The 288,358-nt window shown below is 32.9% G+C and overlaps 19 protein-coding genes and 2 long non-coding RNA genes across 50 annotated transcripts; 10 read left to right on the top strand and 11 right to left on the bottom strand.

The window, feature by feature from the left end:
• Positions 1-9,562: 9,562 nt before the first annotated feature.
• On the bottom strand, positions 9,563-15,167 carry LOC110999889. The gene is made up of 3 exons (XM_045630456.1): positions 14,966-15,167; positions 9,622-9,787; positions 9,563-9,575 (listed from the first exon to the last, which is right to left on the bottom strand). The coding sequence occupies exons 1-3, from the start codon at positions 15,117-15,119 to the stop codon at positions 9,563-9,565; spliced, it is 333 nt and encodes a 110-aa protein (XP_045486412.1). The 5' UTR covers positions 15,120-15,167.
• Positions 15,168-50,994: 35,827 nt separating this feature from the next.
• Positions 50,995-55,748, top strand: LOC110999892 (methionine aminopeptidase 2). Its single transcript, XM_022269166.2, has 8 exons — positions 50,995-51,255; positions 51,461-51,655; positions 51,955-52,115; positions 52,434-52,608; positions 53,172-53,380; positions 53,580-53,670; positions 54,283-54,457; positions 54,705-55,748. The coding sequence occupies exons 1-8, from the start codon at positions 51,117-51,119 to the stop codon at positions 54,955-54,957; spliced, it is 1,398 nt and encodes a 465-aa protein (XP_022124858.1). The 5' UTR covers positions 50,995-51,116; the 3' UTR covers positions 54,958-55,748.
• Positions 55,749-57,205: 1,457 nt separating this feature from the next.
• LOC123689578 lies at positions 57,206-57,634 on the bottom strand. Its single transcript, XR_006750531.1, has 2 exons — positions 57,574-57,634; positions 57,206-57,454 (listed from the first exon to the last, which is right to left on the bottom strand). It is a non-coding gene; the product is annotated as an uncharacterized LOC123689578 (long non-coding RNA).
• A 962-nt stretch (positions 57,635-58,596) lies between these two features.
• On the bottom strand, positions 58,597-64,007 carry LOC110999893 (uncharacterized protein YJR142W). 2 transcript variants are annotated; one of them, XM_022269167.2, is made up of 7 exons: positions 63,743-64,007; positions 63,576-63,673; positions 63,339-63,497; positions 62,967-63,144; positions 62,535-62,670; positions 61,743-61,972; positions 58,597-60,565 (listed from the first exon to the last, which is right to left on the bottom strand). In XM_022269167.2, exons 1-7 carry the CDS (start codon positions 63,825-63,827, stop codon positions 60,453-60,455), a joined length of 999 nt encoding a protein of 332 aa, XP_022124859.1. In that variant the 5' UTR covers positions 63,828-64,007; the 3' UTR covers positions 58,597-60,452. The 2 variants fall into 2 exon arrangements, with proteins under 2 accessions (XP_022124859.1, XP_022124860.1); XM_022269168.2 differs by having other exon boundaries at positions 63,339-63,479.
• A 2,032-nt stretch (positions 64,008-66,039) lies between these two features.
• Positions 66,040-68,577, top strand: LOC110999890 (BRISC and BRCA1-A complex member 2). 2 transcript variants are annotated; one of them, XM_022269163.2, is made up of 7 exons: positions 66,040-66,378; positions 66,456-66,754; positions 66,827-67,002; positions 67,246-67,368; positions 67,441-67,504; positions 67,681-67,834; positions 68,239-68,577. In XM_022269163.2, the coding sequence occupies exons 1-7, from the start codon at positions 66,294-66,296 to the stop codon at positions 68,424-68,426; spliced, it is 1,089 nt and encodes a 362-aa protein (XP_022124855.2). In that variant the 5' UTR covers positions 66,040-66,293; the 3' UTR covers positions 68,427-68,577. The 2 variants fall into 2 exon arrangements, with proteins under 2 accessions (XP_022124855.2, XP_022124854.2); XM_022269162.2 differs by having other exon boundaries at positions 68,224-68,577.
• A 435-nt stretch (positions 68,578-69,012) lies between these two features.
• On the bottom strand, positions 69,013-70,796 carry LOC110999891 (holocytochrome c-type synthase). Of its 2 annotated transcripts, none has more exons than XM_022269164.2 (5): positions 70,641-70,796; positions 70,335-70,565; positions 69,870-70,106; positions 69,661-69,785; positions 69,013-69,577 (listed from the first exon to the last, which is right to left on the bottom strand). In XM_022269164.2, the coding sequence occupies exons 2-5, from the start codon at positions 70,509-70,511 to the stop codon at positions 69,340-69,342; spliced, it is 777 nt and encodes a 258-aa protein (XP_022124856.1). In that variant the 5' UTR covers positions 70,512-70,565; positions 70,641-70,796; the 3' UTR covers positions 69,013-69,339. The 2 variants fall into 2 exon arrangements, with proteins under 2 accessions (XP_022124856.1, XP_022124857.1); XM_022269165.2 differs by having other exon boundaries at positions 70,335-70,557; positions 70,641-70,785.
• A 347-nt stretch (positions 70,797-71,143) lies between these two features.
• On the bottom strand, positions 71,144-72,039 carry LOC111002263 (39S ribosomal protein L55, mitochondrial). Of its 2 annotated transcripts, none has more exons than XM_022272409.2 (3): positions 71,887-72,039; positions 71,600-71,800; positions 71,144-71,373 (listed from the first exon to the last, which is right to left on the bottom strand). In XM_022272409.2, the coding sequence occupies exons 2-3, from the start codon at positions 71,792-71,794 to the stop codon at positions 71,227-71,229; spliced, it is 342 nt and encodes a 113-aa protein (XP_022128101.1). In that variant the 5' UTR covers positions 71,795-71,800; positions 71,887-72,039; the 3' UTR covers positions 71,144-71,226. The 2 variants fall into 2 exon arrangements, with proteins under 2 accessions (XP_022128101.1, XP_022128103.1); XM_022272411.2 differs by having other exon boundaries at positions 71,911-72,029.
• Positions 72,040-72,476: 437 nt separating this feature from the next.
• On the top strand, positions 72,477-82,066 carry LOC111002264 (choline transporter-like 1). Of its 3 annotated transcripts, none has more exons than XM_022272414.2 (12): positions 72,477-72,885; positions 72,956-73,490; positions 73,656-73,828; positions 73,923-73,982; positions 75,397-75,564; positions 75,665-75,800; positions 78,965-79,100; positions 79,753-79,893; positions 80,675-80,837; positions 80,959-81,180; positions 81,648-81,794; positions 82,033-82,066. In XM_022272414.2, exons 1-11 carry the CDS (start codon positions 72,781-72,783, stop codon positions 81,789-81,791), a joined length of 1,983 nt encoding a protein of 660 aa, XP_022128106.2. In that variant the 5' UTR covers positions 72,477-72,780; the 3' UTR covers positions 81,792-81,794; positions 82,033-82,066. The 3 variants fall into 3 exon arrangements, with proteins under 3 accessions (XP_022128106.2, XP_022128105.2, XP_022128104.2); XM_022272413.2 differs by having other exon boundaries at positions 78,953-79,100; positions 81,648-81,784; XM_022272412.2 differs by having other exon boundaries at positions 78,953-79,100.
• A 991-nt stretch (positions 82,067-83,057) lies between these two features.
• On the bottom strand, positions 83,058-85,191 carry LOC111002267 (ribosome biogenesis protein BRX1 homolog). The gene is made up of 5 exons (XM_022272416.2): positions 84,978-85,191; positions 84,599-84,875; positions 83,794-84,077; positions 83,445-83,682; positions 83,058-83,303 (listed from the first exon to the last, which is right to left on the bottom strand). Exons 1-5 carry the CDS (start codon positions 85,098-85,100, stop codon positions 83,092-83,094), a joined length of 1,134 nt encoding a protein of 377 aa, XP_022128108.2. The 5' UTR covers positions 85,101-85,191; the 3' UTR covers positions 83,058-83,091.
• A 535-nt stretch (positions 85,192-85,726) lies between these two features.
• Positions 85,727-93,884, top strand: LOC111002266 (D-2-hydroxyglutarate dehydrogenase, mitochondrial). Its single transcript, XM_022272415.2, has 9 exons — positions 85,727-85,996; positions 88,025-88,172; positions 88,585-88,782; positions 89,485-89,678; positions 90,481-90,649; positions 91,367-91,496; positions 92,345-92,501; positions 92,773-92,938; positions 93,513-93,884. Exons 1-9 carry the CDS (start codon positions 85,889-85,891, stop codon positions 93,767-93,769), a joined length of 1,527 nt encoding a protein of 508 aa, XP_022128107.2. The 5' UTR covers positions 85,727-85,888; the 3' UTR covers positions 93,770-93,884.
• Positions 93,885-94,058: 174 nt separating this feature from the next.
• LOC111002268 (polyadenylate-binding protein-interacting protein 1) lies at positions 94,059-105,580 on the bottom strand. Its single transcript, XM_022272418.2, has 8 exons — positions 105,282-105,580; positions 104,791-105,008; positions 104,254-104,406; positions 102,969-103,187; positions 101,070-101,174; positions 98,270-98,447; positions 96,576-96,699; positions 94,059-95,894 (listed from the first exon to the last, which is right to left on the bottom strand). The coding sequence occupies exons 1-8, from the start codon at positions 105,391-105,393 to the stop codon at positions 95,795-95,797; spliced, it is 1,209 nt and encodes a 402-aa protein (XP_022128110.1). The 5' UTR covers positions 105,394-105,580; the 3' UTR covers positions 94,059-95,794.
• A 554-nt stretch (positions 105,581-106,134) lies between these two features.
• Positions 106,135-107,059, bottom strand: LOC111002262 (iron-sulfur cluster assembly 1 homolog, mitochondrial). Of its 2 annotated transcripts, none has more exons than XM_022272407.2 (3): positions 106,981-107,059; positions 106,517-106,808; positions 106,135-106,427 (listed from the first exon to the last, which is right to left on the bottom strand). In XM_022272407.2, exons 2-3 carry the CDS (start codon positions 106,806-106,808, stop codon positions 106,324-106,326), a joined length of 396 nt encoding a protein of 131 aa, XP_022128099.1. In that variant the 5' UTR covers positions 106,981-107,059; the 3' UTR covers positions 106,135-106,323. The 2 variants fall into 2 exon arrangements, with proteins under 2 accessions (XP_022128099.1, XP_022128100.1); XM_022272408.2 differs by having other exon boundaries at positions 106,898-107,004.
• A 1,979-nt stretch (positions 107,060-109,038) lies between these two features.
• On the top strand, positions 109,039-127,161 carry LOC111002261 (translocation protein SEC63 homolog). The gene is made up of 12 exons (XM_022272406.2): positions 109,039-109,276; positions 109,486-109,817; positions 110,106-110,276; positions 115,216-115,422; positions 116,383-116,611; positions 117,568-117,861; positions 118,273-118,399; positions 119,264-119,493; positions 120,218-120,417; positions 121,040-121,205; positions 122,568-122,689; positions 127,030-127,161. Exons 1-12 carry the CDS (start codon positions 109,153-109,155, stop codon positions 127,078-127,080), a joined length of 2,253 nt encoding a protein of 750 aa, XP_022128098.2. The 5' UTR covers positions 109,039-109,152; the 3' UTR covers positions 127,081-127,161.
• Positions 127,162-128,358: 1,197 nt separating this feature from the next.
• LOC110998379 (PDZ and LIM domain protein Zasp) lies at positions 128,359-176,474 on the top strand. 11 transcript variants are annotated; one of them, XM_045630615.1, is made up of 17 exons: positions 128,360-128,561; positions 143,525-143,629; positions 159,629-159,780; positions 161,130-161,304; positions 162,055-162,185; positions 162,291-162,382; positions 163,064-163,397; positions 163,914-164,102; positions 164,801-164,891; positions 166,061-166,226; positions 166,865-167,044; positions 168,518-169,279; positions 169,352-169,490; positions 171,215-171,401; positions 172,290-172,410; positions 173,575-173,690; positions 174,830-176,474. In XM_045630615.1, exons 2-17 carry the CDS (start codon positions 143,525-143,527, stop codon positions 174,905-174,907), a joined length of 3,018 nt encoding a protein of 1,005 aa, XP_045486571.1. In that variant the 5' UTR covers positions 128,360-128,561; the 3' UTR covers positions 174,908-176,474. The 11 variants fall into 11 exon arrangements, with proteins under 11 accessions (XP_045486570.1, XP_045486571.1, XP_045486569.1 ...); XM_045630613.1 differs by having other exon boundaries at positions 168,518-169,490; XM_045630616.1 differs by lacking the exon at positions 166,865-167,044 and adding an exon at positions 166,595-166,618 and having other exon boundaries at positions 168,518-169,490.
• A 2,232-nt stretch (positions 176,475-178,706) lies between these two features.
• On the bottom strand, positions 178,707-179,745 carry LOC123689580. Its single transcript, XR_006750534.1, has 2 exons — positions 179,439-179,745; positions 178,707-179,087 (listed from the first exon to the last, which is right to left on the bottom strand). It is a non-coding gene; the product is annotated as an uncharacterized LOC123689580 (long non-coding RNA).
• An 852-nt stretch (positions 179,746-180,597) lies between these two features.
• LOC110998371 (nucleolar protein dao-5) lies at positions 180,598-185,485 on the top strand. Of its 2 annotated transcripts, none has more exons than XM_022266983.2 (7): positions 180,598-180,816; positions 181,090-181,196; positions 181,596-181,671; positions 182,382-183,608; positions 183,694-183,795; positions 183,970-184,098; positions 184,957-185,485. In XM_022266983.2, the coding sequence occupies exons 1-7, from the start codon at positions 180,709-180,711 to the stop codon at positions 185,110-185,112; spliced, it is 1,905 nt and encodes a 634-aa protein (XP_022122675.2). In that variant the 5' UTR covers positions 180,598-180,708; the 3' UTR covers positions 185,113-185,485. The 2 variants fall into 2 exon arrangements, with proteins under 2 accessions (XP_022122675.2, XP_022122674.2); XM_022266982.2 differs by lacking the exon at positions 183,970-184,098 and adding an exon at positions 184,258-184,716 and having other exon boundaries at positions 184,957-185,094.
• Positions 185,486-185,997: 512 nt separating this feature from the next.
• On the top strand, positions 185,998-207,706 carry LOC110998375 (E3 ubiquitin-protein ligase MARCHF8). The gene is made up of 7 exons (XM_022267003.2): positions 185,998-186,534; positions 187,252-187,373; positions 190,312-190,456; positions 191,356-191,476; positions 200,680-200,901; positions 202,146-202,260; positions 203,195-207,706. The coding sequence occupies exons 1-7, from the start codon at positions 186,333-186,335 to the stop codon at positions 203,345-203,347; spliced, it is 1,080 nt and encodes a 359-aa protein (XP_022122695.2). The 5' UTR covers positions 185,998-186,332; the 3' UTR covers positions 203,348-207,706.
• Positions 207,707-207,898: 192 nt separating this feature from the next.
• On the bottom strand, positions 207,899-230,712 carry LOC110998372 (PDZ and LIM domain protein 3). Of its 6 annotated transcripts, XM_022266986.2 has the most exons (12): positions 230,561-230,712; positions 230,188-230,279; positions 221,895-222,043; positions 220,124-220,204; positions 219,658-219,735; positions 218,614-218,788; positions 212,063-212,209; positions 211,150-211,197; positions 210,708-210,796; positions 209,507-209,627; positions 208,988-209,044; positions 207,899-208,342 (listed from the first exon to the last, which is right to left on the bottom strand). In XM_022266986.2, exons 2-12 carry the CDS (start codon positions 230,275-230,277, stop codon positions 208,256-208,258), a joined length of 1,122 nt encoding a protein of 373 aa, XP_022122678.2. In that variant the 5' UTR covers positions 230,278-230,279; positions 230,561-230,712; the 3' UTR covers positions 207,899-208,255. The 6 variants fall into 6 exon arrangements, 5 of the variants coding, with proteins under 5 accessions (XP_022122678.2, XP_022122676.2, XP_022122679.2 ...); XM_022266984.2 differs by lacking the exons at positions 230,188-230,279; positions 230,561-230,712 and adding an exon at positions 228,474-228,659; XM_022266987.2 differs by lacking the exons at positions 211,150-211,197; positions 230,188-230,279; positions 230,561-230,712 and adding an exon at positions 228,474-228,659.
• Positions 230,713-233,368: 2,656 nt separating this feature from the next.
• Positions 233,369-245,155, bottom strand: LOC110998368 (calcium uptake protein 1 homolog, mitochondrial). 2 transcript variants are annotated; one of them, XM_022266979.2, is made up of 10 exons: positions 244,648-245,155; positions 244,254-244,386; positions 243,955-244,114; positions 243,300-243,337; positions 241,971-242,085; positions 235,839-235,999; positions 235,181-235,316; positions 234,707-234,812; positions 234,307-234,524; positions 233,369-233,619 (listed from the first exon to the last, which is right to left on the bottom strand). In XM_022266979.2, exons 1-10 carry the CDS (start codon positions 244,863-244,865, stop codon positions 233,465-233,467), a joined length of 1,440 nt encoding a protein of 479 aa, XP_022122671.2. In that variant the 5' UTR covers positions 244,866-245,155; the 3' UTR covers positions 233,369-233,464. The 2 variants fall into 2 exon arrangements, with proteins under 2 accessions (XP_022122671.2, XP_045486365.1); XM_045630409.1 differs by lacking the exon at positions 243,955-244,114 and adding an exon at positions 243,646-243,805.
• LOC110998370 (carbohydrate sulfotransferase 11) lies at positions 237,123-241,506 on the top strand. The gene is made up of 3 exons (XM_022266981.2): positions 237,123-237,522; positions 239,338-239,584; positions 240,816-241,506. The coding sequence occupies exons 1-3, from the start codon at positions 237,328-237,330 to the stop codon at positions 241,496-241,498; spliced, it is 1,125 nt and encodes a 374-aa protein (XP_022122673.2). The 5' UTR covers positions 237,123-237,327; the 3' UTR covers positions 241,499-241,506.
• Positions 245,156-245,274: 119 nt separating the features above from the next.
• On the top strand, positions 245,275-274,399 carry LOC110998367 (2-oxoglutarate dehydrogenase, mitochondrial). 6 transcript variants are annotated; one of them, XM_022266973.2, is made up of 24 exons: positions 245,275-245,414; positions 245,513-245,585; positions 246,408-246,520; positions 247,188-247,322; positions 250,569-250,719; positions 252,780-252,847; positions 256,128-256,260; positions 258,505-258,583; positions 259,095-259,271; positions 260,017-260,165; positions 260,488-260,573; positions 260,996-261,175; positions 261,727-261,907; positions 262,916-263,134; positions 263,381-263,574; positions 264,500-264,753; positions 265,073-265,185; positions 265,993-266,180; positions 266,944-267,037; positions 267,893-268,085; positions 269,276-269,413; positions 270,267-270,431; positions 271,322-271,417; positions 273,209-274,399. In XM_022266973.2, the coding sequence occupies exons 3-24, from the start codon at positions 246,434-246,436 to the stop codon at positions 273,306-273,308; spliced, it is 3,180 nt and encodes a 1,059-aa protein (XP_022122665.1). In that variant the 5' UTR covers positions 245,275-245,414; positions 245,513-245,585; positions 246,408-246,433; the 3' UTR covers positions 273,309-274,399. The 6 variants fall into 6 exon arrangements, with proteins under 6 accessions (XP_022122665.1, XP_022122668.1, XP_022122666.1 ...); XM_022266976.2 differs by lacking the exon at positions 256,128-256,260 and adding an exon at positions 257,882-257,984 and having other exon boundaries at positions 245,307-245,585; XM_022266974.2 differs by having other exon boundaries at positions 245,307-245,585.
• The last annotated feature ends 13,959 nt before the right edge of the window (positions 274,400-288,358 follow it).

Below are 288,358 nucleotides of genomic sequence, written 5' to 3'. Positions count from 1 at the left end.
TTTAAACATGAAGTTTCTATAAATAATTGGCGCCATCTCTATTCTTTCTTTCGTACTACCTTGTATTCAGGTATCTAACGTGAAACATAATTATTATTGCGTAGTGAGCATTCGCCGTGTAGCGTAACGGTTTTCATGCAATGTTAACTTTTCAAAAGATGGCGCTTATGCAAAAAAAAAGGGAAGATTATTTCGTACATAATATTATCTACATAATCACTACTAATTTGATAACCTGTGGAGGTTTTATGACAATTTCTTATAATAATTAGTCTTTACCGATTTTTCCTGAAACCTTTATAATGCTTAAAGCGAAATCCTGTATATTTTATTATTACTATTATACTATATTAATACAATAAAGAGCATAAAAATAAAAATATTTTTTTAACAAACGGTTAAATTATTTACAAAAATATTTGTTGGGTTTGTGTTCACAATTAGTTTTGTTGTTTGCCAGACTTTATTTTCGGTTATATTTTATCCGTATTTATTTATTTATATTATTTGTATTGCAACATTAACATAATATCCTTTACGTTTTATAGAAGAAAATGTTTTAGCAATAATTATAACCCCTTGTTTCAATCAAGCTTTGTCAACACCTCTAAAATTGTTTAACCTAATAACAGAAACTTAAACGCGGCTCGGAGTTGAGATAAATCAAATAAATATAGCGTTTAGTGCCTAAATTCAGGCTGTAAAAGCTATTCCATTTTATTGTTTGTATTACTACGAAAGCCTGAGTTAATGGCTAGCGGTTTTCTATTTATGCACAAGAATTCTTGTATAAATCCTTTAAATCTATGGAATGATTTATTTCAAGAATATTTCTATACTTTGAAAACGAATGACATGTAGCTTAAATGTTAGCATTTGATAACTTCTTTATTATAGTAACAAAGTTTGCATTCACTTAAATGCCATTGCTCGTGGCGGCGTCCATGCGTCGGGTTGTCTCTCTCCCTAAAATATGGCGAGGGGGCCGATGGCTGGCCATGCGTCGTATCTGAATTCGTGTATGCGGTGATACTAGTTGTTTCTACTACGTATTTGCGTGTTGTTCTCACGAGTATGTAAGTGCATGCTCCTATTTCACCATGCTTCCTGCTGATAGAGGACAAATCTTTGTTTTTAATTTAATTTATTATTCTTTATTACTCAAGATGTCATATGGAACATGGTGTAATGGTTGCAGCTCCTTACAAACGTCGTGTAAAAGAAAAAACCTGGCGATTAAAAAGAGAGGCGGAGAGTTTATTGCCAGTTCTTCTCTTCCATTATACGCACTTGATTTGAGAACTAGCAGTAAATGTAAAATAAGAAGCATTTAAATACATTAAATTTCTTTCTTTTGTCTTTGACTTTCATAAGAGCACATTATGTAACCTACATGAATAAATGATTTTGAAATTGAATTTATTTAATTAGAATCTTGTTTAGTGACATAATATTATATAAAATGTGGCGGTATGACTGACAATTAAATAAAGATGCATTCGAATTTCATACATTTTACTCCATATCATCATAATTACTCTTTAAAACTTAACTCATGTTTATAGGAGGGCAATCAAATACTTATGAATATTTGGAAGAGTATACAATATATGTAAAAGACAAGAGAGCTTAAGAAGGCGCTGCGGTAACTATGTCCATGTAACATTCTTACTATGATAGTCAGGTATACTAAAATGACGGAGTACATTAAATATAGATCACAGAACATGATACAGCGATTATCTTCTGCCTCATGTTATATGTTATCTGCATGTGTTTTTACACGCAGATAACACAAACACACATATTTTCATTAATTGAATCTTCTAATATATAAAATTCTTGTGTCACGGGGTTAGTAACCGTACTCCTCCGAAACAGCTCGACCGATTCTCATGAAATTTTGTGTGCGTATTGGGTAGGTCTGAGAATCGAACAACATCTATTTTTCATCATATTTTCCCCCTAAATGTTCACAAATAGGTAGTGGTCCACCCCTATTTTTTTTTATTTATTTTTTAGACAAAATTTGGTCGTTTTTTTACGATACACCATACAAAAATACATGCATCCCTAAATTTTACCCCTCTACAATCATGCCTTATGTTTTTTTGTTAATTATAAACTTTAATTTTTTGGCACAAAAACATGGCAAAACAACGTTCGCCGGGTCAGCTAGTAATGTTATAAAATTGTATCAACTGGTGTCAAGAGGCAGGGAAAGATGGTTCTTATTTTAGGAGGCCTTCTTGAAGAGAAGGGTTTTCAATACTGACATAAATGAAGAAAAAAATATACTACAAAAATACAAACCCTTTATTATTATGTAAAGGGTCAAGCAGACTCTCTATTTTATAGAATAGAAGGCAAACGAGCAGAAGTTTCTCCTGATCTTAAGTAATACATCTGCCCATGGACACTTACATTACCAGAAGGTTCGCAAGTGCGTTGCGGACCTTTCAAGAGTTGGTACGCTCTTTGCTTGTTCTTTTTTAGGACCCTAAGTCGAATTGGTTCGGAAACTTCAGTGGGCAGCTCGTTCCACATGGACGCTGCTCGGCAAAAACTGCCTTAGAATACGCTCAGTTTTACGAACGACCATTTTAGACTCGTTTCCTTCTTCAAAGTTTGAAATTACTTGCGCAACAATCAAAGCTAAATTACGTTCATTTTTCTTACAAAGAAAGACAATTTTATAAAAGACATTTAGTCTCTTCATTTGCTTCGATGATTGGAAACAAAGCAATCGTCATAAGTACAAAGAATGATTGATAGGCACTTTTCAATTTGCACACGACATGAATATGTCATGTGTGTACGCATTTACACATACAATCTACGTATACATTCTTACAAATATGCTTTTTCATATTTTCATAATTTTTTCTAGCATAGAAGTACATAGCCTGTAGTAAACATATAATCTTCAGGATCTGGTTCATGTCAAGGTAATCTCCATCAACTAGTAGAAGTCTATCGTGTTGTGAATATGTATATATTGGTGGATGTGATAAATCACAGAACAGATTTTTATTTTATTTTTTACTTATATAACTTTAATTACGTTGTGGTTTATGACATTTTACATTGAATTATTGAAATGGGAAGGTAAAACTTGCTGAGTTTCTTCCCCGTTCTTCTCAGAACAAGGCCTCCTGGAAGTTTTGCGAACGAATGACGTAGTTTTGCTCTTTCGCGAATTTTGTAAACGTTTTTGACATTCATAAGCATGCCCCAAGATGCATCTAAACTGAATAAACGAATTTTGATTTTGTAACAAATGATTGACAGAAAACCCAGCCCATAGGTAAATGAACGCATTATTTGCTCTGTGTTCGATCGATTACCAAGTAATTGTGTTTACAAAATGAAATCAATTTTTGGAGGATGATGGAGGCTGATGAAAACCTTGTCTTGATGTAGAATGTTTATATTGTCGAGGTTTGTTTGCATTAATTTACGTCGAAGAGTGAAATTATTGCTTTGTTTATAGCGAAATAAAGAAGGAGCTGTGTTGGCCTAGTGGCTTCAGCGTGCGACTCTCATCTCTGAGGTCGTAGGTTCGAACCCCGGATGTGAACCAATGTAATTTCTATGTGGGCATTATCACACGCTGTTATGGTAAAGAAAAACATCGTAAGGAAACCGGCTTGCTATGAGCCAAAAAATTGATGGCCTATTCGATTGACAAATCATGAACCAAATTCAGAAATCTGAGGCCCAGACCTAAAAATATGGGGCTACGTAACGAGCCTACGGGACGCCCCAAAAGACATCGCAGCCCATAGACACCCATTTTTTGTGGGTGCGTTGCCGGCCTTTGAGGGAGGAGTACGCTCGAATTTTGAATAGTTCGAGGTTGTATCTCTCAGGGAAGACCCCCACCGGGAGTTGATTCCACAGTTCGCTAGTTCGCAAAAGAAAATGCCTCGTGAAACGGATTGTGGAAGATTTCCAGCCGTCAAAATATCCAACTCTCGATATAATTATTCATCCCAATAGTTACGAGAGTTTACCTATAATATAAATTAAGTAGCCATTTCTAGAACTAACAAGGAGTTATCACACGTTTTCCTCTTAGTAGTTTAATAATGGTTTATACACCGCTTAACTTGGCGTTAATTAATAAGAATATATTTCCCGGCTAAGAGAAATACGTTTTACTTTTAGCACGTTAGCCTAAGCTTCGCGCCCGTTTCTCAACCCTGAAGATGCGTTTTCGAATGCCATCAGATTGTTTAATTATATATAAAATAGTTAAAATTGGCACTGTATGCAAGGTTGAGGAAAAGTCGTAACGACACCACTTAGTCACAAAGTCTGTGACACAAAAATAAGGAATAAATATAAAGAAACAAATTCACAAACGTTTTATTTTAGTTGCATTATGTAAAAGGCAAATCATATTTGATTATTAACCCGGAACGTGAACTCGAGACTTCATGATTTGCAGGCGAACGTTCTTATCACCAGAGCAATGCGACATTTATTATTATATTAAAAGATAAAATATTGAATGTATACATATTAAATTCTAAGGTTAAAACACCGCGGTTTCGACCGATTACGTGGGCAACACTAAAAATGTTTAGAACTGGCCAGTTAGAAACATTGCTAGTGAAAACTGTTTGAATTTCAATTTTAGAACTCTTTGGTAACTTAATCTATATTGCATTCATTTGTCATTTGTTTTTGTGAATTGGCGGCAAATCTAAAACTCTTGTTACACGTGTAAAGGAACCTTAAGCAAGAAAATTTTCGGTCAATGATTTATTATGACATTCGTTGTAAGCTTACTACAACAAAGCTATGATAGGCTGCGATTAGCATTTCTTAATAAACAAGAGACACCTAAGAAAGAATGGGCCTACTGCTTTCTCAGTGGTTCCAATGAATGCGACGATGTTTAGGTACGGAGATTACTTCGAAAAAACAATAAAATTGCCAATAATATTTTATTGAATTTTTAACTTTCAACTTTAAACCGTTTTTCATTTTCTAAACATTTACAGTGTTACCCAGGTACTTACAAACATTAACGTTCAACACGAAGGAAGACAAAAGATGAACATGCATAGCAAAAAATTCATATAATACCGCTTGAAAGCGTGAACGTTTATAGATCCAAGGTTTGTGCAAAACATGTAAAAAACCGTATTAGTTTAATAAGGTTGAGAAAGCTTTTAGCAAATTCTCTTGTGAAATAATCTCGAATTTTCAATTTTTCCGAGTTAATCTACAGGAGGGTGAGACAATTTCTTTTCAAACATAAAACATGTCTATAATATATTTTTGTGGAGGGGACCTAAAACTCTGTATTTGTTGTTTAAACTATAAAAAATAAAATAAAATTTAATTTTGTTTATTTTGGAAAATAAGATCATCAAGGTATCACTTATTCCACGTCATTAAATTTGAACCTGTAGCCATCCCTACTCATCGGCAAAAAAGACAGAGGGTGTAGGCCGGCGAAAAAGCCGGCGTAAAAAACTCTCGGTACCCTTTTAAAAAAGCAAATCATCAAACTATATACATACTTATTTTAAGACAAATATAGCAAATGACTTAGAAGTAGCCTACCCAGCACTTTCGAAGTAGTCCCAGGCCCTTTTATCAACTAGATAATCGCTAACTTTAAATTTAATTATTTTTTTCATGCATTATTACAAAGTATACATTAATTGTGTTAAGTGGAAAATGTGATTCGTAAAAAAAAAAATCGAAAAAAAAAATGTTATTGTTTAATCGTGCTAATGAAAAATTGCTATTTTTTTTTTTGCTTAAATTACTACGATAGTCTAATCAAATAATATAAATAAAATAACACACGATCGCCGTAATTGTTTAATCTTACCCGACAGCTACTAAATTATTAATTTAAAAAAATTAAACCTAGGAAATTTTACATAATATTCCTTGTTTTTTTTAAATACATCTAAATATTTATGCTCTACAATACTTTCGAATGGTTAATAGGAAAATATATGTAATCACTATTAAATCAGCGTAGTTGAGTTAATTTAAATTACGAAAGCCAACACAAATGAAATGATACGTAGGTGGTACGTATGTGTATCTCACAGATATTCTACGAATTGTATTTTCCATTAAAACCTTTTTACAACAAAGTTATGTCAAGTTTAAGGCTCACCCTTTCAGAAAGTAAAAGTCTGCGAAAACTATTGTTGACAAAGATAAAGGGTTGATACAAATCCCTAACAATAACTCAAGAAATATAACATTGAGTTTCTGAGGCCTCTGCGTGAGACTCTTTTCTCTGAGGTCACAGGTTCGATCAACTGGGCGCCAATGAACTTTCTTTCCATGTGCGCAGTTTACATTTGCTCGAAAGGTGAAGGAAAATGTTGTGATGGAACCGCCTTGCCTTCTGCGTCGACGACGTGTGTCAGGCATTTGTTTTAACTTAAATTATCATTTTCATGTTTTAACTTAAATAAACATTTTCATGTTTTAACTTAAATAAACATTTTCATGTTTTAACTTAAATTACCATTTTCATGTTTTAACTTAAATAAACATTTTCATGTTTTAACTTAAATAATCATTTTCATGTTTGAACTTAAATAATCATTTTCACGTTTAAACTTAAATAATCATTTTCACGTTTAAACTTAAATAATCATTTTCATGTTTTAACTTAAATAATCATTTTCATGTTTTAACTTAAATAACTAGTAACTGATAGATTTTTTAACTTTTTCTAAAATATATTTTGTGTCTCCGAAAATGTCATGTCATTGTAAATTTATAAATTTTGACCGAAATAAACTACTATTAAAAGCCTTTCTTAAGTAATTTTAACTATAAGAAAAGATGTTAAATCTGAACTTAATATAAAATACAAGTAAAAATAATACAATTATGTTCCAACGATGAAAGAATTTTGAACTGTAGAAGTTTTTCAGTTCATTCGTTACAAATATAGAAAGTATAAATATTTTATCTTTCTAATATTAATATAGATGATTCCGTTTACAGAAAGTGTTTATTCGCTCTTACTATAAACAAAACACACAAAAATAGACTAACAATGCCTGTCTTAACACACATTATGTAGTATGTCCATATACTCCAGAGTTCGAACGCACGACCTCAAATCACAAGCTTAACTACTACATGAATGCTGTTAATTTTGTGCAATTGGTTTTTTTTTTATAGAACAGGGGGCAAACGGGCAGCAGGCTCACCTAATGTTAAGTGATACCGCCGCCAATGGACACTCTCGATGCTAGAGGTCTCGCGAGTGCGTTGTCGACCTTTTAAGAATATGTACGCTCTTTTCTTGAAGAACCTACGTCGAATTGATTATTATTAGTCTGTATATTAATCCAACAGAAATAGATGCAGGATACAACAGTAGTTTATAAAACTTAACCATTTAAAACCTTACCTTATCATGAGCCAACTTAAACTAGACAGTAATATAGACTTCATCGTAAAGTTTAATTGCGACCAACTTTTATGTTATTACTACTAAGTTATTGCGCTTGCAAGTGGAATAATGAATAAGAAATAAACGGTACAAATGTAATAGGAACCTTTATAAGTATACTGGCGACCCGCCCCGGCTTCGCACGGGTGCAATGCTGATACTAAATGCACTATAGAAAAACTGTGAACGTTGTATATAAAAATGTGGGTTATCCATAAGAGATAGACGTATACCATCACGGACTTTTCTGTAGACCTTTTCAATGTGTACAATACTTACTACATTATTTTGATAAAACTCGTAGGGTTCAGCCTGCGTTTGCAATGTAACCGGAAAAAATGTAATTATTTACGACATCACATTAGAAACCTCAAAAATAACAGTACTTTTTCACTATTGATGGATGTTATTATACATATAAACCTTCCTATTGAATCACTCTCTAAAAAAACTGCATTAAAATCCGTTGCGTAGTTTCAAAGATTTCATACATACAAAGGGAATAGGGACAGAGAAAGCGACTTTGTTTTATACTATGTAGTGATAATAAAATTTAACAGGTATGTAATAGTAATATTAGATTAGAGGACACCGTGAGTCATTTTTGCAAAAACCCTTAATCTTTTGTCGACATCAACTCAGGTGAAATAAATACATATAACTTTTTTTCAACTGTGATACTTTTGGTATATATTTAACTTTTTGAATAGTTATTTTGACTTTGACTAAGATGGCCTACATTCTTACCAACCTGCCGCATTAGTGCCTACCTTCTTTTGTCGCTGTTAGCATTAGCCTCTGGCCTTGTAAGATCTTACTTTATTTTCAACTTGATTTTACTTGTTGATTTTTTTTTATAGAACAGGGGGCAAACGGCCAGGAGGCTCATCTGATGTTAAGTGATACCGCCGCCCATGGACACTCTCGATGATTGAGAATTTGTACGCTCTTTTCTTGAAGGACCCTAAGTCGAATTGGTTCGGAAATACTTCGGTGGGCAGCTGGTTCCACAAGGTGGTGGTGTGCGGCAGAAACTGCCTAGAAAAACGCGCAGTTGTGGAACGGTGGACGTCGAGGTGATACGAATTAATAGACATAATACGGAATGATGTAGTGTTGAATATATTATACATATAAACTTTAAAATATGTACTTCTACGCTAAATAAACTAATTTATCATTTTATTATTTAATTATATAGCCATGAAAGATATGTCTTCCCTAACCAAACTAAGAAATTCTGCTAAGAATACGAAGTGTTATTACTATTTCTTAATTTCCTCAACCTACTTTGTCCGCAAACCATATCTTGCTTACAAACCATAGCTTCGAGAGTATTGTGTGCATTGCGTCCTACGCAAACAAAAGCCATAAATCACGTTCAATTTGCAAAAAAATGTTTCGCTAAAATTCTAATGAAGATATATTTAAAAGCTTTTTCAGTCTAAATATGTAATTTGGATGGCCCTATGCCACAATGCAAATTTGGAAATTTATATTTTTAAGATATGTATGTGAGAATAAAAAACAAAAAAAATATGCATCATTTATTTATTTATTTATCATGTTACGTGTTTCTGATTGGATACTGAATTTTGACACATCATGACAATCGTAAGGTGTCATTATTGCTATGAGAACTAGAATAAACTAATAATTTACTTTTACTAGTCAACTTTTCAATAGCTTGCATGGAATTAACTTTGCAACATTAATTACTTCTAAATACCAAAATTTTGCGTGTTTAATTATAAAAATAGGTTTAACTTTCTAATAACTCATAGTAGGGGCGGATCTAATTAAGGGCTTTTTGGGCTGAATAAGGGCCCCCATGAATAAGGGCTCCAAATCTCCACTCAAAACAATGGCGAAATTTTTTTTTCTGAAATTTTTAAATATCTGTGTTAAAGATGCTAGTTTGCCTCGTCATTTGTATTTTTATTGGAAGATAAATTATATTAGATTTTATAGGAATCAAATTAACATAATTATTTATAAGTACCTAAGTCAGTAATTTCTTATATGAAACTTTTGAAATTTATACTATACATTAAAAACTATTTTCATATAATTTTCAAATAAATTTTCAATATTAAACTAATCTACAGACTATGACTGAGTACTGAGTAATGAAATCGGAGTAAATGTTAAACTATTCCAAAACTTACCTGCGACACGACTGTGGAGCGACCGGCCAGCTACGCCTGGACCTTAGCACCAAGCCCACGCGCGGCATGGAGCCCTGTGTATTCCCCATTTGTGGGGCTGATGTCCGCTTGCGACTCCAACCCCGACGATTATTGTTTGCGCCCCACAAATGTGAAGTGCCGTGTTCTAAAAAGAAATAAAATTTGAATGGTTTAGATAAAAAATACTTAAGAGTTAATTAAACAATATATATTTTTTTTATATAACTCCGGTTTAAAAAACGTGTGTTAATCAAACAAACATGGGTTATTCTCGCTTTAAAAAAGTTTAATTTATTTTTTTTATTCACTACAATCTGTCACATACTGGGGGATAAATACGTTTTGATAATATGATGTGGAAACCACTGAATTATCTTTAATTATATTAAATATATTTATATCTTCATTCAAAACAATATATATTTCTATAAATGATTATTTGCGTACACTAAAATATATTTGAATTCTGAGATATTTTATAACTACAAATAATAGAGGAATTGACTATAATAATGTGACTCTAACGTAGGTAAATTCTATGTTAATGGAACAGAATATGCGAATTTAGATTGTACCCCCGTAACATTATTGTACCATATTCCCCCATATAAATTATTATATTAAATAATCATTACACGTGGATAATTGCAGATATACGTATATCTAACTTCTGCTTCTTAAGAATACGTTGAAGCCATTCAAGCTGACATAGCGAGGGTAACGTACGAGTACTCGTATTTTACCATTGAATATAATATGAAACCTTATTAAAGGTTTCGACAGTTTTATGAATGTTATAGCAAGCATGACGTAAATTGTAACTTTTAATAAAATGAAAAGGCTGCTGGGACATACGGAAATCATACTATCCATGTCTGGTATCCTCACATATGTTGATTAATAAAAGCACCGCATAATACTTGTAGCGAATCGTAGATACGCACTTAATGTACATACTATATTGTGTAGTATTTTCTATAAGATTTTAATGTATGTGGCAACATTAATGGAGGACACTAAGAAAAGAAGAAAACAGACGTCACTCAGAACAGACTTTTAAGACGAGTGAGTATTTATTTCCTAGAGAATTTTCTATAAGAATATAAATTAATAACTGTTGTTTGTAAAGAATAAACCAATTAACAATGATAAAAATGGGTTCAAAAATTTATAACAAGATAGAACATTCCATACTGAAGCCAATCATACATGGTAGATACCGGGAATCAAAATTGTGTGTTCAAGCAAAATTTATAGGTTGAGTAATTGTAATAGAAAACAATACAAAACAAAAATTTTAAAAGTTAAAACTTGAACTGAAAAAGAAACAAAGGAATTAATCAAATTAAAACGTTCTTTATCAAACGATGACAAAAATAATTTTTGCTCTTTTACTTATTTCGAAAAACCATTGTTTTCATCAATTGCCGTACAGTCTTTGAATTTTCATGGAAATGTATGTAATGATAGGTACTGATAGACAACCATCAAAAATTCTTCGTATATTTTTTATTATTGCTTAAATAACGTTGCGGTTGATTAAATTGCGGTTACAGACTAGCGTTTTTTACGAGTGTATATGCTCGTCTTTGGAAGCGTGTTTAGGCTTGGTAGGCGTGTCTTTTGGCATACGTGCAATTCGTACGAGCTCGTTTCGTTCGTTCTGGGTATTGTATTAAGGTGACCGGTTCTCTGTCTTGATAAAACCGTCGATAAACGATTAGAATAAACGACAGTCGACGGCGAATATGTAACTCAAACAGTAATGTTTCTTCATCAAATTCCATGTTGATATTATACGACGCTACTACCAGTTGGAGCGAACAGGCCGAAATATGCTAGTGTATGCATCCGGATTCGTGAAGCGCGTTTTGTAGCGCGCGTGTAAGCGGGTATGCTGAAACGACCATTTACGTGCAGAAAAATACGCTTGTCTGTAACCGCCCTATGGGACAACCTTGTACGAAAAACACCATATCTAAGGCATAAAGTAAGCGTTCACAAAATTACCCACTTGGCTAAATAAATGACAATCTCTTCTAACTATAAGATAACATACGACGTTTGGGTGTATGTTTAAACAAAATGTTAAATGTCACTTCGCACGATTTATAATTTTATTATTTGGTAATTGGGCAGACATGATTTGATTTTATAATTTCATTACAGATTCACACGCGTAACATTATTTTGTCATATACAAATGGTATTTTATAATTTATGAAATTTAAAAACAATTCACTGTATATAAATATATAATCTCAAATGAAGGCTATTCCTGATCTTGTGGAGGAAAGGAGTCCTTCCATGCTAAAACATCTTCTACCATATTTACCACGGAAAATGTAGAAGAGTTGTTGTTGATACCTCGTAGCTACCCAATGAAATATTTTTTGCTACCCACATAGGGTGCCACATAGTGGTATATAATTATTATTATTATACCGCAGATTATTGAAATCGCTAAAATTCGAAACAAGAATTTGTAGTTAAAAACCAGTTATATTATTGCTTCAAAAACTAACTAGAGTCGACAGCTGTCGTTATAATGTATATGACTATAGCCTCGGCTGTGTTTGGACAGAATTGTTGTCAATCACAAAATAATTAGCGGTTAAGCGTGACACAGGTTTAAATTTATAATAGTCCTTTGAAGTATTTCATTTTACAAATTTATAAGCTTACTCAGGGAACCAATTGAATATTCTTGACGTACTTATTAATGGATTGGATGAATTAATACACGATATTTCGATATTTTTAAGTGTGTGTCATGTCAAGATTAAAAAATATAATATAATACTAGTTAATGTAGATAGTTTATATATATATATTCAAAGTCAAAGTCAAAAATCATTTATTCATATAGGTAACATAATGTACACTTATGAACGTAAAAAAAAGAAACATACATTAAATGAATCTAATTTTACATTTACTGCCAGTTCTCAAATCAAGGGCGTAGAACGGAAGAGAAGAACTGGCAATAAACACTCCGCCACTCAAACAACATTAAAAGCCAAGTTTTTTTACACAATGTTTGTAAGTAGCTGCAACCATTACACCATGTTCGATATGACATCTTGAGTAATAAAGAATAATAAATTAAACAAAAACAAAGATTTGTCCTCTATCAGCCGGAGGCATAGTTATAACTGGCAAGAAGCATATAAGAACATAACCAAATCTAGTTATTTGACTTACGTTTAAAAACATAAACCTGTATTTGATATTCCAATTTAAATAAAACTTCTTTGACATAGGCATTTGCATAATCGTTGGTAGAGATTGTTGTAACGTAGTTGCCAACTGGTTAAAAATTATTTAATTAGTAATTATGATTGTATCATTATCATCTGTGGTTTTGATTTATCTGAACGCGGCTTGCCATTTTTTTCTCTTTTAATCTCCAGCTGGAGATAGAAATTTGCATTTTAGTGGCATGTCAATATGCACCCTTAGTATCGTGACGTGTACAGTAATTCAAAAAACATTTCCTGGAAAAATTTAACGCGAATTTTCCCAACGAGTTTCGCAAACACGTCAGTGCTTTTTGGCGATAAAAACAAAAAACGATCACCTCTCATTTTTATTTTCAGTACTTACTATGGACACAATCAATGAGTGTCAATATATAAACCTTTTTATTTATGTTCAAACGAGGTAATATAATAAAAATGCAGTGTTCTTTATAGAACACGGGGCAAACGGACAGGAAACTTTTTTAGTGTAATACCGCCCATGGACACTCAATACAAGAGGCCTCGTGCGTTCGTTGCCGGCCTTTTAAAGCGCGGCCCCACGATGCGGTAACAGTGCGGTGCGGCGCCGGTGCGATGCTGCACCGCAAGCGAGCTGGACTTGTGACCTGCGACACAAGGCGGGGATGGGTAAAATATATTGCAATTGCATCGTGTGGTCGCGCTCTCATGAATTGGTACATTATTTTCTAAGATAAGAAAGACCTAAGTCGAATTTGTTCGGAAAAACTTCAGTGCAGCTGCTTCCACTGGTGGTACGCGAAAAGAACTAGCTGCCACGTAGCAGAGTTTCGACTTCAGACAAAAGTTCCGATACTAATTGACAATCGCCCGAGAGAAAGAGTATCAGCTGTGCCATGATCCGCTAAAATGTTGCTAACTTGCAACATATCATTGATTTGTTAGGAGTAGATTTTTATAGACAATTAGGGGACTATCCTGGCACTAAAACTTCAATTTGTGTAATACATTACTCTCCAAATAAAAAATAAGGGTTGATTGGAGAGGGTTTATGAAAATTAGTATATATATTATATATTAATTTTGGGGTGGAACCTCCTAAATTCTCAAACTTACTGAATATGCATAAAAAAGGATTCAAAAATTTGAAAAAGAAAATTCATAAGAATTTATTCATAACGATTTTTTTCAACGAGAATTTCATATATTAGATAATCATAATATGTCAAGTGTTAAGTGCGTAATTCATTAAAAATTAATTTCCCCTGGAGATACCGTTGAACAATGTACCTTTTTGGCATACGTGAAGAACATTATAATGCTTTTGTTTTATGCTTTTTGATACAGTCTTGAAGAATTTAATAACTCAAACAAACAATTCTGTATACTCGCTGTATAACAAAGGAAAGAAAACAGTTGAAAATCACAGCATACTTATTAAAGTTCTTAAAATGTTCAACAAACGGATAGTGGTGCGTTATAAATGTATACTTTAATATAATGATTAATACTTAATTAAGCTTTATACTTTATCCGTAAGTTGCAGAGGACGTTAAGTATCTGTTTGACACATCAATAGATGAACGCAACTGACGACTGATGACACCTGGAAAGTTCTGGAGAAGGCCTTCAACCAAGGGGATACCCCCTAATCCACAGGTGACTGACATTTAGTTATAGGAAAATACTAACAAAATTGCAAATGGGAATCAAGTTAGTCTCATAAATAAATTTGCATTGTTGACCTAGTGGCATCTACGTGCGACTTTCATCTCTAAGGTTCGATTCCCGACTGTGCAACAATGAGCGAAATTCGCTCTGAAACCGGCTTACTTTAGACCCAAAATGTCGACGGCGTTTTAGGAACAGAAGCCTCATCACCTATTTGGCTATTAGATAGACAAATGACCAGTAAATAGATACAGAAATCTGAGGTGCAGGCCTAAAAAAAGTAGTGTAGTGCTACTGATTTATTTTACTTTTTTTAAACCATTGGAATTATAGAATCAAATTGTAAATATTGTAGAATCAAAACATTGTCTTCTAAACTCAATGCATGATGCCAAAGTAAGACAGAAAAGTTAGTTAAAGATGAAACTTACGAAGGTAGTTCTGATGCGGTCCTTGCTCGGAACAGGCGCGACGCCCTCGCGCACTCAAAAGCACCTCCCGCCGTGGTCTTTCAGGGATCTCACTCAAGTCAATATCACAACCACCACCTTCTTCCCGACCTTCCTCCACTACGCACGCAGACATATTCAACTACGTAATAGGCGTTTATTCGCTTAAACTCGCCGCAGATTTCTTGAACCTGAAATAAAAAGTAGGTTACATTATTTTTTGTTGAGTTAATTGGCTGGCATTTCTAAAGGTTTTTGTTAAGTTAAACGGGAACACGAATTTTCGAGCCTTCAATACGAATATGTAGGTCGATTTTTAATAGTCGTTGTTTTCGTTATAATAAAATTATTTGAACAGTGAGCGCGATTTATCCTGAGGCCGCGTGTTTAAAGTGTGGCTACGCATTTCTCAATTGCTATTGCTAAGGCGGGATACTAGCACATCTTAGGCTTTGATTCAGGTGTGAGGTCATTGCTTTTCTTTCCTGGCAAGATTACTCTTTGTTCACGAACGTCGATCCGTCATGCCGTCTGAGGCACTTTGCCTGTTTATTGTACGTAGAGGACTGTGTCAACTTGTATTAATTTATTTACACACATAAACATGATATGAATAAAAATATATACAACTTATAGTTATAAAATTGCCCCTATATTCTTTGTACAGACAAGATGTTTTTTTTCTTCAGTAATGTTTGTTGTAGTGACAAAGTGAAATCTGGTTGATAAAAGGGCCTGGGACTAGTGCTAGACAGGTTACTTCTAATTAATTTGTTTTAAAATAAGTGTTATTTGATGATTTGCTTTTTAAAAGAGTACCAAGAGTTTTTTACGCCAGCTTTTTCTCTCGGCTTACACCCTCTGTATTCTTTGCCGATGAGTAGGGATGCCTACAGTTCAAATTTAATGACTTGGCATAAGTGATAGATAGAAGAAGAAGTCTATGTTATGTTCTATAATAAACATTTTTAATTTAAACTAAATTTAAGGTGTGAACCCCCCTCTGACACTAAGTGTCCATGGGCGATATCGCTTACATCAGATGAGGCTCCTGTTCGTAGAGCACTAAACACATCCTCGGGTGTCTCCATGCTGGAAATAAAAACACATTTCCATAGAGGTTGAATAGACGAACACAAAAATGAGAATATATTTCTTACAAAAGACAAAAAATATGTATTTAAAAGATAAATCTCTGAACCTAATTTATGTCTGTTGTTCGAGCCATTTTCGGTACTTTTACAAAGTTGAAGAGAACTTTGTAATTATAGTCTTTATTGGATATCGGAGACTATTTACACTGGTGAATGACTGATTGTCAAATATTTAACTTTGCCCAACATATCATCCACCCAAAGCCTATGCCGAAAGTTTATTAGATCGGTACCTTAATAAAATAATCCCAAGGGCTATCGATATATTGAATACTAGCTGTGTTCCAGTAATGGGCAAAAAGTAATTAGATTAAAAGTAACAAATTACAGTTACATTGTAATTAGTAATTAAAATACTTTTGTATCGGTTACTTATGTAACTTATTACAACGAGTACATACAGTAATTAATTATAGTGTAGTTTAATTTCTATATTATAATATAAGCATTTACGTTAGAATACACCTGCTTTTTACCAAACAATGTACAATGCATTTTTTTTAAATAACACGTAAAATAAACATATAAATAAGTATTTAATATTTTTTAATCATCTGTCAATGAATTGTATAATTACAATGTTTTATTAGCTTTAATTCACCATTGATTGATTTTACAATTTTTTATCATTTTCACCGTCGATTTAAATTTCTTCGCAAACATTATGTTTGACAGCCGGTTTGCTTTCGAACAATTGATCATTGTCACGTAGGAAAACATACGTACCACAGGCGCAGAAGATGGCTCTGTGTTTTCACTAGCGCTCGTACAAAGATGTTAGCCTAAAGCTTTCTTTATAGACTTTATAAGGCAAAGATATCTTGTTACATATGGTATGGCGGATTATGTTGTAGATAATGTCTTGCTCTATTGTCTATAGTTTCTGCAACGTATGCGATTAAGTATTTTTATTGGATTCACCTTGGGTTACACTATTGTAATTTTCTACAGAAACCTAACTATAACCTCGGTGTAGTCCACAAAACCAAGAATATATCGGGTAAATGACTGGTACATGACTAAAAAGTACATACAAAGATAGATTTGCCTTAAAAATTGTTTTGTACCTGATCCACCATTACCTTATACCAATAAGCAATAAAGTCGCAGGCGTAATCACCGGTTACCTATTTCAGACTTAATTATTATAATGTAAACAGTAATAAATAAAACGTAATAAAAAAATATGAAATAATTTATTTAAGATTCATATAGCTATTAAAATTCTATACTAAATTGCCCAAGGACTTAACCGAACTTGGCTATGTGCCTTGTCTCAAGTTGCCAAATAGTGTTAAAACACATCAAACAGAAAGTAGTCGAGTCATAATTGCAGACGGATCTTGTATGGATCACCCGAGGAGAGAATTGTACAAAATAAAATGAAAGACGAAATGGTGCGTTCAATTGTGAGGTGGACTGACTTCATATAAGTGGCTTCGCGTAATTAACTAGAGATGCTGTTGACCAATGACAATCAAATGAAATTCAAAAACGTGTTGTTCCATACATTGTCTGACCCCCAGAGTCTGACAGTGAGACAGAACAGGAAGTATTATTTTGAAGTCAAAATATTTACAATCACGATATTGATTTTGTTCTGAGAGCAGTGTTGGCCTAGTGGCTCCAGCGTGCGATTATCATACCTGAGGTCGTAGGTTCGATCCCCGGCTGTGCACCAATGGATTTTCTTTCTATGTGCGCATATAACATTTGCTCTAACGTTGAAGGAAAACATCGTGAGGAAACCGACATGTCTTAGACCCAAAATGTCGACGACGTGTGCCAGGCACTGGGGGCTGGTCACCTACTTGCATATTAGATTTAAAAATTGATCATGAAACAGATTCAGAAATCTGAGGCCAAGACCTAAAGACGTTGTAGAGCCACTGATTATTATTTTGTTCATCACGGAGACTATAAAATGTAATGTTGCTGTACTCAAAATACATAAAAATAGAGAGTGAGTTGAGTCCTTTCGTTTCGCTTCTTTTCATTATCTACGAGTTTGAAACCCTATCTGCGATACAATAATGTTTCAGTACAACCTTACAGATCTGAGGATGAGATTACTATATCAGTTTCGTCATCATTTGTTTTCTCGTTTCCTTTACCGTAAAAGGCAATGTTAGCTATTGGTAAATCCAGCCAAAACAGTTGAGCGATATAACAAAATGGCATGTGTAAATATTTACTACAACAAATAATCTCATTTATAAAATAAATAATTCACTTCACTACACAAATATTAGTTAAATCCCAAACGAAATTACCAAGTATATAACGGTTATACACAATATAATCCATGATTGTAATCCATTTCTGGCTTGATTAAAGCCAGCGACATTTTCATATTTTGCCTTATTCAATGCCCAATGCCGCCGGGACATTTACAATATTATTATTGCTATCGCCCGGAGGCTGTGCAGTGAAAAATTATTGTACCTACGGGGTAAAATGAAAGAGAATTAAAATACGTGTAAAAGTTTTTTTTTAGAACAAACTTTTACACTTTTTACACTTTAACTTTTTTTTTTGTAGAATAGCAAACGGGCAGGAGGCTCAACTGATGTTAAGTGATACCGCCGCCCATGGACACTCTCAATGCCAGAGGGCTCTCGAGTGCGTTGCCGGCCTATTAAGAATTGGTACGCTCTTTTCTTGAAGAACCGTCGTCCGACCGAAAGTCGAATTGGTTCGGAAATACTTCAGTGGGCAGCTGGTTACACAAAGTGGGGGTGCGCGGCAAAAACTGTTTTAAGCTATTCAATTACGATATTCTTTTTGATTATGTCATGAAATCGTTACAATAAATTATATTGATTCGTTTCGTAATAATAAATTTCTTACCAAATACAGCAGCCAGTATAGTAAAATAGAAAACGCTTCTAAGTAAAATTATAACTCTTTGAAATTATTAATATTCAAATCGTAATAAGAATTTCAAACAACTGATATTGCACCACAAACTATGGTTCGGTGGAAATCACAATCTTATACTAAAATAATAAATCCTGAGTATGTACCTCGTTACAATGTCTTACAAAGGCAGACACACAATATTGGTAGTCGTAAGGATTTGGAGAAATTTTATTAGTTTGGGAGCAAAGAGAAGTTTGAGTGATAGTAAAATCATGCCTGACAATAGTTCACAAAAACCTCACTATACAATTATACATTGTGGATGTAACTATTAACTGATATTTTTAACAAACAGGTTAAAATCAAAATAAAATGCGCCTAACATAACCCAAGTAATCTCATCTCAACTATTCATAAATATGACTTTTTGGACTCATTAAATTTTATCAAACAAAAATGATGTATTTTCGATTTGTTGATATCGCATAAACTTAAAGATACTATCATTTTTCTAAGGATTTTAGTTTATCTTTCCGAGGTGGAAAAGTGACATTCTATTTATATCTAAACTGATCACACGATTCCTTCGGAAACACTAAATCACTTAGATCTAAGGATAAAACCCAACTTAGGAAAACCTGGACGTAAGAATGAAGTTGTTTATAGTTTTATTTAAATAAATTTATGCATCAATTTAAATTCGTTGCAAAAATATCAGAACACTAAATGTATAAAAACCATTCAAACAGAAGAAACAATTCGCCCATCATAATAATAAATCATTTATTTGCAAGAAAGTGGAACATTTATAACGAATTATAAAAATCCACCCAATCGGCCACACAAAAATAGGCATGCAAATGATACATTAGTTTTCATCAAGTCATATAATAAAAACATCAGTCAACAATAAGTCAAGCTATTAACAATCAATCGTTGTCAAACTTTATGGCCAAATATTCGCCCAAGCTATAAAAACAGCTTGACTTTAAAAACCTAAGTAACCAAAGCAACATAATAATTTAATAAGAATTCTTAAATAACAATGATTTTAAATTTCTACTAGTTTATTGAAAACCTAAAGTCAACATTAAGCATGCACAGTGGTACAACCTTTTTAGGCCTGGGCCTCAGATTTCTCTGTTTGTTTCAAGATCTTTTGTATTGTCACACGCCGTCGACATAGTGTGACTAAGGCAAACCGGTTTCCTAGCGATGTTTTATCGTACTACAGTGTGTTAAATGCCTATATATAAATAAAGTTTGAAGGATCGAACCTACGACCTCAGGGATGAAAGTCTCACGCTAAAGCCTATAAATTCTAAACGTTGTTACTAGGAGTCAAAACACGCTTAGTCTCAATTATGTCAGCCTAAATTTATTTAGTGCCGTAGTCTATTTATAGTAAGACTAAGGTTTACCATGTGGTGAAATGCGATAAACAAGTCTGAGGGTTTTTGCCATAATACATCTCTTCAATTTATTAGATCATTCTTATATACCAATGGCGAAAAATTATTTATTTAGGCCAAACAATAACCGTTTCAGTCATATTCCTGTGTAGATAGAATTTCTAAGCATTCATGCCCTTAGGGGCAGAAAGCATAAATGCAGAACCACTATTTTTCGTGCAGAATTACGACTGAATACCGTAATGACATAAATTCCTATAACTTAACCAAATACCTTAAAGGGAAAGCAAACAAATGAAGGTGCAGGTGGTGAGGTCAATGAACCTTTGGAGTGCGCTCGCTCAATAACTCGACCCATTTCCCGTAGATTTAGGCGTACAACCATTGTTTTCTATTACACCATAATCTTTTTATAACGCTTTGATGTTTCTGAACAAATTTTATGCGCATAGGATATTTTAGTATTCGTTTGTTTTGTAATCCTGAAGTTACTAGAACGGCTCGCTTATCTGTTACTTTTAATGGATTATGAATAGGCTACCTCGCTGTTACAAGTTACAAACATTGATCAAAATGTTGATATATTTTACAACAATCTTCCAACTTCCCGTTACTTTGTTTATAATGCTCTTAATGATCTCTAAGTATATATATTCAGTTTTAGTTATTATTATAAATTTTTTTTTGTTCTTTTTCATTTTGTCGTTTGCTTTACATTTATTTTTATTTAAGAACATATAAATAAATTAATTAACAGATTAAAAGTATTGCTGAATATTCAAACATAAGCAGGATCGCTGCCAGTATCTTCAGAACTTTGCCTTTTAGGTTAGTTTATGTTAAAGTAGGAATATAAATATTTCGTATAAAAATATTTCGTCTTAACTCCTCTTTCACATAAACACTTTTTTCATTAAAAAATCCAATGCTCTCTCAAGCCAAATTGATTCCTAATTTTAAACAAAGACCTTAAATCTTTTTGATTTTAAAATCCTAATCCAGTTCGCTTTTTGAAGTGAAACTTCTTTATCCGCGTTGGATAAAAAAATACTGTCACATTTTTCCGTTACGCGCCATTTTTTCTTGTCCCTACCATGGTTAAATCGAAGAGATACGAAGACATTAATAGGGAAGAAAGAAGCAATGATAGTAATAATAATACAATTAATGAAATTCTGTGATAGTAGTAATAAGCTAAAATGAAATAGTTGTATTATTTTGTATTTATATTTTTGTCAAAACTTTATCTAATTTAACTTTATCTAACCAATTTCTGTAAAGTTGCATATAGTAAACAATTTTCCGAAAAATAAGGTCATACAGAAGTTTCACTTCTTACTTGTACACATTAGTACCCGAACACATAATTTTTTATGTATGACTCCAACCCAGAGGGATCACATCAAATACTTTACATCAAAAATAATTTCAATTATAAATAATTTAGAATTAGGGCGTTGAAATCCAAGTTGTCTCAATAGCTCTATTCTATGTGAAAATTATTAACAGTTATTTTCAATTATCTAGATAAACTTATTTTGAGCCCGCATTGTCGTTGGTTCTTCTCTTATTGTGATCATTAAACTTATACAATCAATTAAACAGTTATATAATTAATTAATTAAGATATGTTACTGACAATTTATGAATTTTAGCTTTAAATTTATTTTAGCATACACAGTTTTGGGTATACTAAAGTAGCGCACATCTGATAGCAAATACATAAATTCTACTTTTTATTTTATAACTTTTATGATAATATATTGTGTCGTATATGTGGCTTTATTCCTGTGGAATACATTATATACATTATTACTTCAAGCGTTGCCCTAGAGGCTTCAGGGTGCGACTGTAATCGTCGCAGGGTCGATTCCCGGCTGTGCACCACTGGACATTCTGTCTGTTTCGCACCTAACAATAAAATAATAATCAAACAAATGGATGTAATAAGAAGCCATGATTCATATAGGCTTATAGCGTCACCTCTTTTTTTATGTTACAGGAGGCAGACGGGCAAGAGTCTCACCTGAAGCTAAGTAACACCGCCGCCCATAGACACCGCTAGAAGGCTCGCAAACGAGCTACCGGCCTTTTTTTTATTATGATTAATATTCTATTCCTGTTGGTAGTTTAGATGCTTTTTTTATCAAGAAACCCTTAAAAAATATTTACTTAATTTGTATTATTTGATACAGAATCCAATTTTATTGCAATAATTTTTACACCGTACTTAAAAAGGAAGGGTAGTACGGTTTCACAATTATTTCCTTTATCATGTTGCCTTTCTATGTTGGAACATATAACATTTTTTTACCGTGAATCAAACCCAAGCAATGGTAGTGTATGGAGGCACGGTATATTTATAAAAGGTATGTACCGGGTAAGGGATAATCATAATAATATATCAGTTCATTAAAATTTTAACACGCCTCTTCGCTTAATCAAATGCGGGGATAAACGAGATTGTCACGTTGGCTGAATCTAATTATTTCCTCACACAAATTTGACACATTTTATCCAAAAATTAGAACAAAGAGTCTGGAACATTTTTGCAGACTATTTATTGGATTTTAAAGTATATTTACTTTCATTACATATTTAGCCAACTAATCTGGAAATGACTAAGTTCTCAGAAAGGAAAATTTGATAAGAAGCTATACTACTGTATTTATTAAAGTTTACCACATCATTCATAATACGAAATCTACGGTATAAACAAACAAACAAAAATATTATTATTATTTAATTTATTCATTTTCAATTTTTCTTTATTCATATAGGTAAACAAGTACACTTATGACAGACAAAAAAAAATAATTGTGAATTTACATTTACTGCCAGTTCTCAAATCAAGGGCGTAGAACGGAAGAGAAGAACTGGCAATAAACTCTCCGCCACTCTTTTTAATCGCCAAGTTTTTTTACACAACGTTTGTAAAGATCTGCATATGACATCTTATCTTCTACATATGAGTAATCAAGAATAATAACATACATTAAAAACAAAGATTTTTCCCCTATCTGGAGAAGGGATGGAGTAATAGGAGCACGCACTTACATACTCGTGAGAACAACACGCAAATACGTAGTAGAAACAACTAATATCACCGCATACATGAATTCAAGTACGACCAGTCACCAAAAGTAGCACCGGCTCACGAGTATGAGTATGTGATCTATTTATATAAAATTTATAACATATTAGGAAAAACGTAAATGTTATTAAAATATTAAAAATACAAATAAAATAATACTAGTAGAACAAAGGATAGGCACTTAACAATGCTTTCTTTAAAACCAACCAGCCCACTACCGAATATATCCAGCTCCGGTATTACAAGTACTGTTTAATCCGTTAAAATCCCGAAGAATTCGAAAGATAGGTGCCTGAACTCTTTGTTTGGTTTTTGCAGAATAAATTTGCATAATTTTGCTGCTTCATTATTCAGCAATTTATACAAAGACACCGGTAAAGTAACACCGGCTCAAGATCACCGATCGTACAGTGTTGTAGTTGATCGTATGTTGAGTGAGGTAAAATATATTTGAATGCTTTCAATGCGTTACGAATGGATCGCCTATATTGGATTCCATATCTGCCATATTCAACATGACTGCCAGAGCGTTATACAAAATTGTTTTAGCCGTACAATCAAAACGTCGAAGAATTTTATCAAGGGAATGTAGATTGTATTCCGTTAGAGAAGAACTTGAGATATAAACGTATTATTTGTCAAGAATTACACCTAAGTCACCAATCTATCGGCATCTATTACAAATAATGGAATAACTATTATCCTAGTCCTTGAAACTACGAGTTTATGCTCTTATGATAATATAATATAAGCAACTAAGCCACATGTATTACTTCAAACTTTCATACATCTTATATTTATTTACAATGACCTCATGGAATATAGGCATCTTCTCCATCTCTCTTAGTTTTTCTCGTAATCTCCTCCGCCAACGACTTTAAACTCCGTGCAAGAGGGCGACCTCTCTTTCTTTTCCCTGGTGACTCTTTCCTTCTAGTTACTGTCTCCCATCTATCACTTAAGTACTTTTGGCCAACAACGAGATTCTATAAGAATATATCAATAACTATTGTTTTCTGACTTTCTACTATTGATTTCCGTACTTCTTTTCTTCTACTTTAGTTCCTTTTTGGCAACTTGTAATTATTTGTTTGTGTTCGAGTCATATCCATGATTGGCTACCATAGGAAAGACGGTGATAATATATTTAATCTACCAATAATATATAGCATTGCCCCACTGGGCCATAGTGGCATCTCTTTGTTAATTTCTGAAACGTTCGCGTTAATTCTATGAAAGGATAATCCATTAATTTACCGATTTTAAAGATGAGATGAGTCCCGGCTAGCACGGATGGACATATTTTTTTTAATTTTGTTTTCGCACCACATGCGATGAAAGATAGTTTATAGGTATTTGTTTTACACCTTGGGAAACATTATTGTAGTTTTATTATGGATCCTTATTCTTGTAATTAATTATATTAATCGATGATAATGTAGCATGTAAATGGTAAAAGAATTTTTAAAATCGTTCCAGTTATTTCTGAGCCTTTTCGTTACAAACATACTTATATAAAAATCTTTCCTCTCCTTAATATTAGTATAGACGGAAGATTTTTTCAGTCATAAAAATTATTCGAAACCATATTTTGTATAATGCACACTGCTAATCGCCTCTGCACATATTGCAGTGCGCAAATTGTAGTGTAATTACCCATAATGCCTCCTAAGAGATTTTATTATGGGATTACATACGCCTGGCGACGCTACGCCCATACAAAAACGTGATTACTATCATTTCAAGGTTCCACGAACACTTCATAGTTTTATGAGTGAATTTAACCAACGCTATGTTTAATAAAGTCTTGATATGTATGGCAGATTGTAATGTAAACATTTATTTTTTATTAGATATTAATTAAACAAGAGCGATGAGTCATGACGCTGAGAGAAAAAGAGATGAGAATTTGATATTTACGGAGTTTAAAGAATACACTTTTTTACCGGATTGAAGCTATGTAATAATGCAAACTTATAATTATTTAACATAATTTTAAATTTATCCAACGTTTCGCGTGCTTTACAGCGTGCGTGGTCACAATGAATGAAGGCAAAAGGTGTTGAATGTCAAAAAACGTCATTTCAAAACAACATTTTCGCGGATTGTTTGTATTGAGATTTTACTTTGAATATTATTGGACCACAGGTGTTTGATAATTTTAGGCCGTAAATATAGGTTGACAATAATACATAGCTTCAATCCGGTAAAAAACTGTTTTCTTTAAATGTGTAAACGCGTTGTTCCAAGACAATACTATTCACGGGGTTATTTTAGGTCATAAAGTATTTATTTTTATTTTATTTTCACATTAAGGTACAGAAACAGAAAACAGACTGACTACATACATAAAATTATTACATACTAAACAACATTTAAAAATCTGACTTCCAGTTATATCTGTACACAGCATTTACACTAAATATCAACTAAACAACATACACATATCAAACCGAATGACAAAAAAATAAAAAATAAAGGAAAAAATATATATATACATACACACAACACATGTATATACATATACATTAATCAATTAAATTAGTAATTAAGGTTACAAGTATTTACTATGAACTATCTTTTTAAATTTACAAATATTATTGTGAAAAATATCAACCTCAGCACACACAGCATTATAATATTTGCACATTCTTACGAGCGGAGCATTCTGGGAAACATTGTTATCAGTCATAGGTATAACAAATAATTCCTGGATGCGCACAGAACGCGTCGGCACCTTGATCTCCAGCCTCTCCAAAAGGCAGGTGTCAGATGAGCCATTTGCTATTTTATGCAAAGTGCATAGGTCGCTCACCCACCTCCTCCTTTCAAGACTAACCATTTGAAAGTGGGCAAGACGCTGGTCATATTGGTTTATTTTTCGCCTAAGACCATACTTATAGCACAATGCTCTGACAAACCGCCTTTGTATAGCCTCCAATCTATCTATATGAGTTTGGTATATCGGGGTCCATACCGCCGAACAATACTCAACTATGGTTCTCACGAGAGAGCTGTATAAGATAATCAAGGAGTCGGCTCGCCTGAATGGTTTAGCAGTTCTAAGGATAAACGATAGCATCCGGTTAGCTCTACTACATATATCATTGTAATGAGGTCTAAAAGACATAGCAGAGTCAAATAGCACTCATAAAGATAAAAACACTTATAAAGATATCCTTTATCTACAAACAAACCACGTAACATTTATATATTATTCGCAAACTCAAACCCAAAATTACTCTATTCATATAGGTAAACAAGTACACTGATAAACATCACCAGAAAAGATGTTAAATTAATTCTTAATTCAAATTTACTACTATTGGTAAGCACCAATTTATATGTATCTATGGTTAAGTATAAGTTTCTTATAGTAAAAGAGTTATAACTAGAACTTTCCACTCTTGGTAGGTAGAAAACTGCGACTCTTCATTTTTTCAAAGAGTATTTCTCTCAGGAAAATTGCATTGTATACGGATGTACCACTCGACAGTCTTGCAAGATTTATGGAATCTCAACAGTATTTTAAAATCTTTTCCCTGTCTACCTTGCAATGTCAGGTAATGGTCAGTACAGTTGAAAGTTTCTATAATGTAGAATTTCAAGAACTATAAACTTGTGTTACCTTGCATAAAATACAAAACAAAGTATATGATGATTCAACGGGTAGCATCATTAAAGTAATAACTACTGCAATGGGGAATTAGCTAATGATAATAAGAAATGTATTTTATTTTATTTATTTATTTGTATACTTAATTACCTTATTCAAAAACATATACATAACAAAAACAGGTTTAAAAAAGATTTCTTCCAGGCAACCCTAATGAGAAACAAAGAATAAAAACACCAACAGAGGGTGGAGTACAATAAATACAAAATAATTAACAAAAAAACTCAAAATAACACGTTACTATAACTAATATGAAATAAAGTAAAATCTAAAGAAAAATCAGCCCGGTAGATGGCGCAGCAGTCTATACTTTCATATTTTGTTTACTGTCCTATCATGCAGGACAAATTGTGTCGGGTCTGCTAGATATATTTAATGTAAATTCCACATATTTGTCTTAGTTCGATAATAATATATAGACAACAAAATGTTTGAAAATTTTATAAAATGTACAATAATTTACATCAATTAATTCTTCTATTAAAATCAAAATGTTACCCACACCGTAACTTACACCATATAAAAGCTTTATTGTATTCTCAAAATAAAGTGGAATTAGGAAAGGTTAAGAGAATTTTAAATACCTGCGGAATGGAGCTGCAAAATATGATTAGTCATTTGTACAACTGGGTGCGGCGTAATTGAAGGAGCTTTTTCATCACGTCTTATGGGTGGAAAATTTTACCCATTGCTTGAAAGTATTACTCAAAGCGTTATAAATGAAAATCCACATAGTATAGTATTAATACTATGTAATATAACAAAAACCACAGCAACGCTTGGCCGAGTCTGCTAGTACTGTTATATACATTTATGCTTTGAAAGTTTACGAATAGAAGGGCGTAATCTAACGCTAACGACTTATGTTACGATAATACTTTTCCAAATTACTTTTCAACTTTCTCTTATTAAAGTTTCACGCCATCTAAAGAAGTTCGAGATTTATTTTTAAATTACGGTAATACAGATTTATTAAGAACTATATCAATGTAGCTTACGAACTAAATTAAACTCTCTTTTAGGAATAGAGAATGACCCTAATAATTAAATATGCATATGTTTATGTGTTACACATAATATATTTATAATAACTCTGGTAGACTGTAGCTCCACGTGGGGAAGAAGATATAGTTCAATCTATGATATCCAAAGGTCAATTGTGAATAATAATAACTTAAAAATAATAATAATAGCCTTTTTTTATTTACATTTACATTTAAACAAATTTCCATTTTAATCCTCTTCTAGTGTATCTGTGTGTCATTAGTTGGCAAAGGCCTCCCCCAAATCCCGCCGTTGCTCTCTGCACTGTGCCACTCTCTGCCATGTACCACCTGCCGTTTCTTTAATGTGGTCAATCCACCTCCTGAGTTGTCTCCCTCTTTTGCGTTTGCTGTACCTTGGGCACCAGTTAAGCTGTTTTTTTCTCCACTTTTCTGTACCTCTTGCCATTGATAATAACTTACCTTCTAGTATTACAAATGCTTAGTTTAACATTTGAACAACTCAGTGGAATTTAACTTAAACCGTCGAACTAGTTTCAATGAATATTGGTTTATATAGCATCTGTACACAAGACGAATCTTTCATCTAATTTCTAGTTTTATGGATAGGTATTAAGTCCTAAATCTAGTCTGATACTTTGTCGATAACATCAAGTATTCATAATTGAAATATAATATTTAGTTGACACAAGTAACACACAGAAGAATGACAATTATTTAGATACTTTACTGTAACATATCATGTTATGAAGTTTTTGTGAGAAATAAATAAATATTATTATTAATATTAGTTATCTGAAAATTGTATACGTTTTTGATACAGTCAGTCATACTTATGTACTTAGCGCTAAGTTAATGCAAAGTATTGAATACAATTGGGAAAAACAGTGGCTAATATTTGTAAATAATAAAGTTATTGAAACGATTTGAGTCTTGTTTATAATACCGTGTCGCCATAAAATGTTATTAATCATAATTCATTTCATGTCATGTGGCGCAAGGTATAATGGTTGCAGCTTCTTACAAGCATCTTGTTAGACAATAAACTTGGTGATTAAATGAAGTGCCGCCAGTGCCTTTTTATCCATTTTACATTTGATTTGAAAATATTTCTATATACCTACTACTGTCTACATTACTTACATAGGAATAAATTATATTTTGATTGTCCTGAGTTATCATTTTTTTGTAGAAAAAGGGGCAAACTATCAATGCGAGAGGGCTCGCGAGTGCGTTGCCGACCTTTTAAGAATATAAATTTAGAATTGAAATACTTCATGCGGCAGCTTGTTCCATATTGTGGTAATGCACGGCAAAACGATGGCCGTCAAATGATACGGGTGTAATTTCGTATTCTGTCTAGACGTCCCATGATGAAACTCAGCTACAGATATTAATCCGAACAACTCCTCTGAACGCTCTATAGAAACTAAATTAGTTTAATCGCAACTGAAAAACTGTTTTTTTTTTCTCTTTGTGTCATATTATCTTTACGCTGTGATAAAAAGAGACAAATTAATATTTTACGATACATGGAATCATTGATTGATTTGTCAAAGGGGGTCGATATATAAAATTGTATATTTCACCTACACGAGAACTGGGGACATGGGAAACTTATATGTTAAGAGTCAGCATTTCCCCGCGACGTCGACAGCAATCAATTCACATTAGCATAACATGCAGTAAGATTCAAATTCGTATTATAATGCAAAGTTGCTAAAAACGATGTTACTCGTTGATGAAATATGAAGAAAATATTCGTTCAGTTGACGTAACTAAAAGTGTAAGTGTGTTTTCTGTTTAATCTTATGAAAGCTTACCTTCAGCTTAGCTTACGTTGCAAAGCTCAATGGTTTTGGCTTTAAAAGATAAAAAATTGTTGAATATTTCTGTATAAAACTACTATTCTGAATTAACTTTTGCAAGATTACACTGTAATAAAAAGAATTTTGGTAAACTGATCTGATATATTAGTATTGTCTTTTAGAGATATTTTATTATTATTCAGTGTGGAATCTAGACTTCATTATCATAAAATAAATATAATGGTCTCTAGATAAAGGAGATTATACATTTGTATTCACGCGCCGATATAATAATAATGGTAATGCCAGAAATGAGTCTCTATTTTCTTATCCTCTGAGACCCCATAGCTCGAGGAAATGTCGAATTAGTACATAATATACTTCGAGGGTCGTCTATTCAATTGAGATTAACATAGTTTTATTAACGTAGTAGAAGCTATGCACGCGAAACATAGGATAAATTTTGAATTTAAAATTATTTTTAAATAATTATAAGTTTACAATACATAATATATAACTTCAATCCGGTAAAAAAGTGTTTTCTTGATGACTTCATTTAGGTGTATTTCAATACATACTCTATGTATTCATGTCTATCCTATATAATAATTTCAGGAATTTAGAATTCGTATTAAAAATTAGATAATAATAATGATAATATATCAGAGTTTCAATAATTTACTACAACAAAAATAACAGTGACAATACAATCCTTTGTCCTTGGCCTCTGATTTATGTATCATTTTATTCATTACATGACTATGAAGATCACTCTATTTTGACTATGAAGACCACGCGATAGACATTTTTTTACTATTGAAGCCAAATTTTATCCTTTCAGTTACTTAAAAATCAAGCCTGTACCAAGTTATACACAAAAACTGAAGGGGTTGGTCACAATGCCGCGAAAACCGTTATGAACTAATCAATATATTACAATCTTTTAAATGTCATCAATAAAGAAACATTTTGTATCATTATTTTTTTTTTATTTTTCATTGAAACAGCTAATATATATTGTGTAGTTACGTATATTTTAACTAACCACGTTTTCAAGTAAAATAATATTCTATAGCTATTGCTTCCTAAGAATATAAGTATGAAATATACGAGTAGCTATACATTATAATAGATCTAATCCAGACAAAATTGCAATTACATTCATTCACATTATCATATCATATAAATTTATGTAATATTTATATATAATATACATTATTATCATATAAAACACTTATAGCACACTCATTAAATTAAGGTAATAAAAGGAATGTTAATCTTGAAATATAATAATAATATTAATTAAATAGGGGGGGGTCTGATGTTTTGCCTTAACTGTCACGCGGGTAGCTTAAGGGTTAATATAAATGCTAATTGACCACCTTATTTTCCTTAACTTGGCTATTAAACTTATGAAAACAAGCTTTCAGTTTTACTATATCCAGTGCAACACCAGACGAGTATTTGATTCTTAGCATGAAGACAAAAGAAGTGTTAGGATCTGAAGATTGACGTAAGAGAAAGTCCTGCACAGTTCCCATTCTAATTTTATTTATTAAAAACCGTAGAAACGATATATTATTATAATACAGTCAAGAATCTAGAAAATTCTCGAAATTTTCTCGGAATTAAACAAAACCAATAGTTCATCAACTAAGTAAATTATTATTTTATTTAATCATAACGTCATAGCTGTCTAAGACTTGTAAACAGTTGTTAGATAATTAGATTTCGTTCTCAAACTTTAATGAATCTTAATTAAATTGAAATTTCACGATTCACTTGCCATGAGTTTATTGGAGAGGTATAAAATTAATAACCGTAGAATATGTAACTAAGTTCAGTGTCGCAGGCGATCCTAAATCTTTTAGTGTATTAATATCGTGAATATAGGTTAGTTTTTAGTTTAATGTCCTTTATAACCCCTAGGTAGGGCGTCCACAATGATTCTCCATCGCGTTCGGTCTTGAGCCTCGTATTTCGCCTCGCTCCAAGTCCGGTTGGCTCTCTTTGCCTACTCTACTACTGTACGGCACCAGTTTTGCTTGATACGGCCACGCATTCACTTTCCTTGCGGTTTCCTATCAAGCGCCTGCTTGGGATTATGATTGGTGCGTCTCTTGATCTACTGACTGAAGAAGAGATATTTTATTATTATTCAGTGTGGAATCTAGACTTCATTTTCATAAAATAAATATAATGGTCTCTAGATAAAGGAGATTATACATTTGTATTCACGCGCCGATATAATAATAATGGTAATGCCAGAAATGAGTCTCTATTTTCTTATCCTCTGAAACCCCATAGCTCGAGGAAATGTCGAATTAGTACATAATATACTTGGAGGGTCGTCTATTCAATTGAGATGGTACAATGAAATCGGGTCGGACAACCGAATCGCTATTGTTAATACATAATATAATAAATGTGAAAGTAACTGTTAGAAATGAATTTCGATGAATTTGCGTTTATAACAATTGATAATTTAAAAAATGTATTGTAAGATTAAATGTGTTTTGCTTGAGTTTTGAAGTTACTTTCAATAATTTATCGTATCACATCTACGGCCGTCGTCCCACAACGGCTATTTTTTCCAAGCACTACATGGAACCTGCCCACTGAAGTATTCCCAAAGCAATTCGACTTAGGGTCCTTAGAGAAAAGAGCGTATAAATTCTGGAAAGGCTGGCAGGCTCGCCTCCTGCCCGTTTGCCTCCTATTAGTGAAAAATCTTTCCGTGTCCTCATATAAAGATAATAGAGAAGCTTTCATAATTTAATCAACAGAAAAAATTTCACGTAAAATTTTCATATTAACTTCCGGGACGGCTTAATTTAGCTGACACAAAATTTGTTCATAGCTTTTGTCTTCATAAACTTGAGTTCGTGAATCTCTTATGTTCCTATTAATCCTGAGGCTGAATGCGAAATACCATCCGTATCACCTAGATGTGCGTCGTTGCTCAACTCAAAGTATGTCCAAACTAATTTGGCTTGGGGTTCTTCAAGAAAACTCTCCAACTCTTAAAAGGCTGGCAAAAATCCTGCATGTCATCTGACAATGTGAGTGTTCATGTTTTATAAAAAAGTTGTTATAGATTTCGTTATAAGACTTTAACATTTAGTTATTGACACATTTCCTTTTATATTTTTATTATTATAGAATTTAGTGCCTGACAAACGACGTCAACTTTTTTGGTCTAAGGCTTTCATCGAAGCGAAAATTATATGTGCACAGAAAGAAAGCCTATTGGTGCACAGCCGAAGATCGAACCTACAACCTCGGGGATGAAGTCGCACGCTATAGGCTAACACTGATCAGTAACTAATAGCTCATTATATATATTCAACATGCATCATTGTTCACATTAAAAAAAAACATTTAATTCAGCTCATTATAAGTCCATACATTGTTAGAAGACTTATTACTGATAATTTAAGAACCTATTAAACGTAATATTGAAAAATTATATTCAATACCTTTGTGAAGTTTTCCATTCGTGAAAAATACAAAGAAAAAGCAACACAATTCCATAAATGTTATTTTACATTTCAAAAGGATTCTTACATCCACTTTCGCGTATTAAGTGTTTGGTTCGCTTTTATAAAAGCATCTGTATCGAAAGATTACTTTTTAAGCTAAATTAGCAGACGCTTTTCTCTATCAAACTTGCAGTAGAGATTTTATGAAAATGCTGCTCCGTAAAACATTACCAGAGTAAGAATTGAAAACAAAAGATGATTATTTTTAGAACAAGATACAAACGGGCAGCATTTTGTTTTAAGTGACACTGCTTCCATGGACACTATCAATTAAAAAAGGCTCGCGAGTGTGTTGCGGGCCTTTAAAGAATTAGGACGCTCTTTTTTTGAAGGACCCTGAAGTCGAATTAACTCGAAAATACTTCAGTGGGCAGCTGATTTCAAATAGTGTGGTACGCGACAAGAACTGCCTTAAAAAACGTCGAGGTGATACAGGTGGAATTTAATATTCTGGGTTGACATCTGATGATGAATATCCTCTGAATATTCGTAGTGATTATGTGGATTTTATTTGAAAGATGCAGAAATGTTTGTCTCCTCTGTCCCATCTGGAATCTTTATTCCAGTTCCAGCAGAGACATTTGTTTAATTTTCTAAACAGGGGGTTTTAATAAAGTACAATAACTAAAAGAAAACCATTTTATTTATTTATGCTTTAATCACGAAAATTAATTAGTAATTTATCTCAGAGCGCTCCGCTCTCTAGAAACGGTGATGGCCTAGTGGCTTCAGCGTACAACTCTCATCCTTGAGTTCATAGGTTCAATGCTCGGCTGTGAATAAGGCCTAAGGCCCTGAGGCCCTGAGCTAAAAATATTGTAGCGCTATTGACTTATTTTATTTTTTACTTTCTCTAATTATAACACTTTGTGTCGATTTTAATAAAACTTATTCTACCATTTACCCAAAATCTGAATCAAAATCCTCTTTAAAATCCGATGATTAATTATCAAAGGTCGGCAAATAACGAACTTATTTCCCGACACTTGTATAAATTAAAATAATATTACTTATACGTCTCATAGAACCAATTATATGAGCAAACACCAAACCAATTAAATTATAATTAAAAAACCATTTCACAAGATAACCACATCAGAAAACTTTCAGGACCTCTCATTAATCATAAATATAATTCACAATTCCATTAATTAACCAGTTTTCATGATTTAAATGTTATATAAGGAATAAAATTATTTAATTGACACGACGTTTCCTTTACCGAATGGGTGTTAAATGTGCTAAGTTTCAGTAAAATGTATTTTTTTTTATAGAACAGGGGGCAAACGGGCAGGAGGCTCACTTGATGTAAAGTGATACCAGCGCCCATGGGCAATCACGATGCCAGAGGGCTCGTGAGTGCGTTGCCAGCCTTTTAAGAATTAGTACGCTTTTTTTGAAGGACCCTAAGTCGAATTGGTTCGGAAATAGTTCTACGCAGCTGGTTCCACAAAATGGTGGTTCGTGGCAAAAACTGGCTTGAAAAACGCCTGGAAGAGATCGCTTGTTAGCGATAAGGCCGCCCGTTGCATCCTTTGTAATTTGTATGTATTGTGTTGTGTTTCTTTACAACGAAGTGTGAATAAATAAAATAAATAGATAGCTAGCCTTGTGTATTTTTCATTTATTAAGCGGTTAATTGAAATTTCCGTACTTAGTACATAAATTTTTCACTGCATTGCGCTTACTTTGCGTGCTTAATACTGCAATAACCCTAGGCCTAAATAAAAATACTTCTATATTTTTCCTCTTCCCTTCCAAAGGCCTCTCCATTGGCGACATTCATGGCTACTTTAATTTTCTTGACCAATTCATGAAAATACTGGAAAACTATATTATCATCAGCTCTAAAAAATACCTTAGATTTTCAATAAAGAGTAATGTGAACCTAGGCCGCCTTTCTCTCTATCTGCGCATGTAGCATTAGCTCGAATGGTGAAGGAAAACATTATGAGGAAGTTTGCCGTAGACCCAAACAGTCGTCGGCATGTGTCAGGCACAGAAATCTGACACCTACTTACCTATGAAATTGATATATGACCATAAAACAGATACAAACTGAGGCCTATAACAAATATATCCACAAAATACCCATGTTAGTTAATACTGCGTTAGTACGCTGCGTATTCCATATATTTAGTGCTTAGTGTAACCATTCTTACATTGAAATAAATATTACTATTTAGTATTTACGACATTCAGGAGTAGGTTCTTATATTCCGTATGTTTTCTTTAGCCATCCTTAATTGGTTGAATAAATATAATCTTACTAAACCCTGATATTAAATTCCCTGCGTGCTTAGCATTACAAGTCACATTTCAGACGGATTTTATCCCAACAAAGCCTCGAACATAATAGTATCTTAAACGATTTGGGACCAAAACTGATTTATGGCTTAGTATGTGGTACGTAACTAGGGCAAGATTTTGATAATTTAAATCTAAAAAAATGTCGTCGGCGCATCTGCGAATTGCCAAGCCGGAGTCTATGCCGCCTATATACATACTGATAGCTAACCATATATAGCCGAATCAATTCAATTATCATCATCAAGTATATGGTGTCCGTGGGCGGTGGTATCACTTAACATTAGGTGAGCCCGTTGGCCCCCTGTTCTATAAAAAAAAATCACCTTGATGGCTGCGAACTCTCTTTTGCAAACTGTGGAATTGACCCCAGATGTGGGATCTTCCCTGTGAGATGCGACCTTCAACTGTTTAAAATAAGAGTGTTCTCTACCCTTAAAGTAAGGCAACGCACTAAAAATGATCTTGACGTATCCTTGCGCATTGGGGATGCTGACAACTCACTTTTACAGCGTTGACATTTCTTCTTCGTCTTAAGTTTTATATTCTCACCCCTCTCCCCCCTTTATGTATAGGTAAAACATGCTTTTTCATATAAATTATTTAATCATATAATCGCGTACTAAGAAACCTTGTACTAATATACACCTTCATTAAGTCGACAAATATTCCCTTGGTAAATAAATTTCTAACGCTTAATAAAATTTCGTTGAAGTAGAAATGATTCGTATTACCGAGTGCGTATCTCCATTAAAGTTATTACAAGTTTTATTTGTCGATGTCGTTCTGTGTGGCCACAGATTAAATTTTGTGTTAACAAGAATGATTGAAAATTTATCTATTTCTTAACATTTATTCTTATTTTTTATTTTATTTTATTTACTATACACTTTTACACAAGACTTCATTACTTACACTATTTACGTACTTTACTACTATTATAATCTTTTTTTCTACTATTCTTATTCTTTTTGCGACTTTGGTGTAACTAGCTGCTGTAGTTTCTAGCAGAATGAACAGTGTTGTCTACACTGCCAGGGCCAATTGCAATCGCAACACACACACATTACAATTTTTAAACGTACTTTGTTCTTTTAAATAATCTTTTTTTTTCTTTGATTATTGTTATTTTGTGTGTTTTTGTTAATTCCACAAGCCATCCCGGGTTCCAGAATTCGTCTTGATATCATAGGTATCTTCCACCATTTAACAGATCTGTCAGTTTCCTCATCCATGAGGAATGTTCCAGATTTTAATATTCGATATACAATATTGTTAAACTTTTTCCCTCTTTTGTAACTGACAGAATTGTTTGACAAAAATATCCATGACTATCCACGTCCGATGACATTTGACATTTCAAAAGAAATTAGAATAGGTTGGATATATGTATTATTTTAAAATTATATATTCGAACATTAATTTATTCTCACTTTATTCCGATAAACATATCTGATTTATATAGATTATAAAAAGAATCCATGGAAAGTTCAAATGGATCCATTTTAACGGATAGTCAGCTCGCTTTGTTCTGTTAACGCGGGAAAATTGAATTTCTTGAGCGGAAATAGTTTTCTCTTAAGGTGTAGATGGATTGAAGGCAAGTTCCTATTAAATAAAAAGGCTGTCTAGTAATGCATTTCTTCTAGGCCTACAAGGGGCATACATGCAAGAATATTAATCTAGTCGTTAAATTCTCAACTCCAAAAGGCGATTTACATAGGCTGTAAGTGTTATCACAGAAAACATTGGCTTGAAAATAAATTACCATTTAAGCATGTTTTATCAAAATCGCATCAAACATTGCTATCAGATTATAGTATAACAAAACAAACTGTGCTTATTTTTTTTAACATAGAGATGCTGGCTTTGATTCCGTAAATACCATTATTAGTTTCGATCGAAATGTAACATAGATGTAATATGTACGCAGAAATCTAACATGCGTTATAACTCTTTTTGATATATCTTAATTTTCCATATTATTTATTTATTTATTAAAACTTCGTTGCATTACATAAAAGGTAAAAAAAATATTAAACATAATTTAATGAAAAGCAACTGGCGGCCTTATCGCTTTAGAGCGATTTCTTCCAGACAACCACTGTGAGTAAATTACATAAGGTAGGCAAGAAGTGCAAAAATACATATCACAAATACCATAAAAATGAATAAAACATACTTAACAGAAACAAAAAGTAATAAAAATAAACTAAACTGATTTAAGGAAACATAAAAAAAAAAAACAAAAAGTAAAAAGTGCACATGAATCATGATAATCTAATTCAAGATCTTGAGAATTGACGGCTTTGTTCACGTAAAGTATTTTAGACTTTGAAACTATTAAAAAAAATTAATTCTACTGTTAACTAAGGTGCTCATCCATCAGTTTTCATTACATAAACACAGTTTGACAGCAAGAGGCAAAAGAGACTCAGTTAAAAGAGTGCAATTACACTGATTATATGAATAAGCAGAGAATATTTATTTCATGAAATTCATTTTAAGAGTCTGCATTCCTTTTACAGGCCGCGGGTCAAAGTAAGTAACTAAGCACAATATTTTAAAACATTTTTTAATTAACCCTGAACTTTCCTTATCTCATTTTCTTTCTTACTTTAAAACTAAAAGACATTTTTAACTGTATGCGAATATTTCACACCAATATCTACCTATATATTATTAATAATAATAATGCCTTAGGTACAATCTGAAGAGATTACATGTTTCTTATCATTGAAGACAAGTCTTTAGATTATCAGACTGTACCTGACTTATGTCGTCAATTGTTTTCTGCCTTCGCAGTATTAGCAAATGTTATTTACCACGACTACATATTAAGTCAAATCTATTGTTTTTCCATTGGGGAATTGCTTTAATAACTCGAGCAAGAGTGCTAATGAAATAAATGTAACGAATATGTTTATCACCTCCATTACAAAATAGTTACGAAAATATCTCTGACCAATACAAATCTACAATAGTCTGGAACTTTCTCATATATCTGAATTCTGCTGCTTGAACTGTATTTTACTACTCTGAGAATATATACTCTGAGTCCCGAATCATCTGAATTACCAGCGTTAATCTAAATTGTTCTTGTCAAAGTCAAAAAATACAATTACAAAAATTTCTTTGCTTTTTGTTCGAGGACTAAGTTTATACGTGTAACTAATATATACATTTAATATTAAAATTGACAAAAGGAGTTTATTATTAGCCTGTAATGAAATATTCCACCCATATACCTTATGTGAAAACCAATCTACCTCGATTCATTTGAAGAGCCAGTGTGATTTAATTAATTTATTATCTTCATACAGACTTTTGGTTCTGATTGCTTTTCAAATGTTAAATATTAAAAATGTCGGTTTATAATATAATTTATTAATGGCCGATGAAGTTTGTGTGTTTTTGTTCGTTTTTTAGTGTTTATTCCCCAAAAGACTGAACGACACAGCAGGCTGATCGACCACTAACATTTCTATAATAAAACTTATTTAGCGTAGAGAGAATCAAGCTGATCAGTAAGACATTGGACATTGTCAATTCGACAAGCCCTTCGCTGAATTTGGTCAAAAGGAAGAAGCTGGGAGCACCAGCCCAGAGATGTGAGCAGTATTCCATATGAACTTGAGCCTTGTAGAGCTTGCTTTTCTTCCAGGGGATGGCGGAATTGGACATCTTTCGAAAAGCCAACCCCAAGCATACTGAGGCTGTGTGAGGTACGAAGGAGAGCGCCCTCAAATTGAGCTGACATGGCTTCCACGAAAGGATCTTTGTTGGCAGAAAACGAACAAACTTGAGTCTTTGTAAAGTTTTCCCGCAACTAACACTAGTCTTCTGAGAGGCTCGGAACTTGCGGTGTGGTCAAGCCTGAAGGGCAAGACTGAAGCTCGAAGTGAACAAAGTGCAAAGTGATAGGATTCTGCAGGTATCCTTGAAACAATCGCCGTCTTTTACATTAAAATCTGATTTTGCTTTACCACTGCAGCTGATTTTGGACGGATTTTATTTTTTTTATATTTTATCTATACATATATTCTTACGTATAGTTACCGCATTTCAGAGTATGACGTCATCACTGTGATTTGTAAGAGCCTATTATAGGTGTCGCTACATAGGAAAAACTATGTTCTATTTGGTTAGTTACAATAAACATTTATCGTAGATAATTAGTAACTGAAAACAAAAACAAAAAGCGATCGTTTAATATTAATGAAGCCTACAACATACAAATGCAAATGGTTACATAAAACTTTTCATTTACATATTAGTTAAAATAGTTTGCGCAAATATGCTTATTTCACACCTGTGACGAAGGTCTGATATGGGTATACACGTCAAAAATTAACAGCTTCATATAAATATCCGCGTCAACAGACTGTTTTTACTATTAATCATAGTTTGCGTTTGATCTGTAACCCTTTAGATGACTCTTTGTACATATATTTGACAGACAGACATTACAAACAAAACACACACACATAACCACACGAAATAACAATAATCAAAGAAAAAAATATGAAAATGAGATATCAAAAACAATAACAAGAAAATACTAATAACATTTATTTTCTCATTCGGCTCATTTCAAATGTGTAATGCGTGTGTGCTGTGACTGTAATTAGCACTGGCTCAGCATAATGATGAGGAGCAGAATGTTCCACAGCGCTGATCATTCTGCCAGAGACCATAGCAGACGCCATTCATTTGTTTTACAAAAGATCCTTGTATGTTGTTCGTATGTTAAGTGATACCACCGCCCTCGGACACTCCCAATGCCAGTTGCGAGTGCGTTGCCGGCCTTTTAAGGATTGTTACGCTCTTTCCCCGAAGGACCCTAAGTCAAATTGGTTCAGATATACTTCAGTAGGCAGCTCGTTCCACATACTGGTGGTGGGTGAAAAAACTGCCTTAAGAATGCACAGTTGTGGAACGACACACGTTTAGGTTCCAAGTTGATAAGTTCTAAGGCTCTTACAGCGAAGTGCAATAAAGTGCCGAGGAAAATCTTTTAAAGTCCTGCTTAATTAATTAAACAAGCAATAACTTGCGTTTATATCTACCGTTGTCATTTTTTTATAGAACAGGGGGCAAACGGGCAGGAGGCATTTAGACAATTCCTCCGGTCGATAACAATTCCTTTTTGACCTTAAAACTACGTATTAACCTGCAAATATGTATAATATTCGTGATTATTACACCATATACATAGAGGCCACGCTCTAGTATTGAAGCCTGGTTGGGTTTTTCCATTTGAACATTGATTTTTGGATCTACATGTTTGTACCAAATGTTCATCATACGTGCAGTTGATGGCCTTTATTTATATTATAGATACCTTTATTTATTTATTTGCTTAACAGTATTGTTACAGCTACTTATTTAACAATATCCAAACAAAAAAAAGTCAAAATACACACTAAAACATAAACATAAAACACAGTTACCAATACAAATATATCTACAAACTGAATAGAAAAAAAATCCAGTTTAAAACCGCCGGTGTATAACGCACGTACTCAAGGTTAAGAAACACAAGAATAACAACTGGGCTAACACTCCACGTTTCATGTATAAAGTTATTTTGTATAAAATAGTTTCCTATGCCTATTACGTACAACATTTCTAACAATAACACAAAGTTCTAAACTAAAAGATCGATACAGTTCACGGAATTTAAACCTTCCGTGCCGAGTTCATGTTTATTTTTAAATAAACTTAGGTCAGTACATACCAGGCTCTGCAATATAAATAGACTTGACAATACAACTTTACAAGTTTTCCTTTTTCGGTACATTTATATTAGCTTTTTATTCTACTAAAGACTACATTTTTATATCATAGTTTACATATTTTTAGATATCTAATTTAGACCAGGGTCGATTATTTTTAAAACAAAAAAATAATAGTAGGATGAAACCCATTAGAAAGGGAAATGAATAACCTCAGAATTTATGTGAAAAAAGTGTAAATACAAAAGTTTTACATTTTTTTTTATTTCAACTTTGCCATTTGACTTTTTTCGATAGGACTTTTAGTTTTGCCGGATACCGTCTCACAAGCAATCATATTTAGGGTGCGTAAAACACGCGCATATATACTATAACGGATAACCTATCAATATCAGGATGTCACTGCATTGTGTGTGACCTGAAAGTGTCAAATACTGATCAGTGGTCTAACCAACTCCTTACTGTGTGAACGTAATACTTGATATTACTGAATTCGGACGAAAAGGCTAAAAACCTGGAAGCTGTTCCAAAAAGAATGAAATTGTCTTTGATTGTTGTTGTTCTTGTGTCTATAATTTTTGGTTTTATTTTCTTTGAAGCGAATCTTTACTTAACTTATTCTGTAAGTTAGTTGATAAGTGTTTTACGTTCTATAAAATAATTGATTAATATATAAATAATTGAATAATAAAAATTATTGATTCACTTAGAATTAGATTCTAAGTGAGACAAGACCTGAGATAATCCGCAATGCATTTCTGTAATGTTTCTGCAATTGTGTACAAGAAATAACTTCGCCTTGTTTTTATTTTTAAATGAATACATTATCTCTTTAGTGCTACTAAAGTGTAATTAATTAGATCGACTTCCAGTTATAATAGATTCCTAGAAAATCTACAAAGCAATTTACGCTCTAAATATATAACGGTGAAACTGTTGTAGCATAACTTTAATAATTATATGGAACCACTTATAAATATCGCGTGCAAATTTACCTCATACGGGTAAACATTAAATATAACATTGTTTTAATATCCCATACCTACGCTATTATGTCATGTGGGATATGGTCACAGCTCCTTAGAAACGTCGTGCAACGCACTCACGACCCTCTGGCATTGAGAGTGTCCATGGGCGGTATGACTTAACATCAGATGAGCCTTCAGCCCTGTTCTATAAAAAACAGAGTGGCAGAGAGTTCATTGCCAGTTCTTCTTTTCCGTTCTACGCCCTTGATTTGAGAAATAGCAGTAAATGTAAAATTAGAAGCATTTATGAATATTTCTTTTTTGGGCGTTCATTATGTTCATTGTACATTCAAGTGTACATTGTGTTACCTATAGTAATAAATGATAAAATGTCAAAGTCATAACTTTGACTTTGATTAATGATAATAATAAAGTGAGTAGCTCCCATAAAAGATTAAATAAATCATTACTTACATTAAAGTTCATTTTCATGTTCTGGTTTCAAGGGCCTGAGATTTCTGTATCTATTTCAAAATCAAAATGTCAAGCTAAAAGGTATGTATGTAATCAGCCTCTTGTGCCCTAAACGCCGAATTTTTTGGGTCTAAGACAAACTGCTAACTATGTTTTCCTTCACCGTTCGAGCGAATATTAAATGCGCACATAGAAAGAAAGTCCATTGGTGACAGGGATCGTACTTACGACTTCAGGGATGAGAATCGCACGCTAAAGCCACTAGACCAACAGTGTTCTCAGTAATTACTACCACTACTAGCGATTACAATTTCAATGACTAGTTTTTGTGCCACGTGATACCAAGATCCCATCAGCGCTTCGGATATTGCGATAATTCAACAATCAATTCAAATAATTCAACAATTGTACAAAAGCATCAGGGTATGTAACGCCATTATTTTTTCCCTGAGAAATAATTGCAAAGAGAAGTTTAAATATAACTCCTTTTTGTTGTTGCTATGAACAGAGTATGTGTAATAACTATATTTAATGAGCAATTAGACAGATGTTATATCGGTAAAATAATAGTTTTATTACGCTTGAAGTAAAATTTTCATATTTAATATGCATAATTATGATAACATTTAAATGCAGATATATTTTAGAGGCATGACATTACAGATGTTTTATATACATTTCTGCTGTCTATGATCATGTATAGTCACTGGTATTCGAACAACACTTATTCTTTGAAGTTCTCCAGATATTTCAGCGATCGTTAAATGTCTTAAAAATATACTCCATACGTTGTTTGGAAAGGTGATTTATTAATTCTAAATATACACGCGCAATTTATGCCTGGTTTTGAGACTGCCATAGAGCAAAGAATAGTACAATATATTTACAAATAAGATATATAATAATAGTTGAAAGCTTTACGTCGAAGACATTATGATTATTTTTTATAGAACGGGGGGCAAACGGGCAGGAAGCTCACCTGCTGTTAAGTGATACCGCCGCCCATCTACACTCTCAATGCCAAAGGGCTCGCGAGTGAGTTGGCGGTCTTTTAAGAATTGGTACGCGCTCTTCTTGAAGGAATCTAAGTCGAATTGAGATCGAAACAAATTTCGTAAGTGATGAGATACGCAGACCAGAAAGTTTCTTTCCAAAACTTTTTCAATTGAATAAAGTAATAGTTAGCTCATTACACATCAATGATTGATTATAAGTACCAAAGTATACATGCCACACTTAACTGTTATACCTAATAAAGAGCTTGTAAAAAGATTGTAGAAATGTAGGCTTAGTGAGTTGCCTTTCAACTCCGAGGTCGTGCGATCAAACCCCGGCTGTGCAATGGGGTCATCGTCTCTATGCGCAATTAACACTAGCTCGTACGGTGAAGATAAACAGCATGAGAATCGGCATCACCTTGATATTACGGTGCCTGACTCACACTGCAGGCCAATTACCTACTCGTCTGTTAATAATAGACACTAGAAACTGATATAGATATCTGAGCCCAATCAGAAGTAGTCACTGCATGTCATAGGCTGAATGCTTCGATTTCGCCATGTATTTGTGGTGTTTTTATATACTTAACAAGACGTGTCACCGTGACCACGCACGCTGTAAAGCACGCGAAACGTCGGATAAATTTAAAATTATTATTATTATTAAATAATTATAAGTTTACAATAATACATAACTTCAATCCGTTAAAAAGTGTTTTTCTTTAAATGTGTAAGAGTTATGTTAATAAAAGACAATACTAAGACGTAATATATTACCGGAACTCTGTATGCTCTTTATTACACTAATTATAAACACATAAGAATGAACTAAGTTTATACATTAATTTTGATAAAAATTACATTATAAATAAGATTAAAAACGTTAGATATGTAATAAACAAACACTCACACATTGATACCTTTATTAACAAACAAGTAGCAATATTAAGACAGTCAGATCCTCTACAAATACATATAAGAGCGTTTCAATACATGGCAATACGGGATATAGTTTGTATAGTGGCCATTCGACAGCGGAACTCCACACAATTTCCTTAAGTCGGCTCATTCCATCTGTCGGGCAGAGTTGATTTTAACTTTGCTATCTACTTGTCCTCACTTATAAATGATGTAAGTTTGTATTACGTATTAATGATAATAGACTAATAGAGCATTAGTGAATCCATGCAAATATTAGTTATTAAACATTTCTTTTTTTTTTAAGAAAAAAAAAGAAAAGAAATCTTGAAATACGAGGCCCAAGACCGAATGCGATGGAGACTCGCTGTGGACGCCCTCTGCCCCGCCTAGGGGTTATAGGACATGAGAAGAGAAAAAAGAAGAGAACATTTCTTAAAACTGTTGTGTTAGCATTTGTTGTAAGTATTGAAGTAAGTTATTTTTGCGGTCTAGCCCTTTGTAGGGTAAAAATCTCCTCCAAAGTTTTCTGTTCCTCTTTCTTTCTTTTCTCTGATGTCTTAATGCATTGTTTAGATATAGTTGTCTAGTTATAATGATGTTAGGTTGTAAGTTTAATTATTGTGACGTAAAGCGCCATTTTTTACATATCTTTATTATAAACAAAATTATTTTATTATATATTACTGTCATGTTCTTCGTTTTTATGTGTCAAGCGAGGAAATGTTGCGTTAAAGTTAAACAACCACAGGGACCAAACGCTTTAACCATGTTTTATTGCCTTTTATTATCAATTTTCAATTATTTTTATTATTACTTTGTAGGCTAAGAAAACTGTAAATACTGTATATTTGTTTCTTATCATTACTAAGAGAATAATGACTTTTTGAAATTAGAAAAGAAGAAGTTTACTGTGGTGGAAATATAAACTGGATACAGTTCTTCTGTCCACCAGGTTGAAATCTTATTTACTAATGGCCAATGATTTAGATAGCATAAAATTCTAATTATAATATTACCCATTACACTCAAAAACTAATGCAAACATCGATGCTCCAATGCTAGCCATAGCAAGAATCCTCTTCTCGATACTATACTATTTGTTTTCTGTAGAGATTGTTTTTTTTATGAACTTAGTAACATTAAATCATTTAAGAAACTAAAAGGTTAATAAAACTTATCTCTGCATGTAGCGAACCGTGTATTCCTGCAATTCTCGAAATCTGATATGAAAATAACAACTTGTTTAAAGAAACCCTATACCATTGTTATTCGTCTATTTCTGTTATTTTCGTATAGATTTATTTCTGTCAATGTAAAAAATATTTGAACACATGTCACTTTTTTTTGTGAATATTGTTTTATCATTGTACTGATTACTAAGGTATTATTTTCTTTGGACGTATTGGATAGAATAAAAAAATATTGATATTAATAACAATATCACTATCATTACATACTTACGAAAAACTTTAAATATAGTCCACACTAAGAGGGCTTTCGACAGAACTAAATCGAGTCAACCACTTAAGTCTCTCGATATTACTTGAAATTTTATACACTATTCGATTCACTTAACTAAACATTCACACTAGAATTAGTTAGCGGATACTATCCAGTAACTACGATATAGTAACAATAGCTTTGTTATTGTAAATTATAGGAGGTCACGCTACGGACGCTACGAGTTCGTAGCTAGGTTCAACGTAGACCTGCTACGAACGTACACATCCGTACATCAAGACGCGACGGGAGCGACTGGCGCGGAAAATCGCGTGAAAATTCAACACCTCGTAGACAGAGGATATGGTTGTCTGATAGCTTTTTATTTGTTCGGATAAATTTCCTCTAAGACATTACTTAGACTTTTTATTCTTATTCTTATAAATATATACAATGTTTATATGTACATATAATTATTATATATATAACAGGTGGCAAACTGGTAGGAGGCTCCTCTGATGTTAAGTGATACCACCCATGGACATACATTGCCAGAAGGTGCACAGAACGACGACCTTTTAACAATTGGACCCTTAGTTGAAATGGTTTAGAACTGTATAGTTCTAGGTTATTAGGTAAAAAATGCACTTAATCATGCAAATTATTAATTAAAATGAAAGAAATAATATAGTAACACTCATATCTTATATTGGGTTTTCCTTAGAGCTTTAGTAAATCGATAGCCCTAGTGAGAACGATATGTAAGATTGCGTGATAAAGCAAGCGTGTCCGTGCGATGCGGTCATGCTACTAGACATCTTTTATATATAACCACAGATAGAATATAATAGGTTGGGGCATATAGACAATATAGAATATAATTATTTTCTAAGAGTGTTGTCCCTAATTATCCCACCAATCTACATACAATGGTATTAAAACCATAAATACCCTTATAAGTCACAAAGTATACATAAAGTCACATATTAATGATTCAGTGACGATACAGCCCCATAAAGCATCTGTTTCTTTGAACTTTAATAAGCATGGAGATACGTAGATCGTTTTTAGGTCGTAACCATGCCCAGGATCTAAACAGCTTAAGAGGAAATTGTATCTTCGCCCATGGAAGGAAACTGCAATGATGTGCAGAGTTTGACCAGTCATCGTTCAAATCACAATTCGTTTCACCACAAGGAAATATGTATATAGTCTGGCCATAAATATTGTTACAATTAAAAATAAACAAAATATGACACTTGAATTTGGAATCTGTCATTTTGATATGATTGTTCGTTGGCTTTTCTCATTATGGCGCCAATACATTGTATAATATTTTGCTATATTAAAATGGAGTTGGGAGTATGACGGATGGCTGGCCATGCGTCATACTCATGAACGGATGCTACTTGTGACTGGTCGTACTTGAATTCTTATATGCGGAGACATTAGTTGTTCCCACGAGTATGTAAGTGCGTGTTCCTATCTCACCATGCCTCCTGCTGATAGAGGACAAATCTTTGTTTTAAATTTATTTTATTATTCTTGATTACTCGAGATGTCATATGGAACATGGTGTAATGGTTGCAGCTTCTTACAAACGTTGTGTTAAAAAACTTGGCGATTAAAAAGAGTGGTGAAGAGTTTATTGTCAGTTGTTCTCTTCCGTTCTACGCCCTTGATTTGAGAACTGGCAGTAAATGTAAGTTCACAAATAATTTAATTTTTTTGACGTTCTTAAGTGTATCTACTTGTTTACCTATATGAATAAAGATATTTTTATTTATTTATAGCTCGAAATGATTGCGGTGCGCTGTCGCTCCATGTAATCAGAAATCAAAAACAAACAATATACATATTGCTAAATGACTCACCGCTTTTCATTAGATAAATATAAATGTTTGATCTATAAACAATATTAGTAGCAAAAGCAATAGATATGTATAATGTAGAGTATGAATAACAGAGTAACGAATGTTACCATCACATTTCCATTATTATGCAATAAACTAAAAGTTTTACTACATTTCAAGTGTAATCAATTAGTATCCGGCCGTGACCTCGCAATAAGCCGAGATAAAAGCTGAGCTTTGTTGCTAAATTCCTTCAAAATCCGTTTACCTTGTATAAAATGTGCCGGACTTTAGAAATCTTTGAATAAATGTAATGCCCATCACGTTATGATTTTTATTAACACTGAAAATAATATCTCGTATAAATTTGTGTTTATTATATAACTCAAACAAGGTACTTCTTCAAATAAGTATATTTAATTATAACTAGATTGTATAACTCATATAATCATAGAACATGATGAACAATGAGTTCACAAGAGATAAAGATCTCTTGTATGGTCAGCCAGTATACAGACGAATAGGTTTTTTTCCAGTGTGCAAGAAAATTTTACTTGTATGCGTGGCATTCAAATGTTGAGACTTCCGCCTCAGGAACCCGTAGACCTCTTCGTAACTTCAAGATGCGCCTAAGTCGTAAGTATCCTAAAGAAGTGTGACAAAAGCAATATCTCTTTTGAGGCGTAGCTGGTCATAACTCATTATATTTTTACATCATTCATCATCATCAATGCTATACAGCCCCATGTGAGTTTAGCCTCCTCAAGTATATCTTGCTATCACGATCAAACTTGGTTTCTTATGTTTTATTTCTTATTTCGGTTTTGACAACTCCGTCCCACCAATGCAGGTTTATCAGGTTTTTTCTTGCCACCAGGTTGTGAATTCAGTTCTGACCTGGGGTTTTGACTTCCGCCATTCATTTTTTTAATTGGACAGTGTTGGCGTCAGATTTTTATATCTGTAATGGCGATATCCAAGTTCCAAACCGATAAAAACATTGAAATTAAAAATAAATAAATAAATAAATTGCTCCACAGGAATCCTTTTGCATGTTATCTATTATATCTACTACATGAGTTTGTAGTAATTTCTTAAACTGAAAAATTATAGTTTAAACTTCTTTATTTTAGTACATATATGATAGTATCAAGCTAATGAGAAAGTTGAGAAATTAATTATTGTTTCTCTTTTTCCAGTTTTGATCATAGTAAGAGTCGTAGGTTTCATTTTCAATCAATATCAATCGGGCTTTCTCACATAAATTTATAATGAGGCAACGACGAATTTACCTAGCTAGCAAATTATTTGTTCAATTAAGTAAAGAAATTATTCAAAAGGTGATTGGATAACTGGATGAAACCAGTTTCAGGTGATTATGATTTCCAATAAAGCAATAAACTTTTGTTACCTTACGTAAACAACTTAGCTCATGTTGAATTGTCTTCGATTTTTCTGCAACTTAAAGACGACCACTCTAACCCACAAGTGCTCGAATGTCACACTTACGCGACCAGTTAATTCAGTTTTCAGTGCGATTCTGAGAGATTAAGATCGTAGAAATAGACGTGCGAATAGTGAAGACAAATGATCAAGTACTGTGAACGTGTTCAGTGCGCGTTAGTTAAAATTAACTAAAATTTTATCTGTTTATTAGTGTAATATTCCTCGTTATTTGTGTGTTTTTTGTGCAGTGAAATTCCTCGTTGATTGATTTATAATCAAGCCTTGAGATAATTTTCTAATTTATTAGTTAAGTATTTGCATTTAATTACATTATTAATTAACTGCTTCAACATGTGATGAGGAGCAGGTTAAAAGTAAACCTTGACAATTTTGTTTTTCCTTTTAAGAGTATATTGCCAGTTCTTCCCATCAGTCCTCCGGTCTTTATTTAAGAACTGGTAGTAAATGTTAATTTACAAGAAAATTTCTTTCTGACGTTCGTAAGTGAATTAAGTTACCTATATTATTATGAATTGATGATATTTTTATTTACTTAAAATCTCTAAAGCGAAGTACTTGTCTAAACGCAAATTCGAAGTGCAATACCTAGTTGAAAATTTAAATATCTTATTAGCACTGTATACGTGCATATAGCAACCATCTCGATAATATCATCATAAGTGTACATTGTTACCTACATGAGTAAATAAATTTTGAATTTAAATACATTTGGACATTCCGCGTAAAGCTTTGTATGGCAAATCAAACGACATAATTGTGAACGGGCCTCTGTAGCCTGTATAGGACCAGAAAAAGTGTGTGCACACACAGACACATAGCACGCAGCATGCCAATAAGGTGTTGATTCAATTATCGCGTCTTTCGGCATTACAAATGGCGGCCTTTCAAATATTTTCTTTGCCAAAACTTTATATTTTTTAATGCCAAAACGAATATTGTCTCGGTCAATGTAGTAATATAATGTAATTTAAAAGAACGAGAATACGTCTTGTATTATTATTATATCTAAAATGAACCACAAGGCACAAACTGTGGCTGACGGAAAACCACTGATACTTTTTAAATTTGTAATATCGCGGGAATTGATTGCGGAGCATGCTATTGCTGTACAGAACATTAAGAATGTAAAAATTAATGTCAAAGTTACAAATATTTATTATATTACATAGTAAATAATTGCGCTCAGCTTTATTTCATTCTCATATTTATTATTCTCGAAAAATTATTCCCGTTAGTTAGATAGTAATTTCTAAATTTTCTGAGCTGGTAATAATTTGTGACAATTGACTCAACTAAAAGCACGAGTTGAACTGTTGAAACTTCAACAAAGAAATCAAAAATACACAACGCATGTGAGCTGTGAATTGTGTTAAGTGATTATTATTGCTAGATTAAGTTCACGAAATTGTAGAATCATGGCTGGCGTTAAAACTATTGAAGAAACTGAACAGGTGTTAGATAATGAAGAAGAAGAAGAAGTTGATGGTGTAGAGGAATCCGACACCAAAGACCCCGCTAAAAAAAAGAAAAAGAAAAAAAAGAAGAAGAAGACAGGTTAGGTTACAAATTTAAGTATATTTGATATTATAAGATCTTTACAAGTAATATTAGTCCGAGGTTCATCATACTACAAGATACTTTTTGTCACCGACAAAACATTATTCAATCAATGACGATTTCGAGTTAATTTCAAGAACATTAAAATGCATTTGGTTGATTCGATAAACTACATGTATGAAACGTTAAATCTTGCTTTCAGCTACGCCTACTGAGGGAACAGGAGAAAATGGAACTGAAATAGTGCCTGAAAAAAACAATGTGGCGCCGGTCGAAAACAATGCTGGTGAAGGTGAAGACAAAAAGAAGAAAAAGAAAAATAAGAACAAAAATAAAAATGGCGTTAAGTCACAAACTAACCCACCTACAATTCCTATTGCTGAGCTCTTCCCTGATGGTAAGTTTAAATTATATTTAAAATAAAAACTAATACTTATTTTCAGGGTCACAATATAATTGAAAAACAATGCATTAAGAAACTGTATTGGTTGGTACTAAGTAACATCAAGGATATTTCAATCTTTTTGCAAATATTTTAAGTATATTAAATTTTATGAACTGCATTTTTTATATTTTTAACACTGGTATGAGTAGAAGGTAAAGTTATAAATATTTATTATTCTTATGTTGTTTTAAACAGACTTAGGTAGTAACATGTCAAGTACAACTGGTTTAAGTATTACATATTTAACTTAGGAAACTTCCCTGAGGGCCAGATAATGGAGCATGGTCCTGCTGAAGGTATTGATGAGAGAACGGCTAAAGACAGATTCTCAAGTGAAGAGAAGAGGGCATTGGATAGGATGCATCAAGATATCTATCAAGAGATAAGACATGCGGCTGAAGCACATAGGCAGGTTTGTGGAACAAATAAAAATGAGTAATGATCACTTATAATTTAGGTTGATATTTTAAGAATTCCTTAGAATAGCTATACTGGCTAACTTTTAAAAAGTGACTGTCCTGTGAAGCAATGTGCTATTCTTCATTTTCCTGGGATATGAATAATGGAGTCCAATAAATTTTATATAATAAAAATAAATAATTAGCTTCTTACATGCATAAGGTGAATGTTATATATATAATATAGAACTCAAAATTACAAACTTAAATAATAACCAATATATGTTTTTCATAATCTAAGAGTCATCTTACTATTTACTTAAATATTGTAGACTCGTAAGCACATGCGTGAATGGATTAAACCAGGTATGACTATGATTGAAATATGTGAAGAGTTGGAATCATCTGCTCGACGTCTGATTGGTGAAGATGGGTTGAAGGCAGGGCTGGCTTTCCCTACTGGTTGTAGCCGTAACCACTGTGCTGCTCATTACACTCCTAATACTGGTAAGAATTTATGTTAATTAGTAGTTTTTAATCAAATAACATTGCATATGTATTTTACAAATGTTATTTCTATAGTATAACTTTTAAACACTATACTACTTCATATAAGCATATAGTAGTTATATAAATAAGACAAAATAGTAATATATGACTTTTGGAATATATTTTGAGGAAAATATTTTAAAAATTAAGATCTCTTTACACTTTAACATAATTATTCTCTAACTGAAGCATTGATCCTCTAGATTCATAGATCATTTTAGATCAATTATTGTAGTAATATATAGTCCATCCAATGTTTTAATAATTAAACCATTAAAATTGAAAATAACCTCTTACACTTCTCCACTTTAAAGTAACTTTCTTTTGTATTTTATTCATTCTGTTATTTAGTTAATAGTGTAATAATTACTGTCATTTACTTAATGTACTCAAGTTAAATTATTGCTTTGTATCTGTTTCATAAATAAATTTTCTTTGTACTATCTGAAGGTTCATTATCAAGTGTTAATGAACTCCAAGGTAGACAAACTATAGTGTTTATATATGTATTTGTAATTCAGGTGACACCACAGTATTAGAATATGATGATGTTGTCAAGATAGATTTTGGTACACACATCAATGGACGTATCATTGATTGCGCTTTCACGCTCCACTTCAACCCACGTTATGATCCTTTGGTGAAGGGTGTTCAAGAGGCAACAGAGGCTGGTATTAAGGCTTCTGGAGTTGATGTAAGGTTGTGTGATGTTGGTGCTGCAGTACAAGAGGTAAATAAGTTTATTATTGTGTCAGAATTAAACCTTTGAACTATTTATTTGTTTCCAAATATTTTTTTTTGTATCTTACTTTCATTTTTACTTTGCTCACCGCAACAACTGTTTTGTAATACATTTTTAAAATCTTTGCCATAATAACATATCTATAATATGTTTGAAATGTTGATTCTTTAATTGAATTCTTGTTCAGGTCATGGAGTCCCATGAAGTGGAAATAGATGGACAGACGTATCAGGTGAAGCCAATCCGCAACCTCAATGGTCACTCTATTGGACCGTACCGTAAGCATTATTATTATGAATTTAAACACACTAGCAGCTATATCCAATCTGTTTTTAATAAAGTTCAATGATGGTACACTGTCAGCCACTACCTGGTTTGGGAGAAATTTCTTTGTGTTATGTTGTGGTCTTAAGTTTTAAAGAACTACCCCTCAAATGTGAATTTTCACTAAAAATAAAGTTTCTCAATTCCTGGAACATTATAGTGGCCAGTCAGGTCATAAAGCATGAAGAGCCTTTTTTGATAAAATTTGTTGCTGTCTTATTTTTCAATATGCTTTTGTTAATAGATGAAGGGTCCTGGCTTCTAGTCAAGGGTTATCAATGCCTGACCAATTTCCACAGGGTCTTAGAAATCAAAACTTGCTTATGTTAATTAAATGTTGACTATATTAATTGAGAATGTAGTAATATCGAACAGAATTGTCTTAGTAAATATTGTTCGCTTATTTCCATGAAGTGTTCTTAAGGATCTTGGAGCAGGGTCCGGGTAATACGTGGCTATCTAACCCCTGATACAGACCAATTTCAACAAAAAAATTCTATAAATTTACTTTTCAATTTGCCCTCATATTCTGTACCAGATAGATTCTACATTCATTAAATTTTTAGGCATTCATGCGGGTAAAACAGTCCCAATAGTAAAAGGGGGGGAAACAACTCGTATGGAGGAAAACGAGTTCTACGCGATTGAGACGTTTGGCTCCACTGGCCGTGGTCAAGTACACGATGACATGGACTGTTCACATTATATGAAGAACTTTGACCAGCAATATGTGCCTTTACGGTATGTAATTTTAGTATCATCTATTTAGATTTTGCTTTGCCACATTAGTGTTTTTGTTTAAAAAAAAATTGACACAAAATATAAAAAAATAAAAAAAAATGTTAATATAAATCATTCAAAACCTAAAAAACTAAAGAATGTTTATGTAGAATAAATTATTCAACGAAATTTTAATCACATTTTCACATTATATTTTATGACATTTGATTGAGTTATGCAATAGTATTACTTAATATTCAATTTTCAGACTTCAATCATCGAAACAACTACTGAACTTGATAAACAAGAATTTCAGTACGTTAGCCTTCTGCAAACGGTGGTTAGAACGCGCAGGGGCCACTCGCTATGCTATGGCTCTGAAGGACTTGTGCGATAAGGGCGTTGTAGACGCCTATCCGCCCCTTTGCGACATAAAGGGCTGTTACACAGCTCAATTTGAACATACAATTCTTCTAAGACCTACTTGCAAGGAAGTTGTATCGCGTGGCGACGATTATTAGATTCGTATTTTTAAATGTTCCAATTAAATGAACAAAACGTAAATTTTTGTCTTATTTTAGGGTTTCTGTGAACGCCGCTTATTTTGAAACGTCAAATCTAGTTCAAAATGTAAATTGTTTTTTGTTTATTTTCATTAAAGAACTGTCAAAAATGTATAGAAATGTCAGTTTAATTAACGTTATTGAATTCTCCAAGATGTCTTTTTTCTTGAGAATGCGAAATGTCTAGAATAACATCCATAGAAACTAAATTTGAGCGATTTTCATTTGAAATAACATTAAATGTATTGAGTTTTTTTCAAGTTTATAACAAATAAATACTACTTATCATAATAACTTTTATATGACGAATAACATTGCTTTTGTGTGCTTATATAGGGATAAAAATAGATTTAATTCATCACAGTGTCATTTTGTAACTCCTCGAATACATATTGAGAAACTAATTTATAAGATTTTTTAAACATTTTTACATTACATGTTCTTCCTACAAACGGTTTCCATTATATTTTGGCATTCTATTTTCAAAAATCCCTTTAAAATATTATTAAGCCCAAGGCTTACTCTTATATTCATAAAAAAATCAATCAGTTGCATTTTTGAACTGAAGTACTCTGTCTGTCAAATTGTGTTTACGCTGACACGAAGAGATAGAAGAGTATTTTCGTTGAAGGGTGCGAATGATTACAATTTTTATTGATAAAGTTACTTTAGTATCAACTTAATATGTATGGGTTTATAGGTTTGACTGATATCTATAAAAACTAACTTTAATTAAAGTTATGTATTTATATTGTGTTTTATTCAATATCCTTTGTAACCTTGAAGAGTGAAAGCGTGTAATTAATTTTAAATCCAAAATATGTATAAGTTACATACACATAGGTTCTTAACCTAGAAAAAGGAATCTCTTAGCAAACATACTAACAAGTCTTGTGCAATGTTCCAACTAGAAACAAACGTTTACATTTAACTCCAGCACCTTATGAATTCATATTAGAACAGACAGATAACCTATATAGACTGTCAAGTATAAGTTGGCGTTCCAGTGGCGGCGCCTCCTACAACCCTCTGTGTTGCCACTTTTTTTGTTTAGTTTGGATTGATGGATATTCTTAGATATTACATTAAAGGTAAATAAAAAACTTAATAACAAAAAATTATTTTTTATGGTAATTATGGTCTGTTAGAGGCATTATTCCTTCCATGAATTCTTCAGAGTCATCTGTGTCAGAAGAATCTGAGTCGCTGCTATTCAAATCAATTAAAAATGGTTCCATTACTGTTTCAAGGCGGTTGTCTGTCATACGATAATTATTTTCAACATTTATAACGTGATTACAGTGTTTCTGCCATTCTTCAGCAGTTATTTTGGAAAATGCACTATGGATTCTCTGTTCCATGTTTTCAGAGAGGCCAGTAACATTTGTGTCTGCAAATATTCTTTTGAACGAACTCCAAATGAATTCTATTGCATTAAAGTCACAATGATAAGGCGGAAGTCTTACAGCCTTATGACCATGTTTCTTTAATATTTCATCAATTAAGTAGACATTCTCCTGATTGATTGTTTTTATAATTTCATACAATTCTGCTTTTTTCATGGTTTCCAAGTATGAAAGATTGTTTTTTTTTATGAAATCTTGCATCTCTTGTTTCTTACTGTTCATTGTCAAGCGTTTATTTATTTTAATACAGTGATATGACGCATTGTCCATCACTATTAATGAATTGGGCTCTAAGTTTGGGATAAGCTTTTCTTGTAGCCATTTACTGAAGTTATCTCCATTCATCTCGTCGTGATAATCTCCACTTTTGGTCTTAGATTTGAAACACAAAAGACTATTGGGGATAAAACCTTTCTCACTTCCGGCATTCACTATGATCCATCTCTGACCTTCTGAGACTTCTGTAAGGACACCTTCAGTTTCCTCAGACTGCCAACATTTTTTAACTTTATAGCCAGGGTGTAAATAAGTCTCGTCCAAATAAACGATTGGCCTCGGATTGTCACTCTTTCTATTATTGTCTATTTCTCGTAAAAATCTTGATCGCCAGGCAACATCATATCGCTCCATGAGAACCATCCTTTTGGATTTATTCTTTTTATAACTAAATCCCAACTTGTGTAGTATTTTTCTGAGAGATTCTATACTACCCTTGAAATTGATGTCTGCCTTTAGATCACAATGTAATTTTCTGAGAGTAGGGACGGAATTATTTAAATAATAAGATTGGATTTTGCGTCTAATAACACAAAGATCAAAGTCATCCAAATCAGAAACAGTTAATTTTCTTTTTCTACTTTTACCTGGAGTGACTAGTTTTATCGTCTTAGCCTCGGAAGTAGTGTTCTCTGGTGTGGAATTGTCATCACAAGCTGTGGATGTGGAAGGTCCTTGAGCTGCTTGATTAGGGACTTCAGTTCTCGCTGTAAAATTACTTTCCATGATTTTTCCCTCTGAAACTATACGGTTCACGGTTCTTTCAGAAACACCTTAAATAAAACAAAAAATATTTTAAGTTATCCATCAATCACATTTACTTTCAAAAGCAATTATTATTTTTCCCTAAATTTGGGGATATAAATATCACTTTTAACTGGCAATACTTTACCTGTCAAAGCCGCTGTTCGAGCATTCACTTGTTGAAATGGAATAATCGGCCCATTGTTACGTTTCTCCTCTTCACAAAAACGTTTTACAGCTAGAATAATTTCTCTAGCTGCACTCCGCACTACTTTTGGCATGTTTCGTAATGATTTTTACACTTTAAAACACAAATTATTAGCACCGACACACGTGAGGCTACCAAGCTGTTAGAACTGTCAACACAACTGTCAAAATTAGTACCTTTTTCTGCCACACGCCAACTTACACATGACAACCTATAGAACTTACCTAGTAAATTACAGAGCTAAAATGAAAAGAAATCGGATGTTATATTCAATTGATTATTTAAAAATCGGATTCATTTTCCATGATGTCATCGTTGATACTGGCACTTATTGTAATGTTACTGAATTATTACTGCAATCCATTTTAAGAGCCTAGAAAAGAGATTATCAGCTCGACCTCTATGTGAGGCTAACTTATAGATTGTTTAATTTTAGCTAAATTTAGTAAATTTTATGACAATGCCTTGAAACTAATATTATTAAATAAATAAATATAACGTGACCAGACGTCCCGTTTGAACAGGACTGTCCCTTTTTCTAATTACGAGTCCCGGTGTGCCCGAAATGAACAGTGGGACGCAAAATTCTTCCATTTTCAGAAACCGCGCGAAAATTTGAGACGTCGTTCCCTGAGATTTTATTTGAATTTGTCACCTATATAAAAAAAATATCATTTTCAGTATCTACCTATGTTTTGTAATTCCTTACTCTTTAGCCAACTAACTTTTTCTCAATAAATAACTTTGAAAAGTGTTTTTGTTTTACCTGCATACTTATTATTTTACCCGCATTGCCTTAAAGAATAAATGGTCACTGTGTGTATACCAACTCATGAACTCAGTTTCAAAAAAAGTGGTTCAGTTTTCAACAAATTTCTGAAATGGACTCATTGAATGTGATCAGTTTTAATGACACATAACCTCAATGTACAGTAGGTACGCCTCGAAAAATAAAACACCATATCGACTTATAATTTATTATCCACTTTTAGGAAAGCATACCCTAAAAATCTCAAATGTAAACGATTAACATGTAAAATTGGTAAAAAGTCTCGCCAATAACAATGGTTAATTGTAGAAATGTAAAAAAGTGTAAGGCGCGACTTTGTACATTTTCTATCTGAAACTACACTGTCGACATTATTTACGAGAAATAATTCGAAAACTCGTTACACGCAACGAACAAAATTTTTATCGTCCGAATAAAGCGACTATTTGTAATCACGTGTATTATATCGAATATTTTTTGCCCGTGGTATAACAGTAACGTCTATAACTAGGCTTAATACAATCGTTTTAAAACTGACACGTCGTGGCATGTCATCTCGGTAGATACGTAAATTTTACCTTTACCTAAACATAAAACATATTTGGAGTAATACAAATTTATTATCTCAATTGAAAATTGTTATTAATAAAATCTATGGTTCCTGAATTCAAATGTCAATTCTATTTTGACACATTAAAATCAATTTCATTTTACTATGCCAAATTAAATTTAACTACTTTTATTGCTACATACCTTTTGTAACTACATTTTAGGCGTACCAGAAATTTAATAAATTCAAAAATACAATACAAAATTGTATAAACTAGTTTGAATACTATTATATGAAAACAATAAAAAATGTTACGGCTCTTGAACGTTTTACTGACTAGAGTTACATGCTTGCTATTGAATACACTAAAATAATACAATCTTCAATACAATTTAATTAGCAAATAATATACAGCATAAATCTAGGTTAGTTCTAATATTATATATATCAATTAACATACTCATTTTACAATCGCGATTCAAAGGACTTAACGACAAAAGTACTTAGAATTTTGTTTGCTAAGTTTGCGACAAATAAATCAATCCTAATCCTACGTATTTTTTGTAATAAGAAATTCCAATCGCACACGTCCTATAAATTACCAACTAATATCGCTTATACCAAATCGGTAAAGTATCACAGAAATTAAATGTCCCTAGCTAAACTATCAAAACTATATTTCCATTCACTTGCTCGATGTTAACTGTCATTGTGAACTGTGAACGAAATGAGTGATCGTGTCGCTTGATTGTGATTGGTCTACCAGTCATTGGTCCGAAGCGTGTACTAACCAATTAAAACCAATGGACATCACCAGACGTTTCGTTATTTAAATGTGGATTCTAACCTCTTCCAGGTGACATTTAACGATATTTTCAAATGAAATATGTTTAGGGTCATTAGGCTCCAAATGTTGATAAATAATTTAATATCTATTATGCAATAGATCCTATTGTATATTTTCAAGCAAATAAATGGAAATAATCTAACGTATGTCAAAATGTCTAACTGAACATAAGCATTAGTTAATCTACGAAAATGGATCAGACAAAAAACAAAATTATACAAAAAAGCAAGACTAATAATTACTAATTGAAGGCAATATCAATCAAAAATCTAAGGAAAAAAAATATGTTTCATATTTTAAGTGCAAAAATTGAAAATCTTTTTAAAACCCAATTTTAGACATACTCCAAACTTGTTCTAAATTATATCAACTGCAAACTTTATCAGAATGATAAGATTCGGCAAAATATAAAAAAGGTCAATAAATTGTGGAAGACGAAATAATCATAGATAATAAATGTGAAAGATAAAACGGATACGTCAGATATGCAGCCCATATTATAAAACTGACAAAACCCAAATCTAGTTTTGGAATCTTCAAAGTAATGTCTTTCGTATTTCTGCGCCGTTTGATGATTCACAATACTATATCTCGATTTTTTACATCTTAGATATTAAAAATACGGGCCTGAAATACCAATTTTTGTACTAAAGTTAACGTTGTAGATTTTCTCCATCTCCATTGGTCAAAATATCCGTTTGAGGCCATTTGTAGATTGTTTGCAAGGGGACGTGGAGTAACTCGATGATATGCCGATAATTAGGCTCTTAAAAAAAGATAAACATATATAAGATTACAAAATCAAAATCATTTATTCATATAGGTAACATAATGTACACTTATGAACGTCAAAAAAATAAATACACATTAAATGCTTCTAATTTTACATGCCAGTTCTCAAATCAAGGGCGTAGAACCTAAAAGAAGAACTGGCAATAAACTCCCCGCCACTCTTTAATCGCCAAGTTTTTATCTTTTTTTTAACGTTTAGTGTACACAACTGATAATGTTTCCTGTTGTTTTATAAAGATAGTTTATGTCAAATATGCTCTCAGAAATAATTGTTGTTATTAAAAAAGGCAAAAAGACCTAATGAAACTACGTAAATCACCATTTTCTAAAGTCTAATTTAATGAAACATTTCCGAATGACAAGAGACCGATTAAAAATTCAGTGTGAGAGAACCAGACAACTATATTTTTTAACTGTTCTCTAATTAACGACTCGTTATTTGACCATCTACCTCCAAACTTCCCTCGTCCATGTAACCTTAACTCCCTTCTTTCCCACCCATCCAGTCCTATATTCAAAATGTCAGGGAAATTTATTTCTGTTAATAAATTAAACTTATAGGATTCCCCCCTCCATAACTTGTAGTATTATGTTAACCTCTTGTATATATTATTATATATCTGTGATTGATGTAAGCTTTGTGTGTGTTGTCTATTTTTGTGAAGGCATTTTTGTGTTGGGTGACTCTGCTTAGATTTAATTCAATCCATCAAATCTATCCTCACCGTGATAATGCTTAGAACGTGACATTGGCGGAATTGTGATTGACACAGAAGTCGCCATTAAAAATAAAACGAATGAATGAATGAATGAATGAACCAGACAACGAGCCGGTCGCTACGGACTCCCATCGTGTGCATGTTTACGCATAATTTATAAAAACTCTCGGCGCGCAAGTAAGCATGACTTTTAGGTTAAAATGATCCAATTTTCTCTAGTAGCAATTAGTGTATATATCGCAACCGGCCAGTAGTTAGACGGCTCTGTTTAGTTAATGGACTTTGCTGCTAATTAAACAGATAACTAAATTAGTTGGCTAATGAAAATTTCATGTCATGTCATTGCTAAAACCAGTTTTAATTTAATAAATAATGCCTTATTTATTAATGTCTTATGTCAAATACTGTAATAAGAAATCTACTTCCACATACCATTTTCAGGATTAATAAATCCCCGTCTAATGAGGAAGTCCAACAACACAGGTGCACTAGTGGTTTTGAACTGAGTTGTTAAAGCCCTTTGTACACACTCTTCAGCTGTCAACAATTCAAAGGTCTCAACCTCCCCATCAGCATTTTCAGGCTTAAAGTCTTGCGGAAGTTCCAGGTCATACACATACTCTGTGTTTGGAAACAACCCTCGCTCACTCTCAAAGTAAAAACTGAAATGATTTTTATTTTTTATAAAGCCAACTCAAATGAATGTACAACGAAATATGAATTAGAAAAAGTGTATTATGTCATATCTAAGGCTTCAAAACAGCTTGACCAATTTTATAAAATTGTTTAGGTATCATATCATAGGGATGATTGTTGTTACATTGGTGTCAACAGAAATATAAATAAGAAATATTCTTTTCCGACCTAGAATTTTTACTAGATATAATACATATATTTAAAAAATGTATTTTTACTTATTTTTTATTATTATTATTATTATTAATTTATCAAATTTGTAATTTAAACACATTAAATGTTGAAATTATCTCATAAGTGGGTGGTTGATACCCAAGAATTTAAGCTAGTTCCAGACACTCATTTCAGCGTTTTAATATGGATTATTTTTAATATTCTAAAGCACTCCATGATCGGAGAATTATGCACATTCATTTATAATACTAAGACCATAACAATGAATTGACAATAAATGAAAAGTATTTTTTTCTTATTCCATGACAAACAAAAATACTTGATACATAATTCTAGATAACATTATCAACATACCTGACACAGCCAGCTGGAACTAGTTTTTTTGCTAAATCACCAACTACTGAAGCTTCTTCAGCAACTTCCTTGATAGCAGTCTCCATTATACCATAACCAACTGCTAATCCACCACTCACAAAGCAGTCCCATTTACCTACACAAATTTATATATAAGGACTACATATAAACAATAAGTTCAAATTGTAATTTAGATATGATTACTTTTATGAGTTAAAAGTTAATTGATTTTATATATTTTCATATGTACCAAATTAGTATATAATTCAAATAAAGGATAGTACATACATGGAGCCCAAACTGAATTTTATTTTAAACACTCAAATTCCACTACAATTATTTCCCATTACATTTATGGATTATGGAAATTTATTTAATATTATATCCCCTGATTCATTCTTAGAAATATTGTGTCTGATTAAAAAGTCATACCTGGCCAAGTTTGTTTTGTAAAACTTCGCTGTTGAAGCCAAATACATAGTCCTTTTATGGGGTGGAAAAGGTATCCATTTATGCTAACACCATAATTCCTAATGCCAAAAAGACATATGGCGCTTCTGTCCATCTCCATAAGACTTTCATGATAGAATGGAGTGCTCACTTCAAAACACTGAGGACAACAAAAACAAATACATCACATGAAACATTTATGAAAAAGATAATTTCAACATTTATTTTAATTAAAAAATATGAAGGCTTTATTTGTCTTGAACAATGGGGAAATATTTATCTCACACAATTTTTGACAACATTAATAACATTTTATTTTAATTATTTATATTATAGAAACTAAAATATTCTAACCTCATCTCTCCAACCCTTGAGAGCACATATTTCGCCTTCCTTCTTTAAAGATTGTAACACCGCCGCAATTCTTGACGATCGTTCTTTATAATCCCTAAATGCCGGATTTAATTCTACATATTTTCCAGTAACTCGAAAAACCTTTAATGTAACATAACACTACATACACTGAGCATTTGCTTAAAAAGTATATCTGCAATTTCTGTAGGATATTTTTTAAAATTTAGAATTAATTACCTCAGGAAATCTCTCCAAATGTTTTAATATATCAGGACGAATCAATCCAACTTGATGACCACCCACTAAGAATGGTTTACAAGTACCTTGATGTAGACCTATATCAAATAAAAAGTGAATTAATAAACTGGTGACAAAAACTTCTTAAGTTAGAAAATAATACAAACCCGCTAAATAAAAACAATTAAACTTTCTTGCTAATTTTGCTATCTCAGAAATATTGCTAGCGATTGTAGAATTCATGTCTTTCATATTATTCTGTGAACCTTAAAAGAATGATTATAATGTACTATTAAAAAAGCTAATATTCGTTGCTTGTCTCTATAGTCTAGTCAGTGATATTTAATTTGTGATTTTAATAAATATTCTATTTATTTTGAAAGACGAAGTGAAAAAGTAATTATAAAGCTTCAACACAGTTTCAACTTTCAACCGGTATTGACACACTCGTGATATGACAATTGACGTAATGACAGGCACAGATCTGGATATTTTAAATTATCTCCATTTTCCATAGTATTGAGTATCGACGTTTATTTTGCGTACCAAGATGATATAGGTTGTCATGTGTAAGTTGGCGTGTGGCAGAAAAAGGTACTAATTTTGACAGTTGTGTTGACAGTTCTAACAGCTTGGTAGCCTCACGTGTGTCGGTGCTAATAATTTGTGTTTTAAAGTGTAAAAATCATTACGAAACATGCCAAAAGTAGTGCGGAGTGCAGCTAGAGAAATTATTCTAGCTGTAAAACGTTTTTGTGAAGAGGAGAAACGTAACAATGGGCCGATTATTCCATTTCACCAAGTGAATGCTCGAACAGCGGCTTTGACAGGTAAAGTATTGCCAGTTAAAAGTGATATTTATATCCCCAAATTTAGGGAAAAATAATAATTGCTTTTGAAAGTAAATGTGATTGATGGATAACTTAAAATATTTTTTGTTTTATTTAAGGTGTTTCTGAAAGAACCGTGAACCGTATAGTTTCAGAGGGAAAAATCATGGAAAGTAATTTTACAGCGAGAACTGAAGTCCCTAATCAAGCAGCTCAAGGACCTTCCACATCCACAGCTTGTGATGACAATTCCACTCCAGAGAACACTACTTCCGAGGCTAAGACGATAAAACTAGTCACTCCAGGTAAAAGTAGAAAAAGAAAATTAACTGTTTCTGATTTGGATGACTTTGATCTTTGTGTTATTAGACGCAAAATCCAATCTTATTATTTAAATAATTCCGTCCCTACTCTCAGAAAATTACATTGTGATCTAAAGGCAGACATCAATTTCAAGGGTAGTATAGAATCTCTCAGAAAAATACTACACAAGTTGGGATTTAGTTATAAAAAGAATAAATCCAAAAGGATGGTTCTCATGGAGCGATATGATGTTGTTGCCTGGCGATCAAGATTTTTACGAGAAATAGACAATAATAGAAGGAGTGACAATCCGAGGCCAATCGTTTATTTGGACGAGACTTATTTACACCCTGGCTATAAAGTTAAAAAATGTTGGCAGTCTGAGGAAACTGAAGGTGTCCTTACAGAAGTCTCAGAAGGTCAGAGATGGATCATAGTGAATGCCGGAAGTGAGAAAGGTTTTATCCCCAATAGTCTTTTGTGTTTCAAATCTAAGACCAAAAGTGGAGATTATCACGACGAGATGAATGGAGATAACTTCAGTAAATGGCTACAAGAAAAGCTTATCCCAAACTTAGAGCCCAATTCATTAATAGTGATGGACAATGCGTCATATCACTGTATTAAAATAAATAAACGCGTGACAATGAACAGTAAGAAACAAGAGATGCAAGATTTCATAAAAAAAAACAATCTTTCATACTTGGAAACCATGAAAAAAGCAGAATTGTATGAAATTATAAAAACAATCAATCAGGAGAATGTCTACTTAATTGATGAAATATTAAAGAAACATGGCCATAAGGCTGTAAGACTTCCGCCTTATCATTGTGACTTTAATGCAATAGAATTCATTTGGAGTTCGTTCAAAAGAATATTTGCAGACACAAATGTTACTGGCCTCTCTGAAAACATGGAACAGAGAATCCATAGTGCATTTTCCAAAATAACTGCTGAAGAATGGCAGAAACACTGTAATCACGTTATAAATGTTGAAAATAATTATCGTATGACAGACAACCGCCTTGAAACAGTAATGGAACCATTTTTAATTGATTTGAATAGCAGCGACTCAGATTCTTCTGACACAGATGACTCTGAAGAATTCATGGAAGGAATAATGCCTCTAACAGACCATAATTACTATAAAAAATAATTTTTTGTTATTAAGTTTTTTATTTACCTTTAATGTAATATCTAAGAATATCCATCAATCCAAACTAAACAAAAAAAGTGGCAACACAGAGGGTTGTAGGAGGCGCCGCCACTGGAACGCCAACTTATACTTGACAGTCTATAGTGATCTGATTATATAGCAAAGACTCTAGGCTCATGAGTCACGATACTTTTATTCAAACATAATATACTTGTTCTTGTACGAAATACGGATCATATTATGATCATATTCTTTTTTTCATTTTTGTTTAGTAAACAACTTTAAATTCCTTACAGACTAGTAAAGTTTATTTAAAAATTATTCATAAGTTTATTGTTATATATGTTGTATAGTCTAATATGATTTGAAAGACTGAGTTACTGTAAATTATAAAATTTTATAATTCTTGATTATAAACAATCTACAATAATGTCAGATAATTTTAGTATCTTAAGCGATATTTCGCCTGTTTTTCGACCATATATTCAAAGTATATATCAGGATTTAAAGCTAGGTACAACAACAATAAATGAAACTGTATTTCCCAATTTATTAACTATTAGAAGTATCTAACGTACAAATGCTTTTCAGGACTATGTAAGACAAAAATTGATTTAGAGAGAATATCTGGAGGTACAGATTCAGTTGAAACACAGCTTCGTTTAGTGCTCCCTTATTGTTCAAAGAAATTAAAGTGGGAGGTTATATTTGATTCCTCAACACCATGGTTTGCCCCAGATTTTAGGTTTGATGATGATAATTTTCTCTCAAATGCTGATGAAGAATTTTTAAGTAAGGAAATTCCGAGTCTTTGTCAATGGAATTCAAATGACCCAAAAGCTTTATGTGGAGTTATATCTGAACTTATAAATTTATATAAAATTTACCAGGTATGTTTTCTGTATTAGATTTTCATTACTAAAATTTGGTTTTCTTTATTACTTTTTTGTTATATATAACAGGTTAGGAAGCTTAATGAAGATGATAGTTCTAGAGCTGCTTTTGAATACAGTGCTTTACTAGGCAATGCATTAACTACTGAAGAAGATGTGGAAGTATGGGTGGGTGCACACATTGTAGAGTTTCTAATCAAACTGAAAATTAATACAACAAAGTTACCTGAATTATTTAATGAAAGGTTAGTGGACATATTTAATGTTCAATGTTATTGCCCTATTATAAATATTATTTCTGCTATTAAGTATTTATAATAAATTTCAGAATTGTGAAGTTGGGTTCACTGCTACATGACCCCATGAATTCATTGGAATTGACATACTTAACACTAAGTCTCGACTCCAAATCTGACACTTACAAATAATGTAATAAGATTTAAAATGTCTACATTATATTAAATGAATAATAACTCAAATATTTTCAGCTTAGACATAAATCCTGGTATAGATACAGCACTTCTACTAGTACGATATCCAAACTCTACAAATGCGGAGCTGATTCTTTCACCCTTTCTTTCTAAAGTTCTTGGAAACATAACATTACCCCTGTAAGTGTCATAAAATATATTTAAATATATTTTTTCATTATTTTTTATATAATTCTTGCAACATATTTTTAGGATGCATCAAAGTGGTGTGCTTATGGATTATGTACCAATGGTTACCAATCTTTTAAATAATAAGGTAATTTGACAAATTATTTATTTCAGTACTTGTGTGTTTGCTCACAAGATTTAAATAAAATATTTTGTGATTTATAAGATGCATTGTAAATTTAGATGTCATATCAGACTAGAGAATTCTATAAGATGAATAAATTAAGAGAACACAATTTAAAGTATTATTTTCTTATTATACAGATTCAGGATATAATAAACAATGACAGAGTTAAACGTGAATTGTTAGCTCAACTAATAATTAAGTATGAAGGTGCAATATTAGAGCATGACGGAACAAGTGCGGCATTGTTGTTTCAAACAAATGATTTTCACTGGATACTGCAGATTGATATTGGTAATTTATTTTCATTTCATTTAATGATATGAGCGTAGATAAAAGTAATATATCTATGTTTGCTGATCGGCCAGAAATGTCTTAAAGTATTTTAAGCTCTCCTAGGTCTTCAATGAATGTATAAAATTATTTAAGCAGTATAGGTTAATATATAGAATTCTAATATTTTATGAGCTTAGATTTTTAAAAAACAAAACTACTTAAATTGGTGGTACAAAACCCAGGTCATTTGACCAAGAGAACCAGCTTGTATTCAATTCTCGTGCATAATGGACATGTTTTTGGTCTTAAATGGGAATTCCTGTGAACTGAATCTAGTTCATACTATATTTCTTCCATATTTCTCAACATTGGAGATATTTTTGGAAAAATATGGTTATTATTTACAGATGCAAATTTTCCAGAAAAGCCTCCAGTCTTAACACTCCGCTCTGTATATCACAGCTCTAAAGGGAAGCCAAAATTTAAAGTGTTGTCAAATTGTCCACACAATAACTTTGAAGCATACATTGAACAGCAAGTTGAAATATTTAAGAATGAATGTAAAGGAATAACTGCAAGCAGCCATCCTGTTGTTAATATTGATAATTAAATTTATGATATTTATAATTTATTTAAATCCTAATTAGTCACAACATTTTACATGTTTATCACTTTTTTGCTACAAATTTCTTAGTTATAATACTACTTAACCATGCATTATAAACTAAAAAAACATTGAATAAAACAACATTCAAACTTTTTATATTTTATTTATGGAAAACATTTTACACTTTCTAACATTAATTTAGGGTAACTTGTAAGATGAATCTACAAAATCACTACAAACTTCCAGTTTATGAATAAACAACTTTATGATGAACATGAAAGTGTTGAAGTTTTTATTTTAGCAATAATTGTGGCATTCAATTTTAAACAGATCTTAACAGAAATCAATTTAATCTTACTCATGTCATACATACATGTGAACTAGTTGATAATGGTAATGTAGATTTTTGTCAACAAATTATTTAAGACTTAAAATTTTTTTTCAAGGCAGGTGTGTAGTAATAGAAAAGCAATAAATTACAATAAAAAATCACAAGGAGTCACTGCAGTGACAATGTTATGTCGAATGAACAACTCCACATTTTATAACTTTAAGTGCCATACATGGTAAATATGTGCATTTTTATAGATTTATATGAACAAGCGAAACATTTACCATTCCTTTTACAATACACCAATATGCATAATTTTTCAACATTCTCTTTAGAAGATTTTATACTATGATAACAAAAACACAAATTGAATACTACATACTTATTGTCAAAAATTAGCAACATCAGAGCGTCCACGCTCCTAAATGGGAACTAAAAGGCTTCATGTGTTGGGATGTACACAATAAAATAAGCTAATAATTGTTAATTAGACGGATTTTAATAAGTCACAAACAAAATAATTTGCATAACAATTTAAGGTTGTCTAAATGCCTAATCTATAAAGTATACTAACACTTAACAGATTCAATTAGTTAATTTAGGATTTTCTTTATTTCCCAATAACTCAAAGCGGTATCTCATGTACATGACCTTCATCCTATCCCACACATTCTCAAAAGAATCCATTGCTGGCCTCACATCTAACAGGGCAAACTGATACTTATTGTCTACTTCTCCACCATCATAATAATCAATAATGTATCGAACATCCTTTCCACACCTGTCTACAATCCAATCGTGGCGATCAAAAGGCAATTCATAGCTGTAAATAAATGACAATGGCTATCATATCTATCATAGACAACAATAATCAATAATTTAATACCATGAATGAAAAAAACTTACCCTAACAGTGACCTCATTTGAGCTCTAGGGCTATACTGAGTGGCTTTACCACCAAAACTCTTAAGTCTAGGATGCCCACACTCTTTTGCATGAAGTGCTTCCCATTTTAAAACTTCTTGCCAAGCCTAAAATCAAAATAGGTGTTTAATTAAATCAGTTATGATGTAATTTTAGCCAAATTATTTTATTATTTATTTTTTATTTATTACTTGCTCATTATTGGCATTGTGTATTTTAATTATGTCATCCATGTCTTTTGGTTTTATGTCTTCATCTTTCCAGCGCCAACCTTTTCGTAACATTGCATTCCAAAACATCTGTTGACTGGGATATACCCAAAATTCTGTTGAACCATCAGGCATAGCGCGAGGAATAGTAGAAACTTGTCTTTGAGTTGGAAGTTGAAAAGGTTGATCAGGAGCAGGCTGTTGGTTTGCTGGCGGCATCTTAAATACAACATAATAAAAAATTACACAATCAAAATGTGTTAAGTTAAATAATTGTGTAAATAGTTGTACTCTCCAAAACAATACATTTTTAATGTTTTGAATTCTCCCTGACACAATATGAATGTAAACATATTTTTATAATTTTTGTGAATACATTATATATCAGTTTGTAGTTTATAAATATAATTGTGTAATGTGGTGTAACTACATCTATATGAAACATACCATGTTATATGGATTAATGCTGTTATCGTGTTGAACAGGACATTCTGATGGCCGTGCATCTGCGCTTTTGGGTTTTTCCGCCTTATTATGCATAGGGCATTCAGGTGGTGGATTTCCATTTTGAACGGGGGGTGGTGGTGGTATGTTGACCGCTTCTGCCGATACTTTATTTCCCATTTTGAATATACCTTACGTAAGGTTACAAGGTTACCTGAACATAATTCTGAAAGACTTCTCGTTATTATTAGAAACGGTATTTAATACTTTAAATAACCTAATACTATAATTTATAATTATTTTAAATACCTGCTATAAACAATTTTCAAATTATCACATCTAATAGATTTAAATTTTATGCAAGCCAATAAGTAATAAACTAATAAGTATAGACGACTAGGGAGTAGGGGCAGGTGCCAGAGGCCTGAATTCTGAAATACAGTTTAGAGTATAGACAATAGGAAATAGTGCATAGAATAAAAATACTATGACAGCCGTCTTTTAAAATTAAAACTGGTACCACAGACTAAATAGTCAGCACTGTCAAGTAATATTATTTACATCGTTTGTTCATGCCTCGTACAAATGTTTTTTTAGGTTAGTAAGTAGTAACCATTACTATGGTAGTAACTATCGAAGTCTTTAAATCATAGGGCCCTATTATACGCTATGAATGTTCTTCTTATTACGAGTTAATAAAAAATACACTTACATCTTCAGTAAATTTCAAAAAACCCAGTATTACTATTATTATTATGGTGGATTTTTTTTAGTTTTTGTGTTAATTTAGGTTATTTTCAATTTTAACTAGATTTACAAACAAGCAGTAATATCTCTTTATTCTATATTAAAGTCTAAAAACTAAATGTATTCTAGTTACTTTTACATCTGTAATTTACTTCTTTTTTAAGTATTTTAAATACTTTTTAGCATTAAAATTATCTTCAATAGTTTCAGCAATTTTTACTTTTTTCTTTGGTTTCCTTCGGTCTAATCTGATCTTCCTTTCCTCATCAGATAATAATGATAAATCTAATGGTAACTGAAAAAAACAGATAGAAGTTAGTACTACCAGGTGATTAGTCACTCTCTTAATTCCTTTGAAAACCGAGGGCTGTACATAAGTCTAATAAGACTTACTAATTAGTTATTAGTAATAAATCTTTAATAAGACTTAATATGTATATAATAAAATTATTATTGAATCAGATATATAACTGAGTCTTCCTCCTGCCCAGATAAGGGTTTTAAAAGTACTGATTACTTACTTTAATGATTTTTCGAGGTTCATGATATCTGATATTAATCGATGCTCCATTGGGGAGTACAACTTTGGTAGGGTACATTCTAGTATATATTTCTCGGTGTATTTTTGTTATACTTGCCACATTATTGTTTAAATATCTTTTGCAGCATAGTTGAATGAGTAATAATTTACTATTTGCAAAATGATTCATAAACATTGTGCACTGAAAAAACAGTATCAGAAATGATTACTTAGTATTATCACTTATATTTAAAAACAAAAAGTAATAATAAAATATGATGGAAATACCGGGTGGGATCTGATATTCAACACCTTGAATTTGATAATATTAATTTATTTTAATTTTCATGTAGGCGAAATTATTTAGCAAAACAGGCACAGGATAAGAAGTAGCATTTCTACCACAGATTTCTACTGCTCCTAATATTGTTAATTGTTGACCTATCAGTCACGTATAACATTACATACATAAAAATTGTATGTATGTATCCGTCATAAAGACGCCGAGAAAATGCTCATTTGGATATTTTGAAGATTCTTAATTTATATTTACTACAGTAAAAAATATTATTCAAAAATTGTTTCTTAAAATAAATTTATAGAATAACACAAAGCCACTTACACAAATTCTTCAAATATATAATCTTATCTCTATTAATCTATCTAAATTTAAATTAAATAAACAACCCTTTTTTGAAAACATTATATGTATATTAACGTCTCCAAAACGTTTGTAAAATATACACAGTAAGGTGAATATTTTTGTTTAGGGGCTCAACTTAAGAGGGCGTTTAGCTGCTAATTTTACTCGAGAGTAGACTCACTCTTTACTATTGTTTATTATTAATTTATTATAATCTTTGAAGTTTGATTGTTTTTGTGTGCTTCGTCTTGTCGGCACCCAAGAATCAAGATCAAAATAGTGTATTTTATATAAAAGCTTTAGTAAATTGTATTAACGATCGAATCCGTAACAGAAATAAAATAATTCATTGATTAATAAAAATAAGATTATTTTATAGACACTAACAGTGATGTTCTAGTTAAGTGCCCCGTGCCCCGCCTATAATTATTTATTTGTGTTGGCGTATGGCTAACGAGAATCTCGCAGTTTAAACTTAAAATTTTATTTCGACAAAACCTTATTGTATATGCACGACTGTCCATAAATTTATATAACTAATGGGGTGTGCTCAAAGTGAAATAGCTCCTCAAAATGAACAACCAAAAAAGGGTTGCACTGATGTGTTATGGCTTGTTATTTATGTCATTTTTTGGATACTAATGGTAAGAATTCATATTAGTCTTACATCTTAAAGTACTATTTGTAAAGATTTATAATTTAATATTTTTTTAGATAATTGTTGCTGCAATTGCCTTTGTGTATGGAAATCCACAACGCCTTATAAATGGTTATGATTCATTTGGAAATACTTGTGGAGTGGTGAATAATAAGAAATTAATAAATTTTCCGCTTGCGGGCATAAGCACTGTTGACAAGCCTTACTTGTTTTTTTTGGATATTAAAGAGTTGCGTAAATCTCTTAAGATTTGTGTAAAGAAATGTCCAAGCAAAAAGATGGAAACTTTTACAGATATACAAACTTTTTACAAAGAAACTGGGTCAAATTTATGTAGATATGATATTAATTTGAACACAACAACTAATAACCAAGGTTTAAACAATTACTTAGGCCCTTGCCCTGTTTTACCAGTTTATGAATCATTTCCTCTTCTTAACCGATGTTTTCCAAAGACAGCTAAAGAAGTGGCTCAAAAGGTTTTTACAGATTTTTATGACTTACTCAATAGTTGGGACACAATTGAGCAAATGCTATCTGATTTATACAATTCATGGAAAGAAATGATAATTTGTGTTATTATAGCTTTTAGTAAGTATCAACAGTTTACAATAAAATTATTGACTGCCTGTGAGTTTTAATAGTAGAAAAAATATTTTATTATGATGTTTTAAATTAAGTAATTTTTTAATTTGTTATTATAAGTGTATACAGTATTTTATACATAAGATTATAGTACAATACATTTCTTTTCAGTATTTTCCTTAATAATGGTCTCAATACTGCATTTATTGGCGACACTGGTATCTTGGATATTTATGATTGTTGTGTCTATAGTAAGCGTAGCAGGAACAGTATTATTGTGGTACACCTATCATGAGCTTAGAACAAAACAGAGAGATTTCTCTGATAGTACTGCATTTTTGGCGGTAAGGCCTTTGAGAAAATGTATTATTTTAAGGGTTGATACGTACTGATTGATTGATTGATAGGAGTGATTACTATAGTTTCGTTGTTTTATAGGAATCCTTCAAGAATGAAAAGGCATTTTTATGGTACTCAATTATTGCAACAATTATAACAGTGAGTATATTTAAAGATATTTGAATTTTAGCAGTTGGTTTTGATAATCCATTAAAATGCTGAGAAGTTTTAACTTCAGAACTCTAGAGACTAATGGGGCAGACTTAGTCTTACATAGGTCCCAAATTTCCATCACAAATGGAAATAATAATAAAAACAAAAGTACAGATCAGTTATTAATGAGTGATATATAATTTATAGTATAATTAATTAAGGAATATAAAATTATTTGAAATAACCATACTTTTAATACAGGCCTTTAAGCGCCGAGGCCTGTCGTCTATCGCAGCTCGCACCATATTCATGCCGATTTCAGGGACTGCTGCTTTTTCGAAGATCTCCAGACTACAATTTTTTATGGACTTCACAGACATTCCTCTCGTAGACCTCCAAATTTTATAGCCCAAAGGAGTACCGGAGAAAGACCAGGCTTGAGTGGTCTTGGCTTGGAACACGAAGTTTTGTCCCGCAAATAGTCTTTGACAAGTCGATCCAAAGCACTGGTTTAGACTTCTTTTTCGTAAAGATGAACCTCAGTTGGCCCATAATAGAACACTCCTAACCAGACCATTGACCATTACTGATGATAGATGATGTCCATGTTGCACCCTCGGAACTTTATTTCCAGCTTCTTCAGAACTCCTTGCGCACTCTCTATTATTTTGTTTATTGTACTTCTCTTTAATATTTTTTTTTTAACAGTTTTTCGGACAGCATTTCTTGCTATCCGCGCCTTGATAGCTTTGATTATTGCTGGTGCTCTTGTAGAGCACAGCCGGCCAGTTCTTTTCTCGTTTTCAACACTGGAGACTTCATTGTACCTATCAATAGTACGGTACAAACCTAAGCGTTATATTCAAATTATTGAGCAACTTGAAAATGGTACTCGGCGAGTGTCCACAGCTGTGCAACGCAATAACAGATATTCAGTTTTCTTTTAATATCCATTCCATCGTGAAAAATTACTACGTGAAAGTGATTGTTTTTGGTTTTAAAACAATAGTCAAATATTCAAAAATATAATGGTTTTTTTTCATAAAATCATGTTCGAAATTTAAAAATAACGTGCCAGTGGCATAACTTTGGGAACAAATACCTTTTAACTTAAGACATCAGTTTTTTTTTTAAATTTGATGGTCTGGTAACGAGGCCTTTAAGCCAAGTCTTAGTTTCGGTCACTAATTCACATGTTATTCTAACGTTCCATTTGTTTTTTTAAATTCTCCCTACGGTATAAGACATCAGACGACATTACTCACAGACAATACACAATACAATAACAAGATGTTTAAGTAATTAGTGTAAAAAAATTACAGTACATATCCTCAGGGCTCACCCCTTTGAACCGCTTCAAACTATCGATCAGTTATGAGACACTGAATGAATCTTAAAAAGGAATTTATTTTAATTATAGGTTATCCTGTTGCTTCTTGTTTGGGTGATGCGGTCTCGAGTATCATTCCTGGCAGCCCTGTTTAAGGAGACCGCTCACTGTCTTGGGTCCATACCAGCGCTCTTCCTTCAACCAATTATTACATTTTTCTTCCTCGTGCTGTTCTTTACATTTTGGTCATTAGTTGTTGTGAGTATGTTTTAATTAATTAGCCATTAAATGGCTGGATTTGAAACCATAAGAGAATGTTGATATACTGAATCTATTAAAATGTATTATGTATTTGTAGGTATGTCTAGCTACTGCAAATTATCCAGGGATTCCATATAAAACAAACTTCTTCATCAATGGCTCAATAATGCCAGATCAAATTGACAATGCAGCTGTGCAGGCGCAAACTTATAATGAGAGTGCGAAATTGAAAAGTAAGAAATATTAATATTATTATTTTGAAGTGAAACTTCTTTAGAATCGTTGTGATTTCAAACCGGATGCAACGAAAAAGCGACAGTAAAAAGAGACAGAAACATTAATTCATATGATTTAACGTGGGAGAAAATGAGATAGATAAACTTCTTTCGAATCGTCGTGATTTCAAACCGGATGCAGCGGTAAAGAGAGACAGAAACATCAATTCATCATATGATTTAACGTGGGAGAAAATGAGATAGGAGGCATTATACAGCCTCTATTTACTGCCGCTTTTTTTTTGATCGAATTTCAAACTTTCGTTGTTTTAGTTTTTGTCAAATTAAAGATTTATATTAAACTTATAAATTAAAATGTATAATTAAAATATACTGTTTTTAAAGAACACACACATTTAGATAGTGGAAAATGATTAATTTATATTTGTTTTTGAAGGTTTCACTTCTACCATGTGTGAATTGCACAAATGTTTTTTTTAATTATTAATCCTACAGCTAATAAAAACATATAAAAACCAACAATTACATATAGTGGTACTTATAATATAGCCAAAGATGGTATAGGTACATATTTACATAATGGTTCAAACATCTACAAAAAGGAAAAAGCAATGAATATTATTAATAAGTTGGTAACTCTTTTTTGGGAAAACTCTTCTTTAATAAAATTCAAGAGGCTATTTTATTTCTGCCTTTTAATAAATTTAATAAATTTATTTAAGAAAAGCTGTGTAAAAAGGCTAACTATAAAGTTAGCGATTATCTAGTTGATAAAAGGGCCTGGGACTAGTGCTGGGCAGGCTACTTCTAATAAATTTGCTATATTTCTTTTAAATATTGTAGAATTGATAGATGATTTGCTTTTTTAATAAAAGTACCGAGAGTTTTACGCCGGCTTTTTCTCTCGGCCTACACCCTCTGTCTTCTTTGCCGATGAGTTGAGTGAGAGGGATGCCTACAGGTTCAAATTTAATGACCTGGAATAAGTGATACCTTGGTGATCTTATGTTCCAAAATAAACGTATTTTTATTTTAACTAAGTAATACCTAATTTGGTGAAGATGCAGATGATTTTGCGCTTTGGATATTCTTAATACTAATTTTAAATATATTTTGCGATAGGCTTAACTAGTCAAGACTTAAATATTGGTCATTGTATGTGCGGGCTGCGCGATATAAAACTGTGTTTTTTGTATGGTTAGTTTTGATGTGAGGATTATGAAACAAAGCCCTTTAAATTGTGTTTTAGATTTATTTATGAAATTTACAAAAAAATACATTCACTTTTAAATGTTACACTTATATACTCGAGTGTAAACGTTACTTTTAGCCTCGGTCTAGATTCGGTTTACCCTTACCTAGAAAGTATACAAAATGTTAACAATGTATCTTTTGTTAGTCATAAAAACATTGCAGGTTGACTCATTTATATAGAAGGTATTATGTATTACGTCATTCACCTCGATTGTTGAAACCAAGGTTGCTTTTTCAGTTTTTAATAATTTACAAATACGGAAAGACGAACGGAACTAATGTAATTAATTGATTCGCCTTATTTTATTTATGTATAAAAATAATTTAATTTAAATTTTATATTAAACATCGAGATTACTGGACTATAATGACGTCAGTGTTGCCAACTCTTACAGAATGTTGCCTCTAAATACATTCAAATGCCCCTAAATATAGATTAAAACCGTTTTGTTATACAAAGATTTGAGAGATAAAATCCAAATATGCATCAAAAATACATTCATGTAGTATAAAACTTCAATTTCGGAGAATTTGAAGGTTTTTAAATGTTGTATAAGGTACGCCTAAGTTGTACCTCCTAAAACCCCGCAAGATATCTTTTCCCCCTAAATTACGAGTAGATAGCCTATTTCTGCATATGATTGGTTATCAGTATCGGTTTTTAAAGCGTAATAGAGTTGTCACAGAAAAAGGAGACTGAAGAAGGATTTTTTTGGCCTGTACGAGTATATATATTATCTTTTTATTACGCATTATTTTAAGTGTTATTTCCTAAAGTCAAATCCTAATGCCATTAATTTTTAATAGGTGAAGTAGCTACTACCCCGATCATTGCACAGTCTGCTTAAAGGTTATTTTATATATTCTTTCGTGTAATTTATTAGAAAATAGTAGTAGTAAAAATGTAGTTCATGAACATTGAAAGTATATTTGACTTTTAAAATAGCCATTTGAACTCGCTTGTATTGATTCATATTTTTTTTACATATATGTCGGAGGAATGGCGCTGCCATTGAATTTAAATACTTTTAAGTTAAATTAGTTCATAATTAATTAGCATACTATTTGATTATTCGAGCTTCCTTCTGTCGAGTTTTCACTAATCGCGGATTTAAAAAATGCGACCCATTTCTCATATTTGCAGGTAAAGATTTCTCAATTCGCAGATCTAATCAGTGCATATTTAAAATAAAAAGTATTACAATTGGTATCCATCCCGATATCCTTTGTAAACGCCTTTAAATGGATTAATAAAATAGTAAAATAGACCTTGTTACAACTTAACTTACTTTTCTAAGTACATCTGTCTGTATATAAAATTCTCGTGTCGTCTCCGAAACGGCTCGACCGCTTCTTATGAAATTTATTATGCATATTCATTAGGTCTGAGAATCGACTACTATCTATCTTTCAAACCCCTAAGCGGTAAGGTGTGTCCAGCCCAATAATATATTTTTTAAATTTTTTAGACTATTTTTTTTATAATACAGCATACAAAAATACATACCACTCTTAATTTTCAACCCTCTACAATTAACACCTATTTGTTTATTAAAAGCGTATGACATGAACTCAGAGGTTTAAATAGAAAATTCACAGAACAGCCTTAAAAGTTTTCATTCCGGAAAACCGAACAATCTCTGTGGTAGCATAGCAAAATGTTCCATGTTGGTATGCACTAAAAAGGTTGGCTATGCGTTAAGGAGAAATGATGTTCGCGGGGGCAGCTAGTATATGTCTTGAATGATATCGTCGGTGGGCGGTACCTTTCTTTCAAACAGAAAGCAACCTTATTTCTAAAGAAATAAAGTATATTCTTAAATGCTGCCACATTAGATGTTCAATGATATTATATCTGTTATCTGTTTCATTTACGTATATTTTGTTTATATTAGGCTATATTCTAGATCCAATAGAGTTCAATCCAATGTGGGTGAAGAGTATGTGGTGGATGTGTCTTATTTGCCTTGTATGGGGGAGCGAGTTTATTCTCGGCTGTCAACAGATGACCATTGCTGGTGCAGTCTCGCATTGGTACTTTAGGTAAGGTTTATTTAGGATGCTTTTCGGAAGCCCATACCACTGTTCAACTATTGCTTAAGCAGATTTACTGCAATTTATTCCAACCCTTGCTCTCAAAAATATTTATTTATTTACCGTCTTCGTTACCATAATATACATAATTATTATTTATATTATACGTAAAGTAGGTTAGATAAGTTATTAGGCAACAGGCGGCCTTATCGCTAACAGACGATTTGTTCCAAGCAACCCTAATATGGAACAATAAAAAACAGAAACATCTACAGAGGGTAAAGTACAAGACAATACGTGGGTAACATGTGTAAAAAAGTAAACATTAAGGTTGACGTAATCATTAAATACGATAATCACAGACCGTGAATAAAGTGAAGTGAAGTGAATAATTGGACATTACACATCTGCACCAATCAACATAAATATTCAATAATTAATCATTTGCACTCGCACTAATCAAAGTGAATACAAGCCTTTAACATCAGGCGAGTTTTTGCTCGATTTCTCCCTGTTATATTAAAAATAAAATAATACTATCAATACGCTTGAGAGTTCTAATTTCTTGAAATAAATGCTTTCCGTCCGAAGAAGAGAGAAATCTCCGGCCCTGATCGCGAGGTATTTGTCAGAAATATCTCATATTGTATTTGTTTTTTAGAGGTACGAACACGCACCCCTCACCAGTGATGTATTCGATTGGGAAGCTTTTGAAATATCACTTGGGTTCTGTAGCCAAGGGATCCTTCCTGATTACATTGTTCAAGATACCGCGCTTGATACTCACCTATTTACACGCTAAGTATGATTTTTTTATTTAATTATAAGTAATCTTACAGCTTATATACCTACATATTATAAGACAAAACACTAAGACAATACAGAAAGCCAAAACAGATCACATAGATAAACAGTATATATGATACAGAAAATAAGTAAATAATTTAATAGACAAATATACATTTAAAAAAATTGTTGATAAAAGATTCACAAACTCGAACTCTCAAAATCCTTACGCAACAAACAGCTTTTGAGATATCCCGCTTTTCTAGATTCTTTTAAGATACTTCTTAAAAGAATCTAGAAAAGCGATAGCTTCTAATAAGTAATAAATAGCTTATTTGGAACTCATTGTGAAACAGGCCCTAAGAGAATACAATTTTTTCTGAGACTAACCAAGAAGTAAATATATTTAAAAGTAGTAATAACCCCTCTCGTGACAGAATTTTGAACTAAAAATTGGTTACTTTCTAACATGTTGTAACAGTTTGAATAGAACAATTCAAAATCTAGAAACACGAATTTAATACAGTCATTTAGTTTCATTTAATAACACAATTGAAACATGTGCAGTTAGCTATTTTATGGACTTGACAGTAAATTTCACACTGCAGAAATAATATTTGAGAAATCTCCGCGTCAAATGAAATAATCATATTTACATCAAAAATATTGTGAAAAAAATACATATTTTAAACTCTTTGGATATAAGATAATATATGTTATATATAATGCTTTAGTGTACATTCAAAATTATTCAAAGAACTTTCTCGTTTTTAATGAAACCGTTAATTATATTTTAGATTATCTTCGAGAGCGGAAAAGGGTTCGGATTGTGCGAAATGTGGCCTCAAATGCGGTATTTGTTGCTTCTATTGTTTGGAGAAATTTATACGCTATTTAAACCACAATGCCTATACAATTATTAGTATTGAGAGATGTCATTTTTGTAAAGCGGCTGCTAAGGTGAGTTTGCTGTTTATGGTAATTAAAATTTTACTGGCCATAAATTCTCAAAAAAGAAAAAAGTACTGGCCATATATACTCAACTAAAAAAACTTTACTAAAAATGATTATAAAATTGTAGGCTTTCAGTACAATAGTCAACAATGCCCTCCAAGTAGCGACGATAAACAGTGTGGGTGATTTCATATTATTCCTTGGAAAGTGCATCGTGACTGCATTGACTGGAATCATTGGGCTGTTGCTGCTCAAAAGGAATTCGGATTTGCATTTCTTCGCTGTTCCCACTTTGGTTATTTGCATTTTTTCATTCTTCATCGCACACTGCATTTTGTCGCTTTATGAGGTAAGTTCATGTTATAGAAAATAATAATGACAAATTAAATGTTATTGATAGTAATCCTTAATATCTATAATGGGTGAATTTAATAAATTTGTATGAAAATGACATTTCGTGTCGTCAATTTTTTTTTAACAAATTTACGTTTCGACTTCCTACATACACCATTGTTAAGACTTAAGGCATCTAGACTAAACCCCTTGCAGATAAATTTCGTCGAAGACTGTTTTTGTTCGAAACATAGTAAATGTTTAATTTCAAAATGAGAACAAATTGACAGTTAATAAAGTGATAGGCATGGTACGACGAAGAGATTGTTGCGACGCCATCTTGCCTAGAGATACGTTTTGGCGGGTTGTTGAAATTATCATTGTTTTTAATTTTTAAATAACAATTTGTTAAGTAATATATAATCTGAAATGGTTTTTAAAATTTCAAATAGCCTTTTGTCTAAATATCTAGTTAAATTACAGATGGTAGTGGATTCTCTATTCCTCTGCGTGTGCGAGGACCGCAATATGAACGGCGACGACGGAAGGTGGAAGAATTCTAGACTCGCAGAGTTGGGCGGACACAAGGCTGATACTGCCGAAATGGAGGATTTACAAAAGTACTGATTTGTGAGTTTATGCATGATTACTAACAAATGCTAACACAGATTTATTTAGTTTTGAGCGTACTTTCAACATGTTAGCAAAATACTACGTTATTCTGAAAGTATAAATTTCTAACTATTCAGTATGTTTACTAATATTTTGAAACATTAACATAATGCCTAGAATTGGTTGAAAATTTACAGTCTGAGTGACTGTAAATTTAGCTCTTTCGGAATAAAAAAATCCATTTATATTGTTTCAGGTAAATTTATGCAACTTGATATTGGACAGTTAATTAAAAAAATCATTTACCCGCCATCTAAACGTGCCTTACACTGCTTTATCAATAATTCAATACTAAACATCATCTCTGGTTTTAAAATCAATATTGTATTTTATATCTTTTTTATCTGCCGATTGGTAGTGTTTGACAGATACGAGTTAGTTAATAAGTTAATCTTGTCTTTGAATTGAAAGCTCACAGATTACAGAATACAGATAGGCTTCACAAACACACGACTGGGTGCCACTCTTCCATGGATGCTATTTTATAGTGATTAGTTTTTTAATCAACCAACATACTGATTTTAGAGAAAAAACTTTCTTAATCGAAATAACTATGAATCTCTATCGAAATTTAATATAAATCATAGAATAGATATGACTGAAATTATTTTTTATGCATAATATTTTAAAAACTGTTGAAAATATTTTTGACATAGAATGCATAATCAAGTTTTAGTACAAACGAATATTTTTATTTTTTTACACATTTACGTAGTTTTTAATTTATACGTAAGTTATTAATTAAATCTTCCAAGTACACAAGTGACTAAGATTGTAGTTTTTTTTATAATCAGGTCATATTTTATTTGTCATTTTAATCTATTTTGTAAGTGAATTTCAAATTTTGTTGGGAGTCACGCTTTTTGCACTGAGATTGATCATCCGTCCATTATTTTGACAATTTGCTCATCTTTACTTTCTGTATTGCTATCATAAAGACAAAATAATATAAAAAACGCTTAAGTTTTATGCATAATTTTTTTTATATTTTGTACTAAGTAATAATCTAATAATGTATTTTTATATTTTTTTTTCTACTTATTTCTAAGATTATTTAAATTTCTTTGATCTTCGAAAGAACAATGGCTAAATTTTTTAGCAATCTAATTTTTAGTATTATTAATTTAATGTTCTTATGTAAGTTTTACCTCGAGAGCACATTTCTTCCATGCATTTTTATATAAAGTTGACATTTTTAAACTGATAATTATAATAAAAATATGGAGTGTAAAATGTATTTTATTTCTACATAAAACTATTTTTTAGGTTTAACAGGTTTTTTCTTAAATTGTTTCCTTTTCTTTATCTGGTCAGAGATTTTTTTACTCTTCGCCTTAAGTTGTTTGCGTCGAATTGCCATGTCTGGTTTAGTTTTGGATTTCTTCAATTTCATAGAAAAAGGTTTTTTAGGTGATTCATCATTTTCTTTTTCCACTTCCTCTTTCATTTCCTCATCATGGGTTTCCTCTGAACGAAATAAATAACATAATATATTAGCAAATTCAGTCATATGACATACACCATTAATATAAATTTAATTAAAAGGTAGTTAATGGGTTAGAAAAATTAAAAAAATGTATGTGTTATTAAATATTACTAAGAAATTACCTTTTACAACCACATGCTCAGCTTTTTTCAATGGATCTCCTTTGAAGAAGGCTGAATCTTCAATGTCTGGGTATCCAGTTTCTGGTTTTGTTGCTTCCTGAAGAACTTTCTGTTCGATTCTGTTTTCATATTTGTGGCCAGCTTTTTTAGCAAATGCTTGTCTCAATTTAGCTGGACTTATATATTTAGGATTTTCCCAAAGTGTAGCACCACCAAATGAGCCAGAGAATATCTTTACCTAAAAATGAAGTAAAATTCATAATTTCATTAACAATTCATAAATTAAATAGTATATCCAAGTATTTATTAATATGGGTATTTTTAAACCTTATTACTTAGATTCACTTACAGGATTTAAAACAAATCTAGGTCCAATTTCTGCTAATGCACCATCTTCAGACAATATTTGATAATTTCTGAACCAAATTCTATTGTCAAGTATCATGAAAGTATAGACATGGTCAAAGAATGGCTGACTCTTTGGGTGATGTTTTGGCACACCAAATATTTGAATAAGTAATTCTTTTAGTAGAGAATAATGTGGGTCCTTAGTGAACTGAGGATCAAATGACAATAAGGGCCTTGACCCCCTCAGACAATTACCAGTCATTTTTAGTTCTCCCATTGTGTAAACTGCAAGAAAATATTAATTACCTTATTTTAAAAAGTAAATTATCACTAAATAGCAAATGGAAATAGTTTGTCATCAAGTAAGGTATATAAAATTAACTTGATTTAGACGATAAAATTTTGCAAATAGTGCTATTATTGATTACTTGTGATATACCAACCTTCAGAAACTCAAAATTTGAGATATATTAGTAAATAAATCAAAATTTGTAATTGGTGTTAGAACCAATTGAGATTAAGCATATGCCACATATCAATTAGAATTGATATATGGCATATTTCAATTCTGTTTGGTTTAGTTGACATTATTAAGCTTCAAGAAATGTGATTATTACAGCAATGACAGAGATTGGCATGGTTTAAAACTACCTTACTAATTATTATACCTGTTACATGAGTATCATGCCTACATTTCTCCAACAGAAAAGATATAGATAGGGTCCGTTAAATATTTTTGAGTTTCCAACAAGATTGGTGTTGCTCTTAGTAATGGATTGACATATAAAGATGTAAAATTAACTTACTATTTTCAACTAAAAACTTAACACTAGGTCCATTAGGAATGTTAGACATCCAAAGATACAAATCTCTCATTTTTCTTCCTTCAAACAATATACATTTGTTGCAATTTTTCATTTCACTGATTTCATTAACCACATATAAGTTTTTGCTCCGCTCCATTTTGGATTCTGTTTTATGGTGTGGCATTAGTTTCTTTAAATCTTCCATTAAATGACGATGTCTGTGATTAATGCCACGCGCAGCAAATACTAAGATTCTTTGCCTGTTGATCCATTTAATCTTAAATGAATAAACATTTTATCAGATGAGTTGTACAACAATTCCATATGACTAATACATCAAAAAAGATCCTTAATACCGGTACATTTGATTTAAACTAACCTGTTTAGGCGAAGGGTCATCAGACATTCGTACCGGTGGTAACACCACCATGTTATCATCCTTTTTCGGGTCTTGTAATGGAGACACCTTAGGTTTGCTTTTCTTTACCTTTATTTTGCCCATATTTTTAATTTTATACACTTGATTCTAAAAATAATAACCTCTTTACCACGTGAAATGGACGTGAACTGTGAAGTTATTTGAAAAACATAATAATGAATTGATATATAAATGTCAGTGTCAAATGTCAATTCTCAGATAACTAAAACTATAGAATTAGTATGCAAGTGAATATGTACTAAACATAATACATATTTGTTTTAGTAATAGGGTTATATTTCAATATATTATTTAATATTGATTTCCTATGTTCATATAATTTCAGTTTGTTTACAAATTTCATTTATCATCTATCTATTATCTAATTCCCGATTCATCTGTAGACTAGTATGGACTAACAGTAAAAGTAATAAAATAGTTATAGTAACTGGTTACTGTCTCCGCTAAATTTCGTAATTCGTACACACAAGTCAAGGTTTATCAAAATGTTCAGTTGAAACTTGAAATTCTTTGCATAGGTGCATTTTGTAAGTATGTTGTGTTAAGTATAGTTAACACAAAGATCACCAGATAGCGCTAGTGCGCGACACTGTCGAGTGTAGACTGTAGAGTGTAGACAAGTACTTAATCTTGTACATAAGTACTCTATGACGTCGTGTTATCAGTTATAGAATCTAGTCGCGCAAATCGCTGCGCCTGCGCATTGTGAAATCGCGTCAGTACATAGAAACATGTTATTATAGGAAGTGGTCCAGATTTTTAACTTGTTGAGATTATTTATTTTTATTTTTTAGTTATTGTTTAGTTTTATACATAATATTTTTTTTAATAATCCACTGAGTGTTAACGCGATGATTCGATCTATATCTGATCTGGTTGTTATTAGTAGTAATTTGTGTAAAATTAACATTGTTAATTACGCCAAATACTCTTCTAGTGCGCTACCTCGCTTATCTTCGGTAAGTTTACGATTCACTTATATTTAACTTTGTTTTTATCACAATATCTTTGAGTTTCATTGGCGACGAATAACAGGTCAACTTTTTGAGATTTTTGTTACAAATACTGTTACATTTTACTAATATTTATCTGTGTGGAATATTAATACATATATAAGCACCGAGCAGCAGCAGCTAACCACATCGCTAATAATCTCGTGTTAGGTATGTCGGATAAATCGTGGATTCGATACCGGCAAACAATATTTTTTCCCTACCATACAGGACTAAAGTGCTTATTACACTATGCGATATTCAGACTGACTTAAAGGCTTATTACAACACGCGATATTCAGACAGTCTTATTAAGATTCAGCCTAGTGTAATAAGAGTTAGCCAGTTAGCCTGTCTAATTAGACCGACCGAATGGGTTCGGCGGTGCTTACTGGCTTACTTGCTGAATATCGTGTAGTGTAATAAGACTTAGCACGCTAAATCATTCAGTCAGCGCGCGGCAGTCGCAGAGCAAAGACGTTTGTACATGTTTGTTTTCTGTGGCCGCGTGCACCATGGCGTGTTCGCAAGAAAAAAAAGTACTTTGGAATGTTTTTTATTTTTTATAGATAAAGTTAGCCAACGCTCGACACACTGATACATTGGTAAAAACAAACATGAATCTTAAATTTAGAAAGAAGGTTCGGACAATCAATCTTATTATAGAATATCTTAGCTGCAAACGATGTGTCAATAAATTTAATTAATTTTCTGCGATTCTCTAATGACAACATACTAAAGTGTGCCAGCCTGGTTCTGTTCTTGATTTTTACCGAGACATGCCATTTTTATTGCCATATTGAATGTATGGAGTATCTATTAAATTACATATAATAATATAAATTACTAATATAACATTTTAATAGTCATTCAAACTCGGCAGCTCCTCCTCTAAGGTAGTTTCTTAAGTCACATGGCGACATCCGTCACCGACTACGTACGCTTTGCAAATGAGTAAAAATGAGTTAGCATGCGGTATTCAGTCTAGTGTAATAGCGAGCTTGCTAATTAGATTTTAAGACAGTCTTACTAAGTCAGTCTGAATATCGCATAGTGTAATAAGCACTTTAGTAAGACTGTCTTAAAATCTAATTAGCAAGCTCGCTATTACACTGGACTGAATACCGCATGCTAACTCATTGTTACTCATTTGCAAAGCGTACGTAGTCGGTGACGGATGTCGCCATGTGACTTAAGAAACCACCTTAGAGTAGGAGTTGCCGAGTTTGAATGACTATTAAAATGTTATATTAGTAATTTATATTATTATATGTAATTTAATAGATACTCCATACATTCAATATGGCAATAAAAATGGCATGTCTCGGTACAAATCAAGAACAGAACCAGGCTGGCACACTTTAGTATGTTGTCATTAGAGAATCGCAGAAAATTTATTTAAATTTATTGACACATCGTTTGCAGCTAAGATATTCTATAATGTATGTAACATATATTATATATATGTTTGTTTTTACCAATGTATCAGTGTGTCGAGCGTTGGCTAACTTTATCTATAAAAAATAAAAAACATTCCAAAGTACTTTTTTTTCTTGCGAACACGCCATGGTGCACGCGGCCACAGAAAACAAACATGTACAAACGTCTTTGCTCTGCGACTGCCGCGCGCTGACTGAATGACTTAGCGTGCTAAGTCTTATTACACTACACGATATTCAGCAAGTAAGCCAGTAAGCACCGCCGAACCCATTCGGTCGGTCTAATTAGACAGGCTAACTGGCTAACTCTTATTACACTAGGCTGAATCTTAGTAAGACTGTCTTAATATCGCGTGGTGTAATAAGCCTTTAATTAATGACATGCCTGTACTGTTTTGTAATACGTATAAAGGAACCAAATCTCTTTGTTTACACAGCAAGAATAAGTGTTTAAATAAGAACTATTAACTGTTTTTTTAATAAATTAACTTGTTATTTATAAATGCAACTATGTATTATCAATATAATTTAACAAATTTTTAATGACAATTTTCAGGAAAAATACAGCGTTAAACGAAAGAATTACGGTGCTATCGAAGCACCAGATATAAATTATTTCAAATCTTTACTTAGTAATGATCGTGTTTTGACTGAGGAGTCTGACGTGTTACCGTTCAACATTGATTGGATAAAAAATTGTCGAGGTAAGTTGGTAAAGTAGGTACGGGAAGAACTAGCTAAATAATATGCATAAAAGTGTCGACCATTACACTGTGTCATACCATAAATGTGTTAAGAGTGGCTTAAGAAAAGGAGATGTATGGCCACGTAGGGAGGATTAAGAATTAATTTCATTGGAAAAGAATCCGATACTCTCCGTTTATGACACGCGGATAATACGCAAATACAAAATGCCCATTGCCCAGTGAGTATTATAGGGATTTTCCATCAATTTTATGTTAAAAATGTTAGAAATTTCGTTTAAAAATATTTAAAAAATCCCCTTTTGATGTGGCACGGGACTCCCTTTTTTATCTGTACTGAAATTGTTTAATTTGTATGTATGTATGACTCAACGTTATTTTTTATATTAAAACAGTTTACTAATTTACATAGGTCAGTCGAAAGTCGTACTAAAACCAAAGACAACAGAAGAAGTATCACAAATTCTGTCCTACTGCAATGACAGGAAGTTAGCTGTGTGTCCCCAAGGCGGGAACACAGGCCTCGTGGGAGGCTCTGTGCCCGTTTTTGATGAAATTGTTTTAAATCTCAGCTCTATGAACAAAATCATAAGTTTGGATGAAATATCTGGTAAGAAAAATACAATAAACATTAATAAACTCTTTTTGTAGGCATGAAACAGAGATTTTTCTTTGTAAAACTTTGAAGTTGTCTGATACGCTAATATTTGGATCTTAACGCTGAACCGGATTTAAAAAAAAATTAACTGGAATTTATGACTGAACAATTTTCATTATACACACACACACAGTACATAATACTTACTTGAATATACATTTTAATTTTTTGGCGTCATTGTATATACATATACTAGCGGACCCAACAGACGTTGCCTTCCATGATATTTCAATCGATTAGCATATTAAACAAAGTACCGACTGCAGCGCGATACAAAAAATTCATTCAAATCGGTCCAGCCGTTTAAGAGGAGTTCATTGAAGATTATCTGTTGTAACTTGCAGTCAGAAATGCCGCGCGTTTCATTGCTTCTCATTCACCATATAATAGACACTTTAAAAAAATATTGAATATATTAAAATACTCTTACCTTATTAAAATACTCTTACCATAAACACGATAATTTACACTTATTTCTAACCTTATTTTACTAAGATGATTAGCCCTATATGCATGACAGCCCTGCATTTTAGTTTCCTCTCAATGTTTTCCTATGTTAGCAAGTGTTACATGAAAATCAGTTCGTTGATAACCGGGGATCGAACCTACGATTTCGGGGATGCTAGCTGTTACTCTAGAAATTAATGCTTTTAGGTGCACTTGTATGCGAAGCCGGGTGTATCTTAGAGAATCTGGACAATTATGTTCGTGACCGCAATCTTATAATGCCACTTGACCTTGGAGCCAAGGGGTCATGTCATATCGGGGGAAACGTGAGCACAAACGCCGGTGGCTTACGATTGTTGAGATATGGGAATCTTCATGGCTCCATACTGGGGATCGAAGCTGTACGTTGTTTTAGGTATTTTTTATGATAGCTCTTGTCGGCACGAAATCGGAGTGAAGATTTAGGAATTTAGTGAAGATCTTTTTAATATTAATTGATGTATGCTGTTTTTAGCGTCAATCTATCCTCAAAAACTCAAAAATTTTAGCTAATTTTAAGGATTATTTTATCTATTTTTGCATCAGTCACATATCCGTGACCACGAAAAACAGTTTTTTAAACGGTCGACTGTGTATCAGTGACGCGCCATCTGACATCAACCGCAATAATAATGGCGCATTCACATGAGAAATAATATTGGTTCCTAATTACATTGGTTTTTTACAAAAAAAAAATCGCAAAATCCAATAAGTAGTATTATTTATTATTGCAATTATGTAAAATGCATTCTTTGTTTTGTTTATCATTTCTCAACCATTCAATCACAATGTACCACAGCGCCCACAGCTACTATTATTATTATTATTTTTAAAATAAAGCCAATTGCAAGTTAATCGCTCAATTTTACTTAAGAACCCCTAAGAAAGTGTTTTTCGTCTTACTACGGTTAAAGGCTTTTTTTACTATCATGAAAAAAAGTGTTATATATTGAGAGTAAGGGTGAACAGTCAGGAGGCTCAATACTCGGCGCCCATGGACACTCACATTCGAAAAAGGCTCGCGAGTACATTGCCAGCCTTTTATGGTTCGGAAATACTTCGTTGGGCAGCGGCAGTAATGACAATATAGGGTTTTTTCTTCAACTTTAAATAAAGGTTTTTGAATATGTGTTATGTGTGTATTACTGAATATATTCACATTAGGTAAAAGCAGATGGTACAGTGATAGATTGTCTACGGACCCTGAAGAAGGATAACACGGGGTATCATTTAAAGCATCTCTTCATCGGTTCGGAAGGCACTCTTGGTGTTGTCACGAAGGTAGCCGTTCACTGCCCAGCGTTGCCTAAGTCCGTATCTCTTGGATACTTTGGTAAGTTTTTATACAGTAAAAATTTGTTATACCGACACCGAAGAGCGTCATATTTGGTCGTAAAAACCGATAGTCGTAACAACATTGTTAAATGTGTGATTAATATACTCATTTTTATATTATTATTTCACATGAAAATTATAATAAAATAAGTATCATTTCTTTTATAAGGCGATGTAATAGAATTCAGCCGGAACCAAAGTTCTCTTGCTCAATATATCTGGTACCTATGTTGTTCTAAACGATGTCGTCGTAAACGGGTTTGACTGTATTTTGTTTTTAATATATGTTACATTGTTGATAAAATATACATTTAATTTCGCTCCCATATAATAACGGCCTAACTCGTATCTGTTTTGGTTTAGTGGTGGATTTATGTGAGTGAGCCCTTTCCTATACAGTCCAACAATTTCGTTGAATTGGATTCATTGGGGGAAAGTATTGAAGAAGGATAAATGTTACCCTCTTTTCTATGCAGAGCTGAGAGCAGACGTCGATTACTTGGCGCATTAACTGTTTTACTCTAGAAGTTTTCTCGTCATCGGCAAATTTTATCAATTAGACAAGAGTTGTATATGCGGAAATATTATTAATTTCTAAGATAACTTTTTGATAAGTAGTAAAAAATTGGGTTTCCAAATGCCGACCTAGGCTTCAGTCTCAGCCAACTGGTAAATTCTCCACTAAGCATACTTTAATGTCCATGTACCTATTCAGGTGTCAACTCCTTTGAAGATGTATTGGAGTTATATAAAAGCGCAAAGGAATCGCTTGGTGAGATATTGTCTGCCTTCGAAATGGCGGACAACGAGGCAATCAGGTCGACTGTGGAAAATTGTAAAGTTTCGTAAGTATTTTAAAATAAAATATAAACTTCGTTAAATATGTATATTGTGTTGTATTTATCTGTTATGTGATAATATTATCAGCATGACAGTAAGTAAATATTATCGCATTGTCTGCAGGAGTTTATCGGCTTTGAACGAACCATAAGTATTTTAGCGTCTATTTCTTCAAGAAAATGTTTTTAAATTTTTCGATTTTTTTTACATAGTAATACTTTTTTCATAGACATTTGTTATTCTTCGAACCTCTAATACAGACCAGAGTCTGCACTCTCCATCTTCCAATAACGATCACAATATAAGTTTTTGTTCGATTCCAAGGTTGCCAGCGGATATACTGGATTCAGAGCGATTTTTATCTCTGAAGTTAAAAGTTTGATCCCGGTTGTGCACCAATGGACTTTCTGTCTATGTGCATATTTAACATTCGCTAGAACGGTGAAGGAAAACATCGTGAGGAAACCGGCTTGCCTTACCTAAACCCAAAAAAATTACGGCGTGTGTCAGGCGCATGAGGCTGATCACCTATTTGCCTGTTAGATTAACAAATATTATGACACAGATACAGAAATCTGAAGCCCAGATCTAAACATGTTGTAGCGTTATTTATTTTCGGTTTATTTTTATTTTACCGCATATAAAAACTTCGGGTTCGGTATTGAAAGGTACAGAGTGAGTGTTCCTAATTTTTTTATTATATGTATTGTATAATGTAAATAAATCATTATTAGATAATTACCTAATAACCCCCCGCATATAAATAAATATAAATATCCCCCAAAACCCCCCTATACTTTTCTTCCCCTTAATATGGCACCATAATAAACCATGCTTTATTCAATTATTCCAGGAATCCTTTAGAAGATTACCCATTCTATGTGCTCATAGAAACAAGTGGTAGTGATGAAAGTCACGATGAAGAGAAATTGAATCGATTTTTAACTAAAGAAATGGAAAGCGGTAAGATTGTTGACGGGACGATTACTTCGGAACCCGCGAAAATGAAGGTAGATACAAAAGTTGTTACTAATAAAATATATTCCATATTCAAATCTATTCGATCGCTAAAAACTTAAAAAACTTGGCTCACTTTAATCTAGTGTAAATGCTTTTTATATAAAGGTTTATTTATTCAGTTAGTTAACAAAAAAGTTCAGTTTTATCATTTCGGACAATTTGAAGTAATTAAAAATTGTCTGTTGCTCGATTATAATTAATTAAAAACGAGATTTTTATTGACGTCAATATTTATTCTAAATCACATAACAAATGTTTTAGAATATATGGCACATTAGAGAAAGTATACCTAGCGCGGGTTTACTTGATGGTTACGTGTTCAAATACGACGTTTCTATCCCGCTAAAGAACTACTACGACATCGTGTTATTACTGCGCAAGCGATTGGGTAATAAGATCACGCGAGTTTACGGCTATGGGCACATTGGTATGTATTTTGATGCAACTAATTATATATTACTAGCGGAATTATATACAGATGTTGTCCTGTACACACGTCTTAAATACCCAAAAATTATCCTATATACAAATCTAAATTTTGAAATTAATTGGAAAAAAGACAAACATTTCATCAAAATTGGTCCAGTCGTTTTTATTAGTTTAAATACAAACACACGTGCAGATAGTGGATAAATGAATAAGATCCGTAAAAACGTTGAAGGTTAATATATTATTCTTAACGACGCAATTTTATTTGCAAAACAGGATGTTTCTGTTTGGTTTCCGAATAAATAAATAAATAAAACAAGTAACGAGATTTTTAACTGTTATAAATGTAAAAAAAATTTACATCCCAAAATTACAAACCTTCACCCCAATTTACGCAGTTTAGGTGTAGGAACTTAAGAATAAATAATAAAAAAAAAATTAATGACCGATATTATCTATTATAAACCCGGTTGTTAGTATAATTAATAAATATTAAGCAGTAGACATCTAACAATAATTGTCACTATGGAATTTGTTTTTATTTACATTGACAAAATTGTGTAAATTTTTAGGTGATGGCAACATCCATATAAATGTCTCAACTCCAGAATATACAAAAGAAATCTGTGACATGCTGGAACCCTACATATTCAAGGAAGTCGCCAAGGTCAAGGGATCTATCAGTGCTGAACATGGAGTTGGTTTCCGCAAACCACAATTTATACATTACAGCAAAGATGAAACGGCTTTACAGCTTATGAGAGATTTAAAGCAATGTATGGATCCTAATGGCATTCTAAACCCGTATAAGGTGTTGCCAGATAACTAAACTCGAGTTGTTAAATAAAACATTTTGTATATTAAGTATAAACACATTGTCATCGTTTTGTATGTGATAATTGTTACACGTTGAATGTTGTTTTCTGCTATTAAAATCCTTTCTTTAATAAAGATTTTTTTGCTGCTTTATTTTTGTGAACAGAGGCACACACACACAACTTATACTACATTTATAAAAAGATTTGTAATATGTGCGAAGACTTGCCATTCTATCATATTTTATTAGCTAAAAAGGATATTTATTGTATAGTTTTTCACATTTTTAAATAAAACATTAATTATTTAAATGACTTTTATTAAAATATCCATTTATTCTTATAACATTCATAATATCACTGCAACACAAATACAATGGAATATTATAAACATCTGCCTAATTGTTTAAAATAAATTATGTGTGAGAATACGGCATTAATTAAAGAATTAGGAGTGAAGAATTTTTGGGAACCATCCCGTTAATCATTCGTTATTTGAATAGAAGATAAAGACAGGTCAATTGTCAAAATAGACGGAAATTTCACTAACCACAATTGAAATTAGAACGAGAAATATAGAGATTATTTATATTATTGGTTTCGTCCCATAAACTCTGCACTTTATCAGACAGACGGGCAGACTATATTATACAAAAATATTTCATAATACCAATTCCATCTAACCCAGAAATGAACAATCACACTCCTAAATAGAAATGTTGTAGAATCTTTTTAATGCGATATGACAGCGCAAATTTCATCGAATATTGGTAAGTGTGCCCCCCATAATATATTGAAATAGACTTTATTTGCACACATTCATTGATATTTTTCATTAAATATTATTACATAATTTACCACAGATTATGACGCCTACTGTGAACAGTTCTAACACTTCTTTCAATAGATGTATTACTTTTATAAAATATTATTGATCTATGAATTTCCAATGATTATAAATCTCGACATGTGCGAGCAGGAAGTTTTTTTCCCAATTTTCTAACATTTCGTTTAATATTATATTTGTGTTAATTATTTCACTGAGGCTGATACAATTTTATTTCTCATTATGCATAAATTAAGCGATTTATATATTTCGTATCAAGTACATAAGATATTTTTTCTCACGATTTACAGAATGGCACTAAAAACATGTCAACTTCGGATATTTAAAATTTCCATTCTTTGATTTAAAAAAAACAGTAGATTTATTACTGTAAGTTATTTATTAAACGACATTTGACTGAAAAGTTATTATTTTCATATTTATTACTGGCAACTCTGAAAGCGCTCTCATATTGTTCGAATTTCAAAAATCCATTCGTAAAATCGGCTCTAAGCAGTGATTCAATTGTCAGACAAAATAAATGGAACAATAATGAGATCACTAAATAATTTTACGACGAAATGTAAACAAGCCAACACAAAAAAATTAAGGGTGACATCTGTCAAAATTATCGATTGTATTAATGCTAATTAATTTAAATCATTACTAAAATATTAATTTGCGCTACAGATACTTGTTTACATTTAGTCAGTTCAAAAAAACGTAAAACAAATTAAAATTACAACAGTCAAACGAACTCTCCGGATCACCAAAACTAAATTATAGTCAGTTTAAAAGCATTTACATGCAGTTAACAACTTTAACGGTCTATTATGCATATAAAAAAAATCCGTTAAAATTGTTTTAGTAAGGCAATGTATATATCGCATATAAGATTCGTAGCCTTCGCCCAAAAGTGTATTACAATTTAACACAATTCGATTTTCAAATGTGATGAAGCTATCAACATCAAATGTCAACGATTGACAGATCTCAAAACAGAGTCATATGTCACCGGGCGTGACGTTTGACGTTTGCACTGTTTAAAATAATTAATACACTTCCGTACAAAGGTACAATAAGCCTACTTTATTGCTATTGTATTTGCCGTTGCTATGTGCTATGACAGCGAAATATTTTTTGTGACTTTTTAGTAGTTTTGTATTTTTTTGTCGATTTAATCTATGGTCTGATCCGGTTAAGCGTGTGTCGGTTATCGCTTAATCTGGTTCGAGTGCTTAAGAAACTCAAGGAAGCCCTCCCGCATTTCTGCGTCCATTCCAGTGCCCCATCCGTCACCATCTAATTCCTCACTGAAATACAAATATTTTTATTGTAATGTGGTCTTATCATTTAAATTAACAGATTTTGTATAATGCCATAAAGTGGTAGTAAAAAGATTGATTACTATGTAAAAATCAAATTACAAAACACTGAATAAGATAAAGAGCGGCAATTTTTTTATAAAGCGGGTTAAACAGCAGCAGTGTGCGGATCTGTTGCCGGCCTTTAATATTAATAACAATAATAATTTATATGCAAGACTATGGTACAAAAATGTTATGTTGGTATATAAAGTTCGCATATTCTGCCATACATAATGGCGTGCAAATTTGTCTTAAAAGGAATTTTACATTGAAATTAGATATTTAATTATAGTATACCATCAAATTGTATACCACATTATTAATTAAAGAAACCTAAAATATTATTTATATTACATTATTACCATTTCTTATTAATATGAATTATAATCTTTTAAGCAAATCATTACTAGAATAAAACATTTTTTCACATTAACACCTGATTTTCTGTTTTTCTAGAAGTTTTGCACTAGTCATTGGATTTTTATGCATTTTTGGCGTACCATTGTGTCTATCGAAATATATCCCAAACAATTATTTTTAGAATCTTACAAGAAGACCGGCAGCGCATTATTGCCATGCCACACAACGTATGTGTCCATGGGTAAGCTTCAATCAAAATATACTCACAGTATGTCTTCCTCCAACGCCACCGTCTTGTTATTGGGCAGATTGTTCTGCATGAAGGCGCATTCCTCCGGCGTCAAAGTGTACCCATCTGCTAAATAACCGCCTTCCGGGGTCATTAAGCCGTCTGAAACAAAGTAATTTTAACAGGCTATATACATAAATTAAATATAAAATACTATACCTACCTTTGAAAAGGTAAGAAAAATCTCCATTAATTTATTTCTATTCAAAGTCAAAGTAAAAAATCATTTATGTGATCAATCTCTCATGAATGTAAAAAAGAAATATACATTAAATGCTTCTAATTTTACATTAACTGACAATTCTCAAATCAAGGGCGTAGAACGGAACAGAAGAACTGGCAATAAACTCTCCACCACTCTTTTTATTTGCCAAGTATTTTGCACAACGTTTGTAGGAAGCTGCAACTATTACACCATGATTCACATGATATCTTAAGTAATAAATAATAGTATAAATTAAAAACACAGATCCTCTATGAGCATTTTTCAAAATTATACCAATATTAGAGAAAGTGCAGCTAGTATTATTAAATGAAAACTACTTTACAGAAAATAACCTTAAACAATTATCACTATTCAACACGTAGAAAAAAAAAACTAATTTCTATTACCCAAATACAATTTATATAGGAAAAAAACATAAGACTATATTATTCTAAATTTCATAAACTCGCTACCAGCTACACTTCTTACTAACATAACAAGAAAGATTATTAAATAATATATAGTACATATACAAACATAACAAAAATCAGATATCGTCTCTTAATTCGTATTCGAATATTGGAACACATCCTGTATTCGAATATTGGAACACATCCTGTATTCGAATGAGAAGATCAAGAACAGGTTTCTTGCTTCGGCTATCTATAGAGCGACATGTTTCGATTGCTTTATTACGTTGTTCGTGCAATTTTGATGGTTTAATGGTAAAAATGTTTAATTGTATTATTATTATTATGTCACTGGTCTTAGTATGTATATAAGTTAATTATTTAAATGTTCGACGTCCTGATTGACAGAAAATCTGTGTTCTGTTTGTGTTTCCACCACACCCACCTCTTTCTATTTAAGATAATGTATACAAAAAATAAAAAAAAATACACGTGTATTTTCTACCATATTTAAATACTTTATTATCCTCATTTTAATGTGTCATGTTTGAGAGCATTAATATTTGAATTAGCAGAAAACCTTGACTTTGTTTAGCAGTGACAATATCTGTAAAATATTAGTTATTTATTGTGGTCTGTTTTGGCTTTGCGTATCATATATATGTTTTCTTTTATAATATGTGTTAGGCGTTAGCTGTATAATTATAAATAATATACCAATAAAAAAATTAAAAAAAAGTGTGAAATATATATAGAGAGCATCCCTCAAATCTCCTACGAAATCTTGAGGGTAATTTATTTTAATTAGTGAAGGAATTGTAATAATTTTTATTATATATTATGTACAAAAAACCTATGTACACTGAACATAGGTTCACACAGTTCAATGCGAAATAGAAAGATGAAACGAAAATTACGGACTTGCTATTAGAGAGAGAGAGAGAAACACGCGCACGTCGTACGGCTTACAACTACAGCAAAGAGTTAGTCGTTATAACTTTTGGTCTTAATTTAGCAACACCTGACCATCATCCAATAAACATATCTATATACTCACTTTGTCTCCTACGTGGGTCCTCTAAAGGCGGCGTTGGATCATTCTCCGCCAATCCCCACCGAGTAGCGCGCAAAGCGAGTACGCCTCGTACGCTGGGCAATTGTGCGCGTCGCTTCAAACGCTCGAAGGCCGCGTTAATGCCCCCCGGACAATCTGCGTCTAGGGCTATGCCTGATAACTAAATATATATGGATCAGACATGAGAAAATACATATATATCCTGAATAAGAAACAAATAATTTATTAAGTAAATACTAAGTTTTATTAGTTCAAGTGTAAGTCACTTTGCTATTGATGTCATCACACAACATTGCTGCTATAACATGATTCCTAGTGAAATATTGGAACTGCCTCTCAACAGATTCAAAACACATATTAAAAAAACCTTAATGTGTAAAGGTTACTACACAGTTAATGACTACCTAGAAGATAAAAACGCTTGGCAATAGGTCTAATTAAATTGTTATAATTTGCTTTGTTCTCTTGAAAGTGTTGTAAATGTAATGTAATGTAATGGTGAATGTGGTAAATCACAGAACAGATTGTATTTTATTTTTACTTATGTAACTTAAATGACGTTGTGGTTTATGACATTTTCTTTTGAATTATTGTATGTAAAGGGAGGATAAAACTTGCTGAGTTTCTTGCCCGTTCTTCTCAGAACAAGACCTCCTGGTAGTCTTGCGAACGGATGGCGTAGTTTTGCTCTTTCGCGAATTTTGTAAACGTTTTTGACATTCATAAGCATGCCTTAGGTCGCATCTGGACTGAATAAATGAATTTTGATTTGATTTGATTGATATCATCCATACAGCGCTCCTAACGTACATGTTATAATAATAATAAAGCATAATAAAACATTTTTATAGAACAGGGGGCAAACGGGCAGGAGGCTCACCTGATGTTAAGTGATACCGCCGCCCATGGACACTCTCAATGCCGTGCGTTGCCTTTTAAGTATGGGTACGATAAATATTTTGCCAAATTCAATCTATTTAAATTAATAAGCCCGCGAGTCAGTTTTCGTCACTAACCGACTTGTTTCAGTAAACAAACCCATACAAAACACTCAACAAAGTTTTTGGGTATAATATTAGAATTCGCTAACTTTTTTTTCCAAATTATTGACGCTGAGATGAGGGAAATGAGTGCTTTAATAAAATCGATGATTACTTTGATATAAAGCATGTCTAATTCATGTCTAACTAATCGAAGGGGGAACGCTGCCAGTATCTTCGGAACCTTGGCTAAAGGGACTCCTTTTAATAATATATTTTAGTTATTAAATTTTAAGTTTAGTTATTATATTAGAACTAACTACAATTATATGTTTCTTTTCAATATTGTATTTTTAAATATATGTACAGTCAAAACCGTTTTCGACGACATCGTTTAGAACAACATACCGGTTATATTGACCAACATCAATGATCCCGGCTGAATTCTTCTGTATAAGGTTCTTAATAAATATGTTATCGGCTATTACGACTATCGGTTATAACGACTAAATATGAGTAGTCCCTTCAATGTCGTTATAACAGATTTTTGACTGTATATATTTATACATGTCATATACATTATACATACAAATGTGTATGTCTTAAATTCAATATAATTAGACCCAAACAGTCGAAATAAGTTTTTTTTTTGTTTTTTATATAATAGGGGGCAAACGAGCCTGCGGGACGCCCAAAAATAGACACGCATTTTTATTTTGGATAATTTATAAATAGTTCATGTAGTTTACATAAAATTTTATATACATAAAAAAAACGCAAAACTCTATCATATTTATTATAAAAGCATTTCAACCGGAATTGAGTCGGTCAAAGGTTTAACTTTCTCAATATCCAAGCAATAATTTCAAATGAATAATTCATAAGAATGCAATAATCATAGAGCATTGAACTATAAATCAGTTGCTGAATAAATTCAATTGATATCATATCAAACACGTTCTCATTGAAAAACAGGTTAGATATAAGGTGTTTAGTGTACTATAAACCATAAATACCAAGTTGAATAATGCTTTTTAAATGGCACAAGTGACAACACAATATATAGAAGCTATATATGTACTATATCCAGCAGGAAGAACTTCTACTTTAATTAAATAAGAGGCCCATATGAGGTCTTCGGGTAAAATAATGATATCTCTATATATATAAAATTGTCGTGTCACAGTGTTCGTTCCCATACTCCTCCGAAATGGCTCGACCAATTCGTATGAAATTTTTTATGCATATTTAGGAAGTCTAAATATCAGCTACCATGTGACATTCAAACCCCTATGTTATAAGCATTGTCCCGTCCCAAACAATTTATTTTTTATATTACAGCATACATACAACCCCAATTTTTTTTAACCCTTTACAATTAACTCAAACCTGTTCCAACTATCTCCATCTGTGACCTAAGACTGTAATCAGCCCGCGCAGATATGATTATATTATGTTTTATTTATCCTAATCCTACAGCATTATTGATATATAACAAAAAATAATTACACAAAAGATATAGCCAAAGATGCAATACAAAACCCTTCGAACAATTATTAAATTACCCAAGTTTCTTGCATCGGCAATCGGCAACGGCATCTTGCAAGCTTTGTATGGAGCGTCAATAATTCAATTGATTAGTGACTGGTTTGTTTTGCGTGCAATTTTAATAAGTGTGTATTAGTTAATTATATAAACATGTTCGACGTCCTGGTGGACAGTAAAACTGTGTCCAGTTTGTGTATGTTTATGTATACATTAAATAAATAAATACTTAGTTTACATAGTTATATATGCAATACCTTCAATAACTGGCACACTGCTTTGATATTCGTCTCCTTGTCTGTGTCCAATAGATGTAACAACACCTTACAAAGACTTTCGCCCAAGGTCTTGATTCGTCCACCCTGGAAATACATAGTTAAGTAGGAAGAGAGTAGTAAGAGTGATACCGAAAACCTGTCCAAAAGTTCATTAAACTCGAAACTCGCTAGACAAGATGGCGGATGATTGATTTGATTAATTTTAAATGGGCCTAATATCCCTATGTGAGCTCGAGATAATTATATGTTAGAAAATGTAAAAAAATGCGTTCAAAACCCTCTCGTACTCTCGCTATTGGAAAAATGCCATGTCTTATTATAGTTACAGAATGCTTCATGTTTTATGGCAATTTTTCAATTATACTCACTGTTATAGGCATTTATTACTCTTATTAATTATAAATTATAATCTATCTAGCATTAAGGTTTGGTTATTGGGATGCAGATAGGAGATCGATCGACTGTCACGATCTGATCTCAGATTGCTTTCAATCTAAGAATGTGGATAAATTATTGGGTTCGGACGTTAGCCAACTAGCATAGTTAGCCGTTCAATCAACCGCCTAGCCTCTTAACTAAACATTGTCCTTAAACTAGCGGCCTGAAAGATGTTCAGCCAGTTGATCAAACAGTTAGGCAAATTATTTGGATCGATGACATTTCATTACTTGCCTGTTGACTGTTAATTTAAATTTAATTCCCCTTTCTGCCACTTTCAAACTTGAAACGAAACTCTACTGTCAAAGTTTAATGAAAAACAACAAGAACAATGGAAGAGTGTAGTGACCATAATAATGTGAATTTGACCCAAGCAATTTAATTATAAAATAAACATTTTATGTCATATGTTTCACCTTCCAAAATGAATTTCAGCCAATTCAAAAATTTATCATACAATTAGCGAGCCAAAATTTTAAATGTTGTTACAAACGCTAGGGCTGAATATCTTTCAGGAAGATAGTTAAACGGCGCAGTTTATTTAAAAGGATAGGTCATTACTTAAACGGGTTACTAAGCTAGTCGGCTGCGACATATACACTTAGCTACTAGTGAAAATTGGTTCATTACAATGGATAAGAGTTATGGTTGGGTATGCTTTAACTTTTATAAGTCGCCCAGAGTCTCTTCTCTAGGCCCAATTAAGTTAGTTAACCTGCCCACAGAGTCATGAAGAAGCAGACTAGTTTCAATAACATTCCATTTTGCCTAGACACCATAGAGTAAGTAAAACAAATGACGAAACAATTGGTCGCTCCACCATCTTGTTAACCACATTTCGAACACACGCTGTTGATAATTACGTTGTGCATTTAACCAATCACTTTCAATGTTTTCAGCCCCCATTACATATTTCTCAGCCTCGTGTATTTGAATAATATTACTGTTTTTTACGATTGAAAGTTATAAATCTTTAAAAAAAATCGTTCTTCTCGAGATCTCGTCGAGTCATATATACAGTCTAATATAATATAGAAAGGTGATAATAATATGTACGTAATCTCTTTTATTATAATTTTCATATGAAATAGATAAATGTAAAAAGGTATTTTATACATGAGTATACTAATCACATGCGATAAAAAGCACATATTATCCTAATAAGCCTAATATTTGGTACCTAATAACATCATCGGCTGTTACGACTATCGGTCAAATGAGTAGTCTCTTCGACGTTGTTACAATAGATTTTAACCGTATTAACAAAATTTAAATCATTATTACAACACAATTATTTGAAATATTTATAGACATAAAAACCTAACAACAAATATTTCCATTTAATCAGTAAGTTTTATAGTAAGGGATTTCCTAATCAGATCATATCTCAAAAAAATTGAGGAAACAAATATTAAAAACAAATAAAGAAAAAATGCTTACTTGACTATCTTCCAACTGCGTATAAATCTCGGCTAGGAACATGGCGAATCCCCTCATGTTCTCTTCCGAGGTTTCTACTCCACTGATAATCTTGTTCTCTTCTGTGGAACAGCGCTCGAGAAGACATGCTCGGAAGGTCGATTCTTCTGGTGTTGCAACCGAATCGTACATTGAACATAGTCGTGCGCCGTTGTAACGGAAGTTTGACTCGGCGATTGACTGTTAAAAGAATATTAATTAGGAGGTATTGATATGTTGGAATTGGCGTATGTTACATCTAGGTTTCATGTGTTGTAATTTTGTTACTTGCGTGGTGAAGACTCTAAGGTGTAAATATTAGACTGAGGGCCTGTTTCACACTGTCCGGATACGTTCCAAATAAGCTATTTATTACTTATTGGTAGGATATATAGTATTTTTTCGTTTCACGACTGTCAGATAGCGCTATACGTCATGAAATGCGAAGTATCTTATTTGGAACTTTTATCTTTCGAATAATTTATGTGTTGCATAGCTATTTGGCACTTTATCCATACATTGTGAAACAGGCCCTGAGTCTAAGATTTTAACAACCGGTTTTATCACACATGTTGGGGAAAAGTTTTTTTAAGTAAAAACCTCTCAATTACCAACATCAGTTTTTCTTAAAGTGACCGATTAGTGACTGACTCAAATCGGCTACCAGTCTTTCTAATTTAAAAACAAAATGAACAATTTCCCTAAATCAACAGACTCACAGATCAGCATATTATGTTGCTAGTGTGATATTATAATAATAGTAGCATTAAGTTGGTATCAAAAATATATTAGGTACACTAAAATTATTGGATTAATAAAATGATGACGATGTTGTTAAAATTTGTCCAATTACATATGTTAGGTTAGGTTAACTTAAGTTAATATTATTAACTTCAAGTAAATGATGGGATGCTCTTTATATATCTTAATTTAAAAGGTTTGTAGCAATAGAAAATGTGCTTTAGTAGTACAACAATGCATAATTACTTATCATAATTATATATTCATAAATATAGGAGTTACTATTTTTTAAATCCTGAATATACAGTCAAACATTTGATGTCCATGATCTGTATGAATTATTAGTAGCATTTTTTGTGAAGTATAATTGTTTGTAAATAAAATAGTTGTTTTATCGACAACTTTTTGTGAATCCCAAGTTTGTAAACCATATATGTTAGCAACAAAGTAATATGAAAGAGGTCTTCTAAAATCTACAGATTTAAAATTTTTACCATGTACAGTTTTAAAGATTTCAGAATATTACCTGATTCACAATAGCTTCAACAAGGGCCCTTGTGTAAGCAGCATTATGTAATGTGGACGCAAACATGTCCACTATGGAACCACAGAGAATGTCAAATTTACCAGGGTCAAATGTTATCTCACACATTACGGTGATTAGGTAACCAATGTGCTCCTAGAAATAATGTTATTATAAACAAAAAATATCTTATATATTACAAAGTCTGTATATAGGCTGGATCTTATTGGAGTAATGTGGAAATTAATAAGACAGTAATTTGGAATCTTATATAAATTAAGTATTTCTCAATACACTCAACAGCATTTACTATGCAAATGAATCAAGTAAAATTAATATACCTACATCTACTTAAGAACAAAAATTTCATCATTATCACTTTCATACTGTCTTTACATACTCTTTTTACAGGTTTTTAATGAAATTTGTGAGCTACAAGTACAAATTTCACATCAAGGCATTCACAGTAAGATTTCTGAATAAGGCATCAATATAATTGCTGCAATAATTATTAAAACTTAGGAATGGTTTGTAACATACCCTTAAGTCCATATTCTCTGCTTCATCTAAATATTGCGACATTTCATTTAAGTTGTATGGGTTCTGGTCTTGTGCTTGGCGGAGTCGATTTTGCACTGAAAACTTTTGCACTCTATACTGGCTATCATCTGGTGTGTAGCTTGCAGGTGCTTGGGGTACATAGTTTGGAGGATACCATTCCTTTGCCTCTGCAGATAGAGTTGACTTCGGCGCTTCAACTGGAACGCAATACATAATGCTTAATGGACTTTATTTTAATTCAGATAAGTACTAACCTAAAATCTGGTAGGTTGGTGATTACTACAAAAATAGTAGGCATATCAAAATGACTGGCGACACAACCGGCCGCTTTCTGTCATGCCATGTCTACGTCATCGTAATGAAAATCATCAAGACACTTTCACCTAAGTTTTGAATAAAGTTAACGAACGGAGCGCGTAATCAGGACTCAAGAGAAAGTTCGACCTCTTTTAATGACATAAATTATGTACCTTTTGTTTCATCAGGTACAGCTTTAGGACGACGCAACTCCTTTGGAGGATTATCGGGTTGCTGCCAACCGCGACCTCTTCCCCTCGAACCGACATCCTGGTTTAAGCTCATTTCCAACTATACTCGCGATTTTGATATTTTAACTGATTTGTTGGTAAAAAATTGCACAAATATGCCATAAAATATGGCAATTTGGACACTCGCTTCAATGAATTCGTTCGACACGTAAACAAAGGCAAACACTTCGTTCAGAGTGGCACCTCCATTTGTGAATCGTGTAAGTGGAATGAAAAATCTTATTTGTCTTTGAAAGAGCGAGATAGTCTATTATTTGTATGTCACGTTTCAATACACGCAATTTCTGATCACAAAAAGTTATAAATATATTTCTGTAAGTACAATTATTTTTCTAAAATGGTTGTTATTTCTACTATATTGACAGGCTATATAAATAAAAATAACAAATGAATATTCATATGATTATAACAAAAATAGTTGGTTTGTTATAAGCAGTATTTTGTAATATGTTAAGACTATATAACTAAATATCTAATCAAACTGTATACTAGTAGGTATTTTAAAGGTATTTGGTAATAGTATATAGGTACCAATTGTATTTTAGATAATTAAAAAAAATGTGTTATGGTCATCATAGAATATATTTGTATAACATCATTTAGTGGTGTTAAAAATATTGAATTTTGTCTTTTTGAAGTTTAATGTTATATTTATTTTTAACCAGTTTGTTTGAAACATAAATTTTCTTACCAGTTCTATATAAACTAAAATTATTATTGGTGTGATTACACTTAACAACAAGAATAACCTCAAATGGTTTAATAATTTAAAAAATTGAACAAGCAATAATTTTTATTTTATACTATAATAATTAATAAAAAATAAAATACTAACTATATATACATAGTACTATTTCCTCAGTGCAATTGTAAAACAAAATATAGAAAGAGGCAATAGAAAGTAATCTTAGCTAAATTTATTACAGAACTAGTTAAACTGTCTATCATCACAAAAAATCTAATTTTATATGCTAAAAGATTCTCCACAACCGCAGGTGCCTTTGATATTTGGATTATTGAATACAAACTCTGACGACAATTTGTCTTCAACAAAATCCATTTCAGTACCTGAAAAACAATATTAAAGTTTAAGGTCTTAAAATTGTGTCAATTTATAAATATTACATAGGTTCATTAAATATTAAATGATTACAAACCTAATAAAGTCAACTGTGCCTTTCTATCAATTATAATAGTCACCCCATCCTGCTTAACTTCTTCATCGAGCTTGCCCTTTTCTTTTGCATAGTCTAATGTGTATGATAGTCCATTGCAACCTCTTTGACGAACTCCTACTTTCAATCCTATGAAACCCTTTGCATCTTCTTTTGCCATAATATCTCTTACTTTCTGAACAGCTGACTGAGTTAGGACTAGAGCAGCTCGTGAAGGTAAAACGCGTTTCTTCACAGCTCTGACCGTTGCACTTGCTATTGTTTTAGTAGCCATCTATAAGCAATAATAAATACTCGGATGAAATAAGAAAAAATATCATTTGGATAATAAGATTTTAGGAACATTGGAACATCAAGTCTCACTATGTAGTATGTTCCCTTATAAATGCAACGCTATATTGAGGGAATGCACTGTTTTGATGAGTAATAATATTATGCAACTTCACCTTATTTTTTAGTAAATGTATATTCAAATTTCAAAACACAAAAAACAAGTTGACATTTTGAAAATTTAGAAATAAAATCTAATACATAATTGATTTTTTTTTTTAATATTTTAATAATAATTGAAAGGCTGAGCAGTGCTGCCAGATGGTCTTGGCGACATACCCCTAGACTACTTTAATTTCTCCCCTGAAATCCCCTAGGGTACCCTCACCAGTTGAGAAGATCCTCTCTCCCATTCAATCCCCATCATCATGATTTAAACATGGAATATTTTTAGTAAAAAAGAATTAACAAAAACCTTAAAATACAAAAAAATATTACTGAATTTTAATGTAATTATAGAATTTGTATTTAATTAAAATCACGTAGTTTTTTGTCAGCTCTAATGAATATACAATTAGTAATGTTAGACACTCGAATTCCATTCTTACGATCTGTTGCTACTTCAATTTTGTTCCAAAATCAGGAACGTGCATACAATACCAAAAAAACCATACTTGGTATGTTTTTGAAATTTCCCCCTAAAAAACCCTAAATATTCTTTCCCCCTATTCTGGCCCTAACTCGGTTGAGAAACTAAATCTAGGGGGAAATTCCCTGATCTGGCAACATTGAGGCTGAGTAAAATTTCACAAATTGTCATTGAAGTTTGTGGATTGAGAAAAAAGTAAGGAAATAAAGAATAACGAAGCTCTTGTCATCACTACACAGTATAAATCAAAGTCGCTTATCTCTGTCCCTATATCCCTATTTATTTATTTTTCTATGTATGCAAATTGTTTTTAAACTATGCAACGGATTTTGATGGGATTTTTTGAAGTGATATTTCTTTATCGATGTTGGAAAAAATATCGTCACCTTTTTCGTTTGCGCGTCAAACTTTACAAACAACAAATCTTGCAATTAATCAATGAACTGGATTCGAAATCGCAGGACGTAGAATAGAATCGCAACTACAGATTGTTTAATCGATCGCAGGTTGAATCCGATGCTTTATTGAAAGTTTTGAAATGGAATATGGAAAGATGTAAATTAAATGCACTGCTATGGAATCCCAGCAAATGTGAAACTAGGCGCGAGAAACAAAAACGCTAACAAGAGCTTCTTTCGATTGCAAATATATTTAGAATATCAGTTTTCGACATAACAAAGCATTTGAGGACTCAATATAACAGAGAATTAGCTCAAGAGGTTCTAACTCCATTTAAAATAATAGTAATTCCAGTGAATTTCTAATAATAGTAATAATATCTCTTATAAATAATATATTTTTAGTAACTATATATATTTTTTAATACTTAGGAGTGATTGTGGTACTTATTTGACAAGATCTGGCACTACAATTGATGGAGCTTTTACTTGGTATATATAAATGTAAACAATAAATTTTATATTTCAGTTTCCATAAACCATTAATAACAAAATTATGAATTGTATTAAAATTCATGAAATTCTATAAAAATTAAATAAACGGAAATTTACGTTTTTTAATTTAACCAAAAAAAACATGCCGAAGCCGGGGCGGGCCGCTAGTTATGTGATTTTTAAAAATTAACATATTTTACAGAAACGTACCTACATTTTATTCACATGTACTATAATTGTCATCTACCCTCTACGATCAACCCCTATTTTTTATTTGTTTTTTTTTAAGAACTTATAACTTTATATGGAGTAAAATCACAGAAAAACCTAAAAAGTTTTCATTCCGGAAAATCGAACCGTCGATGGGTTAGCATACCAAAATGTTACATGTTGGTAGAAACGAAGTTCGCATGGGCAGCTAGTACATAATTTAAATGTTTGGTATTTTTAGTACAAAACGTTAAATATTTATTTGTCTCGTTCTTTCCATGTTGTATTTGACGAAAGATTGATGAAACTTTTTTTACTTGAACCTAACTAAATAGGAAAAATACTGTCGAAAATCAGTTTTAAGCACTATTATTAAATTTTATTATTCGGTCTCACAGTCAGTGTTAAGATGCGTCTAAAAGACTAGTAACTGAATAGATTGTCAGTATCGTACATTAAAAAAAACTAAATGACACGTCAGTTTCACTGCTTATGACACTTAGTGCATGTTGTGTGATGTCAGCTGAATTTTTAAGTTTTAAAGTAATAAAATAATGTACCTAAATTGTAAATTGTGTTATAATATTTAATTAATAATGGGAGGACAAAAATTTGAATACGATGAGAGTGGATCTACATTCTTTTATTTTGTTTTATCATTTCTTGCATTAATTTTGGTTCCGGCGACATTTTATTACTGGCCAAGGAAACGAAAAGAAGGTAAATGTGTTTATTATCACGTTTTTTTACTTGATGATTCAGTTTTTGTTTATGCTTTATAGTTGAATACTGTAATAATAAGATTTTCAGTCATCAATAACAAGAAATGCCAAGGCCATTGAATGTACTGTTATATTGAAATAAATTTGGTTGTACCTCCATGTCATCACATTCTTATAACACTATTATGGCTAATTTTGTTTTTACAGATCCAGCAAAATTAGCTGAACAATGTCAGTGTCCAAGTTGCTTAAAGAAAAGAATAATTATAGAACAGTCACAACCATACAAAAACTTCAAAAATTTCCTTATAATATTGGCTATAGTATCAGGATGGGTTCTATTAGGATTTCTTACAGTCAAAGTTTCACAATTTGATTATGAAATGTCCAATTTTGATCCATATGATATTTTGGGTTTGCCGCCTGGTGCTACTCAAGCTGAAATTAAGAAATCCTACCGTAAACAGTCTCTTATATTGCATCCTGACAAAGAAACAGGAGATGAAAAAGCATTTATGAGATTAACAAAAGCCTATCAAGTAAGTATTCTCCTTTTCTAACATTCTTGATTTACATGGACTTCCCCACCTTTTATGAATAAATTTAAATACCCTAACAAGTGAAAAAAAATTAAATATTTAAATATTTTTAAGATTAAGATGTACTTATATATAATAGAGAACCTAGTATACAATTTCCCTATAATATCAGTATCTTTATTTTGTAGTATTTAAATAATAAAAAAGTACTTAACTAATTAATAAATTAATTACATAATATAATAGTATAGTATTGCATATATATATTTAATTATCTGATATTTTCAGGCATTAACAGATGATGAAGCTAGAAGAAATTGGGAGAAATATGGAAACCCTGATGGGCCAGGTGCGATGAGCTTTGGCATAGCCCTGCCGAGTTGGATAGTAGAAAAGGAAAATAGTGTGTGGGTGCTTGGGCTATATGCACTTGTTTTTATGGTGGCTCTTCCCACAGTGGTAAGTTTTATTTTTAAATAATAATATAATTTTGTTATATGTTTTAATAAAAATTATAAATAACGTTAAGAATACTTGTTTGGTCTTGAGCCTTGTATTTCACCTTGTTGCATCTCTCTTGTGGTTCCAATCAAGTGCCTTCTTGGATATAATTGGAATCTATTTAGATTTTAGGGACTACCCATTTCCACTTGATCATGCGTTTGATCTGCTGTCTAATGGAGTTTCTCGGCAGAGGTCATAAAGGTGCTTGTTAGAGAACTACGGTTACGGTTAGAATAACTTTATTTCTCATAGGAATAAAAAAAAAAATTCGCTTACTGAGAAAAAAAACATTACAAGAGACTAAATAATTATTACTACTAGAGCGCACAGAAGGTACCTATACAAAAATTCAAAAACAAATACAATAACAAAAATGCAGGTAGACACAACAGACTCGAAACAAAAACATAGGTTTAGGATTGGACTTATTACTAGATGTGGCATTGATGGCATAGCCTGATATAACAGGTTTATATTAATTACTTTTTATATTTATACATTATATTATATGTATTATATTACGCTATACTATATTATATTATATATATATTTAATAAGACTATTTTATTTTTTAGTTTATTGTTCTATTTAGATATTTTAGGTAAATACATTTATATGATTTATATGGGTTCATAAAATATTTTATGTACCTATTGGGTTTTATTTGTTTTTGTCTAATAGAAGTAATTAATAATTAATATTTAAACTTTAGCGGTGCAAATCTAATCGAAATGGGGTGTATTGCTTTATTTATATCTACATATATTTAATCACTTATTTGTATGTATTAACTGTGTGTGCTTTTAGTAGCTTTTTGAACCGGGCATAACTTTGTTCTCCTTTTATAACCGATGGTAACTTATTATAAATTGAAACACCCTCAAACTCCAGATTTCTTTTTCCATAGTTAGTTCTAGGAGGGCGCGTCACCAAGTAACTAGCGCGTCTTAAGTTAATCTTTCGTGTCTGTTGTTTTGTTACAAATGTTATATTGGAATTAATTTCCTTATTTAATATTTTACGTATTAGAATACAAGTGTAGTATATGTACGTTTGTTTTATGTTCATTATTTTTGTTTCTTCGTATATCTTTTTAGTTGGTGTCCGTAATTTATAGTTAAATAAATTTTTTATTAATTTATTCTGAACTCTTTGAATTGAATCTAGATAAGACTTCACTGCAGTACCCCACACCTCAATGAGGTAGTCGATATGAGGCTTTACCAAAGAATTATAGATAAGATATCGCACCTTTCGAGGGAGACAATTTGTTATATTTCGTAGTGCACCTGTGAGTGGGATTAGTTTAAGTTTGATTTTTTCTAAGTGTGGCTTCCAGGTTAGGTTACTGTCCAAAGTTAGTCCGAGATATTTTTCTTTGGTTTTTCGTTCAAGTAGTTTTTCGTCTATTTTTAGTTCGAAATTATTATTTATTTTTTTATTTTTTGCTGCAAAGATAACATAATTCGTTTTTGTAATATTAATAGTTAAAAGATTTGACTGAAACCACTCATGTAAGCGATTGAGATCATTTTGAGCGTCGGCTACTAGAACTTCGACCGAGTTTCCAAAGTAAAAGAGACTTGTATCGTCTGCATAAAGGGAGATGTCTCCTTTGAGACCCAACTCAAAGATACTGTTAATATAAGTAAGGAACAGGAGGGGGCCTAATATTGATCCTTGGGGAACGCCATAATTCAGGGCACAGGGATTGCTTTCATATTCACCTATTTTTACTATTTGTGTACGGTTCTCCATATATGATTTAAAAATTTCAAGTGCTTTGCCTGTAACACCGGTGAGTTCAAGTTTTTGTAATAATTTTTCATGACTGATGGTGTCAAACGCTTTTTTTAGATCGATAAATATACCTAAGGCAAGTTGTTTTTGATCAATTTTATTTTTAATCTTGGTTACGAGATCAATTGTAGCAGCGAGGGTATTTGATTGGGCTCTAAATCCATATTGTTTTTGGTAAAAGAAATCTTTTGAATTAAGGAATGACTCTAAGCGCTTATAAAGAATCTTCTCAAAGACCTTAGAAAGCACTGGGAGAACTGATATAGGGCGGTAATTGCACGGGTCAAATTTACTTCCGGCCTTATGAATTGGTACAATTTTTGCAACTTTTAACTCGTTGGGAAAAGTACCTCGTGCCAAATGATAGTTAATGCAGACTGTTAGTTCTGTGGCAATTATGTCTTTTACGCATTTAATTGATTTTGTACTAATACCATCAATGCCAGATGCAGTATTACAGTCAAAATTTTTAATTATGGTAATAACTTCCTTCGTAGTTACTGGTTTTAGAAATCGCAATTCTGTTCTATCAGTTAGCCTACATTCTTCTAAAATTTGAATAACTTTTGATTTTTGAGAAATCATATTTGCTAGGGTTGAGCCAATGGTCGAAAAATATGAGTTAAAACTTTCACATATTTCTTTTTTGTCAGTAATAGTGCCAGCTTCCGTTTCAAGTCTGTCCGGTCCAGTTCTGCTATGCAGTTTATTTTTAGATAATTCATTTATGAGTTGCCACATTTTTCTTGGTTTACTAGAGTTTTCTTCAAACCTTTTACAATAATATTCACTTTTCGATTTTCTTATATTGTGTGATACTCTAGCTTTTATATGTTCATATTCGGCTTTTAAATTCGTGTCCATCGCAGTTGTTTTATATTTTTGCCATAATATATTCTTTCTATTTATCTCTTCTAATAGATCTTTTTTAATCCAGTCTTGCCGCGGCGGATTCAAAAATTTAACTTTTGTAATTCTGCACTTACTTAAACAGGATTGCAATTTCCTTGCCAGTTCATTATATTCTACGTTTTCATGATTTTTAGGATATTGATCCAGGAGTCGGTATAGTTTACTGAGGTCAACTGCGTTGTATTGCTGTTTAATGATAGTTGGTGGTTGGTATTGCTTTATCTCTAAAAGTATTTGTTTGTGGTCGGACATTGAAGATTCAGCCGTGACAATATGAAAATTATTTTCACTTAAATTACAAGAAACATGGTCTAACATTGTTTTGGTTGAGTTTGTTTCGCGGGTACAATGTTTTGGGCTTATTTTGTTAAGGATTTTGTAGTTATTCTCTTTTAGAGTGTTCTTATATTTGCGAGTCGCTGAGTCCGGATTGAGTAGGTCCAAGTTGTAATCGCCAAAGACTATTGTTCGTTTTAATTTGTGTAATTGTTGTGAGTATATCTCAAGGAAGTTATCTACATTCATTTTATTGGGCTTGTAAATGGCACCAATATTTAGAGAAAATTTTTTTACATATACCCAGAGATAATGAGTGTCATCCACGCATTTTTCTTCAACGAGGTGATGTTTTAAGTTGTTGTGCACAAATATTGACACTCCACCTCCCCTTTTATTTTGTCTGTAGTTATAGTAATGGGTATATGAGGGTATCTGGAGCATTCTTGCCTCATCTTCACTCTTAATCCAGGTTTCCGTTAGTATAATAATATGTATGGTTACTTTCAGAGAAGCGATAATACACCTAAGCTCATCGAATTTTCCAGGTTTGACAATACTCCGAGAGTTGGCATAAAAAAATTTCAGGGATTTTTTTGTAAAAATAACATCTGTGTAATTGTTAGTTATCTGGTAAGTTATATTCTCTTGACTCGACGTCAGTTTTTTGAAGTTTCCTTTATTGTAGTTTCCTGACATGAAACTATTTTAGGTATGCCCTTGATATATTTGATATTAAGACCACTTTCTCCATTTGAAGTACGTTGCTGCAGCTCTTCTTTTAAATTCTGAAGGTAGTTCCGTTGATAGGGAGTTTGATCCGAAAATATTTTGATGTGTTCTTTGTCAATTTTATTTCTATTACGTAGTATGTCTTTTGCTATGTCTTCAGATGGGAAACACACTTTTATTGCACGATTTTTCTTCGATTTATACTTCCCGAGACGAAATATTTTAGTAGGTTGTGGGTAACTATTATGTATTAGTTCAGTAATTCGCAGTATTTCTGCCTTATCGTGATCTTGTCGGCTGGTTGCAGTATCATTTCGGGATTCAGGAATTCCAGCAACTATAATATTTTTGGCTCGGCGTTTTCGTTCTTCGATTTCGGTGAAGATTTCATCATGTGTAGTTGTTTGGATAGAAGATAAAGGAGGCATATTTTTTAAGTTATTAACATCGGCTTCAAGAAGCTCCATTTTCTTTTCTGTATTTTCGGCAGTAACAGATAATTTTGAGAGTTGGTCTTTTAATTTTTTATTTTCCAAGATAATATTTTGCATTGTGCTGCTAATATTACTAACCTCAGCCTTTATCGCATCAACGTTTACCGAGAGCTTATTTATGCTTTCGGTTTGTTCGTTTTTTGAGGATTTTAATAAGTCAAGCATTACAGACATCTGCTTTTTTATTTCAGCAATGTCAGACTTTGTCGCTTCGTTATCATCGGGTAATTTTCGTTTATTACGAAGAGTGATATGTGGTGTTTCTTTATGGGTCTCAGACAAATTCGGATAGGATCCGCTACGTCCCGCACACATGCCACTTCCAGGTGGTGAGCGTAGTAAGCTCATTGTAGATCTTTGTACACAAATTACTCACGTGGGAGTTGCGTGTGCGCCGCCGTCAGGTGCGTACGGTGCGGTTGATCTTCCGTCCTTCTTCCTCAGGGGGGCGAACAGCTGCTACCGGTTTAAGGTCGCAAACAGTAACGATGTATGTCACTCGCGCCCGATTTTGCAAGAAGTTGTCGTAATTAGTCGCCGTAAGGTTTGTAATTGGTTAGAGAAGCTTTTAAATTTATTTAAATGAGTAGAAAACACGTCTGCTCTGTGCGCTCGCAGCTATCAATAATAATATAAATTTAATAAAATAACATTTAATATAATCAAATTTCAATTTGCAGGTGGGTACTTGGTGGTATCGCTCCATACGTTACTCTGGCGAACAAGTGTTGCTAGATACAACGCAGATGTATTTCTTTTTCTGTCATAAAACACCTTCAATGCCATTGAAAAGGGCCCTTATGATACTTGCAGCTTCATGCGAGTTTGATAAAAGGCATAATTCAGAAATAATTGAAAGAATAACAGACAACGAAGAAGTGCCCAGTGTAAGTATTTGTTTAATGTAAATGATACTTCAATACTTTTTATTACTAGGGTCATAAATTATTATCTTTTATGTGCACATTTTATGTCTATGCCACATTTTAATTTCTGAGTTTTAATTGAGGGCAAATGTGATCTCATGACAAAAAAAATTTACACACTATTGAAAATCATGCCTCGAAAAAGTGTGGAATTTTACCTGTGAAATATTGCAACTGTTGACTTTATAATCTATGGTGTCTCTAGTATTATTTCATTAGACACTAATCATAATATTAAATAGTTATTTGCCAGTGATATTCTAAAAGTACTTGAAATGTTGAGTTACCTTAATAATACCTTAAAAAAACCAAACCTTTTACTTTGAGTGTTGAATGCAGGACTATTATGTTAAATTTCCTACAACTTCAATTACATATAGGAAAAAATTTGGATAGATTATAAAGTCCACTGATGACTCACAGTAGAGACAATTCGTTTTTAAAAATCAGAAACTGCAAAAACATACTATTTGAATCATATTGGTAACTATATACATTTGTCAATATTTAAAAAAAGAAATATGCAAATGTACACTCAATGGCGGATCCAGCTTTGGCGCCAGGATATAATATAATAACTCTGTATGTTTGCCATGATACAAAGCTATTATATTATATGGTGCTAAACGAATACATCAATACCAATAGCGTGTATTTTTTCTCGATCTCCCTTAATCTCTTTTTTAATCTTTCTCACTTGCTTGTTCCCTACTATCGCTCCATGGTTATTTGCTTCGTGCTACGGTCTCCCTTTCTCACTCTCCTTCAATTGGTCTCAATCGCTCTTTCCCTTCGACAAAAACGCTGCACATCTTCGTGACGCTAATATTATTATAATTGCGTTTCTTCCGTAATATTTTTACTCTCATCGACCTAAAGAAGTTTCACTTCAATAAAACCCACTGTACATATTCTTTTTAGTTACTCCGGGATCTGCCAAACCTGGGTGAGAAAAACAAGGAGCAACCATTATGTAGACCATACAGTATAAAGGCCAGGGCTCTACTTCACGCACATTTGTCACGTATGAAGTTACCAGAAGACACATTGGAAGTGGATAGACGGTATATTGTGTCACGGTGCCCGGATCTCATCGTTGAGATGGTCAACTGTGTGAACCAGCTCATTGCATTGGCTTATGCGAGACGAAGTAAGTTCATTTTTGCAATTATTAACTACTAACCTTACCTATACAGACATTCTCACTGAGATAGACCAAATGAATTGGAGATGGAAGGGTCATATGCTACGATGTATGATTAACAGTAGGGTACAAATAGAGAAGAGTCGCAAAGGATAGAGAACTTGAATGGGTTATGGAAGGCTTTTGTCAACCACATTGAACTCCAAAATATAGTGTAATATAATATATTAAAGATCACAGAGTTTATATAAAAGCTATATTATTAATAACCTTATATACTATTTACAAATATGTACCAGTAAACACTAATGGTTTTTATTGGGATAGAAAATTATGTTGAGTAACAAATTTTACTATAGCAGTTTAAATAAAAAATATAATATTTTAAAATATATACTCCTAAAATATATCGACCCAGGTTCATTCGTCATATCTTTCTAATGTCTGTCATAGTTCAGGTACTTTGTGCTGGTTATCTGTGGCATTATCTCTTACTCAAATATTTTTATTTTTTTTAATATTAATTTGTTGCCTACTTTACTATCTAATTGATAAACACATTTATATAACTCAATTAAAACATAATTTTAACATGTCTCATCCTAATATTTAATAGAAAGAATAAAATATGCTAAAACAGCTCAGTTCAATTGTTAATCGTTTCGTTAACACTATTTTATACTTTCATCACAGCGTTATAAGAGAGTTGTTGTAAACACTATTCCACACTATAAAGATTTGCGTATAACACGATTTCCATTCCCCATATAACGCGGATATACTTTTGTTAAGTGTGAAATGTATAATGATTTGTCAAGTCCATAATTAGTTTTGCTTAACTTCAATTGTATTGTTATAAGACTAAAGAACTTTATTAAACTCAGTGTCAAGTTTTAAATTGTAAACGGGATTATCTATAACGCGATCGGGTATATAGAGTTAATATATATTGAATATTTCAGTACCACGTCTCCCAACAATAGAAACAATAGAAAACTGTATGAAACTCTCACCCATGATTGTGCAAGGACTGTGGGAGTACAAATCTCCATTATTACAACTGCCATACATAACCGAGGATCATTTAAAATACTTTACAAACAGAAAAAAGCATATAAAATCACTTCTCCAATTAGCACAATTGCCAGGTGATGAGAGAAGGCAGCTGTTGAGGTTTTTGAATGATGAACAGTACGAGGAACTGGTTAAAGTGCTGGGAAATATGCCGTACATACATTTCCAGGTCAATACTGAAGGTAGGTTCATGTTTTGTCAAATGTTATATAGGTTTTTGACTGACCTAATAAATAAATATTATGGGGCCGGACAAGTAGAAAGCAAAAGGACAGAAAGTCCATTAGTGAACAACCCGGGATCGAACCTACGACCTCAGGTATGCGAGTCGCACGCTGAAGCCACTAGGCCAACATTTACATATGTTTATATGTAAAAAAATCTCAAGTTGTACCAGAAATTGAGATTCTATTAATTTTTTTTCATTTACAAGAAAGTCGTAATAAAAATAATTTTAATAATCGTGTATAATTATAATATAGATATCTATATATACATTGACTGCTTTTTCCGAAGTGGTAGTCATAAAACCAAGTGAAACTATATGATGTTTATATATGTAAAGTATTTAATATGTAAATGAATGATTTCAGTGATAGATGACGAAAACTCTACAGTGGTAACAGCTGGTGCGATTGTCACTGTTACAGTACTATTACAGAGAACGAATTTGAAGGAATTGTTTGGTGATAGCAGTATCAGAGAGAAAAATAAGATAAAGTAAGTAAAAGACAAAAATCATTTATTCATATATGTAACACAATGTACTTATGAACGTCAAAAGAAATATACATTAGATGCTTCTAATTTTAACTTTACTGCCAGTTCTCAAATCAAGGGCGTAGAACGGAAGAGAAGAACTGGCAATAAACTCTCTGCCACTCTTTTTAATACCTAAGTTTTTTTTTGCACAACGGTTGTAAGGAGCTGCAACGATTATATCATGTGCCACATGACATCTTATTAAGTAATAAATAATAATAATATAAATTAAGTACAGATTTATGATTTAAAGATGCTGTGAGATTGTGATTTCTTGATGTGTCAATATTGACACAATTGTGTGTGTTTAATTGTATTAAAATTAAAGGAGTATTGGCTTTTGCGATCGATTCTCATGCATGAGGCCATAGGTTCGATCCCCGGCTGTGCACTGATGGATTTTCTTTCTCTGTGTATTTAACCATAAATAAAAGTTAATTTTAAATAGAACGTTATTTTAAGAAACTTAGTATTAAATTAGTATTTTTTTCTAGGAATAGATTACTTTTCTTTAAACTGTGTCTTAAACTTAAATTAGCTTAATAGTAGAGCAAAAGTATTTGTATACAGATTTCAATGATAGCAGGAATTTGGACACAATTATGAATATAATTTTAAATTTTTTAATTTTAACGAGCCAAGTCTTGTACATTTTTCTTTTATAAGGTGGTAATTATCTAAACATAAGAGTAGATTAGAGTTAAATACATTCAACGCCAGAGGTCGAGAGTGCGTGCCGGCCTTTTGCTGCAATTTCATTTTATAGCAGAAATATATTATTTAAATATTTATATTTTTTTATCATGAATTTATATAAATCAGGGATGAAGAAGAAAATGTGGAAGGTGAAGTTAAAGAAAAGGATAAAGAGAAGAATGACAAGAAAGATGTGTTCAAGCGGCCGGTTTGGATGAAACAAGGCAAGAAAATGCAGAAGAAAGGCAAAAAGGTCGTCAAACAAGTTAAGGCAGCGCCACCTACGCCCCCACCTGCTGATGTTAAGGCTGATGTTAAGAAGAAAGAAAAAGAACCAAAGAAGAAGGATGATGATGGTATGTTATCTATCTAGATGTTGTTTTATCTTAGTATGTAAAACAAAATCGGGTTGGTTTAAACATTTATAACTCAAAAACGACTTGACCGATTTTCATGGTTTTTGTTTATGGCTACTAAAATATACAACAGATTAGAAATGATCAAATTTTATATAATAATTCATCCACAATCTCAGATTAAAAATCAATCTGAGAGACCGTGACACACAATCGCTCTCTTATCTGCATTGCAATAACCAAATCCTATGAAGACAATCCATTTTCGGCGACGGATAGAATGCAATCTCTTCGCTCTATACACTCATATTTGATAATCAATATGAACAAAATAAAGTAAATAAAACCGTACAATGTATTGTAATGCAATATACATGTATATTATGTTTAAAACATATCAAATAGCTATTTAATTATTTAAAAAACTGGTGTAATTTAAAATCTTAAGATATTGGCACAGTCAATCTGTCATTTTCGTACAAAATTCAACCGATCGCTATTACAATACGTCGATTAGTTATTGGCACAGTTTTGCCAATATTTAGATTGAAATTTATATCTCAGATTGTAATAGTTGGATTGAGATAGGTTATTGGGTTTGGGCGTTTATTTATAATTAACCTCTTTGCATTGACTATCAACAGTTAGAAAAAAGCAGTGTCTAATTAAATAACACACAAATTTACAATTTATTGTCAGTCATAAATGTTTTGACGAATTCCAGGTGAAGAATCAGATGCGAACAGTTCTGATGAATCGGGATCGCATAGCGACGCATCAGCGAACGAGTCGCGAGATAAGTCGTCCCCGGAGGATGATGATGATGACCAGTGGGAGAAGTTCCAGAAGAGGCTGCAGAAGCGGGAAAGACTCGAGGGGAGATCTAAGAGTTCCCATCCGGTACATTGTCCTTACTTCCCATTGGTAAGTGTGGACAAAGATATTGTTAAACTGTTAGTGGTATGGGGTAGACATGTTTCTATATCAGTTTTGTGTTATATGAAATTTATACTGTATACAGTTTAAATAAATATATATATACTAGCTGACCCGGCAAACGTTGTTTTGCCATGTTTTTGTGCTAAAAAATTAAAGTTTATAATTAACAAAAAAACAAGGGATGATTGTAGAGGGGTGAAAATTTAGGGTTGCATGTATTTTTGTATTGTGTATCGTAAAAAAATCGTCAAGAATGTAAAAAAATTGCGTGCCGTAATAATTGAACGCTCCCTTATACACAAAAGCCAAAAACTTAATACACATTCAAACATAAACAGTTACAGGCACAGAAACTCAAGATAGTGTAATCGTAGGACAAATAACTAATATTTTAAGATAATTATTGTAAAAAATCCTTCCAAAATCCACAAAATCTTCGTTGGCGGATATTTTCCTTTATTTATTTAGTATACTCCTACAGCTAACATAAATTATACATAATGACATACAAATATAGCCAAATATGGAATACATGATATATTTAACAATAAAAAGATTTAAAGGCATTTAAAAAGATCAAGTGATTTAAAGAAAATCATATTGACAGGAGAAACAAGAGTTCTGGTGGTGTTACATTTGCGATCGCAAATCTCACACGCTCCTAACTGCGCCGGCGCATGTGACAGCGCTCGTCGACTCGCACGAACTTCAGCTGAGATTCACAGCGCCCCGTTGGCCTGGCGTCTACACGCTGGCCTGCTGCCTTAGATCAGGTATGTTCTTAATTTTTTAATAAACATACTTTTATTCGCAGCATTTTTAAGTTTTTAATTATAATTTTATTAGTAACCTATAGGAATATCTTAATATATATATTTCTTGTGTGCGTGTGTATGTGACTGAACTCCTCCTAAACGACTGGACCGATTTAGACGAAATTTTGTGTGTGTGTTCGTGGAGATTCGAGAATGGTTTAGATTCACAATTTTGTCCGCTGGAAAATGTTTTTTTTAATTAATTAGTAGTTGTTGATTTTGGAATGTTTTACATTGGATCCGACAGACGGCGCTACAATCGCAGTGTCAAATTTTAAATAATATTCGAATTTTAATTTTAGTCTGTCCCGACAGTTAGCGCTGCGATCAAATTAAAAAAAAGTTTTGTTATCATTGTGTTATTGTAGACCATGTGCTGGATCGTTAGATATTGTCATAACATTTGAATAATAATTTTCATCAAAATGGTCCAGAATGTTTTAGCTTATTAAAAAAAGTTTGAAATGTTCAAATTAAAGACGTATAGACAGGACAACGTCTGTCGGATCCGCTAGTATATATATATATTTGTTATAGTAATGTTTGTTTTGAGTTTTTTGTTTTTTTTTTGGTAATTTTTTTGCATTTTTTGTACTCTACCCTCTGTTGGTGTTTCTTTTTCGTTGTTTCACATTAGGGTTTTCTGCAAGAAATCGCTTGTAAGCGATAAGGCCGCTTTTTGCCCTATATCTTTTGTAAACTGTTTTTGAAGTGAAACTTCTTTAGAATCGTTGTGATTTCAAACCGGATGCAACGAAAAAGCGACAGTAAAAAGAGACAGAAACATTAATTCATATGATTTAACGTGGGAGAAAATGAGATAGATAAACTTCTTTCGAATCGTCGTGATTTCAAACCGGATGCAGCGGTAAAGAGAGACAGAAACATCAATTCATCATATGATTTAACGTGGGAGAAAATGAGATAGCAGGCATTATACAGCCTCTCTTTACTGCCGCTTTTTCATTTGATCGAATTTCAAACTTTCGATGTTTTAGTTTTTCCCAAATTAAAAATTTATATTAAACTTATAAATTAAAATTTATCATTAAAATATACTGTTTTAAAAGAACACACACATTTAGATAATGGAAAATGATTAATTTATATATGATTAATAATAAAAAAAATGTTTTTGAAGGTTTCACTTCTACCATGTGTGAATTGCACATATGTTTTTTTTATGTTTGTTATGTGTATGTTTTTGTATAATGTAATAAAGGATAAATAAATAAATATAGAGAAGATATATTTTAAAATTCTGTTTTTGATTTTGAACGAACTTGGTGTTCGAGATAATAATTGTGTATGGTTTTTCAGATGCATACATCGGTATGGATCAGCAGCAGGATATGAAACTGGATGTGAAGGAGGCAGCAGCAGTTCCAGCTGAACATCCACAGTGGGACCTTTCTGACTCCGACTCGGATCATAATGACCAGGTATAGTTGTTATTATTTAAGATCATTATTAAATCTGTCGTATTTTCTTTATGTGATAGTTGTCAAACGGGCAGACAGCTCACCTGATGTTAAGCGATACCCTCATATTGCCAGCAGGATCGCAAGTGCGTTGCCGTCCTTTTCATTAATTCAATTGAAACTGGCGATGTTGGGTTAGGTAGCGCTTGTCGGTCATGGTGGATGTCATGACAGTTGCTGAAGTGAGAGAATGTTAGAACTTTAGCAAATGGAGATCCGTGGTATTTACATCAGGAGAATACATAATATATAAAACTCAATCAAACAATAAAGGGAAAGTATAATTAGTAAAAAATTAGACAGTAAAATTTAAAATGGTCGCGTTACATAAGAGTCGGTAAAAAGTCGGTAAGCAGTACAGCACGCACACAAATGAAATTCCCTATCTATGAGGACACACATGAAAAATGCAGTTTAATGTTTAGTAGTACTTGTACGAGCCAAGACTGTACCTTATTTTTCACTTAGGCTTTCTTAATTTTATAAGCGTGGCGATTTCCTAAAAGAAGTTACGCCCCGAGAGTATAGCTGTTACATTGTATTCATTCGTTTCATAGCAATTAACATTACTCTTTTATTCTATTATACGCGAGTAGTTAATATTGTTAATATATTTGTTTATCTACCATGGTGAAATAGGAGCACGCACTTACATTCTCGTGGGATTTTTTTATTTTAATTAATAAGTAATGCCCATTTAAAGGAAACATTTTACTGGATTTAAGCTTATAATTTTTTAACGTAATTTTAAATTTTTGGTGGTGGCTGAATACAAAAGGTGTTGAATGTCAAAAAGTATCACAGTTGTTGAAAAAGTTGTATTATCTGTATTTATTTCCCCGGACATAATATCAACTAAAAGATGAAGGGTGTTTGCAGAAGTTGCTCACGGTGTCCTCCATTTTTTTGTTTGTTTTCAGGTTTAAATTTGAATATTATTGGAGTCCAGGTGTTTGTATAAGTTTAGGCCGTCTTCTATATTGAAATTGGGGTGTTTTTTGATTTTAATGGCGTCGCGTACCAATCTTGGGAGGAATCTATTTTCTTTAAATGTGTAAAAGTTATGTTGACAAAAGACAATACTAAGGAATGTTCAGTTAAATAAACGGGAGAAGCCGCTTGTATGTTGTATAACATTCTAACGATCGTAAGCGTGGCAATCTGATCGAAAATTACCGCGAACCATGACTGATGTCATATGTCAGAATTCATTTGACGTACGGAAGGCAGACTTAGCCCTAAGTTTCAGAACCACGTCATCTTGATTGGGGCGTTAATTCGCCCAATATTTTAATTTTTATACGTGCTGGGATGTTATTTGTGTGGACACGTTTGACACACTCCCTCGGACAAGCAAAAACTAAAAAGACTGGGGTTTTCGCAGAGCAGGTGGAAAATAATAAAGGGCTCCCGGCCTTTCTTCCAACTTCGATTTGGTTCCCTTTATAGTACTCATGGGCTGTGGGGTTCAAGAGCACGAGTTAATTAAAGGTTTAAGTTAGTGCCTGGTAGATAGTACTGTTGACTCCAGAGCTGGTATTTTCTTCCCTCAACAAATAAGTATCACAATACAGCGTGGAAAAACTGCCAGCGTTAAAGGTACATATATGTACTGCCATAGGGACCAAACTTTTGAAATTTGTTTTCATTTTCTCATTATTACTACGTAGGAATAGATAATTGTAAATACTGTATATTTGATTGTTATGTTTATTTACATGAATAAAATCTTTTTACACGTGTCTCTAACGCCCAAACCCAATAACCTATCTCAATTCATTTTGAACCATCTGAGATAGATGTCTTAATCTAAATATTGATAGTAGTGTGCCAATCAACGGATTTTAACAGCTATCTGTCGATACAAGCTAACCATGGTAGGTCGGATTGGTATATGTGGATAGAACTTTATATGAAAATGACAGTTCAACTGTGCCAATATCTTATCTTAAGATTTTAAGTTACACCAGTTTTTAAAATAATAAAAAAGCTATTTGATATGTTTTAAACATAGACATGTATATTTTATTATTATTTGTACGATTTAATTTACTTTATTTGGTTTATATTGATAATCAATTATATTCATATTTGATAATTATCAAAATGAGTGTAGAGAGCGAATAGATTGCATTATATCCGTAGACAAAAATGTATTGTCTTCGTAGGGTTTGGTTATTGGGATGCAGTTAGGACGATGCAATATCGACGGGCACGGTTAGAAACAATCTGAAAAAGATTGTGGATTAATTAATGAGTTCGGGCGTTAATGTACAGTACGTTTTAATTTTGCAAGTCGCATTCCCTTCAATATTCAAATTAGGTCTTCACATTCACTTTCGTACAATAAAACTTTAATGCACGTTCGTTAGCGGTCATTGAAAGTAAATTATCAGGAATTTGCTAAATCATTGCTTTTACATAACTTTAATAGCGTTTAAATTCAGATCGCAATAAACTCGGTTTAATGGCCTGTATTGAAGCCCTGCATTTGGGTTAGTGTTGCCCAAAATCGGTCTTGGTCTTGCAGTCTTGGTCTTGTTCTTGCATTTTTGCAAGACCAATACCAATACCAAGACCGCCTTATCGTAGCAAGACCAATACCAAGACCGAAGCCTGCAAGACTTGAGCAAGACAAATTTGGGTTCAATGCATTTCGTTAATCGGCTTATATAAGGGCGAGACATGTTGAAGGAGTCTAAATAATATTCATGAGAAATTTCGTGCGTTTGAATTTTTATGCGTACAAATAAACGTAACTTGATCAATTCAATTGTGATTTCCATTTACCTCCTCTATATGAATATAAAATATGTATCAAACAAATAAAATTAAAATTTTCTTTTGAAAATTGCAAGCGTTCCATCAGAATTTTCTTATGACGTCACACTCAACTATCGTCAGTAAACCGACTTTAAACTTTTGTGCGTACAGTAAACAAAAACATCGTTAGGAAACCGGCATGCTTTAGATCAGTGTTTCCCAACGTGGATCCACGCCCCACAAGGGGGCGTTCAGCTGCGTATAGAAATATGATGAATAGGTCTTCAAGAGTCTGGTGCTGTGGCGGCGTCCATGCGTCGGGTTGTCTCTCTCCCTAAAATATGGCTAGGGCGCATATGGCTGGCCAATTGTCATACTCGTGAACGGGGGCTACTTGTGGTGACTAGTCGTACTAGAATTCGTGTATGCGGTGATGTTAGTTATTTAATGTAACTGCGTGCTCCTATTTCACCGTGCCTTCTGCTGATAGAGGAAAAATCTTTGTTTTTAATTTATTTTATTATTCTTTATTACTCAAGATGTCATAGGGAACATGTTGCAATGGTTGCATCTCCTCTTACAAACCTCTTTCAAAAAAACTTGGCGATTAAAAAGTGTCGGAGGGTTTATTGCCAGTTCTTCTCTTCCGTTCTACGCCCTTGATTTGAGAACTGGCAGTAAATGTGAAATTAGAAGCATTCAATATTTCTTTTTTGACGTTCATAAGTGTACATTGTGTTATCTATTTGAATAAATGATTTTTAACTTGACTTGACTTGACTGGTCTTCGTGGCTTATTTATTTATTTAGAAATATAGTCTGTAGTAGGTTCAAAGGTGTCAATGTATCATTGAATAACACGTGAAGCAAATCGCGGTTACATTATTTCGTCATGTTTATTTTGGCATAAAAAACAATTGTTAAAAATGGGATGTCAATGCCCTCATTAAGCATCTTAACGGTAGCGGCGGGTAATTTATTTTCACAAGAGATGCGGAAAGGACAATGCTTTAAAAGTTCACGTGTATTGATTAAATATTTGTCTCCTTAATGGTTTAGTGCAGCGGAGCTAAATAAAGTGTTGAGTACTTACAGGATGGATGATATTCAAAATCCGTCAAAACCGTTTACGACGATATCGTTTAGAACAACATACCGCTTATATTGACGAAAGTCAAAGGTCCTGGCTGCTATTGTATTAGTTAATTACGTCATCGGCTGTTACGACTATCGGTTTTTACGACCAAATATGAGTAGTCTTCGGTTATAGTCGAGGTAGATTTTGTCTGTAATTCTATCGGTTAGTCAAAATTGCGACTTCAGCGAGATGAGAATTTCGTTTGTTAATTTCTTAAACGTCTGGACAGTATCAGATCCAAGTCATTTGCCTAGCTGTTTCATCAATTGGCTGAACTTCTTTCATGCCGTTAGTTAAACGGCTAGGTTGTTAATTGAATGGCTGACTAAGCTAGTTATCTGCGACATATACTTAGTATATGCTAACATTACGTTATTTTTCATGATTATGTTTGTTTCAGGGGGACAATGAAAGTGAGTTCACAACGGATGACGAGGTGGAGGAAGAGTAAATTTACAATATATTTAATTTTTATAGAGTTTTTAATGTACGTATTGTATGGTTTGAGAGAATGAATATAGTATCTTTTATATTATAAGGATTTTATTATGGACATGCATTTAATGAAATAAAAGTAATTTCTTTATTTTTGTCATTTCATCTCATTCAGTTAATATTAACTTAAAATTTTGACTCAAGGTCAGCTGAAATTACGAAAACAATACAGATGAAAACTTTTCTAACAAACGTACTCTTCGTCTCTTTCTTTCAAATTGTGGTTACGATGTGATTAAAGGGGACTGAGTCTGTTAAAACTTTGCAATTAAATTTGATTTATTGTTATAAATAAAGGGTTTAATGTGGGTTAGTGTTTCAAGTTTTTAATACCAGAGGTAATATTAGTTTCAAATCTTTAGTAAAACTGATAGGTATGGGATTACAAACATAAAAGAACGCATTTTGCATAATATTTTCATGTTTTTATATCTAAAATTATCGATAATGTCAGCAATTCCAATTAAATCTTTACTTTCAAGTTTAACCATTAAATTCATAACAGTACTAGTATTTTGAAAGCTTGCGTGAGCTTATTAAAGCTTCACAGGTAGCGAGGTATCATCCTCGGGGCTGGTGGTTGGTACTATACAGCAAAGTTTTGCTACTAAATATTACAGTAGATTTACAGTAGAAGACTATTTGTGTTATAATATTTTGTTTATATAATTCTGTGTACCTTTATATTATCTTGATGTAGGTATTTTGATAATTTGCTTATTTTTTTCAACACAAAAACAGTGTAAGAAAACATATTTTTTTTAAATTACGTCTCGAAGCAACAATGCAGGGTGTTCATAGGTATTATACAGAAGATGCTAGTCGTAAGGCTTAACTTACAGTACAAAAAAGCGCTTTATGCGCTGACAACTTGGCGTTGTTGATTGATTATCAAAACATTATTCAATGTCTTATTTGAAAACAAGATAGGATCTCTATCAACCTCTAATAATGTAGTATCTATACAGGAGTATTCAGGTATATAATATGGTCAAATTCCCGATACATTCTTCGACATCTCTTTTTCGACGATGCAGTCTGAAGATTCTGACAAGAATTATTATATTAATTCAGATCAATCGAGAAAAACTCCTATATTGTTAACGAGTGAAGTGAAGCAGACATATTTGGTGCGATTTCACAATAATTCATATATTTTTTGTTGCGTTATCTGAAGTAATAAATAAGGTACTTGCTGAAGCGCTGATATCGCTGCGTGGGTTCAATCTAGTCTGTGGTAGGTGGCCGCGCAGTCAGCACTCGCGCGCCGAATCTCGCAACAAGCTGACGACCGAACGACCGAGACACGCTCCCGGTGTCGAATTACACTCTAAATATATCTCGCGAGCGCGAACGCCTATTAGGAAACGCGCCGTGTTTTGAACCAGTGATTGACAGTGCCGCGTGAAGAATTTGCTGATCAAGGAATCTGCCAATGTAAGTATTACATCGCTTAAACAGCTGTTTCGGTTTATACATTGGGTGGTCGAAATGTGTAATCTGAGACCATTCTTGTACTTTATGTAATAAATCGACGTTAAATGTGTATTTTGAATATTAAAAAAAGTTTTGTTTATCAGTGATTTGCAGAACGCTGAAATTTTTCGGTAATATTTGGTTTACGAATATCATTTTGATGCAAATACAAATTTAATAATATTCTAATTTCGGTAACCTGGTCCATTGCATAAGATCATGTTTTGTCCGAGTTGTGGACAATGAGTCAGACAATTGTGTGGTTTAGTGATTTGCGATAGTTTGAGCTGGCACCCACAATGTAATGCTAATTGGAAATTACGAAATGTAATTAGAAATATTATAGTGATAATTAATATAGTTATTAATGTAACTAATAGATAAGTCGATTACATCGTGTGCCAACTTGTATGAATATTGATTAGTCAAGTTTATGTTTGCTAAAGGTAAAAACATCTTACTACAAATATGTATGTAGTTATCGTAACATATGACCTAGAACTAGTTATTTTGCAATATCGAATTAGTTGGTGGCACATATCTGGTATCAAGGTTTATTGTCTAGTAGGTAGCTTCGGCCCGCATCTCGCCTGATAATTTAAAATTATATGGTTCGCCGAAATTTTAATTTGTGACAAAATCAGTATATCAGATGGGATGCTTTGATGACATGATGACATAGTTTTTATAATTATGAGATCAAATTGTGCGCGGAGTTCTTTAATCTTTGTTTATATCAAAAAATTAAATTAGTATGTCAAAATAAGACCCGCCTTATAATCGTAGACATATAGTATTATATTACCACAGTGCTATGTACATTACGAAGTAATTACTAGTAATGAGATAATTATATACTAGATGGTTATTTTTTAAGTTTTCCCATAGTTTTAGTTTCGGTTCCTAAGAGTACAGATATAATGGTTTTATTACTACAGACTTCAGTCTTTATAATTATAGTGTTATTGTCTATGCTGATGAGGGTTTATTCTGGCTTCACGGTTTGAATATAGCCTGCAGTTACGATTGGTGATATCCCGAAGCGGGCATGGTTGCGATGAATCGAACTACGGACTGATAAAGGCCGGTTATACGAGTCCCAGAGTGCAATGGCCCAAACTAAAGGGAATTTTAAAACGTTCACTTGCAAGCCCTTTGATCTTGCATTTTGTTGCACTATGGATGTTCCAATAAGCAGCTTAAGACGTCTTAATGTTATATGACGAGCGTGAAGTTCCTTTTTGATGTAAATTCCATTCTAGTTACAGTGCAAAAATATCGAGTATAAAAGAATTATATTCGATTTTTAGTTTAATTATCTGACGAGAAGGTTATTTGCCGTGTATTTACTTGCACTATTCTATTTAGTCTACACACTAAGGCTAGGTCATCGCTGTTTTAGTTACGATAAATGTATACATTGCTGGTATATGTACGCTACAGTCACCATGATAATAACAACTTGACGACGTTAATTAGTCCTTTGTCATAATATTAAAACAAAGGACCATACGGAAATGGGAAATGCAAATTGATGATACTCGTTTGTATATAATATATACCCGGTCCCTAAGAAAATCTCATATCTATATGGTAATTACCTCACAGAAATGTTACTGCGCAGTTATTTTAATGTGCCATCACATTATGCATTTTCTATAGTGCATTCTTATCGGAGTGTTAACTTTGGAATATGATAATGAACTCTGTATTTAAAGTACCACTTAGAGACGTTAGTCGAAAAGTGCGAAGACACAAACAAATCAAAGAGTCGAAGATGAAATCATTGATGATTTGAGCAATCATTAAACCGGTCGTTAACCTAAATTTTAATGTGCATTTATGGAAATCAAATGTGATCTTTTAATTACTCATACCTATTAAAACCATTAAAAAAATCTAGAAAGTTATTTAGTGTCAAGTTAATTGTATGTTGGTAACATAATATGTTTTATAAAATTCTGCCTAATTGTTAAAGTCCAATTTAAGCATAAGATTAGACAGAAGCTACTATTTGGCAAATGTCAAAATTTATCAATGGCACTTTTTAAAGTTATTCTACAATGATTATTTGAAGTGGCTATTTAAAATAAGGTTCCCATTTTTTTCTTTGTTGGACCATTTAGACAATTTGTATCTTATGTGACTCATACACTTAAATATATGGATATTGAATAAATAGAGATTGTTTATCAGGTATGTAAACGTGATTTCTACTTAAGGAATCGTTGCCGCGTGCGTTAGATCAAAGGCTTCTAGGAATTAATAAATAGCTCGTTTGATAACAAAAATCTCTTAGAATTCTTAACTTAATTTACCTGTCTGTTTTAATTGATGGTTTGTTGATGGTTCGCTTTGACTGATTAAAAAATATAATCGGTTGTATGGCGTCATTTTTATGAACACAGATAATAATACTGAAAAATGGAATACTGAGAGGGGAAAGAATTTCTAGAATTTGTGTATTATGGAATTACTTTTATTTATTTATTTACGAAAGCTTGCCAACTCTTGACACACTGATACATTGGTACATTAAGATAAATAAAATAACAAATATTTTATTTTTGGCATCCATTAAATCTAAAGGAAAATTGATTTCATAGTGTGAAAGCAAGAACTAGGATATCCAAACCTAGCTCGTTTATCAGAATGCTCAGTTATTGGTGAGTTTTGGCCAAAACGCGTACATACGAAAGGACAATGGGGACAGAGCGTACACGAAATTTAAATTTATTTAAAAGGTTGGGGCAATCAACCTGATTCCTTAATATCTTAAACGCAAACGATATATCAATTAATTTTCTACGATTCCTCAATGACAACATTTTAAAGTGGTTTCGTCTGTTAGAATAAAAATTATAGCAGGTTATAAAAACTCACAACACTTTCCTATTATTAGTATGTTATATAGTATTTTAATCATAAAAATGCAATTGTATTATAAAAAAATAATATAATATTAATAGCTTACTAATTCATACAATGTCCCATAAATTATATACAATTTAACATTACTTCCACGAAACCTTCGCTGGCTCTGCGACCCAAAATTGTCTTCTTCGCGAAACCTGATTAAATTTTTTTATGTTTCGGATTTCAAAATATATATTCAAATGGAAGATATTACATACTTGTTAATAAGACTGTTAAAAAAGTATTAATTACATACAAAAATTGAAACAATTTATAATTTATTGAAATTAGTATATTATACCTTGAATTGTGGACTCAGTTTCCGTATTTTTCGCCCATTTGGTCCGTTATACCCTTATATTATTGAACATAGTCCACGATTTAGATGTCCATACAGGCTATCTAATATATATATATATACATATAAGTTTGAAAAATAAGGTCGCGTTATGTGTAACATTGGCTCGAATGTTTCGTAGTTTCTTGGTGTCTCGCGAGTCTAACAAAGGGCGCGGTTTTTATTTATTTTTCGTCTCCAGGATCAGATGACTCACAGGTCGCTTGGTCAGAGTTTATTTGGATTAGTCATAACTGTATCAGGGGCTATATAATAAATATCCTTTATTGCTTGATAGCGTTTGAACAAAGGATACCTTTTTTCTAGATACTACACTAATATGTGGATTGTTTATTTAATTTTATATCACTTTTCTTAACGTTATTTATAAGTAGACAAAACTTAAGCTAATATTTTAAATATACAAGATTTAAATTTAAGTATGCATTGTATTGTTTCTACTTTAAAATAAATTAACCTTAAAACATACACACTCATCCCCGAGGTCTTTGACTAATGGACTTTATTTCTAGGAACTGTGACGGAAAGACCTAAAAAACCGGCGGCGGCGGGCAGCCTTAAACGATTAGATTAACAAATATCATGAAACAGAAATAGAAATCTGAGGCCCTGAGCTAAAAAGTTATAGCGCCACTGACTTAAAAAATATATTATTTAGGTTAATTATTAAAGCTTCTAACGAATAGCGCATCATTTATTAGATAGCCTAATTTTAAGTAACATAAAAAATAAATTGAATTGAATTTTATATACATTTCGCGCTCCTGATAAGACTGCTATTGTAATATAAACCGAGTAGTTTTCAAATGTAACATATAATGATTTGGATTATACTATTCTATAAAAGAAATAAACAATAAAAAAATATTTATAAAGTTTTTGTCGCGCACCACCAGCCAGCCAGCCTGCCCACTGAAGTGTTTCCGAAACACGTTCGTACCAATTCTTAAAAGGTAGACACTCGCGAGCCCTCTGGAATTTATAGTGTCCATGGGCATAATATAATATAACATAATCAGTTTGCCCCCTGTTCTATAAAATAACTTAACCTATTGTACAAATTGTTAGACGCAGGCGAAACTTATTTAAATAGAACGCTTGAATAAGCAAATCACCATTCATAAACATGCCAATGAGGCATCGGGATCAATAGCGAACATCCGTTTTGCTCATTCTTAGGTCACAACGTCGGGGACGATGTACGTCAATAAAACCCGTGTATAGCAGAAATTATCAAAAACTGTTTGAGACAGGAATCCAGTATTTTCTTGAACTTATAAAACCCTTGCCAACTAGCCCAATCTAAAATCCCCCGTATGATAATATAATCTCAATCCGATGTGCCTCGTAGCTATATTGTTTTACTATTTAGAGCTGGCAACTACCTCGGACAATGAATTAGTCTAGCTATTCAAAGGGGGGAACGCTGCCAGTATCTTCTGAACCTTGCCTAAAGGGACTCCTTTTAATAATATGTTTTAGTTATTACATTTTAAAGTTAGTTATTATATTAGAATAAACCTCAGAGTTCACGTTTTATTTAAAAAAAAGTAGAGGGTTGAAAATTAAGGGCTGTAAGTATGTATTTTTGTATGCTGTATCATACAAAATTAAAACATAAAACAAATATTATCGGGCTGGACACCCCTTACCGCTTAGGGAAAGAATAGAAGTACCCGATTTTCAGACTTACTGAATATGCATTAAAAAAATCATAAGAATCGGTCAAGCCGTTTCGAAGGTGACTATTTTCAATGTTTCGTTAAGATATGTAATATACAAATATCAATGAATGCACCAATAACGTTTCTTCGTATGCGCTCAGTTTTTTTTATTGCTGCTAAATCTAATATATATAAATCTCCTGTCACGATGTTTGTCCGCGATAGAATCCTAAAATACCGAACCGATACCAATCAAATTTGGACACCGTGTGCAGTCTGGTCCAACTTAAGAGATAGGATAGCTTAGATCTTTAATTATAGTCGCAATTTTATTTTATTGCAAATTATTTGTTTAGTATTTGTTTATTATTGATTTGATTGAATTCTAACATAAGCTTTCTACCTTTCACATAAGCTAGCTGACTGACCTGTCACATCAGTTTTCCTACAGTTTCCCTTGAATATCTTACTACTATGTAATATAACAAAAACCTTAGCCACAGCAACGCTTGGCCCAGTCTGCTAGTATATTATAAATAAACTTAAAAGAAAACACCAAAAAAAACCTTGGTGTCTGAAGGTTACAGGTTGGCCTTACAAGAGGAAAACAACGTGGGAAAAACTACTTGTATTCCTAAAAATCGATGACATGCGTCAAGCATAGAAAGGTGACCTGACAGAAGGATGCGGCCAAGATCTTATAGACTTGTAGCGCTATTTGATTATTACTTCTACTCATGGAGCCTTTAGGATAGTAAAAACTGTGAAGAACGTAAAATCAACGACCAACGCGTTTCATTTATTTCTGATTGGTCAATTAGAAAGAGCAATCAAATGAAATTCGCAGTCTTTACATATACAAATTTACGTGACTGAGATGTTTGCGTCGGTATGACGCTTAAAGATGAATCTTGCTATAGTCTCAAAACATCTGTAAATATCTTTAAAGCAATGATTCTAAAATATGATAAGAAAATTTAGATTTTACATAAGAACACAAGTTCAGGAATTCAAATTATGATTTTGTGGATTTTTTGGTTTGTTGCCAATGTTCTCTTGTTGCTAACCCATGTTCAAAACCTACGCATGTGTAAAACTTGATAAAAGTAAATAAAACCCGCCATTTTTGTGAAAGTCAATCAGATGTTCTATTTAGCTGCATCCTGTTTATTTTATAATCATAATATGTTTTCATGTCGTTATTACTATCCGTTTAGCATATAGACGCGGCCGGTAAACTTAATTTCATACAATGCAATGTTTTCTTGTGTAGACTTAAAAACGCGAAAACTATTTTTATTAGATATATGGTATCACAGACTTATTCATGTATCCTGTATCAGTTTAGTTTGTTTTTTTTATTCCTGATTAGTGTTTTTTCTTAATAACTATATATCATATGTATTTTTTGCACTTTTCGCCTACCTTATGTAATTGAATACATTTTTTTCTCTCATAGTGGTTGCCTGTAAAGATCGCTCGAAAGCGATAGTTTCCCACCTTTTCATTTAATGAAAAAACAACGAAGTGTTAATAAATAAATAAATAATTTTTTTATACAAAACTATTTAGATTTTAAGGTGAAGAATTTATTCATAAAAATTCCGTTCACCTATTTAATGTTCTGACGTTACATAGACGAAGACGCGTTCATTCACTAGCTATCTAAAATAAACTCATTCACAAGTCGTTTCGCGTGGATTTGTTTGTTGAATGACTTTTGATCAAGTCGCGTTACGATTTTGTTACGTCCGTTTTTATATACTTACATAATTACTTCTTTCGTGGTTTATTGTTTGACCTATAAAATGTAGGTTCTGGTTTCTGTTGACGCTTAGGCCATAAATGCTGGTCTTCAGTCATTGGCACTGGACCTCAATTACGCAAGTACGTGTTTGACTCTTTGGGCCAGTTTAATCACGATTATTTCCTTCATGAAAGAAAGTCTATTGGTGCCGGGGATCGAACCTATGACCTCAAGGATGAGAGACGCACACAGAAGCTACTATTAGCTCACACTCCTCTTAACGGGACTTCATACTACTGCAAAATTTGGATTATTTAAGCGAAACATTTTAAAAGTTTATTTTTGCGACTCAAGTTTTGCTTATCAATGTTTACCTAATCGATAAAAATTACAGTTATCGCATTACGATGAATAATATTTAGATTTGTTGGTTTACGCATGAAATGGATGTCGGCCAAACATTTCCCAACTGCCCTATTTTATATCAAGGCTTTTACATTGAATTTCAAGGGTTATTGACATTTCAATTACCTAACGCTTAGCTAATACTGAAAATTCACGGGATGTCTGTATGTGGCGGACGCTGGGAAGTGCCAAGTGTACGTCGACGCCCACGGGTACAGAAATATCACGAGGCCGTGATAGTGTTCGCTGCGAAAATATATTTACTGGCTACGATTTTTACGAAATCCGAAACAAAAATTCCCGGATTTAATGTATTACTCGTGATATGTGACTACTATATAGAAATAGACTACATAAAAGTACATATATGTGACACTTCTTTAAACGCTTAAGGGTAAAATTTTTACGGAAACGTCACGAAGATGTGCAGCGTTTTTATCGAAAAAAAGGGAGAGAGCGATTGAAACCGATTGAGAGAGAGTGAGAAAGGTGGAGCTAGGAAAAATACACACTACCTATTGGTTAATGGTAATTCTGTAGCATAACGCCTAGCAGCGCACGCAGTAAACGCAGATTTTTTATTTATTCATATTAATATTAGCACGTATACAGTGTGAATATACAAAATACATCTAATTATAATAATATTAATATGTAGGTGACCAAATTAGCTGTTTACGTTATGTCGTTTGATACGCGAATAAATTGTTCTGAAAAGAACAGTTGTACGTTTGCGTAAGATACAAGTGTGTTCTGAAAAGAACAGTTTTATCAGTGTTGTCGCATAGGCTGTAGGCATATCGAAGTGATCTCAAGAGAGCACATCCGAACGCTTCAGCTTCTGCGCGCAGCGGCTGAAGCGTTCGGATGTGCTCTCTTGAGATCACTTCGATATGCCTACAGCCTATGCGACAACACTGATAAAACTGTTCTTTTCAGAACACACTTGTATCTTACGCAAACGTACAACTGTTCTTTTCAGAACAATTTATTCGCGTATCAAACGACATAACGTAAACAGCTAATTTGGTCACCTACAAATACATCGAGTGTTCATTTACTGGTATATATATGATCGTCTACTCGGGATTTTACCTTAGTAATAATTAATTTACAAAGAAGTTTCACTTCTGACATTTGTACTTTGTACGCACGCACTTTTTTAATATGAGGTGGCATACGGGCAGAAGACTCGTCTGATAATAAGTAATACATTGCTAGTGGGGTCGCAAGTGAGAATTGATACGCTCTTTGCTGAAGGACCTTACGTCGAATTGGTTCGGAAATACTTCAGTGGGCAGCTGGTTCCACATCCACCATTATGTGTTCTACTATAATTGAAAAATTATAGAGAGTATTATTGAGTAATCTAAGTAGTAGATACTAATATAACAGACTGAGAATTACGAAATAACAGAGGAGTGGCGATTAAAAAGAGTGCCAGAGAGTTTTTTGACAGTTCATCGTTTTCTCTTTGCCCTTGGGAACTGGCGGTAAATGTAAAATTAGAAGCATTTAATGTCTTTCCTTATTGACGCCCGTAAGTGTACATTATGTTACCTAAATGAATAAATGATTTTAAATTTGTGTATTGTTTTTCCTACATTTATTGTCAATTTAGTTAACAAATTAGTGTCAAAAAGTTAAATAATATTTAGCCAAATTTTTCGAACAGTCCCATCGATAAGTAATTAAATTTCGTAAAACATATGTATATTACTAAAATCTATTTCGTAAATAAATATATATTTCTTGTTACCTTGCGATAAACACAGTGTAATTTTGATGGCGCCATGTCGCTAGTATCTTTGAATGCAGCTGACGCCAGATTGCGACACTTCGGCCGGACTCTGGCATGCAATATAATGCGTCTCATACGCAACCATTCTCTAGTGAAAGCATTTTCGTTTGTCTCAAAATCATGTTAATACCAGAGACAATAGAACGACCTCAGAAGGCCGCAGCTGGACAAATAAACACGTCGCGCACTCAAAGGAGTTGCTATGACATCAGCTCTAAATCAGCAAGCCATTTGTCTTTATAAATTATTTGTCTTTATGGAACAGGGGGCAAATGGGTAGGAGACTCATCTGATGTTAAGTGATACCATGGACACCGAATGCCAAAGGGTTTGCGAGTGCGTTGCCGCCCGATTAAGATTGGTATGATCTTTTGTTGAAGGAATTCGAATTGAGTCGAAAATACTTTAGGGCTGAGTTGGGTTCTACATAATATGCTTCATCTCATAAGAATTACATACAATCGCTACACAAAATTTGAAAAGTGTATAGTAGTAGTATTCAGAGATATAAATATGATAGAATTTAAAATCATAGCAGGTAAGAATATACTAATACTTTGAACTACTGATGTATACATATTATATTTCTCATCAAGGACGAAGACGACAGTTTTTCTGTAAGGGCAAAATGGAGACAAGCAAATTTTCTTCTTGTGCCTCTCCATCACTAGAGGTTGGCCGTCAGTCTCGTGAAGCATGCCAGATGCAGCAACTCCTCTGCTCACACCCGTCCACACCCCAACGTCAACGTTACGAAGCCATGACTTTTCCTGAACACGCCGTCTACATCAAACAAATTCTATACATGTTTTCCCAGGTGCATTTCTCGATACTGGTTCGTTAAATCTGGAACTGCCTACTCATTTGACGTTTGCCAAAAATCTATTTTTAATAAAGCATTCACTTTGAAATGTTTTGCCAATGTCACAGTCATAAAACAATTGAATTTATTGCAGAAGTACCGAGTGGCCAATATATTGAAAAGCTTAGTTATATATACGTATATATGTATGTGTAAAAGCCCTTTAACTCTTGTATTTAATGCCTTACGGCGTGCGACCCTCATTCTTGAGGTCGTAGTTTCGATCTCCGGCACACACCAAGTTTACGAAATGTTTGTATATATAAAAATACCTACCAATGTAAGAGTATAGATTGTAGAGCATTAATACTTATATTTTATATATGGAGGAAGTCTTTCACCGGGAAAATATACTTATAATTTTTTTAAATTCAAAAGTCAAAAGTCACAATGACAAGAAATTCACCCGTGAAACCGCGATGTCCCTACATTGAGTTCTGTATATAGTATCAAACGAATAAATATTCGTAATTTAAATTTCGTATCTGCGTACGCGCCGACTCATATGTGACGTCATCAAATGACTAACAAACCGGTAAACAGCCGATATGTGGACATCGATGGTTCACGGAAGTTATGAATCCAAGAAATCACAACTCATCGGTTTCGGTACATTTCATCACTACTTGACCGTACCTTTACTTTCGCTGTGAGAGGAGGTCAGATTTTAATATTTATTGTATGTTACCGTTTAGTGGTAAGTGGATAAAAATACTACTCAAGAACAGAATGTAATAATATAGATTATATCCCTTAATAAAGAATTTATGTAGTATGAGACACTTTCTTATGTTTAATATCCTTGTAGGGTTAGTTTAATTACTTATTTGTTTTAAGTTATGGTACTGCAGACAATATAACACGAACTAGTATAGCAATACTGGTACGTGATATATTATATAGGAAGTGCTGCCAGCATTAAATTAAAGGGACCAAACTTTTTAAATTTATTTTCTTTTTATTAATTTTTAATTATTTTTATTTTTACTATGTAGGTAAGAAATACTATTACTACTACAATTTAGATTAATAAGTGTTCCATATTTGCGCGTTTTTAAGTACGTTGACGGACCGACGAAGAAAATTTAACAAAATTTCCATTTGAGCACTTAAAGGGGTATCAAACGTAAATAATAGCGGAAAGCATTTTGTATTTACTTTAGTATAGGTAAATAGATAAGATGACATAGTTAATGCGCTGTTATATAGTTTACATTCCTAAGATAAAATGGCGGTCAATCATGAGCGAAGGTCGGAAAACAACAGAATATAATAACAATAGAGATAGGAAAATGACGCTTAAACCTAGAAAGTCACTTAGGGCCCTAGTCTGTTCCAACGAAAAGCAATATAAAGAAATAGTCTATTGTTTCCTATATTTTAAGACAAAAATAAATCTAAGGCCCAAAAACAAAGGCAGAAAATTTACCCTCCTCGTTTGTTCCATGTCATAAAAAAAGTGTTGTACTCTGTGGGTTTATTATGGAACAATAAAATGTCATCACACAATGCTACAAAAATGTATGTGTATTTCACGAGTTCTTATTCTGGGTTGTAGGCTTCTAGACGTTTTTTCGTTAATATCCATTATAAGTCGCGATTTTAAACATATAAGTTATATTTTTAATCTATGGGTTAAAATCCGAATTATCTATGAAGATTTTTCTATAGACTAAAGAACGCGTGTGAAATGAATGCAGAGCAATACATAGACTAAGAAATCTATAATAACATTATTTCATTGCAGTGAAAAGAAATTTATTTAAAGCCTTGTTACTTTTATTATATGTCCTTTATAGCCTTTTGTGACGACTGAATATCTCATTAGTGCGAACTTGAACTAGAACTTATTTTTATTGTATTGATGGAGATGTCGACTGAAGAGTGCCACGACCTCTTGATTTGCAGTGTAGACCGAGGAATGTACTATCTATCAGACGTTTTTACTTTTTATAGCGGCCAGTGTTAGCAAAAAGTTCCATCTAAAGCGGTTATATATAATTTTTGTTGTTATTATTAATATTACTTAATAATAACTATACGACAATTGATTCATTGAATTTAATCTTAACATCCTTTTTTTAAAACATTAACTAAGTCATAGGTATTTTAACTTCAAATTCATAGATAATTAAAATCATTCACGAACATTCTACATGAAAGTTAATTTTTATGATTCCTATTTCAAAATGGAAACAAATTACAAGTCGAAAGAAATACAGTTAGTATGGAGACTTTAATTATAAAAAGTGCAACAATTATTGCTTTGCCGTTTGTAAACTGCCGACTTCTCTAATACCGAGTGATTATTTTACATTGGAACTGTTACATAGATCTACCGCAAAAGCTGTACATTACGTTAAAATATATTTATTCACTTTTACACCTTACAAAAAAAAACGTACGATTGTCTTTTTTAGTTATAATGTATCTATATATAAATAGGCACCCAAAATAATTATTTTGTAATGAAAAAAATAATTATTATATAATAAATAAAATAATACAATTTAAAGTTAAATTATAAAATTTAACTAATGTTTTAGCGTGAAATGATTTAACAATCAATAAAGCAATATTTTTGAATACCTTAATAAATTGATCCGAGCAGTGCCCTACTGGCTTCAGTGTGCGACTCTCATCCCTGTGGAAGGTTTGACTCCCGCTGACCAATGACTTCCTCTCTATGTGCGCATTTATTTCGTTCGAACGTCAAAGGAAAACATCGTGAGGAATCTTGACAACGTGTGTCAGGTATAAAAGGCTGATCACGCATATTAGATTGACAAATGATCATGAAACATACAGAAATCTGAAGCCCAGACCTAAAAAGGTTGTAGCACCAATGATTTTTTTTAAATAAATTTTCCACTAAATTCTTGAAACAAATCTATTTAGTACGCTAAAAAATCAGCCATATAATCTAAAAAATAACTACCGTATTTATACTGTAATTCTTGTCTATGAATATTATAGGTCTGCAACAGCACTTCGTGATTGATGATTGGAAAAATGCACTTCATTCCCGACTCTTGCGCAACCAGTAGTGCGTCCTGTTTTTCGTGTGCTAATTATGTTCCCAGGTTCGTTTTAGATAATGTATGAAGGGTAATTTAATTTTATCTTTTCTAAAAATGATTGTGATTACTAAAATATAAATTAATTATTATCAATAATGTTCGTAATAATTGTCGAGTAATATTTAAAATTCATAAATTACGTTAAAAAACGTTAAAAAGTTTGTTCCCTGTGTACCTTTTGGCAGTATTTTCCTTGTGATACTTATACATTAAGAATAGCACCAGTATTTACAATGTAAATATGATTATATTTTGAAAACTAAATATATTAGTGAGTTTAACCCAGAGAATAGCTTTTTTTTAGAATTTGGTTTTGATAGTTAGCAACTTATTTAACAGTCAGTTCTTTTTTTAGGTCTAGACCTCAGATTTCTGTATCTGTTTCATGATTATTTGCTAATCTAATCGACAAGTGGGTGATCAGCCTCCTGTGCCTGATACACGCCATCGACTTTTTGGGTGCAAGGCAAGCCCGTTTCGTCACGATGTTTTCTTCATCCTTCGAGCGAATGTTAAATGTGTACATATAAGTCGATTTTCCTATAATTAGGTATTCAAAAACATTGCCTTATTTATAATTTAATCATTTCACGATTAAACAGCACTTAAATATTATATTAACATATGTTTTTATTTTATTTTAATGATTTATTTATTGTAAAATAATGGTTTTGGGTTGCATATTACACTTCATATTATATATCAGCCAAGATCTTCACTCAAAACCTTTTATACTGTTTTCCTACTAAACTTCGGTTTTCGGATAGGATTTCTTGCTATCCGCGTCTTGATAGCTTTGATTACTGTTCTTGCGGAGCGCGGCTGGCCAGTTCTTTTCTTGTCCTCAACACTGGAGACTTCATTGTACCTATCAATAGTACACAAACCTAAGCCTTATATTCAATTTTTTAAGCAACTTGAAAATGGTTCTCGAACAGCTATTCGGTTTTACTTTCAATGTCCACTCCATCGTGAAAAATTACGGAAAGTTATTGTTTTTTTGTTTCAAAACTATAGTCGAACATTCAAAAATAGAATGCAATAATTTAAAAGAAAATCATGTTCGAAATTTAAAAATAAAGTGCCAGTGACAGAACTTTGAGAACAACTACGTACATGGTATAATAACCATAGCACTAAATCACCTGCATCATGAGCATAAACTACACTCTACGAACATCTCACTTTTACACACACATATTTGAGCCGTTTAATTTCCTGAAAAAGCGGAATTATGTCATTTCCAGCTTAATAATATCCTGACATCTGTCAGGAATCAGGATATTATTGAATTCCAAGCTTGCGTGTCCCACTTTTCCAATACGCCATTAACAAAAGATCCACTTATCATTGGAGAAATCATCAAAAACTGATAAATGATTTAGCTTATTGTTTACTCCCTGCGTTAAACGAAAGTTTGCCTTTCACTAATATCTTTTGACTTAGATCTTCCGCGAGATAAAATAGATCGCATTGGCCGAACAGTGAAGCGGTCAGCGAAGCTACGGCTGAGTGAAAATAAATCTTCAATTGGGTCAATCAAATGCCACGCCCGCGGGAAATATTAAATTTTTAATTGCAGAAAAATTTCCTATACAAAGATCTTATAGGATTGTATTAGGTCATAGCAATAGTCTTATTCTAAAGCTGAACCGAATGTGCGTGTATGTAAAAAGTTATAAACGATTGGACTGATTTTAATTGCTGTTTTGTGTATGTTTGTGATTAAAAAGTGTCGGGTCCACTAGTGTTCAAATATAATTTAAGTTATTATCAAAAGCTCTCTTATTCTCGTAGAAATATTTACGGTGCAAAAATAGGACAGGAGAATTCATTTTACGAGGATTATTTTGACCATAAACGAACAAACAAAATATCTTTATTCATCTAGGCAAACAAGTACACTTATGAACGTCAAAAAAATTAATTGTAAATTTACATTTACTACCAGTTCGCAAGTCAAAGGCATACGTTGCTATACTCTGAAGTACTATAATTATTTACGTCGCAATAGAAACTGATTTTCCTCTCTTTAATTGTGTTTGAATTATATATGTTTGAGGATAAATATATAGTTTGTGTATATTCCAGATGGCACAGTTAATCACTGTGCGGCTGAACAAGTCTGAACAACAACCACTCGGCTTCAGGCTGCAAGGCGGGAAAGACTTCGGTACACCGCTCGTCGTTCAGAAGGTATGTTTAATATAGACGACGATATAGAATATATTTTCGAACTGTTAAACTTTCTGCTACGTAGTTCTGCACTATGCACTTCATACAATTTGATACTGATAAAGACATTACATTTTTTTAAACATAAATCACAGACGATAGAATATTTTAGTATAACCTTTTTGATGATATATTTAACCTAAATCATAGATTATAATTCACGTAATTCTATTATCTGTAGTAATAGTCTTTATTTGTTTGTATATTTATTACAACTTCGTTGCATACAGAAATATAATACAGTTGACGTAATTAAATAAAAAGGAGGGCAACTGTCGGCCTTATCGCTTTCGAGCGATCTCTAGACAACCAATGTGAGAATAAAATTAATAATAATAAATTAAATAGTGCAAAAATATATGAGACATAACGTATGGAACTAAACAAATTAAAATGTATGTAACGCAGTTAACACGATCTTATTAAAAATATATTACATATGAAACGCGATAATTTTAGATCCATTTCACATCACTTATTACGAATGATGCGATGTGGAGAGGTAATTATATTTTCAGACATTATTCTTAATTTTCTAGAACTTTATGTTGCCATGCATAAAAAATATTTTTACATCATATTGAGTCTATATTAGATCAAGTCTTAAAGTCTCTTTATTAATGTAGACACTAAGTAGGCGGGACAAATATTTAGTTATTCGGTAAATGGTAATTTAAACAAGTTCTGTTGCTTGTTTAAACACAATGAAAGTGTTATGTTTGACAATACTTTACAAATTTTTAATCTGTAATTCATATAGTTATTTGCTATTTATTCCTTTGTCTCGCTATAACTGGCGATCGGCTTGACCGATTTCACTAATAATGATCTAAAAATATTTGTAGAAGGCCAGGGAGTGTTTAAACGTTGGGAAACATAAATAATAAGTAAAGAAGAATACTAAAAAGGTCAATTGAATATCCAAGAAAAACTGTATTTCCATAGCTGGGAAATATTTGATGATTTTGTATAATTAGAAATAAAAAAAATCATTTATAGAGATGCCTTCAGAAATTTGTGTTTCATAGCATAGCCGCTTTGGTCTGTTTTAAAAAAATTGAATCAAGTTTTGTCGCAAATATATTTTTGTCTTTGACATTCTAAATAAAATTATTGTATTTACATGTACAGTACGAATTAAATTATGATCTTATTATTGAATAAGATCATAATTTAATAAAATTAATTATCTAAGCTCTTTTCAATTAGCTAAAAATAGTTTTATTATATTCGCCCCCCCGAACTTTTTCGCCTTCATGTCTATTTTACTTAGCCTACATTTAGCTATTATTATACCCAATAGACTCTTCTCTTTTTCGGAATAAAAACCTTCATATTTCAATAATTAAGAAAACTTAATTTCTCCGTCTTCGAGTTTTTCGCATAGCAACATATTTCTCGATTCATTTTTATAGATAAGTTCTTCTTCTATAGATAAGTATTCTAATACTATGGACAATGCAAAAGTTGTGTAGATTATAAAGAAGGTCAATCAACTATTGAGAATAATAAATAATAGACGCAGGTCTGGGCTACCTTTCAACGTTACCGCCCAGCTAGCAAACAATTCCATACACCATAGCCAATAGATCGATGTCTGTCTAGACAGACTATAAAAAGAATAGTAGATGTATGCATTATGAAACAACCAGCAAATCAATACGTGCAAGACTAATAATTATTAGTCATCAGATATACATGTACACTGAAAACAGGAAAATACAGCTTGATTCATGAGAAATATAATTTATTATTAAAAATACCTAGTAATGCACGGAATTGTTTAAAATTAAAAAATGCTTAGACATTATAACGAGTAAAGGAAAGTTTCTTGCCAGTTTTTCTTGCCAGCTCTACGCTCTTGACTTGCGAACTGGTAATAAATGTAAATTTAGAATTTTTTGCGACTGAGCTACTAGCTGCTGTGGTCTTTAATTTGGTAGCAGAATGACCAACGCTGTGGAGCAGACGTGTTATAATGCTGAGCCAGGACCAATTACAACCACAGCACACACGCATTATATACTTAAAACGTACCTTGTTCTTTTAAAAAAAACTTATCTCTCATTCTTTTTTCTTTGATTATTGTTATTATGTGTGTAGTGATAAATGTTATGTCTATGTCTAATTTAACTTAGTTTCTGACGTTCACAAGTGTACTTGTTTACCTATATGAATAAAGTTATTTTGACTTTGACTTAGTAGTGTACCAAATCTCAAGGCCGTCTGCATAGTTAAGTGTTCATGGCGGTTTTAACATCAGGCTGTCCGTTTGTGTTCTTTATTTTAAAGAAGTATTTGAATTTTTTTTAGGTATCTGTTGCATTTTTTGGTAAAAGCTTTCCCCAAATCCCGCCATTCCTGTCTGCAATGTGCCACTCTGCCATGTACCTGCTGTTCCATAATTTAGTCAGCCACCTTCTGAGTCCGCTTTTTAATTTACGGTGCCTTGGTCACCAATTTATTAAATTTCAATTATACAAAAATCTTTCCTAATTCTATCAAGTAGAATATATCTATAAATATATTTAACACTATTGTATTCAATCTAAATGTATACAAAGTTTAACATAGGTATTTTAACGACCCGTTACGCGCGATAGCAAACAATTGTTTTTTGTTTGTCAAAGACAAACGGTTGTTTTACATTTGTCACGTTTTATCAATTTCCAGTTAGTATTTAAGTGGGTGATTAGTTATAAGGAGCTTTTACCTCTTATTAACTGTTAAATGACCTCGATATCTTGCATCACTTCATTCATTATTAGTATTTTGACTTAGAACATTCATTTAAAAAAAATCCACTAAAAAACAAAAGACGATGAAAATTAAACGTCCTTTGTCCTGGCCTCAGAGTTCTGTATTTGTTTACTTTATAATCTTCCCTAGTTATTTAGCTCTAGTCTTCTGTGCCTGACTAACTTTGATTATTTGTTCTTTGACAATGTTTTGGCCGTACGAGTATAAAATAGAAAATTTGGTACATAATTCCTTCGAAATTCTTTCGTATTGAAAGTAAACTCGTATAATAAATTGGTATTGAAAATATTTGATATTTAAGAAATACAAAATCTGATAATTCCTTAGAGTCCTTTAAGAAAAGAGCATACCAATTCTTGAAAGGCCTGCAAAGGTAATCTAGCAATGTATTACACTTATGGGCCTCCAGCCCGTTTTCCCTGGTAAAGAAAAAAAAAACCAATAATGTCTTACACTAATATTAGAAGTGTAAGTGCCTGGTAGTACCGGCGACCCCAGCCTGATGCTTTCCTCGACCAACAAAAAGTATCGTAGTAGTAAGAAATGCTGCCAGCGTTGAAGGAACACTGCCACACAGATCAAACTTTATAATTTCTTATTATTACTACGTAGGATTAGAAAATTGTAAATACCGTATATTTCATTGTTATTTTAGGTTTTAATAAACGATTCATATGGTTTGTAACATACATAGTAGATATATCCTTATATGATGTGAAGTTTAATAAATAAACACTTATAATTGAACTATACACAATATTTGCCTCCGAGCCTAGATAATGATTAACTAAGGTAGACGTGACAGACATTAATAAATTGTAGCCCAATTAAATTCATATTGCTCGGTCAGCTAATAAATTGTTTATCGTCTATCTTATTTCATTAGTAACGACCTATTTGGCTCATGGCAACTAGATCTTACTTGTTTGTATACGACGGTTATTAAGATAAATATTTGCGTGTTCATAGCATAGGTGTAATATAAATCAATGTACTCGCCTATACGTGTTGTAATATTTTATGATCTCCAGTACAGAGATGTGCCAAATAGCTTGGCTGGAAGTCGTCGATACTTAAGTTCCTTTGGTAAATGTTTAAACCTTTTTGTAAATATTGTATATACTATTCTTTAGTATAATTGTTTTGTAGTAATCTATGTAAGCTGTAACGAAATAAATATCAGATTGCTATGAGCAACAGGTTGCTTGAACATAATAATTGTAGAAGTTACAAATTTAATTTAATATAATTATTTGTCAAATAGTATGGAAAGAAGTACAACAGGAGTTAAAAGGTAAAATAAAATTAAGCGATATTCAAATAAAAACAAAATTAGAACGAGAATCTAAAGTAGAGATCGACTGGACAAAAGAGACTGACAGAAAAGAAACAAGTGAACAGAATGGTTATGGTTGCAATGGGAAGTAAGAGAGGCACCAAAGAAGATGGAAGGAGGATACGAACTGCTAGAGATCGCCTAGATTAGAAATAATTATACTAAAGATATAGCCAAAGATAGAATATATATTTATATATATATATATATATATATATATATACACAAACAAATTTAAACATTTACGAAAGGAAAAAATATTAGATACATTTAACTCAGTAAAATCTAATTCGGCTGTGTTGTGTGTTGGTATGTACGTGAAAATGTGTGTGTTTATGAGGCAGGTGATATAGCGCTATGGATATTCTTAATACTCCTGAATGTTCCGAGATAGCTTAGATATTAGGAACTAAATATAATATATTACTTTAGGCACATTAAGGCCATATCCTGCCACGAATTTCAGTGTCAGTATCTTGGGGTGGACTGCGGTACGCAATGGAGTCGCCGGACCGTTATAGCAATTAGTTATATAAATTAATTAATGTAATTTAATCCATTTTTTCTGATATGGATTGCATGTGATAAAATATATCGAGTAAATTTCAAAATCATTTTCCATATACATTATCGTCATAAAATAAATTCGAAGTGTTAAAAATTGGCTGTGTTTGGATTTTTTTCTATCAAGCGAAGTTAATTAAATCGTATATCTTTCAACATACATAAACTACTCAACTACACCATATATTTTTTCAATTTACCCTACTTTAAGAAACGATGACAAAAAATGAAACGAAATAATGTACTTTTTCGAAGTTTGGCGACAGAATAGGTCCTTAACTTTGTTTAGCATGTCAGCAGTTTTAAAGAATTATTATTTTAAGAGGTTTTAGTTACTTCTCACTAAACAAATGCCTGATTGAGTCAGGTTAACGGAACAATAGCTCTATAAACCAATGTAAATGATAAATAAGTTCATGAGAATGAAAATAAATTACTTTCTTATCACGATCTGTCTTCCCACACATACGATTATGAGGATTCAGAAAAATCTATTACCATAAATAGTGATATATAGATGTGATCTATTGATTTAATAGTGTATTAGCATATACGTTAAAAGCGGTTTGGAGTTTTATGCCGTAAAGTGAGTAGCAACACAATTCAATATTTAAATTTTGGAACAATAATTAAAATATAGTTTAGTTAAATAAAAAACAATAACTAAAATATATTATTAAATGGAGTCCCTAAAGGCAAGCTTCCGAAGATACTACTAGCGTTCCCCCTTTGAATAGCTAGACAATTCTTTGTCCTGTGATATCGACTAACCTTTTTGCTGTTTCCTTAGAAAGTTTTATAGCACTAACACTCCACGGACCAAGGGTCTGGACACCGAATGGGACAGTCATATTCCGAGCCTAGAACCCTGTATTTGGATGATTTACCTTTTTCACACGCATCACAAGCCGCACCAGCTCTGTTGCTGGTTCCATGTAGATGGGAAGGGGCCAGTGTGTCTGAACAGGTTGTATCTCTATCTAGCACCCGGCCCATCGGTCATGGAGACAAACTCATACCGTCCGGTCGTTACTTTTTAATACTATTCGATTTAACGACACGACATTTTAATTTATAGAATATGGGAAAACGGACCATAGGCACTCACATTAAGAGCTCGTAAGTGCGTAGAATGTGGTATGATTTCGCAGTAAAATTAATTTCCAAAATATTTATTCAGTCCGAGACACCGGTAGACATAGTGGGCAGATATTATCATTAGTCCCATTTATAAATCAAACAAACAACGTTTTAGCATACAGCTTATCGGGACCTACTTCTTAGAAATCACAAATCATTTATGTCGATCGCAATGTTAAGAATGTTTGAATCGTCATGATGAGCAGAAACGGTACTTACAAAACATTTCGCTTAACCTTTGATCGATTTTAATTTGGTACATATGTGTTGTATTTTATTTATTATATGCAAGTATCTCGGACAGTCTCGAAACGTTATAGAACACTAAGGGTCTGTTTCACAATGTCCGGATAAGTTCCAAATAAGCTATTTATTACTTATTGGTAGGATAAACGGTATTTTTGCGTTTCACGAATGTCAGATAGCGCTATTCGTCGTGAAACGCGAAGTATTTTATTTGGAACTTTTATGTTTCGAATAATTAATGTGTTGCATACCTATTTGGTACTTTATCCATACATTGTAAAATAGGCTCTAAGACTGTTAAAGAACTTTAGTTTTATAATCAAAATCTATACATAAATAATGTGTAGATCAATGTATTTCGCACTCTATGTTGTGAATTTTATTGTACGAAAACAAATGTGTATTTCGTATTTTATTATAAAAATTATAAATTTTTAATCACGACAAATGTTTATAGATAGTTTTCATATTGCTACTTTGTAATAATATATACGCCACTTTATATGCAACGATCACTATATAAGCCTTGGAATATGCTTAAAATGATGAAAAGAAAAGTAGTAAGTATCTTCCATAGGTAAATGTATTAAATATTTTTGATTTACTTTTTCCTATCGTCAATGTTTGAACCTTTCTTTACTTGTAAGTACATGTATTTCATCTTTGTCTATATCTTTAGTATAATTGTTTTAATATTAATTATAATTTTTGTTAGCTGTAGGATTACGAAATAGATATGACAATATTTCAGTGTAATCAAAAAATAATAATTCGATTCTAACTGTTACCAAGGATATATAAAAACTAATATTAATTTAAATTATTTTAGAAATTAGTTACAAATTACCATCGTTTTTGTAACTGATATTATCCATATGGTTTAATCCTAGACGGTCGCATCCTACAAATGATGATGATGAATGATATATACGCTTCCGTATATAAATATTTTGTTTAATGGGTCATCGGCCTTCTAATTCCCGGATCTGCTAATCATTGCAAAAACGCTTTGTTAGCTAAAAGGCTAAATGGAACGGTGGTATCTGATGGATTGTTCAGATAAATGTATGTGGGCGATGGCAAAAAATTGCGAAAGATTTAATCCAGCATAAACATCGTAACAATTAATCGATGAGCTTCGACTGATTTTGAAGATTTTATTGTTTTAGTGATTTTTAGAGGCTATGATTTAGTTTCCTTTTTATCTGTATTTGTCTATGTCTATAACAGGCATTCCTACGTAAGGGAGCGTTGAAGTATTATGTAACAAAATTTTGGTGTGTAATGTTACGATGCGGGGAGGGGATTTAATTATGCGTTATTGTTAATATTATATTTTTCGACTTTTCGCTACTTTACAGTACAGAAATGAGTAGACGGTTAAAGAGAACTAGAGCTTTTGACTTTTCTGAATCTTTTTACCAGGTAAAATTTCAAATTGTTAAATTTCACAGCTAGCTACCGAAATACATTTCCTGTACTTATAATTCGTAAAATGGAATAACCCGTGATTAAACATTATCAATATGTTTATATTTACATAATATCATTTAAATACAAGTGGAAGTGATAAAGCACGAATATTAGAAGAATGACGCATAGACAATCTTGTACACACTTCCTAAATGGTGAATGATAATGTACGTAACAAAATAGATAAATCTATGACTTGCGATAGTTTCATAGAAGTATTATGTGAAAATCATACGTACAAATTTCGACTTGAGCTTGTAGCACACGAACATGTACTCCATGTAATGTCAAGGCTATTCAACTTCTTGACACCACGGGCCTAGTAAGAAGATTGAAAAGGAGAAAACCATTTTAACCAAACCAAAGAACAAGTGAATTAGTGTTAGTGCACGTTAGTATTAAGTAAATCAGGTTAGACTTAAATTAATTACTAGTCTTACGTTAGGCTAGATTGTAATGTTCCATGGACCATGATGTGTTAAGACACATGATTAAAAAAAATTGTGTGTATCTCCGAAGAAGTGAAATTTCGTTATGTAGAAATGAAAATAGATGTGGGTGGAAATTGTTTTTTTATGAAATCACATTGTTTCAAGCCAAACTTTATTAACATTTCTTACATTCACAATTGATCGCATCTTTTTATTACCAGTTTCGGGTGGAAATACCTCTACAATGGGATTATGATCACTTAAGTAATATTGAAATGTTCGATATAAAATAAAAAAAAAACAAACAGAACAACTGTACTTTCATACAATGGTAGCGTTAAACGTTTAACGCAACAATGTTGGAAGTCGCATTAGAAGTTGCACTTCGAATGAAAAAATAATGAAACATTTTTGTTCCCGTATTGTATATACGTTAACAATCTCATAATAAAGAACATTATTTTATCTCCTAAGTTTATGCGAACATGTTTTTGGTGACCATTGTACTTTTTATTCTACTCCATAGACGGCGATATCTTACCTAATAAGGTTGATATAAAGTTCATACATGGCGTATTGTGTTATTAATACTGTAGATGTAATCATTTTCACTTAAAAGGAGAAAAGTTACAATGTATGCTTAGTTAAAAATTTGTCCATCTTCAATACTTCACAGTTGCCGCGTCACGGTCGACATTCTTCATTCGGGCATAAATGCTTTTTCATCTCCTTAAAAAAATGTAACTTCTGGACAGACGTGCCATCCAATAGGACACATATAACTTAATATCATCTATATACTCATTTTATATACTCATTTCACTCATTTCATATACTCTTTTCTGAGACAATGAAAACCAAATAAGGTAACTAAATACAGACTATAATTTGCGTTAAATAAGGAAACAGACCGGAAGTCAGAGATTTAAAAACCCAAAAGGTTAAAGGAAAAACCCATTATGTACAGTAATTACTCATTAACATTTATGTATAAACGAATTGTGGATTATTGGTATATTGTTTCTATGTACCTAATAGTTATATTTAGGTACAATTTGAAGCATAACATAATATTATATTATATATATCTCCCAGCTATATAATAACAATAATACATATTTATATTATAATAATTAACTAATTTAATTTTATATTATAATAAAATATTAATCAACTAAAAAGGTTAAGTTCTCTTTAGGCGCCTTGAAGCTGCTGTAAATAAGTTAGTTTGCCTGAGCAAAACGCAAAAACTAAATTAAAATGAATCTATAAAAGAGTCGTAAGAAACGTCTTAAATAGTTGACGCATACAAAAATACATTTAATTATTTAAGTTCTATATTTAATTAGGTTCTAACGAATTCATTGGCTTGCGTTGTAGTCGATCATTTGCATGAGATGTAAGCCTCCATGGGAGGTCTGTAATGACTAGCTAAGACACTTTTTCTACGAACGACATTATTCAAGTACATACTAATAATATACAGGGGAAAGATTTGTATGTGTGTTTGTAACGAATTTGCTCAAAATATTGTATTGTGCGGATTTTTAAAATTCTTTCAAAATTTGAATGATACAATATCACTGATATAGGCTAATTTAATAACAATGTTTTTAAACACTTTACACTATTTACACTATTGCTAAATACACTATTTATTACTGTACGTTTATGCCAAAATATTAAAAAAAATATCCACCCGTGCGAAGCCGCTAGTCCAATATAAAGCACTCAAATCACTCATGGCTTATATTAATATTAAACCCAGAAGATATTATACATATATATGTATACTCCCATTCCCAAAGCCCAACAGACGATCAGCACGTCCGTTAGCGTCGTGGCTCCAGGTCAGATTAGAACCAATTTTAATTTGGGTCTTTCAAGAATAGAGCGTACTAATTCTTAAAAGGCCGCCAACGCACTCGCAAGCACTAAGGCATCAGATGAGCCTCCTGCCCGTTTGTCCGCTGTTCTATAAAAATCGAGCTATTATTCGTGATGAGGACACATATTTCATTAGTACAGAAGACACTCGATGTTTTAACACTCGTTTATTTGAATTTCCGGTCCCTTGAAAAATTCTCGATTGGATAAAATCAATGTTAATTGGTCCCCTCAGTAATTAAGAGTGGGTATAGTAACTGGCTTGCCATGCGATAATTTAGAGGTGTGGCTTCCTTACTCTCTATAAGTCATGTTAATGTTTGATGACGTCATGATCAAACTCTTACTTACTTCAGCACCACACTGGAATCATATGTTTGCATTCGTAAAATTAATTAATTAATTTATTGTCATTCGATATTATCTTACCTATTCTGCTATTCAGAGCACAGAATAATCCACCAGAAAAGATCTCTTTTCTTTCTCATTGATTATTCTTCAGTTATGTAACTAACCAGGTCCAGTATATATTTATGATAATGGTTATACATTTATACTTTCTAATTATAATAATTATTATGTTTAACGACAATGGTGTCATCGCGTGATAGTTAATAAGTCAATTATTTAAAAATAATTATTACTAACACGATTCGTTTGAAGAAATAAAAAACTTCATGAAACCGAATGATGAAATGCAGCCGAATACTTTAATTCGGCTGCATTTGCGACTGTGCAACTATCATCCATGAGGTCGTGTCCTATTCTTTCTTATTTCTTTCTTTTTCGAGTGCTAAATGATTGAGCCAACCACTACAGGGATGAGCGTCGCACGCTGAATCCACTAGGGCAATAATGCTTCGGATTGTCAGCTAAAAAGAGTGGCGGATAATTTCTGTTCTATTGAAAGTTCTAGTTCGGTCTACCTTGATTTGAGAACTGGCAGTAAATGTAAAAAATAGAAGCATTTAATGTTTTTCTTTTTTGACGTTCATAAGTGTACATTGTGTTAACCAATGAATTGAAATAACGTGAAACTATATAATCCGTTTTTAAGGGGCTAGATAGATTTATGCCTAGAAAGTTAAACGAGTTTAGCACTAATCTAATTATGGTCTAAATGTTCAGATACTTTTTCGTTCAAGTATTTTTTTTATAAAAACACTAACTAAAAGTTTACATTACCAAGAACTTTAACACCAATACCTTAACAATTAAAATTCCATCAGAACCAGTCTATAGAACAGCTGTTTAATTTTGTAAGAAAAATGACGCGTGCGCAGACGCTATTAAAAGTAAACAATAAAAATATAAGTGACCTCGCCCGACGGGACTGCATTAATCTCCAGTTCTTGTATTTCTACCTTATACGGCCTGCGCGTGCGCAAAGGGCATTGCCATAGAATAACATATGGAATATAACCCAAGTTCAAACTAAAAAGGTGTGCAAGGACAAACGAATAATTGTAGCCATGAAAAAACAAGATTTATTACATTGCTTCGTCTAATGTCTTTAGACGGTTTCTTCATATGACATTGAAGTCTTATGGCCAGTGTGTGTGTCTTTTCAGAAGGCCAAAATCTTTTCTTAGTCTTCTTTTGTAGCTTTGTGGTTGACGACTTGATGTCGTCTGTGTATAACCCCTAGATGGGGCAGAGGGCGGTACACGTCCTTCATCGCGTTTGGTCTTATTTCACTTCGCTGTAAGTCTTTCGGGCTGTTTTCCCTCATGTGTACGGCGCCAGGATTGCCTACGCTTCTGCTTTTCCTGCGGATTCCCATCAGCCGCCGGCTTCAGGAATTGGAATGTCTTTGGATTGCAAATAGCGGTTCATGCGGACGCGGAAATCGGAAGAATTGGTAATCAAGCTAAACAAAACAGACGTGGAAAAATGTATTTATAGAGGTCATATATACATTGGGCATGTATATGCTTTGTTAATTGAACATGTTGTATGCTTTAGTGATGTCATATAGATGAGACTGCATTACGTACACAGGTAACTTTTTTTTTTTTCTTATTCTATTTGGTATTTATTACATTCCTTTTCTCTATTTCCTTTGCGACTGAGGCAAACTAGCTGCTGTGGTCTCTGGCAGCATTCTGCTGAGCCAGTGCCAGTTACAGCCACAGCACACATTTATTACACATCTAAAACTAGCCGAATGAGAAAAGAAATTTTATTATTATTATTTTCTTTTTATTGTTTTTGACACCTAATTTTTTTTTCTTTGATTATTGTTATTTTGTGTGTGTGTTTTGTTTGTAATAAATGTTATGTCAGTCTGTCTGTCTATATTATATCTATGAAGATACAGCTGTAAAAAACAAAGCAAGGACAAACTTATTTAAAACATTTAAATCTGTTATTAATTGTGAAGCGTAAACGTTATCAAGACCACGATTCGAGTGAGTCATCGAAGAATCTGTTCGCTTGCCTAGGTCATTTCAATGATTTTTAACCTGAGAAACATGCTCAATTCTCTCATACATTCAAATGATATCAACCGTATAAATGCCCATATCTACAGCCCGTGTAATTATATCCGAAAAATTCATATAAATTTCTCTCTGGCTAACAGTTTTTGCAGCAAAATCAATAAGCCAGGAATCTATTAATAGACTTTCTGAAAGCATGGTTGTGGTCAATTCAGACTTGAATTCGGACAATTCGTCATCATTTAAGCTTATGATGACACCATTAGTTCATAATTTACGCCTATGACTTAATAATGTTTTGCAAGGATTAATAAATAGCAAAGGATTTTTGTGACATGACCAAGAGAGGCTTTTGTAAGCTAGTGAAACGTATATATTTTATTATAAATGTCAAAATCATGTTCAGAGCCTAGACCCATTTGCATGCTTTAGCTTTTTCAGCCGCATCACAAGGAAAAATTAAATATTACCTTTAAGTTTACCATATTAAGGGTCTGTTTTACAATGTCCGGATAAGTTCCAAATAAGCTATTATTTACTTATTGGTAGGATAACATTTAGGATAAACAGTATTTTTGCGTTTCACGACTGTCAGATAGCGCTATTTGTCATGAAATGCGAAGTATGTATCTTATACGGAATTTTTATCTTTCGAATAATTAGTGTTGCAGAGCTATTTGGTACTTTATCCATACATTGTGAAACAGGCCCTTATTATAAACATTATGAATAAAAGTTACTTAAAACACGTTTATTGATAAGTTATGTGGACAGTAAGAAAACTGGACAACGCAATGACCTCAATTGAGGAGGGGAAAGAATAAAAGTATGACGCGTATGCCTTTAACTTTAGTTCGCCATTTTGTGTTCGTTTCGTTTTGTTCTGTGATGGCAAATAAAAAAGTGAGAGTGACCGAAACCCGTTTAATGCGAAACCTTAAGGTTTAAGTGCTTAATTCTTATTAGGTTCGCGTTTTAATTGTCCGTGTAATTTAATACTTATTCGTTTAGGAAACAGGTGTTCATTGCTAATGAGAATTTTGCAGTTGTAGTTCCTCCTGTAAGTAGTATTGAACATAAACAGTTGTGTCTAGTATATATAAAGGGACCATTTATTCTTTGGATTAATTTAGGTCATATAATAAGTCGTTTTAATAAAAAACACTTTTTTAAAGTAATTTATTTAAGGGCTTAAAAGTTACGAAACACAAAATATGTATATACTTATAAATATATATATAATCAGAAATGGGACATTATATTAGGTCGAATAATAAGTAGTTTTAATAAAACAAAAATTATTTCGTTCAATTTATTAAAAGGATTAAAAGTTACGATCCACAAAATATACTTACCCAAATTGTTTAGTTATATTTATCAGAAGAACAAATTTAATATAGCTGGTGACGATTTCAAATATGAAAGAAACTCAGCTATGCTCAATTCTGGACAAGTTCAAGGGACAATTTTGCGTCCCACAGTTCATTTTGGGAACACCGGGACACGTAATTGGAAAAAGGGACAGTCCCGTTCAAAACGGGCCGTCTGGTCAAAAGTATATGCATATTTTTTATAAATTCATGACGTTCACCGTTAAAGAACTTTAGTTAATTGTTACTAGATACCTAATATGCAAATGCTGAGAATTTATGTAAATAAATATTTGTATTTCCTGTTGTTTTTGTCGTTTTCTTTAATCACAATCACGGGCAATTAAATATATTTCTGTGTTTTTTACAGTGGTTATTTAAGACGTTTTAGGCACGTAAATGTAATATTTATTTCCAGCGCACAAATATGCAATATTTACAATATATGTAACCTACATAGTAATCCCGTGTATTATAACCAACTGAAGAGTTGCACTGATTATTAGATTGTAGTTATAAAGACTAAAATACATTTTCGTGTAAGATATTGCAAAAATCATAAAATTTTAAGTCTGGACAAATTGTGATCGCACGTGCAGACGGTTACTGTGACGTCATAGTCGTTTCCTTCCGCCCCTCCCCACATTCCAGAGTTCGATACATTCCTGGCAAAAAATACTTGTTTAGCCTAGAATACAAGACCGGTCCGGTAACCTAGACTTGGGTAAAGGTTTAATTTAAAACTGATTACCTTGGTTATATCAGGTAATATTTTTGACTTTAACGTTGCTTTTATTTCGTTTCATTTTTACGTTTTTTTCTTCATACGATGCATATCTCTATCTAAAGCAAGATTGTTATTAATAACGTAACGTTATTAATAATGCTTACTAATCACTATGAAAAACATTAAAAAAAATTACTATTCCACTTATTTGTATTAAAAGTTCCTAAATTTGCTAAATGCAATATAAGTATGCATAATTTTACTTATTTTTGTTTTATTACATAATATATAGTTTATAACTTATTATTTGCTGAGAATTTGCTTATAATTTGATAAAACGATGTACATAAGAATAATTCAAAAAATACTGTGGCGGTATAAACTTACGTCAGGACTTTAGATTTGTGAATCTGTTTCATTATATAATAATAATATAGCCTTTTATTCAGATCGACTTAGGTACATACATAAACAAAAATCATTATATTAAATTAGAAGGTTGAAAAATCTGTTTTTTCATCATGTGTCGTAAGTGCAAGTAGGTGATCAGTCTCCTATGACACTCGCTGTCCAAGCGCATGTTAAATGCGCTTATGAAAAGAAAGTACATTAGTGCATATCCAGGAATCAAACCTACGACCTCCGGGATTAGAGTCACACACAGTGCTCAGTAACGAATAGCTCATTCCAGTCATTCATCATTTCATCTGTATGTACAGTGTACATAACTACTAACTACATCACCTAATACATAAAAATATATCTAATAACTAACCTTAAAATTTAATTATTAAAAAATATTATTAAAAGGAGTCCCTTTAGGCAAGGTTAACTTAAATTTTCTCACTAAGTGAATGTAATTTTTTGAGAAATAAAAGTAGTTTTCAACTGAAATCGAATAGTGCTATTTAAAGAAAAGTCTTACTTTCTTATAAGAATGCGGTGTTTACACATAGCTATTTCTATCGAACCCGAGTCATGTTAGTTTTTCTATAACCTCGATTCCACAGTTTTAGGTCTAGGTAAAGATTGTATGTTATAATTCTTAATACGGAATGTGTTCTAGATATAGTTTCTACTTTCGGAAGCCGTATCATGACTCTTTGGGAAATCTTTTTATCTTATGTCGCTTAAGGATCCTCTTACAACATCTTACACATTGGTGATTAGTAAACACTATCAAAAATAAACCTATTACGTTTCTTATGACAGCTAATAAAGAATTATGTATACATATGCAGAAATACCATTAATGAATAACAGTTTGTCATGATATTCAAAAACCTGAATTTAAAATTACATACATAATAACGCTCGATCGAGTTTATTTGATATTTTTTTATATAGACAAGTAGGTAATTCGTCTGTCAGACACATGTTTATCTTTCAGTCAAAGACATGTCGGTTTCCTCACGATTTCCAAATGAGCCAATAGATATGCAAATAGAAATAAATTTTTGGTGCAAAGCCGTGGTTCGATGACACGTCCACAGAATTGAGAATCAAGGTTTCTACTCAATTATGACTCAAACCTACCATAAACATTTGCTCTTCAAAAACTTATCTAAAATCCGTCCTTTTTCAGGTGAACGGTGGCAGCGCAGCTGAAAGGGCGGGTCTGCAAGCCGGTGACGCTCTAATTCGAGTTAATAATACTGAGGTGTATGCGTTGCGACACCAAGAGGCGCAAGACACCATCCGGGCTGCGGGGACTGCTCTTGAACTCACCGTGCAGCGGTAAGCGGCAGAAGTATTTATTAGAAGCAAACGGGCAAGAGGCTCGCAACGAGATAAAATAATAGAAATATTGGATTTTGACATACGGGAGTCGGTTCTGAATTACAGCGCCCACAGTGGGCAGGGTCCACAATCATTCCAGACAATTCTAGAATGAATGTGGAAATGTGGCCGACCCATTTCCACTTTAACATTTCAGTATATGAATAATAAAAACATAGAAATATACTGAAACTTAATCTCTCAATGTCAAAAGGCTATTGTGGTTTTGTCATCTTCCGTACACAAGACTTGCAGCTTCCGCCGATGCATTAATAATATTATTGACATTCAAGATGCATTCAAGTTTATGTACTTCGTCTTATATGGTAGTCAGCTGCTTATCTACATTATGCAAGCCGTTTGCGTAATGTCTTGAAAAGGCTTCGAAACAACAAATATAGAAATACAATAGGACACTTTTTTACGATTTTTAACTTTGTACAAAAAAATAAACGTGTTTTTTTAATAGGCTTTTTCTTCACTAAGTCAATATTATTTAAGTTTTACACTAGACTCTGACGCGACGGAGTGAATGCCTCCTCCAAATTCTTTCACTCGTCTCTTCTTAATAATTCTGCCCTGCTAACCCTTTTATTCTTAGCTCATCAGCCATTACAATTGCGGGAAATTTCACCGGCCCATTTCCACTTTAACTCTTTAGCGTGTGTTATGACGTCGTTTATGTTTGTGCAGCTTCGTGTCACACCGTTTTTAAGTTTTAATCGAAGAATCGAATGCTACATAGTTCTATATTAGGGCTTTATTGAAAATCCACGTTTAGCACCTATATGACAGACATACACATGCATGTGTTTAAGCCTGTTTTTTTATTCAAAGACGTCTGGTAAAAGGAAAAATCATGGCTTCGTAACGTTAGGACGGGTATGAGCTGAAGGGTTGGTGCATACCCGCTCTACGCCCTTGACTTGTGAACTGGTAGTAAATGTAAAGAAATATTGCTATTCATGATCTTTATCACAGTTAAATAAACAAAATATAATGTAAATAATTAATGCTTAAACAGGCGGTATAAGGCGGCGAGTCCTGCGGTTTCATCCGCCGCGGATGTAATGAAAAAATAAAAAGCGTCCTTAGATGAATGAAATTTTTCCATTAGAATGCCTGAGATTCCACCAAACAAATTCTTAATAATATTAGTGTCAATTCAGGGGATATGTTCCATTTGAAGAAGACCACTTAACGTTCATAAAATGTCTTAATGGGAAGCCTATTTCTTGGAGTTACTTTTTTACTACAAACAAAATTCTTTTTGAGGAATGTTAATAACCTAATATTATTTATTCCAGTGGCGGTGGAACCTGGAGGCCATCAGTGACTCCCACAGGCAGCCTGCCAAGACCTGGCTCCAGGCCTCTTGGAACATCTCCAACGCCCGTCACCAACACTTCACTGAAGGCGACACCTCAAGCGTCGCGGGCCTTTGGTTCCGGCCACAATAACGTTGCTAAGCCATTTGGTTACGTAAGTATAACACACATTTTTTTTCAAATCACTATCATAAAAACTATATTCATGACAGAAATAGATAATGATTAATTTCTGTGTCGTGGGTAACTAGATAACAATCTCTCCGTGGTACATGGCACATGTTTCATACAGTTTGAAAAAAAAAATAGTTTCAGTGTAACAAGTAATCAAACATTTCGTATAAGACATTGAGTATGCGTGATGTGTGAGTATATGAATGGGTGTGTGTATATGACAGTGTAGCTAAGAGTTGTTATAAGCGTGCGTAAGTCTCTGGAAACTTAGAGTCATGCCATTACGTAGGAAGGCCTCTGTAGATTCAAAATCCAATTCAGATACCGTACTGATCTGTGATTTGTGATAAGAATCCATAGATTGGGAGACTTTATGATAAAAGAATGGGCCCCTAATTACAAAGAAGCGTTGGTATGAAATTGAAATAATGTGTTAGTAATTTTTGTTTTCCGGAAGCTTTGATTTCTGGTAAAACAATGGAAAGAAAGGCAGGCATTTGATTAGATTTTGCTACTCCCAAATAAAGGGCAGAAAGGTAAACAATGTACAAATATAAACTCTTAAGTAGTTAGTGTAAAATTAATCTCCCTTTTTGTATTCTGTTAAAACCTCTTATCCTGGTAGTTTTGTCTGTTTATTGCGCAAACTAAATTGACTAAATGAATATCGTTCGAGACAGATTAAAACTACAGCCTAAGGAAAATTAATAGACAGGTTAATAAATTCCAGATGAACGGCACGGATTCTATGAAGGGTATCGTGAACAAGCAGTACAATACGCCTGTGAACATGTACAGTGATAAGACCATCGCTGAGACGCTGTCTGCTCAAACTGAAGTTCTTGCAGGTGGAGTCCTAGGGTACGTATTCTAGGGCTATCTTAACGGTTGAGATGATTGATAGTATTTATTAATACTTACAATAAGTTCGTCTAAGAACACAAGAACGTACATTTGTGATTGCAGTGTGAATTTTAAGAAGAACGAAAAAACATACGATTCTGAGAAGAGCGCAGTTTTCAAAGTGTTACAAGAGGAACAAAATGATCCCGAACCAGGTAAAGCTTTAGTCTAACTCAATTGATTTTAAACAAAAGTCCCCCATTACAATCATAATTGTATTTGTGTCATTGGTATATCTCATTTCCTGTCTACCCTCTAAATAATTTCAAAATTGTTGATTTTGGTAATTGTCTAAATAAAGCCGAAGCGCCATCTGCTCCGACAACGCCAGTGAGCGGTCTAAGGCATGTCCAGGCGCCGGTCGCCAAACCCGAAGTACCTGTTAACACGGGAGGCCTTCCCGTGGGACAGAATATCTGTGAAGATTGCGAGCGCCTTATTACGTAAGTCGAACGACATGTTCGACACGGTTGCAAACGGCTATTTTGGCATTTCAAATCAAATTTCATTTCAATTAGGCATATCCCACCTGAATTTAACACGACCGATGAAGCGGTACTAATCCTTTCTTGCATGAAATGTCAGTCATGTATTAGTACAGATACCGGCAAACTTCTTGAGCATTAAACAAGGGAGTGGGGGAAAGTTTGGGCATCGTATCGCGGGACACAAAAGTCAACTGATTAATCAATCACGCGATCGACAAGTCACTCTTCCGCCGCCCCCTTTTAGTGATACCTAAAAGTCGCATTTACGCAGCCATGGACATTTGTTCAATATGTTTGCCGGTATCTGTAATTTCTGGTAGTAAATAATGATATTGGGGGCATTGGCAGAGCCGCCACAAACTTTTTACTCGCGGGCAAGCGTGACGCGTGCTGGAGCACCGAGCGCTCGGTCACTTCATTCGCATTCGCGCACCCAAAGTGCGCCTCCACCCCATCCGCCAAAGCCTCAAAGTCGTCGGGTGCAATCCTTGTCCCGCGAGGGACAGTCTTCCGACCGGCTGGTCCCGGATGCGCCTCATCGGCCAAGCATCCCGGTGGGCTGCCATCAAGTGTTACCGGACGGTCGGATCGCTCTCGGAGTGCCGGCTCACCCTCAGCCATCGAACCACCTGCCGGTCGTCAGCGACACGCCATTTTGCTCCGACTGTGACAGCCACATTGTGTAAGATAAGCTCGAAATGCCTGATTTTGCAACCGTGTCGTAAATGTAGTAGTTTAGTTAACACGCGCATATATATGTGCATATAATTTTAATGTTAGCGGTATCTTTGTACACACAATGGTACTGTCGGTGAACATTTTGTATATTTTGATGTTACGTGTGTAGAAATTATATCGTTCATGACCACAAGTCACAAATAACTCATTGTTCATAATAACGCACACTATCATATCATCTACGTATTCAATTATTTGGCATGTTGTCAATAGGTCAGCGTTTAGGCACACTGTATCTAGATTTAACTTGCCTTGTAGAATGGCGCACGTAGTACAAGAAAGCATGTCATATTCGTATACATAAATGTCGAATTCATTAGCTACATCAAATAAACACTTTTGATAAAAACAATCTCATAGCTCTTTAAGTATCGATGAATCAAGTCATCAAATCACGCCAAACGATAGAAAATATTCTTCTCATACATCAAACTCAAAGTCAAAATAACTCACTTCACAGTGGCGTATTCGTGCGCATAAAGGACAAGAACTTGCACGTTGAATGCTTCAAATGCTCGACTTGTGGATCGTCGCTAAAGAACCAGGGTTATTACAATCTGAATGGCAAACTCTACTGCGACATTCACGCTAAACTTGTGGCTCGCCAAAACCCACCGGCCCCCAACTTGGAGCCTGTTACCGTAGCACCGTAAGTATTATTCTGGGCTATCTGTTTTCCAAAAGGAGAATAGCCGTATGCTAGCTGACATCGCTCAATTTCCAGACAGATTTTATCCATTTACTTCTTGAAGTTATCTTTATTTATTTCCTCAGTAGTCACGTACCTAATATTATAATACAAATGATTTGTTTATTCATCGGACATCGATGCAGACTACGAAATTACGACTTCCATCTGAAGTATAGTCTATTCGACTCTGAGGTCCTTCAAAGTCTACCAAGGTCGGCAATGCACACAAGCCCTTTAGCATTAAGAGTGTTCATGGGCGGTGATATCACTCAACATCAGATGAAACTTCTCACCGTTTACCTCTTGATCTATTAAAAAAATAATATTGCTGTGAAATGTGTGTGCATGAAACATTGAATCTATCTTCAAATATATTTATTGTAACATCGCTTTGAAAGAGAAATCATAGAATCGCTCTTAGTTGAAGAGTAATTAACTAATGATTTTTATAAATCTCTTTCATGATCAATGTTTTCTATTAGGCAAGTAAATGCGCATATAGAATGCACAGGGATCGAACCACGCCGAAAAGAGAGTCAACACTGCCCCCATATTACTAAAGAATAATTCTAGTACCGATATCTATCACGTATAAAACTACAGACTATAAAATGTACTTTGACGATTTTCTATATATTATTATAATGGTTAAACAGTGGCGGACGTATCCCAACGAACCCATACACAACGCCATTGCCTCCACTCTCCACAAGCAACTACACCAATGGGTCTTCATCATTATTTAGCGTAAGTAACAGACAATATATATTAATTATTATTTATAGGTATTGAGGTTATATTCGCGAATTTAAAGGTGGTCATGACCCTCCCGGAGGCCGTCCATTAAATTGAATATGTATAGAAATAAATAGTTTTTACAGAAAAACTTAACTAGGTGCGAATCTGAACGGGACTCCCAAAAAGAGCAGTTCGCACCCATTTTAATGAGTGGGTTGCCGGCCTTTAAGGGAAATTAAATGTTTTTTTTTTAATGAAGAAAGAATTCTTTTAATATATCCAGTTTTTAATTTGTTCAAACTCTCATTAGTTCAATTTTAAATCTGTTTTTTTAGTAGTAAATTTATTTCATAAATACATTAATACCATTCAGAATGCCTATTCAAATCAAAATATAATTTATTCATGTAAAATTAGAAATGGTTTTAAATTTACATTCACTGCCAGTTCTTAAATCAAAGCCGTTGAACAAACTGGCTGACTTTGCCTCACTTTTAAATAGCCGAGGTTTTTTACAAAATGTTTGTAAGCTCCTATACTTAGATATAGTCAAAAAAACAATCATTGTAAATAATTGTCTATTAATAGATTATTATTTTGACTCTAAAGTCCAGCGCTATTTGTATATTCACTTATTAATAATTAATAGACTTTTGGCAACGTTTGACCGTTCCGAGAATTCAACCTTGATATCGAGTTTATAATAATATGTGATTGATGAAGCTGGTAGTGTTTGGACAACTAGCGAGTGATAAACAGGAGAATGGCGTTGTTTCAAGTAATTGCTTATATTTCATTCAATTACCGCATATTTTGTGTCATTCACTTTGAACTTTGTGATGAATTATTAGAACAGAATCTAGAAATCCTTGTAATTAAAATATCATTTTTAATGTAGTTCATCTATGTATTCTCCATTAGCGAAGATCATGCCTGTCATGAAAAGCCCTAAGCGATACGTTGACGGCTGCCACCTCACCACTTTATCCTCAGCTTGACAAAGCACATTGGGAATGTTGAGACCCATTATTGTGTTATTTTTAAGCGTCTAATTTCTATTGTGTCAAGAAGTTGGAATTCCTCAGCATTCACATGTCAATATAGCCTGTTTAAGCTAAGGCAAACCGTTTCGCCGTATTTAATATATATAATTTTTATATTATCTTTTATTATTCCAGCCCGGAAGTAACCTGTCTGGTCCGAAGCCATTCGGTTCATCAATCGGGTCGGCATATTCGCCATCTCTTTCTCCCCGATCGGCCCCGATGTCTCCCGCGCGTCCCTTGGTAGCGCCCGCGCATACTCCGGCGCCGGCCGCACCACTCTCTGCTCCCTTCGCACCGAGTAAGAGAGTCACATTTGCTGTATAGTCTAAATTATAAAGCTTAATATTTAAGTTTTTATCTAGTTCGCGTTTAAATATATTTTTTGATATTGAAATAGTTTACAATACACTGTAAGAGAAATATATTGTGTTAAACTTGCCTTATTAATGAAAACGTAAATTTGCCGGCTTGCTTCATTATTTCCGTTGCTTATATATTTTAAATGTATACATAATTGTAACAGTTTCGTCGTTAAAATATACTACAGATTATTATTAATTAAACGTGTAAATTAAATCGCTCTTGTAGCTGTGTTATCGTAATAAAGAAGTTTATTTATTTTACATTCTGTATCAGTGGTTCTAAATTTCAATGTATCTTTGACAGAGGCACCTGTTTCATTATTTAAAGGTAATTTATATATATGAAATAGATCACAGCACAACTTCATTCGGCTACAAGCAGTGTAAATATTATTTCGGAATGCGCTAAGCTGTATTCGTATAAATATCATAAAATTCACAGACGCTCTTAATTAAGGCAGTAACAGATCAGCTTATAATTTAATTTAATCTATATTCAATTAATTAATATATTTCGTTATTTTTTTGTCCCTCCCTCCATTTCTAACATTTGTTTCCGATAACACGCTAACAGACAAAAACGTTAAAAGCATTGTGTGGCCCCCACCGAACCCCCCAGAAGACGATACACCTTTACAAACTTCTTCAGAATATGCTCCCAGTAATACTACTGGAGATCCCGCTTCCTTTACAACAGGCACATTATTAAAGAAAGCTACTGAATCTAAAGTAGAGAAAGATCAAACCGTATCAGGTGACCTATTTATATCAACATCACAAGAAAATGCATTCTCTTCTTCTGTCTCATTTTCATCCGCATCGATGTCTACCGCAACAGCAGATTCATCATATACCAAATCATCTGTCCAAAGTGAACAATCACAAGTAGCGAAAGAATTTTCTTCGTGCACCGTTCAATCATTTTCGGAACAAGCGTCATCTGAAGGACGGACCTACATGACATATCAGACCCAACCACCGGAATTTCAATCGATTGGAACCAATGAAACCAAACTTATGGAAAAGTCAATGCATGAATCGAAGGGATACAGTTCAAATGAGAAATCGACTATCAAGGCATTCCCATCAAGCATGAATGCAGCGGTTCATTCTAGCAATCCATATTCCAACGAGACCCAACCACAAATTTCACAAAACAGAGGGCAATTCAATTTTAACAACACTGAAACACAGCGTACTTTAACAAATCCGGGCGATAACATTTCACATACAAAACCGCAGAACATATCTACACCAAGTCACGGAAATCAAGGTAAGGGAGGTACTTTGCAATCTACAGGCAATACTTCAAAAGTACCGCAAAAAGATACGCTTTATCAAAGTTGTCAAACCCCTAAACCAGGTCAAGTAAAGCCTTCTATGTCTAGGTCGACCAATAAAAAAACTAAAACAGCAACTTCAACTTCAACGTCTGAAAAGAAGTCCGATATATCCCCGATGGTGGAGGCGCTGACCACTATGCCTGATAGACCTTTTACACCTGTTAGTAATATATGTAAAGTCGACAATACTTTGTTCAATGACACCGATGTTACTTCTTCTCTTTCTATGTATGATAGTAATACGAAAGATTTTCAATCAACATCTTCCCAACAATTTACTCCACAATCAGTACTAAATGATTTCGAAACGAAAGACATAGAATATTTTAATACAACGAATAACACTTGTAATAATTTGCAGACAAGTTCTCAAGTTTCCGCTTTTCGACCAGTTGGTCAAAACTCATCACAACAATTGAATTTTACGTCCGTAAATGATAGTAGCATTAACACCCAATCTATGTCATCCAATTCACAATCTGCTACAACTTGTGCATTATCTACCTCAACGCACACAACCCAAAGTTATTATGAACAATTAGACCAAAAACAGACTTCATTATCTACGACAGTCTCATCAAAACTACCGTCACTTCCAGGTGATTTACCAGTAAATAAAACCAATATTATAAACAAGCCCCAATTAAAACAGGACGTATCTTCCTCTTCAAATGCTTTCGGTGTATCACAAGAAACGTTTATTCCTGTAGTGAATCCTGTAAACAGAAATCCGTCTCAACAAAATGACTCCCCTACTATTGTAGCTCCTGCGCCATTACATCCTTTGAAAAGAGAACAAGAAAATAAGATGTCAGTAAGCGAATCGCCCCATACATTTAAAAGTAAGATAACACCTATTTCTATGGCTTCTCAACCTGTTTCAGATGAAAATACTATAAGAACATCACCACCTCGAAGTCGACCTTCGACTCCAAGCCTTATAAATAAACCTGCACCTATTATACCTCGGTATCAGATGAACTTAGTTACTATGGAACATTACGCACCAGAAAGTCATACATATCAGCCGTCTGGAGGAGAAGGCAGTCGTACACCTACTCCTAAGTCAAGATCGCGAACACCGGCTCAAGGGTCTTCTTCCAAAGCCCAAGCCCCACGTATTAAAGACTATTCCCAAAGTAATTTCAGCCAAAGTGAAACTTTCTCACACCAACTACCATCTACTTTTCAAAGAGATCAATACCCAGAACAGACACAACCAACCTTTTATGAAAATAGACCTCCAGTGGTTCAGGAAGAAAATCGATCAAACTTTGAAAGACATTCTGAAAGTTTTAACAAAGGAGACATGTCCGTAAAGCAAGATACTATGATGAATCAACATTATGGACAAAAACAGATGGAGTCACAGAATGTGGCAGAATATGGGAATACGACAGTGCAGACCACTAGAAAAACCTTTGAAGAATACGAAAGCGCTCAATCTGCTAAAATGATAGAAATCAAAAAGGGTGGCTTCACGTCTTCTAATTCATATCAACCAATAGAGGCTTTGAATCGTCCATCTGCTATTAACTTTCAGCAATCTTTACCTTCACCTGCCATGAGTTTTTCGCCTTCTTCACAAAATTTCTCTTCTAATATTACTAATGAAAATGTGGATACCACTAGACAAACTCATACAAGTACGTTTGAAATGAGTCCTTCAATTTCTGGTGCTAACCGAGGTCCAGTGTGTGATCCTACCCCATCAACAGGTTCCAGTGTAGGGGCTGCCGCTCGTGGCAAAACTTTTGGCGTGTCATCGGCTCCAAAAAGGGGGAGGGGAGTTTTGAACAAAGCTGTGCTACCAGGATCTCGCGTTCCTCTTTGCGGTTCATGCAACGGAAACGTTAGGTGACTAAGTGTTGAAGCGTGTGAAACTGTTACTGCTAGCTGCATGTAGAGTAGGATTTACTTTAGTTTTTAATTAATTAGATATAAGAGCATGCTACATATAATGCTATGAAACTTTTCTTCTATAATGAATTTTATTGACAATATATAAGAAAAGTTGATACACTTAACAAGCTTTTAGTGTGTGTTGTTTTCATAGATGTTTTGTTTTTTCTAACAGCTAATGAAACACAAAACACATCAAGCCCTCACAAAATGGAATTTAAAAGTCCAGCTGAAGAACGCCTGATAAGAAAAATGGCCAAAATGGCATTAAATGGATATGAAATTGGCATTCAAAGAAAAATAAAACCCGCCGATCATATTCAATCAATGGCCGATCGAATACAAGACACAATTGTAACAAAACATCCTCTTAATAATTCAGATAATTTAACATCTGGTGAAAGCAGTCGAGACAACACACTTACACGACCTTCCAAGAAAGTTCCAGAAAGGGGATTTAAGCATGAAATCAGTCCAGTACATAACACTTTGTCCGCCAAATTCATGAATAATGGTGATGATGCTCCTATTCCACCACCACTACCAACCACGCCTATTCCAATATTTAGTCATCATAACTCTACAATAATCAACGATACAGTTATAAAACCGACTTTTAATCACTCTGAAAAACTTCAAAATGGTAACGGCTATTTAAGTGCGGAAGAAAGTAAACAAAACAAAATGGAAAATAACTCCATTAACACTCTAAAACAGAAGACTGGATTTAATAAATCATTTGAGAGCACACCCAATTATGAAAACAATAAGAATGACACAAAACTTGATAATACGTTTTCTAATACAATGTCAAAAAGGAAGTTATTTGAAAGGAGCGATGCTATCAACGATACATTTAGTTCTCTAGATTACAATACAATAAACAATGCCAACAAAATTTCAGAAAGAAACGGCTCCTCAAATTTGATAACTAATAAAAATAACATCAACAAGCCGTTGGGTAATGCAGAGAACGGAAAAGATTTTATGAAAAGTCTGGGAGGGACAGACAACACACGAATCCTTAATAATAGCTTGCATGATAATTCACTGTACACTTATTCTAAATCCCCTAAAAACGAAAATATCCATAATAATGTACACGAAACAAATGGCCACGATCATCTTGATTCCAATAACCCAAAATATTCCAAAAACGAAACAGAAGAAGTCGTTGTTAGAAGACGTGAAAAGAAAAACGTTAAGAAAGATGATGGTAGGAGAGACTCACATATAATCGCGAGACCATTAAGTAAAATGACTTCAGCGGATGCTTCTGATGGACAATACATATGCCATGTATGTGACAAAGCCATAACTAGGTAGGTAACCTTATATACTCATATTAATAAACAAATTTACCTGCAACCAAATATGTGATTTTGAATTTTTCTTCTCACATCTTTTTAAAGTTTTTCTGACCGATTATTTGTAATTAATCGCGTTGATTATAAATTACTTGTAAAATTTCACCTACAATACGTACACATTTCAATTACATATTTGTTGTTGTAAAAACATCAGACGTTTCTAGTTTATACTCTGTGATGAATTTATAATAACGTTTGTGCATAATTTAGCATGGTTTTTGTGGCATGTGCTACATTGAATGAATAATTATATATTTAAAAACTAAGATTATTTAATTATCTAACACTATTTATTATTATTATTATTAGGGGCCCATTCATAACGGCCTTGGGTCGCATCTGGTGCCCCGAACACTTCATCTGCGTGAACGCGACATGTCGCCGTCCCTTGCAGGACATTGGGTTTGTCGAAGAAAACGGTCAATTATACTGCGAGTTCTGTTTCGAACAATACATAGCCCCGGCTTGCGATAAGTGCCATGCTAAGATTAAGGAGGTAAGTGTATTTTAAAAATGTTTTATTTCAAAACGAAGCTCGAAGGAAAAGTTTTTTATTACATGATATTAGTTCCACATCTGGGTAGACAATATATATTATTATGCTGATATTTATAAAGCGTACTAATCACTTTCTTAGTGTAATCTCAGGTTTCTTATTTATCTAAGTTTTTACTCAGTAAATCTTGGGTACGTGTGATTTTGATTGATCATCGTTTCTATTATCATAACAAATTTCTGTGTGATCCATGTAAGCTTTTGGTAGACTAATAAAAAATAAAATCAAAAAATATATTTTTTCATATATGTAGGTACCTGGTACACATTATACAGTTATGAACGTCAAAAAATTCTGCTCAAGTTCAAGGACATAGAACGGAAGAGAAGAACTGGCAATAAACTCTCCGCCACTATTTTTAATTTACAAGTTTTTTTGTTTTACACAATGTTTGTAAGGAGCTGCAACCATTACATCACGTTCCACATGGCATATTTAATAGTTAATTAAAATAATAAATTAAATTAAAAACAAAGATCGGTCCTCTATTAGCAGGAAGCATGGTGAAATAGGAACACGCACTTACATTCTCGTGGGAAAAACTTGCTACATACATAGTAGAAATAACTAACATCATACACGAATGCAGATACGACCAGTCACCAATCACAAGTAGCACTCGTTCAGGAATCGACGCACGGCCAGCATTTCCCGCCATATTTTAGGAAGAGAGTTCAATATGTACTAACAAATAATCAATTCCTTCTGGCATTGTCAGTTCTTGGGCAGTGGTATCAAGTAAAACAACGATCTTTCTAGCTTGTACCTCGTTCGTTATACTGATAGAAAAAATACATTAGAATTTTCATTATTCCTATTGATTTGCAGGATTGCCTTAATGCTATTGGAAAACATTTCCACCCCGAGTGTTTCAGCTGCGTCTACTGCGGGAAGCTTTTCGGAAACAATCCATTCTTCTTAGAAGATGGTTTACCTTACTGTGAGGCAGGCAAGTGGTCAAGAGTTTAATTTTCTTTGGTTTCGTTTTCGGTTACTACACATATTAAATCTAGTTTAACTCTTATTTCAGTTACATAATAAAAGCCTTTTATTTCCGATTGCTATAGATATTTATAACTATAAATGTAATTGAACTAAAATTTATTTAATATCTATAATTTATGTGCGCATTTAACATTTCGAGAAAACCGGCTTTAGACCCAAAAAGTAACTTGTAATCAGTAATCATTTCTCACAGCAATTAATCAGTCGTGCCTTCTAAAGCAAAGCGGTTCTGTATATTTTGTTATTGATAAATATATGTATAATTCACTGTTAATCCCTGATAGGTATCTAAGCAGATCTTTACTTAAATCATGTGTTCATAATTAAGTTTTCAGTACTTCAGCAAGCTAAAAGTATAGTAATAAAATCTGAATTATTAATTCTGAACGAATGAGTGAATAACTAAATGTTTCGACTATTCGATAACATATTTTAAAATACAATGTTCTTATTATTTTCTATTAATATAATTCATAAACTACGATATAAGTTTTAATTTTTTTAGGATAAAGTTTGGTAACTGTATATTTTTTTGTGTTACTTGTAATTTTTTTCTAGATTTAGTCATGCACTTCTTGCTCTTTATTGTATCTCTGTCAGTTATTTTCCTTATTAGGGTTGCAGTTAAGAAATTACTTGTTAGCGGTAAAGCATCTTGCATGCCTAATTATTTATTTTTAATGTAACAAAGAAGAAATAAGTAAAAATGAAAAATCACAATGTATGGATTAACATTAACAAGAGATCAAGATAAGAACAATTTTGATGAAAATATTGACGCTCTAGTAATAAAAACTCACAATTCACGATAATAAAAAAAAACACTGGTGGCGCTACAACCTCTTTAGGTCCTGGCCTCAGATTTCTGAATCTGTTTCATGATCCTTTTTAAATCTAATAGGCAAGTAGGTGATCAGCCTCCAGTGCCTGACACACATTGTCGACTTTTTGGGTCTAAGACATGTCGGTTTCCTCACGATGTTTTCCTTCACCGTTAGAGCAAATGTTAAATGCGCACATAGAAAGTCCATTGGTGCACAGCCCGGGATCGAACGATAAGAACTACATGAATAGTATAGGCATTATCTAATATTATTTGTTTTTATAGACTGGAATGAGTTATTCACGACGAAATGTTTCGCGTGCGGTTTCCCAGTGGAGGCCGGCGACAGGTGGGTGGAGGCGCTCAACAATAACTACCACAGTCAGTGCTTCAACTGCACGGTGCGTATGATGAGAGGAAAACACGACACTTACAGAATATTCAAACCAAAAATTATGGCAATTGAGATGCATCGATGTTTTATGTCCAAAAGTTACGACGATTTTTTTTTAAATTGGTTAACACTTCCTGACAGTGGTAACATGTTTTAAACAGAGTAAATTTAATTTTTAAAGAAATAAGAACTTGTATACCTTTAAATTATTTTTTTATTCATAAATAGATTGCAATAAGATTTTCAAATACGTTACGGCGAAGAAACCCATTCCGAAAATTTTTAAGTTGTTATAACCCAAAAGAAGAAACAACCAAACAATTTATTTTCTTAAAAAACGAATTGGTTATTATTTAAAAATCTTTTTTTGGATATAAGTTTGAAATTATTCTGGAAACTGGTTCTTAATAGTACGTAACTACAAATCCAAACTTTTAAAACAGAAGTGAATATCTTGAAAAAACAAACTTTTGGCATAATGTCTACTGTCTTCAATTTATAGTGCCATAACTGTAACACCGGCATGCCATCTGCCGATCTTAAGTTTCACAAACATATAATAGTCAAAACAATTTCCAATTTACACATTCCCCGTTTGTGATACCATGAATGTTCTGTGTCCGCGAAAATGTGTTAATCATTTGTTAACAGAACACTTTATAAATTGCAGTAGGTATTCACACACAACCTCGTCATACGCTGCCATTTGCTATGCCCCCAGGAACTAATCGTGTGTGTTAAATTTTGAATATTCGAGCCTTTAGTAAGAACCTTTCCCAGAACAATGAAAAATGCGGTACTTCAATTCAATTAACAAAGGATTTTGTCTAAAGGCTCAGTATTAACATTGTTTTGTAAAAATATCACACCTTCTAAAGAGTTTAGAAGGAAGTAGACATATTATATAGTATATAGTAGATATGCGTGTGATGCCTGGGATTGCTAGTATGTAGAAGATCTGTACATAATTGTTTTGTGTCCGTACAACGTTTTGGCTATTATATGTATTGTAGAATAATTATGTATTTTACGTTTGGTTTATATGTTTATATCTCCAAAAATTAACACCGAATTCCAACAAAATATACCTACTATTAACTAATGTATGCAGTAATGTGTGCCTTACCTATGTTGTGTTTGTTAAAGGTGTGCAAAAAGAATCTCGAAGGACAGAGCTTCTTCGCCAGGGGAGGAAAACCATTCTGCAGGGTTCACGCCCGCTAGAAGCCCACCAAAAATTATATACAACTCCGACACTGTTTATTCTACCGTTACTTTTCGCCCTGTCTCTGTGTCTCCTTCCGCTACTTCTTTCAGTCCACCGCAACGCACCAGGAAATTGGAAACACCCCTCCACTTCGATGGAGAGCTGTTTTCCGATATAAGGAGTACTGAGGGGAAGTTACTCAGCAAAGTAACCATAGACCACATACAAAGCTCTACGAAACACGACGTTACAGATTCACCTGTGTCTGAAAGCTTTGGACTCAACGGTAAAGCGTTTGTCGATGATATTGTCAAAACAGAAACCATAACCAACGAAGACGTCTTCAAAGTTAAGTTCACACCGGTTCCGCCGGAAATGGATTCACTCACTTCACTATATATAAAAAGATCGGTCACCCCTGTCAATTATCTGAAAAATGATTTTGACGACCTCACGAGTTATAAAATTGTAAATTCATTATGCAAGGAACATTTACTTCAACCGGGTGGTGTAAATGACAATCTCGATGGCATGAAAATTGAGCGGGATCACAGTCCATTAGCCAATGCTTTGATTTCAGAGAAGCTAATCAAAATAGACAGTTACTTACAAGAAAGTTTGAATAGATGTTCCGAAGCTAAAGACACAGTACCTCACGAGGCAAAGACAGAGACAGATGTGATTAAAGATGTAATAGAGACACAAAATGATGACATCTTAATAAATAATCAAGTTAAAATCAGCGAGACTAATCCTAAATACGACGCAGAAGACTCAACTAAATGTCTCCAAACTCCTAAAGAAAATAAAATGTCTAAAAACAGTGTCGATAAAAAGAACTCGGGAGTATTAGGCACTCTATATAATTTGCCAATGCATTACCATGCGGCAATCATATGTTTTTTACTAATTGTATATAACCTTATATACCAATATATAAAACAAAATTGCTACGGCAATCGTGCCACAGTGTAGAAGCTTTTTATGAGTTGGTAATGTATACTAGTCAAAAATTGAAATCTTAAAAATCAACGAAAATCCAATTTCTATTTAAATTGTAAATAATTCTTATAACTTTTAATATTTGCCAATAATATTTATTAATTATGTATTCTGTCCAAATTGTGGAATACACAATATCACAAGACAAAGTCATCAAAGTATCTAATGAAATTAAAGAAAATGTTATATTATGACAAATCCTTGTGTATTTCACCAATTGGAATTTTAATTCTCATCGTTCATCTAACTCTTCGGTGCTTATATTAAATTCTGCTCGCAATATTGTGATAAATATTTTGACATACTTTTTTTCAAGGCTTTGTACACAGCTTTCGGAATGTTTTTAATCAACTAATATTAACAGGATAAATTGGATTTTAAATGGTGCACCAATTGAATTTTATCATTTTATTTTATACTTGATGAATTTTAGATGACTAAATGATAGTATGAAGTCTATTCAATTAAGTTAATTTGTTTATTAGTGTTTATACTACTTATCTAGCTTATGATACCATATTAGTTAGTATTAAAGCATACAAATTTTATAATGTGAGCTTAAATAAAGTATTTTATCAAAAACATGTGTTTTATTTGTTTATACTAGCTAGTGTCTAGAAATAGAATAAAAAAAAATCAGTGACGCTACAACCTCTTTAAGTCATGGCCTCAGATTTCTGAATCTGTTTCATGACTATTTTTAAATCTAATAGGCAAGTAGGTGATCAGTCTCCAGTGCCTGACGACACGTCGTCGACTTTTTGGGTCTAAGAAGTCGGTTTCCTCATGATGTTTTCCTTCACAAAGAGTTTTGCCTAAGAAACGGAAGACTCGATTCGGCGTCGATCTCAACAATTTGGCCTGTCTTATGGGCGATTTTACGCAAAGATAGAAAGCGTATAAAATATAGCTAGTGCAAGAATTGAAGCCGGCTTATCTTCTAAAGCGTCATAATTTTACTAAATATCGCCGAAAATCCGCATTTTGGGACCCGAATTTTGTTCAGCGATGAGGCTCATTTTTGGCATGAAGTCTACGTAAATAAACAAAATTGTCGTATATAGGATAAAAAGCATCCTAAAGCCAATGAATAATTGCTATGTATTATTGAAAACAGTTTGGTGCGGCTTACTCGCTGGAGAAATCATTGGCCCATATTTCTTCAAAGAGGAGGGCCGGCCCCAACGTAACGTAGTCAAGGCTATCGCACCATGTTAAACCACTTTTTGATCTCACACGAAATCACGCTCTTTTTATGAAAATTCTCTATCAGCAGATGTTTTGCAGTTAAGTATTCGATTACGTCGACTTTCCTAAGGCGAAAGATTCGCTCTAGCCAAATTCTGCACGAGCATCTGACATATTATAGTAGGTATCAAAAGAGAGTTTATAATTTTGATTCTTGGATATTTTGTAGCGACATCTACAATCTGCGGTTGCAAATCACGGCGAGTCAGTACTCGGTAGTTTCAGACTTCAGTTTGACGGGTCGAAAATCCTCCCTTGGAACAGTTCTCCGTCCCTCAACGATACGGTGTCATTCTCATTTCTTATAAGTTCATAACTACACTAGAGAACACCTTACAGCCACCATGCCGACATGAGAAAAATGATTACAATAAATTGTGTAAAAGGATTGCTTGTGGTAGGGAAGCCCACGATGCTAAATGGGGATTTACTCGAGCGTCGTGGAGACCTATTGGGTTGCAAAGCTTAGATGATAAGAAGAAAAAAATTTTATATCATATATACCTTTTCATCGGTGGGGGAAGCGGCTATAGATTTTTAAATATGTAAAAAAAAACTTGCATGGACATCCTCGAGCGCGTCAGATATTGATAACATCAATGGCCTACGTATTTTTAATAATGTACGTAAGTTAATCTGATCGTTTGCATGATGCGGGTGGTTGTATGTAAGGGTCGAAAATGAAAAAAAAATTTAATCGAGCGCGTCAGATTTTCTAAGGGACTGTTAAGTGCACCAAAAAAAAGCTCTCATTCACTAATCTGACGATTTCGATGGGACACAAACTCGCAGCCATTTTCTTAATGTGCAAAAAAATTCGCCATTTTGAAATACTCAAGCGCGTCAGATTAAGATATATATGGTTCATCTTTATGTTCTAAACGTACTGTCTCATAATATGACGATTATCTAGAGGGATTTGCCTGATATGACAAAGAAAAACGAACGGAAAACGGTTCACCCTAAAGGGTGAACCGTTTTTCTAATATTTGATGGCCTTTAGGCCATCCCTGCAATTCGATTCCTGGGCGCTTAAAATTGTACTTATGAGCTCGCTGAGTTCAAAGATATAATATTTCTATGCATTTGAGCTCTCCCAGCTCGAAAGTTTGATAGAAGTTTCATAGAACACTATTTTTGAAATTTTCAAACCCCAATAACTTTTGAATGGATCAAGCTATTTTCCCGCGGTTGACGGCGATCGACCCATTTTTTAAGGTCTAATTATTTTATTTAATCAAAAACGATAATCCGATATGAAATGTCGAAGTTATGTGAAAGAAACACTTTTTTCAGTTTTCTTTCGTTCACGGTATCTCTCGAACGAATCATAAGCCCAAAATAATATCTAGGCTTGAGCGTTACAACAAATGTAAAAACTTTATGTTGTTTTGAATAACATCTGTGATAATATGGATAAACTGAAAGCTTTAAAAACACTTCTCATTTACATAAAAACAGTATTTGGATTTTCCAGACCAGCATTTAAACCCTACATAATTACTAACTTCCTTGCTGTATCAACCATTAAATGTTATAGTATTTTCAAAAATAGCCTATTAATATTTGGTGAAATTAGATTTATTTATTTAGGAAATATACAGGAAAGACTCGAAATGAACAAATTAAAGGAGGATTTATTTGCTTAAAGACCTGGCCCAGGATATATCAGGATGGCAAAATATAGGATAAAACGCGAAGGTGTAGGAATGACATATAAGCAGCGCTTGAAATTATTTAGTATGTATAATTAGGGTTTTATAGGGCCAATTAAATGGAAATTAAAGACAAATTTATTTTATCAGAAGACACTAAATAAATTATTCATATATTTACAATGTTATTTGGACAACTAAATATTTATTGTTTTACCTAATTACTAATATCTATTCTAAATCTGTGAGTGAACTCCTTTCAGGTTCTTCTTCAAAAAAAAAACGATACATTCTGAAACAATAAATTGAAAACAATTGTATTAATATAGTTAAAATATAAACATATAACATAAGATTATGGATTAATTTATAATAAAAAAAAATATGAGAAAAAAATTTGTTTTACAGATACATATATCAATTCATTAAAGACAGCACAGTCTCCTCCGGCGAAAACTTACTCATTTTTGAGATATAAATAAAAACTGAAGTTATATAAAACATTTGGAAATTAAATTAGTGTCTGGTAAATATAAGTTTATTTGTGTAAACAATACAAACAAATATACAGCATTTACAATTTTCTTAACCTACATAGATAAATTGTACCAAACTGAAATAATACCAAGACTAAATATATTACCGTTTCCATTCAATCCCCATGCCAATAAAAGAAAATGTAAGAAATCCATGCCACAATACTGTAAACAGTGGCTCGGGTTCTCTTTTATGACCAAAATTTTTATATGTTCGTTTATCTAGACGGTACACTTCTCTTAATTTACGCAACATTTTAAGATTAAATATAAGATAATCTATACTTATATCGGTAATAGAAAAATCTCTAATAAAATTAATTTCATAATTCTACTGCTTAGTATGTGATTGAAAATATAGAGCATTGAGTTTATTCTATTGAGGCCTGAGGGTTATGACTTATGACATTATGATCACTTGTGATCTAATGTCAACTTATTCTCAGTAAAACATGTCTATGACACGCTGTATTCTGCAACTGTGGCTGTCGACGGTAACATTGGCGAAGGGAAAAAGAGGACTGGAAAGACCAATGAAAAATACACTATTATAAGAAATGCTCTCACAAGTAGTAAAAATGTTTTAGGAAATATAACTTCTTAATTATTTGTATGCAACTAAACAATTTTAAATAGCTGTTGCTAATTAATTTCTGCTTCAATTTAATTTTTAACAGGTGGTCTGTGTTTCAAAAAATCTCGATTAATGCATTTATATGTCACAGTAAAGTAGTTAAGGCAGAGAGTTGAATGAATCTCTATAGTCTACACAGCTAACTAAAGATAGATATTCAATCAAGTCGCCAAAATTCCGTTAGACAAGTGAGTGAACGAAACATTTAACAAGTTTCCTAAATGTTCCTAGGCAACACGAATACCTTTACCTAACCTAACCGTATTTTTTCTTTGTAGTTTTAAAAACATATCATTGCCTGCATATTCGATATTATATTATGATAGATGTTTTTGGGAGGATTTTTCTTAAACATTGTAATATTTTATATTATGCCTAGAATATAACTTACTAACTGAAACAAATAGCTTACAACTCCAAGTTTGGCTATAAATGTAATATCAAAAAGCGATTATAACTTTAGATAGAGAATTTTAAACTTTTTGAATGTATTTTAGATGTATATTTAAAGTTGCCTCTCAAACCTCTCGGTAAAACAAAAACTTAATCGATATTTAGGGGTATTTGAAGTTCACTTTTGTGGGAACATTTTGTAGGAGTTGGCATCACTGTCAGAGTGTCTGATCCGAATTCCAATGGCGAATTCTTTCAATCTGTCACCTAGCGCCAAAGCGAGTGTAGCGCGTGGCCGGTGTACCATTTTATTTTTTTCAATTTAACATTACAGTGATATTTAATTAAATATGAATTTACCGGGAGATATACAGGCAGAAGTGCTTGGAATTGTTTACGAGTTCCTTTTATCCATTAATAAACCTCTCGCGCAGAAGTTTCAAGCTAAGACACAAGCGGTAAGCTAACCACATTTTTGTACACCACGTGTGAATTTTTTAAGACCACGCGGAAAATATCTTCTAATAAATAACTTTAAAAAATTAACCGTCAATAATACACATAAATTGCATTGCGTATTAATGCAGTGAATTGATTAGTATTATCATTATAAATTTTTAGTAATTCATTTTCTTATATATTAAATTTTCTACGATTGTATGTCTGCCTCAATATACTTTAAATTATAACTTTATTACTTACCTAATTATTTTAAATTTTTATCTTTTTAGAAAGCGAAACCTGGTTTACCATCACTGACAGATATAGTCGCACAATACAAGAAACTCAACAAAAACGATACTTCAGCAAAACAAATAAATAAAAAACAGACTGAAAGGTTAGTTCTCGCTCTTTTTCAATTATTTTTTTTATTTTTCCATCAATTGTCTTGTATATATATATATATATATATATCTATCATAACATGTGTATGAGCTTGGTGTGGTTTATGACTGTTAGGAATACCAAAAAATTTAAATTTCACGGCTCTAAGGGCTTAGGAACTTTTTGTGTAATTAATAGTTTCCAGGCTTGTAAGGTTAAAAATAACCTCTACCAAGAAAGATTTTATTCAAATGTAGGTTATTATAGTGTAATATTAAAATACTACAATATACATTATTAATCAGATAGTAGATATTGTTCATTTCAAAAAAATATTAACTAAATATATTGTTAGTTGTATTAAGTAAGTTAAAACATGCATTATGTTCTTAAACATTGTTGATAATTACAGTTCAGATGATTCAAGTGATGAAGATGAACAGCCACAAAAGAAAACACCACAAGTTAATGGAAAAACTCCATCCAAGGTGAGACAAATAATATAGGTTATATTAATTCACTTGCAACAATATCTGGTATTAAGAAACGTTTTTATATTGCCTGTGTTCATATTTTTTTAATTTGGTTGGAAGTGTTGCTTTTTCTGTAGAAAATATATAATTTTTTTTGGGGCTTTTATATCATTTGTTTTAAATAGATAGAAGTTGCATAATTTAAGTAACATTAAATATAAACACACTAAAAAATTTGCTAGACCTAATATTAGTTAGTTAATGTGTTACATTAACAGATTCGGATATTTTATTAAAGTAAAGAAATTAAAGAACACCACTGTATACTTCAGTGATTGTGTGGTATGTGTTGTGAGGCTCTTCAAACTCAAACTAAAAATATCTTTATTCATATTGCTAAACAAGTACACTTAAAAATGTCTAAAAAAACAAATTAAAGTACATAATTGTAAATCTACATTTACTACCAGTTTGCAAGTCGAGGGCTTCTTACAGACAGCTAGGCCTACAAATCCCAGTTTAAGCTTCTTTAATCTTATACTTTATGTTGCAAGATTTATAATAATCTTATTTTATTTTAATTATTGTTTATTAAAATGATGAAAAATTTATATTGATTCACAATGATATTTCTATATATCGTCACTACCTCTGATTTATTTTATAAATATTTTTTTTAATTATTGAATGCAAGCCATCATTTTATAAGCCAATGAAAATTTCAGACAACTGTTCCCCCTTCGAAAAAGAAAGAAGAATCTTCGGATGACTCGGACAGTGAAGATAATGCAACACAGCAACCTAAAAAACAGCCTGTGAAGCCACAAGTTGCTAATTCCATACCAAAAGCTGTGAAAAAACAGGAATCATCTGATGATAGCTCGAACTCTGAGGATGAAAAACCTAAGCAAGCACAGAAGCCAGTACCTAAAACAACTCCAGCTAAACAAACTCCTGTCCAAAATAACAAAGCAGCAAAAAAATCATCTTCTGAAGATAGTGATGACAGTAGTGATGAAGAACCAAAGCCCACACAAAAACAACCTACTAAAGCCACACCAGCAAAAGTCACTGCGGCTACACCTAAAGCAAAACCTAAACAGTCATCTTCAGATGATAGTGATGACAGTGAAGATGAGAAACCTCAGCAAAAACCACAGTCTAAAGCTCCTGTTAAAGCCACACCAGTTAAACCTGCTGCAAAACAATCCTCATCTGATGACAGTGATGATTCTGAAGATGAAAAGCCAAAAACAGCACAGAAGCAGACCCCAAAAGGTAAGCAGACTCCAGTCAAACCTACTCCCAAAAAGGAATCATCGGATGACAGTGACAGCAGTGAAGATGAAAAACCCAAACCCAATCAGAAACAACCACTAAAACCTCCAACTAAAGCTGCTGCCACACCAGCAAAGGCAAAGGAATCATCGGATGATAGTAGCGATGATGAGCCTAAAAACGCTCAAAAACCTACTGCAGCTAAACCTACTCAAACAGTAAAGGCAAAACAAGCTTCATCAGATAGTGATGATAGTAGTGACGAGGAGCCACCAAAAGTTAAAACACCAGTAATAAAACCAACACCAGTTAAGAAACCTTCAAAGTCATCATCATCTGATGACAGCAGTGATGATGATAAAAAGAAACCAGCTCCTAAACAGGCAGCTAAGGCAACACCTAAACCCAAGGCTAAGGAATCTTCATCAGATGATAGTGACAGTGAAGCTGAAAAGCCAAAACCAACACCAGCAGCAGTAAAAGCAAAAAAGGAATCATCAGATGATAGCGATGATAGTAGTGATGATGATAAACCCAAGGCTGCCAAAGTGCCAAAACTCTCGGCTACTCCCGCTAAGTCAATTAATACACCAGCTAAGAAAAAGGATTCAGATTCATCTGATGACAGTGATGAAGCTCCATCTGCAACTAAGATTGTTAAGAAAGCTCCTAAGGTTTGTTTATTATTAATTTAAATTTGTTACTTTACAATATAATCATGTTTTATAAAATTTAAATTGTTATTATGTAACTTTTTAGGAAACTGAGGAGAATACTCCGCAAGGAGGAGGCAAGAAAAGAAAAGCGTCTGAAATGGATGACACAACACCTGCTAAAAAACCATACAGCAACTTTGTAAAGGTTTGCATAACTTTATAATAAAATTTTACAACACTTAGGGGTATATCTTCTATGTAAATGGTTTATCTCAATAAATTTTAGTCAAATTTCTTTATTTGTTAGATAAAAGTGACAAATCCATATTATTTGTGATGGTTCTTTTTGAAATTTAATGAGTACTTATCATAATTTTAGGGCACTGGTGTAGTGTCAACACCCAATGAATCTGAAAAGGTTAATAATAAACCAGTTCCATTTCGAAGAGTTGTATCAGAGAAAGTTGAAGTGGATCCTAGACTTAAGGACAATTCATTTGAAGCCAAGGTAAATGCCCTAAAATTTTAACAAGCCAAGGCAACTCTATGTATTATTATTATTTAAAATTTGAAACATGGCTAATTTTGGGCATTTACTTTGTTTTATATCTCATAGAAACAAATACATAGGGTTGTCTCGGTTTTTAAACTATTTTCTCTCAAACAGGAAGGGGAAAACGGTGAAGAAGAAAATGGTGAAGATGAAGCTGATGGACAATCAAATGTATGGCAGAATAAGGGCAGAGGTGGATTTAATCGGGGTGGTTTTAATGACAGAGGGGATCGTGGAGGAAGGGGAGGTTTTAGAGGCCGTGGGGGATTTAATGATAGAGGAGGCAGAGGAGGTCGTGGTGGTTTTGACCGTGGAGGCCGGGGAGGGCGTGGTGGTTTCGACCGCGGAGGCCGGGGGGGAGGTAGAGGTGGGGACAGAGGCGGGTGGGGAGGCAGAGGAGGAGATAGGGGAGGACGAGGAGGCAGGGGAGGTGATAGGGGTGGCAGGGGTGGACGCGGTGATAGGCACTCTTGGGGAGGTGGAGATAGGGGGGGTTTCAACAAAAACTTCAATGACAGAAAGAGCTTTGATAGTGGAGAAAAACAAAATAAAAAAATAGTTTTTGATAATTAGGTAAGAATTAAGTGTATAATATATAATAAAGTGCATAGAATATGATATTATTTGGAAATTAACAGCATCATTTTTAACACTGTCACAACATCTTAATAATGGTGCATACACTCAACTGTGTGTGCATTGTAAATTAATACTAATTTATGTACATGTTACAAGCAAGTATTATTATTACAAAACGATATAATGGAAAATCTATATTGGAATATGCTTTAATGTTGTCATATTTGTTAACAGAAAGGAGCGCGTGGCTCATGGGGTGAGCGTGCAAGTATGGATTTGAAGCATACACGCGGCAAGTCATTCAAACATGAAAAAACTAAGAAGAAAAGAGGGTCATATCGAGGTGGTGTTATTGATATGGGGGTGCATTCTATTAAATTTGAAGATTAATAATTACCTTTGTTGTAAAAAAATATATACATCTAAACACCAGTGTTTCAGGACTTCTAGCATTTAATGTAGTATTAAAATATCTATAATTGTCTTTTAGTCTTTAAGTTGTAGGTGTTATTTACCTAATAATTGACATTTATTGTTATAGTTACTATGTGTACACGAAAGTAATTATAAACTTTTAGATTTATAATTGTAAATATTCTACTTAAGCGTAATTTCAAATTGTAAATAGGTAGTTAGGTCCTAGGGAGAATTTTTTATGCTTGTGTCTTACTCTTAATTCATACGCTAATATTTTTTGGTAAGGACCGCCTCTTGATAAACAAGTGCAAATGATTTTATTTTAATAAAATGTTCTGAATATAAACACTTGTTTTCTTTTTTGTTAAATTAATTGTCGTACGTTAAACAGCGTCTACGACTTATTCTCATAAGCTAATACACATTTAACGACATTTAAAATGTGCAATTATGTCTTGAAATTTTTAACATAAATTGATTTACAAAATATATTGTATGTACTTAAATAAACCAATACAAATAAAGGAGAATTTATTTAACTAATTTAGCTCAATGTTTCCAGAAATCGTGGTCAATTCGCGTTATATTCGTTAATAAGTTTTATTGTACATTTTAGAATTCCATAATCCATTTCCTTAATAAAATAAAGCTATCTATTTTTTAACACGTTCGATAATTAAAAATTATATTTTATTTATACTAAATAGTAAATCCACAGCTTATTATTTATCAAGTCATAGACAGTATAGGAAACTACCGTTCACATTCAGCGGATAAACTTCACAGGTCGACCGTTTGGCGTTTTCCGTTCTATAGTTCTCACATCTCAATAGTCAATAATCATTTATAAATGCGAATTTTCATTCCACTATGTCAAACACTCCACAGATTTTAACATTCGTTATGAATAGAATTCCTTGTGATTTCTTGCAAACTGCAAGTACCTAAATACCTACCAGCTAGTCTACCTATTGTAGTTATTTGATTTGTAGTGTAAACATTGTAATAAAATTGTAGGCGTAAAGTATTCTCTAAACCCTTTAAAATGAGAAAAGGTTTATTTTATTATCCGTGTTTAGTTGTTGGTTATAAAATAAATGTCATGTTTCTTACATTTTGCTTTGTCGATATTATGTGTTGATAAATTGAATCTGGAAATTCAAAGTGGCATAGTGTGAATTTTGAGTGTAATAATGCCAGTTCAGCAAATAAACGTGAAAAATTCGAGTGAAATTGAAAGTTGGGAATGGGGTGGTGGATGTGGCAAGGAGACGATACGTGCAGGATCTGGAAGCAGCCAGACTTCTTGCAGTAATTCTAGTGGTGATATCTGCAGAATTTGTCATTGTGAAAGCGAGACCCATAATCCGCTGCTGGCACCCTGCTATTGTTCTGGTCAGTCTTGTCTTTGTTATATATTTATGGTGTAAACAAAATTAATAATACCATACATAAATTTTTAATATTAAAAAGAATATGGTCTTAAAATTAATAATTCTCTTTTGGTGACAAAGAATATCAATTCAAGAATTTAATCAAATTATATTGAGAAGGTTTATTAAAATTAGATCAGATATTTACATAATTATGGTTTATGTGTTGTGTGGTGGTTATTGTTGTGTATTGGTTATATAAAGATGATTTTATTTTGTTCTTGTTTCTCACATTAGTTGTTAGAACATGTTGTGATGTAAAGCATACCTTATATATATTATATATTTTTAATTTCTTTATAATTTATTTAAAATGAACAGGCTGTACAGTTTTCTTAGAGAAAACTGCAAAATTCATCAAAACTGTATAATTTACATAAACATACAGTTAGCTTGTATGAGCTAATAGCTAATTAAGGCTAATTGTATAAATATGTTTTCGACACTAGAGCCTATGAATCAATGTACAAAATTGAGTCTATTGATTTCAAATGGAAAGGCATCTCTGTATTTTTTCTTTTAATCCTTTTCCCTAAATATCATTGATGGTTGTATTTTATTAATTATATTTGACAAACTCATATTCAATATATGTATGTACACAGTGGAGTTTGATTGACCTTGTTTTGTAAGGCTTATCTCTATTTCATTTGAATTACAACAATTAATTTTATTGCAGGTAGCTTAAAGTTTGTCCACCAAAGCTGTTTACAACAATGGTTGACAGCATCGGAAACAAGATCATGTGAACTCTGCAAATTTAATTTCATAATGCATACAAAGATAAAACCATTTAATGAGGTAAGGTATTAAAAAAGTAATAATAACATTCTTCTTTAAGACTTCCTATAATATTATGACATGTTAAAATGAAACATTTAACATTGCCGTTAGGAGTTAAATAATGTTTAAATGAAAATAAAAATGGTTTGAAACACACAAAGCAGTAAACTTTTAGATAAATATCTGTTTCACTGAATATTAGGTTTCACATGGGAATTAATTTTTAGAGCTGTTTTTAAATATTATATCTAATATATAAGCCAAGAGCTATATTTATCAGACGGAAGTATGTCACAACAACATCTTTATCCTGGTAATGAACCTGAGGTGAATAAAGTTTTAGTTATTTATAGCAATAAACATGAGATTGATGAGGAAAATTATACTATACCTATGACATACATTATTTGTTGCAATGTTTTTATTTGCTTTGTTAAGTAGTAAAATATTAAATGTTACTGCATAATATCATACATGTGTTTGGTCCTATAATTCCACTAAGCAAATATTTCTGTGTCTTGATTGTTGTAAGCAAGTAGGTAATCAGATTGTTGGCCCAAGAGAAACAATTAGTGTCTATAAATGCATGACCTCTTGGTTATATGTGTTGGCTATTAGCATTGACTTTGGCCTTGGTTGAGAGTTCTAAAACATAGACATCACACGTCACATCTCAAGTTTGCAGCTTTGGTTCAACTATATTCTGTCAAGAAGTCTCATAACTTATTTTACGTTTCTTCATTTGTTTCATTTATAATCAGTTTTCAGTGCTTACCCAAATGGAAATAGCGCAAAGTCTATTCAAATTATTTCCATTTGGGTAGGGTAGAGTCCACGCTAAGAGTTCTGGTCTATGCGTTACCTTGACACTCATCTATTTATATATTTATTGAGTGTATCATAACCTAATGCACAAATATACAAATAATTATTAACGTCCAAAGCGGTCATTAATCGCACGCTGCATTTAAACCAATACTTCATTATTGATAAACTTTTTAAAGTTACCCATAAACGTCCTTATGTGCAAACATTTTGTGTTTATAAAATTAGTAATGTATAATACAGAAACAATAGTTTTTTTAATTATTAAAAATATTGATAAGTAAATACAGTAGTAATGTAAATTACAATGAACATATTTTGATTTTATTATGTACGTATTATAGCGTAATCTACAATGACAGTAAAAATGTAAGAACAAAATAATTTAATGTTAGTGCAGATTAATTAACAAAAATACACTTTAATTCAAATTTAATTGGTTCTCGTCTAATTTCAAAGGTTAAATTCATATCCGTGTTTTATTCAATGAAACAGTCAATGCGTTCTTTGTCTATTCCCAACTGTAGGACCTACTACAGGACTTCATTTGAATATTTAAGACGTATAATTTTCTTATACTGTTTTTATAAATAACAATCCAAACATAGTCCTTCAAGAAAAGAGCGTACCAATTCTTAAAAGGCCGGCAACGCTAGCCCTCTGGCATTAAGAGTGTCCATGGGCGGCGGTATCACTTAACATCAGGTGAGCCTCCTGCCCGTTTGCCCCCTGTTCTATTAAAAAAAATAGTATTCGACAGGCTTTTTGATTATGTCGTGTGGCAAAAGGACGTAGAAAGATAGGAAAGGGAATGCTTAGAATTCAGATCATGTAGAAGGGATGATTGAAAAGCGACTTACGAGTAGGATATTAAAGGTTCATGGTGAGTTCGAGACGGGAAGGCTTTCTCGTACATACCAAAGAGAACAAAGGAACAGGTCAAAACTGACTATTGGGGGGTGATGAGTAACCCAAATGGTCTCCAATTCGGTTTCTTTTTACCTAGGGGTTGAATACGACGGCCCAAGGTTGTTGGTAATAACACCGTTTGGTTGTTGGCACACGTTGCGCCAACGCGTCCGACAATATCTACTTCTTCGATCTTTATATGTTCGTAGCGTGAGTGCACAGAAGCATATTTAATATTATATATTTCATATATAATTACGATATTATCATTTTTTATATAAACTTTTTAGGGTTTTCTGTGTTTTTTCTCTTTTAAACCTCAGTTATTTTCATAAGTTCTTAATCTTAACTAACAAATGAAAAATAAGGCTTGATGATAATTAAGGGTTGTATTAAGGGACTGTATAATTAAAAAAAAACAAAATATGTTGTCTAAAAAATAAAAAATAAAAACTGTGACACCCTTTATCACTTTGGTGTTTGAAAGATAGTAGCCGATTCTTAGACTGAATATGCATTAAACATTTCATAAGAATCAGTGAGAACAGTTTGAGTTGTGACACGACAATTTTATATTATTATAGCCTCTTATTTCCATAATGAATATGTTTTATTTTTAAACAAGTATATGATATAATTATTACATAATATGTGTGTGCATAAAAATAAGATTTATTTATTTATAAAAACACTCCTGCCTTAACAGGTTACCCCAAATTGACACGAGTGTACAACAAGTAATACACTTTACAGACAAAACACAAAAAAAACATGAAATTACATAATAAAAATTACAAGAAAATCTCTACCTACTATAGACACTAAAAATAATATAACTTTTACCAGCTCTACTATGTTTCATTAAATTTAAATTCCAACATAATTAGTAATTTTAATATATTATATACATTTTATTAGATACATAAATTACGCTGTGTAACGGTTACAGTTAAAATCTAAGGTCAATTCGGCAGGTGCTCTTTATGTATTAGGGTGCGTCTATATCTGACGCCGCGAATTTGTGAAATTTCGGCAATGGTTTTGTGCGCTTCTTTAGAACAACTCGCAAGGCTTAGTAAAAGGCGCGCGGTCAAAAATGCATTTTTACAGCTTTTATAGCATTTTTACGTGCATTTTGCATGTATACAGCTGCACAGATGGACGCACCCTTAAGCGACGGTCAACGTGATAGAGTTGGATTAATGTAATGTATTTGTTTTAGTGGCGTCTCTTGGAGATGTCAGGCGTTGAAAGGCGGCGTCTATGCTGTGCTGTCCTGTTTCACTGCGTTGCTGCACTTTGTGTCATGTGGTCACTGTTCGTACTTATAGAGAGAGCTGTTGAGGAGGTCAACAAGGGACAGATTGGTAAGTCCCTTTATGGGCAGAGAATTGCTCTTGATGTGGTCATATACATACTGAGTGGTGGCTGGGTTATGTTGAAATAAGATTGTCTTGTACGTTGACAAAGTTGTACACGCTATCTTACAGTTTGTACTCGTATGCAGTATTTTTCGCGATTTATTTTATATTTTTTTTCGAATAATTTAAATTTCATTGTAAATTAAGCTTTAAGTAACGTAATGTTATGAATGGTTTTTATGTAACATTAGTAAATCAATAGTAGGCATTATATATAACGCAATTTTTGAAATGTTGTGACAAACGGCTGAATACCTTTCAGGCCGCTTGTTAAACGGCGCCGTTTATTTATTTACCTAGCCATTTGGCTAGGCTGTTAATTGTCTGCGATAAATGCAAGAGGGTAGAAAGCCTTCTAGCAATGTGCGGCGGTATCAGTTTACATCAGATGAGCCTGATGCTGCCCAAGCTTACTCTATAACCATTAAAGTCAAAGTCAAAATCGTTTCATATAGGTAACACAGTTTACACTTGAACGTCCTAAAAAGAAATACATATTATATGCTTTTAATTTTACATTTACTGCCAGTTCCGAAGGGCGTAGGATGAAAGAGAAGAACTGGCGATAAACTCTCCGCCACTCTTTTTAATCGCCATGTGTTTTGTTTAACACAATGTTTGTAAGGAGCAGTAACCATTACACCATGTTTCACATGGCATCTTAAGTAATTAAAAGTTAATTAATAATTATAAAATAGATTAAAAGCAAAGATTTGTCCGCTATCAACAGGAAGCATGGTGAAATATATTCCTATGATGTTGTCTTTGCTAAACGTTTACCTCGTAATCTGCAGACCATGCATGCTAGTGATGAATTGCTTTGATAGTAGTGACTGTGATTTCAGCTTGGCCATTTTGGACAAAATTGGTGGTTGTTGCTGTCGGTTTCACGGGCGGAGCTGTGTTTATGTACATTCAGTGTCGTCAGTACTTACACTTGTGCAATCGCTGGCGAGCCCATAATAGGTGAGTTTTAATGCTAGAAGAATTGTGCGAAGCTACTGTGTTTTTAGTTTCTAATACAGACATATGCAATTTTGAAGTTCTCTTCCTAGCGCTGACGTAAACTTGGGATCGCTTGGTTTGTAAGAATATCAACAGTTTATGTCTTCTCTGTATATTTAGAAATCTCCTTATTCGATATAATAGAATACATAGAAAACTGTCGAAGTAGGCATGGAATTGGCTATGCCAAATTAATTTGTATAGGAAACACACGTGTCATTCAAAGATCTTCATACTAGATTTTTAAAAATTAACACGCAGGCTTTCGGTCAAACAGAAAGTTCAACGTTTTCGACGCTGCTTTATTTAAATCCATATGCTAGCGACTTGATTGAATATCGATATTTAATTAACTGTCTAGAGATTCAATTAACTCTCTGATTTAAGTTACTACGACATGCATACTAAAAAAAATAAACAATTAAAATACTCTTATCTTATATCTTATCTTGGAAAAAATAATAGTCTATTAATCATTCTGTGAGTGAAACATATACTTTTTAATTAATTTGATAACGTAATTATATATAGTGATAAAATAATATAAGAATTGACTTTGACGCTGTAAATTCAATGTTAAATTCTACCTTTTATTATGTGAAACAATTTTGCACGCCATTGTGTATGGCTGAATTTGCGACGATTAGATCGTACTAAGTACCTTAATATATTTGTACTTCTTCTTCAAGTGCCTCTCCATTACTGGAGGTTGGCCGTCAGTTTCCTGAAACGCGTCTCGTCCTGCGCCAGATGCTGCATATTTGTACTATTTTCTTGCAAATGAATAATAATTATCAACTCGACAACTATGTGGAACCAATTCCACTTAGGGCTCCTTTAAGAAAAGAGCGAACCAATTCTTCAAAGGACGACGGATAAAAAAAAAACTAAAATAAATTTATATGCTCGAATGGAGTAAATATTTTACATTAAAATATTAATCGTCAATGTATGTATTTATGAAAAAAATGTGCTGAAAATGGGGGAAATGAGTCCTCAACAAAAATATTTAGCAAGATTTTTATTGCATTGGGAAAGGCTTATGTTCTGATAATCAATAAATAAAATGGTTATAATATTGTCATGAAACGTTTTTTCTAGTTCGCTAATTAATTTGTAAGTTCAATATTTACGGTTCAAACATTGAGCAACGAAACTGATACAATTTTTAAAGCGATAAAATAATAGCTAACATAAATTATATTAATATAAACAATTATAGTAAATAATAGCCAAAGATGGTATACATAATATTATATTGAAAATGGTTCAAATATTAGCGAAAGTAAAAATATATTAACAAATATTAAATATGTAAAACCTAATTCGTTTTTAATAAATCTAATATTTTATAATATATTTAGATTTATGTAGGAATATATAAATTTTGAAATAATTATTAAAAAATCAGTGGTGCTACAACCTTCTTAGATCTAGGCCTCAGATTTCTGTGTATGTTTCATGATTATTTGTTAATCTAATTAGCGATCGTAATCGAAAAGAGATCAGCCTTCTGTGCCTGATGCCGTCGGCTTTTTGTGTCTAAGGCAAGCCGGTTTTCTCACTATGTTTCCCTTCACCGTTCGAGCGAATGATAAATGCGCACATAAAACGAAAGTCCATTGCTGCACAGCCGGGAATCGAGCCTACGATCTCAAAGATGGGGGTCCCACGCTGACACACTAGATAAACTAATAAATAATTTATAGCATATGTAATAAAGATCGAAGTATCTTTTTCTCACATGAATTGCATTTTATTTCAAATAATTACCCTGTTTCACAATGTACGGATAAGTTCTACATAAGTTCCAATAAGCTATTTAGTACTTATTGTAAGGATAAACAGTATTGTTGCGTTTCACGACTGTCAGATGCTATTCGTCATGAAACGCGATGTTTCTTATTCGGTACTTTTATCTTCCGAATAATTTATTTCTGACATAGCTATTTGGTACTTTACCCATACATTGTGTAACAGACTTTAAATCTTTAACTTTATTATGACCAGTGTTGTCACAGCGTGTGACTTTAATCCCTGATTTATTGAAACCTTGAATAGAGCTAAAAATTAAGGCACAGAAGGCGTTGTTATTTTGATAATAGCCACGGAAAGATTTACCAAGCCGTCATGTATAATGTAGGTTAGGTATGTATGACGTAAGATGTTGTACGGGCAAATTTTTTTTACGTGCGTAATTATTTTCGACAGAATAAACAGAGGTCATTCGATCCATTATACTTGAATCTTGTAAGATCAAGGTTGGTTGACGTAACCCATATTTGTAGCAGCTTCTAGAATTCCATTGTTTTCGGATAAATTAGCCCATAATGACGACTGCCGGTATATATAATGGCATGAAATTAGACGTAAAATGAAATAATACATAATAGAATTAATTTTAAATGAAAAATCTGTTTTCAATGAATGTATTATTGTGTAGTGCTTCGTTCGGATTAATACCGTCAGCTGATATCGGACGACCAGGCATAATACGATATTCGACCCGTATCACCTCGACGTCCGTCTACAAATGAGCGATTTTAAGACAGTTCTTGCTCACCACTAATATGTGGAACCAGCTGCCTACTGAAGTATTTCCGAACCAATTCGAATTAGGTTCCTTCAAGAAAAGAACGTACCAATCCATAAAATAGCTTCTGTTTCATACAAAAGCTGTTTTTGATATTTGGAAGCGGAGCGTATCAATTCTTAAAAGTCCGGATTGTACTTGTCTTTTATAGGCCATCTATAAAACTACCACGGAATCTACTGTTTCTCTTTTTTTCTAGATGTGTAAAATCTTCTCAGAATTAGTAGTTTATCGTCTAACTGATAGGTGTATTAACACCGAGATTTAAAAAAATTCAATACATTTGTCGATGACACAGTATCATTTACTTTTGTGAGACTGTCTCGCAGTTTTTGAATAACTGTTTATTTGTTTACAATGTGCTAAAACTAGCTCTATTAGATATTAGTAAAGTGGGATAATGCCAACACTGACGGCTCTATATTTATTTCGACCCTTAATCTATCAAACATCACTCATGTTAGAATGAGGACAATCAGATACTTAAAATATGTTATATAAATTATAAAAAAAAATTACATGTGTTTAAAATGTGAGAACTTCAGAAGGCACAGCGCTAACCAGAACCATTCAACTTCCTCACAAATCAAATCATTTATTCCAATTAGACCGCCTAAAAGGCACTTTTAAACAATAAAATATAAAGATGAATTACCCCTTTTAAAAGTTAGTTTCGTGTGGAGAAGAATGGGCAAGAAACTCCACACTTACTCTTTTAAAATATAATTTACAATATCACTATCGCGTAGTTCGAAATATCGGCACACAACTCAGGGAACTCTTTGTATTGAATTCGCAAATGTTGCTATGGAGTTGCTGAAAATGTCTATGACCCCTAAGTCATTATTGATCGTTAGGACAAAACGACTATAATTATTTTTTTGTATACAATATTCGAATGAAAGCTATGCACCAATCGAGTGTCCTATATAGCATTTTAACACTCGCTCGTTCCGTGAAGGAAATTGGAATGCCCTTAGAAGGACTCCGAGTCGAGACTCACACAGTATGAGAACCGTATGTCAAAAACTAAATAGATTTGACGTTTGACTTCAACAGCGGAGTGTCAAGGAAGAGGTTTTATTTAGAAATAAAGAACTCATGCCGAGATCTATAGAGCGCGCTTTGACTTAGCTCAAACTTTACTAACGAAAAACTTAGCTTAGTGTACACTTAGCATAAACTATGATTTGGTATTTATAGACATTTTAACGGTAAGATTAAGCTAAGCACAAGCTAAGACAGAAAATGACAAAATACAAAGTGATGTTTCATTTCACGGAATACCTTCTTTATTATTCTTTAAAAAAGTATAACAATAACAAATATTTAAATGTCTAAAACGGTACACATTTATTGATATATTGTATATTATTATATATATTGTATGATATATTATATTATTGCAATAACTAGAATTTTACAAGTTTACCTTTAGAAAAATTATTTAAAAGTTAAATGACATAATTACAGAGATGACAATAATTTTTTGTTATGTAGAACGGATCGCATTGTTATGACAACTTGTATTTACAATTAAAAATGTTCAATCGCTTTTTCACTTTTGCTGTTTCTGTTTGTGTGAGCTGTTACAAATGTTTAATTATACTTTAAAACAACGACTGGCTTTGACTTGGACCTGGACCTAGCTTTATCGAAAGTGACATAATGGAGAATATAGAGAGAGAGTTCTATCTTTAATAGAAAACATTGAAAGGGTAGGAACTGCAGCCGATATGAATCCCCGAATACCAAAAGTATATGTTCGGAACGAACACAACCAAAATGAAGCTAGGACTACGGTCAAAATTGACAAATACCAGTAATATAAATATTGCTTATGCTGTACTGCATAATATAGGTATAGAGAGATGGGATGCTTATGACGATGGCAATCTTGCTGATCAGACACCAGAAGTTGAAGAACACAAAAACAATGAAATATACCCTACCGGTCTAGCATTCCGGCAATCCGTGATTGCCCAATTTAACTAGGTTTTTGGTAATAAAGAAAATCAAACAAAACTTATTGTATTTTAATCATTTATTTTCCGATTCTTTTTTTAACTGTAAAGCTTCTAATGATAATTTATTTTTTTGTTGAAGAATCTATTTCTAACTGATTTTTTAATTTTAAATGTTCCATTTATATCTCATATTTTCTTTTGTTGTTGTCCAACTCTTGCCACAGCAATTTTTTTTAAGGTCCTCAAATGAAGGTTTATTTTTTCTGCTTGCTGATTGACTTTTAGTGGTGACTTCAACACTGGTTTCCGTCAACCCAGCTTCTTCAGTCCAGTTGCGGCTTGTTCCCGGCTGATTTACATATTTAAATGTGGCATCTATAGTGGACGCTCTTGCCCTCTTTGGTCTCCAGCTTTCACTATTATTGTCATGATCAGTACCAGCTAAAAAAGTAAACAGTCTAATAAGTAAACATTTAGGAATGTCTTTTATTGGCTAAGATAACCATTAAATTTTTGCCGCGGGCTTATACCTAATTAGTGAATGAAGTGTATGAAGATCTTTGTATTTATCTTACAGCATATTGATATTTATAGATAGTGTAGATACTTACAGTATGTGACACGGTAGAGAAGATTAAATATCTAAGATATTAATATTTTTAGGCAAACGAAAATAACAGATTTGAAGCGAGAGTTGAAGTTAGTTTGAATTTTGTTGTCAACATATGTCACTGCTATAGGGCAGATGCGACAAAATAAAAAGTCAAGTAAAAGATATGATGGCAAAGTAAATTTTGGGCCATTATTTTTGTTAGGCTTATAGTCAAAGTTTTTGGTAAGTCGTCGATTTCGTGGACTTGAGATAAAGCTAAGCCAACACTCCGATAGATTCGTATTTTGCTCTATAAATACCAAATATGACTTAACTCGATAGTTTAGTCTGAGCAAAGTGTAAGTGCGCTCTATAGATCTCGGCATCAGAGTCGTGACTTAGTAGAAGTATGTTACACATATGCCAAAAATGCGTTTGTTTTGACAAACGCTTAACGCAAAGATGTTCGACGTATGTTAGACATAGTGTTTAAAAATGTATATCACGCGGATTTGGCGTTTAATTACACATGCGTTGTTTTAAAAATATAAACGAGCTTTCAAAAATATTATGAGTTTTGTTTAACCAAGGTTTTGTTTGATTATTACGTCAATACATTTTTCTCGTCTGACAAACAAGTTAATTGTATTTTTTTACACGGAGTTAAAGATTTCTGTCCGACGTCTGATAGTTTTGTATATATTTGTGTATCTAATGTTATTAGGTAGGTACTAGGTCACTGTCTATACTCCAATCTCGTTGCTTTTCGACAGGTCGGGGTAAGCTTGGTCGTTTCGCCGCCCATAAAAAGAAAAAGAAAAAGGAAAGCCCGCTTGCGTTCTAACGAAAAATGCTTTTAATTGCGTTCTCTCGGTAGAGTCGCTCAGTTAACTAGGCTACTGTTAAAACACACAAGACATAATTGTACTAAAAATATTCATAAAAACTCCCGCCAAAATGCTTTTTAATGCAAGATGGCGTCGCAGTCATACGACACACAATGTCAATAAACATGTAAACAAGCGTCTATATTATTTTTATGTATTAACAATTGTATACAACTATTCACTATGTTTCGAATAGAAGTTCCTTATCAGTGTTTCAGTGAGCATCTTCAGTCTATCGTTCTCCAAAGAAATTAAAAAACAATTGAATGTGGCTGACAAACTTTAAATTACCTAGGAGATCAATTACCATTGATCTAATTTCGTAAGGATTGTTCAAGGGACCACAAATTATCGAGGATTCAATTCAAGAACGTCATATTATCTAGAGTCGACTGTTTTAGATCGAAATATAATAATTTCAGAAAATAAGTCCAGTATTAGAATTAGACAGACAAGACTACGTATTCTACGTCATCGTCGATTCATCTATCTCTGACCATTTTCTGTCACAGGACTGTAATATAAAAATCCGTATTTTTATCACGAATGTTTCGGCCTATTCATGAAATTATTTAAATGTTTTTATAGCAATAAATTATTGTAAAGTATAAAATTGAAAGTGTATTTTTTTATAACATATACTGTAGATATGGCTTTGTATATGATTTGGTGAATTTTAATAAATAAATGAATGGCCATATTTCATACGGATTACTGAAGAATACTTAACTCATTATACAGACTTTATAATTCGGACCTATTTATTTTTTCTTGATCTGTTATTATGTTTTTTGTTTTGTCTTAATAGTATTTTACAGTGTGATTGGCGGCATATTAGTTGATGATTATTCATTATTTATATTCGTTTTTTTGGTTATCATGTGATGACGATTTTTCATTTAGCTAAGAAAATATTTTTGGATGGTTTTTTATATTCTATATACAGTATGTTAGGTTAGTATGTTCTTAATTCGAATATTAACTTAACTAAGATATCTTTCTTGAATAGTGGCATTTCAGTAAGGTTTAAAATATATACACCGAGCTAGGCATTAGAGTTGCTTTTTTAAATCAAAATGAAATATAGGCAATAGTATATGCAATTTTTTGATGTAACTTTTGACACTTATAAACGTCAAAATCAAATGTCTCTATGCCAGTTGTCAAACTGTAAAACCTTATACCGGTAAACCGTTGAACAACCGCAAAGGGATTTCAAACTTCGCCATTACTTTTAATCGTCAAGTATTTGTCCTTTAAAAAAGAAAATTATAATATAAGAAAATATGCATATTAATACTTTTTTATATAAAACTACAATGCTACTAGGAAGTGGAAATTATCAATTTAAGCACGTTTTATAAACAGATAAAGGTATATTACGTGTCATTATCGTTGTATGTAATAAATAACAATAGGTATTTAAGTTATATGAAACTACCGTGATTGCGATACGTGATAAAATCTAGCGGGCGTCGTGATAAAATTTTATAATACTGTTATGTAATTATATATTGTGGTAGATATATATTTAGTAAAACAAAATATTGGAGTTTTATACGATTCTCTCTTTGAGTCATATAAGAAGATATTTATATAATACTAGCTGCCCCCGCGAACTTTGTTCTTCCTTAATGCCTAAATCCTTCACTATCAAATAAAAAATAGTGGTTAATTGTAAAGGGTTGAAAATTCAGGGTTATAAAAAAAATTAGGGGTGGATTGGATTACTCTTAACATTTAGGGGGATAAAAAATAGATATTATCCGATTCTCATATGCATATCTCATATCCAATATGCACACAAAATTTCATAAGAATCGGGGAAGCCGTTTCGGAAGAGTTTAACCACAAACACCGGTCTGTTACACCACACATACTTCTCTCATTTCCACGGCATTTATTTAACTTACATTCTTGCTCAGCTACACAGAACATGCACTCCCCTATGTACGGCCAGTCGAGCCTCATTTGAGATTTCTTGTCAACAGATAAAGGAATGCAGCTCTCCAGTTACACTTTTCCCAGTATTCACTTGTTTTTCCCGTCGTCTTATTTTATATCCGGTGTACCTTTCCCTCTATCCAAATATCACATACAGTCCTATTGACACTAGCGATACGTTTAAACGTGTTACATTACACAAATGACAATTAATTGAACACTTAAATATTCCTCAGGAATCACTGTGTCTGTTGGTGAAATTGTTTGGTAGGTTTATCGCGTTCATATAGATTATCATTACATATGCATTCGTTAATATTTATATACAAATGGAATCTATCTAGTCTTATTCTATAAGGAAAGCTAGTTCATTAACCCACGGTAACAATTATGTTTATAAACCATATTATCATGGGCAGTGTTACCTAGAGGCTTCAGTGTGCGACTCTCATCCATGAGGTTGGTGCGATCCCCAGCTGAGCCAATAGACTTTCTTTCTATCTACGAAAACGTGAGGAAACCGTCTTGCTTTAGATCCAATAAGTGGACATGTCTCAAAGACAGGAGGTTAATCACTTGCCTATTAGATGGAAGTCATGAAACAGATTTTGAAATCTGATGCCCAGACCTTACATTATCTTGTATAAACCTAAACCTTAAAAGAAACTCATCTTTGATATGGTAGCAGACAATTTACATCATTGACTGATACAGAATATGCAAAAAAACGTTAGTAAACAGCAGATAGGTATAGTCAACGCTATGAAACCATAGAGTTTATCAATTATATAGTTTAAAATAATCATAATAGCCTTTAATTTCAGATATTTTGCACTTAAACACATTAAAATTTCTATAATTTAATTCCTTTAAGATACATGTATGCCATTTTTTTGCAAAGACCTCCAAATCCTGCTATTCCTGTACTGTGCCACTCTCTGCCAGGTACCACCTGCCGTTTCTTTAATTTAGTCTAACCGTCTTCTAAATCATCTTCCTCTCTTTGCGTTTACCTTGGGCACCAGTTTAGTGCTTTCTCTTCTTTTCATCTTACCATGTTCCCGGCCCATTTCCACAAAAGTATATTAATTTTGTATCCTCTGCTACATTATTTGTTCTTCGTAATGATGTATCATTTATGATATAGACGATTCGTAAAAACATACATAATAATTTTTCAGAATATTGCTCATACAAAACGCGCCAGAAAAGGTGCCGATTAGTTTGTCGCCGCCGTTGCGTAGTAAGAGACGGGAGAGGAGTGCGAGGGGGCAGGTAGTAGCCAATATTGAGCCTTTGCCCCCTCCGGCTGCGTACCACGAGGAGGATGAAAGTGGGGGCTTCGAGACCTATAGGGGTAATCCACATCGGCGGCTTTCTGCGCTTAATGAAGACCGTCTGAGGTGAGTAAAGCAAATGTAATAAGAATTCCCGTTAAACAATAAGCAGAGGGGAGACCACGGGCCCCCACTAGCCTATGAATATAAAATAGTAATATGTATATATATATTTGTATATGTAGACATATATTAGGAAAATTCGAAATGTATATGATTATTCAAAATATATGTATAAAATAAGTTCCCGCGCAACAAGAGTCGGGGATATTGGGAAATTTATATAAAAAATAAAAAAAAACAATTAGATTAAAAAATTACACAGATACTGTGAACACTTCTCCTATTATAACTTGTATATGTTTTTAAATATTTTGTATTTTTGATGCAGCTTAAGTAAGCACTGTTGGCCTAGTGGGTTCAGTATCCAACTCCTCCCTGATGTCGAAACTTCGATTCCCGGCTGTGCAATGTGACAATGTGTGTGTGTGTTAAATTATTATACAACATAATATAGAAAACATTTGCAATAGCAACCATGAGCCTTTGTTACTTACTACTTACGTACTATAATGTTCCAAATATTATTGAGTATTGTTCGGCGGTATGGACCCCGATATACCAAACTCATATAGATAGATTGGAGGCTATACAAAGGCGGTTCGTCAGAGCATTGTGCTATAAGTATGGTCTTAGGCGAAAAATAAACCAATATGACCAGCGTCTTGCCCACTTTCAAATGGTTAGTCTTGAAAGGAGGAGGTGGGTGAGCGACCTATGCACTTTGCATAAAATAGCAAATGGCTTATCTGACACCTGCCTTTTGGAGAGGCTGGAGATCAAGGTGCCGACGCGTTCTGTGCGCATCCAGGAATTATTTGTTATACCTATGACTGATAACAATGTTTCCCAGAATGCTCCGCTCGTAAGAATGTGCAAATATTATAATGCTGTGTGTGCTGAGGTTGATATTTTTCACAATGATATTTGTAAATTTAAAAAGATAGTTCATAGTAAATACTTGTAACCTTAATTACTAATTTAATTGATTAATGTATATGTATATACATGTGTGTGTGTGTATGTATATATATGTTTTTTCCTTTATTTTTTATTTTTTTGTCATTCGGTTTGATATGTGTATGTTGTTTAGTTGATATTTAGTGTAAATGCTGTGTACAGATATAACTGGAAGTCAGATTTTTAAATGTTGTTTAGTATGTAATAATTTTATGTATGTAGTCAGTCTGTTTTCTGTTTTTGTACCTTAATGTGAAAATAAAATAAATAAAATAAATAAATGTTTTTAGTACGGACAACCCCAGACTGAGAGCTGAACCGGAAGAGGTCCGGCGTTACTCGGACACTCGTCTTTCACATCCGGTTACAGTTGCCGTTGAAGAGGTTGTCACACAACCTACTGAGGTAAATTAAAAAAAAAATCCTAGTTAAACATAATTGGTATGCAATAAAATCTGATAAATTTTTATTTTTCATATGAGATCTATTAAAATTAATTAGTCCAAAGTATTATTAGAAAGGTTTTTTAATTTTTCTCTTAAAAACCACATTTGTTTAAAATATTAGGTCTAGTATTATCGTGTAAATGACGTCACTAGTTCTGTGTACGTTGCGAGCAACACGTCTATGGAAAGGAAACTTGGATGGCATTTGACATTTCCTGTCTACTGGGTTTAAAGACGTAATCTTTATCGGCCATCTTGTGATATGCAATCGCTCAAAATGTTTTTTTTTGCCGTATATAGTTTGACTAAATTAAACATAGAAATACAGAATGCGTCATTATTACATTGTTTTCTTTTTTGCATAATATAATGTGATAATGGCTTAATAATAAGTTAAACAATTCTGACAGGTGTACATAAATTATTTACGCTTTTAAAATGACGAATTCGTAGTAACAGAATTCATTAAAAACGATTCATCGGCTCAAGGATCTTAGTCTAGCTGTAATTTAGTTTAAGTTAAATTATATTTCGGGATTCGAACCCTTTTGGGTAAAACGATTTTACTCTCTTTTGTAGAAAATACATACCATTTTACTAAACTCCTAATTACTCCAAAATTGTAGTTATGGTCGCTAGTTAAACGACGCTGTTTAGTTAAGATGCTAGGCTTTTGAAGGGCTAATTAATCTAGTTGGCTGCGCAATCAATACAGACAATTTATTTCATTAACAAAAGAGGTTATGTAAGACTAATCTGACTAAAAAAATCTATATTTTAGGAGCTTTAATTGTCTATCAGTTCGCTTCATTAGAAGGTTTTTTGGGTGCTTTCAGAATAATTAACCTGTCGATACAGATATGCCTTTGGCTTAATTTATAAATTTAACACAGGGAGGCGTATACCACATCGCGGTAGACCCCCTAGAAGCCGATATACGCTCGCTTCTCGCACTCGAAGCCCGTCGCGAGGCGCGCGCGGCCCGCTCTCTTCCGAATTTGCGCGCGAGTCGCGAGTCCCTCCTGAACCCTAATCACCCTTCCTGAGGTAACCTCACCCTCTACCTGGACGATAACATCTATTAGGTAAGTGCTAATTGACAGTGTTTGAACCCCCCATTCGTCATTAGTCGTTACGCTTGTCGTTTAGTGGCTTAGTGATCGCTACATGGATGCGGTGAGTCCCCGAGTTCAGTGTTAGATAAGTGACTATTGAGTAAGTAATATTCGTGCTTAGTAGTAAGTGTGTTATCGGAATTATGTTACTAATTTGGAAATTGATTCGAGGTCAGCCTCAGTCATGTCAGCTGTCAAGTCTGTGACAGTTGAGTTCGACAGCTGACAGATGATATGTGTAAAAAAACTTGTAAATTGCTGAATGTGCAAGCGTTTTATTTTCGCAATTCTTAAAATGTTTAACTACGCTCGTTAAATTATGAATCATTCATATTCTTTAAATACAACACTTATATGAAATTAAAAGTTATATAAAATGCCAAAACCTTGAATATAAATTCACAATGTTATGAGATAAAATCGCAATTTAGTTTTGAAAATAATTTTTTGCGATCCATACCAGCCAGTATTTATTAACCTCTATGAGTATTATGTTTTTGGCGCTAAATATAAAACCTTTTGTGATTTACATGTGTCAATTGTCAATTGAAGTCGAAGTTGACCTCTTCAAGCTTCAAGTTGATTGACAATATTTTTTGTGCGAAAATTATGTGTGTATACAAACTATATTTTGTTCACGTAACTATGGTTTTTGCACTAGGTCATATATGTAATGTTAATCTGACCCCTATGTACTATTCGTTACTTTAGATATATTTATAAATGAATATGAAAAGCTACTTAATTGGTTGGTGTGGAGGAACTTATATCGGCTTAGTTTTTATATAAGTGCCATTTTGAATCCTTGATACTTCCAATTTGCTAAACATTCACAGTAGTCAAGCGCTTAGTGTAAATAAATAAGTCATTTTTATGAATTTATTTCATTTGACATGCTGCAGACAAACTTTTGGCTTTAAAAATTGAGTATTTATTTATTTATTTAATTATATTAATATTAATTATATTAATTTTCTGATAGGGTAAATCGAAAACCACGTAAAAAATTAGATTTCAGAGTTGACAGTCATTTTAATTTCGTTACGGTCCATAAAGAGTAGACAACTAGTGCACTAGCATAGATAATTGATATGTAAATGTTACAAACTAGCTTGTTAAAGTTGCCTTGTAAAACCCAAGAAAATTGCAATACATTTGATGCAATATTAAAATTAAATCATCCACAATTATCAAGACTTTCTAAGTATCTATGAGTTACTACTAATATTTTTACGTGGTATTTCGTTTTTTAGGATTTTCATGTTCCTGTTACGATATTCCGTCCTTGATTAATATTTTCTAATAATGCTCATGATATTGCCATATTACGAAATTCTGAAAAAAAAAACTTTTTCTGCGAAGTTTTTACGATCTGTAATGCTTTTTGTAAACTTAATATCAAAATTAATGATGAGGAAATTATGGAATCACAATTTTTCTTAGTTGAATAAAAACAGAAGTATCTGTCAACGTGGGCCAGAGACTTTCTACTGGTGTGTCTAAATTTTCTCATTAGTAATATTATCTGATATACTTTCTGGGAATAAAGAAATTATAATTGTTTTTTTCATTACACAACTTCATAATAGCTTTTAGAACCGATTTTAGTCGGATCGGATACGAAAGCTAAAACTTAAAAAAAATATTTACACACTGAAACCTGGTTGATAGGGATCTGATAGAATCTGCATTTGTATACCTTATTCGATTATTTAAATGATCCTAATCCTTGGGATTGTTATCCTCCAATTCAACATTTTGTATGGCTCGAAACTTGGCTATTAAATAGTGGCTAAGAATTTTTTGCCTGCTCTACGCCATTGACTTGCGAACTGGTAGTAAATGTATTATAATTAATTTAGCATATTTCAATTGGCGTTCATAAGTACTTATTTAACCAGGTATAAAGTTATATCAATTCACCTTGAGTGCAGATCAATGCTTGTGATTGTACTATTAAACGTATCGGAATCTGATAAGTTTTCTCACCTGCACACAGCTACAGAGTCCCAATTGCAGACGCCTGGTTTCAAATTTATCCCATGTCCAATTTACAGCGGTAATTCGATGAAAAAGTATAGGGATCTCTTTGCAATTCTCATTAAGAAGATTGAAAAGAATGTTTTTTGTAGCATGGCAATATAATTTTTGAGAATTATGGTAACTTTGGAATGTCATGTTTCTTTGCCTTGTGTAGGTAATACGCTTTGACTCTTATGTAGAGTACAAATTAGATAAGTTGAAGCTATTTTCTTTATATTGCATTTTACATTAGTAGCAGAATCTCATTTTATCAAATCATCGCTCTCTTTAACAAATAAAACGTGCAGTTATTCTTGGCTGATTATCGATAAGTTCCGTTTTGGTTCATTGTTTTATATTCAGGCATTTATGTATGTTCATTATTGTTTGCGAGAGATATTTGAATAAAACTCAAATTAATTTGAACGCAAATTAAAATAACACTTAGTTTTTTATAAGGGCAAGGTTTTTGCTGACCATGACTGCAAATCGACTTAAGTATAATCGCGTTAAAGAGTTTTATTTAAACAATTAAAAGCCAGTTTCCTTGTGTTTTATGTAAATAAGTTTAACATCACATATGTATAAAGTGTAAAATATTTGTATATAATATGTATCTCAATGTACGGGCGAATGTAGTATATAATTCCTGGTAGATTTAGAATTTCAGTACAACTTCGGCATTTTCATTTTGCGGCCATTTTGTGTGATTGTTGTGAATGTCATAAATGCGTACACGTCTACGTATGTGCACGTTAGACGAACTTGTTCATACACACAACTTTTTGTAACGTATTAATACACAAACGTAAGATTTAAAATATAGCTATCCTTTTCCATATCTAATCATTAAAAGAAGATATGTAAAGTTATAATCCTACATTAATTTTCAGCTTGTTTATTAATACAACAAAAATAGTTCAGAATCTTTGAATTAAAGTCTCTCTGTGTTTATATGTGTATAAATTCGACCAAATGTTATATGTATATTTAAGAATAATTGGAAATATAAGAGTTAAGTATTTTAATGTTCGTTTCAACCTATCGTGTGTACATTCAAATGTAATGATGAGAACGTAAAACTACAGACGAGAAGCATACGCTATTCCGATTGGACAATATGATATGCCGTATTGTGTTACTTAGCTGGAGTTGGTATGTTGTTGATAGAAATCACTATCGTGTCCTCTTTTGTTTTACATTCTCCCCAATTATAGTGTATATCCTGGACAGGCGGGCCCAAAAGGCCTCATCTCACTTTTCATCAGGTGGGGTTGTGGCTAAAAAAAACTTCTCGAAAATTCGGTACTCTGCTTTCGAAAATGTTCCAATGCTACTAAAGAGCATGCAAGCAAATCAGCATGTTACTAAGACACAGGATTGGGGTTTTTATATAACGCTTCGTGTTTCCCACTTGAGTGCCATGCCCCCATTAAAACATATTTTTTAATTTTTAAAAAACTCAATTGTTTAATTAAGAAACTTTAATGATAGGTTTTACTTGGAAATTGAAAACGAAACACAGAAAGTTTGTACAAATATCGATTTTTTTTGTAAATTTTCGAATAACCAAATCTCCCCAAGTTGGGAAATACTAATATAACGCCTAATTAACGCATTCGTTGAACATGTACGCATGAGGGAGCATATGTTACCTGTAGATAGGATAGTTATGACATCTGGTGCTAGGGTATAAAGCTCTTTCCGCAACTTTGTACTATAATCTATTCAAGTGCAGATTCATTTGACGCAATACATATTTTCATAATGCCACAATGTAACTCTATGCCTGGAGTATAAGGGCATTGTGTAAAGGCTGAGCTGTCAAAATTCTAAATTTATTGCACAGTTAGATAAAATTCAATGCTTTTGAATACCAAGTGTAAATAACTTCAAATTTAAGTTGTCCTAAAACGTTAAGTTAATTGGTTGTAACTAAATTAGTGCCTTGTTTTGATGAAATTGGTCCTATCGAGAATGGATTGAGCGATGCTGAGATGTAAACGAGGGGATGTTTTGTCCTTGTCTTAAGTAATGTATAAAAAAGAGATAACCTAGTCTCGATTGCTCAGTCTATTCGTTGTACATTTTATTCTCTTTTAATGAAATATGGCTTTTACGCCTGTGATAGTATCGTAAGCGATTTCTTTTTGCTCAAAATTTGATTTCTCCTTACGATTTGTACTTATAGTTGATGAAATTTGTAAGACTGTATTTTTTGTTATGTAAATTGTTAACTCCAGATTATAAATATAAGTTATTTTGAGATATTTGTTTTTCATTCCAATTCCAGAATGGCGCTGGTACTTTGTACCTCAAAATAGTTAAAAAAAATATAATTATGACATAATTTTACTTTATACTGAGTTTTCGTACCCAACTTAAGATTCTGTACAATAAAGTCGAAAGTATTGAAATTTTATAGTGTCAGCGCTTATAAGTTAATAAATGAAACGCAGGTTAAATAAAAATAAATAATTTAATAAAATATTTCGAAACATATCTTCTGGACCAGAGCTCGGGTCATCTGACTAGATAGTACACTCATAACATGTATAATAGTCTGTACAAACAGATTTAACATTTACCTACTTACAATATAATACCTAATACTCGAGTATTAGAATAATTAATCCACCGAAAATAACATTACACACCGGAGATTGTCTCCTACATTAATTTGTTAGTCTTATAAATTCTAAATATGGCGCCCTTCCATCAGTCGATGTCAAACTAACCGACTAAAAACTCTTTGAATCATAGATTATCACAATTCTGAGGAACGCAAAATGACAGTTGACTTAAAGTTGTCTATGGCTAGAATTCCGTTTCTCCGAGAACGTTGTACATGAGACGTTTGAACGCGTTCGATTGTATGATGTGCTCCTCATGTAATGAGTTCACCTGAAATATAAGTTTTTTTAATTGTTTTTCTTCATGTATTTTGCTGGGCAATACAAATACAGCAATGCTATGTTTAATTAATTGTAACAGAATTCTAACAAAATAAAAATATGACGTTTAAGAAAAAGGTAGCTTGGCGAAACTGTGAGTTAGGTTTAATAAAATTAGCAAACAGTTACAGAAATGTACTAACTTAATGCACACTAAATAAGAAGTAACTTTTACTCCTATAAAAAAATTAAACCAATTTCAAATACTCGTCTTCGTTATTTATTAAGGTACTATACGTCTTTAGTAATGTGCGTGAAAAAAATCATATCTTCAGAATTACGGAAGCCATTTTAATTAAACTTGGACTGTTAATTTAATGGTAAAGATAAATTGGTGGACAAACATATGTAATACAGCCCAAAGCTTGAAAGCCAATTCCAACAATATCATATTAAACATTCATTATTGTCATAATCTTTTTGAAGTCGCTATAAACAACGAATCTTCAAATAAATCATTAAAGTTAAAATGAAATTTTAATGCTATAAGAAGCAATATTAAGTCGCATTATTAACCTTAAGATGTACATAAACAATGCAATGTATGGGGTCAAAACATTCATGTCTTAAAAATAATGGGCGTTTAAATACTTACAAAGGTCGTTTGTTTTCCCTGTGATGCCTCTTTCGAAATTTTGGGTGGCACTGGTTTCTGTGTGAAACATATTATTAATACCAACGTTTTATTGTTTTATGGTTAAATACAATTCTGATTATTTCAAATAAAAGTAATAAAAAAAACTAATCTTTTTAATTTTGTCTGTCTAGGTTGCCGTAGTAGGGTAGGGTCGATTCTAAAACGTTTTTAGTCCAGAAATGTACACCAGGAATTCGATGAATTATTACCACATACGTCACTGATGTTAATTTATAAACTTCCAGTGCTAGTTTGCAATAAGAATAACATGGAATGCATATGAATCTGCAGCCTATATTATTTTAGAAAACTGACTGTCAAAATCAAATTCTCTTTTGGCGTATGCGAGTCATAAAATCTTAGGGTTAGTCTCTGTGGAGAGAGAACGGGTGTGGGAACAAACGTAATTCTTATATTTTAATACTAAGTATAAAGACGATTAAATTCTCGTAGGCAAAAAATACTGACGATCCGTACCTTAGTAGCTGGTGCCGTGAAGACCTTAGTCTGCGGTGTGGGCACTTCGTGCGCGTCCCCCAGACCTTGTTCCTGCAGTGCTCGGTATGTGTCCGACTTGGCCGGGTCGTAGGGCTTCGAGCTAACGCCCACAAGTTAGTTTTTAGTCGGTTAGAGGCGCAACAGATGACTAGTTAGTCGACTAAGGAAAGGGTAATGTTGCCAGTAAAAATACAGTAGATAGTAAGTAAAGGTTTTTAGTTTGGTTCTAAAAGTTTTAATTAATCTACTGTATTTTTAGAAATAACAATAATCTACGCAACAGTGAGACTGGAAACACTGTATTTTATTAATAGCGATGCAATCAGAGACAACATTTATAGAGTAAGACGAAATATTTAGGTCAATGTCAATTGTTACCGATTACATCGCTGAAGAGTAATTAAATTCGCGTTTAACGCAGTTAACATGTCGACTTGGCCGCCATGTTTGAAGGAGACGAAAAATAGAAGTAAAAATAAGCATTAATGCGTCATTAGAATGGGGCGTCGACAGTTGTTTTGGCTTCGTTTCTAGTAAAACACTTGCCTCTTGACAACGTGAGGGCGGCCGTAGCCGTTAGAGCTATTGAAACAAATAACTCGATTAAAATGTTGAAATTACATTTGCAGCTGTTCGAAAATCGCTTCAGTTGGCTAATGACTGGTTTCCAAAATGAAGTTTCTTTTTCTAAATAAATTTGAAGTATATTGTTGAAAAGTCTATTTAATTTTATTATTAGGTATTTACTTTATGAAAATTCCTATCCACAGACATTACGGTTTATTGCTTAGATATATTACAGACGTAATAATTTCTTCAATTTATCTTGTAGTCTGTGCATAAATTATCTTAAACTCTAAAACATGTCATATAATACGCCTACGTAGCAATATTTTGCGTGTTATTTATTTATTTTGCACCTTATTCTTACGTTAATAAAATTTATAAGAAATTAATGTTCCATCTAAATTAGATTACGCATAAGACCTAAACCTAGAAACTAGACTAACAATATGAGAATGTCAGATATTTTCGTTTGGCAAATAGCCATGCTCTTGAAAATCAGTTCAAAGATGAACGTGACTTAGGTAATTATGGCCTTTGAGGAATGCGTATTATTTTTAGTTGAAGGGTGGTCGCCACGTAATAATTTAATATTTATAGTTAGCAATATACTCACGGCAAAGGAGATGTTTGTTGTCTGATAGAGTTCGCTATGTTCTGTTCCGAGTACAAGTTGATTGGAGAGTTGAACTGCTTGTGAACAACCTGAAATATTGCATTCACTCTTTGACTGAAATCGGTTATCAAAAATGAAATTTCTAAAACCACGCAATTTGTGAACGAAATGAATAGAAAATTATGTTCGAGTATGGTAGTTAATTTAACGCACGATTATTAAATAGCATCTATAATTGCTACTTTGTATGATATAAAATGGTTTATAGCAAAATTAGTTGTAAATAAGACAAGAATCGTTCACTCTTCTTGCGAATTTCGTGATAAAAACACATGAAAAGGAACGTAATAAAAATAAAAAGTTGTCAACTTATTTTGCTACTATTATTAGATGTATATCGAAAAATGAGTAATGTGAATCCTGCATGCGTTACGTTATCCACCTTATTCGCATCTTCACCAACAACTCGCTGCAGCACCGATTCTGCCACCTGAGTTTTTCCAAAAATATTCATATACAACTATAAAATTTTGATATTTTAAATTGTGAACATACATTGCAGTTAAAAATAAATATAATTAGGATTACCAATAGCAAAAAAATCGATGTAAAATTTTATTTTTTAAATTTTCTGATGGAGCCCCCCCCCCCCCCCCAAACAAACAACCCCCATTTTAGTGTGTCCATTTGAGAGTTCCCAAAGTAATGTATCTTTTCTGATAATATGGTTCGTTACCTTTACTGAAAAAACTTTCGAACGATTTCCAATTAAGTAATTTTATTTATTCTTAAGGTTATTGTAAGTATAGTGTTGTGCTTTCTACTAAGCCAAAGCTGTGTGAGTGTGCTTTCGTGCGTGGACAATCTACAGAATTATTTATGTCTTGCAAAATATAAAATAGCTGCCAAATCATATGTTATTTCATAATATGTGTGTCACGTAGGATGAGGATTAAGAAATCTGAAGTCATTTATAACTGGAGAAAATGTATGTAATTTTAGTATGTTTTGAGGTTGTGAAAATGTTTCGTAAAAAGGAGTGTAACTTTACACTGGTTCGATTCTAAGATGGCAGCTACATGTGTCAATTGTCTTTATTACTACCAAGAGTTTCTGAATGTTCGTGGACAACCCAAGATATATTGGGTATTGGCTATAGGTAAATAGAAATTCGGAAGTGCTGCTTCAGTGGGCAGCTGGTTCCACATAGTAATGGTTCCACATTATATAAACCCCGTTATACAAAAAATAGTTTAATTCGCCACACTTGACTTATATGCCGTAAACTGATGTTCTATCCTGGGATACCCTTGGATATGAGTGATATACTGTGTTTAAGAGGACAAAATTTTCACCTTCTGCCTCATGAGTGTGTCGCGGTAATCGTGGTGTGGTGGCGCCCTCATTGCTGGGTTGGGATGGTGTCGTAAATAGCTTTCTGTGGGTCCAGGTTCACGGCGGACCTTCGCGCCTGGCAGTACCAGGGGCGTGGTCCTGTATGGCTGTAATAATTCAATTATAAATTATATAAGTATAAACTATGAATAATTAAGTATCTTCCTAATTAGTTAGTAATTATATAGACGCCGTTCGCTTTGGCTTGTACCTTGTGCTGCAGAAGCGGGCTGTTCGAGGTATTTGTTGTGTTTCTCAGAGAGAGTCGGTACGGAATAAATTTAAGCAATTGAATATTATGACAATAACTGGTCAATATATTCTTGAAGCCTAGTTGTACCTATTAGATATTATTAATTACAAAAAGGGGCAAAAAATAATATTTATATACATATATATGAATCCTGGTGAGCTGCCTGTCTGTTGTTGCATGTATTCGTTCAATAGAACATGTCATGTGTATGTATGAGTTAAATTAATTTTCAACATGAAGCTTTTAACAAGTTTTTTGCAACATAAATCAGTTTTATAAACGAGGGACCGTGAAATTCCGCTGTCTAAACTATTTCTGTAAAATTTGTCAAACATAATCGTCTGTTGTTCATGATGAAATATTTATAAAACAGATACGTACACACAGTAGCTACAGCATTCATACGTACTACATCGTTTCAAAAGTTTTATTACAACGATTAATTAGCCAAGAAATTGCCGATAAAATATAGCTAATTTATTAAATCCCTCTAACCTGAAAAAATTTTGTCCTATCACACGGGGGCCCCAATTAACACGTTATATTATAATATAAATAGAATAATCGTCTCAGACATAGAGAGATATCCATTAAATACATGTAAATCTTAAAAATAAAGTATTTCAACAAATAATACTAATATAAACAGCTGATCGTAGACATCCGCCATCTTGTCTGTCAATGGGTACGAGGCCAAATTCTGATATTTGCTTAAACCCCTGTTAACGCTGAATTTGAAAATAAAATAATGTGAGCGAGTATCTTAATATATACTATCTATATATTCTAATACGAGAAACACTTGGCGAATTGTTGCAATTTTTATGTACTAAAACGCGTACCGAGTTTCAATCTCTGGATGTTTTGGAAAATTAAAAATAAGCGATAATACTAGCTTCATACAGAAAGCAAGTCAGAGTACCCAAGAAGCTTTATTCTATATTTATTTATTTATTAATACTTCATTGCAATAACAAAATAATATTGGCAAAATTAAATGAAAAGGAGGGGGCAACTGGCCTTGTCGCTTTCGAGCGATCTCTTCGAGGAAACCAATATTGAAAATAAATAAAATATATTATATTAGATGAGGTAAGCAAGAAGTAAGAAGTACATAATACATATAGATAGTTATTTACGCAAACCTAATACAGGAACAAAAAAAAACTGAACTAAAAAAGAACACGAAAAATATAAAGTCCACATGAATCTCAACAATTATAGATCTGTCTCACGTCAGTTACGAAAGTTAGGTTATAGTTATATACAAATAAAATAAACGTGAATATAATTTGTTTACATTACCAAGCGTTTATTTAGGTAATAATATGTCGATAGAGTGCCGCAATATACTGTATTTACAACAATGAATGAACCTTAGAGGAGAGAGAATTGTGCCAATGTGCAAACTAAACTCGACATTTATTTCCGTTCATTTGAAATTACGAAACACTTGGCTTACTTTAGATCCTTCATAAAACATTATCGTGTATTTCGTGGCGCCATTTCGTTTTAGTAAGCACTAAAACGTTTGTTTTTACAATAAGGAGTAATTATTGAGTATCTAGAATTATTTTCCAGGGAAAGGCTGAGTGAGATGACCAGACGATTACAATTAGTAACCCGATAATTTAAGGGACTACATTATATTTACAGACCATAGACAATTTTACTGTGGTGCCGGCCTTTAATCCGGATTATAATCTTTTTATATTCTATATAGGGATATACTATTGGAGATTGTAGCCAGGGAATGAAACCTAAAAGGAATTGGAATAAGGAAGCAAGCCTAAATTTCCATTATCAGATCCAGTGTGTGCTTATTATTTCCCGGGAATCGAATAAATTTGGTACGGAGGCGGTAGTTATTTTATTACTTCATATAAAAGCCAGCGAAATAGGTTTTTTTTTATAAATAAATGTTCTAGAACATTCTTCGCGCTATGAGCCAATTGTGTTTTTATGTAAATAACTATTTGGGCTAGTTGAAAATAATAAAGACCTAACCTAACGATTACCCTACCCTACTCAACCTAAAATTCTACAAATAATTAGGTTAATATACTGTATATTTAATTTGGTATCACTGTAATCCTCTTTGATTTCTTTAATCGATTGAGGGTAATGGATAATAACATGTTTCATAATAGTTGAAGTACAGGCCGACATTGAAACAGAAATAGAAATAACAGCTGGTGTTTATTAAATAATTAATGTAAAATGAAATAGACTTAAATTTTATGAACTTGTTTTTTTTAGTATGTAAACTTGACGCCACATTTATAACAATAGAACATAAAGTTTAAATATTTGTTTACATACGTGTAATTTGAGCAGTTGGTCAAGTGGTAAAGCGTGCGAATCTCAACTCTGTGGTCGTAGATTCGAGCCCCGGCTGTGCACCAATGACTTTATGCGCTCCAACGGTAAAGGAAAAACAGCTTGCCTTAGACCCAAAAAGTCAACAGCGTGTATACACAGAAGGCTCATCACCTAGTTGCCTAGTTAACAAATGATCATGAAACAGATGCAGAAATCTGAGGCCGAGACCTAAAAAGTTCGTAGCGCCAATGATTCATTTATTCACATTTAATTTTACTATTAAAGTTGCGAATTTGAGGTTTGGGGATAGTCATGTCACTAAATATCAAAATTTTAGGCATCCCTGATTAACGTATTTATTAAATCCCGGCAAAACAATTAATAAATACCACCGACGAATTGGTACGAAATTGAAATAAGTAATTGTACGTGTCAGGCACCTAATTGCCAAAATAAGATAATTCTGAATAAAATAGACGCAGAAATGTGTCTGCTTGCTTTTGAGACTTCAAACACTCAATCAATCGCTAGTATGTTTCCCTCCGAGTATTTCGCAGCCATAAGTAATGACGATGTTATTACATCACATAATGTAACATAAGACGCAATTCGAGTGCGCCAAAATTAGTTTGAACATTCGAGATAACGAATCATACGTTAAGCTTCATGAGACGGTTATTTCGATTCGGATATCGACGTTTTTCGACGTAGATAAATATGAATTTTTAAGAAATATTAAAGCGTTTTTTTATTAATATTCTATAAATAATTTAAGACACAATAATACAAAAAGCTTGAGAACAACGCTACATAATAAATCGCATTACTGGGACGCGGAATAAACAATCTTGATCCTAGTAATATTCCTAGGTTTAACCTTTAAATTAAATAAACTTTCTTAATTTCCGATTGTCACTTAGAATTAATAATTCCACATCACAACGCACCCAGTTTGAGACGACTTCTTCGTCGGGATGTTTGGGATCCTGGTATCCATTGGGAAAGAAGTTTGGGTTGACCGCCATTGTTACGGACGTCTTGTCGGGCGTACGATCGCGAACTGCGTCTCCAGTCGTTCCTAAACAATTTCTATGCATCTATTTTGGAAATATGACGAGAAAAACGCGTAGGCGACGTACACCCTTGATTCGTTATTTATTGCTAATTGTCAAGATCTTAGACGTGAAATGGTAATATGGCCTGAATTACAGTTATTCCCTGTTTTATCCAGAATATTTTTTACACAAAAGCCAGAGGCTAATCTCATGTTAAATGTTACCACCACCCATAGACACTAACATTGTCAGACAGCTCGCAAGATGCTTTTAAGAATTGGTTCTTTTTTCTTGAAGGATAGGACCTTTCAAGCCAAGTAAAACCCCCAATAGATGATCATGCACCAGTAAATGGTAACTCCATATATTTGGATATCTATATTCACACTGTTTACATGCTAAAGATAATATTAATAAATTTAAATATGCGTTTACTGCAGAAGAAGTTATGGGACAGAATTGCCATCTGAAGTTCTAATATAATATGTAACTACTAAATGAATACATCGACCAATGGCGTGTATTTTTTTTGGATCTCACTTTCTCACTCTCTCTCAATCGCTCTCCCCCCTTTTCTTGGACAAAAAAGCTGCACATCTTCGTGAAGTTCAGTAAAATTTTTACCCTTATGCGTCTATAGATGTATCACTTAAAAATCTTTGTTTAAGACAAGGACCAATGAGTTTTAACACTTGCTCGCACAGTAAAGTGAAGCATATCGGATAGACCGGCTCGGATGCTTCAAATATTTATTTGTATGATACATTGTACCTTCTAGCGTTAATGACATATACGAATTTTTCAACACTTGAAAAATCATATGACTAAGGAAAAATATATTAGATTTTTTTTAATTTTAACCTTATTTATGTGTTTATTAATCCATATAACAGTCAAATTAAAATTATAGCCAAGAGCGCTAAGACCACGAGTGAACACAAAATTAAAATGTTTACTTCGGTATTTAGAATATTGATTGAATGATATTTTTCAATATCTGTGGTTTTATTTTTAATTGAAGATTCTGATATGATAAGATAATGTGTTTATTTACATCTGATCGATGTTTGTCACTCGAGTGCCATCTAGCGGCATTTTTATGGACTACGTATATGCAATGACGCGTCTAATATGTTATCGGCTTTTAATTAATATCACAGCATAAGAGCACTGGCAACTGTCCAGATAACGCTCTCTTTTTAGAAGTTGGGTAACCTGTTTTGCGAGGAAAACATTATGACGAAAAAAGAAAACTTCGATGGCAGGTTATTAAGCTAAAAGTATGTCAGACAAGTTATTTTAGAATTTAAATTAATGTGTGTGTGATTCAGACCAAATTTTCAAGATAATATATAGTATAAATAAGTTTAATTTTATTTTAAATATACTTAATTAGGTCCAGCCTTCTGTGTCTGGACGATCACGTGTTGACATATACTGGTTTCCTCATAATGTTTACATTTACTATGAAATTGTCAATGGCACAGATGGCTAACGGGCGAAAAGACTTGTATCCATGGTCATGTAAAAAAATAATTAAAAATAGTGAAGTACGTTTGTAAAATTTATTTATCAAAAATCTGTTCTTTCTGTTATTTAAAATACTAAGTCTCATTTCACCAAAGCGTAAATACCGGGAAGAAAAGACTTCAGTAATATCAGTGTATTAGAATTATATTTTCATGTTCTTATAAGAATTAGAACAATGATTAATGTTAATTAGCATACAAATATTTGTAAAAGAAATTGGCGATTTAAAATTGACGGAGAGTTTGTTGTTTTTATTGGTATGGTAACAAAAATATCAATACAACAAGCGCCATCTATTTTCATTATGTAAGTGATTTAGTGAATAAAAGTTTTGTTCGCCAACGTCAACCGTTGTTTCTTTATTATAGAGTTTATTGTAAATTCTTCTCGTCTATTCTACGCTCTTGATTAGAGAACTGGCATTAAATGTAAAATTAGAACCATTAATTTTTGTTTTGTATACGTACATTAATAAATAACATTTTGATTTAGATTTTGAACCGCTTTTCATCATTTCCCTATCATACCTTAAACTTAAACTGTAATAGCTAAATCTTAAAAATATACTTGATGCGTTACGGAGCTACGTATCTATAGGCCACGCCTTGGCATTTCGAATTGCCCATGAAGTGACATAGGACTTGGCAATTGTTTTGGCAACAATATTTAAGACTGGAAAACTATAAAGATTAGTTTCGGAATGTGCTGCTTCAATGAAATACGATTATTAACTTTTGGAAAGCAATTTAAAATTATTTCTTTAGCGTAAACAGATTTGTTTGGTGTTTTTTTGATTTAGATAAGTATGTTATTCATTTTTGTCAGTTTCTATGTTACGTTTAAAAATCACCTTCCGCTTTGTACCTGGGTGAAAGTTATAATTAAAATAGGTTCGTTTTCTATGCTTAGTCTCATCTTGGTTTACATCCATTGTGGGCACGATATATTTATTTATTTAATGAGTTTACGACATCGTACATAATTCTAAGTCTAGTTTAGATTGTATGAAAAGAATGGTAAACATAAGTTTTACAAAAAAATTAATTTCAAAAATATTTTTTAAAATGAAATAGGAATTAGTAAAAAATTTTATCTTTAAGTTAGAAATTTTGTGCGTATCAACGTCGCGTACAAATTCGCGTAGAAAAAAAAAACAGTCTAAGTATAAGGGTGTGCAAATGTTTAATTTTTGAATTGGCGCGTTTAACTAATTTAAAATCGCATTTAGGACATATTGGAATAAGCCTAGTAGACTAAACGGGACGGGACGGCTGTTGTGTATCGCGTTCGTATATAAATATTAAGTACATGTTTGTAATGAAAAATAAAGTTTTTTAATCATTAAACTCACCTGGCTTGTAATAGACTCATCAACAACATCCTCATTCCTGGCGGAGTCGGGTGATAACATAACAGTTCTGTACTCTCCCTCTTGCTGCAACGAATACTGGGGCTGTAGGAGTGGTGTGCTGCGAGGAAGGGACTCTGGTCCGCGCCATGCGTTTCCAGGCTTTGGGCTGGGTGTCCTAAATACAATATCATATCATATTTTATGTGTATATGAGAGAAAGGAATCTTCGCCGTAAAGGACTGGAAGAAGTCTTCGTCACTTTATACTGATGATATAGTGCTTATTAATGTTCAGGCAGCTTTTCGATACTAATGACTGTTGTAATCGGTTATATATTAAAAATAAATAAAACATAGGCCTGTTTCATAATCATTTAACAATCTAATAGGCAAGTAGGTGATCAGTCTGCAGCAGCTTACGACTTGTAAAAGTAATAAAAAATAATTTTCTTGTACTGGTTGACCCGGCGAACTCAGTACCTCATTACAGCCAATAAATACTATGAACTTAATTTATGATTATAAAAGTAATACAATAAATACGACCCAAAGTTAATTTCACTCTTTATCATTAACATTGTTGATTCCTTAATCAAATACGTTCTTTATTTTGTATCGACGCAATCAAATGTCTGACAGTTACCAAAACCCATGAACATTTGGTATTGGAATTTTTCTGTTCGTTTATGAACGTTTTTAATTAATCTGTATTCAGGACGAAGACGAATAATACAAATGAAAAACCATTAAAACGGTCCAGCCGTTCTCGAGTTATAAGTTGTTTTATATATTAAGATTTTTACTGCTAGAGGGTTGATACTTTGATAGACTGTACGTATATTTCCACCAGATCTTGGGTTTATGAAAATGACTTAGTCTGTCAAAACAAATACTTATTAAGATTGTGGTGTGACCCTAACTAGATACCTATCTGGAAGGGCATACGAAAAACAAATTTCTTATGCCCTGGCAGATAAGTATCTAGTTAGGGTCACACCACAATCTTAATAAGTATTAATTTGTGGGTTTTGATTTAGGGACTTACCTAAACGGTGGTGGGACAGAGTTCTGTATCGGAGAACGATGCATAGGCGCGCCTTTTGGCCCTTCACGCTCCGAGTCCCTAAGGGAGGTACAGATTAGTATTAGAGGAACGAAGGTTACGCTCAAGACAAGTGCTTAAGTTTATTCAGGGAACATAATGCGCTTACAAGGTCACATAAGCATTTCTATATATACGCATGCTAATTAATCTAATCAATAACTACATAATGCAACAGACAATACCAATTATAGAAGATACGACTACACACACTGTGTGGATTCTATTACCGTTTAATTAAAAAATGTATTGCATAGATTATTGTTAGATTATTTTATAACGCTCATATATTCGATTGAAAAGAAATAAACATTCACTAAACGTACACAATATCTTAATAATATAATTACGGTAATAGACTACTTTGTATTAAACATAAAAAGCTTTTGCAGACGACATCAAGTCTTACTCAAAAGTGTAATAGAAGGAAGGTGTGACTCTGCCCATGTAACTTGGTGATGAACTGTAGTACTGAGGGCTTGAACTGCTCCTGAATACACTTCTTATGTGAGCTTACATAGGGAATAACCCGTGAAACATAGATACTGTAATGTACTGGAGAAGATTGTTTGTAAAATACGCAGCAATGTTCCTAAGATATTTTAATACCCAAAGAATTATAAAAATTATAAACATTGTTTACTATTTGGTGATTTCCGATGATTTTTCTGATCAGATCGTTTTAGCATAACGAAAGAACATTGATTTTAAGGTAGGGACATAATTAAAATAAATAATTAACCAAATACATTAATGTACAAAATAAATAAATCAGTGGCGCTACAACCTCATTAGGTCTTGCCCTCAGATTTCTGAATCTGTTTCATGATCATTTTTAAATCTAATAGGCAAGAAGGTGATCAGCCTCCAGTGCCTGACACACGCCGTCGACTTTTTGGTTCTAAGACATATCAGTTTCCTCATGATGTTTTCCTTCACCGTTCGAGCAAATGTTAAATGCGCACATAGAACGAAACTCCATTGGTGCACAGCCGGGGATCGAACCTACGGGCTCTTGTATGAGAGTCGCACGCTGAAGCCACTAGGCCAATACTGTTCTTTAATGTATAAATTATTAATTACTCTACAATTTTCTAGAAGATTATAAAAAAACTATCTATTTAGTTTAAGTTTGAAATGTTTAATATCATTATGTGCGAAATTAGAATTCACTTCAGTAGGGTAATAGATCTAATGATACTATTATAATTAAACCCAGGGTTTTCAAACTACCGAAATGATTAATAGCCAAATTCACGAGCTATTTGAATCTAGGACATGAATAAAACTGAATCAGTTCAAGGATTGTGTTTACACGACATCCGTTCATGTGAATTTCGTTACTAACATTGAAGATATGTCTATTAAACTTCAATTAGAAAAGTAAAAATATTTTTTTATCTATTACTTATATTTTAGATACAATTATTCTTATTAACTACTTTTACATACAATTCTTCCAAGACTTCTCTGTTAATTTTAACAATTATTATTTTTTCTATCATTATTATTACATTATTTTTCTTTGTTTTGCGCACTACTGATGCTGTGGTCTCTGACAGATTGACCAGAGCTGTGGAAAACGTCTGCTCTACAGCATAATGCTGAGCCAGTTATAAACAATCCAATTAGCAAAAAAAGGTTGCTTTTTATTCAGAATGGAACATAGGCCTTAGAAAAAATATTTGCGTGCTAAATTAGTTCCGTACGTAATAAGGGAACTATGTGGCTATATTATGGGACCTCAATACTATTTTGACATCTCTCTGTGTCGGTAACTCATCTCTGAGTACCGAGGTCAGCACATTAAGATCTGACTGATCTCCTCCACCATATCGGTTCTGCGGTTTTACAACTGTGTATAATTGTAGGGTGACTAACGTCCTCGTTGGCGAACGTCCACCAGCCTTCAGTGTTGCTAATCACGATGAGCTTCTCTAGGTTCTCATCACCCCCTACGCATTGTGTGACCAAAGTACGAAATGATGCGTCGTCGGCATATAGTTGATAAACGGGTTTAATTAAAGAGCTTGTTAAGGATTGATGCATTGGTGCGTTTCGTTTCGTTTTCCTAACATCCGCCTTCCAGCATCACATTTCAAAAGAATTTGACATCAAAGGAATTAATAAAATTAGAAATCTTTAATCAGTGCTTTCGTTATTGTATGTGAAATAATTACCTTTGAACAACAAGTTTTATTTGATTTTTGGCGTTTTTGAAAAGGTTCTGCGCGTCTTCATGTCGTAAGTCTCTCGCATCGTAGTCATCAACCTTTGCGATGATATCACCTCTAGTTAATTCGCGGCCAGCTGGTGTCCCAGGAGTCACCTGGAATAATTATGAATTGGTCAACTATATTGATGCGGCCATGTGGATGACGTCTCATACAGTTACATAATTGAGGTTATAATATATTAGAATTTAGGGTTTTGTGTACAAAAACACTTGGTTTTACGATTCGGTACTGTGTGTAAGTTGAAATAAACAGATGATTTGGCTTATTTTGGTAACTTAAAACAAATGCTTTTGAACCCAAAGTCTTATCTTTTTATGTTTTTTAGGTTTAAGGACTTCTCATAACAGACAGTAGTCACTTACATGAAAACTTATATGCTAAAGATAAAATGTATAACGTCGTGGGTCATTGAAGAGTTTCAGGGATGAATTAGAGAAGTACAACTTGGGTGGACTTTCATTTCCGTAGATAACTTTTATTTTTAATTCAAATATTGCTAGGCTGTCTGCACTTTTTATATTTTGTGGGAGTCTATTATACCGCAGTACTCGCCCAACTCTCAATGTTTTTATTGCCGTAATTGGCTGTATACTTAGATAAGCTATCATTTAAGATATAATTAGATTATGAATGCATCGTGATTCGTGAACTGCGCTTCTGAAATTATTTATTTTAGTGAGTTTTTAAGCATCAGGAATATGATTGTGATCACTTACTTGTATATAAAGAAAGCAAAATGTTTGTATATAAGCTCCACTGGGTTTTATTTAATGAGTATAGGAAATATCAATAGATCCAAATTGAAAGTTCAGGAGGAAGTTAAGCCAAAAGTGCTACATACTGCAGAACACAAAGAAACGGAAAAATAACTAACGGACCTCGTAGACCGGCCATTTTTCACGAAAATGCATACGTGCAAGAGATTGATATATTTCTCAGCCATATTATTGCTGTCTCGCTTTACACCCTAGTGCTTTCCTTTTTCATGCTAAAAATCGTTGAGTTATAGCTAATCTTGTGGTTATATATATTATCTATATCTGGATATAATATATTATATTATGTTTTGTTGTCATGATTTAAAATTAAACTGCCTTTATTACTATTATAAGCTTTTCCCATGTAATTTAATCAATTAGCGTCAAAAATTCGCAATTTTCGCGCGGTTAACCATTTCAAAAGGGCATGAAAGATGTGATGTCATAGGGAGCCTAGTAGACTAAAATTGGGACGGCTAATGGCGACGTGTATCTCGTTCATATATACGTATTAAGTTACTCATATAAATAAAATACATTAGTATCTTTTGTATCATTGGTCCAAACTTGAGAATAATGTGATAAAAGTCTGAAACAGTCGTGTAGTTTTTAAATAGTTGTTCGAGTCTTAATTTTAGAATTAAAATATCTAATGTATCACACCTATTGAAATAAGGTTGAATCCACATTTTTCTTAGATTTTTTTGTTTCGGTTTTTGTATAGGTTCTAGCCAAGCCATGTATGTAAACCATATAAAAAATAAAATAGTTCACTAAACTATTGCAGAAATATTGCCGATATATAAAATTTTCAACCATGTGTTGTATAAAAATATTTATTGTATTTTCGAGCTATTGTCGGTAATAATGTAGTCACATATTTCAAGAAAATTGTATCTCGTGTAATCACTATGGAATTAAAGTGGCTTGATTATTATTAAAGTAAATGATGCGTAGTTTTACAAATAACAAATTCGTATATAATTAAATACTCGCTGACGCTTAAGTTACTAAAAATAAATGTATGAGCAATGTGACGTCATAATTTTCACCTGTGAGTTGAAAAACCGTAATCCCTGACATTACTAATCATGGGCTAGGTCAGGATATTTTTAGTTTATTTTACGTGCTTAAGAATAGAGACCAAATGTTTGCTTATATTGTATTTATTGTTTATTGTTATAAAAGAGTGAATTGTTTGGTTAAAACCGCTAATCAAAAGAAATAAACAATAACGTGTTATCGAGAACGGTAGTAATAATCCTCATTTTTTCAATCTCTTGGTGAAAACAATTAAAACTATAGTATTTTTGAGACTTTTACTTATTGAGATGAGTCTTTAATTGAATCATCATTCAATTATCTTGCCTGATCTTGATCATTGATAATTGATTCCGATACTTTTTTGAGCCATGACCCAATTCGACCTTTATACATTTCATAGGGGACCTATGTAACATACACAATTTATTTTATAAAAGAAAGGTTGCTATAATATATAAGTTTCAAGAAAAAGTTAGAAAGTAATTAACTCAAAACATATATATAACCTATTCTAATCAAAAATGAAATTAAAATCCAAATATTTTTTTATTAATTTTGGAATACATATTAACCATCAACTCGGACCCCTGTGGGGTGTGGGTCCCATTTTGGGAAACACCGAGCTAGATTATAATACACTGAAGCAAAAACTTATTAAATAAAATTAAATCATTTTATAACGAAAAATCGAGTCAGCCATAATACAACTTCAAATATGGGTTGCCATGGTAACACATTTAAGAATGTAATTTAATTCCGATAAACTAACCGTTACATACGTGTAATTAACGGATAAATTAAAAAAATTAAGAGCATTTCAATAGTACCTTATAAAACAGTATATATATATATAATATATACATATATATTTTATTATATTTCCGAAAGGTCTTTAAACTGCCCACAAAAGAAAACAGAGTTATGTTCACCTCCTGATCCTTCCATTTTCCTTTTAATTATAAACCTTAGAACCTTCTAACCTTGTAACAAAATCGATAAATTGATGAAATGGGTTCAATCCATAACTGTAATGACCTTGTTATTCGTTTGGGGAGATTTGTATGATATGCACTAAGTTGGCGAGTGGCCAAGCTAAATGCGGCCGCCCATGTTGTCGTGCCAACCGTCACTGACACTTTTATTGAAAACATCGACCTGGTAAAGGCCGACAAATTGACTGGTGATTTGTGCAAATCCATCATGACTCAATGCCGGGGACAGGTGTACTATGGAAAAGTTTCACGACGGATATACTCAATAAATATTATATTTGAGACATTATGTTTAATAATCTTCTAATATAATATAATAAAAATAGCGTTTTTGAAGGCAGTGTTTGTTGTGGCACCAGCTGCCCACTGAAGTATTGCCTTCTTCTCTTGAAGTATTTCAAGAAAAGAGCGAAACGAACGAAACGAGAGCTTTTATAAATTCCGTATACAATAATTATAAGCTATTTAGTAAAGTTCCGATAATAAAACTTTTTTAAGGCAAATGTATGTGTATGCCACGTCTACTGTCAAGTGTTGAAGAGTGTTAAAATATTCGTGTGTATACCGTTAAAGAGCTTTTTCAGTGTTCTTTTGTTTTGTATATTTAGATCCTATGTATTTCTATATAGACACCCCGTTTACCCATATCAAAAATGTAAAACAAATATGTATCGTAACGTTCTGAAAAGGACGAATGGTCAAACTACGAATGTGGCAGAGGACACGCTTCACAAGAATGAAGACCAACCTCAATGGAGATGCACCGCAAGATGATGAAGATGAAGATTTTTTATTTAACTGTTATTTTTTATTTTATAGAACAGGGGGCAAACGGGCAGGAGGCTCACCTGATGTTAAGTGATACCGCCTGCCATGGACACTCTCGATGCTAGAGGGCTCGCGAGTTCGTTGCCGGCCTTTTAAGAATTTATTAGAATAACATTCATTGTTCCCGTCAGCAAGAAGTCGCGTCTTTGTCTATGATTTTTGAGCAGATTCTATTATTTTCATCGGATACAAATTCAGTCTACAGCGTTCTAGAAGGATATCGCGTGCGTAAGTTTTTACGTCAGCCTGTCATAAAGTGAAATAATGACGCCTGTGTTACGCTGTAATCTGGTCACACTAATTACTAGGATGTCATAATAAACTGCCTTCATCGTGTAGCTGACACATATTGATTAATTAATTTGTATTAATTGTATTTTTTTATAGTACAGGGGGCAAATATAAACTCATCTGATGTTAAGTGATACCGCCCGCCCATGACCTCAATGCCATAGGGCTCGTAAACGTTGCCGGCCTTTTATTTTTTGAGAAGTAAACGAAACATCTGAAAGTCTGGTGATGGTGTATATACATATGTATGTAGACTTCAAACTGTATAATTATAATTGGAAAATTCATCATGTGTATGAGTTTGAAGTATTCAATTGAATATTAACGTCTAATTTTTATATAGGTACTATCTGACACGAAAATATAATCATAAAATTCATGGAATTACTTATTTCATTAATGTAATTATTGTAACAGTAATTTATTACTAGATGATAAATAAATAAAATCTATAGAAAGAAAGAAAGAAAGAAATAAAGAAATAACTTTATTAGACACAAAATACAATAATTGTTTCTATAAAGTAGAGTGCTCTGGCCCCCACACTAGGATTCCCTGTGTTGTGGGCAGCCAGTCTCTTCCTTTTACATCTAAACGTTACTTAATTAATTAATATTATAAGAATTTTAAAATTTAAATCCCCATTATCAAGTACGTGAAAAAATTAGCAAGTGTTTCTTATAAAATGTATTTATAATCCAAAGCACTATACCCAAGCAATTCGTTTATAATATCGATTAATATTATTATGATTGCACTTATCTATTGGCCTTCGTTCCCATATGTGAACCTTGTTCTATTTTTTGGTTCGCATCATACATCCTCCATCTGTTAGTCAACGCATCTTGACCTAATTATTATCTAGATTAAAAATCTAGGCTCAATAAACAACAATTAACTTAGTTAACACTGATATAAAATTTAGGAATAGTGTATAAATTTTTCTAAACGATCTTAATTAGCGAACACAAACGAATTGGTAATAATTTGTCTTGTGCCGTAAAAAGCACAGTTTCGACTTGTTTGTTAACTGAAGAATTTTGGACCTCATAAAGAATACGTATACTCACTAAAAATTCATATTTCAAATTAAAAATATACCTTGTTAAGGATTTTATACAAACATAATTTACCGTCGCGTCCATTTTGTTTACATGAGTTGATGAAAAGCTCATCAAAAAGCTTTGGAAATTTATAGAAGAGAACAGAATTAAGAGATTTTGCTCCATATCCGTGTTGGTCTAGTGGTTACAGCGTGCGACGTTCGCCCCTCCCCCCCTCGACGGTCGTAGGTTCGATCTCCGGCTGTGCACCAATCAACTTTCTTTTTATGTGTGCATTTAACATTTGCTCAAACGGTGAAAGAAAAAATTGCTAGGAAACCGGCTTGCCTTAGACAAAAAAATGGCGTGTTTAACCATTTATTGCCTATTAGATTGAAACAAATACGAAAATCTGAGTTCTAATTCTAAAAATGTTTATACGATTATCTTATTAGTATCTACTTCTCTGCACGAGTTTACAGATGATATTGTTTCTATAGTGATAAGGCCGCTGCCTCCCTAATCATCTCTATGTATCTACTGTGTTGTGTGTGTGTTGTGCGGACCTAGTATTTCTCTAAATGTAGCCTAGGAGTATAAATAAACAAGCCAACGTTCGACAAACCACTTAAACGGTGATTCATGTTTCTGAAAACCAATTTATTGCTTTCCTTTGATATTTCAGGGTTAAGTACCAATAGAGTTAAGTTTTTCCTGCGTTATAGTAGTTCCATGGATATGTTACAATGTCAATTATTCTATAGGAGAAATTCACTTTGATTCGGTCCAAGATGCCGACTTCCTCGCAATATTGTCCCTTCAATACATTGAATATATAAATAAAAGCTTGGTGTCGCTTGGCCTAACAATTATTTTAACAATTAACAGTAGATAATATATGATTTATAATAATAATAATTTATTTGCAATTTATGCCAGAAACATGTTATGGTGGTACAATCTACACATTATGCCACACATAACGGCGTGCAAATTTGTTTTACATAATTAAAACGTAGATATTTTATTAGTTACATTTTAATCCATATCCAGCTAAAATCCTTACCAATAAGCTAAATGTAATAATTTATAAAATAAATAGTATTTGTTTTTCTAGAAACATCTCGAAAAGTAATTGTTTTAATTGTATAGCGACTGCCGGAAGCTCATTGCTATTTGGGTCATGAGAATTCGGTGACAACTGACCGATTTAGTTTATAATAAACACGGAACACCGCTTTTATTTTTAAATATAGGTGCAACAAATTAAAGTATTTTTAAATTTAATTAATATTTAATTAATTACATGTATACAATTTAGAGTTAGAGACAACTATTTGAGCGTATGATTTTATCTAATTCAGAACCAATATGTTAATTGAAGACTCAAACATATGAATATAGGAAGAGGAATAGAAATATATATATATAATTTAGAAATTTCTTAAAAAAAATATGTCATATAAAAATTAAGAACCTAAAAGTTCTAGAAATCTACTACTTCTGATTAGAGTTATAAGAGAAAACACAGTATTATACCAACTGTTTGTTTACATCGATTCGTACCCGAGTAACGATGAGTGGTGTTGCCAGATCAGAGCCACCCACGAGTCGAAGACCCCAGTTCGTCTCCCGGGTCTCTCGCCTCAATGTCACAACGAATGTATGCAGACGCCCCATGTTTAAGGGTTATGTGCGGGCGCAATAGCGCTGACCGGCGAGCACGACGGTGTAACACGTTATGTGGGCAAAATTAGCTCCACCACAAATCACACCCTCCCCTCCCCGCGAACCCTCTAGCGACCCAATTCGATACGGAAGTTCTTTTTCCCGTGATGCAATTCTGACAGACAATCAACAGTGATTACATAGAGTATAAATATTTATGTCTTCTGCTGGATTTCGTAAAGGCCGCTGAACTTTCACGAAGAACCAGCAATGGATTTTTAGTATGATTTACAATTTTTCTACAGATTAACCAAAGTTGATCTGAGAGTTGTTGACTAAGACGATACGATTTGATAACTTATTCATAATTATTATAGCAAATAATACTATTTTTTTGATTTAAGAAAAAAAAATAGCAAAACAGCGGTTAAGGTAAGAGATTGGCACTTATGCTGTCTTTAAAATGAAAATTTAAAATTTCTTATTAAATCAAATCAAATATAAAATTTACAAGATAAATAAGTGTTTAATTAAGAGAACTAATTTAAATTTTACCAACGTTTTGCGTTCCCCTATTAGTCATTGGTTGAAGTGACATAATATTTTCTTCTTCTAGAGACTTCTACACCTCGATTATTATTTTGGGGCGACACGAATGCAGACTGTTAAAATACGGAAAGTCCCATTTCTCTGATACATTTTGCGTCATCATCAATACAAATCGTTTCAGCTTATAATGAGGAGATTATTTAGAAAATTATTTTTCAGCAGGTTCATTTGTGTGTATTTCCTAATATTTTTTTAAAGTTAACTTATTATAACTCATTTAGTTAAACACTCTTTCGTTTATTACAGTCAAATTGTATTTACGTTGTAATGAAACGGATACCTTTCTTCGAAACTGCATTAAAAGTTGGGGAAATTTTTTGATAGTATTTTCCTAATAAATATCTTCAATCAGCATGTTATTGCGTGGAACGTTGATTGATTCATGAGTTGCGTTTATTGTTACATTATAAATAGTTCATTAATCATTTTGAAGGTGGAGACGCATAATTTGGCTGGCATCATCACCTTGCTTATTTTTAGCGAGGTCTGATATAGATATTTTCACTCTATATGGAATAAAACCAAATATTTTGCTTTAGTAATAATATTGTGCTGAAGTTCTACTCATACAGAGAGTTGTCTGGGAATCTTATTACATATATATTTCTATATTTTATGAAAAAGAAAAGAATTATGAAGTATATTAAAATGCGTTTTAATATTAAGAATTTGGAATTATATTGCCCCATGAATGCTTCTGTGGCCTAGTCGGATGTCCTAGGTTAGTTCCCTATCGGAAACATTGTTACAGGATGTTAAGCTAAGAAGATAATTTTTCTTAACTCCAACAAAGTGTTATAATGTGTCCACACTGACATAACCGTCGTACTTTCAATGAAAAACTTCTTTTTCTGTTAAATATAAACTTCCGTACAGCCAAGAAATAGTTTGTAAATTAAAAAAAAAAGTTTTTAAATTTAATCGAAACGTGTTAGACACCCGCTTACCACTGGCTAACCTTGCTCTAATAAACTGAGTCTGGTATAACATCAAAGGAACTCACTTTCTTCCGGGCATAGTTACTGGCATCGTCTTCAGGGTCGCGTCGCTGGTGAGGAACACGCCAGAACGCAGGCCGTTGATACATAGGCATTGCTAAAGACAAATATAATTCATTTATGTGCAAATTGTAAGGCAATCGTGCCGCTAATTAATACAATATTTTTTTTGTAGAATTATTAAGTAGTCGTTATAAATAAAATGCAAGTATAATCATTTTCTTCATTAGAAGCGCTTCAGATAATACGTATATAAATTTAATTAAAACGCATATACATAGATAAAATGCCTTCATAAAATAAATGGCGAATTCAATTATAAACGCCGGTCATTTTAAGCCTTGAACAATACTCTTTTTTTAAGACACATGTACTCACCAGAGGGCGTGCTGTCTCGTCGTAAGCCGGTCCAACAATGTAGGCTCAAGCCTCAATCCCGGGATCAAAACAATGTCTATTTTTCGCGTCGAACGCGTAAGACGTGTGGCGTGATTTAAAGGCGAACTGTTTCTGGGCCAAAATCGCAATTCTTTCGATCGGTTCAATGGACGGATCTAGGATACATCAATTGGATCTTATATACATCGTAAATATAGACGGATGTACACTGCGACTGAAGTTAGGTACAATTGCTGAAATGCGGAATGGTGAACAATATTTATATAATAGCGGCCTGTCTAGAGTCTAGACATTTATATTTTTTCATATTTCGGAAATAAATATATGTTACTCAGATATGTATTTGATAAGATGATCTATTTGATAAGATAGTATTCTAATAGTGTAAGAAATGGAAAATGGGCCCTGTTGATTTTGAGTTCGTTAGAGACATCTTACAATGTAAGTAGTACCTATAGAAGAGGCCGTACGAAGATTCGTCTTTAAGTTTTACCATTCGCCTCATACATATGGTAATTTGAAATCTAACAGATTTTAATTATAAATCGAAGTTTTCAAAAGGCCATTTCCATTATTACCTGGTCCATTGACCAGAGGCCTTGTTTCACAATTGTCTGTGTGATATGCCACCAAACCATCTTCTTTAAGATTTCCCAACATAAAAATTACCAATAAAAGAGATAAATAAAGTTCGTAGCGAAGTTACCTAGGTCAGTTGTTAAGAACTTATTTATGTAATTAGACGTCGATGATATTCCTAATTATAATGTAAAACTACTGTTTATGAGGTAATTTTTGTAAAGAATTATCGGCGCAATATATGTGTCGCAGCTAACTAGATTAATTATCCAATCAATTAACGGCTTAGCCTTTTAACTAAACGGCGCCGTTTAACTAGCGGCCTTAAAGATATTCAGCCGTAACGTGTGTTAGATTAAATGAACTGGCTGGCTAATGCTTAAGCCATTCGTACGATAGAGTCTTTATTTGGTAAAAGTAAAAAAGATGAAACATATGACATGAAAACCATTTCTTTTAAAATTAAATTGCTTGAGTCAAATTCACATTACTATTGACATTACAGTCTTCCATTGCTGTGTTTCATGAAAATTTGACTGTTTGTAGACCTTGTTTCAACAGGCTCTGACAAGTAATGAAAAGTCATCGATCCAAGTCTTGCCTAGCTGTTTGATCAACTGGTTGAAAATCTTTCAGGCAGCTAGTTAAACGGCGCTGTTTTGTTAAAAGGCTAAGCTGTTAATTCAACGGCTAATTAAGCTATACGTAAATTCCGACAGCACGAAATTGGATTTTTTGTGTTCATTCAACAGGGTGCAAACGCACAGGAGTCTCGCCCCATGGTCAGTGATTTACGAGTGCGTTGCCAGTTTTTTAAGAATTTTTATGCTCATTTCTAAGGGCCCTCATACGTATTGCTTCGGTCACTCAGGACAGACTTTTAAGACAAGTGAATATATAATATATATAGATATATTTTCCCTTGAGCGTTTCTATAAGAATAAAAATTAATTATTTTATGTGAAGAATAAACCAATTAACAAAGATAAAAATGGGTTCTGATTTATAACAAGATAGAACTACCAATAAAATATTATTTATTAATAAATAAATAAACACATGTTTAACAATTATTTAATAAACGCAACATCACAATAAGCTTAGATTGTTTGAACATTGTAGGAAACAAAATTATAATAAAAATAAGCTAAAAAAAACCTTCCTTAGGAGGAACACCTTTATGGAGTATCAATAAACATTCTCACTTTTAAACATGGTTATAAATATTTTAAATAAATCAGTGGCGCTACAACCTCTTTAGGTCTTGGCCTCAGATTTCTGAATCTGTTTCATGATCATATTTAAACCTAATAGGCAAGTAGATGATCAGCCTCCAGTGCCTGACACACGTCGTCGACTTTTTGGGTCTAAGAAGTCGGTTTCCTCATGATGTTTTCCTTCACCGTTCGATCTAATGTTAAATACACACATAGAAAGTCCATTGGTGCACAGCTCGGGATCGAACCTACTACCTCAGGTATGAGAGTCGCACGCTGAATCCACTAGGCCAACACTGCTATAAATATTTTATTACCGACAAAATCATACCTTTCAGCACTTATGGTATGATTTAAAATGAAAGAAATATTTAATTAAAGTTCATAAATAATTATTATACGCAAACGTTAATAAAAATTAAAGCTTAAAACTAACTTTAGCAGAGAGCTTCTAACATTCCGATGCATCTAACATTTTATTTATTTTATTGTGCAGATCTTGAAAAATTGTAAACATTTAAATTGATTGAAAACATCTGAAAATATAGAACGAAAGATAAAATTTTCATTAGTCTGTTTGCATTTTCACGGTCCACCATCAGGGTTTCTTCCCCTTACTTGGACTTTACCAGGTCGGTTGGAAACAAGATGTATGTCCTTGCAACGCGACGATTTCCCCCCCCCCCCCCCACTTTTTACGATATTGTAGCCAATCACAGATACACGATACGATGCGTCGTTTCGTTTCGATAACTGCAAATGAAACGCATAATTTTCTCTTTCGTTTTACATTCTCTCTATGTAAATATACGAAATAGGTAAAGATTACAATATTAATTATATTTTTTATAAACACATTTTTTTAATATGGCATATAGTTGTTTAGTAACACTTAAAATATAAGTTATAACTAAATTCTTATATTAATTATATACATAGTAAATATCAAAAATTAACTCAAACAAAAATATCATATTTCAAAAGACCAAACCGGTATGAATGAAAATTTATTGTTCTGAGGGTACAATCAAATTTTATAGCAATAAAAAATGCCTAAAATTGTTGACATACATAATTCAATAATGTATTAAAAATCGAGTAAAGCCGGTTTTGTATCTCTTGCGCATTTAATGAGCGAATACATGAGTTTGACGAATCCAGTGTCCTTCGGCTTCTCCAGACCTCGGAGCAACCTGTTCTTCATCACGGCCACAAACTCTCGGTTGCTCAGTTGTCCGTCCACTGTTATGTATTATATTTAAAAATCAAATTAAACAATTGTATAGCTATTTCTATGCTAATATATGTATTGAACATTTCATTTAAGATTAAAATATAATTAAAACAAATAACATAAATGATTAGAAATGTTACGAGCGATCACTTCCAGGCATTTCTAGTAAACTAAAGAAATACATAAATTAAGGATAACGAGCAAAAAGTGAGAGAAATAAAGGGTGGTGGAGAGAGCGAGTGCATAATTTTGATTTGGTTATTTAAAAAAAAACCAAATCAAAATAAAATTACAAGTAAATCTAAACAATTATACAACATTTGTGCGGTGAAGGAAAATATCGAGAGGAAAATTACGTCCCTTTTAATCACAAACATTCGTAGGGAGACAAAATTTTTTTAAAGAATTACTAGCTGGCATCACCACCTGATATATAATATAGCAGTATTCAGTATATTGTTCGTGATATTGAAATATTTGTTATTTTTGTATAAGGTCACTTGAGCAAATCAATATTTAGATTTTTTGTAGGCAAAACCTGTTTAATGCTCTCAAATGAAATGGGTCTAGTTATTTCCTTTTTGTGTGGAGATTTTTTAAGTAGCAACATTTATGAAATTTTAGAATTCTACGAAATGAAAAATCTGAGTACCGAGAATGAAAAAGCAAATTCCTATAAAGTATTTTGAACTCACTATTCTCATCAAATATGGTGAAGACCACATTGATGACGTGAGGGTCTAAGTCCACGTGGGCCACGGTGTTGGCCACATGGCGGAGAGTCGGTTGGTCGATGGAGGCACCCGCTATGTGGTAGAAGGTAAGCGCCGTGTCCACATCGTTGATGTTGTTTAGGAGGTGGAAGAACTTTAGGTAGTCGTCCTTTGTTATTCCGACGCCGTGGTCGCGGAATCTGAGATTATATAGGTTATCGATGTTATTCAAAAGGTAACTGTATTACTACTATATATATACAAATAACCTTCTATAATTTGATGATTGATTTTATGAACGGAAGGAAAGAGAAGAATATATAAAAAAGCATCGCCGACGAATCTCCAAAATAATATTTATTGAAAAAAATTGTCAACTTACGCTTTCTTAACACGTTTCAGCATCCTGGCTTTCTTCTTAGCTGGATATCCGGCATAGGCCAGCAACAGCTCCGCGAAGTCTGCTTCCGTTATACGGCCGTTTTCATCTGTAAAATATTGGGGTTCACCTAATGAAACTGTCATTAAAACAAAACAATTCTACCCGGCCACAAAATATCTCAAAAACGATTGCGCCGATTATGATGAAACTTGCACCGTTTTCTAAGCTGGAATATACCTTATCTAAAATATGGCTTTTACTATTCGACATAATTTGTGAACACACATATATATTACTTTGAAAGCCTAATCATATTTTTTTTGACGTTCATAAGTGAACTTGTTTACCTATATGAATAAAGATATTTTTGTTTGTTTGTTTATTAAAAAAAAACAATTACAACAATATCGCATACTGGTGAATCATCTTTTTTGAGGTGGGTTTAGATAGATTGGGATAGATATAAAAAAATACCTGGTTGCTTCCTTTGAAACTCCAAAGAGAGTATTTCCTTTTGCAACTGATGTTGGAAGTCCAAAAACTTCTCAATCGTCAATTTCTCGTTGAGCTTCGGTCCAAAGAAGTAGGTAGTCAATGCTGAATTTATACCCTGAAATTTGTGATGGTAGTTGCAGTTTCCATCGCGAATCGTGAAGTCCAAATAAAATACGACATGTCCATAGGGGGCCGTTCAAGTATTATGTAAGTAATTTAACCCCCACCCCTCTTTTCAGCTGTAGATAAACATATTATTTTTGTAGGAATCCTCGTAAAGAAACATAGATTATATTATACAACTATTTGCTAAAATGAATGTTGAAAAAAAATAAGAAAATCAAAGATCCCTCTTTAGTGTTAACGTTTAATACGAATACTCTATGTTTACGAAAACATATTCTGAATCTGTTTCATGATCATTTTTAAATCTATGTAATAGGCAAGTAGGTGATCAGCCTGCAGTGTGTTAAAAGGGCACATAGAAAGAAAGTACGTTGGTGTAGAGTCGGGAATGGAACCTACGACCTCAGGTATAAGAGTCGTACGCTGAAGCCACTAGGCCAACACTGCCCAGCTAACTACTGAAATAATTACAAAAATCACCCTTTGTCGTAAGTAGCTTACATAATCTTACCTTAAAAGTGTTACCAGTATTTGCATGGTCGCGATGCCGTGATCCAATGCTGCTCTGCTGTCGAATGAGGGCAGCCACCTTCTCAAACTCCTCGCAGTCTACATCGCCATCACCGTTTAGGTCAAACATACGAAACGCGATTTCAAAATGGCGGCGCGACGCTGCAAATTTTAATTTCGTTTTTTTAATAAAAATTCTTAATACTTATGGAGGTTTTAGTAAATGCATTTGCCCACCAGGAAACGATGTCTCAGATTCAGCCTAGGGGGCCGTTTAAGTAGGGGTAGGGGGGTCTTTGATCATTTATGGGGTATTTTGTTAAATGTTACAATAAAATACCTTGTGACATTAAAACTAAATTAACGAAAATTAAAATGTATTTATTATTAAAAGTACACATTGTAAACAAGCATATTATAAATAGGAGGATTATATTCAAGATAAGTATGCTTGGAAACAAGCTAGTTCTGTTTCATAGGACAATCATAAGCCTTGACAAAATTAATTGGTTGCTGATATAACTTTACATATTTTTTGTTTTATATAGGTACTACAAAATTTAATTATTTTATTTTTATCGCACATACTGTTTTATTGGTTCGATATGTAAATATGTGAGGAACATGTATACTAACAATACAATAATATACCTGAATAGTAATTTTATTCTGAGAGTACATTGTCTTCACATATAATTATTTAACTAATGTATACAAATATTTAAAAAGAGTAAGTGTGGAGTTTCTTGCCCATTCTTCTTCACACGAAACTACCTTTTGGAAGGGGAAACTAGAATCATCTTTATATTTTATTTAACGTTCAAAGTTGCCATTTTAGGTGATCTAATTGGAATAAATGATTTGATTTGATTTTCTTTCAAAAAAATTAATACGTTTATGTATTATTATTTTTGAGACCTAAGTTTACTTTTGCTGACAAGAGGAAATTGCAATAAATGTGCTTAATACTTGTACATTGAAGCTATAGAAAACAAAGGTATTTAATATGTATTTCTTTTTGACGTTCATATTGTGTTACCTAAATGAATAATAATTGATTAGATTTGATTAAGTAATTGTTATGTTTATGTTTGAATGTATATATTTTTGTGTATAATATAATTGTTTAGATATTGTGTAATAAGTTCTTGTAGGAATATGGATAAGCAAATGAATAATATATTCTTTAGAACTTTTAGTAACGAGGTTTAAAAAAAGGAAATATACCCTAATTATGTAAATACATATTTCCTTTATACGGAATCCAATTTTTACATAACGTAAAATAAATGCATTAAACCCATCATTCACAATACGAACAATAAATAGAAATTGTGATGCAAGATGACGTAGATACAGACAAAATCATTAATTTCGCTCATGCTCCGTACGCAGCATCCCGATCCCAACAAACAAAATCATGCGTTCACAGAACTAACAAATGTGTTTTCATACAATTTGTTTAAATAAATTCCACATGACGCGACAATATGTTCTCGATAAAACGTCTCCGTTCGCAGATGAATACAAAAGTGTATTACGGTCTGAGGTGTGGAGCGAAAACCGCGACCTTCCTGTTTTGGGCAACTTTATATGTTGTTGTGATGAAAATGACTCTATTGAAGAGCAATACAAGCCCGCCAGTGAAGGATTCATTGCTACTTGACAATTATACTAAGTGGCTTGTAAGTATTTTACGAATAAAACAGTCTCCAACATTGACTTTGTTCCGTTTGGAGTTCTCTACTCTTAGACGGTGTGCACAGTGGCTAATAAATATTTAAGGTGGCGTTGGTACATAGTACCGGTGACACCAGAGCTGGTGTTTTCCTCACTCACCGAATAAGTATCGCAATACACCGAGGAAATGCTGCCGAAAGGAACACTGCCAAATCGACCAAACTTTTTAAATTTAATACAATTCTAGTTAGAAAAGATTATTATTATTATTATTAGTTATCAATTTTTAATTATTATTACTGTGGAGGTTAAGAGTATTACATTCTTGTACATATGCATATATTAATATGTACAATAACTCGTGACACGTATATGGTTTGGCGGGAAATTAAATAAAGATACTTAAAATTTATTTTATTGCATATTAGTTTTTCCAATGAGTTATGTACTTGATGCTAGAGTTTTTGTCTATATTTAAGGTTTTGGGCGCTGTATGCTGATACAGGTTCACACCTAGTTCAGCGTCAGATAAACCTGACCAATTATGTTTATGGGTCAATCAACTTTTATTTGTCCTGTAAGTACTTTGTTTTGTCCCTGACCAATAATCGCAGTTCTAAAGAAAATTAAGTGGTTTTTTGGCATATGTCGCATTTATCTTATTATTAAGCAAACATACGAGTAATTTTTTTTAAATAAATCACTATTAAACTGGAATTTTAATGGTTGTCCAGGTGACAAAATATCTGGATGTAGCGTTTTTTTATTTGTCCCCCAGTAGCTATTTACGATGAAACATTACTTTAAACAAAAAAATATTATATGGCAATTAATTACGCTTGTACACAATTATTCATTACAATGTTCACTAAGATGCTAGCATATAGATTTTTGTTTGTTTCGTAATTTTACCGAATTCTTTGCATGTTCGTTTTGGTCCCTATTATATTTTATTATTCCGACTTCCACCGGACAACGGTAAAAAAGTTCCGAAACCGAAACATAGATGGAATGATCAGTGCCTTGACAATAAGTCAGTCGATTTATTGACAACACTCATCCAACCGTCATTTTGATTTCATCATTGCCGCGGTGTCAGTTGGTCGCGCGCGTTTTGAAAAAGTGCGTGGCTTTTTTGTGTGTCTACCGGACAACCAGCACAAAAACGTTATTTGATATATCATAGTAAATAAAAGTGAAATATATATTATATTTTATTTATATTTTTCACTGTGCGTAGGACGTAATTCAAAATATCATTATTTATTATCAGAAAGCGCAAAGACCGATAAATGTCACTCGGACAACCAGTCACTTAGACAACCAAAACCGTTGTCCGTGGGATATTTTGGTTGCCCATAGGACATTTAATGATAGAATCAGCATAGAGCAATACTTTTCCTTTCAATAATAAAGTCACGTCTGTTATTTATGGAAGACAAATTGAAATCCATCCTATATTAAGTGAGAATAAAGTGACGATTCACAATTATACTGAATTTCAAATGGTTCAGAAGTCTATTTAGTTAGTTGTCCAAGGGACTATTTCGGAGTCAAATTTACTATTTTATTTAAATAAATCGTTCTGCTCTATGTAAATTCTTAAAATATAAATAATTATCTAAAGAAAAATGTTAAAATATAAAAAAATTCAAATAAAATTATAAAAATAAAATTTATCATTGATGTACACTTAAAAGTTGATTGACCCTTATACAACTAGCCCAACTAAGCTTTTCCTGTGAAACAAACTTGATATAAATTATTATTATTATTTTTAGCGATTTGACAAGCTTCAACTCAAAATCCCATAACTTTAGTTACAGGGACCAGTTTTGGGTGACGACATGGAAGGAGACACCTCCGAGTGGAAAGACCCAGACAATACAACGCTTATGGAATTAGAAAATAGATCTCTAAGGGTCCAAGAGGCCTGCCGCAAATATTCACTTCAGTCACAGCCAATAAACAGTAAGGAATTCTTCGTGGATCACGCACATAACCTTGTTTGGTGCAATATATTTAAGGCTGCAAGCTCGTCTTGGTTGTACAAGTTTAATATTTTAGGTAAGATAATATTTATACATAAATTTACTCTATACTTTAGTTAAGTTCGGTGACGGTTGTTGGAAGGATTGATTTGTTTGAAACATGAGCATAAAGTATTGTCATTATTAACATAAATTTTACACATTTAAAGAAAAACACTTTTTTAACGGATTAAAGTTATGTATTATTGTAAACTTCAATAGAGAGGACGGTCTAAAATTATCAAACACCTGGGATCCAATAATATCCAAATTACAATCTCAAGACAAACATTCCGCGAAAATCGAGGACACCGTGAGCAATTTCTGCAGAAACCCTACATCTTTTAGTCGATACCAACTGCGGGGAAATAAATACAGATAATACAACATTTTCTACAGCTGTGATACTTTTTTGACATTTAACAGCTTTTGTCTTTAGTCACCGTGACCACGCGAAACGTCGGTTAAATTTAAAATTATGTTTAAATAATTATGAGCATAAAACTAACACAAAATTATGGGCTCAAGGGCTCTTAAAACTAAGTGGCTCTTCTGTCGACTTCAACAAGTGACAAGTGTAGTCAACCTTGGACATTATCGGAAACGATAATGTTATATGTATTACAATTTATGAGTGTGGAAAAAAAACAAATGGACTCATTTCGCCAGTGCGATGATCGCAAACATTTGGTTTGCGCTTCTTATTAAATAATATTGATAACTTTACTAGAGTACACACAATGTTAGTACTCGGAACAAACTCAGGCTGCAATTTCCTCGTACTAGACTTTCTCAAGTTAGCAATTATTTTTTGGGCAAAGGGATACTTTTCTTTAACAAAATTCCAGAGCCTCCTTTATCTATGCCTTTTAATACATTTAAGGAATTTATTAAATAAAAGCTGTGTAAAAAGGGTTACTATAAAGTTAACGATTATTTAATCAATTAGTAAAAGGGTTGGGACTAGTGCTAGACAGCCTGCTTCTAATGTTCAGCGATATTTGTTTTAAAATAAGTGTTGTTTGTTCATTTGCTATTTTAAAAAAGTACCGAAAGTTCTTTACGCCAGCCTTTTCTCTCGGCCTATACGGCCTTCTCTTCTTTGCCGATGAATAGGGATGTCTACCGATTCAAATTTAATGAAGTGTAATAAGTGATACCTTTATCTTATATTCCATAATAAAGATTTTTTTTAAATTATCCACTAACATCTAACTTAACAATTGTTAGATTACATAACTCTATAATGACTAATAATTTTTTTTCAGGAGGTTATGAAAAGAAATTTTTATCGCGTAGCCGATATACACCTTTAACATTGGCGCGACGAAAGTTTCCCAGACCGAGTGAAGAAGAATTGAGGGATGCAATAAACACGCCTGGCGTAATATCCTTATTAGTAGTGCGAGAACCTTTCGTGAGACTTCTCTCCGCCTACAGAGACAAACTGGAGAACATCTCACCGCCATTTTATAGGAAGCTGGCTAGAACAATCGTCACAGAGCATAGAGACGCAGCGTCAAAAATTTTGGGAAACATCAAAAGTATCGGACCAACATTCTACGAGTTCATCGCTTATTTAATCTCTAAGCAGAAGTCAAAAACCATAACCTTCGACGAACATTGGGCGCCATATTATCAATTCTGCTCGCCTTGCGCTATAAACTTCACTGTCATATCTAAAGTCGAAACACTGACAATGGACTCTTCATACGTCATCCAACAACTCGGTCTAGGACACCTATTGAGCCCGCGAGTGAAAGACAGGCGCACACGACTGCGCACAGTAATGAATAAATCACGGGACGGAAAAAACACTTCTGCACTACTTAGGTATTATTTCGGACAAATTGATAAACAGATGCTCAAAGATTTATTAGACATTTACGGTATTGACTTTGATATGTTCGGTTACGATTCAGATGTTTATAATAAGTATGTTAGAAAATAAACTATGTTAAATAATTTTTCTTTTCTTTTAAAGCACAGGTCCGGCTCGAAGGACCAAAACAGTTTCTGTCGTTTGAGTTGATAGAAAAATGGGAATCTCTTTTAGCAATAATATAGTAGATTATTAAAGTAATGCAGGGTTATGAGTCCTACGACATAATAATGTAGATTTGTTATTGATATGTATTTAACAAACATTTTATTTTACGATAAAATTTGTCATTGCTGTATTTTTTTAAAGAAATTAAATTATCCCCGAGGTCGTAGGTTTAGAACCCCGGCTGTGAATTTTAACGCATATAACACTTGCTCGTACGGTGAAGAAACATGGTGAAGAAACGACCAAAAAGTCGACGCTTGTGCCAGACACAGAAAGCTGATCACCTACTTGTCTATTTGAAAACAAATGATCACGAAACAGAAATCTGCGGCTTAAACAATAGGTTTATAGTTTAAATGTGAAGAAAACTTACTTGAAAGCACGGTCAACAGGAAAATGTAGTCACTAAACGTGATCAATCCAGATGATCCAAGCTTGTAAAATATAGAATCTTCATCAAGGTCCAAGTTCAAACGTTGGCTTATAGTCTGTAAATGTTTATACCTATTAATTTCCAAAAAACAAATTATATCAAGCCGTCAATACTACGAATTCTGCCATTCATAAAGAGCAAACTACGTCTAATCAGATGAAAATAAAAAAGCCTCAGTTTCACTACCTAAAACGGCTAAGTGTATTAAGAAAAGCGTAAATTTAAACTGATTTTACTATAAGTGCATGCTACTTTTCTAAAGGAGCGTTTTACTAGAAGCTTTAGGGTTCGGTCCTAGTTCTACGCCTAAGGGGATTTGTGCGTAATTGTATAAAAGTGAGTAGAAATTGAAGAAGAGGCGATAGAACAGTACCTCATTGATGTTCTGAAAAGACAAGAAATAGGTGAGCTTAAGAGATTGCAGGTGCAATTGGTACATCGGTTTACTGTTAACTAAAAAGTCGTTAATAACATTTGATAGTATATATAGTGTTGATTTCAGGATTGTGTTTAAACGGCAAGAATGGTGTTTAGGTTCTCAAACTTAAGATCGCACGTTCAAATCCTGGCTATACAAGTTTTATTCATGTATGAGGTGTAAGCAAACCTGGTGTGAAACTGACAAGTACTTGATCTAATAGTTTATATGTCATTTTCGCATAGTACTAGGCCACCATGTTTTAGGAATTAAGGCACACAATGCTGATTACTTTCTTGCCAGAAAAACAGTCGATTTTTCGAAACAACAACGAAAAATATACTATTTATTATTTTCAGTAGCATCTGTTTATACTAGAGATGCATCCGATACCGATCTATAGGCGATACTTTGGGTTTGCCGATATATCGGTATCGGCAATTAAAGTATTGCAGTATACAACGATACTTTTCAAATTTCACGTTTTGAAAAATTATTTGACTGTGTGAGTAGTGATTTTTCGATACCAAATTATATAAAATAAAGAATAACAAGAACAAGAATCTTATCTTATCAATGGTAATTTCATTAAATAACAGTTATTTACCATTAATTCTGAATTTTAATTACTAAATCTTTAATTCTATTTATAGGTTGTAAGTGTTTATATTTTACAATAAAAATTAAAAACAAACCAAACTTGATATATTTTACGTTAATTTATAATAATTCAATGAGCGTTGGTATTGTTATCGGTATCGGCGATATTTCTATAAGGGTATCGGCAAAAAGGCGTATCGAAGTATCCCTAGTTTATACAGTTAAAATTATCTTAAATACGCGTTGCTTACCTTTGGATCGTATCTTCTGTATTGATCTAGACCCAAACCTGTTAAAATATTGTACTATTTATCGAATACTTCGTTTTATGAAAAAAGGTAGGATGAAATGTGATCAAGATTTTTTATGCCTTAAATAGACTAATAAATTTTACTAGAAAATACAAATTTAACATATTAGGGTAAATTAGTCGTTATATGATACCTAGAGTTGATCTTTAATAATTATTCATGGGCTGTATTAATTATATGATCAATATATATTATATATCCTCATCATGATCAGACATTTTGCATCATGGACATGAAGAATGAGGTTACCATGCAATTAGGGAGCTCACAAGATTATGTTTGTTACCATCAGGTTGTTTAACTCCAGGTGTCATAGAGCGTAGAAAATCATCCGGTGTCATGAAGACCTCATGTTGATCATGATGTTGAGCTTGAAGAGTGGCAAAATAACGAAATACCTTGTCCGGAGTTGAATAGTGACGCATTCGATTCTCGTATTCAATTATCTTTTAAAGCAGCGTCCAGAAAGTAAAATTTTCTAAATTAACTTAACCATTAGGTTTTAATAATTTTCTGTGTTAACTGATAAATAACCAGAAATAGAATATAATACAGGCATAATTAAAAATATAAGCATAAAAAAATTAAGAAATACCATCAGGTTGTTTCATTCCAGGAGTTATAGCTCTTAGGAAGTCGTCAGGTGTCATATAAACTTCTGTGTTATCACCATACGTAAGTTTAACAGTTGCAAAATATCGAAATATTTTGTCAGGCGTTGAGTAGGACCTCATTCTGTTTTCATATTCAATAATCTTTGAAATAAAGTAAAATCATAAAAATTTGCAAAGGAATCTCAAGAACAAAATAAAAAAAACAATAGAAAACCTACTAAACTTTAAGGTAAACAAAATATTGGAATTGTAACTTTTAAAATTGCATTGATTATAATACCTTTCTGTCTCTAAAGCCTATTTTTTCTTTCCTAAATCTCTTTTTCCTTGTCTCCATTTCACTGTCCGATTCACCCTCAGATTCTTCTACTTCTTCGGCAGCTATTATTGATGGAAAAATATTATATTGTGACCTACAAAATAAAACATTTTTTTAAAAGAAGGCAAGATTATGTAAATAAAAATTGCTCACATTATGTTAAATGACACTCAAATAATGCCAAAATGCTGAAACTGGTAAGGCCCTGGGTACAGGTTTTAACATCAAAACATAATGCATCAAGCATTTGTAAATATTATGATAAGTTTTTACATGTGTCATCCTTCAGCCATATAAAAATTAGAAATACACTTAATGTTGTCTAGATTGGTAATTTTAGATAAAAGTAACTCACCATGTTTTATAAATTGTAAAAGTACTGACTCCAAATAATAAAGAAAATAATAATAATTTATTTTTCTTAATTTCATCTCCATGAGCATGAGTACATTCAGACCTTGTTGTTACAAGCCCTTGTTGATTATAAATGTTTCTTACTAATGGAACTATTGTCCCTCTTGATGTGTTATTGAACGATTTGAATGCTCCTACTTTCAAAAATATTGAATACATTTTATGAAAAAATGCAGATTTTTAGATTAATAAATAAGTTGAATGTCTTCCCTTGTTCTAAAAATAACGATATTACCATAACATTTTTGCTTAAAATTTATGAAAAGTACAACAATAACGTTATTTATGAAAATGTATGAGTTTATGTATTATTGTTTTGTTTATTTGAGACTACACTTCAACAGTCAACACTTTTTTTATGGCAATAGCAATTAGCAATATCAAGACGTAAAAGGTAGGGAACACTTCACTGAATTTAAATCTGTAAGATATCTGTCAAAAAGTTTAAGTCAAAAATAGAAGACAGTTTAACTATAATAATATATTGAAAAACCACAGTGTCACGATAGAAACCGGTATTGTTGTCATTTTGATTTAGTCTGTTCATTCAGCTTTGCTTATGTCATCTGTACCCTCGCTCTCGCTCACTCGTCTCAGTCCATCTGTGGGGGAGGAAAAGCTAGAATTTATTGGAAAAAATATGATTGAGAATTAATTTAAAGTTATTTAAAATTTACTGTGGTGTTACTGTTAATTAGATTATATAAGGTAACCATATAATTAAAAGAATCTCGAAAATTCAATTTTCCACTTACTGATAATTTTGCCAATGTGTAAGTGTTAACATTTCATTTTATACGTAATAGAAAGGTGTGTGTTATGTAACCTTGAATCACGGGACCCTGTGTATTGATCCTGATATAAAAAGATTTATTTGAGGTATGTATTAAATCTTCTATCTATCAAATGTCAATAGTTTCGCGTAATTTCTACGATTGCAGTGTTATATGCACTTAACATCGGCGACATGATTAGGGTTTTTATCTATGTTATCAGTACCAAAATAATAATTTTTAAGTACAATTTAAATGTAATGCAATTTTGATAAGCTTTAAGAAGCCTATAGTGATAAAACTACAATTAACTTTTTTTTGAACAACATAACCTTGAAAATTTGAGAAATTGGGTATATGTTGAAGGAAAACTCAATATAAGTGTATTGAAATTAAAGAAGTTTCCTATTTTCAAGACCCAAATTATAGAGTAGGAAAAGTGTCAATTTCTAAATAGCTTTATTATTTAAATTAACCAGAATATTATGCTAAGACAATTATTTTTTATTTTTTTATTTCAATAAAAATGCAAAACCATAATTATGTGATTAAATTTATCAAAAATTAAAATGAGCACTTTTGTGGCAATTAAGTGAAATTTTAAGTATAGTAATAATGAACATATGTTTCATTGAAATGTTGCCAAAACTGTTCTATTTTTACTCTACAATATATATTTATTTAAAAAATTGTTTTGATTAAATCCAGATAAATATGGTAGTAACCTGATTATAGGCATATTTAATTTATCTTGTCAAGGTGCCAGATTCTATGACATTGTAACATATGTTTTGGCCCACTTTCGCTTATTCTTTATTTCTTTTGTAATTACATATATTATTCTTATTATTTTCTAAATTGGAAGATTTTACATAACATCATACTATGAATATGCATTAATTTTTAAATATTTTTTTTCATATTTAAGACCTAAAGTACAAACACGCTATCAAAATGCATCGAGCAAGAGTAATTCTTCAAGCTTCAAGTAAAATTGGTAATTCTGAAAGATTTGCATCATGGCTTATCAAAAAACCACAGGTAATTCAATTCATTTATTTATTTTAATTGTATAATATTTGTTTTTCCTTCTGGCTTGGCTCTTAAGCCAGATCTTACAACAAATGTATAATAGTAAAGCTGGTTATTATTATCAGTTAACATAATCAGAAATCAATTTTTGTTATATTATATCACTAAAGATTGATTTTGATTTTGAATTGTGTTCTACAAAATGCAAAATTGAGTGTAACACAAGGCAAAAGCTGAATATTCATTATTACTTTAAGAGTAGTTTCAAGATTATTAGAAATATTTGATAACACAACTAGGTTGTTTGCTTACTGTCCTCATGACATTGTTGTTTGTGATAAGAGATATCTGTTAAAAAATTTAACATTGACCCATCATGGCAAATTTTTGTATGAATGTAAAAATATTGTTATTAATCTAAATTTTTATTGACTGGCACAATTACATGTTGTTTTAAAGAATTCCTTATATTTGACTTTCTGTGAATTAAAAAAAAAATATTATTATTATTATTTGAGAACTTATCGCCTTGTACATATGTATAAGCAATTAAATAAATCATATAAAAATAACATGCTAAGACTTGTAATGTGATGAATGTGATTAATAAACCAAATCTTCAAAACTTATTAGGATTACTGGCACTTTGTCTTAGTACAGGTTTAATTTTAAACAGGCTGCAGCTATGACAGTAAATGCCAACAGGCTAAAAAGTTCAACTGCAGCGGAGCCTTTCCTCAATGGATCCAGTTCAGCATATGTCGAGACTATGTACAACAACTGGCTTACGGACCCTAATTCTGTACACGCTGTAAGTATTGATTTGGAATTTGCATTAGTAGTATGGAAGTAATGAGATTGTAATAAGAGCTTAGCTATAGAAATATTTATGTTTTTTTTTGTTGTTGAAAGGGGGGGACAGCGATTGTGAACTAAATTTCAGTAGGTTTGAAGCTCTTGGACTAGACACAGGGCGTTTCTAACTTGTAAGAAAGATATCAAATTAAAAATATATATTATGACTTTAGTTAGTACAAATATGAGGAAGGTTTTCAAGGTATAGTGTCTCACCGCAAGATTTGCGTAAGAAGATAACATTTAAATCGATATTGCGCAATGGCGCTTATTGTGTAACAGTGCTGTCGCTTGAGGCACGCCTCCTATTTTTATCTACGAGTTGCGAAGTGTAACGATATAGTTCAGAGGCTTTTGAAATGGATGAGAAAATTTCATGTTGGTCTATAGACAATAACTTCAAAACTTCTGTGGTACTTATAATCCATAGATAGAATCCATTTCAACGATACAGAGTATGGACAAGCATTTGCGCAGTATCTATGCCGCTTACAGTTGTAGGAGACGCGATCACCCACTTTAGATTGACCCATTAATCAGATTGCAGAGGCCCTTGGAGGTCCTTACAATTCTTAGGTTGAAACCATTGGTTTGAAAATATAGAACCATCGAGTTCGTAACGTAATACGGAAATAATTTACAAAAAATCTATTCTGAAGCTCAGTTTTAGTTGAAGGAATACCTGGAATTTAAATCATTTTAAAAATTAGGAAAACCTTGCAATGAAAATTCTTAAGATTCTTAAAAATATCTAGCCAGACTAACCCTTATCTATAAAGAAATGCGCAACGGAATAGATATCGCTTGAATGACTCATAATGGGATTATGTATTTTATTATAAAAACACATGGTTTCAATGTCAAAGAAGATCATGAATTGTTAATTTACAAGCAAGTTCTATCCGGCCTAATCTTGTTACAATTCAGCTCAATCTCAATACATCCTTAATTTGCTAAACGATAACACAAACTGAGCAGTCACGATAAATGAAAATTCCTACACGAATTGGGCAATCATTCATAGAAGTTAATAATAATAATAAAGTTAATAAGTCATTAATGAAATTTGATTATACAATTTTAAAATAAGAATCGTCTAGCTCTCTCTAGTCGGTAGTCGGGATGCATCCGATACCTATATATCGGCGATACTTTAGGTTTGCCGATATATCGGTCTCGGCGTTATTTAAATTGCCGATACATCGATACTTATAAAATTTCGCGCTTTAAAAAATCTAGTGCGTTGCAAACGAGACGGACTATTTTGACTTTTAACTGCCATCGCACGTAGTATTTTCTCGATACCAAATACTACAGAATTACAGAAATCTTTATAATTATTACGATTTTATAGTCAATGTTAATGGGGATTTAAAGTTTCTTTTCTGTAATGACAGATGATTCCGAATGTCAAAAATTTATTGGATTTGTTACATGTCCAACGTAGGGCTAACTCGACTTTGAAGAATTTTTGCAGTAGAGTATACACGATACTTCTCCATCTACACGAAACTGGCGAAGTACCTTGTGCCCAGTTGGCACAAATAAAAGCCATAAAAAATACCTATTTGGCTAGCAGTAAAATTTAATTTTGGGAGGATATAGAGTAGATGTGAAGAAATACATAATTATATTTCTTAGATTAGATTCTTTAGATTATTGATTATCTATCATGTCATGTGTTTACCGATATTTCATTTTTCTTCTTTCATTTAAATTTTATTTCGAATATTTGTTTTAAAACATTTACACACACATATATATACATAGATTCTTCACAATTTTAGAGATTATTTACATATTTCTAATGTAACATTGATTTAAATTAAAATTTTACACGCGTCATATGGATTTGAGTAATATAATTACTATAGTCTACAGATTATGTTTATTGACTTTTTGATGCGTCAAAATAAACACAAAACGACTGTTATTTGTACAAAGCGTGATACAAATAAACTGAAGGTCGCGTCTGCTTGATCGCGGATGATATAGATCCGAGAAAGTCAGCATCATATCATCATCATATTTGGTCCATTTCTGGACGTAGGCGTCCGCCATTTCACTCAAGTACGCCCTGCACTTGCCTCTCGGTATCCACTGAGAGCCATCTTCCCTGTTGATGTCTGTCTGTATTTTGTTGTGCCGTTGTCTCTTTTCAAGGGGCCCTTAGGTCCATCTGTTGAGCATGCGCGCGACGTGTCCACCACGACTAATTACGCGATCGCAAATAGAAAAGCCCATCGCTCCATCGCCCGGTGTGCGACTCAGATTTTCCGCCATGTGATTTATGAGCGTTGTGGTTTCGGCTCAATAAGTAAAGACAAAGATTATGCAGAAGGAAGAGCAAGTATGAGGATGACAAACGATTATTGTTGATGATGTCGCAGGAAATCTCCACGCGGGCGTGCGAAGCTAGTATGTAATGTCAAAGGTTATCAATTTATAGGGATAAAAGTTCACACGTCTTATCAGCGATGAGGGCTTTCCTATGTCTAGGAGTCTAATGTGACCTTTGGACTTGTTTTATCGAAGTATCGTTGCGTTGTGTTATGTCTAGTTGCTACTGACCGAGCCCAATGCATCATAAAACCGCTATTTATTAATAAAGTCTATACCTATAATGTTTCAATTAAGTATATGTCGCAGTAATGTAGTTAAATCAGAGAGTTAATTGAATCTTTAGACAGTTAATTAAAGATCGATATTCTATCAAGTCGCTAGCATTTTGAATTAAAAAAGCAGCGTCAAAAACGTCTTAACTGTCTAGCCGAAAACCAGCGTGTTGATAAATAATGTCTGTCTAGTCATTCAATTAACTCTCTGATTTAACTACTTTACTGTGACATATATATTAACCACGGAATAGTATCTGGTAATTTACAACACAGGGATGTCCCTGTGGGGACTAGCAGACATTAGTAATGTATGAGAAAGTCATACGTCTATATTATATTTCTGTAGTATAATTTTGACATTGACAAAAACTGAATATTTATTTTTACTCTAGATCTCTCTCTCTAGACTCTCTACGTCTATACATACTCTCTTTTTCCATCAATGAATTTGAAGGAAAAAGAGAGTATGTATAGACAAATAGAATTAGGTTTTTACGTAAAATTTCGTATCAGTAATATTTATAAACCTACAATTATTTTTTATATACAATATATTTTTATAAACAAATTCAATGATTGTCTAGTCATGGGACGCATTCTTCCGCAACGCGACAAATGGCGCCCAACCGGGCGTTGCCTATACACCGCCGCCAAACCTTGCGCCTTATACGAAAAACGAAGTGCCTCTGACGTCGCTGGTTCCTGCTGCCGGTGGGATGCCTTCTATCGCTTCCGGTAAGATATAGACAATTTCGTTTTTTTTCAGTGACTTTACCTTACTTATGAAACATTAATGTAGTACAGTCAAACCTAAGTAAGTGAGTAACCCGGGTAAGCGAGAAAACTCTAAAAAAAAATATATATATATATATATATAGCACTAAATGTACGGTTGGTTACAAACTCTTAGAAGTGGAATAGATTCTAGATAGGCAATGCTTTATTTAAAACCGATCAACCAACTGGGTACCCACATTAATAAATAATAGCAAGTTGCCAATTTTAATTGTCAGATATTAACTGACTCGAACTAAAACTCAAAATATCTTTTTTAATACAGTTGCTCAAAAAGTGGCATATTGCAGGGAGGTATAGCGTTCGGAAAGTGGGCTATTACACACTCGTGCTTTTTCTTTGCCATTCCCGCACTCGTGCGTTTTCTTTGCCAACTGTCAAAACAATGTGTATTAAAAAGAAAAAACCAACCACGAAGGTTTTATTCAAAAGATTCATAGAAGTTTTTATGATATATGATTTCTAAATATTATAATAATTGGATTCAATAACTTCGGTTAGGTTTCTTTTCTTTTCATATCAATTAAATAAATATTAAAAAGAATTTTATAATATATATGCAAATACGTATTTTTAATAAGTTTACTAATAATTGGATTCAATAAGTTAGGTTAGGTTTATTTTATTTCATATCAATAAAAAAAATATTAAAAAGAAAAAACTAACCATGAAGTTTTTACTAAAAAATCACAGAAGTTTTTATGATTCATGCAATATTTTCAAAAGAAGCTACTATTTGTTTCAATATCAGATTTAATGATTGGTCTCAATGAGTTAGATTTGGTTTTCTTTCGATAAAAATAGTCTACTGAAGAATTGGCTGTATGGGCCAAGTTCCCTTTGCCAGAATGGGTAAAGAAAAGAAAAAACAAGCTTTGCTCATATTCTTTGCGGTTGGCGCCATTTTCCAAATATGTTCTTTCGAGTTGAGTTATTTGTTGCACAAAATGAGTAATTTCGACGATATTTTATTTGAATGAATACCACCCGAACGTAGTATAATTGCATAAAATGCTTCGGAGAACAATTTACCGGAAACATATCTACGTGCAACGAATTTATTCCGCAGAGAGAAGAGAAAAAAAGCAAATAGTTTAATTAAATTGCTTAATTTTTTCGCAACTGTATTAAAAATAGTCGTTCAGTACACGTGCGGTACCGTCATTGCAACTTGTTCCGACTGTCAACCCTCACCTTCGGCTGCGCCTCGGCTCGGGTAGACATTCGTCGGAACTCGTTGCAATGACAGGCTTTCCGCACTTGTAATGAAATATACTATATTCATTTAGGTAAACAAGTTCACTTATTAACGTGAAAAAATATAAATTAATTTTAAATTTACATTTACTACCAGTTGGCATGTCAAGGGCGTAGAGCGGGCAAGAAACTTTCCGCTACTAGCCATGGGGTATTTATTTTTTTGGAAACAAAACAGATATATCTTTACATATAAAAAAAAAGTTAAAAATAAAACAAAATAAACACATTGAATGTATCAGGTAGATTGCTTTTTATTGCTTTCGAGCGATCTTTACCAGGCGGTTGCCCAGGGAGAGAAAAAAATATCTACACTAATATTATAAAGAGGAAAAAATTTTTTGTTTGTTTGTTTGTAATGAATAGTCTCATAAACTACTGGACCGATTTTAAAAATTCACTATTCGAAAGCTACATTATCCACGAGTAATATAGGCTATTTATATATTTAATTTTGAACAAAAATAGGGTTCCGTAAGATATTAGGGTTTTTCGGACACAAGGTGTAAAAAATCAACCAAAAAAGTTACTTATTTTGCGTACCCTGCCTAAACTGTTAAAGATAGAACCATAAAATGTTCTAAGTAATTGTAGATCTTATAAATATCTACAAAAAACGCGACACACTATACCAATCTATGTCGAGTGAGGCAAAATAACCATAAATGATATACATGGCAAAACGACAAGAAAATAACACAAGAAGTCAAGTTACAAATGTCAAGCATCGTATTTTGTTTTAGGTTCCCCCATCAACGAAAAGATCATTGATGACCATTTAGCAGTTCAAGCCATCATTAGAAGTTACCAGGTGAAGAATGTTTTTTTATTGTGTTTATTATAATTTGCATACCTCACCTTCTTAGCGTTATACAAGTCTTTATAACGAAAAGATATTGCTTTTATTCTATTGTTTTGAGACTTAAATCTCAAAGCTATGCTTTAATTTGTCTATAAATTGTCTCAAACTGTATAATAATTATTAATAAATAAATACATTCAATAGTTTGCTCCCTGTGAAATACGTTTAATACTGCATAATATCGTATTGCGATTCATATAAGCCAATTAAAGTGGTATGTAAAATGTATAAGACATTTAATAATTTGTTAGATCAGTTGTAATCAATCAATTGTTATATTGTCTTACGCAATTTCTTTATATTAACGATAAACACCAGTTTATTACATTTAAAACCTCGTTTCTAGCATCCGAAGTAGTTGTTATTAATAAGAGTTTTTATTAAGTTAATATATATTGAAAATGATATTACAATGACACACTGAAAATAATTAGTTATCGTGATTTCTCTTGCAATTTTTTCGTTATAAAGACTATTATTTACAAAGCCTTTAAAAAACTAAAATGTTAATACACTAGCAACAAGGGTACGTGGTTTCTGTAGGTTTCTGGATGTAAACAAACTGATCGTCAATGGTATAACACGTGATATATGTGGTATTTATTGGCACAGAACGCCCAATTTGATTGACACAATCTATTGAAGAGTGCTATTTTGAGTGAAAGTTTTGAAACTGTAATGAAAAGAAGCTAGCTATTTTAGCGTTTATAGACTTTCTCTTTTCATTACAATATAAACGCAATAAGATAGAAAGAGACGAATAGTACTTTAGTTCCTTCCATTTCGGGTGATGACTCGATTTGAATATATAAGTATATTTCTAGTATCATGTCAGGTCGTTTAAGAATTTAATTTAATCAACATTCAATCAGATGCCTTATTAAGTTCTAGAACCAGATTTTATTAAATCTAGTATAATTTTATCAACTTAGGAGATTTGTCTAAATTGAAGTAACTTAAAACCTAGTGTGATCGTGTCATGAGAGGAGCATGATTCTTGTGTTAGCAAATATTACTAAATATTGTTTAACCAGAATCTTGTTACGGACCCACATGGGCAAGGACCTGCTACTCTTATTGAGGTTGATATCAGATTCATAAGAACAGACGGTGTGTGTTCCACTTTTGAATTCATCTTTGTTTATTAATGTTTTTGTATGACAGAATGCTTCCTACCTATTTGTTAATTCAGGGAAAGATACTAAAGATATCGAACTCTACCCTCCATATAATTTACATTCATCACCCCACCCGACCTCATAAAAGTTGTCAGAACCTTGTCCAAAATTTGTGCGCCACGTTGGCATCAGAATCATGCTCAGGGCTAATGTAAATGGGGGGTGACAGGCTCGCGGCCACCTGGCTGCCGATCTGGACCCGCTGGGCATCACCTCGGCTAACCTGCCCCAACTGGGCATGCGCGCGTCGAGTTCGGAGCTCATCATGAGGAAATATTTCAATTTTGGTAGGATTTGCGGTTGGAGGCAATCACTTGTATCTTACTACAATACTCAGAAGGCATGCGCTTATGGTACTTTTAAATGGGCCTGCAATGTAAAATCACTCTTATCATATTGGCTTTAAAGGTTAAATTCATTTGCTTTTGTTCTCAGTACTTTGATTCGAATAAGAGAAGAATTTGGTACTAAAACTTCTTTACATAACTAATAGTTCATGTCGACTTTCAATAGTAAAATTTAATGAATATTTCTTTCGTGCTTAAGCGTTTAATATTGCCTCTATGGGTATTTTAGTATGTTGATCGTGTCGCTTTCGTCAGTGCTGATATTATTACATACATTTCGGAATTTGTAAACTGATAAGGCGTGTCCAAGAAACGCTACATCTCGATTTTCCTTGTATTTCGGGCAATTATCTTTTTCATATTTATACTGGTGGACCTTGAATGGAAAACAATATTTTATCAAGTGTTGGATTTTATGTCTCAATAAGGAAAGATATTTTTATATTGTACTTTGTACTTGTCAGTGTCAGAATCTTCTCTCATTTATTATTATCATAGTTTGTTTTGTTATTCAGTTACAAATTCCGATTTTGCAATATCTTTTTATTGAGTGATTGGTTTCAATCAATATTAAGCTATTTATAAGCTTTTGACGCAACAGCTTGTAAAACGTATTGCATGTATGTGATAATATTAGTATTTTGTTGAAGCATTTCTTTTGCTGTAGCTTCGTTATGAATGACTACTATGTAGCGAATTTGAGACCTAGAATGTTAGGCGAATTATTTTTTTGGTGGGTAGTTCAGCTATGACGGTACAAAACAAGAATATTTTATTGTCATTATATGCTAACATTGCTCGTGGTAATATATGAATCAAACCAACTGAGGTATGAAACACCAATTATTGCGAAGTTTTGAGTTAAACGCCGCAATTTTGACACGCTTAAGGTTGTCACGTATTGTCATTAAATTATCTACGGACGGAGTATCTGTCTGTGGTTAGTGATCTTTGTGTGATAATCATTGGTGGTAAGCATAATATAATTAAAACAGTCTAGTACTTTTTTTACAATTTAATTTACAAAAAAGGTAAATAATTTTCCGATAGTGAAATTCGGGATTAAAAAATTCCATGCATTTTCTCTAGTTTTTCCTTGTTTTGTATCTCATGGTGATCCGAACTAAAGCCAAGACGGTAGAGACTTAACGCGTTTTTGCACTTGAACTTGAATTCCCTGGTTTTATTTGCTTGATTTGTTTATTGAAACGTAATTATTTTGAAGACGACTTCTTTCGTTTGTTTGTTTTGTTTCGTTGGTCAGAAACGTCCAATCGCAGACATGTGACGTCATCCATTTGACCAATCAAAATGCGCCAACGATGAGAATTGTCATAATACAGGAATTTCTAGTTTTAAACAGTGCAATAACGCCGATTTGTCTCCCACTGATAGGACCATTCGATTCATCATCAGTTAACTTGGTTTGTTTAACTAACCGACATGCATACATAGACCGGACCTTAAGAATTGCTAGTCTCAACGAAAAACTAAGTTTAAAGTTATATATTTATGCTAATTCGAAAAGAACACTACTAATGGTTTCTTGGCTAAATTGGGCGATTTTAATCTGCGATGTGACATGGGTGAATTGAAGAATCGTGCTAAAGATTCTAGAAAGCTCTCCTAAGCTTTCATGAAGTTGGGTTATATATTCAACTTTTCGATTCGAGTTCGATGTTTTTAACGAGTGAATTCCACTAGTCGCGTGGTCACCTCGTCGCGCATCTTGATCCCTTGGGAATCTCCACCGGTGATCCGGTGTCAAGTGGAGATTGGCACGGCGGCCTGCGTGCCTTCGCTAACGAAGCAGTCATTAGGCAGCACGTACGATTCGGTATGACATAGCGTTTGAGGCTTGGACGGGCCAAAGTTCATGAATTGTTTCGTTAGGAGTAATTTTTACTACCAATATTGTTCGGGATAAGATGAGAGGGCAGAAATATTGTTGACTTAATACAAGCAATTGTATTAAGTCCTTGATGACACTCTCTTTACGGCTTGACCATCGTCCTGTCGCAGAGTATTTTCACAATATCTGTAGGCACAATAGATTGCATAGTCCATAAGTATATGCCCTGTTTATAAAATCTTTAACAAGAGTACAGATACCTGCAAATTTTATGAGCATTAAATAAGGGAGTGGGGCAAAGCGCGGGAGACTAACGTCAACTGATTTACCAATCACGAGATCGAAACGTCATTCTCCCCCCACCACTCCTCCCAGTAATACCTAAAAATCGCTACTACGCAGGCAATGGACATTTGTTGGAGGTGTTTGCCGGTATCTGTATCTAATCTATCTAAAAAAATTATCTGTCAATTTTTTATCTGTTGCAAATTAATTTCCGAAAACTGTTATCTGATGACGCAAGGCGATATCTTATTGTAACGAAAACAACGAATTCCCGATTGTTCTTAAACTGACGATAACGATAACAAACGCAATCAAACGAATGCTCTGGATTTATTTTCTGGCCGTGTTTTCACTTTAAATCGTTTTAGGGGGTATACACAATAGGGGACATTTAAAAATTGCCAAATCGCGACGTTCATGAACTTCGATTTTGGCCTGTCTATGCTTCAATTGACACGTTTAAATGGGGTTGTGGAGAAAAGCTTTTTGCAGTAGATAGTTGCTTCTTAAGGCTTATTATATTTTCCTTTTGGTGCCGGGTTTATTCGAAGTTGTGACTATGGGTGACCTTGCATGCATCGGTATAGAGATACCGCTCGGCGTATTTGAAAATACAGACATAATTGAGACTAGCTTTTTTATCGGTCTTATCATTCGCAATTAAAACCCATATTCTGTGACTGTTATGTAGTTAATTTTTAATCTTTACGTTGTATAATCATATTCCTTTACTTGGGGGTAGGTGGTTCGTAAGGTTAAATTACCCCAATAATATTACTAAAATGGATAAAGTATATCGAAGTGAATTCAAAGGTTTTCTTTATACAAAATTATATAGTACGCGAGTATTACACAATAAAGCGTCATTAATAAATGCGAATTGATGACATTAAGGGTCTGTTTCACAATGTCCGGATAAGTTCCAAAAAAGCTATTTATTGCCTATTTGTAGGATAAACAGTATTTTTGCGTTTCACGACTATCAGATAGCGCTATTCGTCATGAAATGCGGAGTATCTTTGGCACTTTATCCATACATTGTGAAACAGGCCCTTAATGTAATGAATTTGTGTTAAAAAGTTTTATTTAAAATCATGTCTCTGCAGCTCCTTTTTAGGCAAGACTTAGGTGAATCTAGTAATTGTTTGGCGTAAAATTGTTAGCGGAATTTCTTGTGTTTGTACGACAGGTACACAAGAAAAAGCATGTTTTTGAAATCTGCAAGCTGCACACACAAAGGCTTATTTTATTTTTTTCCATTCGCTTCTTATAACCTAACCAAAGGACGCAGTTTTTTTTACTAAACAATAACGAAAAACAGATTCGGGGCCACCATATAGCGAAATTGGATCCGCTGGAAATAGCGAACTACAATACGGCGGGAAAAAATCCACGCGAAGTGATTCACAGCAGCTACAGGTTTGGTAAGGAAACGGGTTGGCAGATGGAACCTTGTCGGCCTGAAACGTGGACTAGAGCAGTTGCCATGGTTACCGATTTCACGATAACACTTTAGCCCATGTTTTACGGTCATATGGGTGGGATTTGCCGCCTTAACATGGGCACGATACACGCATGCACGGCTAGAACGCATGGTTGCATGAATAATATTATATGCACATGTATATAACATAGTATAAACATCGTATGTGTAAATGGCAGGGATTTGTGACCTTGAATGTTAAATATAGGCGCGTCGCTTCTGGATATCATCCAACTTCTCAAGGTGGAGTACGAAAGTGAAAATGAAATCATTTGTATGGGAAATTGTCATGTTATTTTGTCCTTTCATATAGGGGTTTGCTATGTAGGAATTTGTCCTGATAGAGGATTTTGTTCAAGCTAGTAAAGGGATATGATTATTTAATGTATGCTTTGTGTGTGCTTTTATCGCATTTAATTGTTTAAATGATGTTCCTACTCTTATAAGCCATTGTATTTTAGATGAAGCTGACATGGATAGAGTTTTTAAACTCCCCTCCACCACTTTTATTGGCGAGAAGGAAAAAGCCTTGCCGTTGAGGTAAGGTTTTTTATTTGAGGAAGATAAATTATAAGTTACCCATCCAACGATGACGCCTTAGTATGCGTCACTAAGATTTGTTTAATGAGTAAATTACCCCAGTTAATAATATTACTAAAATGGATAAAGTATATAGAAGTGAATTCAAAGGTTCATACAATATGATGCGAGTATTACGCAATAAAACGTCATTAATAAACGCGAATTAATGACATTTAATGTAATTAATTTGCGTTAAAAAGTTTTATTTAAAATTATGTCTATGCAGTTCCTTTTTAGGCGAGACTTAGGTGAATCTAGTCGTTTGGCGTAAAATTGTTAGCGGAATTTCTTGTGTTCGTATGACAGACAAGGCTGATTTTGACTGGTCTTGAGACCGATTCCCGAATATTTAATAAAATATTTTTGTTAGTCTATTAAATCAAGAAAGTAGCTTGTATAACGATCGATGGGATTGTAGCAATGATTCCATAATAATTGAAATATTAAGTGAAATAATTTGGGGTTTCAGAGAAATCCTAAACCGCTTGGAAGAGGCGTATTGTAACAACATTGGTATAGAGTTTATGTTCATAAACTCGTTGGAGCAATGCAACTGGATCAGACAGCGGATGGAACCACCAAACGTCACCAAGATGAGCAATGATCAGAAGAGATTGATTCTGGCGCGTCTCACGAGATCTGCTGGGTAAATGACATTTAAATATTAATTCAAAAAATAAAATAAAAATACGTTTATTTTGGAACATAAGATCATCTAGGTATCACTTATTCCACGTCAATCAATTCGAACTTGTAGGCATCCCTACTCATCGGCAAAGACAGAGGGTGTAGGCCGAGAGAAAAAGCCGGCGTAAAAAACTCTCGGTACTCTTTTAAAAAAGCAAATCATCAAACAATATTTAAAACAAATATATCAAATTAATTAGAGGTAGCCTGCCCAGCATTAGTCCCAGGGCCTTTTATCAACTAGATAATCAATAACTTTATAGGAAGCCTTTTTACACAGCTTTTCTTTAATACATTTCTTAAATTTATTAAAAGGCAGAGATAAAAGAGCCTCTGGGATTTTATTAAAGAGTATCCCTTTTCCCAAAAAAGAAGAATTCCTAAAGTTATATTCTTCTAACATACGTAAATTACCTCAAAAAAATAATTTAGAAAATAAGTAAATTAAATCTCTCTAGCCATCATCAACTGAATGAAATGAAATACGCTACGAAAAAAAAAAATCTTGTTTATACATGTTATGTATTCCATTTGGGCTATTTTTCAAGCATAGACAATGTGTGGATAATATGTGTAAAAAAGTTAATAATCACTTTTGACGTAATCACTTAATAAGAAAATCATAGATCTTCCCTATAGCGCTAAGTAATAATTAAATTGTACCCTTATTATATTAATTTTAAAACTCGTCTTATTAACTTCAGGTTTGAAAACTTCTTGGCGAAGAAATGGTCGTCCGAGAAGCGCTTCGGTCTGGAAGGATGCGAGATCCTCATCCCGGCCATGAAGCAGGTCATAGACATGTCGACTAAGCTTGGAGTCGAATCTATCATCATGGGAATGCCTCATAGGGGTAATTTTATTATTCATAGCCTCCATCAGTATTCTATTCATAAAAATATATAATATATATTTTTGGACATTTTTGCCCCCCCCCCCCCCACCCCTATGTAATGTATGTGTTTTTCTGTACTCAATAGTGAAACGTTTCGTTATATTGTGTCATAACATTTATGTTGTGTAACAATAACGCATAATGCAATAATCAATGTCAAAAGTCATCGTAACTTTGTACCCAAAACCCCCCCCCAATCGTTACATGAACGCTCCCTTAATTGAAATAATTAAATAAGTATATGTACTTAAAATATTGTTTCGTTATTTTTTGTCCGTAGGTCGCCTTAATGTATTGGCTAATGTTTGCCGGAAACCCCTGCATCAGCTGTTCACACAGTTTGCGGGATTGGAGGCTGAAGATGACGTAAGTTTAATATTGTTTTAAAAGTAAATCTATGGTGCACTCATAGATAATGACGGCTGAAAAGTTTTAAGTTTCTTTATTTAATGGTTTAGCCATTTTTGTTTAATAGATTAAATTAAAGTTGAACATTTATAAAGTAAAAAAATGCCAATAAAATAAAATTAACTGTCAGTTCATGTAATTTTATTGGTCAGAATCTGTCTATCCTTATTGTCAAATGTCAGTTGTCAAATCTGACCATCTCCTTATTGTAAAATTGATTAGTAACATTTTATACTCCAATTCATGATGACGTGACATTACGTCAAAAAGGTTTCTTTAATTGAATGAATTAATTGATAAATCAAACAAGGCTTGTATATGTTTAACTCTATATTTACTTTGACTCTTTTGCAATACTAAATCTATTAAATATTTTTCAGGGCTCCGGTGATGTAAAATACCATTTGGGTACATACATCGAGCGCCTGAACCGCGTCACCAACAAGAACATTCGTTTGGCAGTGTGCGCTAACCCTAGCCACTTGGAAGCAGTCGACCCCGTAGTGCAGGGCAAGACTCGCGCCGAGCAGTTCTACAGAGGAGACAATGAAGGCAAGAAGGTGAGTTTTTTTATAAATCTTGCCAAAACTTAATATAATTAAAGGAAATAATATACTCCTCCCTCAAAGGCCGGCAACGCACCCACTAAAATGGCTGTTAATAGGCAGCGATTACAGCCAATGTTGCCCTTGTTATTGCACCTATCTTATGAATTTTTTTCTTTAAATTTTTTTCTCTTTAATTTTTTTTTATAAACCGCTGTAGCTCGTTGTCTAAAAATGTAATAAAAAAATTTTGAACGCTTTTTTAATTTTATTCGACTCATTTGCTTAACTAATCTGTAAACTTTATGTTTAATAAACAAACATACCTGTAAGGTGATCTCGATAAGATATATATAGTGTTCATTATATTAAACCCGTGTTTAAAAAAAAAATATACTTAAAGTACTTATTAAAATATACTTTTTATTCAAAAATACTTTAAGTATTTATTAAAATATACCTTTTTATTTAAAATACTTTAAGTATTCAATCAAATGTATTATTATTTCTATTACAAAGCGGTTTTATATTTTAAAACATGTACTAATATGTCGGTCCTTTTACAGGTCATGTCTATCCTTCTCCACGGAGATGCTGCCTTTGCCGGCCAAGGTGTGGTCTTCGAGACCATGCACTTGTCAGACCTGCCCGAATACACCACCCACGGAACTATTCACATTGTGGCCAACAACCAGATTGGGTTCACCACGGACCCAAGGCATTCCAGGTCGTCTGCTTATTGTACAGGTATGGCCAATTTAGTTTCTGTATTAAACTGTTTATACATACATTGTATTATTTGTATTAAAAAAAAGTGCGTAAAATAAGTACAAATGTCAAGTGAAACTTCTTCGTAAATTAATTATTAGATTAATTACGAATTAGAGAGATCGAGTAAAAATACACGCTATTAGTATTTTTTATTTATTTATATTATTATTAGCACAGTATTCAGTGTAAAAAAAGTACTTGCGTATACATATCAGAAGTGAAACTTCTTGATTAAATATTACTTAGGTAAAAACCCAATATATGATCGGGTACCGGTATATGATCATTCCATGTATTTGTATATCTATATTTACAAAGCTATCTCTCTCAAATCACTGTATACGTGCTGATGATCTGAAATATGAAGATGATAAAAAATCTATGTTTACTGCACGAGAAAATCTATGTAACTGCTAAACTAATATAACTAATAGCGTGTATTTTTTCTGAACATCCCCAACTCTCTCTCTCAATCTTTCTCATTATCTCTCCCACCTCTCTCTCCATGGTACTGTGCGTGCGACGTTCTGTGATCTTGTTCTTGCTCCCTACTCTCGCTATATGGCTTTATGATTCAAGCGACGTTCTCCTTTTCTCACACTCTTTCAATTGCTTTCAATCACTCTCCATTTTCTTCGACAAAAACGCTGCACATCTTCGTGACGCTAATATTATTATAATTGCGTTTCTTCCGTAAGAATGTTACCCTCATGCGCCTAAAGAAGTTTCACTTTAAGAACTGTGCTGAGTTGAAAAACTGCCCATTTTTCAAATACAGAAAAGTAACCTAAATTAAACCAGGAAACTTTATTTGTTTTTTTCGCATAAAATAACGATGCCGCTGGATGCATATATCTGTATTAAAAGCCGGAAACGCACCCACCAAAATGGGTATCCATGAGTTAACTGCCCTGTTCCGGCGTACTAGTTCATTTGTCTCCAATAAAACTAACTCTGGGTCTAACTGGTTCTGACTTCTTACAGACGTAGCTCGCGTGGTGAACGCCCCAATATTCCACGTGAACAGTGACAACCCCGAGGCCGTGATGCACGTCTGCAACGTGGCAGCGGAGTGGAGAGCCACCTTCCACAAGGACGTGGTCATCGACATCGTGTCCTACCGCCGCAACGGCCACAACGAGGTGGACGAGCCCATGTTCACGCAGCCCCTCATGTACCAGAAGATTCGGAAGACCAAACCTGGTATGACGTCATAGAAACTAGGACATTTTTTTTTCTTTGGATTATTTTGGAAATTATACGAACACATACATTTGATTTATACAAAAGTGTGTGGCGCGCAAATTTGTCTTAAAATATTTTTTTTATTTACTTCATTAGTCATATAAATTGGTCAATTCTTTTATTGTATTGTATTACACCCCCAGGTGTGAAGAATCTAAAAAAATATAAGTTATAAATCTTAAAAAAAAAAAAAAAAAATTGCAGTACTCGAAATCTACGCGGACCGTCTGATCGCGGAGGGCGTGGTCACGGCTGAAGAGGTCAAAGACGTGAAAGACAAATATGAGAAGATCTGCGAAGACGCGTACAACCAGGCCAAGCAGGAGACGCACATCAAGTACAAGGACTGGCTTGACTCGCCCTGGTCAGGCTTCTTCGAGGGCAAGGACCCGCTTAAGGTGAGATTCTTGGCTAATTGTTTTAATAGAACAATCTAGATTATTTAATAAGTTAAATGTATTGAATAATTTTTCGTTTGTTTGTTTCCTTTTGTTAATTTTTGTAGTTAAATGTATTCCATCTCTGGCTATATTTTAACTGTATCTGTTTGTTATTATATGTATGTAGGTTCATGGGTCATCGGGTGCATGAAATAATAGAAGATTACTTTATATTATTTCTTACTTTATATTGACCACTTACGTATAATAATAGAATATGAGCGAAACAATAGAATAATTGCTATACAATTAAACAGTCTTTTTTTTTTTTTTTTTTTTTCTATATACATGTGTCTTCACTGAGACATCATGGAACATTACGATCTAGCCTAACTTAAGACTAATAAGTAATTTAAGTCTAACCTAATTTACTAAAAAGGATTATTATATAAGTGAGTGTCCAATAACACTACTTACAGTCTCTATTAAAGGGAAGAAGACACTCTGTTCTTGTGTTCTATTTTGCAGACACTCTTTAGCACTTGATATTTACGTACATTATCACTAAATCACTAGTTCAAATGGTTTTGTCCTTTTCAGTCTTCTCACTAAGCCCGTGGTGTCAAGGAGTTGGATAGCCTCGACATTCACGTGATGGTTCAATTAAACAGTCGAAGAGAGTGACTGCCTACGTCCGGCTTTACTCTCGGGGCGTGACTTGAATTTCATATTTAGTTTTTTTTGAAAATGCTTGAACAATCAATTTTTTTTATTTTTCTATTTGTTACTAAGATATTTCAGCACACGTTGATAACCTCCTTCTTTTTGGAGTCGGTTAAAAAAAAAGCACATTTATCGCGTTTAGTATTTGGACAAGTAAGTTAAGTCCTAGGCTCCAAATTAGGTGAATTTGTGTACTAAAATTGTTCTATATAACCATCAGATGTCCCCAACCGGAGTGGTAGAAGAAACCCTAGTCCACATTGGCAAGCGTTTCTCAAGCCCACCCCCCAACGCAGCCGAGTTCGAGATCCACAAAGGTCTGCTGCGTATCCTCAAAGCACGCATGGAGATGGTCGAGAAACGCACCGTGGACTGGGCGTTGGCCGAGGCTATGGCTTTTGGTTCTCTGTTGAAGGAAGGCATCCACGTTCGACTCTCGGGAGAAGATGTGGAAAGAGGAACTTTCTCGCATAGGTATTTCGCAATTTAATCGTAATATAAGTAAATAAAAAATCTGTGGTTATTTACCACTATTTTAACTCGATCTCCCTTTCTCACTCACCTTCTCTCTCTCCCTCCCTCTATCTCTCTCCCTCTCTCCCTCTCTCTCTCTCCCTCTCTCCCTCTGACAAAAACGCTGCACATCTTCGTGACGTTCCGTAATTTGGTTAAATTTTTTTTAAATTAAATTGTTTATTAAAATATCTATATTTTTTTACTGGAAAAATCTTAGATCGTGGATCAGACATTAATCACGCGATAGAAGGGTTTTTAAAGAGAGTTTATTCCACAGACACCACGTATTGCACCACCAGAAAGTGGACAAGGCAACTTACTGTGCGCTGGCGCATCTTTACCCAGACCAGGCGCCTTACACTGTCTGCAACAGCTCCCTCTCCGAGTATGGTAAGTGAATTTCTTTCACGAAATAAAAGATATTGAGAATGTTACTGAAGAAGTTAACTAGGCACCTAATGACGTCATACTGATGTACTAACTGCATAAAAAATTCATGTAATCTTGCAGAAGTTAACTAGGCACCTAATGACGTCATAGTGATGTACTAACTGCATAAAAAATTCAAGTAATCTTCAAGGCCTATCGACACTCGCGATAGTGTTGTATTGTTTAATATCAACGTTTATAAATAAGGGGGTATTTGATCCCCTTATTGTAGGTAATTTTTTTGGTAACAGTTCTATATCCATAGATTAATAAAATATATATAATTTTAGTTTATTTTGTAATTTTGTGTATCTATGTTTAATTTACTGATCGTACTGTCGCGTCAAGGGCGAGAGCGGTAAGCGGTGGGGTGCGGTGGGAGGGGAAGCACATTCCACGCAGGTGTCAAGTTTTTTTTAATGTAATAGAAGGTTTACGTGATACTGCCGCCCATGGACACTCACATCGCCGTAAGGGAGCGTTCAAGTATTACGTAACAGGGGGGTGGGGGGTTTGTAAACCGTTGTGATGCGGGGCGGGGATTTTCGACTGTCAGCTCTTACACTACATCAATTGCAACTTTTAGGTTTTACTATTAGGTACAGTTTACAGTGTTACTACACGTTACATGGGGGGGGGGGGGACGTAATATTGAACGCTCCCTAGGCGTCGCATATGCGTTGTCGGCCTTTTAAAAATGGTTCTTTTCTAGTTGAAGTGTGCGATAATTGCTAACATATACATGACTCCTTCAATTATATTTTCCAGGTGTACTCGGCTTCGAAGTGGGTTACTCGGTGACCAATCCAAATGCCCTCGTCTTATGGGAGGCCCAGTTCGGAGACTTCAACAACGTCGCCCAGTGCATCATTGACCAGTTCATCTCCAGCGGTCAGGCCAAGTGGGTGCGACAGTCCGGTATTGTCCTGCTGCAGCCTCACGGTATGGAGGGCATGGTAAGTCAATATAATAATAATAATAATATCCTTTTTTCAGATACATTCACATTTTAATCCTCTTCTAGTATCTGTGTGCCTTTTTTTGGCAAAGGCCTCCTCGAAATCTCGCCATTACTCTCTGCCATGTATCACCTACTGTCCCTTTAATGCGGTCTATCCACCTTCTGAGTTGTCTTCTTTTTCGTTTGCTGTACCTTGGGCACCAGTTGCCATCACTTGCCATGTGTCCCACCCATTTCCACTTGAGTTTATTGATTGTTATTGTACTACTTTCAAGCGATCTCTTCCAGGCAATCGCTGTTATATTTAATATACAGAAATCAATTACGATTATCGATACATTTATACTGTTGTACTGTGCTACGAGAAAGTGGGGGTTTAATGGGCATCTCTTGGACAGGCGTGTCCTCCAATAGGTCACTTCTCACTTGACATCAGGTGGGACAGTGGGAAAACGTTTGTCCCGTCCTGTATAAAGAACTAAACTGAAAAACCTTTTTGTTCTACTGTCTATGGTATAATAAAATGTCAGTTGCTGCTGATTCTAAGTGAAGATATACATGTTGTTTCATTAGAAACATATTTAATTTCATATTAAGTTTACGAACTATAATGACGTCACGGTTTTGTCGAAGTAATTAAAAAGGCAGCATATCTACTATATCTACTATTACTTACTTGTGGTATTCCACAGCTCTAGGAGTCTAACCGTAATATTCGGAATGTGTTTTTAAATTAAGGAATATAATTGAAATTGTAGGGCCCAGAGCACTCGTCCGCCCGCCTTGAAAGATTCCTGCAAATGAGCTCCGACGATCCTGACTACATGCCGCCCGAGAGCCATGACTATGAAGGTGAGTCAACGATATTCCAATCAAATCCAATCTTTATTGCATTTCATATGTTAATTAATATAAGACGTGTAAATTCAACAATTAAATTTTTAGTGCTTGTCAATTGAACTCGTTTTCAGGCTGATGAAATTATATGGAACGGTAGATTTTCATGGAATCTGAATTAATTAATCTAACGCATAATATTATGTCTTAGTTATATACATTTCCAATTCGTATAGGCATTGTTGTATCAAAAACAATTAAAGAAAATTATTGGTATGGAAAATCCGTAACTGAAAATGATATCTTTATTGCATTCCTTATGTTAATATTTTATATGTGACACGTTATAATTTATAACAATAAGGATCTTGGTTAGGCACAGCAGTGTTATAGGAGGGCTTCAACATAGTTGATACATTTCTATTCTAACAAGATACATTATTTATTTGTTTTGGCTTCACATTGCGAAATGGAGAATGTACTTAACGTTATTAATAAAATTGTCTAAAAAATTAAAGTCTATCAGATACTCTGTAACCGTGCAATAACACTAACATAATAATTTATTTAAAGATTTGGTAAATCTCAAGTTATTTGCTAATTATACACATTGATGATATAAAATTCTTTTGGCGCGTTAGTATATTGCAGTAAAGAATATAATTTATGTTAAAATCAATAAAAGAAAAAGGTATAATTTTTTTGATACTATATTTTTTCTTGTTACGCCAATAAAGTATAACTTCTAACGCGTGTTAGTAGTAGTTATTTAATTTAAATCGAGTAAGATTAATTTTTATCAATATCGTATCACACGAGTATATAATATACAAATATTGGTCTGGTAATAATTAGTTGGTAATATTACAGTACGACAGCTCCACGACTGCAACTGGATAGTGGCCAACTGTTCCACTCCAGCATCGCTGTTCCACATCCTGAGGCGTCAGATCGCGTTGCCCTTCCGCAAACCTCTCATCCTGATGACGCCCAAGTCGCTCTTGAGACACCCCGAGTGCAAATCCTCCTTCGACGACATGGCCGAGGGCACCACCTTCAAGAGGTAGGTTTAAAGAATTTATAATATTTTGTGGTTGATTTTTGGGGTTTTTCGATTATTTTTGGGTTTATTGAGGTTAAGACGAGTGAAGCCGCCAGACACAGCTAATCATCACGGGGCCTTTTGGCAAAAGAAAAACACGATTTCAAGTTTTCCAAAGCTGTTATAGCGAGTTCCAACTTAAGGGTCTAGAAAATAGAGTATCTATTCTTAAAAGGTCGGCAACGTATTCGAGCTCTTTGGCATTGCGAATCCATGTTGTATCACTTAACATAAAGTGGGCCGGGCCTTCTGCCCGTTTGGCCCCTGTTATATAAAAAGGGACACAGTTATATAAATACCATATATAAGGTAGATAATAGTATTTTGAAAATCGTTTCAAAATACTATACTAAGTTAATCGTAATTTCAAATGAGCATACAAAATGTCAAATTTAATACCAATTTATTTTTTAGTAAAGTAATCCCCAATATAACACGCTATCCCTATAACGCGTTTTCGTATAACGCGGACATTTCTTAAGTTATATTTTTGAAGCGTGAAATTTATAATGCTTTCTTAAATTCACAATTTTTTTTGCGTAACTTTTCACCTATTTCAATTTTGTTATTAAATTAAACTAAATAACTTCAATTAGTTAATCGTTACTTGTGTAATTCTTGTAATTCATAATTTTCTGTATTGCCGTGAGATTAGCTTTTTAGTTTTTAGATAATCACTATTTTTTTTTTGTATTATTAGGTTCTATATTTTTTAGTATATTTTTTTAACGGTGTGTACTTTATCCATTATATTTCTTTTCTTAGCTTTTTCCCTTACTAGAGTTGCCTAGAAGAGATCGCTTGTTAGCGATAAGAACTCCCGTTGCATCCCTTATAGTTTTATGTATTATCATAATTTGTATAAATGTAACGAATAAATTAATAAATGAAACGGATGACAGAATTTTATCAGAAATTGGTATATTTCTTTTTATTTGATCATAATCGCCATCACTGAACTATCTTTTTTATATATTTATTTATTGAATTATAGGTAATCTTACAGACTATATACTGTTTTATTTTGTTAAAGAGTGCTTTTCTTCATTTGATCATAATCGCCATCACTGAACTATCTACTTACATATATTTATTTATTTATTGAATCGTAGGTAATCTTACAGACTATATACTGTTTTATTTTGTTAAAGAGTGCTGCCAGAGGAAGGTCCGGCTTGTGAGAATCCGGAGAAAGTCCGGAAAGTGGCTTTCTGCTCCGGACGCGTATACTACGACCTCCTCAAGGAACGCCGTGACAGAGGGCTGGAGAAGGACATCGCTATTGTTCGGTGAGACTTTTTAATATTATTAAAAAAATGTAATGATGAATGTGAATTTATTAATATTATTATTAATATATTAATATTAATTAAAATAACGTGATAGCGTGACTCATCCTGAGGTCTTAGGTTCGAACCCGGCTGTGCACCAATGGGTGCACCTAGATTGTTCCTATGTGATGGTAAAATTACCTCGATCTGTGAAGGAAAACAACGCGAGGAAACCGGCTTGGCTTAGACACAAAAAGTTGTCGGCCTGTGTCAGGCACAGCAGACTAAGACAGGTTAAAATGTATAATTTTATAGTTTATTTATTTATTTATCCTTTATTGCCAACAAAAACACACAAAACAAAAATAAAATAAAAAACAGTTACAAAAGATAAGGCAAAGGGCGGCCTTATCGCTTACAAGCGATTTCTTCCAGGAAACCCTTATGTGAAACAACGAAAAAGAAACACCAACAGAGGGTAGAGTACAAAAAATAAAAAACAATTAACAAAAGAAACAAAAAAAAACTATAAACTTAAAACAAGCGTTACTATAACTAATTGAATATAATAAAACAAAATCAATGAAAAAATAGCAATAATAATAAATAAAAATAATTATAGACAAAAAATTTAAAAGCCAATAAAAAGGTAAACCTATAAAAATAAATATATATAAGCAGAACTAATTACGAGGTTATTAAATTAACTACTGATTTCCTTCTATAATAATGAATATGATTTAAAAAATAAGTCAATTTGCACTCTTAGCTGAAGTACTCTTCTATCTCTTTTCATCACCGCGTTAACAGAATTCGAGAGAAAGAGACGAAAGACTTTTTTTTTAATAAAGAGGGTACTGTAAAATTCCAGATTGGAGCAAATATCTCCGTTCCCATACGATCAGCTGAAGAGCGAGATCGCCAAGTACCCAAACGCTCAGCTCGTCTGGAGCCAGGAGGAGCACAAGAACATGGGTTCGTGGAGCTACGTCGAACCCAGATTCCGCACCCTGTTGAGGAACCAGAAACAAATTAGGTAATTATTTTGTATATTCTTACAAGACTTCATTTTTTTTAATGTCTTTTTGGACCTTACTTTGCCTCAAGTGTATTTTGTAAGTAAATTTGACAGTGACATAAATCCTATGCCTTAGACAAGATGAAAAACTCGCTATTTTGATATGTTTATGAATTTTTTTATGTATTATGATTAATTATTATTTAAACAAGTTTTCCTTTCTTACTTCCCTTTTTATACTAAACCCCTAAATACACGCGTAACGTTAAAATATATTTTTAACCGGTTCATAAATACAAAATACATGTATTTATAATCATTTATCTCAAATTAACAGGCTGTTCTGCCTGTAACCACAATACTTTGACTTGATTTATACGAATCTCAGTATATTAATATATTTAAAGAAAACACTTTTTACCGGATAGCTGCGAAACGTCTGTTAATTCTAAAAATATGTTAAATAATTAAAAGTTTAATAATACATAGCTTCAATCCGGTTTGTTAAAAAACTGTTTTCTTTATATGTGTAAAAGCTATGTCATAAAAAGACAATACTATTTTAATATATCTCAAACAAACGGGCATGCCTGGCCTTATCTAAAATAATTTGTATTGTATTGTATAATACATATACTTTGTTACATTCCGTCACTTACAATTTCTTTTCTCGCAAACTGTTTTGGTCTCAGGTCTCATTTTTAAAATCTTTGTAGCTTGTATTTTCCATAGTAAGTCAAACATATAAGGTATACGTTAATACAATTCTGAGAGTACGAACGCGTTCGTTAGATTTAACTTGATATGGTTCCAAATACGGTCATAGTTAATTTTCGTACGTACATACGTATACGTGGTTAGGGTGCCTATTGACGTATATGAAGACGCCGTAACGTACTTGGTTACAGGCGTAGTTCGGAAGGGGGCGGGTGGTTTAGCAAACTCTTGGGCCGCAGTGAGACACAGACAGACACACAAACCGAGATCATTCCGCGCACCATTAGGTGAGAATAGACGCATTATGCTGCTTGATAGCGATTCTTCGGGTTTTGTTGCTTTTCTGGCGATTATTTTGTACGTTTCGCAAATGGATACTTGAAAGGGACGTTAGATTATTAGTTTTCCCTATCAATCTGTCTTCTGTTGTCTGTATAAATCTTTGTCGTCTGCAACCAGCAAATTGTTCAAACTGAAACGCAAAATAACTAGAAAAGAGCGTACCTGTTAATTATTTTTCTTTATATTTACTAATATCTAACATATGTTACGTATATACGTAATAAATTTGTTTCGCAACTCATCGAACAACACACGCAAAATGTTTAAACCAATGCAGTAATTGCTACTATTTAGTGTCAGCCCTCGTATATAAAAGGCCGGCAACGCACCCCCGAGCCTTCTGGCATTGAGTATTCATGGGCGGCGGTATCACTTAGCATCGGGTGAGCCTCCTGCTCGTATGCCCCCTGTTCTATATATAAAAAAACTATAAATTAAATATACGTCAACAGAAAAGATGTAAAATTGATTCTAAATTATATTTACTACCAGTTTGTAAGTCAGGGGCGTAGAGCGGGCTAGTCATACGAATTCTTTGAACTGGAGCAAATCAATCCCAAGGACTAGGATCATTTAAATAATCGTGAAATTTATAAAAATATTTAGTTTGGTGTAAAAACTAATAAATTTTACATATAAGGAGGAGAATATTATAAAAATGAAAGGGAAAATAATTTACGAAAACTTACCTTTTTATGTTAATGAAATATTTATTTTTTCACCTTATTTTAAATTTATATCAAAAAATCTTAGATTTTATTCAAGTATGTTCGTTATGTTTTAAAAATCTCTAGTGATTTTTTCATTGAAATTTTTTAAAGTAAACACAGTTTTTTTGTTATTAAGAATTATGTGCGTTACTTGTATGGGGCATAAGAATTTTAGAAAGGCTATGATATAATAAATAAGGCTAAAAATGGGTTGCGTTGTGACCTACGTTGTAACATTTAAACCATCTCAATATTATAAGTAATTGTTAATATTTGCCAAATATTTGTCGAATAATACCCAGTTGGGATATGTATTTGAAAAAAAAATCCAATTGCAACAATGTTACATATACAGTATGTTATACTACAAGGGATAGTTATTATTAAGGGATAGTTATATATAGTATTTTGTAATCTATCGAAATGGAACCGTCAAATTACAATCTTGATATTGTCAAATTGTCAACTGTCCGAGAAGGCTGTCCCTGATTGGTTGGCTTTATAGTTGACCGTAGAACAAAAAAATATGGTGGCGAGGTGCTTTCCGTTTCACAATTTGACAGTTTCACTTTGATACATCTACCGAATAATAATACGTTAATTTGTAAGCCCTACGTTGAGATTCATCACAATCTTTTGTCAGTGTCCATTAATTTACAATTAGCCTTAGTTGACAGTTGATTTATTTTTATATAGTTCATAATTACACATAGTTGCCTATATGTAAACTAGCAGACTCGGCCAAGCGTTGCTGTGGCTAAGGTTTTTGTTATATTACATAGTAGTAAACTATTCAAGGGAACACAACGCCACCTGTTAGAATTGTATCAAATAATAAACGAATAATGCAATAAAATAAAATTGCGACAATCATTAAAGATCTAAGCTGTCCTATCTCTTAAGTTGGACCAGACTGCTCTCGGTGTGCCAATTTAATTTAAAATCGGTTAAGTAGTTTAGGAGTCCATCGCAGACATACATCGTGACAGGAGATTTATATATATTAAGATAAATTTTTGGTTGCAGCTACAATGGCCGAGCCACCGCCGCGTCTCCGGCCACAGGCTCCAAAGCAGCCCACAACAAGGAGCTGAAAAACTTGCTCGACGAGTTTTGCGTTTTATAAATATCATCAAACTAAAATTTTCTCCCACAGAAGGCAATAGTTTTTTTTTTTTTCGAAATTGTATCTCGGAATTTCTTTTCAGTATTTTTTTTATTACTTAGAGTACTTAGGTAAATTCTTATTTATTTTTTCTAGTTTTACTTATTGACGTTTCGATGTAAATAAAATGTAGTGTAAATTTGTAGTCGCCGTTGAGTCAGAGCCCTTTGTTAGTCGGAGCTGCGTATCTTGAGGCACGTACAAAATCATTTTCGGATTAATTGTAAAATCTGTAATTTTTATGATATTGTTTTAAATATTTTTAAACTTACTATAAAAAATTAATATTTAATGGCCATAGGCGATCCTATAAATACTATAACAGTCTACTAACACTTATAACTAAAGCTCAGTCTGTCCCTATCGCATATTTAAAAAAAAAGAGATGCTCGATGGAAGTGTAATTAGACTGATTTTAGTTATAAGGCGTGTTAATTTCCTGTTATCCATCTTAAAATTACCTATTAACAAGTAGAATTTTGTATTAAGAACTAAATTATATTGAGTTTTAAATTGACTATGATAGTTCGGATTTCAAATTGTGAAATAGTTCGAATTTTAAATTAAAATCGAAAAGAGAGTGTTTAATTAAGAACGAACATAATTCGAATTTTGAATTAAGAACGAATATAGATCCAAATTTGAATTGAGAACGAAGATAATTCAGATTTTGATTTAAGAACGAATATAGTTCCACATTTGAATTGAGAACGAAGATAGTTCGAATTCTGAATTAATCGAAGATATATCAATAAAAATTCTTGTATACTTCAACGATATTTCAAGATATTAAATAGATGTAGAAAAGTAGGCTTTTTGCTGTAATTTCAATAGTTACCGCGGCACGGCTGTCTGTAAGGGTAAACACCAAATCTTTTTGACTGTAGTAATTTGGGCGTATTATAGTGTCCAACACACGCTTTGTTTTGTGCACAGTTTTTTTGAAATCGGCTCAGAGTGAATGCCTGAAAGGTTATGAATGAATGTTTGAAAGGTCTGAGCTATTTACGTTACATTGTCTAGATTTACAAATATACATATTCGAATGCTAACATTGTTTTATTTATCCTTAATTCTTGATCTCAAAGTTAGGACCATAGATAGTAGAGCCGTGTTGGCCTAGTGGCCTTCAGCGTGCGACTGTCACCTCTGGTCGTAGGTTTGATCCCCAGTTGTGCACCTTATGAACTTTCTATGTTCGGACGGTGAAGGGAAACATCGTGAGGAAACCGGAAATTAGATCCAAAAGTCAACGGTTTGTGTCAGGCACAGGTGTTTGATCGCCTACTTACCTATTAGATTGAGCATGATCATGAAACAGACTGAGGTCCAGAGCTAAAAAGGTTGTAGCGCCGCAGTTATAAAATTAGGAAGAAATCGTGAAACAAATTGACATTGTTGTACATACAATATGCGAATTCGACCAGCGAAATAAAAAAAAACAGTAAATAATAGACAAGAAATATAAAAAATGAAAACACTGTTTATGTAAAAAAAAAATTCCAAGAATTATTGAATGCAAGAAATTGTAGTTACGACAAAAAAATACATGTTTTTGTGATTCAAACTTCTTTAGGCGCATCAGGCTTAAATTTATACGGAACTTCACGTGAGAAGTGTAGCGTTTTTGTCGACGAAAGGGGAGAGAGCGATTGAGAAAGAGAGAGAGTGAAAAAAGGAGATCGAGTAAAAATACACGCTATTAGTTGTATTTGTTTAGTACCTAGTTACATATTAGAACTTTAGATTCAATTCTGTCGCATGTGTAGTAAACGAAGATTTTACATTTTATTTATATTATCATTAGCACAGTATACAGTGTAAAAAAGTACTTGCGTATAAAAGTATACAAGTTACATGTCAGAGAACTTACATGTCATGGAACTTCTTCCTTAATTAATTATTACTAAGGTAAAAGCCTAATAGATGATCATGTACCAGTAAGTGTATGATCACTCCATTTATTTGTATATCTATATTCACACTGCTTACACAGTGTATTCGTGTATAAGTGCTAATGTTAATATAAATAAATAAAAAAAATTTGCGTTTACCGCACAATACGTTATGCGACAGAATTGCCATCTAAAGTTCTAATATAATATAATCTAACTACTAAACTAATAGCGTGTATTTTTTTCGATCTCCCTTTCTCACTCTCTGAAACAGCATCAATCGCTATCTCCCTTTTCTTCGACAAAAAAGCACGTCTTCGTGACTTTTTATCCGTAAAATTTATCCTCAGACGCCTAAGGTTTTACTTCAATAAAAAAAACATGCAAATCTATTTCAGGAAATCATATAAAAAAATAGCGTTGAACTGTAGGAGTGCGAAAATAAAATATAATAATTAATCTATATTTAATATTCATACAAACCACCAATATAGAATATTCCTTTAAAACAATTATTTTGTAAATAAAACCGGCTGTTTGTCGAGATATTAATTGTGCAGGACTAGCCTGCTATTTAACATTGTATTTCTGATGCTAACCATCAAACATAAATTGCACTATATATAGTTATATAAGAATATGTTATATCTAAGCTTATTAGTTGACTTCTTTTATTTATTAACATAAACACAAACCAATCCAAGACATAAAAAAGACAAACACGAAGCGAAATACAAACATTAATTAATTAGGTAAATTAATCAATGTTTGTTTTTGAAAACAACTACATGCACTTACAAATAAAATTCTCAGTTTAATAAATTGACGATGAAAAAAAATTCCGTTAACCTAGAGAATTTTTTAAAGAGTACCGAGAGTCTTTCACGCCGGCTTTCTCTCTCGGCCTACACGGCATATTGGTGCGGGAGTTAGTTTAAATATTTAAAACCATAGGTTAATAAGCAACATTATTGAATTATGTGAACAGCAATTTATCCCAATATAACATTACTATAAATGTCGATAAAATACCGTAAAATATTTGAAAGAAAAGAAGTTACTTTCAAATAATCAACCCGCTTTTTTCAAGCGAATCTGATACGACTAGACATTTATTTTACAAGCTACGCTCGTTGAATGGTTCGAATGACGTGCAAAACGCACTCTGCCAGATACGATCTGTAATCTTGACGCCTTTCCGCGTGGCCCGGCCATTTTATCCGCTTTATAAATAGCGTGAAGATCGCTTTGTGCGCTGAAATGAGACTACCGCCAGATAAGAATCTTGAAAGTGCTCCAACGTGCGGCTAGCCTCGTGCCAGCGGAGATGTATTGCGCTCATTATGTACGAGTTACTTTGTTTTTATTATGTCACCGAGCGAACGAAATGCGGTTTTTGGGGCTGAATAAATTAGGGTTTAAAAGTCGGTTATCGTTGCTCGATAGGGATATTCTGTGGATGTATGATCTATTGATAGATTATTTATTTTAAAATATATAATACATTATCCATACAGTACTAGGCAATACGATATTGTCAAAAATATATAATATTAAATACATAATATCGCTACTGTGAACTACAAACTATATATTATAATAGATCGGATTTTTCTTCGATAAATTTAGTTATATCTATTATGTACACACTTTGATACTGATTCAAACTTTTACTACGGTACACCTTGCAATCATGTGGTGCCTCTTTAACTCCATAGAATTTAACTAAAACAAATGAAAGAAGAAGAAGCAATTTCTGCAGAAACCCTACATCTTTTAGTCGATACCAACTCCAGGGAAATATATGCAGTTAATACAACTTTTTCTACAGCTGTGTTACTTTTTTGACATTCAACACCTTTTGTGTTTCACCGTGACCACGCACGCTGTAAAGCACACGAAATGCCGGATATATTTAAAATTATGTTAAATAATTATAAGTTTACAGTTTTTGGTAAAAAGTGTTTTTAAAGAAAAACACTTTTTAACGGATTATAGTTATGTATTGTTGTATTTAAACTTATAATTATTTGTACATAATTTTAAATTTAAACCGACGTTTCGCGTGCTTTACAGCGTGCGTGGTCACGGTGACTGAAGACAAAGGTGTTAAATGTCAAAAAGTGTTTTCTTTAAATAAATTAAAGAAGGTACAATTTTATGGCTTTAACCTAAACTCTTTCTATCGCACTTTACGACTTGTATGTATGTCGTACCACAATTAATATTAAGGATGGCAAGTCTTTGGAACCTTTAATAAAATAAAAAATTGATACGAGATAGATGATGATTAATGTTTTATCCATGATGTAAATGATAATGTCTGAGTTCCAATTAATTACAAGAAAACAACTAAAATGTGCTGTTTTTAGGTGGGGCCGATTCGACAGATTTCCCTTTTTTTTCGTTTTCATGTCAACTGCCACGTCCAAAATAATATTAGTAGAAAAAGTATTTTTTAGTAAAAATTACCAGAGATAGACCTGTAGTACTGGGAGTTTGTAAACAAAGCTATTTCTAAATATTTGACTCAAATGTAAACCCATAGTAAAGTTTTCTCCCTAAAGGTAAACTTAAGTAAAATAAATAAAACTGCTAGTACAAAGAAAAGAAATAAAAAGCGGAAGAATCGTTTACAAAAGCTCGGGTTAGCACTTATCGTCTGACTGTGACGGTCTTGAAGTACACAGAACTTAAACCGCTATAACAAAATATTATATTAGAAAACAAAGGAAGGACAAAGTTGTTAGCTCGTTTTACGAACAAGTTTTATTAAAACTTTAGAATCATGGAAAATATGTACGCTAGGAAATTTCGACATAAGGTTTTTTTGTTAAGGTGAAAAGACGAGGGCTTGTAATCCTAAATAAAATAATTACAGAATGGCAACCACGCGATGGAAAAAGACGGAAAACAGAGTAAGAGATGGGTAGATAATATAAAGAGAATAGGAGGCACAACTTGGACAAGAAGAGCTAACATCAGAAATAATGGAAGCAGCTGGAAGAGGCCTATGGGTCACAGGACACGCTGATTTCCTGAAACATAAATAAGTGTTAGTATATTATACTGGGCGTCAGCAATAATGGTTTAATGTGAAAGTGACAAGCCCACACAGGACAATGGACAATGGACAAGGACAATAATTATTGTTATTATAAAACAAGGTTCTGTCGTCCGCGCAATGATCTGGACCAATGTCAAATGATTTGGATCTATAGAAAATAGTTTTATACATAATATACCATACATTTGGTATACATATAAATAAATAATTTATGGGTTAATACGTTTAATTCTCTTGGATACGAGACCAATAAATAAAAATAATAAGAAAAAGTTTTATTACTCTTTAGTGTATATTTGTATATAGCGTATCAGATAAACAGCAAATACAGAAATCTGAGACCCAGACAGGGTCTCAGATTTCTGTATATGTTTCATGATCATTTGTCAATTTAATAGGCAAGTAATCAGTCTCCTGTGCCTGACACATGCTGTCCACTTTTTGGAACTCCACTCAGGCAATCCGGTATTACGTTGTTTTCCTTCACCGTTTTTAAATGTGCACAGAGAAAGAATGCCCATTGGTGCACAGCCGGGAATCGAACCTACAACCTCCAACAGGCCTCCAGGCCAACACTGCTCAAAAGTAAAAAATACATAGACACACATTAGTTTTAGTATAATTGATATTGTATCATGTGATTAGTTACATTAATACTATACATACTCAATGGATCTTAAGTAAATGGTACTTGAAGTTACCTTTACAATTTCACTCATTATCGCTTGTATGTGACCTACTTAGACGTTGAATTTCCTGTGCAAGCTATACAGTAACCTTTATTATTCATGCTTCGTATTCAAAGACTAGTGTTTGCATTAGCGAAGTCATTCTCTTAAAAAGCGTGTCATAAGATCTACGTTGTGTACTCATTTGCTCGGGAAAAATCATAAGTTATTTTTATGTTTTGGTTTTAGCCTTCGTTAAGACATGGCGGGAATTATTGAATCAGCTTCTTAGGGCTCTTCAGAAGTATTGCAACGGGAGAATTAATTCCAGGACAGGGAGGCGTGACTGTTAAACATAATCTTCATCGTTTTGCCTTCACCCGCATTACACGAATCAAGCAAAATACTAGTACATACTAGTACTGGCATATTTAGTACTCTTAGCTACTGGTTCGTAATACTTCCAGTTATGTTAATAAAAACTGCGTTTATATTAAAAAAATGATCAGAATCAGGTTTGATAGTCGCTACCTTTAAAGTAAATTTAAATTTCGCGTAGTAGTTTTGTGTAGTTAGTACTCTTGTCACATTAAATTTTGTGTTGGTTTTCTTGTATCAATATATCAGTGTGCTGAGCGTTGGCAAGATTTATTAATTTATTAGTCCTATTCATCTTAATCATATTATAAAACAAAACAATTAGAAAATATACAAAGTGATAAGTACATTAATAGACTATAATAAAACTGAAATTTAACATAAAACAAACGACAATTTACTAAAAAATAATGCCTCATATTTCTCACATCCTGGTTGTTGAGGTGTAAAATACCAACATCTTCATAATTAGTGTAATAGTTACCTGAAACATTGGCAGGTAATTAATTAGTGCTCGTACGAGGCATGAACTAGTTTTATAAATAGATAAATAATTATTTAACCATTCGTAGACCAAACAATACCTACGTAATACAAACGATAACGTGCATAGTTTTTAATAAGGCCTTGTACTGAATAATTCACAGTGAGTAATGTACCGTGAAGATGGCTTTTTTTATTATTTACCATATTGCGGTTGAAATCACAATACAATGGTGTGCTTTCAAAGCTTTATAAAAAGACTACGCCTTTGTGAACGCATCCAGCCATGGCCATTAATCCTCCGCGGTGAAAATATTATGCTACCATCGTCATGCATGTGTTAATAATGCGGTATTTATTTTATATTATCCTTGATTTCAATATTTAGTTGTTTATCTATATCTGTGTACAAAAGTACTCTATAGTATCAATTAAAAGTAAAATAAATCAGTCGCGAGTTCGGAGGCGATTGTTGGATGTTCAAATAAATAAAACACTGTGCTTGTAGTTAAGTTAAACCTGACGTTAATCGTTTATAACAAGCTTCTAACATAAAACTACTGTAGTATTGGCTTTTATTAACATAGCTTTTACACATTTTATGAAAACACATTTTTACCAGATTGATGCTATGTATTATTGTAAACTTATAATTATTTAATATAATTTTAAATGAAGGAAACTGTGAGCAATTTCTGCAGAAAACCTTCATCTTTTAGTCGATACAAACTCCGCGGAATGCCAACCTATTGTACATTATCGGAAACCGTATTATATTACATTATATGAAAAACTAATTTATCTATTATTAAATCAAAACAGACGATTTACAATTGATTGCCTGCAAGTGCTACTCGCTACAACCATTTCGCTACGCTATTTAGGTCTGCTAATATTTTTGGAATTATTTATGTCATTTTATAGACCTATTATAAAAAAAACGTACAGTTTTTAAACTTTAACTATCAAAATATCTATTTATTGTTTTAGTTAATTTAATGAAATGTACTCATATAAAAGTCAGTCAAGTCAGGCATAAATGAGCAAACCCATCCTTGTCTGTAATTGTTACCATATTACGTATAAACTCCCCCATCACACTATGATAAAAGCAAACAATCCGAGATTTGATTCAGGGCTCACATTATTTGCTATGAGTCAACTTTGAAATCCTTAAAGGTTTTCTTATGCAAACAATTACATGTTACGCAAACACAATACGTGCATTTTTTTCATCTCAACGATTTTGTTGAATTTGTTCCTATATTAATTTTTAATTTCGTCTTTGATTTCATTTCATTCCCTGCATGCTCCACCAACAAACAATGTATTCAAAAAAATATTAGGCCATATAATAATTTTTTGAATACATTGAATAGGTTATAGGCTTTTAGGCTAGGCATTTTTTGAATATATTATAGGCTATAAAATTTAATCACCTTCCACCATCCATCGTCCATTTTTTTAACAAATTAAATCTCGAAATCGAAAAATGATTTTTTTTAATAAAAATAATAATTTCAAACATTCATATTTACTTAATCAAAATTTGCTTGGTTTCCGGCTATTACATTGTATACTATTAAGCATTCAATGTAATACTAGAACAATACATTTTTAACACAGACAATATTCGGCATTCAAAAGAAAAGCAAGAAAAACGTTAGAATTGCCTCTAAAAATTGGTGAAAGTGCCTTGGGGCACACGGAATACACTATTTACGCTCCAAACGAAAAGCTTGTTAGTGACATTTATCCATAGTCTCAGTACAAAGGAGTTGAAACTTACAGCGTTATAATGTCGAGAAATATAAAGGGCACCCATTGTTCTATTTCTAACGAGTGACAACTTGTATGGGGGACCTTTGAATAATTCTTATGTTTTAACTCATGTTAACCTAGATACGTAATGTGGGACATCAAGGGTTAGAAACTTAGAACTCCTTAAACTCTCATTTTAATTCCCAACGCAGGAATGTGTTAATGTGACCTTGTTAGTGAGTAATAATTAACAAATAACTAAACTAACTTAACTAAACGGCCAATGTTTATAATTGTATTATTTCATTTTTTTTCTTTTCGTGTTTGTTTGCCTATACGTACTAGTCACATTAAATATTATATTTTACTTATACCAATGTATGTGTGCTGTAATTGATACAATACTTGACCTATCAGCTGCATTGCTTAATTTTTAAGTAATAATTTGTGCCTATTTTAGTATACTAGTTTTATTTTAGGAGTACATTATCTTCGTATATAATTATTTAACTAAAGTATTCAAGATTTCTTGCCCCTTCATCTATTCACGAAACTACCATAGGGCGACTAGAATCATCTTTAAAAGTGCCATTTTAGGTGGTCTAATTGGAATAAATGATTATACTTTGACTTTGAATTCTTTCTCGCGTCCACATCATTTGTATCCTCTTGATGCTTACCGTTCCGAAACTGAACTTGTTTTGTTGTGTAGTCTGCATGCATATTGCGTCTGGCGAAGTGAGTCCTTACAGTCTGGTCGACGACAACATCCCTATTTATTTTTAAGACCAGCCCACTATCAAACGGGACCTCTTTGTGTTTTTAAAATTAGACTCAGGACATACAGATTCCTAACGGAAAGTAATTGGCAGAGATAATTGTATTTTAGCAGAGGTTGTAGGAAAATCTACAGTCCCATTTATGACGGCTTATGGGCTATTGAACGCTACGAGGAAATGGGTACGGGTAACAATGTAATTTAAACAATGAAAAACATAAAAAATAACGCATTTTAACATAATAGCGCTAAATTTGAACACAAACATAAATGCAAAGAACAGTAATAAAATAAACACACACACACACACAAACATGAAATAGAGTTTATTTGTGTATTTTTGTAATTATGTATTTTAGCTATTTTAATCGCATATAGTAATATTAGGTCGGTGAGAAATACAGCTAAAGTTAACTGGACACAGCTCTATTAAACTCTTAGTACTAACAGCACTGGTTTGTTAAGTTAAGTACTTGAAGCTTAAAGTTACATTGAGTCATGAAGTTCTCAACTAATGCTGCGGGATCTTCAAGCAGAAGTCTGTTTTATCGTAAAAATATTGTAGCATTTGTGAAGCTCAATTGCGCCCTTGATCGTTTATATAAATTAAACAATAATATAAATACGAATTGTTTGAAACGTTTAAAGTTTTTGTTTTGTGTGTTTAAAAGTCAGTCTTATAATGAATTAGTGTCAAATAATTACGTATTAGGTATTTCAATTATATTAATAATTATTCACATCATAAGTAATCTCTGGGTTAAAAACAGTTTACAAACTGTTTACCCAACTTATAATTAACTGAAAATATGTACGATTTTTTAACTGTAATATAGTTCCGGTACATTTAATTCAGGAAACCGCTATAAAGCCGCTTCACAATCAATGCTTTCGAACAAAAGAGTGCACATAATTTACGACTGAAGAATATTAAAAATATCGTTTCATACTACTCGGCTTATGTCATAGAATTAAAGTATTTTTCATATAGGTAACACAATATGCGAGCTTAATGCATATAATTTGACATTTACTACTGTCAAATCAAGGGTGTAGAACGGACGAGAAGAACTGGCAATAAATTCTTCGCCACAATTCTCACTTCACTATTTTTAATTTGCCAAATTTTTTGTTTTACAAAATGTTTGTAAGGAGCTGCAACCATTACACCATGTTCCATGACATCTTTAAATAATCAAAGTATTTAAAGTAATTCCACAGCTAATATTAATTAATATAACAAAAAACAATAACTAATCTTAAAATATAAACACTAAAATATATTATTAAAACGTATATTGATACTGGCTGCGTTCCCCCTATATAAAGTAATAAACTATTTAAATAAAAATATATATATAAGTATGTTTTTAAACGAAAGATTTGTTCTTACTTACATTCTCGTGAGAACAACACGCAAACATGTTGTCGAAATAACTAACATCATAGCATACTTGAATTCAAGCACGACCAGTCACCAAAAGTAGCACCCATTCACGAGTATGACGCATGGCCAGCTATCGGTCCCCTTGCCATATTTTAAGGAGAGAGACAACCCGACGCATGGACGCCTCCACAAACCTCTTCCTTAATCATTGCACAACTGAGTGTTTTTTAATACACTTTTTTCCGGACATCACCAGTATGTGAAACCAGCTGCCCACTGAATTCTTAAAAGGCTGGCAACGTACTTTCAATCCATCAGACCATGATAGTCGATCGATCTCCTATCTAGATCCCAATAACCAAACCCTAGAAAGACGTTTTTGACGATACACCGATCCGACCTACCATGGATAGCTTGTATCGACAAATGGCTATTACAATCCGGCGATTAGTTATTGGCACACTTTTATCAATATTAAGATTGAGATGTCCATCTCAGGACAAAATGGATTGAGATAGGTAATTGGGTTTGGGCGTTAGTACATAATACATAAAACAATGTGTACCTATGGACGTTGATATAAACTCTCAGACTCTAAAATACGTATAATATGAAAGTCTTAGATTTTTTAATAGAACAGGGGGCAAACAGGCGGGTGCCTTCACACCGGCACCGGGGGTGAGCCTTCACCAGATGGTACGTGATACCGGTGCCCATGGACACTCAATACTAGACGGCTTACGAGTGAGGTACTAAAATAGTGAAAGCGTTTTTCGGATTCCTTAGAGCCATCAAATATTCACTTAGTTGGATCTGCCGACGAATTTGTCTCATTTCAAAGTATTTGAATTCTTGATGTTTTATTAGACACTAAGTCGTATTACCATAAATTTTCTTTGGAGATATTGTGCTTCGAGATCGTCGTCAATAATTCAAGGCTTGAATTATTCAGTAGTCGATTTAGGATAATTCCCAAATTGAAGGCTCCATCGTTACCCCTGGACTATAATGAAGTAAAGTTTTTACTTTTTATGGTTTCTGTCGTGCGGAACATAACGGTTTTTCATGTTGAAATTTAAAGAGAAAAGGGAATGCGGCTCACTTTTAACATGTCAGCCGTTTTCATCTCGCTTTCTGGATTATTTTGTGAAAAGAAATTACAAGAAACATTTACTAAAGGATATATTTTCAACATTCTTATTGATATTAAAAAAAATACTAATTGTTAATTTTTTGTGATTAGAATATTAAAGGAGGGTATAAATTGTTTGCTTTTCGATTTATTTATTTTATTTATTTATTTATATATACATTCTAAAACAATGTGTATGCCTAAAAATACAACATAAATATGACATCACAAATTTAACACACACATTAAATTGTGTGTATGTATTTGTGGCAGAATATGCCATAGTAGTATTGTACCATATTCTTGCAAATATATATTAATATTATTATATCACTGTAGTGTTCTGATATATCTTATTTAACAATAAATAAATAATTATAAGAAAAATGGGTGTAATTTCACACACATTTAGATGATTCAATAATAGCAAAAAGCGATACAGAGATAGAAAAAAATCAGCAATCAATCCCTTTCTTGGTAGCAGTCAGATTAGGAGTCCCTGCTATTCTCCTAAGTTTCTATATGATTATTTTTTGTCATAATACGACTATCAATACATAACGTTTTGTTTTGCTATAAGTTTCTTAACATACTTATAACAAAACAAAGGATTGTATCCTTTTATTAGGAGTCAAACTTCGACAATCGGCACTCAAATTGCAAATGGTTAAAAATATGTTTAAATATTCTTAATTCCTTTATAATAAAATGGTATCATTAACACATATTTTCGTACAATACAGTTTTTACTGTAGGAAAATATAATAAATTATGAATTGTTATAAAAAGCAACATTTTTCCACTCAATAAGTTCCTAAGCTATCATTAGAAGGATGATTTCCATATTTTACTCAGTTGAATGTTGCGATATTTTTAACGACCGCTCGCGTTCACCTGTATGAGAATCAGCTTTGTACCTTTGTAATAATGCTTATAAGTCTTCACTCGTAGGAAATATCAAGGGTTATTTTTGTACGCCTTATAACACTTGCAAAAAGCGAGGTGCTATATAGATATCTTTATTGTATATAGCTCTTAAGGGGCATTGAACTTAACAATTTTATCTACTTGCTACAGTAGTACTTTGTAGTAGCCTATAATTTAAACATTTACCGATTATAGACTGATTATAGACAATAGAATGAATCAGCCGGGAAAATAAAAATGGGCAGGCCAAAAAGAAAAGGGCTAAGAGCTGATTTAATAGAAATAGCAGCAGAATACTGGCAGACGACTCGCAAAGTTAGAATCATCAGGGAGGACTTGAACGAGGCCTGGGTTCATATCCACAGGCAATTAACATATTACTTCTTTTATCAATAAACCTTTATTGCTGATATGGATATATATATATAATACTGGAGTATTATATATATAAACCATTGCTTTAGTTACATAACTTTACTTAATCTAATACATCAGATGTGCCAGTTTTGGTGATTAGCGTGTCCTGTGATGCATAGGCCTATTCCAGCTGCTTCCATTCTTTGGAAATGTCAGCTTTTCTTGTCCAAGTGGCTCTTATTCTATCATTTAGCAAAAAGAAAATACTTACAACATTTTAAATTTAACTTAAGGATATGGAATAAAGGCTTTATGATTAAGACTTGTGTCGAAGAGTGAGTTAAAATGGGAAGATCAAACGCAATTGTGACTTACTGTCCCAGCCTTTGGTCATAGGACATTAAGCTAAAAACACCAATATAAATATTACATACTTAGAATATCTAAAACCAATCAAATAGTCTTCGTCATTTATTTATTTAATCAACGTTCTTAAACAATGTGTATTCCTTAAAAATAAGAATATATGACATCACTAATATAACACACATTATATTAGAATATAACATTTGATTGAACATCAAATTATATTTCTCCTCTAATTAATCAGTTGCTAGGCAACTTCCATCCGGCCAATTCTTATTGTGATATATTAGGAAAAATGTGTTGATTATTTGCTATTATTTTCTTTATACTCTCATACTTATTTATTTACATTGTTTATTCAGGGATGCTTGGCAGACCCAGGCGGCATCTGCATCATGAGTAATGTTTTTATGCAAAAATAAAATAATGGAGACAGAGTGACTAGGGTTTTATTCGCTACAATAAAATGTTTTAACTATAAAAGCAGATACTTCATATTATTTTAATAACTTAACACTGTAAATTTCTCTCTTAGGAAAGTATTAAACATTCAATGGGAACAGTCGAAATAAATCGTTATACTTTCTTGTATCTGCGCACTTAGAACTTGGAACGTAGCACTATATTTTATCGGCTGTGCCATAAATAGTGAACTTGCAAGTGGATTGCAACTAATCTAGATCGTCCATGAAGCGTGGTGCTTAATTAGGTTAAATAAAATACTATTTAATGAGAAATAAAATACTAAAAATAAAAATAAAATATGTTTATTTTGGACAATAAGATACAGGTATCACTTATTCCACGTCATAAAAACTCTTGGTGCGTTTTAAAATAGCAAATACAAAATGGCAAACAACACTTATTTTAAAACAAATATCGCAAATTAATAAGAGAATCTAGCCTAACTTAAGACTAATAAGTAATTGGATTTTTACTATAAAAAAGTGTCCAATTACACTACTTATAGTCTCGATTAAAAGACACTCTTGTGTACATTATTTTTGCACGACCCATCTTCCGTACTAATAAATACGCTATCAGTCTAGTTAACTGTACGATATCAAGCTGTTATTAGGAACAATTCAGAATGAACCACAAAATTAGTTTTCTATTTGTGTGCCATCAACGGAACTAATTACAAAATTTTCGCCTGTAGGCACAAACTAGGCTATTTTAAGTGGCCCAGAAAGTACTAACTTAATCAAACCCAAAACTCCGTCTGAATTAAAGGCATAGTTTAGCTGTAAAAATCAGGCTTCATACCCAATTTCTAATACACAATAAGATTCTCAGTAAGAGCGTCAGATTTCTGTATCTGTTTCATGATTATTTGTTAATCTAATAGGCAAGTAGGTGATCAGCCTGCTGTGCCTGATACACGCCGTCGACTTTTTGGGTTTAAGACATGTCGGTTTCCTCGCGATGTTTTCCTTCGACGTACTAGCAAGTGTTAAATGCGCACATATAAAAAAAGTCTATAGGTGCACGGGTGTGTGTCAGGCACTGAAGGCTGATCACTTGCCTATTAGATTAGCCCAGACCTAAAAAGGTTGTAGCGCCGCCGAATTTTTTGCCTATTGTAAGCCTATTAAGGGAACTTAATGCTAGCGTAGCGGCAAGAGACGTCGTACAATCGTGATCAAATGTTCGTTATTATAACTGTTCGTGATCCCTTACTGAAGTTAAGTCTGAATCAGAAGACTAAGGCAAATATGGCATCTACATCCACTAGGTGCTTATGTTATAAAAATCCATACACCTTGAAAATCCTGCAAATTATCGAGCGACAAGCTGGATTTTAGCGCCAAA

Source organism: Pieris rapae, chromosome 12, assembly GCF_905147795.1.
Source record: "Pieris rapae chromosome 12, ilPieRapa1.1, whole genome shotgun sequence".
NCBI lineage: Eukaryota > Metazoa > Arthropoda > Insecta > Lepidoptera > Pieridae > Pieris > Pieris rapae.
The sequence above is the reverse complement of the archived record's forward strand: the minus strand, read 5'-3'. Positions and strand labels throughout refer to the sequence as shown.

Bases quoted from the DNA above. Each gene is read 5' to 3' on its own strand.
- LOC110999889 (XM_045630456.1), bottom strand. From the start codon at position 15,119: ATGTCTGCGTGCGTAGTGGAGGAAGGTCGGGAAGAAGGTGGTGGTTGT. The intron at 9,788-14,965 runs GTAAGTTTCATC...ATTTCTTTTTAG, and splicing joins ACCGCATCAGAACTACCTTC to AACACGGCACTTCACATTTG.
- LOC110999892 (XM_022269166.2), top strand. From the start codon at position 51,117: ATGGCTGGCGTTAAAACTATTGAAGAAACTGAACAGGTGTTAGATAAT. The intron at 51,656-51,954 runs GTAAGTTTAAAT...TATTTAACTTAG, and splicing joins TGCTGAGCTCTTCCCTGATG to GAAACTTCCCTGAGGGCCAG. The intron at 54,458-54,704 runs GTATGTAATTTT...TTCAATTTTCAG, and splicing joins CAGCAATATGTGCCTTTACG to ACTTCAATCATCGAAACAAC.
- LOC110999893 (XM_022269167.2), bottom strand. From the start codon at position 63,827: ATGAAAGACATGAATTCTACAATCGCTAGCAATATTTCTGAGATAGCA. The intron at 63,674-63,742 runs GTTTGTATTATT...TATTTGATATAG, and splicing joins TAATTGTTTTTATTTAGCGG to GTCTACATCAAGGTACTTGT. The intron at 62,671-62,966 runs GTATGACTTTTT...AAATTTGTGTAG, and splicing joins TACAAAACAAACTTGGCCAG to GTAAATGGGACTGCTTTGTG.
- LOC110999890 (XM_022269162.2), top strand. From the start codon at position 66,294: ATGTCAGATAATTTTAGTATCTTAAGCGATATTTCGCCTGTTTTTCGA. The intron at 66,379-66,455 runs GTACAACAACAA...AATGCTTTTCAG, and splicing joins ATATCAGGATTTAAAGCTAG to GACTATGTAAGACAAAAATT. The intron at 67,505-67,680 runs GTAATTTGACAA...CTTATTATACAG, and splicing joins CCAATCTTTTAAATAATAAG to ATTCAGGATATAATAAACAA.
- LOC110999891 (XM_022269164.2), bottom strand. From the start codon at position 70,511: ATGGGAAATAAAGTATCGGCAGAAGCGGTCAACATACCACCACCACCC. The intron at 70,107-70,334 runs GTATGTTTCATA...GTTGTATTTAAG, and splicing joins GCATTAATCCATATAACATG to ATGCCGCCAGCAAACCAACA. The intron at 69,786-69,869 runs GTAATAAATAAA...TTTTGATTTTAG, and splicing joins ACAATGCCAATAATGAGCAA to GCTTGGCAAGAAGTTTTAAA.
- LOC111002263 (XM_022272409.2), bottom strand. From the start codon at position 71,794: ATGTTTATGAATCATTTTGCAAATAGTAAATTATTACTCATTCAACTA. The intron at 71,374-71,599 runs GTAAGTAATCAG...TGTTTTTTTCAG, and splicing joins AACCTCGAAAAATCATTAAA to TTACCATTAGATTTATCATT.
- LOC111002264 (XM_022272412.2), top strand. From the start codon at position 72,781: ATGGGGTGTGCTCAAAGTGAAATAGCTCCTCAAAATGAACAACCAAAA. The intron at 75,801-78,952 runs GTAAGAAATATT...TGTTTATATTAG, and splicing joins TGAGAGTGCGAAATTGAAAA to GCTATATTCTAGATCCAATA. The intron at 79,101-79,752 runs GTAAGGTTTATT...TTTGTTTTTTAG, and splicing joins GTCTCGCATTGGTACTTTAG to AGGTACGAACACGCACCCCT.
- LOC111002267 (XM_022272416.2), bottom strand. From the start codon at position 85,100: ATGGGCAAAATAAAGGTAAAGAAAAGCAAACCTAAGGTGTCTCCATTA. The intron at 84,876-84,977 runs GTTAGTTTAAAT...TATTCATTTAAG, and splicing joins ATGACCCTTCGCCTAAACAG to ATTAAATGGATCAACAGGCA. The intron at 83,683-83,793 runs GTAAGTGAATCT...CTTCATTTTTAG, and splicing joins CTAGATTTGTTTTAAATCCT to GTAAAGATATTCTCTGGCTC.
- LOC111002266 (XM_022272415.2), top strand. From the start codon at position 85,889: ATGATTCGATCTATATCTGATCTGGTTGTTATTAGTAGTAATTTGTGT. The intron at 88,783-89,484 runs GTAAGAAAAATA...TAATGCTTTTAG, and splicing joins AAGTTTGGATGAAATATCTG to GTGCACTTGTATGCGAAGCC. The intron at 91,497-92,344 runs GTAAGTATTTTA...CAATTATTCCAG, and splicing joins GTGGAAAATTGTAAAGTTTC to GAATCCTTTAGAAGATTACC.
- LOC111002268 (XM_022272418.2), bottom strand. From the start codon at position 105,393: ATGAGCTTAAACCAGGATGTCGGTTCGAGGGGAAGAGGTCGCGGTTGG. The intron at 103,188-104,253 runs GTAATATTCTGA...TTCTTTTAACAG, and splicing joins TTGAAGCTATTGTGAATCAG to TCAATCGCCGAGTCAAACTT. The intron at 95,895-96,575 runs GTGAGTATATTT...TTTGTATTTCAG, and splicing joins GCGTTGGAGGAAGACATACT to TGAGGAATTAGATGGTGACG.
- LOC111002262 (XM_022272407.2), bottom strand. From the start codon at position 106,808: ATGGCTACTAAAACAATAGCAAGTGCAACGGTCAGAGCTGTGAAGAAA. The intron at 106,428-106,516 runs GTTTGTAATCAT...ATTGTTTTTCAG, and splicing joins GGCACAGTTGACTTTATTAG to GTACTGAAATGGATTTTGTT.
- LOC111002261 (XM_022272406.2), top strand. From the start codon at position 109,153: ATGGGAGGACAAAAATTTGAATACGATGAGAGTGGATCTACATTCTTT. The intron at 115,423-116,382 runs GTAAGTATTTGT...TATTCTTTTTAG, and splicing joins ACAACGAAGAAGTGCCCAGT to TTACTCCGGGATCTGCCAAA. The intron at 119,494-120,217 runs GTATGTTATCTA...GACGAATTCCAG, and splicing joins AAAGAAGAAGGATGATGATG to GTGAAGAATCAGATGCGAAC.
- LOC110998379 (XM_045630613.1), top strand. From the start codon at position 143,525: ATGGCACAGTTAATCACTGTGCGGCTGAACAAGTCTGAACAACAACCA. The intron at 159,781-161,129 runs GTAAGCGGCAGA...TATTTATTCCAG, and splicing joins CTTGAACTCACCGTGCAGCG to TGGCGGTGGAACCTGGAGGC. The intron at 164,103-164,800 runs GTAAGTATTATT...ATGGTTAAACAG, and splicing joins GAGCCTGTTACCGTAGCACC to TGGCGGACGTATCCCAACGA.
- LOC110998371 (XM_022266982.2), top strand. From the start codon at position 180,709: ATGAATTTACCGGGAGATATACAGGCAGAAGTGCTTGGAATTGTTTAC. The intron at 180,817-181,089 runs GTAAGCTAACCA...TTATCTTTTTAG, and splicing joins TTCAAGCTAAGACACAAGCG to AAAGCGAAACCTGGTTTACC. The intron at 181,672-182,381 runs GTGAGACAAATA...TGAAAATTTCAG, and splicing joins ATGGAAAAACTCCATCCAAG to ACAACTGTTCCCCCTTCGAA.
- LOC110998375 (XM_022267003.2), top strand. From the start codon at position 186,333: ATGCCAGTTCAGCAAATAAACGTGAAAAATTCGAGTGAAATTGAAAGT. The intron at 186,535-187,251 runs GTCAGTCTTGTC...ATTTTATTGCAG, and splicing joins GGCACCCTGCTATTGTTCTG to GTAGCTTAAAGTTTGTCCAC. The intron at 191,477-200,679 runs GTGAGTTTTAAT...ATAATTTTTCAG, and splicing joins CGCTGGCGAGCCCATAATAG to AATATTGCTCATACAAAACG.
- LOC110998372 (XM_022266984.2), bottom strand. From the start codon at position 228,587: ATGGGGCGTCTGCATACATTCGTTGTGACATTGAGGCGAGAGACCCGG. The intron at 222,044-228,473 runs GTACGAATCGAT...TAATTATTCCAG, and splicing joins CACCACTCATCGTTACTCGG to GTGACTCCTGGGACACCAGC. The intron at 209,628-210,707 runs GTGAGTATATTG...TGTGGGCGTTAG, and splicing joins CAACAAACATCTCCTTTGCC to CTCGAAGCCCTACGACCCGG.
- LOC110998370 (XM_022266981.2), top strand. From the start codon at position 237,328: ATGTTCTCGATAAAACGTCTCCGTTCGCAGATGAATACAAAAGTGTAT. The intron at 237,523-239,337 runs GTAAGTATTTTA...CCATAACTTTAG, and splicing joins ACAATTATACTAAGTGGCTT to TTACAGGGACCAGTTTTGGG. The intron at 239,585-240,815 runs GTAAGATAATAT...ATTTTTTTTCAG, and splicing joins GTACAAGTTTAATATTTTAG to GAGGTTATGAAAAGAAATTT.
- LOC110998368 (XM_022266979.2), bottom strand. From the start codon at position 244,865: ATGTATTCAATATTTTTGAAAGTAGGAGCATTCAAATCGTTCAATAAC. The intron at 244,115-244,253 runs GTATTATAATCA...TTTATTTCAAAG, and splicing joins TAGGCTTTAGAGACAGAAAG to ATTATTGAATATGAAAACAG. The intron at 236,000-241,970 runs GTAAGTTTTCTT...TAAAATTTGCAG, and splicing joins CCTGTTGACCGTGCTTTCAA to CGTCGCGCCGCCATTTTGAA.
- LOC110998367 (XM_022266973.2), top strand. From the start codon at position 246,434: ATGCATCGAGCAAGAGTAATTCTTCAAGCTTCAAGTAAAATTGGTAAT. The intron at 263,135-263,380 runs GTATGACGTCAT...AAAAAATTGCAG, and splicing joins GATTCGGAAGACCAAACCTG to TACTCGAAATCTACGCGGAC. The intron at 270,432-271,321 runs GTAATTATTTTG...ACTTGGTTACAG, and splicing joins AGGAACCAGAAACAAATTAG to GCGTAGTTCGGAAGGGGGCG.